At 39.8% G+C, this 243,793-nt stretch overlaps 1 protein-coding gene across 3 annotated transcripts; it reads right to left on the bottom strand.

The window, feature by feature from the left end:
* Positions 1-13,339: 13,339 nt before the first annotated feature.
* Positions 13,340-183,902, bottom strand: LOC149167154 (uncharacterized). Of its 3 annotated transcripts, none has more exons than XM_089432887.1 (5): positions 183,500-183,902; positions 183,141-183,422; positions 109,263-109,699; positions 16,146-16,305; positions 13,340-13,731 (listed from the first exon to the last, which is right to left on the bottom strand). In XM_089432887.1, exons 1-5 carry the CDS (start codon positions 183,794-183,796, stop codon positions 13,609-13,611), a joined length of 1,299 nt encoding a protein of 432 aa, XP_089289013.1. In that variant the 5' UTR covers positions 183,797-183,902; the 3' UTR covers positions 13,340-13,608. The 3 variants fall into 3 exon arrangements, with proteins under 3 accessions (XP_089289013.1, XP_089289015.1, XP_089289016.1); XM_089432889.1 differs by having other exon boundaries at positions 109,275-109,699; XM_089432890.1 differs by having other exon boundaries at positions 109,323-109,699.
* Positions 183,903-243,793: the final 59,891 nt, after the last annotated feature.

Raw genomic sequence — 243,793 nt, 5'->3', positions numbered from 1 at the left:
AAAACAAGAAGGAAATCCAGAGCCCGTCAAGGAAGGTGAAGATAAGAGTGATAACATCAAGGCTAAAGAAGACCTAGAAGATGAAGAGAATGAAAAATATTTTGAAGATCTCCTCACTAAACTTATGGCTACCATGGAAGAGATTAACAATTTGAAAAAGGAAAATGAGGAACTTAAGAAGAAAGTGCAAGTTGGTGACCAGGACAAGACAAGGAAGGAAGTTGACCTTGTCAAGCTTCAAGTACAAGAAAGAGATGAGGAGCTCGCCAAGATTAAGGAAGAATTTCATCAAAACAAGAGAAAGCATCATGAAGAAGTCATATCCATGACAAATCAATTGGATAAGGCAAAGAAACAGGAAGATACCTTTTCAAGCCACCTTGAACAAAGGCACAAGAGTTTGAAGAAACTTGAAGCAGAGATTGGTCAATACAAGGAAGAGGTCTCCTCCCTTAGATCTCAACTAGAAGAAGCAAGGAAACAAGCACAAGGAGCTGAGAAGGTTATGGAAGATTTGACATTCATAGAAGGACAAGTTGATGAAGCAGAAAAGGAGAGAAACACCATGATATGCCAACTAGAAGAAAAGGATGATGACATCACCAAGTTAAAATCAGAAATCACTTCTCTTAAGGCCCAATCGTGTGAAGCAACCAAGATGATGGAAGAAATGAAGAAGCAACTAGTTATGAAAGATGAAGATTGTGAAAAGTTGAAAGGAGAAATTGTCTTTCTTAAAAAGGAAGTTGACTTGTTGAATAAGAACTTGAAAAGTTCTCAAAGCTTAGATGACATCCTAAGTCATCAAAGGTCTCCCCTCGATAAGACAGGTCTTGGCTATGCAGGTGAATCCTCGAGCAAGAATGATGCAAACCCTAATGTTTCAAACAACAAGGATGTGAGGAAGCCTGGAAGAAATTTTGATGCTCCTAGTTCCAGCAAAGGCAAGGAGAAGAGTCAAGACAACTATGGAAGAAACCCTCCTCCAAGAAGACATGCAGATGGTGTCAAGGATGCAAGAAGCAATGGTTACAATCAAAGGATCCCAAGGAAAACAAACTTCAGAAGTACATCATGGAAACCTTCTTCTCCCAGGTACCAAAGTATATTTCTTGGTTATTGCTATTCTTGTACAAACTTTGGGCACATGGCAAAATATTGTAGGGCATATAATGGTCCCCGTCAATCTCCGAGAAGCAATTTTGTAAGAAGTCATGAATTCTTATCAATGAACAACATAGAGTGCTTCAAGTGTCATAACATTGGACATATGGCACATAATTGTAACTTGACTTGGGCACCTACTCAAGATAGAACTATGCTAGAAAAGAAATTTACACAAGTATGGAGAAGGAAGCAAATACAATCCGAAAATCTCTTGAACTCTCTAGCCAACAACACATGTTGTTGACCTGATCTTCGACAATCTAAGTATTTGATGGGGAGACTCTGCCAAAAGGAAGACCATGCATACAGTTAGGGGGAGCTTATGATGATTAAGCATTCTTGCAGAAGCTATCTATGAATGGGCCCTATGAAATCCTTGATGAGCCACATGGACAATCATCCTTTGATAGATCGTCTCTCGAGAGAATTTCTATTGAAGAACATGATCCCTTATTCATCCATGAACTACTATTGAAGATCTCTTCCACTTGATCACTAAACAGGTAATCTTTCATGAGCTAGAGGAGGTCGTGCAGATAGGGGGAGTTGGTTCATCACATGAAGGAATTTAAGCACATCTATCATGGACCACATTGCCAGAAAGAAGAGCACCATGACAGGGGGAGTAACATACCTATGAAGAACTACTATTCGTAAAGAAAAGAAGCAGCTTGACAGGGGGAGTACTTGGGCACCCCGTTTGCCATTGATGTCAAAGGGGGAGAGAATGTTGAAAGGGAAAGAATATTGCCATCAATGACAAAGGGGGAGATTGTTAATCTAGGTTGTCATTGATGTCAATATGGCACTAGCCGAGATGGAAAATATTGTTGAGATGCCTGGTTCCAAATGATGATGTCATAACTCTTGTTTCATAAGAATGTCATCAATTAATATGTCAAGTCACTAATGAAGAAGTCTTAAGAAGTGCCAAGTATTTAGAAGCCCTTGATGACATATGGAGGACTACATTTGATGATGTCATATTCTTGATGAATGACCACAATTGATGATGGCACTTGATGAGGTCTTGATAACATGGTTGGAGATCATTTGATGGTTGGAAGATTATTTTGGAGTTATCCTAATGATGTTGCACTATGACTGCACTAGTATATCCTAACATTGTTCATGCGTCATGCTACATGGATGTTGCACTCCTACATAATGACTTTATGATCCTATGATGACATTGATAACAATGGAGAAGCTAAAGATTGAAGAAGCCACGCTGTCCCAAACATTCCTCATGTTGTCCTAAACATTTTATGCATAAAATTTAAGGACAGTCACAAAGAAAAAATATTTTGGACACCTTGGAGGCATCCTTTGAAAATGGATCCTAGACCATTTTAAAGAGGATTTTTTCCTCTTTCTACCGAGCTTTTATTTGCCCCTAAACTCCCAATAGTTTGTGAGATATTGAATTTTTAAGTTAAGGAAATTATTCCTAACAGTGAGCCGACCTACACTCAGTCATACAAGTTGGCCTCACTTCAAATAGATGTGTCCCTTTAGTTATAAATGAAATCTCTATAAATAGACGTCTAAACACTTCATTTTGATAAGCAATTTAGGCAAGAATTTAGAGATACGAAATACAAGAGAAGACAAAAGGCCGAGGAGAACAAGGAGACTATTGTTTAGGACGAAAAAATGATAATTATGTTTGGGCATAAAATCTTGGTCGAAGCTGTTGTATTTTCTGTGGTCGAAGCTGTCGTAGTTGCCATGGTCAAAACTGTCGTAGTTGTCATGGTCGAAGTTGCCATAGTTGCCGTGGTCGAAGCTGCCGTAGTTGCTGTGGTTGAAGCTGCCGTAGTTGCCGTGGTCGAAGCTAAGTTGCCGTGGTTGAAGTTGTCGTAGTTGCGGTGGTCGACGTTGTCGTATTTGTCGTGGTTGAAGCTGTCGTAGTTGCCGTGGTTGAAGCTGTCATGGTCGAAGTTGTCATGGTCGAAGTGTTGATTTATTGGGATTGGAAAAATAGAGCTTGTTGAAGTCTTCTCTTGAGAACAAAATAGGGCAGAGTTGCAGAACTTTGTGAAGCAACATATTGAAGATTTGTGGAGATCATTGAAGCCATTATGTGGTGACCTTGAAGAAGTTTTGTTTGGGTAACATGAAGAGCAGTGGTGACACCTTCATGTGAAGAACAAGGTTGTCATTGATGATGTGACGTGGAGACTAAGTGAAGGCGTAGCTAAAGATTGATAGGGCTTGTTGAAGAAAACATTGGGAGTCGTGAAGTATAACCAAACATATCTTGACAAAGTGAAGCTATAGGGTTGGAGCCCTTGGGGTTGGTGCCTCAAAATTGACAAGGTTGGTGCCTTGGAAAGTCCAAGTTGGTGCTTGGCAAATATAAGATTGGTGTCCTTGGAGTTGGTGCTCTTAAACTCAAGGTTGGTGCCTTGGATAAGATAGGGTTGGAGCCCTAAAGGATCAGAGTCCTCAAGAAACCAAGTCAGAGCCTGAACCAGATATAGGGTTGGAGCCTTGGAAGTCCAAGTGGATGCTTGGCAAATACAGGTTGGAGCCTGGGAGATTGAAGATCGGTGTCTTCACCTAGGGTTGGAGCCCTACATATATTGTACTTGATTTATTGAAGAAATTAATAAAAGCATTTATTCTTATTGTTCATTTTGTGTTCTAAATATAAGTGATTTAACTGGTAAAAGTAACAATTGAAAAGAAATATTGATTCACCCCCTCTCAGTATTTCCAACAGGAAATTGGCAAAGGCAATGGCTAAGGCATTAAACTACATTTTTGGCACATTTATTTACGAAAATAATGTAAAATAGGAGAAAAGGGAGGTCAAAGGTCAAAGGTTGCATGTGAGGAGGAAAATGAAGGAAAATAATGCAAAATGAAAAAAATAAAGGCCTCATTCATAAAAAGGCTTCTGAGGATTAGTTGGTAACCTTTTTTCAGTTCACTGTTGGAGCTCTCTCTCATTATTCTCTCTCTCATACTCTTGGACACTTAGAGTTTTATTGAAGCACTCTTGGAGGGTGTGGCATACTTGGATTTTTGGAGCAAGAAGGAAAAGGAAGAGGAGGAAAGCACAAGAAGGCATCAGCATCAGCGACTACATCAAATTTGCTTGCAGGTACCGAGTTATATGTATGATTTCTTCACTAGTTTTGGCATGCATGGCATATGCATGTGGTTTCTTGGTTGTGATCTGTCATTGGCATGGAGGATTACCTGGATCGACAATGGATTGCCTAGCCTTGCCATTTCTTGGATAGCCATGGTGATTGTGGGTTTACTTTTATTGCTTGTTTTTTGTTGATTCTCATGTTTCCTTAGCTTGGATTGAGTTACTAGTCTTGGAGCCTTGGTTGGACAAATGCTTTGGAGGCCTGTACCATCTTGGATTGAGTTACTAGTCCTGCAGCCTTGGTTGGACAAACACTTTGGAGCCCTTTGTGGGTTGAGTTACTAGTCTTGGATCCTTGGCTAGACAAACGCTCTGGAGCCCAGTAAAAGTTGTGGGTTGAGTTACTAGTCATGGAGCTTTGGTTGGACAAACGCTCTGGAGCCTTGGAAGGCTTGGATAGATACCTATCTGATGATGGTTTTGTGATGTCCGACTGTGAGGTGGAATCACTGTTTTATGGGTTGAGGTGGATGGCCTCTGGAAGCCCTAGATGAGTTTTGATTGATGTGTTTTATGAGATCTCACATTCATGCTTGGAATATGGCACGAGGTTGAATGGCTGAAGAGAGATTTGGCTCAGCCATTCTATGGTCGGGTGGAACATGGTAGTCCCATCTCCGATTGGTTCATTGCATTCATTAATGAGAAATCCTTTCCCTTGATTTCCATGTGTAAAGGTACTGATCTATTTATGGATTTGATGGTTGTCATGTTTATTGTATTTCTATTCGTATTATGTTGGTTATATGCACATTTTATCACAACAGTTATGTATGGCTTTCAACATGTTTTTACTTGTATGAGAATGGATAATGTGTTTGTGACCTAATAGATGATAATGCAACAAATGTCATGAGGGGACAATGGTTCATAGCGATTCCCGGAAAAATATGAGATCCCTACACTTAACTTTGTTATTTACACCTATAGGTTACATGACGATGATATGTTTAACGAAATGCTTGTCATGGCTAGTAGGCGTCCAGTCATGGTCTTGAATAAGTATTTTCTTTAGTACAGTCATTTCCATGTTACTTTACTGATTTGAAGAGATGGATTAGTTCTGGGTAGTGACCTGAGCTTTGGGCCTGAAAAAGTGGCTCAAATCCTAGAGCCGCTAGCACAACACTGACAATTCTGGTCCACAGTCACTAGCAAGCAGGCCTGTGAGAGCGAATTTAGGTTGTTGGACACTCCCTTGCCCATAGCATGAGAGCGATTATGGCCCAAAAGACCTAAAACAACAGTGAGACCCATGGACGTGTTGTCTGAGTGGCTGACGTGTCTTCTGAGGGTTTTGTTGATGATGTTGGATGTTTGTATGGTGTGTTTCTGTTGGTTCCACTTCCTTAATGTGACTTAGAAGGTCGAATCATATCATAGTGGCCTCTCGTCGCATGTTTACCCCCGCTGGCTAGTTGCTTGGGTAGATGTGGGAGGAGGGTGTTACAATCTTGTGGTTGCTAAAATGGGTTTTCTCATTTGCACTTTTGCTCTCATAGACATCACATATTTTGCATCTTGAGTGCTCTAATTGGAATTTAGGTACTATTGTCATAACATTTGAAAATAAGTGACATAAAGGCATTCATTTGTTTATGCTCTATTGGTAAGCATAGTTCATTGTGGAAAAATTTGCTTACATGATCGATATTGTTTACATTGAGTAAATTAGCAATTGGTCAAGTTATTTCATAAGTATACTAACATATTTCATAAGCTTCAAAGTCATAATTCTACACTTAATAAGCTCACTCACTTGACACACTAATCTCAAAGATCTAATATCTTGTTGAATGGTTAGTATCACAAGGAATTGTTGAATATTGGCATTTATTGTTCTACATTAAGATCTAATTGCTATACATCTAATTGGCATTGAGATAATTACATAATTGTTAATTGTGCTTAAAGAACATCTAAATTTTGAGCAATTTCTTGGCGACGTCCTTTTCATTCTTGTGTCATTAAGAACCTTGGTTAATTGTTCTTGGTAACAACTTGGTAACAAGTGCTCTAATCTATTTTTCTTGCCACCATTGTCCTTATTGTTTCATGATTAATATCTTTTGTGGATGATAACTTTATCTTGGGCATATTGATGATCTATTCTTAAGATCATCTATCTTGATTAATATTTGGGCAATTATATCTTGTTTATCTCTTGTGTCTTGTGGGCACTAGTAAAATTGGCACTTTACTTTGTGTTTAAGATTGTCTCTTAATTCATTGTTAAGTACTCTTTGTCATAAGATAATCATAACTAAGTACTTAAAGTCATAAACAATCTTAACTCAAGATCACTCAAGCATCTTGCATTGCATTCTAGGCCTAGATTTGCATTAATCAACTTACCTCCAAGCCTAAGCTTGGTTGATAGAAAGATAGGGCCACTCTTCATCTTGTAGCTTGAAAAGGATAGACCCTCTCTAGTGGTTAAAATGGTGACCTTGCAGTCGTCAGAGCCACAATCTCTGCAACGTTGAAGCCATCAGGTATGTTAGATTTCAAGAAGAGGTATTGTTAACCAAGCCTTTGTTTGCTTCACCTTGACTTCTCTCTACCACCTACTCTTGAGACTAGCCTCAAAATAGCTAGGGATTAAGACATTTACTTAGGCATCTAATTAAAATAAACCAAGATCTTGTGTTTCACCTAGATTTTAGATCTTGCATTTTATATAGGATAGATAAGCATTCCTTAAGCAGTGGTTGTTCATCCGGTCACCTGGTATTTAATTGATCTAAAGCAAGTGTTGGACTCCATAAGGCACTGGTCTCATAAATAATTCAATCTAATCCTTTAACTTGTTGTAATCAATCAAGTGGCTAGGTCATTCAATCGTGTCTCCTGGACTTGTCGGTTGCCAATAGGTCTTGCATTTCCATCTTCCATAGGGACTACTCCCCTTAGCCTGTTGTTGGGAGACAGTTAGAACAGAGAGGTCAGAGATCAGAGTGACAACCCCCAACTTGAGTCGTCGTCGCATTGTGCATGTACGATCTGAGCGACAACAAGAACCAAAGACATTCTACTCCATTTATGACAAGAAGATGCTCGCCATCATGCATGTTTTGGGGAAGTTCATACAGTATTTGGTAGGTGGCAAATTTGTGGTTAGGATTGACCACAACAATTTGTTATACTTCTTGGAGCAGAAGGACCTAAATGAGAGGCAACAAAAGTAGGTAAGCAAGATATAAGCTTATGATTTCAACATTGAGTATATGAAGGCAAGAAAAACATTCTGGCATATGCCCTTTCCAATAAACAAACATCATGCTCTCTTACAGAGATTTCAGTTAATTGGAAATGACACCTGCTAGTGGAGTATTCCAAGAATAAGTTTGCTTGTGAGTTGATGGATGGTCACATCTAGGACGACAGTTACGGAGTGGTGGATAATGTTATCTTATACGAAGATAGAATATATTTAGTCCCTGAGTCCACTCTCAGAAAGAAGATTATGAGAACGGCTCATGATTCACCATTAGTAGGGAACCCTAAATATTTCAAAATTTACAGGGAAATTAGAGAGAGGTTCTCATGGAAGTGCCTTCTAAACCATTTTATTATGTAGCAGAAAGAAATGATAAATATTAACTTCATGGAAATAGTTATTAGTAAACACAGTTATCTATAACCCTTTTATTTTGTAGCTTTCATCCTTCAAAATACATTCTACACATTAGAGATGAGTTGAAGGTTCTCTCTTAAATACATTTTATATAATGAAACTATGTATGTGAACCCTACATTTAATTTTTATTTTTAGGTTCATCAGTTCCACAACAATCTATATAAAACACTAATTTATTTAGTAATATTGCATCTTGTACTTTGGAGATGTTTCAAAAACAATGGCTTAAAAGGTATGTATGTGTGTCTCAATACATTAGGAAGTTCATTAGACTCATAATTTCGCTGCATCCATGTATTCCAATAAATAACTAGAATAGTAATACAACAATTTAAAAATGAAGCTACCTAGTAAGAAATCAATGAGGAAACAACAATGATAAACAAAGGAGATCCAAATTTTGAAAGCAATGCATATGGCATCTAAGGCATTATATTTGTATTGTTAAAACTTATAGGATTATGGAATGATAAGCAATTGAAAATAAAGCATATGGTCTTTTGTACTACTACAATGTTCCATTGGGGTGGCAAGAGGGGGAGGGATTCTCATTAATCTCGAAGGAATCGTAGAAGATAGCTATGCTTGGGGTCTGGGAAGGAAGAAAAATAATCAAGTTGAGGCTTATGGGTTGTTCCTCGGGCTTTCTCTGGCTCAAAAAACGGGCATCAAGGACATGAAAATTCTAGGTGACTCCATGTTGATAATAAAGCATATGAGATACAACTCATCAGCACAAAACATGATACTAAACCAGATCATAAAGTGATCCCAAGGCACGATCCCTCTCTTTGATCGAGTTACATTTTTCCATATCCTAAGAGGGAACAATAAGGAAGCAGATAGGCAAGCCAATTTGGCCTACCAGATGAATGAGGAAAGTAGTAATGTGAATGGTATAGAGGAAACGATATTCATTCCTTAATCATTGTTATGAATCTCAATATTGTGATCATGGAGTGTACTCCTCGTAGGATCAAGAAATTTGGTAAAAGAGACAATCTGGATTTATTTTGCTTGCATTTTTATCCCCCCTGCTCCCCCCTCATTCCCTTCGCCATTTCGCTCATTCCCTCCCCCCATCCTCCCCCTTACCCTCTCTCCCCTGCTCCTCCCCTTCCTTTTCCTCCATCACCCTTCTCCTCGGCCACTCTGGACAGCACATTGCAACGCTCCCTATCCCTTATCCCCCAGCCCCTGTCCCATCTCCCTTCAATTCTCCGGGCCCATCGTCCCGCCTCGTGGCATCTTTATGTTTGCGATTATGTTGCATCATGGCTGCTTTCATCATGTTTGTCCTACACTTGGATTCGAGAGGTTTCTCAGCATGAGAACACATACATCATGTCCTTGTACCAGTTGCAGCGATTGGCAAAATAGCAAAGGAACCATGCGAAATTTGGGAGGGTGAGGAGCATTTAATCCCTCTGGTCTGGGATGGTCAGTCCGCACGAGGGAAGAAGGCGTGGGACAAGATGATGGACACATCGAAGAGAAGAGAAATTATGGTGGAGCATTGGGATTTCAGCATCACGAGTACCCCTCATCAAATATGCATTAGAGTTCAGACCAGCATCTCCTTTAAATTGAGTAATAGGATGGTCATTTGTTTCAGGATTTGGTTTGTCTCTACTCGAGGGTAAATTGCTAAGGCCCAGCAGCCGTGGCAAGGGATCCTGGGCAGCCAGTGTAGTGTCAATGCCAGAGTTATAGGCACGGTGGAGGTGAATTATACAGAGGGAAGTCGGGGGAAGGTGTTGGGTGTCGGAAAGGGTGGAAACACAGTCGCTAAGCTCGACGGCGACTCGACGTTTTTGTAAGAAGCAAAATTGGAGCATTTTCGGGTCGGGGGTTCGCAACATCTCTGTGGGTAATCGTTCTAGTCGCTCCCCTGCTGTCAAAATGAATGCAGTGAGCAATTCTGAAGAAGAACACTCGATGTTTGGTTCTTGGGGCCGCTGTCGGCCTCAGCTGGGCGAGTTGCTGGGGCATTTGGCGCAAGTGGGTGGCAGGCTTAAGCATGCTTGTGATAGCTGCAAGAAGGAGCATCTGGAAATCAAGGTAGGTCTGCTAATTGTTCAGAGGTGCATCCACCAGCAACAGAAGGAGGCGCTGGAAATGCAGGAGCCGCAGATCGAGAAGAATGAGCGCATTTGTGATATTCCCACTTAGCAATATTGCTAAGGGAAATATCAATCTTGCCCAATTTTGTCTTATTTTGTTCGCACTTAGGAGATGTGGGTTCAGAGCTCCCACATGAATTTTGGGATTAAGTGGGGGCCCCAACATTAGGAAGGAAGGGAAATATTGCGGCTCTAGTGGAGCGTGGGGGCCACCCCATGCAGAATTATGACCCACATGTGGAAGACACTCTCATTGGAGCGAAGTTGGTGGGGAAAGTCGAGCTACACCTACATGGGCATCTTGGAGGCTCTTTGATAAATAGAGCAAGAGACACTCATTTTGGTCATTCATTCATCTATTCAGAAATTGTGTCTTTGACATAGCATGCTTGAGTTGAAGCCAAGTCTGCAGTGTTGTTTAGCACACGAGTGTCTCTGAGTGGAGATCTCAACCCTTGCTTCGATGGACTTCAAGTGCCAGCCCAAGGAGAGAGTCCTACCTATACCAGTTCATACTAGCAGCAGGAAGTGCGAGTTTGTGAAGAGAATTGGCAACAGCAGTACAGGGACTGTGTAGCTCTTGGAAGAGACACGCTTGGAGGTTGTGGAGTGAAGGGAGTTGGGGGTTGAAACTTTAGGTGGAGTCTAGGGAATTGTTGTGGGGGATTTTCTAGCATTTTGGCAGAGAAGCAAACGTGGCATTTGCTTCAAGTTACATCTTTTGCTTGTCGAGGAGGGCCAAGCATCTGGGGATCAATTTTGGAGCGTCAAACTAGGACAAACCCTTTCTGGGTTTTTCTAGGTTTATTGAGGAGAGGCCAAGATTACTTTGGCAGAATTTTTTGGGCAGATTTGAAGGGTCAAACAGGGGCCCCAACTCAGCCAGCAGCTAGAGGAGCTAGGGGAAAATTGGGCCGAATTTCAAGGTCAACATTTGGCCAATTCCTTCATGGGTTTTTGTGGGTTATTGGTGGAGAGCCTAGGGTTAATTTCCCAGAATTTTTTGAGCATCCGAGGAGGCCCTAGCAACAATTATTTGCAGCCAGCAGCATATTTTCTAGGTAGTTTTAGCGCAGAGCCAGGAGAGAGTAGTAGCAAATTAGAGAGGGAATTCTTATTGTTCATTTTGGCTTAGCTAGCTTGCCTTGAGCAAGCCCAGGTGCACTCTTTCCAGTACCATATTGTACCCTCTTATTTATTAATAAAATGGCTCAAATCAACGCAGCTCATGGAGATTTCTGGTTGTTAAATGTGTTGTAAATTTTGTATGTGTTTCTGCTATGTTTGCATTGTTTAACATTGTATATTTCCATTAGGAGTATTACAACATTTGGAAATTGGAGGATGAAGTGGACGCTCTGAGACAACAAATTGAGCACCTGAACCTCAAAATGGTCGAGAACAGCCCAAGCACAGACAGAGAAGCCACTAGAATCGATCTCATTAGCCCAATGCTGATGGAGGAGTAACATGTCCTTTCTGTCTTTTTCATGCATGTTTTTTGATGACAAACTTTACCTGTAAATATTTTTTAAACCAGTACTACATAATGTATAGCCATAGGCTAATAGCAAAGGGAAAATTTTATGGATTTTTGGGAAAGAATACTCTGGGATGGGATGAAAAGCATATAATTTCAGAAGCCCTTAGCAGGCTCTGCACTTTGATGTAAATTTCCCAGTTTTTGGCCGCGTACGGGCGCGGATTAATATATATCTACTACTCTTTCTGGTTATATATATATATATATATATATATATATATATATATATTACAATGTTCCACCAAGTTTCCAAGACATGCAAATGCATGAACAAGCAAAATATGTTTGGGGGACATGTGGAGACACCCCAAAATTTTAGGACACATCACCCAAATTTTAGGATACATCATGGAAAACATCTAGGACCTAGGTATCCAACATTTCTGACATAAGGGACTTTTTTCAACATCCTAAGAAAATAAAAATGTAAATATATGACAAATAACGGCAAGTCACAAACATGAACAATGAAAGCATGAAATAAATATTCACACAGTGAAGGTTTTCTTATCTTTTGTGTGTGTTTTCTTAATTTCACTTTTTCTAAGGTCATTGGGAAAAAATCATTTGATAAGGATGAGGGGGTGCGAGCTAAGGATGGCGCATACCCATGAGTTCCCTTTTCGGAAATGGGGATGAGTAGGAGTCCCCAAAAAAAGGAGAAACGTTCCCCTATATACCTATGCATTACCCCAAAAGAGAGATGAGAGGAAACATTCTTTACTGGGTTTCCTCATCCTAGAAGCATAGGAAGAGTCGAGGATGCACCCTCAACCAAGGGAGAGCACCTCCATGTAACACTGATATTGTGCTCATCTTTGTAAAATTTTGAAGCTTTAAGTTCCACATATTTTAAGTATTTTGTACATTCACTCTTCAACAGCCATGTTGTACAAAATTCAAATAATGAATGATATGATGCCTCCTGAGTCCTGTAACCATGATGTTTATGTTCTATGTCGATGTCTGACTATGCCCACAATGTCTGTTAATGCACGTGTTGGTCGTTTTGCTTTAAACGATATAAGATTTTCCTAAGTATCACTCCATGTTTGTCTCATGCCTCACAACTCTATCTGCTTGCCAGCACGCCTTATCTTTGTGTTGTATGCCTATCGTGCTTTCTGCATCTATCAAATCTTTGAAATTCCATTTAGATTTTTATTAATATTTTATCAAAAATATATCTAATATTAAACATGTGCAGAAAGTGTCTCCAATTCTATAATGTTCACACCTTCAATGGAATGTTTTCAACAATTTCACATTCAGATCTCATAACAATAATAAGTTCCTACCCAACCAATTTTTTGCAAGTCTCTACTTTAAACAAAACCCAACTCCAATGTGCCCTAGAACCAGGATCTTATACCATATAAGCATAAATAATAATATAAAATCACAGAGAATGAAAGAGATAAATTGTGATATTTACCAGCACAAATCCATCTTAGCTCTGTATCTATCATGCACTGAGAGGAATTAAATCCCTTGAAGTGCAAACATTTCCTCAAGATTTTTCAATTTAAAAAAAAAGAGGGTTTTCACCTCAAGGGACTTGATTTCTCTTTGTGCATGATAAATCCAGAGCTAAAGCTAGATTTACACTAGTTCTTTGTATATATGTGTGTGTGTGTGTGTGTGTCAACTCCATGTTGAAGACAAAAGGAATTACACAGCTCTTTCATATTGAGCAGAACTCAGGTATAAGAATCTTTTTATTTTGAATTTCTTTATATATAAAAGTGATATTGAAATATTTTTTTATTACTGTATTCTTTTAAATGCCACATATCAACTCTGGAATATGTAAGGTGACAGTTTCGAAGAATTTCCAAATGCTTGAATTGGAAGATTCCTCTCAAGTGACACCATGCTTATGTTCTCCTCAACAATACAGTATTACTTGTATGGCAGCATCTTCAATGTGAAAAAAAATGGATGATCATGTGCTACTTCTTCAAAATCATCACCTTGGGGATTGTGAGGCTATTATGGATACCATTTCTGCAATTGCCATGCTTGATGTCAAGCCTGGAGATTCAATACCGAGTAAATTAACTAAGCTGGGAATGCCATGTGTCTCCTTACCCTGGAAGTTATCATAAGGACATGCCCACAAACAATATTAATGGACCTCAACACTGTTCAAAATAATGTTAGCTATTGAATAAACGTTTTTCAAAACACTGGCATTCTATTACACATTCCTAAGACCAGAAAATGATCACAAATTTTCAGACAGCTTGCAAGAAATAACTGCATCTATGATCCATGAAACCAATTCCAAACTGTAACCTTCAATCACAAGGAAACTAAATATCGCCTAGCATACACAGAATATGCTGTTAATTTAACATATTGGTATTGTTCCGATTGAGTGAAGACATGACTGCTGGCACCGTGAATTTGATGATCAGGAGAAAAGGGATGATATATCCCTAATCCAGATCAAATAAAAACGTAAGGAATGACAAAGAGAACAATTGATCAAATGAAATAAAGAAATGAGGTAATTGTCTTCATTAGATATGACCTCACAGCCTATTGAGAGTTATGTGACTACAAATGGTTTCCAGTCAAGGATTATATGCCTATAGCAGAATGAGAAAGAAAATTGATACCGAGAAACCGTCTGAAAGGGGAAAAAAGGCTCCTTGAGTCCAGACTGCTAGCGCAAACTTAATTCCAAGGCATCCATGTACTGTTTGCAGCTACCAATCAGATTTGGAATATTGGATAAGACTTTTAGACCAACAATGCTGATTTTCCATTGATTGTAACAAATTATTGATAATTTTCTACTTGATCCCATCTCAATTTAGAGAATGTTTTGGAACAATGTAAGCCATAATTTTTCCAGCTCTTCATGTATTTAGGGCCACCACGGAGTTCGGTTGCAATCAATAACTCTGACAAGCATATATATGTGCATACACATTTAAAAATGATAAGTAATTTGAAAATCAAAGTAGTTTTTGATGGAGCATAAAGAACAGAAAGAAAAATGGTTCCACAGCACATTTGAATAGAATTGTAAGGAGCATTTAGGATCAAGTATAAGACAATTCTCAAGGTTCCCTCTGGGCCTCTACTAGGATGCATGCATGCAGTTGGTGTGAGTCAACTGCACTCTACTAGGATGCATGCATGGCTCTAGGAGTGACTTGGCACTTGCTTGACCTAACTAAGTCACATGCATGCATGAAGGAGTCTATGAGGTTTTCTCCCGAGTTAACTAAATGCATGCATTCTCTTTTCTCCACCACACTTTGGTCCTTTTCCACTTTAATATATTTCCACTTCACTCACCTATCTCTTTAGTTGACTAATGCGCACCTCTACTTACCCATGTGCAAGAGTCTCTCTTACCTTTATACCAACTTCACTCCACCTAACCATCACATCACCCAAAGCACATGGCTTCCTCCCTAATTTTTGACAATTTAACTGAGATTGACTCTTTATTGAGCTCTGTTAATACTTCAAGATACTTCAGCTTGTGTTGACTCAAGTACTCCCTAGTTTAACTAAGAGCACTTGACACTTTACTCTTCTCCAAGAATACAGTATTCACACTCACTTGGACTAGAAGCAGCTCCAATTGGATGGCCAGTTTACTAATCAATGCGCATGGGCTGTTCTTGCATGAGGAGTTCGACCTCTCTCTCCCAATGTGCATAGGATGAAGGAATCATTAAATATGTGTTGGCTATTGGCAGAAAGGGGGATCTTCTTCAGAAGAAGCACATACTTTCTTTCTCTTGGGACTCATTTCTTCTTCTCTCTTCTAGCTTCTTTTTATTGTGCAGGAAAAACATTGTCTGGATTCTGTAACAGTCTTCTTGGCACAACCAACCTCCTGGCTTTTGCAGAATAAGGCTCGATTTGATCTATTCAGTTTCTCTGGGTTTGTCGATATTCTGATGGATTTCTTGTGCAATATTGTAGAAGTTATGAGCCTTTTCTTTGGTTAAAAATCTGCCATTTAAAGCACTTTCTATCTATTTTATTTCTTCATTTAAAAACTAACACTGGAGATAATTCCACCATTTCAAACATAAATTATTTTATAGCTTTTTTGGCCACTAAATTTGCAGCCAAAAAAAACTTTTGTTTTGCAGACTTACAGGAAGAATACTGCATGCAAGACTAGAGACACCCCCTATGGTTGGCAAGGGCCAGCTCAAACAGAGAGGAAAGTTTGTATGTGACACAAAGGGCAAATTTTCATACATGTTGCATTCAGATTTCTTATCCCAGGTCTACCAAGCAATCCACCTTCCGAAGGGGTAAAAATTTGTACTAACAAATCTTTGCACTATCACCCTATGACTAGCCAATAAGTCTTGGATTATTGAGCTGAACAGAACTAGTAAAATATGCCCACTTGACCAAGAGCAAACCACTAAACAATCCATCAAAATTCATTAAAAGAATAATTAAATTCCTTAGCTGCAGATTAGCATAGCTCTACTCATAAGCAAATTGGAATTACAAACAAACCTGTATGACAAAGTCTGCTGCCGGTTGTCCACGTCCACAAAGCTTTGGTCGAATTCCTGAATAACCTGGTGTTAAAGTTCCATCTTCTAAGTTGGGATAATATTTCCTAATTTCAGGATAAAACCTTTCTTCACGTCTCGCATCAACTGTATAGTCAAACCTGCCAAAAAGACAAATTTTGAAACACCTTATTATTCTATAAATTTCATATAGAGGTGTTTGAATATACACAATACTCACTAATACAACCCCCACAAGGATTCCAGAATGTCCTTTGCAACAAAGATTTTCAAAATTAGTCGTAAATCTCTTTAATAGATTGTGGAAGAATTAATGACTAGATATAGCAAAACTATCAGGACGTGTCAATCGCATGGCTGCAATTAACAATGTTGCCAATATTGTTTCAGGAAATATATCAGCAAGGGTCCAGGAAGAAACTTATCGGAAATATTGGGGAAAGTATCAGCAAGAATAAACTTAAACCTGAATAATTCTGAAAATATCAGACAAATCAGCGACCCGAAAATCTCAAGAGAATCAGGGAAAATTCTAAGGGCTAATATTCGCAGGTGGGGTAATTTTCCATGCTTTCTCTGAAAAAAGATTCACCAAATCCTTTTTTTTCCAAAAATGATTGGCCCAAATTTTATAGTATAAAATTATTTTATCTTAAAAATCACCAAAAATGTATAGAGGCTATAAAATCATTACAAATTTGAATATTTTTACAAAAATATCGCTTAACATTTTACATTTTGCATATTAGGGATTAATAAGATTCACCAAGGTTTCTAAACCTCAATATAAATTTTCATTCTTAAAATTTTCCCTAGAGAGAATATGGAAATATTGGGAGAAATCAGAGATATTTGCAACTTTGGCAATTAATTCATGCTAGCAATTATTCAAATGTAGATTCTGTCAGAAAGGTTTGTTGGTTTGCATGCCCGTTACTTACATAGCACCTTGCTGGGAGTTTCCATCTAGTGGAAACAGATACCCTTTTTGAACTGATTATATAAGAAATATGTGTGTGATTCTTCGAAAAGATAGATATAAAAAACTGTGGACAACTCTCTGTCCCAACTGGATTTTTACTGTTTTGGCTCTCTCATGCATGACTCAAATAATGTGTATAAACTTTATTCTCTCTACGTCTTCAGGTTATCTTAAAATTTGGTATCAAAACTAGGTTGAGTGTTTGGTTGATACAAGTTCTCAGCACAAGTTCCAAGAAGGCCAATTTTGAATTTTTCATTGGATTGGTGCAAGAGAGCTTGATCCTTGAGAATAAAGATTGAAAATTTCAATGACCAAAACTTCAACTTATGAGAGTTAAAGATGGTGGATGTGTTGACAGAAAAAGACAACTGGACTATCGTGGGAAGTGTAAAAACTCATGGGATGGCTGATGAAGACTGGAAAAAATTGGACGTCAAGACTAGGGCCTCTATCCAGTTGAGACTTGCTGACTCTATCTGAATGTTTCAGCCTCCAAGACTAAAAAAGATATCTGGGAAAAGCTACAGACTTTGTACAAGACAAAATCACTAATAAATAAGTTATTCTATGGGAGAATCTACATCCTCCAAAGATGGAGACAGTGTAACTGGTCACTTGAATACCTTCAATACGTTGGTGTGCCAGTTGGCAGCAAATAATGATTCGCTGTCAGAAGATCAATGCATCACCTTGTGTAGTTTGTCAGATTCATAGGATAAAATGGTCATCGCAATCAGTGGCAAAGCATGTAATAAACAGGAGATGGAGGAGGTTGTGGGACAAGTGTTGCATGAGGAAACAAGAATGAAAACTTCAGAAGTGTGTTATGAATTGAAGCCTTGACCACCAGAGGTTGTTCAAAGGATCAAAGTAAAAAGACATATAGTAAAATAAATTCTAAATCTGTAACATTAAGAGGAGAGTCTCTCGGAAGAAGAAGAAGAAATGTGCAGTGCTGATCCAAATGGAAAGTGGTATCCACCCATGGTATTGAATGATGTAACTCAAGGAGGCACCGAAAAATACTAAAAATAATGGGCCTCACCTTTCAAAAGGACATTCAGAGTTCCATGATGTATTTCTTTTCTCATTTAATAAAGAGTTGGATTTTCATTGTATTATCTTGTGCTTAGTTTCATGGTAGAATTTATGTTTTCTCTTCTCCTCTCTCGACATTCAATCCTTCTCGATCTCAGCCCCTGAGGTCTGGATCAGTGGTATCAGAGCAAATGTGTGGATAATGAAAAAGGGTGAAATTTAAGTGTTGTTTTGTGAGCGTGAATGATTCTCGTGGCCTTCCATACAAGTTGAATGAAAGAGAGGTCTCCCATTTGGATTTGTCTTCTACTTGGAATGGGAGGGACATTCATCCAATGAATTCGGACACAAAAGTGTGGATTCAAACATTAAGCTCCTCCAAAGCTCCCATCTCAGGTTCCTACAACTACTACACCTACCATTGGCACTAGAACAATGCAAACAGATGCATATGCATATGGTCAAGCAACATCCAATTTTGTTGGAGGAAATAGCGTTGAACATGTTATTCAACAATTTCTTGACATGAGTGGGGGTAGCTGGGATAGACATACAATCGTTAATGCCCTGCATGTTGAATATCTGTATTTTGATATTCCCAAGACAACAGATGAAATTCCTCTTTTAACTCACCCAACACCTTCTATTGGTCAAGTTGCAACCCCTACTTCCAGAGTTCTGCACATTCCACCACGTAAATTTCTTGTTTGTGATCTTGCTTCAAACCCCAATTGACTCATTGCCATGGAGTCGTAACCCGATTTGATACTACTAATCCAAATCTTGGGGGCTAAGATCGAGAAGAGTTGAATGCCGAGAGAGGAGGAGAGAAAACACAAAAATCTACCATGAAACTAAGCACAAGATAATACAATGAAAATCCAACTCTATATTATATGGGAAGAAAAACACATCAGGAACCCTAAATGTCCTTTTGAAAGGTGAAGCCCGTTATTTATAGCATTTTTGGTTCCTCCTTGAGTTGCATCATTCAATACCATGGGTGGATATCACTTTCCATTCGGTTCAAGTGCTAGCTTGTTGGAAATGAGGGTAAAAAGGGTCATGAAGTGTCATTGTAAATCGGAGGGTTCTAATGAGAAGAATTAATCTTTTGCATCAGCATCCAATGGACATGAAAGTGAAGGTGAAATGCACATGACATCTACTTCCATTAACTTTGCATAGAGATTGGCTAATAAATTATGAAAAGTATAATGGAGAAAAAATCATCTTGGGAGATAAAAGGTGCTACCATGTTGTTGGTCGTAGATGTGTCAAATTTTGGTTTAGAGATGGAAGAATCAAGAGGATACCTAATGTGATGCATATCCTAGGTTGGGCTCAAAACCTTCTCTTTGTTAGTAAGATTCTTGACATGGAAGTGATTGTGCATTTCACAATGGATGAGTGTAAAGTCATTCAAGGTGCCTTAGTTTAGGCCATGTTGACCACTTAGTGTCAACTATCCTATAGTAGTACACTTTTTCGCAGAGGGATTCCAACATGTTCGAGCATTCAGATCATCCTGGATTCATCATCATCAGTGATCAGTTTGTCAGAGTTGTAAACCCATTCTGCAAAATGTTAATGTAAATGATGCTAGTAAAACCATGTATGTATGTAACAACCTAGGTAAGCCTATTATCTTGACGACAAATTTCATCCTAGGAGGTTTTTCGTCTCACTGATTCATTTATGTTTCTAAACATGGATGATCGACAAAGTTTTTCTCTCCAACCTCACCCCAAAGCTAGGGTGGAATTTATCATCAAGGTCTTAGGTGAGTCCTAGTGTTTTAGTCAGGTCTTTTGTAAAAGTTATTTGAGAATAATTTAAGCTAATTGGCTAAATTATTTTATTACAAATCACTTGGTCTACTAGAACATATTGAGTCGCAAAATTGGGTAATAAATTGAGGGTCTATAACGAACGGGTATTCCCCCTTTAGGGGTTGAAATGTAATTATTTTATGTAAAAAATATTTTGGTGCATGGTCCCTAATAATTAGATACCATGGCTAAAATATTGGAGGGTGGAAAAGATTATTAATCCCCTCATATGTCAATTAATTAAATTTTTTGACAAAAATAAATTAAAATCCTAAGCCAGAAATTTAATTAATTAAAGTCAAAATTAAAAACTTAGATAGATTAAAGTCTCCAAGTGGAAAAATTCTTGGGTCTTAAAGAAATTAATTTTTTGGACATCCTTCACCAAGTGAATATTGGAAATTTCAAGAAAAATTAGACCCTTGGGCTTTGGTGGTTAAGTCAAAGTCAAATTTTTCAGGAAATTAGTGTAGAACCCTGACTACAAAATTCAATTAGACAGGAATCAAAATTTGTAATTTAAATTTGCAGAAGAATACTTGAAATTAGTTGAAGGTGTTTTAGGCTGTGGTTGTTCCCGTTGTTGTAGTTACCAAACCACCCTTACCTCCCAGCCTATCTGGGGTCTACCTGTACGATCCCCAGATCCAGAAGACAATCTTCTAGCCCCATGCCCAAAATTCCAAGAACAATCAAGCTCAATCTCTGTAATTTTGTTAGAAATCATCATCTCTTCCCAAAATGTCCTCTGCTTTCACAGAATTTTCTCTCTCTAAAAATGAGTTCACCCTTCCTGAAATGCCTTTCCCCCCATCTTATATAGAATCTTGCTCTGCCTCCAAATAGTGACTCCCTGTTCGAGGTTCCTCCAGCCAGGGGATAAGGTGATAAATTTTAGCTGAAGTCTAAGCAGGCATTTGCCACCTGCGTTAACAGTTGACAGCAAATTCCCTTTTAATGTAAAACATTTATACCTTTATTGTATTCGTTGCTTACTTTATGATTCCTTTTGACTTTATATTATGTTCCCTTCTGACTTTATATATATTATGGATTCTTTTAAGTTTGTATAGTTTGTAGATTTTATATTCTCCTTTTAGTTTATATAAAATTTAATATATATATAATTCCTTTATATATTATGTATTGTATTCCCCTTGCTATTTGTATAACATGTATTATATTTAATTTATTTTTGCACCATATATATATATATATATATTCCCTTTTATTTTGTGCAATACATTGTCTTTCCTTTTTATCTTGTATAGTTATATATATTATAATAGTGGTACATACATTAAGTACCTCACTCAATATATTTAATATTTATGTGCGTTAGGTATTCACTTAGAACTTTCAATAATTAATTCGTTTATCTTTTCTTGACAATTTTCATAATAAGTTAATATGTATACTAGCGCAGTGCATGCGATGCATGCATATGTAGCTATCATATGCATGTTTCGTATACATGCTAATATTCCTATGCTGCCTATAATTTGAGATGGCCATTACAATTATCTCAAAATAATTATTTTTGTGCTAATAAAAAACAATTTTTATGAGAAATTTGAAAATTCCTCAAAATAAAAAATTTCGACGGTGGAGATTAAAAGATGATCAAATATCTATCAACAGTCGAGATTATTTTGACAGGGATCATGCCAACTAGCCGTTATTTTCCACTTGGAAGATTTATCTATAAATTAGAAGTCATTTGCTTCTCAAGTTACAAGAAAAATTTGGAAAAAAAGCTCTGAGTCAAGCTTTGCTGTAATATTTTTTTGGAAATAATAAAGAAGACTTTGGGGTTTATTCATGGTGGTGTTCCTCTTCTACTTCTTGTGGTAAATTTTGGATCATGTTCTTAATGCTCTATTGAATAATATTTTATAAGTTATTTTTTCTTTAGCCATTGAGTGGATTAACTATTTGCATAGGTATCTTGCATTAGTTACTAGGTTTAGACAGGCATTATAACTTGATTGATCTAGTAGGTATCTCTAGATCTTGAGGGTTATGGTGTTTATCTAGCCCCTATTGATCTAATAACTTGATCTTAAATGTGTAGAGATTTCAGAGATCCAGATCTTGGGCGTGTGGGGAAGCCTTCGGCTGGACCAGACAAATGCCAAGACAAGAAAGCTTAAGAGCCCACTTTGTTAAATTTCAGGTCTTATTTAATGATTGGTTTTTGCAGAGATCTTGGCCATTGCACACCCATTTCACTCATCTATTTTTATCTATTATGCATTTAACAAATAGATCTACTTATAAGAGCCATAAATCATTGTGAATTTTGTGATATAAAAAAAATTGTAAATAATTTTATTTTCTAACCCTTGTTTGTAGTTGGGCTTTTGGGGTTTTGGGATTTAATTTTAAATTTTGTATATATTGGGGTTTTGGGTATTTTATTTTTTACTTGTGTAGGTGAAGATCTAAGCTTATTCAAGAAAATGTGTTGGGGTTTAAGACAAATCTAGACCCTGGAGGGCAAGATCTAATCTCAAATTTGTTTGCAAGGCTAATAATAAAGGATTATTCAATGAAAATTGATCAAATTGAAGATCTGAAGTTGGAGGAGATTTTCATGAAAGTTTTGTGAAAGTTTTGGGCCTCTAGTCTTAGTCGTGGGTCCATCTACCCTTGTTGTTTGGTTTCAAGGTTCACCGCAACCCTGGTTTGCCACCCTCTGAGTCGCAAACCTATTCAAGACTACTGCACCCTCCACTGCCCTCTTCCCCTCCTCGGCTTGCTCTCCAAGCCTTGTTGTGGGCCTCCTTAAGCCCTTAAGGCCTTTCTCTACCCTCCAACCCTCTACTACCCTTGTTTCTCCAAACTCGCCACTCACCCATTCTCCTCCATTGAATTCCCTTTCCTCCTTATCTCTACCCTTCGCTGCCTCCCATTTTCCTCTATAACCCTTGCGGCAACCCTTCCCCTCTCTCTCCAACCTAATGCAGACCCTAATTTGGGTTGTGTTGCCCTCAAATCTCCCTCCACTCCTCTCAGCCATCACTGTCGTGGCCTCTAAGGCCTTTAGCATCTCAATGCAACTCTTTTTTGCCCATTATCTAAGGCGACAGGCCCCTATTACCCTAGATGGCAGGCCTTAAGGCCTCTCCAGCCCTAGTCGTGGGCCTAATTAGGCATTGTTGCCCTATTTTTCTCACTGTTTGGTAATTGACTTATTTTTGGGCTAAAGACTGTTGAATTTTGCATAAATATTTGGGTGAAAATTGTGTTTACAGGTGGGTCATCTTTGGAAGAATTTCGCTGACAAGTTGCGCAAGTGTCTCCAAGCCTAAAGGGCTCAAGGGTTTGATCTCTGAACCTTAATCATCTCATCTTTCTCACAATGGTTGAATACATACCTAAGTGGCATTAAACACGTTGATAATTTATCTAATACACTAAGGGGTCACTTACACATTTTTGGGCATTATTTGTTTTAATCATAAGTTTTTTATCACTGTCATAAGGATTACAGAGATCTGAAATACATCAGTGGTGCAAGTATATTTTCTCTGTTTTCTCTCTAATCCAAGAAAAAAAGAAGAAGAAAGCAATCTTTTGTTTATAGAATGCCCTCTGAATGAAATGGGCATCTAGGAAAAGGATTCCCCCAAAGAATCATCCAGGGCGCAAGAAGACCATGAGGGTTTTCAAGAGGTATCCTACAAAAAACGGCTAGCAAAACTCCCTCAGACGAATACCCAACCACCATAGTGGCGCTTTCAGGAGAATCAAAATAGGTTTGAGGCTCTGCAGGATGAAGGTGAAAGCTCAAAGGAGGGGGCTATCAACAAGGCAATGTAAATACTAGGGTTTCGGCAAAGAACACCACAAAGACAAAACGGAAAGCTCGAGGTGAACCATCGAATAAGGAGGATAATGAACCATCTAAGGGCCAGACGAATATGGAGATTGATGGATCAAAGGAAGAACTAAGCACAGAGGAATAAGTGTTGAAGAGGCTTTTGAATGAATGGCGGAACTTGGATGAGAGATTCATACCAGAAGATCAGAAGAAGTTGTATCAAGACATATTTCAGCAATATCAAACCAAACTAAGCTAGATCCCCCAAGATCAACCAGATCTGCCTGGTCATCAACCAGGTAATAGCATGGATCAGGGGGGACATGGAAAAGGAGGGAAGATACGAGGCCGCAAGAACTTACAGGAATCAATACAGATGGTTGGAGATCTGTTGGTTAACTCAGGAAGGGTGGTACCACTTTCGGCGGTATTCCATCAAATTAATAAATCTTCTCAATGATTATAATCTCCTGGAATGTAAGAGGCCTCAACAGTCAAGGCAAACAAAGATATTTGAAAGAAAGATTAAAACAAGAACGACTAAGTATTATGATGCTTCAAGAAACCAAAGTTTCTGAGGAAAGATTGAAAGTAATTGTACGAGGTATGAGACCTTTGTATGAGGTGATGGCCCTAGACGCAAAAGGCAGTACGGGTGGGCTAGCCATTCTTTGGAATCCAAACGAGATCCTTTTTGAAAACTGGGTCAGTATGCCTCATATCCTCTTGAGGAGATTCAAACATATCGATACCCAAGATTGGGCCCTATTATCGGCTGTCTACGGCCCTCACATTCTAGGAGAGAAAGTTGCTTTCTTCCAAAACATAGGAAAGCTTAGAAATCTATGCTTGGAAGAGCTTTGGATAATTGGTGGAGATTTTAACCTAATCTCCTCGATTGAGGAGAAAAAGGGGGGATCAAGGGAATGGATCCTGAGATGGAAGCATTTAGAGATCTGATCACAGATTTGAAATTGGTAGACATTCAAACCATTAATCGAATGTACACATGGAATAATCATTGGGGGGGATCTCACCAATTTGCCTCACACCTAGACCAATTTCTGGCATCGGAAAATCTTATAAGCAGGGATATCTTCTTCGAAGCCTCTATTCTTTCGTGCTTAGGATAAGATCATTGTTGATCAGACTAGAAATGGATCTAAAATTGGCCCCCAGAAATAGGCCTTTCAGATTCGAATCCTTCTAGCTCCGAGACCCCTCCTTTCTTAGCAAAATGGAAAGTTGGTGGAAATCTAGCTCAGTGCAAGGTAGGAACTATATGCATACTTTTCAGCTTAAACTAAAAGATATCAAGCTTCAAATCAAACGGTGGAATCAATCGGAGTTTGGCAATATCATGAAGGACAAGCAACATCTCCAAGAACGAATGCAAAATATTCAACAACGAATGATCAACGAAGGTCGTTCAAGGGAATTAGCAGTAGAAGAAGGTAAAATCCTAAACCAGATTGAGGAAAGGAGGAAGAAAGAGGAAATCCTCTGGAAACAAAAGTCAAGGATCCAGTGGCTTAGGGAAGGGGAGAGGAACACCCGCTTCTTTCACAAAGACATGATTCAACACCATCAACATAATCGGATCTTTTCTTTAAAAGATGCATCAAGAAACCATCTTATTCACCATGAAGAGATGGAAAACCTTTTGGTGGATCACTTTCATTCCCTCCTCTCGAACCCAATTCCAAATCGTTCGGAGGCCATTCAAAGAATAACCAGTCATATCTCCCAGTTGGTTAGTAGGGACAGGAACTTGGCCTTGATGTGAGCAATCACTCTAGAGGAAGTAGAGGATGTTGTCAAAGTGATGGCCAAAAATAAAGGGTCGGGTCTAGATGGGTTTACGGCAGAATTCTTTCAGGCAGCCTGGTAATTCAATGGACAAGATATCCTGGATGTGGTGGAGTCACGCAGATACCAAAAGGTACACCCTGCCCTCAACTCTACTTTTATTTCATTAATTCCTAAATATGCCCGCTTTGAGGACCCTCAAGGCTTCATATCTATTGCGCTGTGTAATGTCATTTATAAAATCATCTCCACTATTATGGTCAAAAGACTAAAGTCTCTTTTGCCTTTCCTTATATCCCCTGAGCAAACTAGTTTTGTCCAAGGGCGTCAAATTTTGGATGGAATCATAACAACTCAAGAAGTTGTCCATTCTCTTAAACATATTAAAGCCCTCAAAATGGTGATCAAGCTTGACCTCTCTAAAGCCTATGATTTCCTTAGTTGGCCTTATCTTCTTAATATCCTGAAGGCTTTTGGTTTTGACCCTCGATGGATCAATTGGGTTTCTTTCCTCATCTATTCCCTGATTTCTCGATTTTGATCAATGGCTCCCCCTCTAGAACTTTTAACCCTTCAAGGGGCATTTGACAGGGAGACCCCTTGTCTCCCTTCTCTTTATCCTGGCAGCAGAAGGTTTGGGCTGATATATTAAATCAGTTGTTCAATCGGGCCACATCAAAAGCCTTCGCCTCTGGGGTAATGACCTTCCGATCACCCATCAACAATTTGTGGACAACATTATGTTCTTTTGTCAAGCTTCCATCCGAGAACTCATAAAGATCAAAGGTATTCTCAATGATTTTATGCAAGCCTCAGGAACTATGATCAATAACGATAAATCAAATATTTTCTTCTTTAATACCCATGTCCCTACTCAAACATTCTTGCCCTGCTCCTTGGGACTTGGAATCGACTCTCTGCCCTCCAAATACTTGGGCATTCCTCTGGTGGTTAATTATTTAAGAACTTCTTGCTCGAATGATCTTCTTAAAAAACTCCAACCGAGGCTTCATGGATGGTCCTTTAGGGCTCTCAATTTAGCAGGCAGGGTGGTTCTTCTAAAAGTTGTTCTTCAATCAATTCTGATTTACCATCTTTCGGGTTTGGCTGCTCCCAAATCCTCGTGCTCTGCCATGGTAGATATCTTTAAAAAGTTTTTGTGGAGAAGAGTTCAAGAGGCTAAGAAATGGGCCCTAGTTTCTTGGTCCAATGTCATCAAGCCTAAACTAGTATGAGGTTTGGGTCTTAGGGATCCCTATATCCTCAACCAAGTCATGGGTGCTAAATTATGGTCAAGATGGCTATAGGGGGTTCTGAACTGTGGAAGCTCATATGGAACATAAAATATCGATTGCCAAATTCTCTGGAAGGAAAATTAAGAATCATGGTGTTAAAATTGGCAACTAGGGCCAAACTCCATGTGGGTCTTCTTATTTATGGCAGTTGGTATTTTTCTTGGATTCCTCTCGTCGAGAGGTATAGGATTGATCTAAAGATCATCCAATTCCGACATGTATTCATGGAGATATGAATTTTTTGTGTTATGAGACAATTCGTCAAGGTCGGCCAGCAACCAAATTACCCCACTTGTCCTCAATGTTTTATTATAAATAGAAGAGGTCTTCAAGTCATTCTACACACATCTCATGTGATCTCTCTCCACTTGTTTGGGTTTTGGTCGTAGGAGAGATCTATAGGAGAATACGCTACCCTAGAGAAGATCTAGCCCTAGCCCTAGACGCAGTCGAAGAAGGCTCTACGCAGTTCTAGGAGGAGACACCTCTACGAAGTCAAGGAGGGTTTTACATGCAGTCAAGAGGAGGCTCTTCTAGCAGCAAGGAGAGGGTTTCTATACGCTATCTAGGGGAACTTCATCGCTGTCAAAGGAAGCCCTAGATGCTGTCAAAAAGAAGTCTAAAACACAGTCAATGAAGCATGCCCTAGTCGCAGTCACAAAGGATGTATAGTCGTTGTCTTGGAGGTGCCCTTATGTTCTAAACGCAGGCCTTATTCTGCAGCAACTATAGGCCTAATCAACTGCCCTTATACGTTGTTTAAAGAGGCCCTTATACGCAGTCCCTTGTGCCCTCAACACAGGTCAAGTTCCGCAGCAACAACTGCCCTAATCTGCAGTCAAGAAGACACATACGCAGGTCAGAAAGGCTCCTTATTGCTGTCACAAAAAGGCCTTATACACAGCCCTCCTAACCGCAGTTTCTGAGGCCCTAATCAGAAGGTTGAACCTAGTATTACAATGTGAAGGATCTGTGTTGATTTGTTGTAGGTGACAACGTGTTCAATCAAGGTTGTTTGGGCATGTTAGTATTGTTCTTGAGCTTGACTTGAAGGATAGAAGAAGTCGCTGAAAGCAGGAGCAAGAGACTGTAGCTTAAGGGCTGCTTGAGGCACTAATCAAAGGGACCTAAGTCTTAGCCCACTGCTGGGCTAGGCCGCAGGCCATAGCCAGTCATTGGAAGCATTTAAAGTGTTGTGTTAAGAAGGATAGCAACCCCTCAGGCAGCAGACAGTTGGAGCAAATGTGTGAAGGCAAGCCACAGCCAATAGGTGGACTGTGGGGTTTGTTTAGAGTGTTATAGCACACAACATTTGTGCCTTATCTAGTGACCAGGTTTGCCATGAAATGCATCAGTCCTTGCTGCATACAAAAGGTGCCAGATTAGCAGCGTTGACATGATCAGTGAAGCAGCAAAGGAGGAAGAGTTTTATAGAAGGAAAGCTTCAGTATTCTGGGTAATTGGTTGAGCTATTCTAGACCTATCATCTGTTGCATATCTTTAGTCCTTGGTATCAGATTTGCTATATCAGTGTATCATCTTCATAGTGAAGATCTCTGATGTCTGATCTTCTATTTGGCAAGTCATGTATTGACTTCAAATCATTGTACTCTATCTCTATCTCTTTGTTGAACTATTGAAGACTAAAGAAGATTTGATCAAGGGTTCCCCACATTGGGGTTTGTCCCTGGTGGGTGCCACATCTTGTGTCCTCTTGTCTTGGTTTTTTTTTTTGCGATTTATGTTTATGTTTTATCTGCACTTTACTATCATGCTGATGTGATTGCTAATCTAAATATTGTCATTCGGCTAATATGAAAAATTGAAGTAAATTGCTCTAAGCATAGAACATACCTAAAATTAACATGGTATCAGAGCTAAGGTGAAGACAAAGCCCAAGCAAGAGTGAAAGAGCAATCACCGAAGACAGTTGGAAAGGACAAAAGGCTTAATGGGTTCCTCATCCCACTTCCCAGCTGAATTGAAAGAGCAAGAAGTGCTGGATTACGTGAAGGGTAAAATCCCTGAGCCTCCATCAAATGCACCGGCTGCTCCAAAGATCAAGTACACCAAGGGTGAAGTCGAAGCGAAGAAGATTATCAGAGATTCCATTGACAAGCGTCTAGTGGTCTACCTAAAGGTCACTTCAATGGAAAGTCCAGATCTAAGGGTGGAAGGAAGGGCAGGTGCCTTGCTTGTAATAAATTTGGCCATTATGCGAGGGAGTGTCCAAAGAGAAGGGACACATCACATGATGATGATCATTCCAGGGGCATCTTCAATGATCGAAGGAATGATAGGTACAATGGCAAAGGAAAAAGGAATGCAGGACATCAAGGAAATGGTCGACCCTCCAAGAAAGTAAGGAACTCCAGGTATGAAATCAAATGTTGTTTTTGATAAGCAAAAGGAGTATTATCTTATATCAGCCCTCTCCACTACCTCTCCTCTGGACTCTTTGGGAAATTGGCTTATTGATAGTGGTGCCTCAAGGCACTTCACCGGATACAAGGAAGCGCTCTCTAATATGATAAAGAAGGAGACTATCTTTGGAGATGATGCCACCTATCCTGTAAAGGGTATAGGGAATGTTACTCTTCAATTGAATCAGAGTAACTCGATTCATTTACAAGAAGTTCTTTGTGTACCTGATCTCAAGAAGAACCTAGTGTCCATTTCGACAATGGAAGTCAAAGGTTTCAAGGTGGCATTCATCGATGGAAAGGTACGTGTTTGGAAAAGGAATTTTGAAGATGCTTTTACTCTTGGGTTTTAGGTTGACACTTTGTATCAAATTGGAGGAAGTCTAATGAGGACCATTTCATGTCTTCAATGGCACCGGAGGTCTGCCCATCTTCAATGTAAGGCCCTTCCTGATGTGAGACAGATGATGACAGGGATGCCTGAATTCAAAGAAGAGCATGAAGGTACATGTCTGAGATGTAACGAAAGAAAACTTACAAGGGGACCATTCCCCTCATGTAATAGTAAGACCACAGATCTGGAACAACCCGAGGTGTTTGAGATTCATGATCGGGAATCTCATGTATGCAGGTTAAAGAAAGCTCTCTATGATTTAGAGCAAACACCCTGAGCTTGGTATGAGAGGATTGATAGCTAGCTGATGAAATTGAGATTCACTAGGAGTGAAGTCGATCCAAACCATTGCTTTAAGGTTGTGGATGATAGACCTCTCATACTGGTACGTTATGAGGACGACCTCTTTCTGACAGGTACAGACCCTCTCATTTGCAAAAGTAAGAGGGAGTTGGATTTCTAATTTGGAATGGTGGATTGCAACCCTATGACTACCCCAATGGAGCTTAACTTTAAAAAGTTATGTGGTAGTGTTACCGGACCTGATTTGGGAAATGCCTCTAAGTTTCATCTACTCATAGTAGCATTGATGTTCTTGGTGAACTCCCGTCTGGATATTTGTTTTGCAGTTAGCATGTTGAGCCAACATATGGCTGAGTCTCATCTCTCTCATTGGATTGGTGCCAAGAATCTTCTGAGATATCTTCAGGGCACAATCACTCATGGACTGAGATACATTGCTAGAGCTGTGAGGCTGCATTGTTATTCTCTATGTTGCCAGGAAACGTGGGTTCGGGGACGGGTACGGGTGCGGGGACGGGGACGGGTACGTCATTTTTGGAAATAGGGTGCGTGGGTTCGTCGGGGGTATATTATCATATCTATATATATATATAATATAATATAAATATTATATTTTATAAATTATAATATATATGAATTTGTATATTTTTCAACTTTAAACAAGAAAACTAAAATATTTATAATTTAAACTTTAAATATTGAAACATGCACATCATTGAACATTCAACATTCACAATGAAATTTCAAAATTTCTAGTTAGATATCAAGTGCAAATTGGAGTTTAGATATTAATAAGAATCATGATATATGTCCATCGTCATACTACATTCAAAATTTGTCTTAATGCATCTCCAAACAAGAACTGGGAAATTTTAAAATAGTAAAATAAAAGTATCTAATAGTGAACAATGGCTTCCTTAAGTGATGTCATCAACATCACTCAGATCTTCAGTTAGCATGCTCTCTAGGTAGGGATCACTCTCATCTTGAGGCTCTTGCTCATCCATAGCAATTGGAGGTAGCTCAATAAGGCAATCTAGTTGTATCTCCTCATCCACACACATAGCATCATTTGTGTATTGGTCCCATCTCTTGAAAGGACCCTCGTATCCAGGGTCGTTTCGAGATATGAGACAAAGTGTGCTATGAACGTACACTAAGTTCTCTACCTTCTTTGAGCCCAACATATTTCTCTTTACTAAATGGATAAAGGCATAAGTACTCCAATTCCTCTCACAAGATGAAGAACTAGCTACCTAGAATATTAGGGGAAGCCCATTAAATTAATTAAAAAATAGAATATAAAAACTAAAATGAACCCCAAAGAACCCAAAAGAACCTGATTTTGGGGTTCCAAGTACCCATCATTAGGGTTCTCCGTACCCATCAAGACAAAAGAACCCAATTTTTTTTTAATGAAGAACCCGGTTCTTCATAGAAGAACCTGATTCTTATGGGTTCTTCTCAGAAGTACCCGAACCCGAATCCGGTACTTGGGCACTAGAACTCGGGACGGGTTCGAGAACCCCACCCCGGGTTCGGGAACCCATGCAACATAGGTTATTCTGATGTTGATTGAGCAAGAAGTGTGGAGGATGGCAAGATCACTTCTGGGTGCTAGTTCTCTTTGGCTTCTGCTTCGATATCCTGGATGAGCAGGAAGCAAAAGATGGTTGCTTTGAGCACCGCTAAGGCCGAATACATAGCTGAGAGTATGGCCTCTTGTGAAGCTGTCTGGTTGTGGAAGCTCTTCTGTGAGCTGTTTGGACACGCGCTGGATACCATCATGATCTTCTGTGAGAACCAGAGGGGGATTCGATTGTTAAGGAATCTCGTGTTCTATCATCGCTTTAAGCATATAGACATCACGTACCACTTCATCTGGGATATGGTACAGTGACAAGCAATAGGGCTCCATCCCTTTGGGACTGATGTGTAGGTCACCAATATTTAGATGAAGCCCCTGGGACAGGTAAAATTCTTGACTTTCTGAGAGCGACTAGGAGTCGTGGAGAGACCCTCTCCTGAGGGTCCTGTATGATATATCGAGCTCTAGGAGCTCTGGGGGGCTTGGGGTACTTCTTGGAGCAATGAGCAACCATAGGGTGAGTGGTTCAGCCTTCCCCTAGTGGTCTGCTATGTAGGCAGGATGAGTGGTTCATCCTTCTCCTACTGAGACACAATCATAGGGTGAGTGGTTCAGCCTTCCCTTAGCGATTTGTTGTGTACAGGGTGAGTGGTTCAGCGTTCCCCTGGGGTACCCCATGGCAACATTTAGGCAGGATGAGTGGTTCATCCTTTTCTTGTTGAGACATCCAACCCATGCAGTCTAGGACTCATGGGAAGTACCTCTCATCTAGCCAATGAGCAGGGAAATGAGGATAGGGACCATAGTACTACCGATGGACGCATCGTGTACTACCGTACTCCCTATGCTAGGATGATATTGATCTGGGATCAATTGGAACTGACTTCGGGTCAGTAAGAGTGGTATGATACACTCTCTTTATTTGGAACTGATTTCGGATCAGTAAGAGTGGTATGATACACTCTCTTTATTTGGAACTGATTTCGGATCAATAAGAGTGGTATGATACACTCTCTTTATTTGGAATTGATTTCGGATCAGTAAGAGTGGTATGATACACTCTTTATTTGGAACTGATTTCAGATCAGTAAGAGTGGTATGAGACACTCTCTTTATATGGGACTGACTTCGGGTCAGTAGAGAATGGTATGATACATTCTCGATCACTTCTTCTTCTTCATAGTTCAATAGAGCAGAGCAGTGCAGGGCATTGCGTTGATGGCAGAGATAGTACAGTCTGGCAGATGGATTAGCAGATGGAGTTCTCCCTAGTTGAGAGGGAGTGTTAAAATTGGCAACTAGGGCCAAACTCCATGTGGGTCTTCTTATTTATGGCAGCTGATATTTTTCTTGGATTCCTCTCGTCGAGAGGTGTAGGATTGATCTAAAGATCATCTGATTCCGACATGTATTCATGGAGATATGAATTTATTTGTGTTATGTGACAATTCATCAAGGTCGACCAACAACCAAATTACCCCCACTTGTCCTCAACGTTTTATTATAAATAGAAGAGGTCTTCAAGTCATTTTGACACACATCTCTTGTGATCTCTCTCCACTTGTTTGGCTTTTGGTTGTAGGAGAGATCTATAGGAGAATACGTTGCCCTAGAGAAGATCTAGCCCTAGCCATAGACGCAGTCCTAGGAGGAGACACCTCTAAGCAGTCAAGGAGGGTTTTATATGCAGTCAAGAGGAGGCTCTTCTAGCAGCAAGGAGAGGGTTTCTATACGCTATCTAAGGGAACTTCAACGCTGTCAAAGGAAGCCCTAGATGCTGTCAAAAAGAAGTCTAAAACGCAGTCAATGAAGCATGCCCTAGCCGCAGTCACAAAGGATGTATAGCCGTTGTCTTGGAGGTGCCCTTATGTTCTAAACACGGGCCTTATTCCGCAGCAACTAGAGGCCTAATCAACTGCCCATATATGCAGTCCCTTGTGCCCTCAACGCAGGTCAAGTTCTGCAGCAACAACTGCCCTAATCTGTTGTCAAGAAGACACATATGCAGGTCAGAAAGGCTCCTTATTGCTGTCACAAAAAGGCCTTATACACAACCCTCCTAACCACAGTTTGTGAGGCCCTAATCATAAGGTTGAACCTAGTATTACAACGTGAAGGATCTGTGTTGATTTGCTGTAGATGACAGTGTGTTCAATCAAGGTTGTTTGGGCATGTTAGTATTTTTCTTGAGCTTGACTTCAAGGGCAGAAGAAGCCGCTGAAAGGAGGAGCAAGAGATTGTAGCTTAAGGGTTGATTGAGGCACTAATCAAAGGGACCTAGGTCTCAGCCCACTGCAGGGCTAGGCCACAGGCCATAGACAGCGGTTGGAAGCATTTAAAGTGTTGTGTTAAGAAGGATAGCAACCCCTTAGGCGGCAAACAGTTGGAGCAGATGTGTGAAGGCAAGCCGCAGTCAATAGGTGGACTGTGGGGTTTGTTTAGAGTGTTGTAGCACACAACGTTTGTGCCCTATCTAGTGACCAGGTCTGCCATGAAATGCATCAGTCCTTGTTGCATATGAAAGGTGCCAGATTAGCAGCCTTGACATGATCAGTGAAGCAACAAAGGAGGAAAAGTTTTATAGAAGGAAAGCTTTAGTATTCTGGGTAATTGGTTGAGTTGTTCTAGACCTATCATCTACTACATATCTTCAGTCCTTGGTGTCAGATTTGCTATATCATTGTATCATCTTCATAGTGAAGATCTCTGATGTCTGATCTTCTATTTGGCAAGTCAAGTATTGACTTCAAATCATTGTACTCTATCTCTATCTCTCTGCTGAACTATTGAAGACTAAAGAAGATTTGATCAAGGGTTTCCCCACATTGGGGTTTGTCCCTGGTTGGTACCACATCTTGTGTCCTCTTGTCTTGGCTTGTTTTCTGCGATTTATGTTTATGTTCTTTGTGCACTTACTATCATGCTGATGTGATTGCTAATCTGAATATTGTCAATGGGCTAATATGAAAAATTGAAGTAAATTGCTCTAAGCATAGAACATACCTAAAATTAACACATGGAAACCCCCAAAGGGTCTTCAATATGGAATCTAGCATTGGTTAATAGAGATCTTATTAGAACCCATACCTTCTGGGAAATCCGTGATGGAAAAAGAGCACTTTTTTGGCAAGAATCGTGGCAACAACGAGCTAAGTTATTCACTTGCCTTGTGCAAGACGAGGTGCTATCTTTCTGATCACCTTTTGTACTCTTTCCATTACTCAGTATAATAAAATGGCTTAGCATTTCTCTCTGCATTTCTCGAGTATCTGCTTATATTCCAAGTATACATTATTGTATGTTGCACTACTGTCATTTTTTTTTCTCTTTGAGCTCCCTGGCTACCATACCACTAGTGTGTTTTTCTCCTATACTCTTAGACAAAGTCTGGAAAGGGCCAGGTAGCCTCCAGATCTCGTCCTCTTTTCAGAGGCGACATATCTAGTAAATGCCCTCCCAGTCCATCTTTGGTTGGAGTTTACTTGTGTTTGAGGGATACCCCTGATAAGGGATATTACATACAATGATGGAGAATCTTTCACTGAATTATAAAATCTTGTAAGATCTTGGCAAATCTTTTATTGAATAATAAAACATTGTGAAGTCTTGGCGAATGTTTTGTTAAAGTATGAAACCATATATGATAATAAGAAAACATATTCATTAAACTGTAATATACTAACATACATGTTTGGAAAAAAGAAACATAATTTTCTCTTCCTACAAACAATGTTCCAAGTTTCAGTGGCCGTGTTTGTCAAGGTTCTTACAATACACTCTTTCATATCCTTCTATTAGTTTTGGTAATATTCCACAACAAAGTTCTTGTAGGCGTTGATATTGACCACGAGTTCTGTCAAGGTAGGAGAGATTAATCTTTTCTCTATAACTTTTGTCAAGCTATCACTTTTTTCAAGTTATCAAATTTCTTTCTTATTCCATAGACTCCAACTGCGAGATAAAAAAAACACATCAGGTTTGTTTACCCCAATAAGCCAACAAGTAGCAAGCCCCAACTATATTATATAAGAAAGTATTAGGTATCCCAAAGGCTTGAAGGGGATCTAATTGAAAGAAGTGACCATTGTGAGAAGCCTTCCAATCAATATATGAATATATAAATGTAGATTTATTATTATTTTAATTGGAAATCTTCAAGTAAATAATAAAATTTAATTACATCTCTCCCAATCTAAATTGCTTATTAGCATAATTCACTACCCTCATATGTCTCGCATTTTTAATAGCGTTGTAACATGTAGATTAATTTCCTTTTTGGTGAACACTCTCCACCTTTTAGGAAAATATGGTGCAGTGGCTCCAACCCCTACAGATCATTAGGACAAACTAAGAATAGCAAAGAAGATGAAAGGTTGTACAAACCAGCTTATGTTTCAAACAACTAATCCAACATCAGTACCTAAATTTTTTCATGAAGATATCATATTGAGAATGTTTGAAAAATGGTGGGAAATCTTCTGCGAGGGTGATGTGGAAAGAGTGATAAGGTTTCACTGTTTTGAATTTTTTTTGTTAAATGAGGAAAACCAATATTAATGGAAATATTGGTATTTTTTACAAAATTTTGTGAAGTGACTAAATATAGCTTTAACCATTCAACTTAAGATGTTTTTACAATATAATTTCCTAAGTCTATTTAATATCTTCATTATCATAAAAACCAACCTATATCCATCTTAACTCGACATCTACCACTCTTAGAGGGATGAAATCTATTTATCCCTTTGAGCACTTGGTAGACCCAAAATTAAGATGGATCTAAGATGATAGAATTTCCCCTTTAAATAGTCTATGCTCACATGAATACCATGGTATTACCATGGGTCAATACCATGGATTATCATAAACCTGGAGCTTAAAAATTACTATTAGTAATTTATAAAAATTAATAAAATTAATAATTGATTTTTATTTTATTTTTTATTTTAACTAAGTTAAAATGTTTAACATACATTAAATTACAACATCCATTTTTACTCTTGATCCACCAAGCCCCGAGAGGGATCAAATATTTTTTCACTCTATGCTAGTTTGCATATCACGATATTTGATCCCTCTCGGGGCTTAGTAGATCCAAAGTAAAGATGGATCTATGCTGGTTTAATTCCCCCCTTTAAATAGGCTACATTCCACGTGAATACCATGGGTCAATACCATGTGCCATTTTTATTTTTATTAATACTAATATTAGGGTTAATAATGTTTTTTTGCATGGTATTAATAATAATCTAGCCCATGTTATTTGGCCCATAGTATTTTGCCCATAGGTTTCACCTAAATATAACGCATTTTTTGAGTGTCCTTAAATATAAGGTGATGTATGGAGTAAATATAAAAAAATGTTTTATTTATTTACCATACTTCTCTTTTATTTATATTTTTATTAATTTACCACACCTCTTTTACAAATATGGTATTTGGCCCATAGGATTCACTTAAATAAAACCTCTTTTTTGAGCGTTTATAAATAGAAAGAGGGTTATGGACTAAATATAAAAAGAGGTTTTATTTATTTACCATACCTCTAGTTTATTTATATTTTTATTTATTTACCATACCTTTTGAGTAAGTATAAAAATAGGTTTTATTTATTTCCCATACCTCCACTTTATTTATATTTTTATTTGTTTACACCCTTGCATGTATATAAGGTGACTTATGGAGTAAATATAAAAAATATTTTATTTATTTACCATACCTATCATTTATTTATATTTTTATTAATTTACCATAGCCCTTTTATAAATATGGTATTTGGCCCATAGGATTCACTTAAATAAAACCTATTCTTGAAAATTAGGGCAAATGGAAGGTTGTAACTCCTAATTTCAAGGGCTAAATTTACCTATTTTACCCTCTCCCTTAAAATAAGGTGGACTAACCTCCATACCTAATTTTTTTATAAAATAAATTTGAGGCGATTTGTAAAAATGTACTATGATGCAAAATATTCGCCCACTAAAAATTTAAAACCCCTTAATTTCGCCTAAGGGCGAAAATTCGCCCCTAAAATTTTCTATGCTAATGTTGTTCAAATCACACAGATAATGCCTCCAACTATGTTCTTGCTGGTAAACTATTAGAGGAAAAACACAAAACCATCTTTTGGACCCCATGTGCTGCACATTGCATAGACCTCATGCTTGAGGATATTGGCAAATTAGATTGGGTCAAGAACACTGTAGATCATGCCAAAAGCATAACAAAATGTATCTACAATCATTCATGGATTTTGAGCCTGATGAGGAGACACACAAGGGGCAGAGATATTATTAGGCCTACCATCACTAGATTTGCAACTCATTTTTTGACATTGCAATCTATGCTTTCCCAACATAGAAACTTGCAAAAGATGTTTTCCAGTGATGAATGGAATCAAAGCCAGTGGTCTAACAAACATGATGGCAAAGATTTGAAAAAGAAAGTTAATGAAGAAATATTTTGGAAAAAGGCAACAGAGATTGTGAAGGTTGCTGAGCCATTGGTTAAGGTGTTGCGGTTGGTGGATGGGGAAAGATTGGCTATGGGCTTCATTTACGAGGATATGGATCAAGCAAAGGAGCAAATAAAGACAGCATACAAGGATAGAGTGGCTAAGTATGGGCCCATTTGGGCAATCATTGATGAAAGATGGAACAATCAACTCCATCGCCCTATACATGCAGCTGGGTATTTTTTGAACCCAAGGTATCATTATAAAGCTCTGGAGGCAAGAGCTTTGGGTGGGAAACTATGTTGCACGAAACTTCTAGAAACTCGGCGTTTCGGGCCATACCCGTACCTGAAACTCGACCATCATGTAATCATCTATGAGACTTAATATAGACTTGTTTTTCCTTCTAAATTGTCATCTATGGGTCGTATTCCCTTTTTTCTTGCAAGATAATGTGTTATTCACTTATATATATATATATATATATATGATGTTTCAGCTGAAGTTTCGGCCGATGCTTCCATTTTTGGGAGGTGGCGTTTCTTAACGTTCCTGTTTCGGGAACTCCGAAACGTTTCGGCGTTTCGTGCAACTTAGGTGGGAAGGTTAGAGATGGATTGATTGACTGCATTGATCGCATGATCCCATTGGAGAGTGATTAGCTGGAGATACACCAACAAGTCACTTGTTTCAGCAAAGCCACAGGTACCTTTGGCAAGAACCTAGCAAAGATTGCAAGGGAAGCAGATGAGCCAGGTAAACAAAAATTTCAATTTTCAAATTCTTATTTTGTTAAATTGTTTATAATTTGAAAGTTGACTGTTGGATATAATTTGTTGAGCTAACTCTTTACACTACTATGTTTTTTGCAACACAATGGTGGGAGGCTTTTGGTAGCCATTATCCTCAATTGCAGAAGTTTGCAATTCGTATTTTGAGTCAAACTTGTAGTGCTACTGGGTGTGAGCGCAATTGGTCTGTCTTTGAGAGGATTCACACGAAGAAGAGAAATCGTTTGGATCAAAAAATGTTAAATGATCTAGTCTATGTCCAATACAACCTCCAACTCAAACGCAACCAATTGCTGAATAAAAGATTCAGATCCCATTGTGTTGGAAGAGATTGATCTAACATAAGATTGGGTAGTGGAGAGTCATCTAGCAGAGTTTGATTCTGATGAGGATCTTGATTTGGATTTACAGATGGAGGCGTCACTTGAACAAAATGTTTAGTTGAATGTAGATCCACTTGTACTAGCCTCAGGCTCAGCGCCAACTCCTCCAGTGGCAGGGGCTTCCTCTGCTCAGCCACGCCAGAAGCGCATATCTCGTCTATCTCACTTGCAGCTGCTGCACAAAGTGCTAGTGCTACAATTTCTACAGTTGCAATTGGAGATGATGGTGAGGAGGAGCCATGGGTTTCCTTGTCTGACTCTAATTTAGGGTCTAAGCCAGATGATGTTGGCTCCTCTAGCAGTAGCCAGTAGTACTGGTGACTAGTGATGTTTTACAGTTTACTTTTGTTGTAGAGGCCATTTAGAGCCTCTTTGGTTATGTGTTTTTGTTTTGATCTCTATATCATGTATGTATTGGACAGTGCACTGGGTGCCATTTTGATATAATGGATATATTCATGAGCCTACTTTGATCATATGTTGTCTTCTCTCTATATTCTAAAGCTTTGTGTTTGGAAACATGAATGAAAATCTTTAAAATTATGTTTTTTATAAAAAAATAAATATTTAATGTATTTTTTACAACAACTGAGTCATTGAAATCAAACCGGCCGAGTTGATACCAAGTCGGAGTCGGAGTTGGAGCCGACCCTCGGCCTTTTCTGAACCAGAGTCGGAGTTTTAAAACACTAGCGTGTACTAGGAGGCATCCAAGTAGCTTGGTTAATCCCACTCCGGATCCTGAAAGGGTTCTTAGAGTTCGATTACACAAGCTCTCTTCCCGTACACTTCTTGTTAATCTCGGACAAGAAGCTCTCCGATATCCATTTTCTTTTCCCTGACCCGGCTGAGCAAGACATCATGGACGTGTTCGCCCCTTGTAACTTTGCTAACATTCAAGGTTATCCCCATGATCTCCCAGAGAATGGTATTGATAAGTTGCCCTCTTTCCAAGGCAATAATGCAGTTAGTGTTAATGCTCATCTAAAAGCTTTTGGTTCTTGGTTGGGTAAATATGCTAGAGGTGCTGACTATAATCACGAAGATGTAAAGATGAGCCTCTTTGTTCTTACCTTGGAGGAAGATGCTTTGGATTGGTTTACAAAAAAGCCTAATAATTCGTTCAATTCATTACAAGCGATTATTAATGCCTTTAAAGACAAATATGGAGATAAGAGAGAAGAAAGACATCTGGTTAAAGCTATCAGCGTCATAAAGAAGAAAGAAAATGAAACAGTAGAGGAATTTAATAAGAGGTTTAATGGTATTATTAAGGAATTACCTCAAGATTATAAACCTCCCGACAAATCTCTTTTGGACTTTTATATTGATGCCTTTAATGCTGATACTTCTTATGAATTGAGATGTGCAAGAACTAACGATTATAAGGCTGCCCAAGTTTTAGCTCAGGAAATTGAAAAGGATAAGAGAGCATCTGGGAAGTCTGAAATTCCAGGTTTTGATAGGGGTCCAAGTAAATCAAAAGAATCTAAGGGAAAAGAAATTAAAGAATCTGATGATGACCCTATGCAGAAATTATTGCAGAAACTTGAAAGCATGGAGCTTAATCAAGCAAAGTTAATATCAAACCATGCTAAGGAAATGAGTGCCATGCAGGCTAGGTTGGTCCAAATGGAAAGATCTCAAGCACAGAGTTTCCAACCTAGGAATAATAATAATCGAAATAATAATGCTTGGCAGAAGAAGGGCCCATCTAATGAGCAGAGACTGCCAAATCCACTTGAATCTACCAATCTTGTGGATGAAACTTCGCCTTATTGTAGGGCCTGTGATGCTCTTCATGAAGAAGCTACTTGCCCCACTGTAAAGAGGATCATGGATAGTGGGATGCTTGGGGCAAGTAATCAAATAAATGTTGTTGGCAAGGAGTATCATTTATCTATGGAGGATTGGATGGAAGTTAAGGAAAATAGTCATGATGTCAGGACTCTTACATCCTCCTATAGTATCAATAACTTTAGTCAGGAAAAAGATTTGATGGTTGAACTATTTGGTGAAATCCTTCTCCAGAGCAAGTCTTGGAGATTGCGAAAGATAAAGGGTTAACTTATCAAAGGAATAAGGATCAAAGCAATAATCAGATTACCCCTCGAAGTTCTAACCTTGGTTCAAGCTCTGGATTGAATATTGATTTGGGAGGATGGTTGAATAATGCAAAAATTTGGGTTCCTGTCACCGAGATATTGAAGATTCCCTCCCAAAAGGCTAAGTTATTAAATGCCATTGAAGCTCCTCATGTTAATGTTTCTCAGGAAAAGGCTCCTGAAACTATCTATCAGGATGCCCCCATATATTTGCAAAGTATGGATTCAGATAACAAAGAGCATCAACCATTTTTTATTACTTTGTTGGTTAATGGTTATAGATTATATAACTGCATGTTGGATTTTGGTGCCTCGGCTTGTGTTATGACCAAGAGGGTCATGGAGCAGCTCAATTTGAGAATTTCTAGGCCTTACTACAACATATGTGCCATGGATTCTAAGAAGATTGAAGTTCATGGGTTAATCAAGGATTTACAAGTTCATTTATCAGTTTACCCTGACATAATGATTGTAATGGACATAGTTGTAGTTGATGTACCAGATGCTTGGGGAATGTTATTGTCTAGGAAGTGGGCCTCTGATCTAGGAGGAAGTATTCAAATGAATTGGTCATATGCTATGATTCCTTCTCCTACAGGTTCTGGATTTCTTAGACTTAATAGAGAGCCTGAAAGAAGATTCCATGTTGAAGATCCCAAGAGCCCCCATAATGAGATAATAAAGGAACAACCTAACCTTGGGAATTATGCCATTTTGTCTAACTCCATAGTTCCTTTAGATGTTAAGGTTGATGAAAAGTTGGGTGATTTAAAGGATAAAGTATGGTCTATGAATTTTGATGGTGCATCTTCTAGGCATGGTAAAGGTGTTGGAATAGTGTTAAAGTCTCCCCTTGGTCACATTTTCAAATTTGCCTATAGATTGGAATTTGAAGCAACCAACAATGTTGCCGAGTATGAAGCTTTATTGTTGGGTCTTGAATTGGAAAAGGATTTGAAGATTAAGTTGCTTAGTATCAAGGGAGACTCTGATTTGATTATCATGCAGATTAAGAACAAATTTACATGTAAAAATCAAAGATTAAAAAACTATCGAAATGTTGTATGGGATACTATGGAATATTTTGATGCTCTTGACCTCGAAGCTATCCCAAGAGAAAAGAATAACTTGGCAGATGAACTTGCTGTAGCGGCATCTACCTTGTAGTTGTCTGATGAATTGCTGAAGGATAAGGTTAAAATGGAAATTATTTTTAGACCTTTTGTACCTGATAATATGGAGCATTGGCAGGTCTTCGATGATGAGAAACAGGTGATTCGCTTTCTTAATAATTTGGATGAATTTGAGAATTTTCAGATTAGTTGTAAGGAGGATGGATCTGATAACCATGAAGATATAACAAATCCTACTCCCAGGAACATTGTAGCTTTGGAGCAACATTTTGATCGACATGATGCCACAAAGAAGAAAGATGAGAATAAGATGGATCCAGGGGAGTTCATTGAAGTAAACATTGGTACCTCTAGTGACCCTAAAATTGTGAAAATTGGTAAAGGTACTAGTGATGAAGAGAGAAAAAGGTTGATTGATTTACTTCATGAATATAGGGATGTTTTAGCATTTTCTTATGATGAGTTAAAAGGTTATAGGGAAGATGTCATGGAACACACTATCCCTTTAAAAGATGAAAATGCTAAACCCTTTCGTCAAAAACTTAGGCAGATAAATCCTAAGTTGGCTCCCTTAGTCCAAAAGGAACTTTCAAAGATGCTTGCAGCTGGTATTATTGCTCAAACTAGGCATTCAACATGGTGTTCTAACTTGGTGATTGTTAGAAAAAAGAATGGGACAATCAGACTTTGTGTCGATTTTAGAAACCTTAATCTAGCATGTAAAAAGGATAATTACCCTTTGCCAAACATGGAGACTATGTTGCAAAGAGTAACGGGTTCAGGAATGATGTCATTGCTAGATGGTTTTTCTGGATATAATCAAGTATGGGTTAAGAAAGAAGATCGACACAAAACTACTTTCACCACACCATGGGGTACATTTGAATACATTAGAATGCCTTTTGGATTAACTAACGCTAGAGCTACCTTTCAAAGGGCCATGGACTATGCTTTTAAGGGTTTAATTGGTAAAATCATTGAGATATATCAAGATGATCTTACGATTTTTTCTAAGGATGGTATCAGTCATATAGATCATCTTAGGCAAGTTTTTGACAGATGTAGAGAGTTTGGAATCTCCTTGAATCCTGCTAAATCTGTATTTGGAGTAACTGAAGGGAAGTTGCTTGGTCACATCATCTCCAAAGATGGGATCAAGATAGACCCTGAAAGGGTTGAGGCAATCCAAAATATTCCTCTTCCTCATAATCTCAAATCCCTTCAGTCCTTCCTTGGAAAGACAAACTTTCTTAGGAGATTTATTCCAAATTATGCAGAGATAGCTAAGCCTATTCAAAGTCTTCTGAAGAAAGATGCTAAGTTTTTATGGAAAGAAGATAGTAAAAAGGGTTTTCAGGAAATCAAGGGTGTTATTGCAAAAGCTCCTGTTCTAGCCAACCCTGATTATTCAAGAGATTTCATGGTTTTTTCTTTTGCTTCAGAGGATACAATTGTTGGTGTCTTGTTACAAAAGAATAAGGAAGGTCACGAGCAGCCTATTGCTTTCATGAGTAGAGTGCTTCAAAATTCTGAGTTAAATTATACTACCATGGAAAAGCAAGCATATGCCTTGGTCAAGTCCCTTAAGCATTTTAGGACTTATGTGGGTTATTCCAAAATCATTGTTTTTGTCCCACATTCTGCTATTAAAGATATATTAACTCAGACTGATTGCTTAGGGACTCGTGCTAGGTGGGTTACTAAGATCCAGGAATATGACTTGGAAATTAGACCCACTAAGTTGGTCAAAGGTCATCGAATCGCTGAGATGTTGACTGAGGGTAATGAAAAAGCTCTTGGTTTGATTTGTCTAAATGATTCATCTTCACCTGAGCTGCAAAGATTAGGAGAGCATGATTGGTACAAGGACATCATTTATTATTTGTTAAATCTTACATGTCCTGACCATTTAGTTGCTCATAAAAGAAGGGCTCTTAGATTGAAAGCAACTAAGTATTGCCTCATGAAGGATGACCTCGAATGGAGGAATCCTGAAGGTATAGTACTTAGGTGTGTTGATGAAATTGAGTCTAAGAAGTTAACTGTCATCTTATCTCTGTATTGAAATATTGAATGTATCAGTGAGTAGGCCACTCAGGTTTCTTTTGTGTCTGATGCAAAACAACTGTCACCTTGTCTTTGCATCGATAGATTAGATCTACAAGTTTCTTTACTGGTTGCAGCCGGCCATCACATGGTTGTGTGTATCTGCTGGTGTGGTCAGTATTCTCCATATTCACCTAATTCCCAAACTGTTGAGCATTGGTGGTCTAAAGCCTTGTAGTCTGAGGGTGTTCATGCATGTCTGGAGTGAAAACAGAGTAGAAGTGGTTATCCGGCTTGAACCAAACCATCATCCCTTCCAATAAACTTCCGCAAAAATAGTTTAATTTATATGTTACTAGGCATCTCTGAGCTACAACCTAGGAGAGTTTCCTGGAGAGCTAACATAATTGGCGCTGTTGCCGGGGAGAGGAGATTGAAGCTCAGCTTCCCTGGGAGAATGACACAGATCCAGCTTTGATGATAGACAAAGTCTGGACACATTTTTTGTTGTAATCATCTATCTGGAGACTCTACTGGAGGCCGAACCTCTTGGCGACTCCACATCATAGTTCTGGCTTAGTTTGTGAGGCACACTCGGAGAAATCCTCAGAAATCACCAGCTGACCCAGTACCTGACCTTGAGAAGATTATCAAGGAAAGAAAGACATCACAAAAGGGAGCATCAAGATCAGGTAAACCTAAAAAATCTTATGCATCTCTGCAAGAAAAGCTTGTAACAGAGCACATACATATTGAGAATATAGCCTCTAGTACTAGCAATGAAGAGAAATTCTCAGAGATTCATAAAGCTCCCTATTCTTTAGGTCCTCCTTTAGATTTCAGCACAAAGGAAACCTCCCCTCCAGTCCACCATATTCCTTTAGCCCTGTCAGTCACCCCTCAGCTTTCTATCATTCAGACTGCCAGCATTCTTTCGTCTACCCCAGTCATGGCAGGCCCACAAGCACCCACCAAAATGGAAAGAATCATAGCTGCTAGGTATGGGCCCTTGGTTTTGCCTACTCCTTTGAATGCCATGCCTGTAGGAGAATATCAGAAGTACATGCCTAAGTTCACTGGGACAGAAGGAGTCACAGCAGAAGAACATCTTGAGTCTTTTTATAGCTATGCTGATAATCTAGACATTAGTGAAGATGATGTGTGGATGAGGGTATTTGTCCAAAGCCTAGATGGAGAGGCTAGAAAATGGTTCAGAGAATTAACCCCTAGGTCTATCGCAGACATTGAGACCTTAGATGATGTGTTCCTAAAGCATTGGGGGGATAAGAAAGCTCTGCTCTATTATCATACTGAGTTTGGAAACCTGAAAGGGAGAATGGGGAGTCATTGTCTGATTTCAATAAAAGGTTTAACCACATGTACAGCAAGATACCAGCTGAAGTGAAACCTACCCCCACCTCTATCAAGCTCACTTATGCCAATGCCTTTGATTCTGACTTCTGCCTGCTATTGAGAGAAAGAAGATGTGCTTCTCTCGCTGAGATGTAGGATGCAGCTTTGGAGGTAAAGTCTAACATCATGGCTGCAGAGAAACTCAAGGGATATATTGACCGAAGGAGACAGAGGGGTGAATCTTCTTCATCCTCAGACCCCAAGATAGACAAAATGACCAAGATGATAGTGTCATTGGCCTCAGAAATCTCCAAGTTGAAGGTTGAGCAGCATTCAGGAAAGGAAGGGTTCCTAACGCATTTGCTCCTAGAAATCCAAACCCGTATAGAAGAGCAAATGAACAATTGCAAATCATGCAAAGAGGCAAAGAGGCTAGTGAAGAACAGAAAGTGAAGACTCCTTTCTAGAACGTAGTCATGGAGGAGGAGCAGTTTGATGAAGAGGATGAGATCCACTGCATGGAAGACAAAGGAAGTGCTTCCTTTTTGACATTAGCTGCCTATGAGGAGTCATTACTCAAGGACCAGACTAGCCAGGAGTGGGACAAATAAGTTGTTCTACAAACTGAAGATCAGCAGAGATATAACCTGAGGTCAAGGATGAGTAATGACAAAGAAAGCCTTGTCCACAAGACCACTGTTCTTGCAGAGCAGTACATTAGCAAGCAGAAGCGACCAGCAGTTGATCCCAGCATCCTCAAAGCACCTGCTCAAGAGGTAAAAGGCCATGAAAAGTCCCCTTACCTTTTCAATTTTGAATCAGAAGTCCAAAAGTTGAAAATATTTGTACCTCTGATAGAGCTAGTAAAGAACGAGGCCTTTAAGAAACCCATCCTTGATGCCTTCGAGCTGAAAGCCACACAAGCATCAAATGACTGTGTCAATTTGCAAGATGACAAACCTGCAGTTGTGCTTAGCCCAATGACTGAACCTGCTGATGACAATTCCCCATCCTTCTATGTCTCCTTGACCATTCACGACAAAATCCTTCACAATTGTCTGCTGGACACAGGTGCCAGTCATAATCTAATGCCAAAGGCTGTCATGGATGAGTTAAGCCTTGACATCATTAGACCCTATCATGACTTGTTCTCTTTTGACTCAATAAAGGTGAAATGTTTGGGGCTAATCAAAGATCTAGCCATCACCTTATCCCAACTGCCCATGAAGAGCATGATGGATATTGTGGTAGCAGTTGTCCCCCTCAGGTTTGGCATGCTACTTTCCAGAGGATGGATTAAAAGGTTGGGTGGGACATTGCAAAATGACCTGTCCTATGCCACTATCCCAGTTTTTGGGGGAGAAAGTAGAAGGTTATACAGGGAAGCCCAACTAGCATATGTCATCAGTGATGAAAAGAATCCCACTAATCATCCTATTTATGTTGTGGACACTGATTTTGGAGCATGTATTCTCCAAACTGAATAATCCCAGTTGGCCTCAGTGCAGCTCAAGAAACCAGTATGCGAGGTCACAAAGAAGGAAGGGCCACAGATTTGGGATATGTTCTTTGATGGAGCTTGCTCTAGGGAAACCGCAGGAGCAGGTGTGGTACTGATATCCCCAACACGGGAATGCATACATCTGTCTTTCAAGCTAACTTTTCAGGTCACTAACAATATAGCAGAGTATGAGGCTTTGATATTGGGCTTAAATGCTGCTAAAGAAATGGGAATTAGAGACATAAAGGTGTTTGGAGATGTTGATCTCATCATTCAGCAAGTGAACAAAACATTCCAAGCAAGGCACCCAAGGCTGAAAGCGTACAGAGACGAGGTATGGAGGCTCAAAGATTCTTTCAATAGCTTTTGTATCTCATATATTCCTAGAGTAAAAAATCAGCTTGCCGATTCACTTGCTGTGTCTGCTAGCATGTTCATCCCTCCCATGCCCCCTAAATTGGCTTATGAAGTTCAGGTAAAATATAGACCATCTCTGCCTGATAATGTCAAATACTGGAAAGTTTTTGAAGATGATGATGAAGTCAATAGGTTCCTGCAAGTCATTGATGAATTCTTTGAAATGCAAATTGATCAAGAAAATGAAGCCATAGAAGAATGTCACCAGTCTCAGCTAAGAAACAAAATTGGTCAGGACAGCATTGTGCAATTACCCAGTAACTATATACCTAAAGGGTTGGTGCCTTTAGAGAAGTTGTTTGACCATAATGATGTGCCTTACCAGACTGCCCAAAAAGAAAATGAGTCTGCAGTCCATAGACATAACATAGGGAACCCAGATCATCCAAAGTATATAAATCTGTCCACTCACTTGTCTACTGCCCAAAGTTCTGAATATTGCACCCTAATGAAGCAATTTGCCATGTCTTTGCCTGGGAATACAGTGACCTTAAGACTTATGACAAAAGCATCATTCAGCATAAGATCCCACTAGAGAAAGACACCATTCCTTTCAAACAGAAACTGAGACCCATAAGCCCTCTGCTTCTCCCTTTGATTGAAAAGGAAATTAAGAAATTGTTGGTGGCCAAGATCATAGTTCCCCTGAGGTATTCAAAGTGGGTAGCCAACCTGGTAGTTGTGAGGAAGAAGAGTGGGGAAATCAGGCTGTGTGTTGATTTCAGAAACTTGAACAAATGCTCTAAAAAGGACAACTATCCCCTGCCCAAAATGGAACATTTGCTGCAGAAGGTTTCAGGGGCTAAAGTTATGTCTTTCCTGGATGGATTTTCAGGGTATAATCAAGTGGTTGTACATCCGGAGGACCAAGAAAAGACTGCCTTCACCACTCCTTGGGGCACTTTTATGTACTCCAAGATGCCCTTTGGACTGATGAATGTTGGGGCCACCTTTCAGAGGGCCATGGATATAGCTTTTGTAGGAGAGAAGGACAAGTTTGTCCTTATCTACCTTGATGATATAACAGTTTACTCCAACAGTCATCAAGATCATTTGCAGCATTTGAAGAGAGTGTTTCTGAAGTGCAGAAAGTTTGGGATTTCAGTAAATCCTAAGAAGTCACAGTTTGCTCTAGAAGAAGGCAAGCTCTTAGGACATATCGTTTCTGCTGCAGGTGTTAAGATTGACCCAGAAAGAGTCAAAGCAATACAGACATTGTCTGTTCCAAGGTCAAAGAAGGACATTCAATCCTTTTTGGGTAAGATAAACTTTGTAAGGAGGTTTATTCCAAATTTTGCAGAACTAGTGAAGCATATCACCTCCATGCTGAAGAAGGGATCAAAGATCAAATGGACAGATGCAACAAGAAAATCTTTTGAAGCCATCAAAAGAGCTATTATGGAAGCTCCCACTCTAATCAACCCAGACTATAACAAGGAGTTCCATATCTTCTCTTTTGCTTCCTGTGACACCTTGGCAGCAGTCTTGTTGCAGAAAGATGACGAAGGTACAGAGTACCCAGTGGCCTTTTTCAGTAAAACTTTAAGAGATGCTGAATTAAGATATGACATTATTGAAAAACAGGCTTATGCTCTTATTAAGTCTTTGAAGGCATTCTGAATCTACATTCTGCACTCCAAGGTAATTGCCTATGTACCCTCTACCTCAGTAAAGGATGTCCTAACTTAGCCAGATGTTGATGGAAGAAGGGCTAAATGGATTGCAAAGCTCATTGAGTTCAACATAGAATTGAAGCCCACCAAGCTTGTCAAAGGCCAGGGCCTAGCTAAGCTTATGGCTGAGGAAAATTGCAGTCTGTTGGACATAAATTGCATAGGTGCAAATTCAAAGATTGAACAAGCAGAGGAGGTAACAGAGGAACGAGGGCAGAAGTAGTCTCTAGATGAAAACCTGGCTTCTTGTGAATGGTATTCTAGTGTAGTTCATTTCTTGTTGAAACTAGAGGTTCCCCCAGGCCTCAGCTCAAGTCAAGCCAGGACCATCAAGCTCAGAGCAACCAAGTTTTGTATTAATAAGAACCTGCTTTATTGGAGGGACCCAGTTGGAATCCTCTTAAGATGTCTAGACAAAGAGCAATTTGTGGAATTCATGCACCAGTTTCATTCTAGCATCTGTGGAGGACATCATTATTGGAAAACCACAACCCACAAGATCCTGAGAGCTGGGTATTATTGGCCCACTCTATTCTCTGATGTGTTTTCATTTGTGAAATCTTGTGACAAGTGCCAGAGATTTGCAGGAAGGCAACAGCTGAAATCCTTGCCCCTGAAGCCAATACATACCAGTGGCCCTTTCCAGCAGTGGGGTTTGGATTTCATAGGGGAGATTAATCCACATTCCAATGGCCAGCATAGATGGATTTTAGTAGCCACTGATTATTTTACCAAATGGATTGAAGCCATCCCCACTAAGAAAGCTGATCACCAAGTTGTCATGAAATTCTTGACAGAAAACATTTTTACCAGGTTTGGCTGCCCAAACAAATTGGTTACAGACAATGCAATAGCTTTCAGGGCAAAAGAATTGGTGGACATGTGTGACTCAATGGGCATTAAACTAGTGCATTCCACCTCATATTATCCTCAAGGCAATGGCCTAGCAGAATCATCCAATAAGAGCCTGGTAAGGATAATTAAAAAGCTGCTGGAAGACAACAAGCGGAGCTAGGATTCCAAACTAAAGTTTGCATTATGGGCTGACAGGGTTACCACCAAGAAGTCCACAGGGAATTCTCCATTCAAGTTGGTATATGGCACTGAGGCTGTATTCCCAATCCAATTGACCCTCCCTGTGGCCAAATTCTTGCAAGAAGAGCAGAATGAGGAAAATGACATGGCAAGGAGGATGAGTGACTTGGCTGAAGTTCATCAGATCAGAGATCAATTGATTGAAAGGTCTACAGTACATCAAAGGAAAATCAAGGAAGCTTTTGACAGAAAAGCAAAGATGGACAATTTTCAGGTTGGTGACTGGGTTCTCAAATGGGATGCACTGAAGGAAAAGAAAGGCAATCATGGTAAATTTGATGCTCTATGGACAGGACCTTTTGTCATTTCTCAGGTCCAAGGGAACAATACTTTCATGCTGCAAAGTTTGGAAGGAGAAACAGTTTTTGATGGCCCAGTAAATGGGTGGTTTTTGAAAGTTTATTTTGTTTAAGGCTTTCAGGCCTCCACATTGTAAATATGTTATTTTGAAGTTTTAGTGTAGGCTTAAATAGACTCCATGCCCAATGGAATACTAGGCAATGTTTTTGATCTTGTTTTTATGTAGAAGGCAGTGGTCTATGGTTCTTGAAACCTCACAGGGAGGATTTCATCCCCAGAAGGAGCCAGTGTTAGCCCTGAGGTTCAGTGCTGACTTTTGGAAGGCCAAGGAAGGGCTCGGTCTGCTCTACTACTATCAAAAGGGGCCCCACCTGGGTCATTTTCCCTTTCTCCCCTTACCCCGCTCACTTTCTACCCTTCCCGTTCCTTCATTCACCTTCTAAACCCAAAAAACCCCCTTTTCTGGCCTTAGCCCCAAGCACAAAGCTAAATTACCCATAAAACCTTACCCATGTGCCTTACGCACTCATAACTCATCGCACAACATCTCCGCTGTCGATTTTCTCCCACCGATCCAACGGCCCATATTGCACCCAATAAAGGCAACCTGCCCGATCATCCTCCACCGTCAGATCACCTCTGCCAGATCTAACGCTCCTCGCACATATCGCGAGGACAACTAGCACGGACAATACCCGCGCGATATGGGCGGTTTTTTTCTCTCATCCGCCGCTACGTGTCAGCCGCTGAATGGAATCGCGCGACTTCTGACACTTACCATTTACCGCCCGATGTCCGCGCGATGAAAACCATTACCGCCCAAGCTAAACCACCCCGCCCGTTATCGCCCGCACATCTCCACTGCCTGATAACTGTCCGATCTACCCACTGAAGATCTAATGGCCCGGACACATCCCGCTCCCACCGCGATCGCTAGCCTCTGTAAAACGATCTCCGCCACTCATCTCCCTTGATCCGACGGCCACCATCCACGATCATCCCAGCCGTTCATCTGCCCATGCACTCCATGTCCCACGTCCTGTCTGTTACCCGAAGGAGAAGATGGCCGACTCCGTCAGTCTGGCGACAGTCTGACCATGAAACTGAATTAAATGAAGAGCATGGCCGAAGGACAAAAGGACACAGCACGACTCAGCAACTAAATTAAACAGTCACGGAACTCCACTGCCGTGAATCAATCCAACCACCTAAAGGACAACAAAGTACCAGAACCGATCAGGTTTTCGTAGTGAAGAAACCAACTGCGTTCAAAGACGCTATCAGACAGTTAATGGTAGTTGGTGGTCAATTAAGACCCCTCCATCCCTAAAATGGCTAAGAGCCATTGTAATGAAAAATTATAAATAGCCACCAGAAAGATGTAATCAAGGTTGGCATTTGATGTAAGGTTCAACTTCTGGAGATTGTAGACACTCTGTAACTTGCAGCGTCTCATCTTCATTTTCAGCAATGCAAGCTTCTTTTGTTGTTACATGCTCACTGTCCATTTCTTCTCTGTTCTAAGCTTGTGCCTATGGCACTATATTCATGATTGCTTCCATGTTTAATACTAGATAACTGTCATCTTATCTCTGTATTGAAATATTGAATGTATCAGTGAGTAGGCCACTCAGGTTTCTTCTGTGTCTGATGCAAAACAACTGTCACCTTGTCTTTGCATCGATAGATTAGATCTACAAGTTTCTTTACTGGTTGCAGCCGACCATCACATGGTTGTGTGTATCTGCTGGTGCAGTGAGTATTCTCTATATTCACCTAATTCCCAAACTGTTGAGCATTGGTGGTCTAAATCCTTGTAGTCTGAGGGTGTTTATGCATGTCTGGAGTGAAAACAGAGTAGAAGTGGTTATTCGAGTTGAACCAAACCATCATCCCTTCCAATAAACTTCCGCAAAAATAGTTTAATGTATATGTTACCAGGCATCTCCGAGCTACAACCTAGGAGAGTTTCCTGGAGAGCTAACTCTACTTCTATCTTCTCATCATCTTTCTTCTACCCAAATTCCACACCCTGTGGGGATTGTAATAAGTGATACTAGTAATGATGAGTTTTTCAGTCTATAACAGGCGTAGGATGTTGGGACTCGATTAGCAAACAAGTACACCTTGGAGTGTTTTTTTATCTTGTTAATTATCCCTTCTTTTTCAGAGGCGGATAATTTTCTGGGTTTTTTCACTCATTTTTTACCCCAGAGCCGGGGTGATGGTTTGAAGGTTGAGCCCCTAACACATCTTAGTGTCTAGAGTCGATGTATATTACCATACTAGATCACACAAAAAATTTCATGGAATTTGACTAGGTCTAAGTAGGATTTTTTAATAATTAAAAATTTCCCGCAAAACGAGATTTTTTAATTATTTTCTATGTAATGATGTAAATAAGTGGCCTTAGGAAATGTCTGAGGCGTGTGACTACTCGAAATTCATCCTCAGAGGCCCAGCATTATCCTAGGACCCACTTTGGGGGTCAAAAAATGACTTATAGTCCCTCAAAAGCCGATTTTTCAAATGACAGTAGCAAAAATGAGGAAAAAAATAAAAAAAAAATGAATAATTGGAAAAAATTATAAATTTTTCCAAAGTCAAAATAAGTCAAATTTTGACATGGAAATTATGTGGAGAATCAAGGGTGATGTGGCAAGCATGTGGGACCCACCTCATAAGGTACAACAGGCTCAAGTCAAAAATTCAAGTCAAAGCAAGTCAAAAGGATGGTCAAAGGCATCACGTAAGGTGCATGAAGTGCTACGTATGGCTAATAATTTACATGTGATTTAATTCAAATATAATGGATTTGATTTAAGCCAAAGTCTTATGTTAAAAGTGTGAGTGGGGAGTGGACCCCACCTCACCCTCCTACTCTACGTATGGGCAATTAAAAGAGAAATATGCACATGCCATAAATGTCAAAGGTTTCAAATGCGGCAAGGGAAATCAACGGAGGGAAAACGTCTATGAAAAATTTATGGTACATGTTTCTCCGAAGTATAGTAATTGTACACGGATCAACTCAACGCAGCAGTCAAAAGGGACAGCGTGGCCAAGTAAGACAAGTCTTGTCCCCCACTAATCCGTTGCCAGCCAATCAGAAAGTTAAGTGCCAGTTAAGAGGCTTGAATTGCCTTTGTTACAGCTCGATTCATCAGAGATCTACGCAGATTTGGAGGGTTGAATTAAGTGTGAGATATTTCAGATTTAGTGGAGTATGTCTCCACTTTGGTCTCCATGTTGCTCCACCTAGTAGTAGTCACTTATCACACAGCCTCACACTTGTAATCTGCCAGCTGATAAAGACTCCTACGCAGTCAAGGAACAGTCCACAGATTTCTCACGTTGACACATCAGTTCAGCTCAGATTTGCAAGGGATATGTGTCTTTTTACTCCAGGTTTTTCACACATGACTCACTCCACTTCAAGCTAAAGAATACGCTGCCACTAGAGAAGAATCAGTGTTGATTCTCAAGGAGGAATACATAGGCCAACAAGGCTCTATTGACTGCCAGCTACAGGATTACAAAACAGTCATATCAGCCACTTGTACAAATTCGTTTTTACATTGGGATTGTCATCAAGTTACACTTGTCATTTCATTTTTCATTGGGATTGGCTCCCATAGTTCTATTTAAATGAGCTTTTGGCTCTCATATTGTATCTTTAGAAAGAGTTGTTGGGCTTGCGGAGACTCTGCTGGATTTTGTATTCATCTTTCATATAATAAAAGAGACTTTGGGGTACTATTGTGTTGGTGTTCTCCTTCCATTTCTTGAGGTGATGTTATTTCAATTGTTGTGCTTTACATTCTACATGTATGTTGGATTATGCTAGTTATCATTTTGCTACTTGTTTGGATTAACATATGCAAGCTATCTTGTATGGTTTTTGGGTTAGAGAAATACTCTAGGAAGAAGAGCACTAGAAGATTTTTGGTGAAATCTCTAGCCTTCTCCTCCATTGTATAATCTAATCCCTTTATGATTGCTGACATCTTTTTCCAAGTGTGTAGAGATCTTTAGATTTGGTTGAAGGATTTACTTGGGCGTGGTGTAACTCTCCAATAGACGAAATAACTCCCAAGATCAAGAATAGAAGGACCCAATCGGTTTGCCTCAAGGATCTCATCAAACGATTTTGAAAGAGGGAGTTTCTTTTCCTCTAGCCTACTAAGATCACATAAATTTAAATTAAATATTTTTCTTGATCAATATCTTGTGCTTTCAAGGATTTTATTTGCTACCTAGAGCATGGTTTTAACTAGACAAATATGGAGTTCTACTTGCATGTCTTGATCTAGTTCTTGTACACTAATTGTAGATTATCATTTTGACTCTTTCATGTCATCTTTGTCTTCTTTTCAGGATTATTTTGGCTTTCCATTTGAAAGCATTTCACTTCATTTTAAGCAAATACAATTTCATTACTTAAAGAGCAATACTTTGAAGGCACTGGTTGTTTATGTATTTCAGGCTTATCTTGTGTATTGATGGTTATTGCTCATATCAGTTTTTTGCTTATAAATCTTAAAGAAATAATTTGTTTAACTCTAACAATTCTCCTAGAAACTCACATCTCTTTAACTTAACTTTTCATTAGGGACCACCCCCCTTAGCTAACCTAGGAGATAGCTTAAAAGGAGGGAGAGGGGATTTAGTGTGACAACCCCTTCTCTGAGTTCCTTGCCACCAACCACACCTTGTGGGGTTGAAGGCTTTTCTCACTGACTTGTAGGTAGGTGTAGGCGGCAGGGTCAACAGGTTTTAAAGAAATTAATTTTTGGAGGTCCTCCACCAAGGGAATATTGGAAATTTCAAGAAAAATTGGACCCTTGGGCCTTGGTTGTTAAGTGAAAGTCAAATTTTTTAGGAAATTAGCTCAAAATAATTATTTTTGAACTAATAAAAAATGGTTTTTATGAGAAATTCGAAAATTCCTCAAAAATAAATATTTCCGACGGTGGAGATTAAAAGATGATCAAATATCTATCAACGGTCAAGATTATTTTGACGAGGATCAAGCCAACTAGTTGTTATTTTCCACTTGGAAGATTTATCTATAAATTAGAAGTCATTTGTTTTTCAAGTTACAAGAAAAATTTGGAAAGAAGCTTCAAGTCAAGCTCTGCTATAATATCTTTCTCGAAATAATAAAGAAGACTTTGGGGTTTATTCATAGTGGTGTTCCTCTTCTGCTTCTTGTGGTAAATTTTGGATCATGTTCTTAATGCTCTATTGAATAATATTTTATAAGTTATTTTTTCTTTAGCCATTGAGTGGATTAACTATTTTCATAGGTATCTTGCATTAGTTACTGGGTTTAGACAAGCATTATAACTTGATTGATCTAGCAAGTATCTCTAGATCTTGAGGGGTATGGTGTTTACCTAGCCCCTATTGATCTAATAACTTGATCTTAAGTGTGTAGAGATTTTAGGAATTCAGATCTTGGGAGTGAGGGGAAACTTTTGGTTGGACCAGCCAACTCCCAAGACAAGAAAGCTTAAGAGGCCACTTTGTTAAATTTTAGGCCTTATCTAACGATTGGTTTTTGCAACGATCTTGGCAATTTCACACCCATTTAAAATATTTCACTCATTTATTTTTATCTATTGTGTATTTAACGAATAGATCTGTTTATAAGAGCCATAAATCATTGTGAATATTGTGAAATAATTTTATTTTCTAACCCTTGTTTGTAGTTGGGGTTTTGGGATTTAATTTCAAATTTTGTATATATTGGGATTTTGGGTATTTTATTTTTTACTTGTGCAAGTGAAGATCTAAACCTATTCAAGAAAAATTGTTGGGGTTTGACACAGATCTAGAACCTGGAGGGCAAGATCTAATCTCAAATTTGTTTGCAGGGCTAATAATAAAGGATTATTCAATGAAAATTGATCAAATTGAAGATCTAAATTTGTAGGAAATTTTCATGAAAGTTTTGTGAAATTTTTGGGCCCCTAGCCCTAGCTGTGGGTCCATCTACCCTTGTCGTCTGGTTTCAAGGTTCGTTGCAGCCCTACTTTGCCTCCTTTCTCTGAGTCGTAGACCTATTCAGGGCTACTGCCCCTCCGCTGCCCTATTCCCCTCCTCGGCTTGCTCTCCCCACCTTGTTGTGGGCTTCCTTAAGCCCTTAAGGCTTGGTCGCAAGGCCTTTCTCTGCCCTCCAAGCCTCTGTTGCCCTTATTTCTCCCTGCGGCAGCCCTTAATCCTTCTCCAAACCCTCTACTCACACATTCTCCTCCACCGCAGCCCCTTTCCTCCTTATCTCTGCCCTCCGCTGCCTCCCATTTTCCTCTGTAACCCCTGCGGCAGCCCTTCCCCTCTCTCTCCAGCCTAATGCAGTCCCTAATTTGGGCTGTGTTGCCCTCAGACCTCCCTCCACTCCTCTCGGCCATCACTGCCGTGGCCTCTAAGGCCTTCAGCATCTCAATGCAGCCCTTTTCTGCCCATTATCCAAGGCAGCAGGCCCCTGTTACCCTAGACGGTAGGCCTTAAGGCCTCTCCAGCCCTAGCCGTGGGCCTAATAGGGCATTGATGTCCTCTTTTCCTCACTGTTTGGTAATTGACTGATTTTTGGGCTAAAGATTGTTGAATTTTGCAGAACTATTGGGGTGAAAATTGTGTTTAAAGGTGGGTCATCTTTGGAAGAATTTTGTTGACAAGTTGAGCAAGTGTCTCCAAGCCTAAAAGGCTCAAGGGTTTGATCTATGAACCTTAATCATCTCAATGTTTGCTACAGCTGCATAAGATCTTTCTAACAGTGGTTGAATACATATCTAAGTGGCATTAAACAAGTAGATAATTTATCTAATACACTGAGGGGTCACTTAAACATTTTTTGGCATTATTTGTTTTAATCATAAGTTTTCTTATGACTGTCATAAGCATTACAGAGATGTGAAATACATCAGTGGTGCAAGTATATTTTCTCTATTTCTCTCTAATCCAAGCAAAGACAAAGAAGCAATCTGGAATATTTTGACTATTTAACATAAAAATTGCTCACTGCTGTCTTAAAATTATTTGCTGCTCTTGTGTTACTAAAGCATAAGTAGTTTTCTGCTATCCTAGGTTACTCATTTATGATTTGAATACCTAAGTGGCTTTAAGTGCTCTCATTAATTCATAAGATTGCTAACGGTAGGTAAGGAACATCTTGTTGGGCATCTTATTTACATCATTTGTCTTTAAATATTTTTCGTCATTCTAATTGATACAAGAGCCTTGGTATAATTCTCATTTTGATTTCATTGCTAATACATCTTGTTGAAAGATAACTTTACATTGGCACCTTAAGGGATCTATGAATCTTTTTGTTTAAATTAAATATCTCTTAAGTTGAATGGTCATTGGCATTTTCTTATTTGACTAAAAGGCATTGGTTACATTGTCTAATAAGCTTTGGCTAGGTAAGTGTTACTCTTGGCTTATATCGTTGCTATCTTGAACATCTTGGTAAAAAATTAATCTTATTTGGCATATCTTGTTAATTTGGCACATTCTCTTATGGTTAAGATTGTCTTTTGATATCATCGTCAAGTACTTGTTTCTTTAACTCAAGATTATAATCTAAGTACTTAATCATTAAGAAAATCTTAGCCTAAGACTCACTCTCATCCTTGCATCACATCCTACGTTAATTTGCATTAATAACTTACCTCCAACCATAAGCTTGGTTGATAGACTTCTGGGGCCACCCTTCTCATCTAGCTTGAGGGGCTTACCAACTCTTCGGTGCTTAACACGGTGACCTTGCAGTCGTCAAAGCCACAGTCTCTACAGTGCCGGAGGCACCAGGTGATAGGAGCCTAAAAGAAGGTATCGTTAATCAAGCCCTTGCTTTCTTCTTGTTGGACTTCTTCCCACAACCTACCTTGGAGCCTAGCTTCAAACACAGTTAAGGGAAAGTCAAACTTAGATTAGGCATTTAACTAAAACTAACCGATATCTTTGCATCGTATCTAGAATTCTGGATTTGCATTTCATTTAGGTTAGTGAAGCCTTAAAGTAGCAGTTGTCCATCTGGTACTTGGTCTCAATTTTATAAAACAAGAGTATTCACTCCATAAGGCACTAGCCTCAAATATAAATTCAATCTAATCATTAAAATCTTGCTAAATTTAAACAAGTGCTAGGCCATTCAATTGTGTCTCCCAGACTCGTTGGTTCCCAACTTGTCCTTCATCATCTCATTTCCATAGGGTCTACTGCCCATAACCTGTTGTTGGGAGACAGTGAAAACGGAGAGGTTGGGAATCAGGGTGACAGCCCCCGGCCTAAGTCGTTGTCGCAGTGCATGTACGCGAGAACAGGCCAAATGTACTATCCCTTTTTCCGGACATTGGGAAAGAAGAGTATCTCATTAGCCTGTGTTACAAATTAAAAATTAATTATGGGCTATAGGAAAGTTAATTAATTAAAATTTAAAAGTGACTAAAGAAAAAAGAAATATTACAAGTCACTTTAATAAAAGAAGAAAAAGACCTATGGTATTCGAATGACCCATTGTATTTTTCCATGGTATTCTAATAGTCCATGACTATTGAAGGAGATGAGAGCTCACTCCTTAGGCATGCATTTGGGTATATTGTTTTGTTGTTATCGAGTTGAGATCTTGGAGCTTGTCTAGGTGAAAGCCCACATTATGTAGAGGGTTAGTTTTGGTGGTCAATGTGTTGAAATGTGTAGCTTGGGAGGTACTCCAAGGTACTGGGTTTGTGAGTAGTTGACTCATGAAAATGGAGCTTCATGGGTAATGTACCCAAGCAGTGGGATTTGTACCCAAAGTTGTGTTGGAAAATCAAAGTAGTTGTAGGTCAAGGATGATTTTCCTTAGCTTGATAATTACTTGTGAAGTTTATGTCTTCTTATTAATTATTTAGTTTTTCTTTCATCAAGCAATTACCAAAGTGACAAATACAAGAGACAAAAGACACAAATGTAGGCTCCTCACCAGGGAAAAACCCCACTACTTGGGAAAAACCCAAAAAAATCTCCTCCTTATAGAATTAGATCAAAATGAGACTTTTATGACCCAATGACCAAGTCAACCAACAAGCTAAAGGTCAATACAAGAAGCTTCCTCTTTCTTGCAACAAAGTAATCCTTCTTCAACTGTAATCTTAGGATACTTCTGCAATTCGGACTTACTACAAGACTCCTTCTTATACCTTCATAGTTCTTGTGATTTTACTGAATCTCTCAGACCCCCGTGATCTCTCTACAACCTCTTCGGTAATATCAAACCCTGTAACTCAACAGTTCCTTCGAACCTGTAACTTTTTACTTCACCTTTCGGACCTGCAACCTTGTATTTTTGGACCTGTAGCCTTATTTTAATCTTCGGACCTCTAGCCTTTTTGAAATCTTCGAACCTATAGCCTTCCAGAAATTTTCGGACCTATAGCCTTGACTGCTCCTGTAATCTTCGAACTTGTTGTCTGCTGCAGCTTCTTTTTAGAGATTGATTTCTTCTATGTTTTTTGTTTTTTTTATCCTTCTTGAGTTTGGTCTTAACTGTACTTATATGCTCTGTGGTGTGTATCCAAGATGATCGAATATGCTCCAATATATACTTGTTCCTGTGATTCGAATAGACATGATTATAAGGCCAACATGATAGAGATATGGGCAAACATGATTGTTGGTGTTGAGGCTGACTTGTAGTGCTTATCATGGACTATTTTGTAGTGTTGACTTGTAGCTATAGGTCTTGTTGTCACCTAAATTTTATAGGAAAGATGTGACAACGCTCAGGACGAGGGCCATCACTCTGATCCCCTCCCTCTTTGTTCTAGTTATCTCCCAACACCAGGCTATGGGGGGTAGTCCCTATGAAATGTGAAGATGAAAGACCCATCGACAACCGGCAAGTCCGAGAGAAACAACTGAATGGCCTAGCAACTAGGTTAATTTAGCAAGTTTGGTGATTAGATTAAATTACTTTGAAAGATCAATGTCTTAAATGGAGTCAAAATACATGCTTTACATGAATTATCTACCAAGCCACCGGATAAGCAGTTGCTGATTTTAGGATGCTTCATTATCCTATGTGAAACGCAACACCTAAAACTAAGTGAAATGCAAGATCTTGGTTTATTTTAAATTATATGCCTATCTAAATGAATCATTCCTCAACTATTTTGAAAGCTAGCCTCTAGTGTAGGTTGTGAGAGAGAAACCCAGGGGAAGATAGCAAAGGCTATATTAACGATACCTCACCTAGAGTTCTAATCACCCAATGCCTCTAACGACGTAGAGACTGTGGCTCTGACAACTGCAAGGTCACCGTGTTAACCACAAAAGATGTTGAAGTTTCTACTTTTACTTAGAAACCCTCCATGCACTTTCTCTGATTTATTCCTACCTACTTGTTATTTTCCTTAACAAGTTATTTACAATGTAAATACTAAAAATAAACACTAGTGCATGCTCAACATATTACAGATCAGCGACTAAAAGAAACAGAAACAAACACGCCATATGACACCTGTAGGAATTTACAGGGTAAGTTCCTCAGAAAGAATACCAAGAGGACACCGCTCACAACTAGATCTCAAATCAATACACCAGTATTTTTGACGTGGTTAAAACCCTCAGAGTGCAAGGAGGGAAACAGTCCACGGCCTGTCCCAACGTGGGTACAGACAATTTATTAATCAAAGAATGAAAATTTACATAAGCTTCTCTCATGCACGGATTACCCGAACAATGACCCTCCATGCGCTTTAAATAGAACTCATGGACCAATCGGGTGTCAAGCCACGGATCAAGTGTCGGTAATACCGAGGTGAGAGTGAACCGTCGGATCACTACATATCGTGACCGTCGGATTGTAAGTTACAAAATGTACAACGGTAAAGAAACACACTTTACCTAACTCTAACCTAACTCTATACTAGACCAAGTTGAACTTAACTATATCCTATGTGTCGGAATATCCTAACATCCCCCCTTAAGAACAACTTGGGATAGGATTGAAGGATTTACAAATATGACACAATAGGAGAAGGAAGGAGGCACTAGAGCCTATCCCCCCTTAGTGACAACTTCCTGAACTCCAAGCATATATCGAAGTTTAGTGAACTTCGCCTCTGTGAGAGCCTTTGTGAAGATGTCTGCAACCTGATCATCTGTTGGACAATATTGCACTTCAAGAACATGGTCATGAATGAGCTTTCTGATGAAGTGCATGTGTAGTTCAATGTGTTTGCTGCGCTGATGCTGGACTGGATCTTTGCATAGCTGAATGGCACTTTGATTATCACACCAAAGTGTGGTTGGATGCTGCTGCTCAAAGCCAAACTCTGATAGGATCTGACGAAGCCACAAGGCTTCCTTACTAGCTTCCACGGCACCACGATACTCTGCTTCTGCTGATGAAAGAGAAATGGCAGCCTGTTTCTTACAAGCCCATGTAATAGGTCCTGAACCAAGAGTGAAGACATAACCGGCAGTAGACTTCCGATCATCAAGGTCACCAGCCCAATCAGAATCAGTGAAACCAACTAACAGAGGAGCTGCTTTGGCACTGTAATGAATCCCAAACTGTACTGTACCTCGAACATAACGAAGTATTCTTTTAGCTGCTTTCCAATGACTTTCACGGGGGTTTTGCATAAAACGAGCAACAAGGCCAACAGCAAAGGAAAGATCAGGACGAGTATGGGTTAAATACAAGAGTTTTCCGACAAGTTGACGGTATAAGGTAGCATCAACTTCAGGAGAAGTACAAGAGACTGAAAGTTTGACTCCAGACTGAAAGGGAGAAGTGGCTGGCTTACAGTCTTCCATGTGAAAATGACGAAGAATATCACAAGCATACTTGGACTGGGAAAGGAAAATACCCTCTTGGGATTGCAAGACTTGAAGACCGAGAAAATAGTGTAAGTGTCCTAAGTCTGTCATTTCAAATTTCTTTTTAAGGCTGGACTTCACATGGTTTATAAGGTTGGGATCACTACCAGTAAGAATAAGATCATCAACATAAAGAACAAGGATGATGAGAGAGTTGCCCACTTTCTTGGTGTAGACAGTATTGTCAGAATGACACCTAGAAAAGCCAGATTCTAAAAGAAAGCTATCCATTTTGGCATACCAAGCTCGAGGAGCTTGCTTGAGGCCATAAAGGGATTTCTTAAGTCGACAAACGAGGCTGGAGTCTGTTTGTATGAAGCCAATGGGTTGTTCCATATAGATTTCTTCCTGCAAGTCACCATGCAAGAAGGCAGATTTAACATCCATTTGATGGACTTCCCATTTTAAAGAGGCAGCAAGGGAAAGAACAAGGCGGATAGAGTTCATTTTGGCAACTGGAGAGAAGGTTTCAGTGTAGTCAATGCCTTCAACCTGTGAAAAGCCCTTAGCAACTAGACGAGCTTTATGTTTATCAACTTTCCCATCTGGTCCATACTTGGTTCTGTAAACCCATTTGCATCTAACAAGTTTGCGTCCCTTTGGTAGAGGAACAAGATCCCATGTATCATTTGTCATCAATGAATGATATTCTTCATTCATAGCTGTTTCCCAATGTGGATGGCCTGAAGCTTCTGCAAAAGTGTCAGGATCATGATTTACTGGAGCTTGAGCCAGTAAAGAAGAGGCTCTTTCAAACTGAGAACGTGTACGTCGCTGATCTGTAGGATCACCGGCAAGATCACCTGCTGCATCCCGAGTAGCACGGACCCATCTTGGAAGTTGAGGATCCTGAGAAGGTGGGGAAGGATTATCATCCTCGCTTTCATCATCAGAAGAAGAAATGTTTTCAAAGATAGAAGAGATAGGAAGAGGTGGCACATCCGCCGGACTAGGCTCGCAGGCCGATTTATTTTCATCAAATTTTACATCTCTTCTAATGATAACATTTTTGGACTTAAATGGAATAAGTCTATAGCCTTTTACATCTTCAGAATATCCAACAAAAGTACATTTCTCACTCTTAGGTTCTAAGGCTTTATGCTTTTCATCTGGAATATGGGCCCATGCTTCACTTCCAAACACACGAAAGTGACTTACATCTGGTTTAATGGAACTCCAAGCTTCTTCTGGAGTGATATTCTCTAGAACCTTAGTAGGAGTGCGATTGATTATATAATTTGCACAATTAATTGCTTCGGCCCAAAAACTAAGACTGAGTCCTTTAGATTGCAGCATACAATTAGCCATTTCCTTTAAGGTGCGATTTTTCCTTTCAGCTACACCATTTTGTTGTGGAGTGTATGGAACAGTATGTTGCATTTGAATTCCATTTTCGGTGCAAAAGTTGATGAATGCATTTTTAACATATTCTCCACCATTATCAGTTCTTAGCTTAAGAATTTGATGTCCAGATTGTTTTTCAACGAATGCTTTGAAGGCCAAAAAGGTGGTAAATACTTCGCTCTTGAGTTTTAAGAAGTATACCCAAGTGCGTCTGGAGAAATCATCAATGAAAGTTAAGAAGTACTTGCAGCCAGAGAATGAAGCAACAGGAAGAGGACCACATAAATCACTGTGCACAAGCTGTAAAGGGGCTGAGGCGTGCCAAGAGGCACGTTTGTCAAAACTGTCCCGATGATGTTTTCCGAGTACACATCCGGAACAAACACCATCTTTGCAAGATACCATAGGAAGACCTGTCACCATATTTTCTTTACATAGATGCTGAAGGGAGCGATAGTTTAAGTGACCATACCGCTCATGCCAAAGTTTGCTCACTTCATCATTATGAGCAACAAATACTGAGGGAAGATGGGATGACCCAAAGTTGTGAAACTTATACAACCTTTTGGAATCATCAGCAAGACCAGTAGCTAGAATCTGTTTAGGATCTTTTAGATCCTTGATTACAACATCATGAGGTGAAAATTCAACAATTTTACCTTCACCTGAATGAGTTATCTGATAGACAGATAGAAGGTTGCAGGATAAGTTTGGAACACATAATACATCATTGAACTGACCATTGTCTAGATGAACAGTTCCAGTCCCTACAACATTAAGAGATCTATCATCACCAACATATATATTTTTGGTGTTACAATCATTTAAAGAAGAAAACATGGCTTGGTTTTTGGCCATGTGACAAGAGGCTCCAGAATCAATGAGCCACTCATGAGAATGAGAAGAAGAAGAAGATACATTTAATGCATAACCAGACTGAGATGATTGACGATGACATGCAGAAAATGCCGTTCCGGAAGTTGAAGTTGAAGTAGGCTCCAGATGGATGTTATGTTTCTTCATTGCGGCTTCCAAGGCTTCCATCTTCTTAAAGCATTTAGATTCTAAGTGGCCATCTCGATTACAAAAGTTACAATGTCTGTCAGTCTTCTTCCATTTGTTTTTATTGGTCTTGTCATATTGCTGAAATGATCTTTCATCTTGAGGCTGAGTTGGTTTAGGACCATTCCTTTGAGGATAAGACTTCTTAGGATTCTTTGAATTTGGTTGCTGCTGGGCGGCTAACGCTTTCGAGGAAGAGTTTCCAAGATTAAGAAGACCAAGGTGTAAGAGTTTTTCTTGTTCTCTTATTAAGGAATCACAAAAGGAGTCAAAGGAAGGGGGCTTGTAGTCTTTGCCTTGACAAATGAAAGCTTCCCTGGTAGAATGGAAAGTGGAAACAAATACAGAGTAGGCTGGTCCCAACTTAGTAAGGATGGAATAAATAAGGTTACCATCTTCTTTCTTAACTTTAACACCTTCCAAGAGATATCTAAGGGTCTTGAATTTGGACAAGAAATCTTCAATGCAAGAAAAATTATTAGGATCCAAAGTAAGCAACTCATTCTCAAGTTGATGGGCTCTAATTTCATTTTTAATCCCAAAAACTTTAGCAAGTTTTTCTAATGCTTCATGAGGAGTTTCAATTTCTGCAATGTGGAATCTAAGATCAGGAGAAACAGACATTCCTATCAAACCACGTGCTTGATCTTGTCGATTTTCCCATTTTTCGGCCTTGTCTTCATCTTTGGGTTTCTTCTCTTGGTCTGTGGCTATTCTGAAGAGACCTTTACTTCTAAGTAAATCTCCCATGTAGGCTACCCATTGGAAGTAGTTAGTGCTGTCAAGAATGACTTGGCATGGACTTTCCATTTTTTGAAAAACAACTGAAGCTGAAGATGCTGAAAGTAAGTGGTCCAATGGATAGATCTCGAAAAAATAGGCGGTTTTAAAAAAAACGGCTCTGAAAAAGGCTTCCGGATGAAGAAGTTATGGCTTTTTGAAAAAAAATTGTTGACGTTGCCGGCAAAGTGCGCGAATGTGCGGGAATGAAAAAATCCGCCCCCACAAAATGGAGACTTGAACCCAAGACCTCTACTCTCTTAAAAGGTCTTTGAACCAATTGATCTATACAAAATATTTGAGAGAGAGAGGGGGGGGGGGCCTCGATTTGCGTGCTTGCCTTGGGAAGACTCTTTTTCCCTACAAAACACAAAACACAAAACCCAACACGAATATCCAAAGAAAAACGAACCTTACGGCTCGAAGTTAGCTTTAGCCAAAAAACTAGAAATTTTAAAAAAAAAATCTCAAAGTTAGCTTTTAGCCGAAAAACTAAATATTTTTCTCAATGTTTCTGATTTTCCGAGATCACACTAAGGTGCAGGGAAAAGAGCATACGCATGAGAAAAATCCTTTCTTTCTGTTTCTGATTTGCCCAGATCGCACAGAGTCGCAGGGCAAAGAGCATACGCAGAAATGAAAGGTATAGATCCGGAAAAAAAAAGGCTAAATAAACCGAAACCGAAATAAGCAGAGAGAAAATGACAGTAAACTGCAAAAAAAACACTGTATACCTCCCGATCTGAAAAATGACGCAGCTAGGGCTACCGGAAACCTTTTCGCGTGAAACGAAAGGGGTTCCTCACTGAAACAGATGCTCCGAACGCAACAGAGCAGTCCTCTCGGCCCGAAAGCAGTCAGAAACAGCAGATCTAGGAAACGACAGCCGCATGCAGTTCTACCGGCTTCAGATTTGGATCACCAACGGACGCGGCCCTCAAATAGCTCTGATACCATGTAGGAATTTACAGGGTAAGTTCCTCAGAAAGAATACCAAGAGGACACCGCTCACAACCAGATCTCAAATCAATACACCAGTATTTTTGACGTGGTTAAAACCCTCAGAGTGCAAGGAGGGAAACAGTCCACGGCCTGTCCCAACGTGGGTACAGACAATTTATTAATCAAAGAATGAAAATTTACATAAGCTTCTCTCATGCACGGATTACCCGAACAATGACCCTCCATGCGCTTTAAATAGAACTCATGGACCAATCGGGTGTCAAGCCACGGATCAAGTGTCGGTAATACCGAGGTGAGAGTGAACCGTCGGATCACTACATATCGTGACCGTCGGATTGTAAGTTACAAAATGTACAACGGTAAAGAAACACACTTTACCTAACTCTAACCTAACTCTATACTAGACCAAGTTGAACTTAACTATATCCTATGTGTCGGAATATCCTAACAACACCATTATTTTTGGATTAATGTCCCTGGAAAAACCCAATGTGGGAAAACCAATGCAACTATCTGAGGGTTTCCTTATTAAGCAATATCACAGTACAATCTGGGTGCTGAAACTGGCCTATCCAACAGAGAATTTCCTTGGCAGTAATACCTCTTAGTTTCTGACAAATCTCTTGGCTGAAACCCCAGATAATCCTTCCGGTATCTACTCAACACAAATCTGCCCCAGAAACCCCAGCGTCAGCCTCTCTTTGGACTGCGTCAGCCCCTCTCTGCCTCACGCTAGCTCTGCGTCACCTCGGATGGGTTTGCATCGGCCTTAGGAGGCCCTACATCAGCCCTCTGGCCCTCTGCATCAGCAACGCTGGCCTCTCTGAGGCTCTGCGCAACTCTTGGCTGGCCCTATGTGATCCCTGCCTGGCTCTACGTCACTCTCCTTGGCTACTGCCCTGCTCTCTTGGCACTATCTCTGCCTCTTTGTCTCTCTGTATTCAAATTCCCCTCAACTGCATCTCCCGATCACTAATTCTATCTCTCTTAGCAAACCCCGCTCTAGAGAATAGAATGACCGATCACTCTGGTGTATTCTCCAAGTGACCCTCAAGCCTCCTCTTATACTTTTTCTGTTGACATATCAACGGCCGAGATTAAGTCCCTAATCAACAGCTAAGATTAGATCTGGCTTCATCCATGTCTTTTGGACCATTTTAACACAGATTCATATTAATACACATTAAAAATTTAGTTTCCCTAAGTTTAGACTAAGGGACTCCATTAAAAATATTAATTATTTTAATATATCCTGATCTATTTAGAATCTGCCCAAACCCTTTCTGGGTATTGGAGATCTCATGTGCCCTAGCCTCTCCACCAAATTTCGTGGCTAGAGCACTTCCAATGCTACCCAAAATCAACACTCCCTCTTAGCGAGGACTGTGCTCTAGCAATACTCCTTACTAAGTATTACTCTAATCATCCGGCATCAGTACCTGTGCTGATGCTAGGCCTTCCTGCCCAATATCCTCTGCACTGCTGCATCCTGTACTTCTGCCCATGGTTCTGCCACTACCACTGCTGCATTTGTACGACAACTCCCTTTGCATCCGTGTTGATACTTGTCCTTTCTCCCAGCACTACATCCGCACTGCACCTCCTCTCATCATGTTGCACCAACAAATCGATTAGTTTAGCACGTCTTATCTCGTAAGAGGTATCAACAAAAAATGCTTCAAGAAACTACTCTAGTAAGGATTTGTCAAGAGGCTTATAGTCTTGAGTCATTTCTTTGACAATGCCATTGAACCTTTGATTGAATTCTTCCACTGTTTCATTTTCATTCTTCTTAATCCCTGTTGATAGCTTTGAATAAATATCTTCCTTCTCTCTTGTCCCCATATTTACCTTTAAAAGCATTGACGATAACTTGCAAAGAATCGAAACAGTTATCAGGTTTATCCAAGAACCATTGCAATGCATCATCTTCTAACGAAAGAACAAAGAGCTTCATCTTAACATCCTCATGATTATATGTGGTTGTGTGAGCATGTCTTAGCAGGAAGGATGTGAATTTCTTGAGATGAGCATCAACATTGATTGCATTGTTCCCCTGAAACATAGGAATCTTATCCAAACTAGAATCTGGAAAATCATGAGGATATCCCTGAATATTGGCAAAGTTGCAAGCTCTGTAATTCAAAACCGTTTTTAAAAACCGGTTACCGGTCTAACCGGCCGGTTAGCAAGGCCGTCGGTCTAAACCGGCCAAAAAACCCGGTTGGAAAGGCTATTTCGCCATTTTTTTGCCCTAACCGGTGATTTAGGCACGCCCACCGTAAAGTTAAAAAAGCATATTTTTTACTGTGTTTTAGGGGTTTTGGGGGGAAACTAAGGGTGTTTCATCCCTAATAATGTTGGAAATTAATGGTAATGTTAAATTCTTAAAGTAAAAGTTCCTTTTACTTAAATTTTTAACATTACCATGAAATGACTCAGGATGTTTGAGAGTGGTTTCGACCTCATTGGATTTCATATGGAGAAACTAGAATTTTAGATTTCACTCAAAATTCAGCAGACTTAATGGTTTTCAGGATTTCATGGTTTGGGGGTAAACAATAAATGCAATCGGAGCTCCAAATGATGAGCAAAACTCCTGATCTAGATCCCATTGTGTTGGACGATATTGATCCAACATCAGAATGGGTGGAGGAGACTGAAGAACCTGTGTTTGAGGCTGATTTTGATATCGACATGGCTTTAGCAGGGGATGAAGCAGATTATGTGGTGGCATCAGAACCAGGATCAGTAGCGGCATCAAGGAAAGGCAAAGAACCAATGGAAGGCACTAGTCATGCAGGTCGACAAACTCGTGCTTCCATTAGGTCCACTTCTATTGTCATTGGTGGCATTGATACTGAGGTTGCAGATCAGGCTGAGGCATCCTCAGACTCTGAACCAGATGATGTCTATGTAGCTCCTGATGATGATCCTGTGTCTAGTAGTGGTGATGAACTTGATGATTGATCATGTGTACACCGTAGACTTGTAGTAGGCCAATGGCCTCATAGCTTGCAGCATTGTTTTTGGACTTTATAGGCCATTTAGAGCCTCATTTCTTATGTATTTTGCTATTTTGTCGATGATATGTATTGCACTCGGTGCCATTTTGATATATTCGCCTTTACATGGTATATAAATGAGCAAACTTTGCAGATTTTGTCTCTATTGGCTTGGAATCATGGTTTTACATCTTAAAAATAGTTTTGTTTCATTAAAAATTAATTATTTAATGTATTTTTTTAAAACCGGTTCGTTTAGACCAAACCAGTTCCAGTTAGACCGGTTCTGGTCGGTAAACCGGTTCATTAGGTGGGCCGGTCCGGTCACCGGTTCCGGTTTTAAAAACATTGGTTCTAAGTGACGGGATCAAGGAAAAGCAAGTGGATATCAGGGAGGGCTTCTTGTCTGAGAAAGATTAAATGCTTACTAGAATGTAATTTGTTTAACCGAGCCCTTAGAGCCTTTTCAGGATCGGGAGTGGGGTTAACCAAGCTACCAAGATTTCTTCTAGTATAAGCTCTTGTGAATGGATGAATAAGTGGAGTCGCCACCCAAACAAGAAACTAACCCAAACGTCCAGGTGATAAAGGTGCAGATAGAAATGTGATGGTGAACAAGGTGATGAGAAGATTGGTGAGATGTCGCTAGGACATGTGTCGCTTGACGGGTGAAAAATGAAATGATGAAAAGATCGAGAAAATGTCGAAGAACCGGGAAAAAGAAACCCATCCCCAGTAACGACGCCAAAAAATGTTGTCGCCCAAATAATACAGGGAAGAAACGACAACACTCAGAATGGGGGTTGTCACTCTGATTACCGCCCTCTCCATTCTAGCTATCTCCCAACAACAAGCTATGGGGGGTAGTCCCTATGAAATGTGAAGATGAAAGACCTGTTGGCAACTGACAAGTCCGGGAGACACAACTGAATGGCCTAGCAACTTGGTTAATTTAGCAAGTTTAGTGATTAGATTAGATTACTTTGAAAGACTAGTGCCTTAAATGGAGTCAAAATACTTGCTTTATGTGAATTATCTACCAAGCCACTGGATGAACAGTTGCTACTTTAGGATGCTTCACTATCCTATATGAAATGCAACACCTAAAACTAAGTGAAATGCAAGATCTTGATTTATTTTAAATTATATGCCTATCTAAATGAATCCTTCCTCTCAACTATTTTGAAAGCTAGTCTCTAGTGTAGGTTGTGAGAGAGAAACCCAGGGGAAGATAGCAAAGGCTATATTAATGATACCTCCCTTGGAGTTCTAACCACCCGATGCCTCTAGCGTTGTAGAGACTGTGGCTCTGACGACTGCAAGGTCACCGTGTTAACCACAAAAGAGGGTCTAGGCTTCACAAGTTGAGTGAGAAAGGTGGTCATGGTCATATCTCTCTATCAACCAAGCTTATGCTTGGAGGTAAACTAATTTGTGCAAGGCTAATCCTAGAATGCAAGTGCAAAATATGAGTAATTACTTGAGATGAGATTGTTAAAGGTCTTAAGTACTTAGAGATAAATTACAATGATATAAACAATGTAGTACTTAACAATGCACAATGACAATCTTCACCACAAGATAGTGCTCAATAAAGTTATAAACCAAATAGATGACACCAGAAAATGTTATCAAGATCACAATTGATAATTACTCGTGAAATGAAAATAAATCCAATGCTTCTTTCAACAATGCCAATTAGATGATCTTTAAACACAATTAGCAATTCTTCAGATTACCTTAAGATTACTCTTATCACGATTATGATTACCAATTAAGTGATTTTAAGAGTGACTTGATTTGCAAGATTATAAAATTTAGATGTGAAGCTTACTTGCAATAATTTAGTAAATCCACAAGAAACAATATAATCAATTATCCAATTATCCACCTCTTTAGCAATGTGATAACAATGACAAGTAGAGATACTTCAAAGACCAATGTCACAATAATGATAGCTATCAATGAGAGAAAGAGAACATTAGTCCACAGTATTATTCCTTAGAGCAATAAGCCAATTTTATCAATTCAATTAGCCTTTTAGAGCACTTATGTCAATGAGAATGCAAACAGTGATATGCTTATGCAAGAATGCAATGTATGCAAAAATGCAATGGACACAATGAGATGGCAGCCAAGAAGATAATGAAGACAGCAATAAGAAAAACACCCAACCACACAAGAAAACACTTATTTAAGATGCTCAATATGTTAGGATTGAATGCCTAATGAAATTAGATGACTATCCACTACTTTTTGACACCACTGCTATGTTTATATCAGACCTTAATATGCATCTATCAGACTTCTGATTTTTATGACAGTCCTCCAAAATGATAAGAGATGCCAAGAAGTGCAAGCCCAATGAGTGCAAATGATATGCCAATGAGAAAATATGACTGCAAGCTACTTATTATGCCACTGTTATGTGTTTTTATCACTACTATAGGTTATTTTTTATGGTTGTAGCAAACATATCAGATCTTGAATTTTTTAATGCCTTAAGTGAATGATTAGTGAGATTAGGATTATTTTAGGTGTGTTTAGGCCCTGTTATAGCTCAAACTAGCAGGGGGCCTAAAAGGGACTCCTAAGGGGACAACTGCTAGATCAAGGGCAACAATGGAAACTTAGCCCACTGTCACCTTAGCTAAGACTCCCTACTCTTTATGGACTTTCATCGATGGGAGGAGACCCGGTATATAGAAAGTCACTTGTAAAGGATGGATCAACAAATGGATGTGACGTGACCCCGATGATCCTTTTCCCAGAAGTGGGTAAAGAATGGAGCTTACTTGCTTTTCAAGCAAGGTACAAAGATTTCTAGGATAAGGAGGGGAGGATTTGAGGGTTAGGTTAGAGGAATATGCCTTGTAAAGGAGTTTCCCAATCCTAAAATCCTTATTGAACTTGGCTTCCCGAATGGTTCTTGAAGAATTGACCTTTCAAAGGTGTGGGACCACACGAGACCAAGTGGACCCAGCCTAGGTTAAGGAGAGAGAATCTAGCAACCAATGATGTTCTTAACCCAGACAAGGAAGGGGAAAGGATCAAAGCAAGAATTTCCAATTAAAAGTGTCAAATTGATCCTATGAGGTGCTAGCCTAGGGAATACCAGGGCAAAGTTTGATCTCAGAGCTAGGGCTTGGGTTATCTCACAACTCCATCATCGAAATGGCTTCAAAATTGGAAGAATCCTTGAGGACACACCAACGTAGTAGAGGTTAGGATATCAAACATCTTTAGCTATTTTGTCGGGAAAGTAATGCCCTAGGTGACCCAACTTGGCTAGACCTAGAAGAGAAAGGGAGAGGCGGAAAAAAAATGTTCTTTGAATGATCACCTATTGGGGGGACAATGCCTAATCCCTTGGGGAGAATGGTGTCTAGGAGAACGATGTGAAAGGAACCCATGTTTCAATCAAGGAGGCATTAAGGACCACTTCGCTTGGCCTTTAGGGCAAGAAGAAGAGACCTCAAAGCTTTTATACTTCGCTTTGCAAAAGGAGATGGCTTATCAAGATAAATTCGCCAGTGGAATTATCCCTAGGAGATTTCATTCACATACATGGCCCAAAAATTGAGAGATGATATATAGAAACAATAATTCCACAATTTTGCAGCTATGTAATGTAGCGATTAGCCCTAATATAGTGAAAATCCCATACAATGCATATGACAAAAGTAAAACAATAATAGCATTAAACGTGTGTACTTACATGTAATAGAACATATCCAATCATCAACAATTTGACAATAAAGAAGCTCCAAGCTAAAATACTCCAATCCAAACATCAAAATTCATCCATGCTCCAATTCATCATCCAAGAAAAAGTGTGAAATTCTCTAAAGAAAAGAATGATCCAATCCAAAGTGATGATACAAATGAATTCATGTCTCTCCTAATTATACACTAATTAGGAGTTTGAATTACCTAATTTGAGCCTACATTAGCCCATCAACTAAAATAATGCGCAAATAACTATCTATTGGTGACAAGCCCACCAAACTAGCTCATAAATAAAATAATAAACCTCCCAAGAGGTCGAATAATCAATGATGCATGTCGTGGGGCTCTCTAAGAAGCTTGATGAAGTCCATAAGTGCCAAAATGATGAGTTGGACTTCCAAAAGTAATGGACAAGGGGTTGGCCCCTTGTTCTCCATATAATAAACTTGTGGTGCTCCCAATGGTTGTGAGGGCACACAAGTGACCTTATGGGTCTCCAAATAAGTCGAAGATGCATGTAGACCATCTGTAAGAGCTCAGATGATGGTGTTAGCGACGCCACATCAACATACAAGTCCTGGGTCACCTGCCAAGTTCATGGTACAACTGTGGGGCAGGCTGGGAAAAGGTGAACCAAGTGCATCTTTCTCGTCCAATAGGTGAATCTCGAGCAATCTCCGAACATCTCTCGGGATCCATGGAGTGCTATCTACTGTTGTGGAGGCCCATGGCTCTCAACACACACCCTACATGTGCCAATGTAGCCCTCTAGAGGGTTAGCACCACATATAGGGAGACCAAACCCAAGATGGAGACCACCTGCAATCCTGCATAAGATCTAATGTGTACCCTATCCTTCCAATACAACAAGTCATCGAGGAAATCGAGTAAAAGAGCTTACAAACCATGAACCACAGGTGGGGAATTCATAATGGCCTACCCTTCCATAATGAGCTTTGGCAGGTGCTAATGTCTCCAAGTTCCAAATGGGGTTAACCAAGTATCCCATTAGCTGGTTTATACTTCTAAAGGGGGCAATATGTCCAAGGTACATCCTTTAAAAGGTGGTGGCATGGGATAAAAAGATGGATGGAGTAGGGAATGAAAATGGGCATCCCTGGGCCACATGCTGGGGTACAAGGGTAGCTAGTAAAAGGGAAGCCCATACTTGGGTACATAATGTATAAGAGGGAGCAATCGTGGTACATGAGGTGCTCCGACCTTGATTTTTCCACCCTTCTTTATATGCCTTTTCCTTTTTATGATTTTTCTTTAATTAACTACTTGAGGTTCAAGGGGTAAGAGCATCATGTGTGAGATATAGCAGTGGATACCCCCTTTTTAGGTAGGATGGTTCATTTCCCACCAAGGGTTGGGACAATCATGGGTTCCTATATGATGAAGGAGGCTCATAGAGCTTGTAGGAACCAGGGTGATGGCCATCATGATGGGGTAGAGCTCATGTATTGGCTTTTGGCCACGTGCTAAATGTGTTTGTCCTAACCATCTTTTGCATTTTGTGGTACATTTCTTGTTGAATGTGGCCCATTATGCTTTTACTTTTCTTTTTAGCTGCATCAACCGTCGAGGCATCATTCCAGGCCTGACCCAAGGTGTGGGCATGCGGAAAGGGAGAGCTAGCCCTATGTGGACCCAGCAGAGGAATGTGGACCCAGGTGGCAGAAATGATAAATGGGTTATAATGAGTGGAAAGGAGGCAATATATGTGGATGAGGAAGCGGGACCGCACAACCAAAATCAAGGTTTCCTAAAGCCAAATGGTCAGTAAAAGATATCCCTTGGGACTAGAATCCAAGGTTAATATCCAAAATGTGTCTAAGAGACAAGAGCACCAACCTAGCCCATTCTTTCCGTCGAATCCCCCCATTATTTCAGGCGCAGAAGTGTCCATGATAAGCAAACTACAATACTCAATTACCAAATGACAAAGGCATACCTTTAGCTTCGAGAAGCCCACCTTCAAACATACAATCATGGCAGATGGGTGAGGGCCCACATCATTGACTCAGGTGGCAGAGAAATGGCACAATGAACTAGTTGATGGGTGCAAGGGGTTGTTGGCTGCCAGCTGAGGGCCATCTTGGAGAAAAAAATTGTTAAAATTGGCAACTAGGGCAAAACTTCATGTGGGTCATCTTATTCATGGCTGATAATATTTTTATTAGATTCCTCTCATCGAGAGGTGTAGGATTGATATAAAGATCATCCGATTCCGATAAGTATTCATGGAGCTATGAATTTATTTTGATTATGGAATTATTATCACGCTAACCTACAACTCATGTAGGCTCAGAAGCCCAACAGTGGCATCTATTCAAACACCAACATTGTGTATAAATACAGGACGACTTTTCCTCATTTGGACTCACTCATCTCATCACATCTCTCTCTCTCTCTACTGCATAGAAAAGAGTCTCTTCTCTACTGCGCAGAAAAGGGTCTCTCCCTCACACATGTGAAGTCGGAAGCTGCTGAAACTGAAGTTGCAACTGCAGAAGTAAAAATTGACCTGCGTGAACTAGAAGATCTCCTCATTTGAACTGCACTGTAGGTTTATCTAAACCTCCTGAAAGCCACAACTTTTGGTGGTGGAATCAAGTCAATCCGACGGACGGTTTGCAAGATTTCAACTGCCCTAGTTTGAAGCCGGAAGCTGCTGAAACTGAAGTTGCAACTGCAGAAGTAAAGATTGACCTGTGTGGACTAGAAGATCTCCTCATCTAAACTGTGTTGTAGGTTCATCTGAACCTCCTCCGAAAACCGCAACTTTTGGTGGTGGACTCAAGTCAATCCGACGGATGGTTTGCAAGATATCGACTGCCCTAGTTTGAAGCCAGAAGCTGCTGAAACTGAAGCTGCAACTGCAGAAGTAAAGATTGACCTGCGTGGACTAGAATATCTCCTCATATGAACTGCGTTGTAGGTTCATCTGAACCTCCTCTAGAAGCCGCAACTTTTGGTGGTGGAATCAAGCCGATCCGATGGTCGGTTTGTGAGATATCGTCTGCCCTAGTTTGATGATGAAGCCGCTAATGCTGATGCTGCTAATCTAGGGTTTGCTATTGCTGATATAAATCAGATTTATTGTACTATTTCTCTCTGCTGAATTATTGAAGATAAAAGAAGATTTGATCAAAGGGTTTCCCCACACATTGTGGGGTTTGTCCCTGGCTAGCCGCCACATCTTGTGTCTCTTGTCTTGGCTTGTTTTCTGTTGATCGTTTAATGTTCTATCTGCACTTTACTTTATGTACATGTAATTGCTAATCTGTGCAATATAATAAGAAAAGAAGTAAACTGTTATAAGAATAGAACATACCATAACTTAACATGGTATCAGAGTTGAGGTGAAGACAAAGCCTGAGCGAGAGCAAGAGCAATCATTGAAGAGAAGATTGGCAAGGCTATGGGGTCCTCAACACTCTTTCCTGTCGAAGACAAGCTCCATGAGAAAGTTGACTATCCTGGATGGAAGATGTCTATTGATCTAACCCTAGAATATCAAGGAGTGTTGGACCGTGTAAGAGGCAATATTGTTGAGCCTCCATCAAATGCATCCACTGCTGCCTGGAACAAATGGAAAAATGGAGAAGTCAAAACAAAGAAGATCATCTGGGACTCTATCGACAAGCACTTGGTGGCCTACATCTCTTGACTGGACACCTCCAAGGAAATCTACGATAGACTGGTGAGTTTATTTAAAGTTAATGATGCAAATCAAGTTTTGTTTCTTAGAAATAAGCTGAAGGAAATTCATAAGGGTAAAGATGAGAGTATGCAAGCATACTTCTTAAGAATCACCGAGATCAAGAACGATCTCCTATCTATTGGGGAGACTATTACTGAGAGAGAAATGGCACTCACGACTCTTGGAGGATTACCATCCGAATGGTACATGTTTAGGATTACTCTTCTGAACAATAATGTAATTCCTGGTTTCGAGGAATTAATGGCTAGATGCATTCAAGAGGAAACAAGGGTAGAAGAGCAAGAAATGCCCATGCCTAAAGGTCCTCCTGCTGCCTTTTTTTTCTCATGCTAAGAAAAGAAATAATTCTGGGACTAAATTAAAAGGAAAGGCTGGACCTAAGGGTGGATGTTACATCTGCGATAAAGCAGGTCACTATGCAAGGAAGTGCCCTGATAGAAAGGACTCACACCGGGACGATGATCAAAATCCCTCTGATGGCAATCAAAGGAATGACAAATTCATAGCAAAGGTAAGAGGAGAGTTGGGAATCAAGGAAGAGGACAACCATTCAAGAAGGCTAGAAATTCCAGGATGTATTAAATGCACCTAACCTCAAAAAGAACCTAGTGTCCATCTCGGCGATAGAAGACAAAGGCTACAAGGTAACCTTCAGCGATGGCAAGGTACGTATATGGAAAAATAATGTTAAAGATGCCTTTACTCTTGGGTTTCGTGTTGATTCATTATATCAGGTCAATGGAAGTCCGCTAGGTGTCATGTCTTATGACACATCTCTTCAGTCCAAACTTTGGCATCAGAGGTTTGCCCCCCTTCATTATAAAGCTCTACTCAGTGTAAGACAAATGGTGACAGAGATGCCCGAATTCCGAGTAGAGAAAGAAGGTGTATGTCTAGGATGTGCCGAAGGAAAGCTCAAAAGGGGACCATTCCCCTCAAGCCTAAGCAAGACCTCTGATATATTACAGTTGGTTCACTCAGGCATACCTGAGGTTGGCATTAAGAGGGAGACTACTACACCACATACTCCAGAGTAGAATGGTGTGGCACCGTACGATTATGGAAGCTGTCTCTATGGGTAGATGATGTAAAAATGCCTGATGTGGAAGAACCCATGGATCCTATTTATCCACCTGAGCCTTCCTCTTCTAGGAAGAGGCCTTCATGGCTTAGGGAGATAGTTGATGATGCTAAAGGAGATGTTGCACCCCGAGGAACCTTCTGTAAAAGTAAGAAACCTAATAGGTATCAGGGATACCTGACCATCATGAGCACGATCATACAAAATAAGCCTTCATCATTCTCAGATGCCGTCAAGCATCAAGTATGGAAGGATGTTATGACCAAAGAATATGAGTCTATTATGGAGAATGATGTCTGGGAAGTAGTTCCCAGACCCCAGGACAAGACAGTTGTTACTTCCAAATGGGTTTACAAGATAAAGCATGCAACAGATGGAAGTACAGAAAAGTATAAGGCTCGTTTTGTTGCTCGTGGTTTCTCCCAAAAAGAAGGTATAGACTATGATGAGATATTTGCACCTGTTGCCAGATATACGACCATCCGCTCGATCATAGCCCTTGCCGCTTCACAAGGATGGAACCTACGTCAGATGGATGTCAAGATTGCGTTCTTGCATGGCTCGATCAAAGAAGAGGTCTACGTGGAGCAACCCGAAGGATTTGAGATTTATGATCGAAAATCTCATGTGTGTAGGTTGAAGAAGGCTCTCTATGGGTTGAAGCAAGCACCCCGAGCATGGTATGAGAGGATCGACAGCTACTTGATGAAGCTGGGATTCACTAGGAGTGAAGCCGATCCTAACCTTTACTTTAAGGTTGAAGATGACAAGCCTCTCATACTAGGCGTTGTATGTGTATGACCTCTTTCTAACAGGTGCATACCCTCTCATTTACAAATGTAAAAGGGTGTTGGCTTCTGAATTTGAAATGAAGGCCCTAGAACTGATGCACTATTTCCTAGGACTTGAAGTGTGGCAAAATCCAAGGGAAATTTTCCTATCTCAAGGAAAATATGTGGTGAAGATTCTGTAAAGATTTGGTATGGTGGCCTGCAAGCCTGTGACTATCTCATGGATCTTAACTTTCAGAAGTTATATGGTAGTGATGTCGGACTAGATTTGGGAAATGCCTTTGAGTTTCAAAAACTCATTCACGTTGATGTTCTTGGTGAACCTCCATCCGAACATATGTTTTGCAGTTAGCATTGTGAGCTCATATTTGGTTAAGCCTCACTAGATTGGTGCCAAGAATCTTCTGAGATGTCTTCAGGACACAATCTCTCATGGATTGAGATACACTGCTAGAAATATGAAACTGCATGATTATTCGAATGTTGATTAGGCAGGTAGTGTGCAGGATCACTGGAGCACTTTTTAGTGTTGTTTCTCTTTGGACTCTACTTCGATATAATGAATGAGTAGGAAGCAGAAGTCGGTTGCCATAAGCACCGTCGAGACCGGATACATATCTACGAGTATGATCTCGTATGAAGCTGCTTGGTTGGGGAAGCTCTTCAGTGAGCTGTTTGAACACATACCACTGTGATTCTCTGTAACAACCAGAAGTGGGATTCGATTATTAAGGAATCCCATATTCATCGATTGCTCCAGCAGATAGACATCATCTAGGATATGGTAAGTCGATGAGCAAGGAGGCTCCATCGCATTAAGATGATGTACAGGTCGATACACCTTGTCAAAGCCCCGAGGAAAGATCTAATCTATGATTTTCCCAAATGACTTGGAGTCGTCAAGAAACCCTTGTACAAGGGTCCTGCATGTTGAATACATTGAACTCTGGGAGCTCTGAGGGCTTGAGGTTCTTACTGGAGCAACATACGACCATAGGGTGACTCACCCTCCCTTGGTGGTGCGCACTAGAACAAGATGATTCGCTCTCTTGTGGGACAAGATGATTCGCTCTCTTGTGGGACAAGATGATTTGTTCTCTTGTGGAACAGGATGATTCGCTCTCCTGTGTAGCAGGATGATTAGTTCTCCTGTGAGGCCTGGATTGATGTGTTCTCCATGGCGATTGTAGCAGGATTGATGTGTTCTCCTGTGAGGCCTGGATTGATGTGTTCTCCATGACGATTGTAGCAGGATTTATGTTTTCTCCTGTGAGGCCTGGATTGATGTGTTCTCCATGGCGATTGTAGTAGGATTGATGTGTTCTCCTGTGAGGACGGGATTGATTAAGTTCTCCTGTCAAGGCATCCTACCCATGTAGTCTGGGACTCATGGGAAGTACCTCTCATCTAATCAATGAGCAGGGAAATGAAGTTAGGGACCATAGTAGTACCGATGGACGCATTGCTGTATCTACCGTACTCCCTACGCTAGGATGACCTCCATTGATCTGGGATCAATGAGACTGGTCTGGGACTAGTGGTAGGAGTTGTACCATACTATGACGCTGACTTCAGGTCGGTTGAGACTGGTCTGGGACCAGTGGTACATACTCTAAGACTGACTTCGTGTCAGTGCAATAATGGTCTAAGACCAGTGAGAGTGGTACATACTATGACGCTGACTTTGGGTCGGTTGAGACTGGTCTGCGACCAGTGGTACACTCTCAGAGACTGCGACACTGGTCTGGGACCAATGGTAGGAGTGGTACCTACTATGAAGCTAACTTCGGGTCGGTTGAGACTGGTCTGGGACCAGTGGTACGCACTCTGAGACTGACTTTGAGTTAGTGGAGGATGATACTGGTCTGGGACCAGTGGAGTTGTACTCACTATGACGCTGACTTCGGGTCAGTTGAGACTAGTCTGGGACCAGTGGTACATACTCTGAGACTGACTTTGAGTCAGTATGATACATCCTCGATCATTTCTTCTTCTTCATAATTCGGACAAAAGCAGAGCAGAACAGAACAATGCAAGAGCAGAGCAGAATAGAGCAAAGCAACACAGATCAGTACAGGGCAGATCAAGACAAAGCAGAACAGGCAGAATAGAGCAGAGCAGGACAAGGGTCAGGCTGTACAGGGCAGTGCATTTGATGGATGAATAGTAACGACTGATAGACAGATTGCAGATGAAGTTCTCCCTAGTTGAGAGGGAGTGTTAAAATTGGCAACTAGGGCAAAACTTCATGTGGGTCATCTTATTCATGGCTGATAATACTTTTATTAAATTCCTCTCGTCGAGAGGTGTAGGATTGATATAAATATCATCCGATTCCGATAAGTATTCATGGAGATATGAATTTATTTTGATTATGGAATTATTATCAAGCCGACCTACAACTCATGTAGGCTCAAAAGCCCAACAGTCGCATCTATTCAAACACCAACGTCGTGTATAAATACAAGAGGAATTTTCCTCATTTGGACTCACTCATCTCATCACATCTCTCTCTCTCTATTGTGCAGAAAATAGTCTCTTCTCTACTGCACAAAAAAGGGTCTCTCCCTCACATGTGAAGCCGAAAGCTGCCGAAACTGAAGCTGCAACTGTAGAAGTAAAGATTGACCTACGTGGACTAGAAGATCTCCTCATCTGAACTGTGTTGTAGGTTCATCTGAACCTCCTAAAAGCCGCAACTTTTGGTGGTGGAATCAAGTCAATCCGACGGATGGTTTGCAAGATATCGACTGCCCTAGTTTGAAGCTGGAAGCTGTTGAAACTGAAGCTACAACTGCAGAAGTAAAGATTGACCTATGTGGACTAGAAGATCTCCTCATCTGAATTGTGTTGTAGGTTCATCTGAACCTCCTCTGAAAATGGCAACTTTTGGTGGTGGAATCAAGTCAATCCAACGGACGGTTTGCAAGATATCGACTACCCTAGTTTGAAGCCGGAAGCTGCTGAAACTGAAGCTGCAACTGCAGAAGTAAAGATTGACCTGCGTGGACTAGAATATCTCCTCATATGAACTGCGTTGTAGGTTCATTTGAACCTCCTCTGGAAGCCGCAACTTTTGGTAGTGGAATCAAGCCGATCCGACGGTCAATTTGTGAGATATCATCTGCCCTAGTTTGATGATGAAGCCACTAATGTTGATGCTGCTGATCTAGGGTTTTCCACTGCTGATATAAATCAGATTTATTGTACTATTTCTCTCTACTGAATTATTGAAGATAAAAGAAGATTTGATCAAAGGGTTTCCCCACACATTGTGGGGTTTGTCCCTAGCTAGCCACCACATCTTGTGTCTCGTCTTGACTTGTTTTCTGTCGATCGTTTAATGTTCTATCTGCACTTTACTTTATGTACATGTGATTGCTAATCTGTGGAATATAATAAGAAAAAGAAGTAAACTGTTATAAGCATAGAACATACCATAACTTAACAAAAATTCTCCTACGGATATCACCCACAAAATGGTGGGTAATAGGCCCTAAATACATTGTTGCCATAAAATGCTTCAGAATTCAAGTGAAACAGTGATGAGGCAAAGAGGCTTAGCGGGCAAACCACTAGGCCTAATGGCCTTGTAGATGAGCGAGGATTCTTTCAAGGCACTTGACCACCTGCAACCATCAGGTTAGCTCCAAAATCGTTGCAAAACAAAACGTTAGTGACCACAAACCAATACCAACTCAATCGATGATTGAAGAATGGCTAAAATGAGGGATAAAAGACGGTTAGAGGCCAACGATGAAGGGTTAGAGGCTAGGAACAAGGAACGATGGGGAAGACAAGCCCTATAGGGTTGACGTCTAGGCTAAAAGAGGCCAAATGAGGGCTTAAAAGGCCAATCTAGGCCTGCAACTAACGGATGGAGGCCAAAGGAAGGGGGACGAGAGGGTTAGAGGCCTTCTGGAGGCTACAACAAGGCCAAAAATGGTCTGCAGCTAGGAGAAAAGGCATAAAAAGGCCACTGCAGGGGTAGAAGAAGCCCTATAAGGGTTGTCGAGGGCTGGAGGAAGGCCCAAAAGGGTTGTCATCCAAGAGATAAGCCCTTTTAGGGCTACAACCAAGGGAAATAGGGTTGCAACTAGCTTTAGGGGGGGGAAGGAGGGGCATAGCTAGGCTAGGATAGGTCACGACTAGGCCTTAGAGGCATTAAAAAATTTGGAACCCTACAATCACGCAAAATTTACCATAAAAATGTTGAAATTCACTTCCTTGAGGGTCAGTGTCTTCCCTTCTTGGCTGGACATTTAGCTTGGATGAGGTCTAGAGGGTAGATCTTGCCTTCCTAGGCCTAGATCAACCTCCAAAACCCCAACGATTTGCTTGAGAGGGCTAGACGTCTCACTTGGAAGGGTGAAACCCTTCAAACCCTAGCTCTAGGGCTTGATCCTCCACAAAATAATTCAATTTCCTTTGAGGATCCACCTACAAAAAATGAATGAAAGGATTCCAAAGCCCCAAATATATACAAAAATTTCAAAAAAAAACCCAAAAACTCCAAGTTCTACAAAATAAAACAAGGGTTAGAATAATTTACAAATATTTACAATATTTACAAATTAAAATTATTAGCTCTCATTAGTAAATTAATTCTTTGTAACCCAAGATCAAAATAAAAATTTTGAGAGATTTTTTAAATAAATTGCATGGATGAATAATTTTGAAAGATAGACCAGCCAAAACCCTCCCACAAAATAATTCGTCACAATGAAAGCTTAGAGCCCAAACAAGGTCAGCCATTCCCCAAAATCTGTGAACTTGGAGCCCAAGGGTTAGCATACCTATAAATCTCTATTAAATCTCCAGATAAACTGTTAGATCATATAGTGGATCAGAGCACCTAAGACAGCTCGTACCAATAGAATGTTCTTATCACTGACAAATGAAATAATAGTTAAATAGATATTCAGCACAATATAGGATAAACACATAGTCAGCACATACAACAGATCAACAGATAGAAAAACAGCATGAATTGAAACCCAAAGTCTTTCTATTATGAGAAAAATGTTTTCAGTAGAACAACAGCTCATTACATGCATTACAAAATCACCTCATCCAAAGATGGGAAATAGAAGTTAAATGGTCTCCTTATATAGAGAAAACCCCTCTAAGTGGAACATAATGGCTACTTAGTTTGATCCTCGTCAAAATAATCTCAAATGTAGAAAATAACTTGATCATCTTTTAATCTCCACCATCGAATTTTTTATTTTTTAGGAAAAAATCGATTTTATCTTAAAAACCATTTTTAATTAATCCAAAAATTTATATTTTGGATTAATTTCCTCAAAATTTTGACTTTGACTTAACCACCAAGGTCCAAGGGCTCAAATTTTCTTAAAATATCAATTTTTCCCTTGGCGGAGGACCTCCATAATTTGACTTCTTTTTTACCTATGATTTTTTTTTTTTTTCCACTTTGAGATAAATTAATTTCTCTATAATTATTTTTTGGTTTAGGAATTTTATTTAATCTAGCCAGAAAAATTAATTAATTGACTCTAGGGAGAGGATTAATAATTTTTCCACCCTGAAATATTTTAGCCATGGTTTCTGATTGCAAGAAACCATGCACTAAAATATTTTGTACATCAAAATATTACAATTAATTCAACCCTTAGAAGGGGAAATGCACATTTAGACCTGTTGCACCGATTTTGTCACAAGTCCAAGGAAGCAATTGTGCAAAGTTTTTCAAAATTTAGAATCATCAGCCAGCTACCTGTCATATCATTGTAAACCCAATTTCTGCAAATTGTAATGTAAATGATGCTAGTACGATCGTTTAATTATGTAACAACCTAGGTAAGCCTTTGAATTTGGCGATGAATTTCATCCTAGGAGGTTTTTTAACCTCACCGCATTATGTGTGTTTCTAAACACGGATAATCAATAGAGTTTTTCCTCCAGCTTAAACCCCAAAGCTAGGGTGGAATTCATAGTCAAAGTCTTAGGTGAGTCCTAGTGTTATATCAAGTCTTTGTAAAAGTGGTTTGGGAATAATTTAAGCTATTTGGCTAAATTATTTTATTACAGATCACTTGGTCTACTAGATCATATTGTGTCGTAAAATTGGGTAATTATTTTGAGGGTCTATATGTAAAGAGGTATTCCCCCTTTGAGGGTTGAATTTGTAATTATCTGATGTAAAAAATATTTTAGTGCATGGTCTCTCATACTTAGACACCATGGCTAAAATATTTAAGGGTGGAAAAAATAATTAGTCCCCTCTTGTGTCAATTAATTAATTTTACTGGCAAAAGTAAAATAAAAACCTAAGCCAAAAAATTAATTAATTTAGAGTCAAAAATATTTTTAGAGAAATTAATTTCTCCAAGTGGAAAATGACCAAAAAATTCGTGGGTAAAAAAGAAGTTAATTTTTGGAGGTCCCCTACCAAGGCAAAAATGGATATTTTTAGAAAATTTGGGCCCTTAGACCTTAATGGTTAAGTCAAAGTCAATTTTTTGAGGAAATTAATCCAAAATATTTTTTTTTGATGGATAAAAAATGGTTTTTGAGAGATTCAAAAATTCCTCAAAAATAAATATTTTTGACAATGGAGATTAAAATATCATCAAATTTTTATCAACAGTCGTGATTATTTTGACGAGGATCAAACCAACTAGACGTTATTTTCCACTTGGAGGATTTATCTATAAATAGAAGCCATGTTGCTTCTCAAGTCATGATGATGACTCTGGCTCTAGACTAATGTAAAATTGTAACACTGGAATTGATCCATTGATCTGCAATGAACGTTTGAATATCATAATAAAAGACTTTGGGGTTCAGTTCATGGTGTCTTTGTCTCATTGATCTGTGGTACGTGCTAGCTATGTGTTTTCCTATATTGTGCTAAATTTTATATAAGCTTGTTATTTCATTTGTCGGTGATAAGAACATTCTATTGGTAGATTTTGGGTCTATCTTAGGTGATCTGATTCACCATATGTCTAACAAGTTTGCTTGAAGAAATATATAGAGATTTGTAGGTACACCAACCCTTGGGCTCCAAGTTCACAGACTGTGGGCATGGGCTGACCTTGTTTGGGCTCTAGGAAATTTATATGATTTTCTTACTTCGCTAAAGACTGTGGTTAATACTCTATCTTTCGAAATATATTAAGCCATTTTCATTATTTAAAACAAAAATCTCAATTTTTTTATTTATTTTATAAACCTTGTATTTTTGTAAATTCTGTACATATTTTGTAAAATATGTTTCTAACCCTTGTTTTGCAGCGATTGGGTTTGAGGTTTTATTTTCTAAATTTTGTATAAATTGGGGTTTTGCGAAATTTTATTTTCATTTCTACAAGTGAGCTTCAAAGTTGATCAAGAAAATTTTGTTGGGGTTTGGAACTAGATCTAGGACCTTGAGGTAAGATCCAGTCTCCATTAAATTTGGGTCTATCTTAGGTGATCTGATTCACCATATGTCTGACAAGTTTGCTTGAAAAAATATACAGAGACTTGTAGGTACACCAACCCTTGGACTCCAAGTTCACAGACTATGGGCACGAGCTGACCTTGTTTGGGCTCCGGGAAATTTATATGATTTTCTTACTTCGCTAAAGACTGTGGTTAATACTCTATCTTTCGAAATACATTGAGCCATTGTCATTATTTATAAAAAAAATCTCAATTTTTTTATTTTATAAACCTTGTATTTTTTTAAATTTTGTACATATTTTGTAAAATATTTTTCTAACCCTTGTTTTGCAACAATTGGGTTTGAGGTTTTATTTTCTAAATTTTGTATATATTGGGGTTTTGGGAAATTTTATTTTCATTTGTGCAGGTGAGCTTCAAAGTTGATCAAGAAAATTTTGTTGGGGTTTGGAACTAGATCTAGGCCCTTGAGGGTAAGATCTAGTCTCCATTAAATTTGCAAGGCCAGCATTCAAGATTTTGCAGTGAATTTGGGCGATTTTTGAAGATCTGAAGTGAGATTCATTTTTTTCAAGGGTTTCGAAAAATTTTAGGGCCTTCTAGGTCTAGTGTTACCTCCAAACTCTAGCCACAAGCCTAATTTGGTCTCCTAGGCTTGGTCGTGAGACTTTTAGCCCCAACTGTGAGCATCTTTAGGCCTTTTAGGCCTGGCCACAAGCCTCCAAGGGCCTCGGCCTGCCTTCCTTTCCCTGGTCGTAAGCTTGGGAGTGCTACAGATGGGCAGGATTCTTGAGGAAGTCCACCTCTTGAATCAGTACCTTGCTACGGGAGCCTACAGTATTCAGTAGCATGATCGATCAGTGGCTGTAGATGCAATCAGATGCCAAAGTGATAGTTGCAGAGTCTAATTGCAGTCAGATGTTGGGGAACGCAGTGCAGAGTTGGCAGCAGTGTAGATGGCATAGTGCAGAGTCAGCAGCAGCGCAGATGCCTCAGTGACAATGCAGATACTAGCAGTAGTCAGAGACTTAGGAGACAAATACATCATACTAATCACAGTTGATTCAATATTTAGGATGCTTCTCAGTTGCAATTGTTGCAGTTGCAGTAGCAACGGAAGAAAGGGAGTTGCAATGCAGATGCAGTGTCGGTAGCAGTTCAGCAGAATCGGCAGCAATTCAGCAGAATCATCAGTAGTTCAGCAAAATCAGCAGCAGCATAGATTCAACATATATTAGAGTTGCGTAGTAGTTGGTGAGCAGCAGCAGCCAAACATCAACAGTGTGACAGGAGATGATGCAGAGACAGGGTGTTACTACAGGGGGCAACAACACTAGAACACATTCCTCGCTAGGAGGGAGTGTTATTTTTTGTAGCATCGGATGCGTTCTAACCTTGAAATTTTTTGGAGAGGCTAGAATGCATGAGATATCCCAAACCCAGAAATCATTTCTAGAAATTCCACCTAGAAATGACTTAATTAGATTATTAGTCAGTTTTTAAATATTTCTGAAGTCTAAACTTAGCGGATATTACTAATTAATCAGAATTAATTAAGTTAAGGTATGAATGTTTTAGAAACTCACACAGATCGACTTCAAGTTAATCCTAGCCATCGATTAAGATCTAATCTTGGTCGCTGAAGTCTCAATAGAGGATTATAAGAAGAAGCCGATGGGGCTTGGAGAAATCATTTATGCAGTTCGATTTCATGAGCAGATCGATTTCCTGAGTAGCAGCATTCAGTTGTCGGAGAGAGAGCCAGAGAAATTGAAGTAGTGAGAGGGGCAAGGACAATGAAGTCGAAGGAAGGATTCCATTTCATGTGAGTGCATTTGCAAAGAGACATAGGAGCCACAGTGAGGCTGATGTAGAGCAACACAGTAGCCTCTAGAGGCAATTTCAATTTTGCTGGGGAGAAGCAGAGTTTTAGTGCCAGAAGTTGGGTAGCGGTTCCAGAGGCCAGGAGAGATGCAGTGATTGCGCTAGGGTGATGCAGTGATTGCGCTAGGGTGATGCAGTGATTGCGCAGAGCCAGTCTGGATGGCTCAATTTGAGCTGAGGTTAGAGCCGGATTTGCTTGTGGAGTGAGGATATTCCTCACTAGACTTTTCTTGCCAATTTTTCCTCTGTAGGATTGCCAGTTTCGGCATCCAATTGTACTCAGATTATTTCACTGTTGCATAATAATAAAACCCTCAGTTGTTGCACCGGTTTTCCCGAGTTGGGTTTTTCCGGAGACATTGGTCCAAAATAACTGTGTTATCTTATGTGTGTGCTAGTATTTCTTCCAACGTTTATTTCTTTTGTAGTTTATTTGTGTAGTTTGCAATGTGATTGATTCAGTATTTGTTGTAGCACACAATAAATAAATTGTTAAAAAATAATTTAACAATTAGGAGAATTATTTCCAGTTGCTGCAATAGGAATCAGGTTTCCGATTTCTCACATGACCCTCAACAAGACCACCAACCATAGACATTCAAGATGGCTTCCAAACTAAGATACCGGAAATGTTGCCCCCAAGTCCTAGAAACATGGTCCAGCATTTCGTATACTGAAACACATACGAAATGGTTTAGAAACGACATCAAAATGTTTCTGACACATTTCACTTTTTCGAAAATGGTCAACCCGAGATCGGAAATATTTCAAAGGAGTTTCAAGACAATTGGATCCGTTTTCGGAAAATATGGATACATGTCATGATTTTTGGCAAATGTCAATGTCTCAATATTAGGCTACAATATTAGCCTAAAGGTTTCCGGGTTTCTAATGTGCCAGGAACTTTATTGCAAGAAGATATTCCAGGTTTGTTTATCAAGAGCATGTAAATCCAGTTGATTTCTTTACAGATCTTATATCCATTGATTACAGCTCATCTGAAAGTGAACATTTATCTCGAAAAAGGATTGATGACATGATAGAGGTATTTGCCAACAAGTTTTCAACAATGCCAAATCTAAAGGATGGAAACCTGGCATTTGGAATGGAAACTGATAAGGTATCTATGAAATCAAGAAGGAAAGTTGTTACCTACAAAGTTGGCTGGTGGAAGCAGTTTCGGCTATTATTGAAGTGTGCATGGATGCAGGTTGAATAACTATCTAAGTCTGCATTTTCTAAAATATATTTTCTCATTTTGCATTAGGTTAAATTTCTCAACATTTCTTTACTAGTATCATACTTCACAATACTTAATTGCTTAAATTGTGGCATCTTGATTCTTGGTCATATGATCTTAGGTTGTGAATAAATAAATCCAGCTTACTTCTTTCTGTGAATTTCAGAGCATCTCCTGTTGTAGCTACTGGAATACAGTCCAATTTATAATGCGTAGATGTTGTTCTTTACAATGATTAAATTTACATCATATTCGGTGATACTAAACAATATTTCTATGCAATGACTCCTTTAGTGTCTAGACAGAGATACTGTGCAGCATACTATTTACAAAGTCAAATTCACTATGCTACCTTTGTGTTAGTGTTGTCAAATTCATTAGAAAAATATATAAATAAAGTATGGTGTGACTCTAAAAATAATCTCATATTCCTTTAAACTAAGTGGATATTGACATTTTAATCAAAGGTGCCAACATGAATGTCATAATAATCATTGATGATAATGACAATGCTTATGTTGAATTGATCATGATGATTATGTATTTTTAACTATAGAATCTAGATTCTAAAGACTTAAAGACTAAAAGATGAATGGTAATATGAAATTTTTAGTCATATATCTATATATATATATATATATATATATATATATATATATTGTTTCCTTGTTGTATCATATCTAGATTTTTTGAAAATTTGTCGTATTCGTTTCAAACCTTGTATTCGTATCCGTTTCAGTGCAACTTAGCTTCCAAATATGCAGCTAGGGCTTGAGTTTTCTCCATGGGAATTGCTCCAAACTTGTAGGATCACTATAGGAGACACCAACGCAGTAGCCTATCCAGATGGTTTTGCAAGATCAACCCTCTAATGCAACTCGCAAGCAACCCTAGCTAGCCATCTAGGGTAGGGGCTGAAATTTAGAAAAAGGAGAAAAAGAGAAGGACAAGGAGGGTGACCACCAAATTTTCTTGGACTAGTGCCTTACCCTTGGGCTATGGAGTCTATGTGATTTGAAATTTGGCCAAAGTTGTCCTCAAGGAGGCTAAAAAGTGATGCCCTAGCACCTACCTTTCAACAATTACCCACCCAAGATCTATGGACTTTTATGGAAGAAAATCATATTTCAATCCACTAGGAACATTCATCTACTTGTTATTCAATGAGTAACATGCACAAATTTGCAATCTAACAATTTTTACAATGATATTCAATAATTAGGGCACAAGAAGAACTAGCTAGTTGCAAAATTTCCACACATTAGACATTATTACATGAAAAAATCTTCAACAAAATCACTTACAAGATAACAAGAGATATATCCAATCCAAGATCAAGATAGTGGCTCCAAGAAAGAACAAGACTTCAGCTTCCAAATATATTGAAATGCATCAAAAGAGCTCCAATAGACATCCAAAGAAAAGTGTGAAATTCTCAAGAGAGAGATATCCAAGTGTGATGATGATGATCTCTCTCAATGGGAGAGATCTAAATATATATGATCCTCTATCCTATTCGAATTATCCTAAGATGCACCTATAATTATTTTAATGTGCAAAATAACATATCTTTGGTGACAAGCCCACCAAATAGCTCATAAAGTGAAGAATAAGCCATCCAAAATGAAGCTGAAATGATGAAATAATGGTGTAGGAGGGTCGTTGGAGGGCCTCATTGAGTCCTCAAGGTGCCATAATGAGAGTGAGGGCTCCATAAATGATAGTAAAGGGGGTGGCCCCTTGATCTCTAAGTAAAACATCATGTGGTGCTCCAAATTGGCTCTAGGGCACAAGTAGTGGTCTCATGGGTCTCTTGATGAAAAATAAGCCTATAGACTGCTCCAAATGTGGGCACAAAAGATGGTGATTGCCCTCCCATGTCTCAAGGATGAGACAAACCTCCTTTGGGCCTTGGATCAGTTGCCAAACCCTGTATATACTGTAAAGCCAATCAGGGGCACTGTTGGTCCAAGTGCATCATCTCGCATATAATGTGGGGCAATGAACAAGTTGTTGAAGGTGCTGAGGTTGCCCATGGCATGAGATAATGCTCTGTCACATGATGGAAACCCATGGCTCTCAACGCTTCCCCTACAAGTGTCAATATGATCCTTTGGTGGGATTGGGCCCCAGTTAAGTTGCCCAACCCATGATGAAACCACTTGCCAATCTTGTATAAGATCCAATGTGTCTCCTCACCTTTAGACACAATAATTCATTAGTGAAATTGAGTGAATAAGTTTGTTAATCAAGGGCAGAAATGAGACTTCATAGTGGGTTTCCCTTTTAAATTTGGGGCTTTGAGCATGTAATGGTGTTACCTCCCTAGGTAGAAGTGGTTAATAAACAACCCTATTAGGTGTTCCCAGCCCCTAAAGGGAAGGACATGTCCAAGGTACATCCTTCAAGTGGTAGGTGTCATGTGGATAATGATGAGGTGGATGGGGACATAGGGGTCTCAAGGCCAAATGCCATGGGCTCAAGGGTGGTAATGGTGAGGGATGTCCACATATTTGGGTGTATGAATGTAGGAGGGAGCAATCATGGTACATGAGTTACCCCGACCTTTGTTTTTCCACCCTTCTTCATTTTCCTTTTGCCTTTTATTAATTTTTCTTTTATTTTACTGCTCGGGGCTCCGAGGGATGAGAGCATAATGTGTAAGATATAGCAGTGATTAACCCCTTAAGGTGGGGCAGTTCATCACCCACCAGGGGGTGGGACATGCATGGGTTTCTTAATGATGCATGGGCATTCATAGGGGCCATAGGAACCAGGGTGGTGGCCAAAATGATAAGGGTTGGAGCTCATGTTTGGCTTTTGCCCATGTGCTAAATTTATTGTCTCAGTTATCTTTTGCATTTTGTGGTATTATTTCCTTTTGTAGTGGCCATGATATGCTTTTGTCTCTTTTTTTCCTAGCTGCATCAACCTTCAAGGCATCATCCCAGGCCCAACCCAGACACGTGGACAGGGGGGGAGTGCCAGAGCCTTGTGGACCCAATGTTCATGTGGACCCAGAGAGGGAAGATGATGAAATAGGGCATGTAATGTGCGGAGAGGAGTGAAAAATGTGGAATGGGAAAATAGGACCACGCTACCAAAATCAGGGTTTCCCAAGTAGTGCCCATCCTAAAGCTGTAAGCCAGTAGGGGAGATCCCACGGGACTAGGGTTGAGAATTAGCCCCGCCCCCCCAGTAAAGGTGAGGGAACAAGACTACGGTCGAAGCCCTTCCTTCTTCCAAGTCACCCAATAATCCATACCCAAGTGTGCCCAAGAAAAACAAGCATAAGCACCCGATTACATAATGAAAAACCATACCTTTAGGATTAGATGGCCCACCTTCAAACATATGATCTCAACAAATGGGCGAAGGGACATATGAATGGCTAAAGGAGCTGAGACATCCAGCACAATATCGGTTACACTGTTGGTTGTCAAGGGCTGCTGGCTGCCGGTTGAAGACAAATCTAGGAGAAAATTTCTCCTATGGGGTCACCCATTGGTGGTGGGTAACAAGGCCAACCAATATACAAAATCTTGATATGATAAGGGTAGGAAGATCACAGTCTTCCAGACAAGCAACTACTATTGATACACTTCCAACCAGTAATCTTAGAAACCACATACAATCTCATAGATTACTTCCGTTTGCAAACTGCAAATATTGCATGGAAGCTACAGAAAGGAAATTTGTAGATGGAAAAAGACCAAGGTATGAAGTAGCTGGAACTTATTCCTCTTTAGAAGGTCATAATGGGCAGTACTCATTGTATTGAATGCAAGCAAATGGTTATTCCTATCAAAGATATTAAAATGATCAGTCTCCCTAGGGAAAAGCCTAATCAATAAAGAATCTATTTTGATGAAAGAAAGCTTGGACCTGGAAATTACATTCCCAAATTCAAAAATGGTTCAATAGTCGCAGATTTAGAATTCCTTCATTATAAAAAGCCTTCAGAAGCAGAACTAGTTGAAGAAATCAAGCTTCAAAATTATTCTAATTATTAGTATGTTCGTTTACTTCAAAATTTAGATGACTTAGCTCAAGATGTTTTCAAGACTAAAGAACACATGGCAGAAATACATCCAATAGTTAGTTCTATCCAACAAAGTCACACACAAGTTGTCAAGGAAGTCTATCATCGGATGTGTTCTAAGGAGAAGGATGTGGACCCCATATTATACAAGAAGTTGATGGGCTCTCTTATGTATTCATTAACACCACACGAGATATATCCTTAAAGTAAACTCTCTGAGTTAGTTCATGGTTGAATTCAAGAGGGTGCACTAGACAGTAGCGAAACATGTGTTGCATTATTTGCAAGGTAGAATCGAGTATGGGATCAGATATACTCAAGGTGATGGTATCAGGTTGATGGGCTATACTGATGCAGACTGGGAAAGCAGTACAGTGGACAGAAAGAGCACTTCAGGGTGTTGCTTTAGCATGGGATCGGGAGTTGTCTCTTGGTACAACAGGAAGTAGAAGTTCGTGGCACTAAGTTCTGTGAAAGCAGAGTATATAGCAGCTAGCATGGAAACATGCGAGGCCATTTGGCTTCAGAAGCTGTTAGTATCCTTGTTTGGTCAAAGGGTGGAGACGACAGTGATAAACTGCGACAAGCAAAGTTGCATCAGGCCGTCTAAGGATTTGGTGTTTCAAGGCAAGTCTAAGCATATATACATCAAATATTATTTCATTAAGGATTGTGTACAACACAGGTCGGTTTAGCAACAATATGTGCCTACAGATCAACATGTGGGAGACATCCTAACAAAGGCATTAGGGAAGGCAAGATTCATCTTCTTCAGAGATAAGTTGGGTGTTATATAGAACACCTTCCTTGCTAAGAGCGAGTGTTAGTTTGTGTAGCCCGGATAGGTGTTCTAGTTTCAAGAGGTGTCAATGAGGATAAGAACACAAGGATAAATTATCTTCAAGCCCATTTTATTTTTTAATTTTTTTTTAAGGGAAAATGTCTTAATTAGATTATTAACCAATTTTTAATTATTTCCCTAAGTCTACCTAAGGAAAATAGATTAATTAATCGGTATTAATTGAGACAAGTCGATTTCTCTCTAGTGACTTCTAGAAAAGTGATTTGATGGAGTCAAGATGATCTTAGCCATTGATCGTGATTAGATCTTGGTCGTTGATTGCTCAACAAGACATTATAAGAAGAAGTCAATGGGCATCTTGGAGACACGCAAATTTGATTGAGCAAGGGTGCAGTGATAGTGTGGGACACTAGCAGAGGGTTTTAGCAGTGATTGAGGAGAGATTTGTCGGAGAGATTTCTTCACAATGATTTCTAGTTTCTCAGAGACAAAAAGAGGTCGAATTATTTTGCAGAGGGTCAGTTTTCTCCAGTGGTGTGAATTACTAGGAGGTTGATTTGCCAGGGAGAGGACAAACTTGCCAAAGAGGTCGATTTGTAGGAGGAAAGTCGAGTTTTCCAAAGAAGATCGATTTTCTAGTGGAGGCTGAAATATTTTTCCAAGGGTGCGAGTTGCTAGTGGAGGTTGAGTTTTCTCCAGGCCGCACGTGTGGGCCAAGTTGAAGAAGTACAGGAAGGCCAAATTTCTTCTAGGAAGTCAAATTTACTTCCAAAAGTGAAGAAAAATAATGTTGGTGCTTTGCCAATTTTATGACAAGTCGTTTATGTAATTTTCAATAACAAATTTGTTGAAGAATAGTAAAACCCTCATCTACAGAACTATTTTTCCCCACATTGGGGTTTTTCAAGGGACAATTTATCCAAAAATCTCGGTGTCTATTTTTATGTGTGGTTTTCTCAATTCCTGTGATTTATTAATTGGTGAATATTGCAATAGTGTTTTTATTCAATATTTGCAGTAAATTAAATTGTTCGGACAAATAATTTATAAAAGGATAGGAGAATAATTACCAATTAACTGCAATAGAATTTTCACACACAAGGGACAACAGCATACAACCCAATACCTCTAATAAATGAACATGTCACTGGCAATAATAAACTATTCAACTACTCAACCTTACAAGAATGATAGTATGAGACTTTGATTTTCATGGCCACTCTGTGTTTTACCATCACTGGAACCTACAATAGCTTACCACAACCTCTGATATACCCTTGTAATGTGCCAAGGCTAACACACACTATTACAACCAGTGAAAATTCAAAATTTTCTTTGACAAGTTCTATCAAACATATAGCAGTCAAACATTTCTACAAACACTAGGTGGGCAAGAGATGCATAGCAATGAAATTCAAAGGGACACCACTAATATTTATTGACTAGAACAAAGATAAATCCAGTATGCAACCTTATCAATTGCTAATCCAATTCGGCCCAATAGAGAAATGATCTCGGCCCTGTAAAAAGAGTACAACCTCTAGCAATCTCCAAGAATGATAATATTCGACCCTTGGAAGAATAGTCACTTCAGCAATTTGGTCCTCGAGAATAATTTTCACCTCGTAGTGAATGATAGATCTCTTGTGCAAAACTTGGCTCTTGGCCCTCAATCCTTAGAAAACTGTGAGCAATTGTATATTGATTTGTGCCTTTGGTTACCAATTAATTCAACCTTTCTCTAGATTCTAGAGTAGCTCAACCCTTGAAACAATACAATGGAAGTCTGAGGGCACTTTGTAACTCACCTTTCATCCTGGTGGAGATCAGATTACTCCTCTCTGAAATCAGACTCAACTTGGCAAAGGAAATGACTCGGCCACTTCAGCAAATCAATCAAACACTCCATAATTTCGACGTCCAATAATTACCAGAATTTGGCCTATCAAATGATGATTGATCAAGTGAGGAACTCGGTCTCCTAGTGAAGAAGTTTCGGCCTCCACTACAATCAACTTGGTCTCGATAATCTGGCCTTTGAGAAGAATATACTCGGCCTCCTGATGAATCTTGGTTTCCTCAATAACAAACTCGGCCTTCAACCTTCAAATAATATACTCAACCCTCAAGGAAAAGGAATTTGGTCTCCATAAGAAGAAGAATCTGGCCTTCTTGAATACGTTGATCTAACCTCCAACAATGGATGAATTTTGATCACCAGTAGTAAAGAATTTGGCCTCCTTAAAGTTTAAAACTCAGCCTCTCTAAATAGGATGAACTCAACCCTCCTAATGTATTCGGCCACCCTCCAGCAATTTACCTCAATCTCCTAGTAGAACTATTCGGCCTTCTTGTGAAAGTATGAATTTGGCTATAGAGAATTCAACCTTCAATAATTATAAATTCATCCCCCATATCAAAGATAATGAACTCATCAAATTGCCCTCCCAAGAAATACAAATTGACCTCCAAAGAAGGTTCTCGGCCTCTCCAAATTTAGAACAAATATTCATCTTCCAAATAAATAGTGCACTCGATTACCCGCCATTTTGTGGGTAATATACCTAAGAGAAAAGTTTCTCCAAGATGGTCCTCAATCGGCAGCTAGCAACCCCTTTCAACCACCAACTAGCTCGTTGTGCCATTACTCCACCACTTGAGCCAACCATGTGGTCCCTCATCCATCTGTCATGATCGTTTGTTTGAAGGTGGGCCTCCCAAACCTAAAGGCATGCCTTGTCATTTGGTAATTGAGTATTGTGGTTTGCTTATCATGGACACTTTTGGGCATGGATTAATGGGGGGATTCAGTGGAAAGACTGTGCTAGCCTGCTAGGTCTGTGCTCATGTCCCCTAGACCTCTTTTGGATGTTACCCTTGGATCATAGTCCCGTGGGATCTCCTTTACTTACCATTGGGTTTTAGGGTGGTACTACATGGAAAACCTAGATTTTGGTTGCGTGGTCCTGCTTCCCCATCCACATATATCACTCACCTTCCATTCATTATAACCCCATCCATCATCTTTCCCACCTGGGTCCACATTTCTCCATGTTAAAATTTCTAAGTCTAACACGTTAGAAATTCTCCCTGCATTATCTAGTTTATTTCACCTACTTGTTTATTACTCAACAAGTTATTTAACCATATAAATACTGAAAATAAACACAAATGCAATCTCAACTCATATACAAATCATCAACTGAAATAGTAGACAAACACACAAGGGACACCGTTATTTTTGGACAATCATCCCTAGAAAAACCCAACTTGGTAAAACCGGTGCAGCAGTTCTGAGGGTTTTATTATTAAGCAGCTTTCTTGAGTACAACTAGGGTGCCAAACTGGCTCACCAAATAGAGATATCTATTTCGCAGTAATACCTCTCTTCGAAAGCAAATATTCAGCAAGTCTGCTCCACGAAAAGCCTTGCAACGCTTCTCTAAGACTCTGCGTCAACTCTCCTGGCCCCTGCGTAGCTCTGGACCCCCGTGCATCAGCTCCCTGCTGCTCTGCGTTGGTTCTCTAGCCTTCTGCATCACCCACGCAGGCCCTGCTAGCCTCTGCGCAATCTCTCTAGCCCTCTGCGTGGCTCATGCTGGCTCTACATAGCCTCCTCAATCACTGCACTGTACCTCCGACACTATCTCTGCCTCTCTGTTATGCACTCACTGCCCCTCGCTGCAACTCAAATCACTTGTTCGATTTCTCTCAGCAAACCCCGCTCCAGAAAATCGAATAGACTGATCAATCTTGGTGTATCTCCAACTGACCCTCAAGCCTCCTCTTATACTTTTCCTGTTGAGTCTTCAACGGCTGAAATTAAATCTCTAATCAACAAATAAGATTAGATTTGGCTTGATCCATGTCATTTAGAACCTTCTCACCCAGTTTTATATTAATACCCATTAATATTTTAATTTTCTTAAGTTTAGCCTTAGGAACTCCATTAAAAATATTAATTATTTTAATATCTCTCTAACCGAGTGGAATTTCCCCAAACATTTCTGGGTTTTGAAGATCTCATGTGCTTTAGCCCCTCCACCAATTTTCATGGCTAAAGCACATCCGATGCTACCACAAATCGACACTCCCTCTTAGCGAGGAATGTGCTCTAGTAATGTTCCACCACTAAACATCACATTGATCCTCCAGCAGCAATACCTGTGCTGATGCTTGGCCTACTGCCCAACATCCACTGCACTGCTGCCTGTAGTGCTGCCCATGGCTCTGCCACTGCCACTGCTACATCTGTACTGCAGCTCCCTCTGCATCTGTGTTGTTGTTGGTCCTTCCTCCCAACACTGCATCTGCACTGCAACTCTCTCTCAACATGCTGCATCGTGCTGCCCATAGCACTACCACTGCCACTGTTGCACTACAACTCAGTTACCGAGAAGTAAGTAACTGATCTACCCAAGTACTGACATCCTTGTCAACCTAGAAGCCTCCTGATGCTGAAGCTACCTTTGTTGTTATCTGGTGCTTTCTCTGCTGCCTCTGCGCTGCTGCAAACACCTTTGTGCCTCTCGCACCACTGCAACCTCCTCTGTGCCTTTCTGCACTGCTGCAACCACCTCTGTGCTTCTCGCATTGCTGCAACCTCCACTGCGTTGCTACAAACCTATGCACTCTAGCACTGCCTTGTCACTCCATCGCATCTTACTTCTATCGACATCTATCATCCTGCTACCGTCATTCGGGGCTCCCGTCGCCGGATATGATCCAAGAGTTTGGGTACCTCAAGGATCTAGCCCCTCATCTTCTGTAGTCCCCCTGACTACAGCTCGATGTCTCCCCACCTCTTCCCTAGAGGTGCATAAGAATTCATGGCACAGTGGTCATCAGTCTCGACTTCTTTCTGCGCCTTAGCCGGAGCTATCTTAGAGTGAGAAGCCTCTCCCTTATTCTTCTTCCCGGGACACTGGGTTGCATAATGACCTAGCTCCCCACAATGGAAGCACTTTACCTTGGAGATGTCTTTCTTCTTCCTCTTCCCTTGTTGTCCTGCAGATGCCAGAGCCGCATCCTCCTCCTCTTTCTTGATTCATCCTCCTTTACTGCTACCTCCCGCCTTGGTCAATCGTTTGATCTCTTCTTGGCGAAGGGTTGCCCACATCTCTTCGCATCCTGGAAGATCAACTCTGCCCAAAATGCTTTGGACAAATGTCTCATAATCCTTGGAGATTGCATTCAGGGCGGTCCTCACCATGAACTCCTGATCCGGTGTGGCCCCTATGGAAGTAAGTTGGTCCTGAATCTCTTGCAACCTGCTGAGGTATAGATCTATCTTCTCCCCCTTCTGCATCTAATACGTCCACAGTTGATTCTCCAACAACATCTTCCTCTGCACAGAAGTGCCCTGATACAATGTCGTCAAGGTATCCCACATCTCCTTTGTCGTGTTCTTCTCGGCAATATGCGGTATCACATGATCCTTGACCCCATCAAGGATTATGCATTTTGCCTTCACCATTGCATCCTCATATCTTTCATTATCAGTTGGGTCGACTAGGATAGCCATGGTTCTCAAGGCGAAGCCCCTGATGCGATGTCTATCTAGAACCATTGTTTTAAGATCCAGCCGGCTCGGAACCGACTCGGCCGAGTTGGTCCGAGCCAGAAAAAAAATTTCAACCCGGCAGAAAATTCGGTTCGGTCGGCCGAGTTATGACTGACCCGGCCGAGTCATAGCATGACTCGGCCGAGTCAGTCATAACTCGGCCGACTCGGCCGGATCCGTAACTACTCGGCCGGGTAGCTGACAGTGGCCAGTGAACCATAAAAACACGCCTTTTTTTATTTTTTTTTTAATTTTTCTAAGTGTGGGGGACTCCAAAGGGGTTTATGAATTAGTTTGCTGGTCTTTGGGGTCCATTCCCCTCTCCCAAACCCTAGTATTTGATCATATTGCCCTACTAAGGCTATGCTATTCATGGTAATGTTAAATTCTTAAAGTAAAAGTGACATTCTCCTTAATCTTCATTTTCATCCTTTTACTTAAATTTTTAACATTACCATGAAATGACTCAGGATGTTTGAGAGTGGTTCCAGCCTCATTGGATTTCATATGGAGAAAGTAGAATTTTAGATTTCATTCAAAATCCAGCAGACTTATCGGTTTTTCAGGATTTCAGGATTGGGGGATTGCAATGTTTCCATTGAATTTTGTCATGTATTAGGGTATGGAACTCGTATTTAATCAAGAGCACCAATCCCTCTATGTACCTTGATGTTAGTGACATTGGTTGTCGAACTCCTCCGGGATTCGCTCCCAAACCGGGAGCTTCCGAAAATGTCGCTCTCGCTCCTGTTTTCACTTCTGCTCTCCGCTTTTCGCTCCCGCTCCCAAGTAACACTGAGCCAAATGATGTTGGCAACTCTAGCAATAGCCAGTAGTACTAGTCACAAACTTTTGTTGTAAAGGCCATTTCTAGCCTCCTTGGTTATGTGTTTTTGTTTTGATCTCTATATCATCATCGTGTATGTATTGGACAGTGCACTGGGTGCCATTTTAATATAATGGATATATTCATGAGCCTACTTTGATCATATGTTGTCTTCTATTTATATTCTAATGTTGTGTGTTGGGAAACATGAATGAAAATCTTTAAAATTATGTGTTTTTATAAAAAATAAATATTTAATGTATTTTTTACAACGACCGAGTCATTGAAATCGAGCCGGCCGAGTCGATACCGAGTCGGAGTTGGAGTCGGAGTCGACCCTCAGCCTAGTTGGAGTCCGAGTCGGAGTTTTAAAACATTGTCTAGAATAGACAGGCTCCTGGCCTTCGAGATGACAAAGTTGGAGGCCCCGTCCAACCTATCCTGATCCCTCAGTCCGTTCATTGCCATCTCTACTCTTCTACTGGACTCCCTCTGAATCTCGACTACCCTCCTGGAAGTGCTCTCCTAGACTCCCTCTCAGTCTCAATTTCCCTGCTCGAAATCTTCCCACCAACTTCGATCCAATCCTCTTTGCAACTGCAACTCGAATCTGGATTTCTTGGCTAGAAATCCCTCAAGGCAGTGACTCCCTCTACCTTGGTTCTGTCCCATTAGGTACTGTTCTACTTCGACCTCAATAGCACCCCACCAGTTTCCCAATCCACAATCTGCCCACAGCTCCCTAGGCCCCAACTGCTGAAGAAATTGAGCCTCTTAGCTCTGCGTAATCCCGGCAAGACTGAATCGCTCTTCAGGCCAACTGCGTCAAGCCTACCTGACTGAGTAGGATGATGCGGCTCTTCGTGAGCCTCTTCTGCCTCTGCGCTAGCCCCCTCTCTAGCTCGAAATGATGACGCAGGCCCTCTGCATCACTCCTTCTCTGCTACCTTCTGCTTAGGAACAGTTCTGTCTCTCGGGACAGTTGTTTCTGCTGCAAATTTTCTGATTTCTGTTGGTGCCTTCAGTTCTCCTGTGATCTGCAATGCTCTGATAGCATGTTGAAATTTCTAAGTCTAACACGTTAGAAATTCTTCCTGCATTATCTGGTTTATTTCACCTACTTGTTTATTACTCAACAAGTTATTTAACCATATAAATACTAAAAATAAACACAAATGCAGTCTCAACTCATATACAGATCATCAACTGGAATAGTAGACAAACAAACAAGGGACACCGTTAGTTTTGAACAATCGTCCCCAAAAAAACCCAACTTGGGAAAACCGGTGCAACAATTCTGAGGGTTTTATTATTAACCAACTTTCTTGAGTACAAAGAGGGTGCCAAACTGACTCACCCAACAGAGATATCTATCTAGGAGTAATACCTCTCTTCGAAAGCAGATATTCAGCAAGTCTGTTCCACGAAAAACCTTCCTACGCTTCTCTGAGGCTCTGCGTCAGCCCTCCTGGCCTTTAAGTAGCTCTGGAACCCCCTATGTCAGCCCTCTGCTACTCTACGCTGGCTCTCTAGCCTTCCGCGTCACCCACGCAGGCCCTACTAGCCTCTGCGCAGTCTCTCTAGCCCTCTACGTGGCTCCTGCTGGCTCTGCATAGCCTCCTCAATCACTGCATTGGCCCTCCGGCACTATCTCTGCCTCTTTGCTATGCACTCACTGCCCCTCGCTGCAACTCAGATCACTTGTTCGATTTCTCTCAGCAAACCCCACTCCAGAAAATCGAACTGACTGATCAATCTTGGTGTATCTCCAACTGACCCTCAAGCCTCCTCTTATACTTTTCCTGTTGAGTCTTCAATGGCCGAGATTAAATCTCTAATCAACGGCTAAGATTAGATTTGGCTTGATCCATGTCATTTAGAACCTTCTCACCCAGTTTTATATTAATACCCATTAATATTTTAATTTTCCTAAGTTTAGACTTAGGAACTCCATTAAAAATATTAATTATTTTAATATCTCTCTAACTGGGTAGAATTTCCCCAAACCATTTCTAGGTCTTGGAGATCTCATGTGCTTTAACCTCTCCACCAATTTTCATGGCTAGAGCACATCCGATGCTACCACAAATCAACACTCCACTGGGCCCACATAGGGTTAGCCTCCCCTTCGCTTTGCCCACACCTTGGGTTGGACTTGGAACGATGCCCCGGAAATTGATGCAACTGAAAAGAAAAGTAAAAGCATAATTGGCCACACTCAACAAGAAAATGTACCACAAGATGCAAAAGATGGTCGGGACAAAAATATTTAGCACGTGGGCAAAAGCCAATGCATGAGCTCTACCCCATACCCATGGCCATCACCCCGGTTCCATAGGGCCCTAGATGAGCATCCTTATCATTTAGAAACCCATGATTGTCCCAACCCCTGGTGGGCAATGAACCGCCCTACCTTAAAGGGGGTTATCCACTGCTATACTTTACACATCATGCTCTTATCCTTTGAGCCCCAAGCAGTTAATCAAAGAAAAATCATAAAAGGAAAAAGATATATAAAGAAGGGTGGAAAAATCAAGGTCGGGGCACTTCATGCACCATAATTTCTCCCGCCTATACATTACATACCCAAGTGTGGGCTTCGTTGTTCTAGCTACCTTTGTACCCCGACATGTGGCCTAGGATTTCCCCTTTCATTCCCTACTCCATTCATCTCTTTATCACATGCCACCATCCTTTGAAGGATGTACCTTGGACATACTATCCCCTTTAAAGGTAGAAACCACCTAATAGGGTACTTGGTTAATCCCATTTGGAGCTTGGAGACATTAGCACATGCCAACACCCACTATGGAAGGGCGTGCCATTATGAAGTGCTGACATGTTGTCCATGGTTTGTAAGCTCTTTAACTTGATTTCCTTAAATGACTTGTGGTACTAGAAGGCTAGGGGACGCATTGGATCTTATGCAGGATTGCTGATGGTCTCCATTTTGGGTTTGGTCTCCCTATACGAGGTCCTAACCATCCAGAAGGCTACACAGGCACATGTAGGGTGTGTGTAAAGAGCCATGGGCTTCCACAACAGCATACAGCACTCCATAGATCCCCAGAGATATTCAAAGATTGCTCGAGATTCACCTACTGGACGAGGAAGATACACCTGGTTCACCATGCCCAGCCGACCCCACAGTTGTACCATACACTTGGCAAATGACCCAGGACTTGTACACTGATGTGGCATCACCTACACCATCATCTGAGCCCTTATGGATGGTCTACAGGCATATTCGATTTACTTGGAGATCCATGAGGCTACTTGTGTGCCCTCACACCCATTGGGAGCACCACAAGTTTATTATTTGGAGAACAAGGGGCCAACCCCTTGTCCACTACTTTTGGGAGTCCTATTCATCATTATGGCACTTATGGACTTCATCGGGCTTCTTAGAAGGCCCAACGACATGTATTATTGATCATTCAACCTCTTAAAAGGCTTATTCTTTTGTTTATGAGCTAGTTTGGTGGGCTTGTCACCAAAAGTTAGTTTTTTTCACATTATTTTATTTTAGGGGCTAATGTAGGCCTAATTAGCTAAATCGAACTCATTAGAGGTGTATAAATAGAAGTGATGAGGATTCATTTTAGCATCATCACTTGGATTGGACTTGTATCTCTCTTGAGAATTTCGCTATCCTTCTTGGAGGACGAATTTTGGAGCATGGAATGAATTTTAATGTTTGGATTATTTTCCCTTTTCTTGGAGCTTCTTGATTGGCAAATTCTTGATGGTTGGATATACTCCTAATACATGTAAGCACAATTTAATGCTATTTTCTTTTATATTCTTGTCAAATGCATTGTTGCTGGGTTTCCCTATACTAGGGCTAATTTACTGCATCCATTGATGCGAAGTTGTGGAAATTCAGTTTCCAGATAGTGATGCTTCATGTGTGGGCCATGTATTATGAATGAATGTTCCTAGAGATGCTTCTTCATTGAAATTCATCTTGATAAGCCATTAATCTTGCAAAACGAAGTACACAGTTCTTGAAGTTGCTTTTGTTGTTGCCCTAATCTTATGGGAAGTTGTCTTTAAGGCCTCCTTGACATAGAAAATTCAATGTCCATAGTCATAATTACTCTTGACTCCAAATCTCCCCAAAGGATTAGACATTGGTCCACCATAAGGTGATCACCTTAAACCTATTTTCCTTCTCCCCTCTCCTCTTCTCTAGGTCTAGTCCTCCAGGTCACTTAGGGCATCAATTATCTCACAATCTAGCCATCCAAATACTTCAATTTTTGGCCCACAACTTCGCTAGTGTGTCCTCAAGAAGCCTCCAAATTTCATGAGATTATGACAGTGGAATCTTCAGATATTGCAAGCCCTAGCTCGAAGACCAATTCTTGCCCTTGGTTTCCCATAGGCTAGAAACCTCACTAGGATCCTTGCATTGCCTTTCATTGAAAATTCATTCCTTGATCCCTTTCCCCTCCTTAATTAGGTCAAGCATATCATTGGTTGCTAAATCCTATCCCCTTGACCTAACCTCGGGTCCACTTGGTCCCATGCACTATCAAGGTTAATTCTTCAAAAGATCACCTAGAACCCAAGTTTCCACAAGTATTCTAGGGCTTAGGGATCTCCTTTATAAGAGACATACTCAAAACCTCACCCTTGAAATTCTCCCCAAGCCCTTCCTTGACAGCCTTCCATCTTGTCTTCCAAGACAAGAAAGCCACATATTTGAGCCTCTTTTGTGAATAGGCTTCCAGGATCACCCCTCGCCCTATCATCACCCCTCGCCCTATCATTGGTCCATCCATTTCGTGATCCTTATCATAACAGGTCTCCTCCCATCGATGAAAGTCTGTAAAGAGTAGGGAGCCTTAGCCGAGGTGACAGTGGGCTATCGCTCCATTGTTGCCCTTGGCCTAGTAGTAGCCCTTCAAGGATCCCCTTCTAGGACCCCTGCTAGTTTGAGTGGTAACACACTCGACTTTCAAGGGTTCTGATCTGGCAATCAAATTCAGCCTTTATAGAAGCACTGACTCAGCCCTCAAGGGATATAAATTCGACCCCAATGAGAATGTTGGAAGAGACAAGCAATTTTTGGCCTCCAAGAAGTATTTGACTCTCAGCTACACTGGATGAATTCAATCTGATTATAGCTCCAGCAGCAATGGATCAACTCATCCAATAGGAGAAAAATGCACTGGAACTTCAGCAGCTTGCCCTTTTTGCTTAATGACCCAGCCAGCTTGAATATATAATGTTGCTTCAACAAGAGCTCGGTTTTTGCACAGGAACTTGGCCTCAATGATCCACAAATATTAAAAGATTTTGTTTATCTTTCGTCAAACACTAAATACAACACAAGACAAATGCAGCAAATCTCAGCTTGATTATATTAATTTAAATTTTGATATTACATGCCAATACAAACAGATAGAAAATGGCTGAGATGATGGCCACCCAATAGCTCCGGAAATACAACTCACGGCCTCCCAAATAGAAACTTGGCCTGCCAAAGGAATTGCAATTTCGGTCCTAAAGAAATAATAACTCGATCTCTCAAAGAAATAACTCAGTCTTCAAGATAATTACAGCAAATAATTGCGGCAATAATATGGCCTCAACAGCTACAATCGTCTTCAACAAATATAACCCACGAACTTGGTTGAAAATTGATCTTCAGGAAAACGACAAAACTTGGCATCACTATGACTTAGACCCACAGCTGGCCAAAATCATGCTCTTATACCACTGTGATATCCCATTTGGATATTTTCATTAAATTATCTGGAAATTTTTCTTCTGAAAATTATGTCGTACATTTTATCGAAAATATCATGAAAATTCATCAATTTTACACTAGAGAAATTGCCAGCAATTAACATATAAAACCCAAAAATAAGTGTTGCTATGACAGTAATTTTAATAAATACTGTTATTATACATAGAACAGGGAACATATGCAATAAGTCAGCTTTATTATATTAATTTAACTAGAGGATGATTACAAAACAATACAAAATATTTGGAAATAGTTGAGATGATGATGGCCTCAAACAACTACTACAAACTGGTTCTGGCCTCCCAAAATATCTGCTGCAACATTGGATCTAACCTCCCAAACTGAAACTGGAACTGATATGCGCACCTGTGAACTTTAAATGAATTCATCAAGGGATGAGATGGGTTTCCATCCAATCTCACCAAAATACCCAAGTGTTTTTGTCCTGGGGTTTTTGAAGCTGAGAACCAAGTTCTCCAAACCTCACTAACAGAAAATTCAACCAATCCAAGATGTCACAAATGATTTGCCTTCCCTCCTTTTAAAAACCTGATGGATTGCTCTCCAACCTTCTAGAAGCACTTTATTTTATTATTTTATTCCCTTCTAGAGGCCTATCCCTTTTATTTTATTAAAGTGACTCTCTTTCAATTTATTTTAAGTCAATTTTCTCCTTTTAGCCTTTTCTCCAATTAAGCACCATTTCCCTCTTATTTTAATATAGTGACTAATTAAAGTTTCTTTTAATCCAGGAAAATGGTAAATTCACTTCTACGATTTCTCAGGTTACTAAAAGTCACTTTTCACCATCCCATCCTGTAGCTCTCTTCATTTTGATTCCAATGAGCTATTACACTAAGGTGTTTCTCCAAATAATCCCCTCCAAACAACACCTTTAGCGTTTTTAATTAAATTATGCTAATAATAACCCCGTTTTACAGGACTCGTCAGAATGCAATGGAACCAAGAACGAACTATGCGAAACAGGCCCTGACGATGAAATACAACAAGCAAACTCCATCGGACCCCATAAAACTCCTCCAAAACCCTCAGGCCCTCCGATGTCATAATCTCACTCCTGTGACCTGGTTGTCACCAACCCTAAAAGTCCATCCTGATCGCATCATAAGGGAAACTGAAAATGGGGACATTACAATCTTGAAGAAACCCTCAACCAAGAAGAGACACAAACTGTTACTCAACATTATTCTAAAAAATCACAAGACATACACCAAAACGAGGCAAGAGGTGAATGACATGAAAGCATCCCGATCCAAACTACTACATAAATAATTAATATTATGGAGAAGAATGAATTTTAGAATTTATAAGCATTGCAAACCAATGTGCATGCCAAGAAAATCGAAAGAAAGAAGGGCAGTCCAAATCAGAATGCAAGACCCAATTTGATAGCAACATGTAAACATGAGGGTTCAAGTCCACAGTAAGGAGTAAAGGAAGAAGACAAGAGGAATAGAACCAAAAATAATCCATTTGGAAAAAACCATGGAAAAGGCATAGTATCAACTGAACAAAGGAATGTTCTTGACAACCATAGAAAAAGATTGAGAGAATTCATAGGCATAATCTTGACAGTATGAAGAGAATACAGGAAATATTAAAAGTTAAGAGTGTAGCATCATGAAAAAATAGGAATCATTGAAGGCAAGAAAATTGAGGATCCAACACAGATAAAATACAGAGAGATGAGACAAATGGGACAAATTTTACAAAATTTAAAAGTAATTTAAAAATATGGTTTCCATGACAGAGAAGTGGCAATTTTCAAGCTACAGATTTATAAAAAGACTAAATACATACTGAACAAACAATCACAAGGGTAATGAAACACCTGATCTTGGTGATAATAACTACTCAGTAAATTATTTGACTACGAAAGAAGCATCATGACTAATTCAGTTGTAGAATGCAAAAATAATGGAAGCCTATTAAATTGCATCCAAAATGTAATGATGCTATAATGAAAGGAACTGACAAGGCAATGACGGATTTGCACTTCTAGAAAATTGTAATCCTTAACAAAAACAGGGGAGAGAGTCATTGTAGACTTCAGCTTTCAAACAGTAAATTTTAAGCCACCTATTTGAGGATCCCACCCCATTATTTGAATATAAGACTGCCAAGGAAAGGACACGAAATTAAAAGGGCAACTCAAGTGAGAGTCTGTGGATGTTCAAAATCACATCATTTCACTACTAACAATACACTAATTACTGTATGGGCTTTGGTGAGTTTGAAGACTGTCAGCCCCAAGGAATCTGTAGGCTCTAAAAGATGAATGAATTGACAAGTTTCATGGTTTTACTTCAGTTCTTTTACACATGTTCCAGGTTCAGATGTTTGAGAGAAGGTTCAACACTCTTTTGTGCTGTTGCCTGTTTTGACTAAACACAATCTTAAGCAAAGCAATGGCAAAGTTTGTAATAAAATATATAATGATCATACATGTTCAAAAACCTTGTTCTGTCGTCAATATCATCAAGCCATTCAACATCTGGTCCAAACCTTAGTTGGCCACCCATATCCAATGTCACATGTACTCCTATCCCACCATCCTCTGGAACTGGATAGATCAAATGGTGGAAAGGAGCCTTGCCGGTTTCAGAAAGAGTAAAATAACAGCCACGAGCATAATAAGCATTAGGAATAGCTTCAGAAGGAAAACCATCGAATCTTCTAACAAGAGATGGCGCACTCAACCCAGCAGAATTTATTACAATGTTGGAATCCAATATTATCTGTGGTGGGATATTAGGATTGTCGACAAATGTATGCATATCCTTTGTTTCACAAATATGAAGACGAATGCCACCTTCATTGATCTGGCCTCCAATAACTGAAGTGTTAAAAGCAAAAGTTGTGTTATGCTCTTCAGCTTCTACCTGTATCAGAGTTTAGTAGCTATTAGAGACATACAAAATATATTAATCTTCATAAATCATGTCCACAGACAAACAAAGAATCTCTATGGGATTAGGACTTATATTATGTGAGATATAGCAAGGAACTAAATAATGCATCCATCCAAATGCAAAAACTGAATAAAGAAACCCCTGTAAATATTCAGTGTTAGACCAAAAAACTTATTCTAGAGGAGCATTATAAAAAATTCATATTAATTCTGGTTAATTTACTACAGGATCTTCAATAAACAAGAATACAAAAAAATTGATTTTGTAAACACACACAAAAGTAATAAAAGCATAAATTATGCCACATTTACTACATAATCTTCTAGAAAATGAAAAAAAATCTTAACACCGCAAAAAATAATCATAGCTAGCTGGATTATACATAATTCATATTTTAGAGATTAACAAATCAGCAATGTTCCACCAAGACTCCGGGATGGGGGATGTGGGTGCGGGGAGATGCATAGGGGGGAGATGTGGGAGTACCCTCAAATTTCAGGGAAATTTATGGGGGATGGATGTCGGGTATAATATATATATATAAATTCAAATTCCTATTCAATAATGAAAGCATAAATATATTGATCCATATATAATTGAAATAAAGAATGAAATACACTGATCCATATTCATCGTTCATATTGGTACATACATTGTTCATACTGGTACATATATCATTCATACTTATCATTCATCCATACACCACGAGATTCAAATAATGAAATACATTGATTCATATGCATCATTCAACATTCTAGAATTGTTAAATTTAGGTATGTTCTATGCTAAGAGCAATTTACTTCAATTTTTCATATTAGCCCAATGTCAATATCCAGATTAGCAATCACATCAGCATTATAGTGAAGTGCAGATAGAACATAAACATAAACAGTAGAAGACAAGCCAAGACAAGAGGACACAAGATGTGGCACCAGCCAGGGAATCAAATCTTCTTTAGTCTTCAATAGTTCAGCAAAGAGATAGAGATAGAGTACAATGAATTAAAGTCAATACTGACTTGCCAAGTAGGAGATCTAACATCAAAGATCTTCACCACAAAGACAATACAATGAAGTTGCAAATCTCATACCAAGGACTGCAGTTCTGAACTCAGGTGAGGGCATACTTATCAGTCCTCATTCTTCAAGTTCTCCAAGACGATTACACCACCATGCTGCTCCTTGCTAGCTGACTAATCCTCAACGCAATACTACTAACCCTTGACAATGGCTCTATCCATCTCTTATTACAGCAGCATCATACAGCCCTCCAACAGTCATCAAAATAGCCTTTGATCTCAGCAGTATTCTCACAAAACAGCTCCTAGATTATGCTGATGATCTGGGCATATATAAGCCCTCAAACACCCATACGAAATACTTGACTGTGGTGTTATGGCCTGCGGCCTAACACACAGTTTTCCTGTAGCTTCCAGGCAGCATAAACATTATTCTTTGTTACCCCAACAGATCTGTTCCACTGCTCCTTTAACTCGGCCTTCTTACAAGAAGAAACCAGCCTCACACAGTCACAAAAGGGATGCCCAAACAGTCCCTTAATCCGTGCCTCTTTCACGCTGTTAGCAGGATTCCTTTATGCTGCGGCTAGGGCTCTTTTCTTGCTGCAGCTAGGGCCTCCTTAGACCTGCGGCTAGGGCTTCTTGACTGTGGATTTAGACCTCTTAGAACAGCAGATTAAGGCTCCTCTTGACAGCGAGTTGGAACACCAAATTGGAGCCTCCTTTGACTGCGAATAGCAACCTCTCTTTGACTACGGCTTGCTGCGGATAGGAACCTATTTGTCAGGGCTCCTCTTTACCAACGAAATAGGGCCTCCTTATTACTACGTATAGGGCTTCTAAAGCACCTTCATTGTTAAAATTTCTAAGTATTACCGGTTAGAAATTTTATTTGTATTCTCCGGTTTATTTCGCCTACTTGTTTAATTACTAACAAGTTATTTACTCATATAAACACTGAAATAAACACAACTCAACCATCTACAAATCAACAGCTGAAAGAAATAGACAAACACACAAGTGACACCGTTGTTTTTGGATTATCGTCCCCGGAAAAACCCAACTTGGGAAAACTGGTGCAGCAATTTTGAGGGTTATATTATTACGCAGTCTTTCTGAGTAAAACTAGGTGCCAAACTGGCTCACCCGACAGAGAAAATAATCCGGCAGTAATACCTCTCTATTCATAAGCAGATATTCGAAAAGTCTACCCCATGAAACCCTCTCTAGCACAATCTGAAGCTCAGCGTCAGCCCTCCTGCCCTCTACATCAGCCCTCTGAGGCACTGCACAGCCTCTATGGCTCTGTGTCACTCTTGCAGCCTCTGTGTGGATGACGCAAGCCCTTCTGGCCTCTGCGTAGTCTCTTCTGCCTTTGTGTGGCTCCCTCTGGCTCAGCGTCTGCCTCTGCGTTGTGCTGATTTGGGGTAGCATCGGATGTGCTCTAGTCTCGAAAATTGGTGGAGAGGCTAAGGCACATGAGATCTCCAATACCCAGAAATGGTTTGGGCAGGTTCTAAACAGTTTGAGAGATATTAAAATAATTAATATTTTTAATGGAGTCCCTAAGTCTAAACTTAGGGAAAATAAAATATTAATGTGAATTAATATAAAACTGTGTTAGAAGGGTCCAAAAGTAATGGATCAAGCCAGATCTAATCTTAGCCTTTGCTTAGGGACATAATCTCGACCGTTGAATTGTCAACGAGAAAAGTATAAGAGGAGGCTTGAGGGTCACTTGGAAAACACACCAAGTTAATCAAGATTTCGATTTCTGGGCCAGGGTTTGCTGAGGAAGTCGAAAGAGTGATCAGAGATTGCAGCTGAGGGGAAGTGAATATAGAAGCAGAGAGGCAGAGATAGTACCAAGAGGATCCGCGCAGAAGCCAGGAGAGAGGAATGCAGAGCCAGCCAGAGGTTCATGCAAAGCCAGCGATGGCTCATGCAGAGGCAACCAAGAGTAGCACAGTGCCTCATAGAGCTAGTGTGGGTGACGCAGAGGCTCTAAGGGCTGACGCAGGGAAAGCCAGGGTGACGTTGGGCAGACGTTGGGCCAGAAAGGGCTGACACAGTCCCTAGACGCTGACGTTGGGGTTTTCGTGGGGCAGATTGGACCTGGGCGCTGTCGGAGTGTTTATTTGGGGTTTTAGCTGGAATATCTACTTCCGAGTAGAGAGGTACTACTGTCGAGATTATTCTATGTTGGTTGAGCCGGTTTTGGCACCTAGATTATATTCAAAAACTGCATAATAATAAAACCCTCAGATAACTGCAACGGTTTTCCCGCATTAGGTTTTTCCGAGGACATTGGTCCAAAAACAACGATGTCACTTGTGTGCTTTTTTTTGTTTCCTTTAGTTGATGATCTGTAATGTGTTGAGCATGTACTTGTATTTATTTTCAGTATTTACATGGTAAATAACTTGTTAATTAATCAGAACAAGTAGGCAGAAATAAATCAGAAAAGTACATGAAGGGTTTCTAACAGTTAGGCTTAAAAATTCCAACATGGTATCAGAGCGTGGTTGCAGATCACAGGAGAACTGAGGACATCAGCTGAGCAGAGCAACAGCAGCAGAAAACAGTTGTCCCGAGTGACAGAAGTTGTTCCTAGCAGAGAAGCAGCAAGGGGTGACGCAGTGCCTACATCATCAAGGTTGAGCCGGGAAGATGATCAGCGCAGTGGCAGAGGGGAGCAGACTCGACCTATGCAATGCCCAGTCATCTTTCTCGGTCAAGAAAGATTGATGCCCGTGGCCAGGAGGTGCGGATTTTGCTGGTGTCGAGATTACGCAGAGCCTAGAGCGGAAGTGGGGAGACATCGAGTTGTAGTCAGACGAAGTACAAGCGATGAGGGGCATGATCCTTGAGGTACCCAACCTCTCAAATTATACCTGGCTACGGGAGCCCCGAAGAGGAGTAGCAGTACTGGCGTATGTCGGTAGATACGGATGTGGATGGAGCGATAGAGGGAGCTACAGTGCAGGAGTCCCAGGACAGCGTGAGGCAGCAATGCGAGATGCACAGAGTTGATCAAGTAGCGCAGAGGTCAGAGAGGGAGCACTTGTCAGTGACAGAGGGAACTTTAGCATTGGGAGTGTTTCTAGCCTAACGGAGATGTTAGAGTTGGAAGATCAATTACTCACTTCTCGATAACTGAGTTTCAGTGCAGCAGTTAGCAGTGGCAGTGCTATGGGCAGCACGATGCAGCATGATGAGAGGGGTTGCAGTGCAGATGTAGCAGGGGCAGTGGCAGTGGCAGGGCCATGGACAGCAGCGCGGATACAGAGGGAGCTAACATACAGATGCAACAGTCGCAGTGGCAGGGCCATGGGTAGCAGATGATGCAGCAGTGCAAAGGATGTTGTGCAGTAGGCCTAGCATCAACACAGGGACCAATGCCGATTGATCAGGATAATGCTCAGTTAGGAGTATTACTAGAGCACAGTCCTTCCTCAGAGGGAGTGTTGATTTGGGGTAGCATCGAATGTGCTCTAGCCTCGAAAATTGGTGGAGAGGCTAAGGCACATGAGATCTCCAATACACAAAAATGGTTTGGGCAGATTCTAAACAGTTTGAGAGATATTAAAATAATTAATATTTTTAATGGAGTCCCTAAGTCTAAACTTAGGGAAAATAAAATATTAATGTGAATTAATATAAAATTGTGTTAGAAGGGTCCAAAAGTAATGGATCAAGCCAGATCTAATCTTAGCCTTTGCTTAGGGACTTAATCTTGACCGTTGAATTGTCAACGAGAAAAGTATAAGAGGAGGCTTGAAGGTCACTTGGAGAACACAACAAGTTGATCAAGATTTCGATTTTCTGGGCCAAGTTTTGTTGATGAAGTCGAAAGAGTGATCAAAGATTGCAGCTGAGGGGCAGTGAATACAGAATCAAAGAGGCAAAGATAGTACCAGGAGGATCAGTGCAGAAGCCGGGAGAGAGGGATGCAGAGCCAACTAGAGGTTCACAACTTCACACAGAGCTATCCAGGGCTCACGCAGAGGCAGCCAGGAGCTACGCAGTGCCTCAGAGAGCCAGCGTGGGTGACGCAGAGGCTCTAAGGGCTAACGCAGGGCCTCCAAAGGCTGACGCAGGGCAAGCCAAGGTGACGTTGGGCTAACACTGGGCCAAAAAGGGCTGACGCAGTCCCTAGAGGCTGACGATGGGGTTTTCGTGGGGCAGATTGGAGCTAGGAGTTGTCAGAGTGTTTATCTGGGGTTTCAGCCGGAATATCTGCTTCCAAGTAGAGAGGTACTACTGCCGAAATTATTCTCTGTTGGGTGAGCTGATTTTGGCACCTAGATTGTATTCAGAAACTGCATAATAATAAAACCCTTAGATAGTTGCACGGTTTTCCCGCATTGGGTTTTTCCAGGGACACTAGTCCAAAAACAACGGTGTCACTTGTGTGCTTGTTTTTTGTTTCCTTCAGTTGACGATCTGTAATGTGTTGAGCATGTACTTGTATTTATTTTCAGTATTTACATGGTAAATAACTTGTTAATTAATCAAAACAAGCAAGCAGAACTAAATCAAAAAAGTACATGAAGGGTTTCTAACAATTAGACTTAGAAATTCCAACACACTAGACTTCCGACACTATCTCTGCCTCATACTCACTGCCCCTCGCTGCAAACTGATCACTGATTCAATTTCTCTTAGCAAACCCCGCTCTAGAAAATCGAATGATAGATCACTCTGGTGTATTCTTGAACTGACCCTCAAGCCTCCCCTTATGCTTTTCCTGTTGGTCCTTCAAAGGCCAAGATTACATCTCTAATCAACGGCTAAGATTAGATTTGGCTTGGTCCATGTCATTTAGAACCTTCTAACCCAATTTTATATTAATACCCATTCATATTTTATTTTTCCTAAGTTTAGACTTAGGAACTCCATTAAAAATATTAATTATTTTAATATCTCCTTAACCAGGTAGAATCTGCCCAGACTATTTTTGGGTCTTGGAGATCTCATGTGCTTTAGCCCCTCCACCAATTTTCATGGCAAGAGCACATTCGATGCTACCCCAAATCAACACTCCCTCTTAGCAAGGACTGTGTTCTATTAATACTCCACACTGAGCATCACCCTGATTATACGACACCGTACCTATTCTGATGCTAGGCCTCCCCGCCTAACATTCTTTGCATTGCTGCATCCTGTACTGTTGCCCATGGCTCCGCCACTACTACTGTTGCATCCGTACGGCAGCTCCCTCTGCATCCGTGTTGTTGCTGGTCCTTTCTCCCAACACTGCATTTGCACTGCAACCTCGTCTCATCATGTTGCATCCTGTTACTGCTTACTACTACTGCACTGCAACTCAGTTACTGAGAAGTAAGCAACTGATCCACCCAACTACTAACATCCCTGTCAGGCTAGAAACACTCCCAATGTTGAAGCTCTCTCTGCTACTATACTGTGCTCCCTCTACTGCATCTGCAATGCTGTAACAACTCCTTGCCTCTCGCACCGCTGCAAACCTCTCTGTGCCATCCTGCACTGTTGCAACCTCCTTTGTGTCTCTCGCACTGCTGCAAGCCTCTATGCACTGCCAGGGACTTATGCACTTCTAGCACTCTCTGCTGCTTCATCCACATCTGCTTCTATCGACATCCGCCATCCTGCTACTCTCACTTCGGGGCTCCCGTAGCTAGGTATAATACAAGAGTTTGAATACCTCAAGGATGCTGCCGCTCATCATCTGTAGTCTTCCTAACTACAGCTTTATGTCTCCCCACCTCTTCTCTAGAGGTACATGAGCACTCATGGCACAATCGCCAATGGTCATCCTCCTCTATCTCCTTTTTTGCCTTCGCTGGCGCTGCCTTGGATTCAGACGCCTCTCCCTTATTCTTCTTCCTCGGACACTGGTTCGCATAATGTCCCAGTTCCCGACAATTGAAGCACTTAACCTTGGAGAGGTCATTTTTCTTCCTCTTCTCCTGCTTCCCCGTAGATGTCAGAGCTGCATCCTCTTCCTCTTCCTTCTTGACCCAGACTCCTTTGCTTCTACTTCTCGTCTTAGTCAGCCGTCTGATCTCTTCTTGGCGAAGAGCTGCCCACAATTCTTGCCAATCTGGAAGATTCGCTTTGCCCAGAATGCTCTGGACGAATGTCTCCCACTCCTCGAAGACTACATTTAGGGCGGTCCTCACCATCAACCCCTGATCCAGCGTGGCCCCTATGGAAGTCAGTTGGTCCTGGATCTCCTTCAACCTGCCGAGAAAGTGATCTATCTGCTCCCCCTTCTACATCTTGTATGACCACAGTTAATTCTCTAGTGATATCTTCCTCTGCACGGAAGTGTGCTGATACAATGTCTTCAAGGTGTCCCACATTTCCTTTGCCGTCTCCTTCTTGGCAATATGCTGGACCATATGATCCTTGACCCCATCAAGGATTATGCATTTCACCTTGGCCATTGCTTCCTCATACTTTTCATTGTCAGCTGGGTCAACTGGGATAGCCATGGTTCTCAAGGCAAAGGCCTTGATGCGATGTCTATCTAGCATGGACAGGGTCCTAGCCTTCTAGACGACAAAGTTGGACGCCCCATCCAGGCTGTCCTAATCCCTCAGTCCATGCATGGCCATCTCTCTGCTCTTCCTTTTGACTCCTCTGAGTCTCTGCTTCCCTCCTGGAAGTTCTCTCTTCGACTCCCTCTAAGTCATTGCTTCCCTCCTGGAAGTTCTTTGCTAGACTCCCTCTGAGTCTCGATTTCCCTCCTGGAAACCCACCTGCCAACCGTCGAGTCGCACCTCTCCAATCTCCTATGCACTTGCAATACTGATCTGGATGGCTAGAAATCCGCCTAGGTAGCGACTCCCTCTACCTTAGTTTTGCCCCGTTAGGTACTATTCTGTCTTGGCAGCAACAACACCCCACCAGCTTCACTCCTCGCAATCTACCCACAGCTTCCTATGCCCCAGCAACTGAAGGACTAAGCCTCTAGGCTCTGCGCAATCCCGACACTGGCTGAATTTCTCCACTAGCCAACTGCGTCAACCCTCCTGGTCTCTGCGTGGCTCTTCGTGAGCCTCTTCTACCCTCCTCAGCCTCTGCATTGGCCTCTCTCTGGCTCGAACTGATGACGCAATCCCTCTGCGTCAACCCTTCTCTGCTGCTTTCTACTAGGAACAACTTTTGTCACTCAGGATAGTTGTTTCTGCTGCAAATGCTCTGATTCAGCTGGTGCCTTCAGCTCTCCTGTGATCTGCAATGCTCTGATACCATGTTGAAATTTCTAAGTATTACCCGTTAGAAATTTTATCTGTATTCTCTGGTTTATTTCGCCTACTTGTTTAATTACTAACAAGTTATTTACTCATATAAACATTGAAATAAACACAATACAGTCTCAACCATCTACAGATCAACAACTGAAATAAATAGACAAACACACAAGTGACACCGTTATTTTTGGACAGTGGTCCCCGGAAAAACCCAACTTGGGAAAACCAATGCAGCAATTCTGAGGGTTATATTATTATGCAGTCTTTTTGAGTACAACTAGGTGCCAAACTGGCTCACCCGACAGAGAAAATAATCCGGCAGTAATACCTCTATTCGGAAGCAACTATTCGGAAAGTCTGCCCCACGAAACCCTCTCCAGCACAATCTGAGGCTCAGCGTCAGCCCTCCTGGCCTCTACGTCAGCCCTCTGAGGCACTGCGCAGTCTTCATGGCTTCTGTGTCACTCCTGCAGCCTCTGCGTGGATGACGCAAGCCCTTCTGGCCTCTGCACAATCTCTTCTGCCTCTGCGTGGCTCCCTCTGGCTCAGCGTCTGCCTCTTTGCCTCTGCGCTAAACTTCCAGCACTATCTCTGCCTCGTACTCACTGCCCCTTGTTGCAAACTGATCACAGATTCGATTTCTCTTAGCAAACCCCGCTCTAGAAAATCGAATGATTGATCACTCTGTTGTATTCTCCAACTGACCCTCGAGCCTCCTCTTACACTTTTCCTGTTCTTCTTTCAAAGGCCAAAATTACATCTCTAATCAACATCTAAGAGTAGATTTGGCTTGATCCATGTCATTTAGAACCTTCTAACCCAGTTTTATATTAATACCCATTAATATTTTATTTTTCTTAAGTTTAGACTTATGAACTCCATTAAAAATATTAATTATTTTAATATCTCCTTAACTGGATAGAATCTGCCCAAACAATTTCTGGGTCTTGGAGATCTCTTGTGCTTTAGCCCTTCCACCAATTTTCATGGCTAGAGCACATCTAATGCTACCCCAAATCAACATTCACAACTATGGCTAAGACTTCTTTTAGACCTGCGGCTAGAGCATCTTTGGACTACAGCTAGGGCTTCTCCTTCAGCTGCATAATAGACCTCCTTTACTGCGGCTATGTCTCCTTCCTTTAGGACTACGTATGGGAGCCTTCTCTTTGACAACATCTAGGGCTTCATTTTAGATCTGTGGCTAGGGTTAGATCTCCTCTAGGACAGCGTATAGGGCTTCTCCTTTAGACCTCTCCTTCCACCAAAACCCAAACGAGTGGAGAGTGAGATCACAAGAGATGAGTGTGTGTCAAAATGACTTGAAGACCTCTTCTATTTATAATGCAACGTTGAGGATAAGTTGGGGTAATTTGGTTGTTGGCCGACCTTGACAAATTGTCAAATAACATAAATAAATTCATATCTCCATGAATACATGTCGAAATTGGATGATCTTTAGATCAATCCTACACCTCTCAAAGAGAGGAATCCAAGAAAAATATCAGTTGCCATAAATAAGATGACCCACATGGAGTTTAGCCCTAGTTGCCAATTTTAACACTTCCTCTCAACTAGGGAGAACTCCATCTGCTAATCCATCTGCCAGTCTGTAGTATCTCTACCATCAATGTAGTACCCTGCACTGCTCTGCTCTGCTCTGCTGAACTATGAAGAAGAATAAGTGATCGAGAATGTATCATACCATTCTCTACTGACCCGAACTCAGTCCCAAATAGAGAGTGTCTCATACCACTCTTACTGATCCAAAATCAATTCCAAATAAAGAGAGTGTCTCATACCACTCTTACTGATCTGAAATCAGTTCCAAATAAAGAGAGTGTCTCATACCACTCTTACTGACCCAAAGTCAGTTCCAATTGATCCTAGATCAATATCATCCTAGCATAGGGAGTACGATAGTACACGATGCGTCCATCGGTAGTACTATGGTCCCTATCCTCATTTCCCTGCTCATTGGCCAAATGAGAGGTACTTCCCATGAGTCCCAGACTGCATGGGTAGGATGTCTCAGCAAGAGAAGGATGAACCACTCATCTTGTCTATATGTTGCCATGGGGTACCCCAGGGGAACGTTGAACCACTCACCCTGTACACAACAAATCACTAGGGGAAGGCTGAACCACTCACCCTATGATTGTGTCTCGCAGGAGAAGGATGAACCACTCATCCTGCCTACATAGCAAACCACTAGGGGAAGGTTGAACCACTCACCCTATGGTTGCTCATCACTCCAAGAAGTACCCCAAGCCCCCCAGAGCTCCCAAAGCTCAATATCCATATCATACAAGACCCTCAGGAGAGGGTCTCTCCATGACTCCTAGTCGTTCTCGGAAAGTCAAGAATTTGACCTTTCCCAGGGGCTTCGTCAGAATATCAGCGACCTGCACATCACTCCCAATGTGATGGAGCCTTATTGCTCCTCGTACCATATCCCGGATAAAGTGGTACCTGATGTCTATGTGCTAGGAGCGATCATGAAATACGAGATTCTCTGATAATCGGATCCCACTCTAGTTGTCACAAAGGATCACGGTGGTATCCAGCACGTGTCCAAACAACTCACTAAAGAGCTTCCCCAACCAAACAGCTTCACACGAGACCATACTCGCAGCTATGTATCCAGCCTCAAAGGTGCTCAAAGCAACCGACTTCTTCTTCCTGCTCATCGAGGATATCGAGATTCAAAACAGAACCCAAAGAGAACCAGCACTCATAAGTGCTTTTGCGATCCACCATACTGCCTGCCCAATCAGTATCAGAATAACCAAGCAGCCTCATAGCTTTGGCAGTGTATCTCAGTCTATGAGAGATTGTGCCCCGAAGATATCTCAGAAGATTCTTGGCACCAATCCAATGTGAGTGATGAGGCTCAGCCATATGTTGGCTCAACATGCTAACTGCAAAACATATATCCGGATGGGAGTTCACCAAGAACATCAATGCTACTATGAGTTGACGAAACTCAGAGGCATTTCCCAATTCAGGTCCGGCAACACTACCGCATAACTTCTTAAAGTTAAGCTCCATCGAGGTAGTCACAGGCTTGCAGTCCACCATTCCAAATTCGAAATCCAACTCCCTCTTACGTTTGTAAATGAGAGGGTCTGCACCTGTCAGAAAGAGGTCGTCCACATAAAGTACTAGTATGAGAGGTCTATCATCCACAACCTTAAAGCAATGGTTTGGATCGGCTTCACTCCTAGTGAATCTCAGCTTCATCAGATAGCTATCAATCCTCTCATACCAAGCCCGGGGTGCTTGCTTTAAATCATAGAGAGCTTTCTTCAACCTGCATACATGAGATTCCTGATCATGAATCTCAAACCCCTCAGGTTGTTCCACATCTGTGATCTTGCTATTACTTGTAAGTTTTCCCTCGGTACATCTCGGACATGTACCTTCATGCTCTTCAGGCATCCCTGTTGACCATCTGTCTCACATCGGGTAGGGCCTTACAATGAAGATAGGCAAACCTTCGGCGCCATTGAAGTGATGTGTCACATGACATGGTGCCCAATGGACTTCCTGCAACTTGATACAAAGTGCCAACCCTGAACCCAAGAGTAAAAGTATCTTTAAAATTCCTTTTCCAAACACGTACCTTTTCATCGATGAATGCCACCTTGTAACCTTTGTCTTCCATTACCGAAATGGACACCAAGTTCTTCTTGAGATCAGGCACATAAAGAACTTGTAAATGAATCGAGTTACCATGATCCAATTGAAAAGTAACATTCCCTATACCCTTTACGGGATAGGTGGCATCGTCTCCAATAGTAATCTTCAAGTTTGTTTCCTTCTCTATCAGATTAGAGAGTGCTTCCTTATATCTGGTGAAGTGCCTTGAAGCACCACTATCAATAAGCCAATTTCCCAAGGTGTCCAGAGGAAAGGTAGTGGAGAGTGTCAAAATAAGATAATACTCCTTTTGCTTGTCAGAAACAACATTTGATTCTTCATACCTAGAGTTCCTTACTTTCTTGGAGGGTCGACCATTTCCTGGATATCCTGCATTTCTTTTTCCTTTGCCATTGTACCTGTCATTCCTTCGATCATTGTTGTTGAAGTTACCCCTGGAATGATTGTGATCATCATCATGTGATGTGTCCCTTCTATTTGGACACTCCCTCGCATAATGGCCAAACTTATTGCAAGCAAAGCATCTGCCCTTCCTTCCACCCTTAGATCCGAGCTTTCCATTGAAGTGACCTTTAGACCCTGCATTGTTTCTCCTTTTGGCATGAGCAGAGAAAGCAGTGGGGTTGCCTCTATTAGAAGGCATTTCTTGCTCCACCATCCTGGTTTCTTCTTGAATGCATCTCGACATCAGTTCTTCAAACCCTGGAATTCGATCATTATTGAGAATAGTGGTTCTAAATATATACCACTCGGGTGGGAGGCCTCCAAGGGTAGTGATAATAAGTTCCCTGTCAGATATGATTTCTCCAATCGATAGAATATCATTCTTGATCTCAGTGATCCTTAAGAATGAATATCCTCGTCTTTGCCCTTCTTAATATCCTTCAGCTTATTTTTGAGAAATAAAATTTGATTTGCATCACTAACCTTGAACATGCTTACCAATCTGTCGTAGATCTCCTTGGAGGTGTTTAGATCGGAGATGTAAGCCACCAGATGCTTGTCAATGGAATCTCTGATAATCTTCTTCGCTTTGACTTCCCCCTTGGTGTACTTGTACCTTGTAGTAGCTGGTGCATTTGATGAAGGCTCGGGGATTTTACCCTTCACATAATCCAACACTTCGTGTTCTTTCAATGTCAGATCAAGAAACATCTTCCATCCATGATAGTCAAACTTTTCACGAAGCTTGTCTTCACCCGGGAAGTGGGATGAGGAACCCATTGAGCCTTTTGTCCTTTCCAACTGCCTTCGGTGATTTCTCTTTCACTCTTGCTTGGGCTTTGTCTTTGCCTCAACTCTAATACCATGTTAAATTTAGGTATGTTCTATGCTAAGAGCAATTTACTTCAATTTTTCATATTAGCCCAATGTCAATATTCAGATTAACAATCACATCAGCATGATAGTAAAGTGCAGATAGAACATAAACATAAACAGTAGAAGACAAGCCAAGACAAGAGGACACAAGATGTGGCATCAGCCAAGGACAAAACCCAATGTGGGGAAACCCTTGATCAAATCTTCTTTAGTCTTCAATAGTTCAGCAGAGAGATAGAGATAGAGTACAATGAATTAAAGTCAATATTGACTTGCCAAATAGGAGATCTAACATCAAAGATCTTCACCATAAAGATGATACAATGAAGTTGCAAATCTGATACCAAGGACTGCAGTTCTGAACTCAGGTGAGGGCATACTTATCAGTCCTCATTCTTCAACTGGTTCTCCAAGGTGATTACACCACCATGTTGCTCCTTGCTAGCTGACTAATCCTCAACGCAATACTACTAACCCTTGACAATGGCTTTGTCCATCTCTTATTACAGTAGCATCATACAACCCTCCAACAGTCATTAAAATAGCCTTTGATCTCAGCAGTATTATCTCACAAAACAGCTCCTAGATTATGCTGATGATCTGGGCATATATAAGCCCTCAAACACCCATACGAAATACTTGACTGTGGTGTTATGGCCTGCGGCCTAACACACAGTTTTCCTGTAGCTTCCAGGTAGCATAAACATTATTCTTTGTTACCCCAACAGATCTGTTCCACTGCTCCTTTAACTCAGCCTTCTTACAAGAAGAAACCAGCCTCACACAGTCACAAAAGGGATGCCCAAATAGTCCCTTAATCCGTGCCTCTTTCACGTTGTTAGCAGGGTTCCTTTATGTTGCGGCTAGGGCTCTTTTCTTGCTGCAGCTAGGGCCTCCTTAGACCTGCGGCTAGGGCTTCTTGACTACGGATTTAGACCTCTTAGAACAGCGGATTAAGGCTCCTCTTGACAACGAGTTGGAACACCGAATTGGAGCCTCCTTTGACTGTGAATAGCAGCCTCTCTTTGACTGTGAATAGCAGCCTCTCTTTGACTGCGGCTTGCTGCGGATAGGAGCCTATTTGAACAGTGGATCAGGGCTCCTCTTTACCAGCGAAATAGGGCCTCCTTATTACTGCGTATAGGGCTTCTAAAGCACCTTCACAACTGCGGCTAAGACTTCTTTTAGACCTGCGGCTAGAGCACCTTTGGACTGCAGCTAGGGCTTCTCCTTCAGTTGTGTAATAGACCTCCTTTACTGCGGCTATGTCTCCTTCCTTTAGGACTGCGTATGGGAGCCTTCTCTTTGATACCATCAAGGGCTTCCTTTTAGATCTGCGGTTAGGGTTAAATCTCCTCTAGGACAGCGTATAGGGCTTCTCCTTTAGACCTCTCCTTCCACCAAAACCAAAACGAGTGGAGAGTGAGATCACAAGAGATGAGTGTGTGTCAAAATGACTTGAAGACCTCTTCTATTTATAATGCAACATTGAGGATAAGATGGGGTGATTTGGTTGTTGGCCGACCATGACAAATTGTCAAATAACATAAATAAATTCATATCTCCATGAATACATGTCGGAATCGGATGGTCTTTAGATCAATCCTACACCTCTCGAAGAGAGGAATCCATGAAAATTATCAGATGCCATAAAAAAGATGACCCACATGGAGTTTGGCCCTAGTTTCCAATTTTAACAAGAATCTACATTGATTTAAAAATTAAATTTATCATTCATCATTCTAGAATGTAAATTGATTTAAAATTTAAATTCATCATTCATCACTCTAGAATCTAATTAGTACAAAGCAAAATAGACTACAGTAGATACCAATGTTATCAGAATTGAATCAGTGATCGAACAAGAAAACCCTCTGAACCAAGAACCAGTCGGAACAATATCAGAATCAGTAAAAATACCGGACCAAAAAACTTGTGGACCAAATACACCTAAAATATTCAAATTTTAAAGAAAAACATATATATTCATGTGCATCGATATGAACCCAAAACATTTATACACAAATAAGCAAAAGTTCTCATTTATATAGCATGTAAGAGCTCTGTTTTAAAAAACGGCCGAGTCGACTCCGACTCGACCGAGTCAATCCGAGTCATATGCCAACCGGGTCGGCCGAGTCGACTCCGACTCGGCCGAGTCAATCCGAGCCATATGCCAACCGGGTTGAAACGGCCATTGAACCGGACCGATGGTTACGAGTCGGCCGAGTTGGCTAACGACTCGGCCAGCTCGGTAAGAACAGCGAGTCAACTCATTTCAGCGACGTTTTTTTTTTAAATTTGATTTTTGGGGACCCCAAAGCCCACTGTAATCTGCCTTTGGGTTCTTTGGGGTCCATTCCCCTCTCCTAAACCCTATAAAACCCACCCAACCCCTCTCATTTCCTCACAACCATCTCATTGCATTTGAGTGAGAATTTGAATGAGAGTTTGTGAGGAGTTGTGGAGTTTGTTTTTGGAGCAGTAGTGAGGAGTCTTGGGCAAGCATTGTAGCAGGAGTGAGGACCTTCTTGGGCAGCCATTGGAGCAGCATTGAGGAGTTGGTTTGTTGGAGCAACTTTGAGGAGCCAATTTGTGCCTAGAGGTATTTTTTTCACTTGTAAAAATATGTTTTTGCTTATTTATTTTTTTGTGCAAATATGGAAATTGAAAAGAGTGTTTTTTGTGAAAGAAATGAACATTAAAGCAATGCTATTTTTTTTGTTTTCATTTTCAGATTTTTTCCTTTGATTTCCAAGTGAAAAAATGGCACCTAGAGTGAAAGATGTTGTTTGGGCATATGTTGAAATGGTTGATAGTCAAATGCATTGCAAATTTTGCCATAGAAAAATTAAGGAAGGTCCTGGGGGCATTAATAGGCTGAAACAACACTTGGCAGGGATTAGAGGCCAAATTACTCCATGTGAATCACCAGAAATTGGGGGGATTAGGAAGGATTTGTTAGCCAACTCTGAGAAGTTTAAAGAAGAAAAGGTTAGGCAAAAAGAATTAGAGGCTGAAATTGGGAGGAAGGGGAGTATACAACAAATGATGGCTAGCAACCCCCATTTTGATTTTGAGAGTTCTTCTTTTCTTCCTTGTACTGATGCATCCAGCCCCTTCTGATATGTTCCTCCCTCTTTGGAGTCTATTCAAGAAAAGAGCAAGGATAAGATGAAAAATAAGGGTGATATGAATATCAAAAGTTAGTTCACTGTCACACCCTCCTCTCCATTAGATGCACATGGTCCTCAAGCTAGTAGAACTTTGCAACCCACTTTAGATGACCATTAGAATAAAGAATTGAGGGAGACTGCTTGTGATTACATATGTAGATGGTGGTATGATGCTGATATCCCCTTCAATGCTTCTCATTCACCATATTATGAGCCTATGTTTGATGCCATACATGCTGCTAGAAAAGGCTTCAAAGACCCTACTATGCATGAGATAAGGGGGTATCGTTTGCAGAAACAAATTGCCTCCATTAATGAGTATTTGAAAGATTTAAAGGACTCATGGGCAAGAACAGGATGTACCATCATGTCAAATGGGTGGAGAGATCAAAGGAACCGTACCATCATAAACTTTCTTATCTTCTACCCACAGGGAACCATGTTTCTAAAATCAGTTGATGCATCTGATAGGGTGAAAGATGGACAATTGTTGTTTCAGCTATTGGATGAGGTTGTTGAGGAGGTGGGGGTGGCTAATGTTGTTCAAGTCATCACAGATAATGCCTCTAACTATGTTCTTGCTGGTAAATTGTTAGAGGAAAAACACAAAACCATATTTTGGACCCATGTGTTGCACATTGCATAGACCTCATGTTTGAGGATATTCGCAAATTAGATTAGATCAAAAACATTGTAGATCATGCCAAAAGCATAACAAAATTTATCTACAATCATTCATGGATTTTGAGCCTTATGAGGAGACACACAGGGGGCAGGGATATTATTAGACTTGCCATCACTAGATTTGCTACTCATTTTTTGACATTGCAATCTATGCTTTCACAACATAGAAACTTGCAAAAGATATTTTCTAGTGATGAATGGAATCAAAGCCAATGGTCTCACAAACAGGATGGCAAAGAATTGAAAAATGAAGTTAATGAAGAAATATTTTGGAGAAAGGCAACAGAGATTGTGAAGGTTTATGAGCCATTGGTTAAGGTGTTGCGATTGGTGGATGGGGAAAGATTGGCTATGGGCTTCATTTATAAGGCCATGAATCAAACAAAGGAGCAAATAAAGAGAGCATACAAGGATAAAGTGGCTAAGTATGGGCCTATTGACCATTGGAGTGGCACCTAATGATTACATGAAGACTCCATGCCCAAGGATGACCCAGAGGACACTTGTACCATCAGATATCGTCAGTCAACAGAGTTTTTTAACTCTACTTCTATCTTCTCATCATCTTTCTTGTATTCATATTCCACGCTCTACGGGGAATTGTAATAAGTGATACTAGTAATGATAGGTTTTGAGTCTGTAACAGGCCTAGGATGTTGGGACTCGATCGGCAAAAGAATACACCTTGAAGTGTTTTTTTGTCTAGTTAATTATCCCTTCTTTTTTAGAGGCGGATAATTTTCTAGGTTTTTTTCACTCACGTTTTACCCCAAAGTCGGGCTGACGGTTTGAAGGTTGAGCCCCTGACACATCTTAGTGTCTAGATTTGATGTATATTACCATACTAGATCACACAAAAAATTTCGTGGAATTTGGTTAGGTTTAGGTAGTCATTTTTTAATTTTCTAGATTTCCCGCAGGTCAAAAATTGCAAATAAAATTGTATTAAATTGTAATAAGTGTAGTCTAGAGAAGTTGTATGGGGTATGAGTAATCAAAACTACACTTCTCACCCTCAACTTTCTACTATAACACACTTTGAGGGGTTAATAATGTGTTTTGAACCCTCAAAACCCACTTTTCCTAAGTTTAGTGGGAAATCTGGCAATTAATTAAGCCAAAAATTAAATAAATGGAGAAAAATAAATATCCACACATACTAAATGTTGTGGAAATGAGGTGGAAAATTATGGGGAAGTTAAAGTGAAGTCCCAAGGTGATGTGGACTCCTAAAATCAAGGAAAGGACATGTGCTCAAATAAAATCGAATTTCTGGGATTAAATGAAAAAGTTACTTGGAAATTCGAATTTGTGAATGTATGCACATTTGCGAGGATTTGGGAGAATATTTGGTGGAGATTTTTGTGGGAAATTGTCCCCACATGGGTTACCACCCATATACACTTGTCATTCCACCATAAAATTTGAATTTGGCACATAAAAGGAGAAGAAAATGATGTCCACTTGCCATAATTCGATTTTTACACTTGGAATTGGAGCTCCATTCAACAAATTCGAATTTCTCTTTGGGATTGTGTTAATTTTAGGTATGTTCCATGCTAGAGCAATTAATTTAAATTTTCACAGTTAGCAATCACATCAGCATTAAGATAAACTGCAGATAGAACATAAATATAAATCGCAGAAGACAAGCCATGACAAGAGGACACAAGATGTGGCGCTAGCCAGTGACAAACCCCACAATGTGTGGGGAAACCCTTTGATCAATTCTTCTTTTATGTTCTTCAAAGTTCAGCAGAGAAAGTGAGAAAGAGTACATTTACAATAGAAGTCAATACTTTGACTTATGATATCTACAGAGATCAGTTGAAGACATATTGCTTCAACTGATTCTCTAAGGTGACTTCTTCACCTATCATAGTGTTGCACCTTGTTCATTTGCTACACCTCACCGTGTATCACCATCATGCTGCATCATACAATGCTGCCCATACATCATGCTGTCCATGCATCATGTTGTCCATGATCTCATACATCATGTTGTCCATTCATCATGTAGCTCCTGGCTAATGTGCATCATCATCATTATGCTGCCCCTGCTAGTATGAATCATCGTTATCATGCTGCCTGTGCATCATCGTCATCATGTTGCCCTGTGCATCATCATGCTGCAACACTATAACACTGTCATCAGCCTTAGCTGCTTGCTATGGCTTGCAGCCTAGCAAAGTAGCTAGGCTATAGTTCCGAAATCTTACACAATCATGTTGTCATCTACAGTGGTCCGTTTTCTTTTCTGACCTCTTTATAAGAGATTTATATCAAGGTAACATGCCTGTGGTTTTGGTTCCCTGCTACCCACGAATATCTGCGTATATATTGACTACATGTAAATATATTGACTGTGTGTATATATATATATTGCCTGAGTGTGAATGTTGTGCGTGTAAATATATTGACTGCGTGATTCTTGTGTATCCATGTATATATATTCCTGCGTATATGATCCATAATGCCCAGCATCTATGATGTGTGTAAATATATTGACTGTGTGATATATATTGACTGTGTATATATATATTTCTGTGTATATGATCTATAATGCCCAGCGTGTATGCATTGCCATAGCTGTTATATCATTTCCTGCATATCCATAATGAACAGCGTGTATTCTATATAGCCAACGTAATGCTATGCGTATGGCCAGCGTTGATGTGTTACACGTTTCTTCTTCAACCACGCTGCCAGATCTAGGGTATGACAGCGTTTCATATGACTGCATTCTTCAACCACGCTGCCAGATCTAGGGTATGACAGCGTTTCATATGACTGCATTCTTCAACCACGCTGCCTTGACTTCCAAGTGCGTTTCCCATCCACGTAGTGTTGCTGCGTATATTGTTGGGGCTGTCCACGTAGGTTTTCTTTGCTGCGTATCACTGTCTTCATATTACCAGCGTATATATTTCCATTGCCGTGAACAGATCTCCATGCTAGGACTGCGTTTAGATGTATTAACCAGCGTATATCCTCATTGCTTACCAGCGTGTAAATGTCTTCCTTGATCTGTGGCTAAGTGTCTCCATTTCCAGCGTGTAAATTAGGGCATCATCTTAGGGCATCCTTCATTAGTGTCTCTCCTTCTCCAAAAACCCAAGACGTGGAGAGGAGAACACATGAAGAATGTGTATGCCGAAATGTCCTCAATTCCTCTTCAATTTATACTAAAACTTAGGTGATGAATAGGCATGTCTTTGGGCTTCAAGTTGTTGGTCGGTTAGATGATAAATCCATAATAAAAATAAATTCATATCTCCATAAATACTTATCAGAATCGGATAATCTTTAGATCAATCCTACACCTCTCGACAAGAGGGATCCAATAAAAATATCCGCTATCATAAATAAGCTGAACCACATGGAAATTGGCCCTAGTTGCCAATTTAAACTCCCTCTCAACTAGGGAGAACTCCATTCGTTGATCCATAAGTCTGACTATACTATCTCTGCCATCAGTGCCCTGCACTGCTCTGCCCAGCTCTGCTTGCTCTACTCTGCTCAGCTCTGCTGGGTCTGCTCTACTCTGCTCAGCTCTGTTGTCTCTGCTTTGCTCTGCTCAGCTCTGCTGGCTTTGCTCTGCTCTACTCAGCTCTACTGGCTCAGCTCTGTTGTCTCAGCTAGCTCTGCTTAGCTTAGCTCAGCTCTGCTAGCTCTGCTATGCTCTGCTCAGCTCTATTGTCTTAGTTGGCTCAGCTCAGCTCTGTTGGATCTGCTCTGCTCTGCTGAACTGTGAAGAAGAAGAATTGATCGAGAATGTCTCATACCATTCTCCATTAACCCGAAGTCAGTCTCAGAGTGTGTACCACTAGTCCCAGACCAATCTCAACCGACCCAAAGTCAGTGTCATAGTGGGTACCACTCCTACCACTGGTCCCAGACCAGTATCGCAGTCTCAGAGAGTGTACCACTGGTCCCAGACCAATCCCAGTCGACCCGAAGTCAACGTCATAGTATGTACCACTCTCACTAGTCCCAGACCAATACTGCGCTGACAGAAGTCAGTCTCAGAGTATGTACCACTGGTCCCAGACCAGTCTCAACCGACCCAAAGTCAGCGTCATAGTAGGTACCACTCCTACCACTAGTCCCAAACCAGTATCGTAGTCTCAGAGAGTGTACCATTGGTCCCAGACCAGTCTCAGCCGACCCGAAGTCAGCGTCATAGTATGTACCACTCTCACTGGTCCCAGACCAGTACTGCACTGACACGAAGTCAGTCACAGAGTATGTACCACTGGTCCCAAACTAGTCTCAACCGACCCGAAGTCAGCGTCATAGTAGGTACAGCTCCTACCACTGGTCCCAGACCAATGGAGGTCATCCTAGCGTAGGGAGTACGGTAGATATAGCGATGCGTCCATCGGTACTACTATGGTCCCTAACTTCATTTCCCTGCTCATTGATCAGATGAGAGGTACTTCCCATGAGTCCCAGACTGAATGGTTGGGATGCCTCGACAGGAGAACTTAATCAATCCCATCCTCACAAGAGAACACATCAATCCTGCTACAATCGCCATGGAGAACACATCAATCCAGGCCTCACAGGAGAACTAATCATCCTGCTACACAAGAGAGCGAATCATCCTGTTCCACAAGAGAGCGAATCATCTTGTCTCACAAGAGAGCGAATCATCTTGTCCCAGTGCGCACCACCAGGGGAGGGTGAGTCACCCTGTGGTCGTACGTTGCTCCAGTAAGAACTGCAAGCCCCCAGAGCTCCCAGAGCTCAATGTATGCAATATGCAGGACCCTTGTACAAGGGTCTCTTGATGACTCCAAGTCGTTCGGGAAAATCATAGATTTGATCTTTCCCCCGGGGCTTTAGCGACCTATACATCATCTCAGTGCGATGGAGCCTCCTTGCTCATCGACTTACCATATACTAGATAAGGTAGTATCTGATGTCTATCTACTGGAGCAATCGTCGAATACGGGATTCCTCAATAATCGAATCCCACCTCTGGTTGTTACAGAGAATCTCAGTGGTATTCATCATGTGTACAAACAGCTCACTGAAGAGCTTCCCCAACCAAGCAGCTTCATACGAGATCATACTCGTAGATATGTATCCGATCTCGGCGGTGCTTATAACAGCCAACTTCTGCTTCCTACTTAGAAGCAGAATCCAAAGAGGAACAGCACTAAGAAGTGCTACAGTGATCCTCCACATTGCCTGCCCAATCAGCATTCGAGTAATCATGCAGTTTCATATTTTCGGCAGTGTATCTCAATTGTGCCCTTAAGACATCTCAGAAGATTCTTGGCACCAATCCAGTGAGGCTCAACCAAATATGAGCTCCCTGTGCTAACTGCAAAACATATGTCTGGAATCCAACTCCCTCTTACTTCTGCAAATGAGAGGGTCTGCAACTGTCAAAAATAGTTCGTCCGCATAAGGTGTCGGTATGAGAGGTCTATCATCCACAACCTTCGGATAATGGTTTGGATCAGTTTCACTCCTTAGTGAATCTCAGCTTCATCAAATAGCTATCGGTCCTCTCATACTACACCCGGGGTGTTTTGCTTCAAGCCATAGAGGGCTTTCTTCCACCTGTATACATGAGATTCCCATTTATGAATCTCAAGCTCCACAGGTTGTTTCAAACCTGTGGACTAACTACATGAGGGGAATGGTCCCCTTTTAAGATTTTTCTTTTGGTACATCTCAGACATGTACTTTCATGCTCCTTTTGAATTTAGGCTTCCCTGTCACCATTTGACTCAGACCTCCGGTGCTATGTGTCAATGGACATGGTCCCCAGTGGACTGCCAGCAATTTGATACAACCCTGAACTCAAAAGCATCTTTGAAAATTCGATTTCAAACACGTACCTTTCCATCAACGAGTGCCACCCTGAAACCTTTGACTTCCATTTTCGAGATGGACACCAGGTTCTTTTTGTGATCAGGTACATAAAAATTATTCGGGGTTTCCTTGCTTTCTTGAAGAGATGGCCGTGTCCTAGATGACCTGCTTTTCTGCCATTCGAACACTCCTTCACATAAGGGCCGAACGTATTGTAACCAAGACATCTGCCTTTCCTTCCATCCTCAGATCCGAAACTTCCCAATGAAGTGATCTTTAAGTAGGCCAACAGAAGTTCCGCTGCATCATTCTGATAACATTTTCTGCTTCGTCTTCACCCTAGGTGAATTATGAGGAACCCATTAATCCTTTTGTCTTGTCCCAACAGTGTTCAGTGATTGCTCTTTCACTCTTGCTTAGGCATTGTCTTTGCCTCAGCTCTAATACCATGTTAATTTTAGGTATGTTCTATGCTAGAAAAATTTATTTAAATTTTCACAGTTAGCAATCACATCAGCTTTGAGATAAACTGCAGATCGAACATAAATATAAATCGCAGAAGACAAGCCAAGACAAGAGGACACAAGATGTGGCGCTAGCCAGGGACAAACCCCACAATGTGTGGGGAAACCCTTGATCATTCTTCTTTTATGTTCTTCAAAGTTCAGCGGAGAATGTGAGAAAGAGTACATTTACAATAGAAGTCAATACTTTGACTTATGATATCTACAAAGATCAGTTGAAGACATATTGCTTCAACTAATTCTCTAATGTGACTTCTTCACCTATCATAGTGTTGCACCTTGTTCATTTGTTGCACCTTACCGTGTATCACCATCATGCTGCATCATACAATGCTGCCCATACATCATGTTTTCCATGATCTCATACATCATGTTGTCCATTCATCATGTAGCTCCTGGCTAATGTCCATCATCATCATTATGCTGCCCCTGCTAGTATGAATCATCATGATCATACTGCCTGTGCATCATCATCATCATGCTGCCCTATGCATCATCATGCTGCAACACTATAACACTGTCATTAGCCTTAGCTGCTTGCTATGGCTTGCAGCCTAGCAAAGCAGCTAGGCTATAGTTCCGAAATCTCACACAATCATGTTGTCATCTACAATGGTCCATTTTCTTTTCTGACCTCTTTATAAGAGATTTATATCAAGGTAACATGCCTGTGGTTCTGGTTCCCTACAGCCCACGAATATCTGCGTATATATTTACTACATGTAAATATATTGACTGTGTGTATATATATTGCCTGAGTGTGAACGTTGTGCGTGTAAATATATTGACTGCGTGATTCCTGCATATCAATGTATATATATTCCTGCGTATATGATCCATAATGCCTAGCATGTATGATGCGTGTAAATATATTGACTGTGTGATATATATTGACTGCGTATATATATATTCCTGCGTATATGATCTATAATGCCCAGCGTGTATGCATTGCCATAGCTATTATATCATTTCTTACATATCCATAATGAACAGCATGTATAAAACCTTGACTTCCCAGCGTGTATTCTATATAGCCAGCGTAATGCTATGCGTATGGCCAGCGTTGATGTGTTACACGTTTCTTCTTCAACCACGCTGCCAGATCTAGGGTATGACAGCATTCCATATGACTGCGTTCTTCAACTACACTGCCTTGACTTCCAAGTGCGTTTCCCATCCACGTAGTGTTGCTGCGTATATTGGTGGCGTTGTCCACGTAGGTTTTCTTTGTTGCGTATCACTGTCTTCATATTACCAGCTTATATATTTCCATTGCCGTGAACAGATCTCCATGCTAGGACTGCGTTTAGATGTATTACCAACATATATCCTCATTGCTTACCAGCGTGTAAATGTCTTCCTTGATCTGTGGCTGAGTGTCTTCATTTCCAGCGTGTAAATTAGGGCATCATCTTAAGGCATCCTTCATTAGTGTCTCTCCTTCTCCAAAAACCCAAGACATGGAGAGGAAAACACATGAAAAATGTGTATGCCCAAATGTCCTCAAGTCCTCTTCAATTTATACTAAAACGTAGGTGATGAATAGGCATGTCTTTGGGCTTCAAGTTGCTGGTCGGCTAGATGATAAATCCATAATCAAAATAAATTCATATCTCCATAAATACTTATCGGAATCGGATAATCTTTAGATCAATCCTACACCTCTCGACGAGAGGGATCCAATAAAAATATCAGCTGCCATAAATAAGTTGATCCACATGGATTTTGGCCCTAGTTGCCAATTTAACAGATTGTCACCTCATGCCACTTGTTTAATCACTTCTACATTGGGATTGGCTCCAATACCATTTGTCATTGTCATTCTTCATTGGGATTTGCTCCCAACTCTCTACATAATAAAGCCATGGGCTCTCACATTATATAATATTGTTACTAGCTATTGTGCTTGCGGAAGCGCTGCTGCCTTGTACACTTTCAAAAATATCAATAAAGACTTTGGGGTTTCATTTATTAGGTGTTCCTCCTTTTCAAGTGTGGTGAATTGTTGAGCATTGGTATAATTCCTTTTACTCATGCTTTGATCTAATTTGTTTCCATATGCTCTTGTAGATTTGTTAATGTAGAGCTATCTTGCATTGACATCTGATTTAGAAGTATGCTCTAGGTATAGAATGCTCTAGTTGGTTTTAAATAAATCTCTAGAGTTTCTTATCATTGTTTATTGCTAAATCTATATGGAACTAACTATTGATTGAAGTTTTGTAGAAGGAACATCTTGTTGGGATTACAGAATCAAGCGTGAGGGGAAGTCTTTGGAGAGACCAACCCACTCTTGATACACTCTTAAATTGTTATTTGAACCTTCATAGTCTTATCTTACAAAGTGGTTTTGCAAGGATTTCAGTACATAGCTTGTACACATGCCGAGAACTTCTAAATTTAAATCTCTTTTAAAAAACATTGTACTTTATTTCTTTCATTTGCTATCTAAGAGCTTGAAAATGGCTAAGCAAAGATGAGAGTTTATTCTCACTCTTTAGCTTAGCGTTTTGTAAATTATAATTGTACATATACATTTTATCTTGCTGATTTTTCCATTAATACTTAACTTATTTTGCAGCCATTGTTTGGATTGTTTGCTAACTCTTGTGTGGCAGAGTTTGAAGAGCAACTTCCCGCAACATCTAACAAGTGTTTGCAGGACCTTTGGCAAGTGTTGGGGGTTCGATTTCCAAGGATGTAGTGAGCCCTTTTGAAGCCTATTTTGGCCAACTCGGGTTCACTAGAGGGCTGCCCATTTTCCTCTTTAAGCTATGGGCATTTGGAGGAAACTCACACCTTGTTTCCCTTGCATAATTTTTGTAAGATCTTGTCACTACTTTCTCAATAAATGAGGTCTAGTGTCCAAGTTTAAAGCAATTATTGTGAGGACACTCCTTGAAGTATAGTTGAGAACTTTGAAGGGCCCTCTTCTTATTGTAATATTGATAAAAGATCTAACTTGTTTGTGGGAGCTTGGGATTTCTCGAATGGTATCCTATCTCCCCATTTAGAGGGAGGCTTCTATTGGGTGGATTGACATTTGCATGGTTTAAACTTTCATACTTCATTCACTTGCATACTTTAATTGGGAATTAACACAACTTCACTATCACATTTCATTAAGTTAAAGTTTGTTACAATTTCATTTGAGCTTTGCATTTTCTTTCTCATTGTTGCTTGGAGCTACAAGCTTACACTTTACTTTGGGAAATTTATCATTTACATGCAAGCATTTTATATTCTTAACAAACTTTGATTCGTTTCCATTTACCTTGGTAAATTGTTTCATGAGCACTTGAAAACATGCTTCAATTTTTTGTTACATTGTTATCTTGAATATTGGAGCAATTTATTGTCATTGTCTATTTGAAACAAATTTTACTTTCAAGCAAATTACTTGTATCATTTTAATTCACACATGCAACGCTTGTAAGCTAATTTTATTCCTCCAATTGAAGTTATAATTGCAACTTATGTTGAACACTCTTTCATTTTCAAGCATTGCAAATCAATCTCTTTGAAGCTTTTGCATGTATCATTATTTTAATTTGGGGAATTAACATAATTTGCATTTCATCTAAGCATTTTAGTGTAAGAAGGCCCCAAGCCTCATTAAAATTTTACCTCCAACATAAGTTGGTTGAGGTAGACATCTTAGGGATCCTCTACTCCTCTATTGACTCCTCACTGTGAGATCCATATCATTGGGCGAGGGTGAAGTCTGAGGATTGAAGAGTTAAATTGTAATCTTGTTGTATAACTAATTAATAAAATTAACCAAAAGCACTTTCCATTACATTTACTTGTCTCTTGATGGTTTGAGTTTTCATACGCAAAGTCTATTCCAAAAGCAAGTATTCTAATCATTTCAAACAAGTGTTTTCTTTTCATGTTTCAAGTCTAATTGCATATTGATGTCTTGGTTTGGCACTTCCTTTCTTTTACATTTCCAAGTTAATTACTAATTTTTGGGTTTTGGCAAGATATGTTTCACATGTTTCAATTTATAAAGTTGATCATCTCAAAAGCATTTTGTATCTTACATATCTTGTGCTAACAATTCTTATTTACATTTCAGAGTTACTTTGTTTTCTCTTTTGAGAGCATTGCATTTTAATTTGAGCAAATATATATTTAAATTGTTGAGCAAATTCCTTATAAGGAACTGGTTTTATGTTTTTTTAATCATATTAATGATTTCCATTGTTATTTCAAGTTGGTCACTTCATATTTGCTCATAAATCCTTAAAAGTAATCCATTTTCACTATAACACTCTCCTAGAAACTCACATCTTTTAACTTAACTTTTCATTAGGGACCACTCCCCTTAGCTAACCTAGGAGATAGCTCAAACAGAAAGAGTCGGGATTAGTGTGACAGCTCCTTCACTGACTTGTAGGTAGGTGTAAGTGACAAGGTCAACAGGGCCCATTTGGGCAATCAATGATGAAAGATGGAACAATCAACTCCATCGCCCTATACATGCAGCTGGGTATTTTTTGAACCCACAGTATCATTATAAAGCTCTTGCGGCAGGAGCTTTGAGGGGGGAGGTTAGAGATGGATTGATTGATTGCATTAATCGCATGATCCCATTGGAGTGTGATCAGCGAGAGATACACCGACAGGTCACAACCTTCAGCATAGCCACAGGTACCTTTAGGAAGAACCTAGCAAAGATTGCAAGGGAAGCAGATGAGCCAGGAAAACAAAAATTTCAATTTTCAAATTCTTAATACATATTTTGTTAAATCATTTATAATTTGAAAGTTGGATATAATTTGTAATTTTGTTGAGCTAACTCATTACATTCCTATGTTTTTTGCAGCACAATGGTGGGAGGCTTTTGATAGCCACTGTCCTCAATTGCAGAAGTTTGCAATTTGTATTTTGAGTCAAACTTGCAATGCTACTGGGTGTGAGCGCAATTGGTCTGTCTTTGAGAGGATTCACACGAAGAAGAGAAACCATTTGGATCAAAAACGGTTAAATGATCTAGTCTATGTCCAATACAACCTTTGACTCAGACGCAACCAATTGCTAAACAAAAGACCCGATTCAAATCCCATTGTGTTGGAAGACATTGATCCAACAACAGATTGGGTAGTGGAGAGTCATCCAGCAGAGTTTGATTCTGATGAGGATCTTGGTTTGGATTTACAGGTGGAGGCATCACTCGAACATAATGTTCAGTTGAATGCAAATCCACTTGTACTAGCCTCAGAGCCAGCCCCAAGTCCTCTAGTTGTAGGCGCTTCCTCTGCTCAGACACAACAGAAGCGCATATCTCGTCTATCTCAGCTTGCAGCTGCTGCACAGCCTACTAGTGCTACCACTTCTACAGTGGCAGTTGGAGATGATGATGGGCAGGAGCCATGGGCTTCCCTATCTAACTCTGATCCAAAGGTTGAACCAGATGATGTTGGCTCCTCTAGCAGTAGCCAGTAGTACTGGTCACAGTTTACTTTTGTTGTAGAGCCATTTCTAGCCTCCTTGGTTATGTGTTTCTGTTTTGATCTCTATATCATCATCATGTATGTATTGGACAGCGCACTGGGTGCCATTTTAATATAATGGATGTATTCATGAGCCTACTTTGATCATATGTTGTCTTCTATCTATATTCTAACGCTGTGTGTTTGGAAACATGAATGAAAATCTTTAAAATTATGTTTTTTTATAAAAATAAATAAATATTTAATGTATTTTTTACAACGACCGAGTCACTGAAATCGAGTCAGTCGAGTCGACACCAAGTCGGAGTCGACCCTCAACCGAGTCATTGAAATCGAGTCGGCCAAGTCGACACCAAGTCGGAGTCGGAGTCGGAGTCGACCCTCGACCGAGTCGGAGTCGGAGTTTTAAAACATTGGTTTGTATTATTACGCGGATTTATGAATATAACTAGGGTGCCAGAAATGGTTCACCCTTCAGAGAATATCCTCGGCAATAGTACCTCTCTCTAGAAACAGATCTTCCGGCAAATCAGCAACCGGATGATCAACCCCACAGTGACTCTGATTGTTCCTTGTTCCTTGTGCTAGACAGCGAAAACTGCTCCAAGCACTCCTCTAGAACTGTGTCACCCTCTCTGCAACTGCGTCACCCTCTCCAGGTTGATCTGCTCTCAGTCTTCCCCATAGAACCTCCTCTGCACAGCCTATTCAGCCCAGTGTCAGCCTCTACAGCTTCTACGTCCTCTGCGCTGGCCTCCTTAGCCTTTGCGTCAACCCTCTAGGCTTTATGCTACCTCTTCCAACAGTTTGTTGCCTCTCTGATATGTATTCTTCAGCCTTGGATCGAAATCCCTTGCTAAACTGCCCCTCACTACAACTGATCTCTAACTCGATTTCCTCAGCAAACCTAGCCCTAGAAAATCGAATTCATGATCTCTCTTCGTGTATCTCCAACTGACCCTCAAACCCCCTCTTATATTTTTCCTGTTGACGATTCAACGGCCGAGATTAAGTCCCTAATCAACGGTTAAGATTAGATCTTGCTTGATCCTCGTTATTTAGAACTTTCTCACCCATATTATATTGATACACATTAATATTTTTATTTTCCTAAGTTTAGACATAGAAACTCATTATTAATTATTTTAATATCTCTTCATCCGGGTGGAATTTCTCCATACGATTTCTGGGTCTTGGAGATATCATGTGCCTTAGCCTCTCCACCAATTTTCAAGGCTAAAGCACATCCGATGCTACCCAAAAATCAACACCAATGCCACTAACATCAAGGTACATAGAGGGGTTGGTGCTCTTGATTAAATAATAGTTCCGTACTTTCGTACATGACAAAATCCAAAGGAAACATCGCAATCCTCTCGATCCTGAAAACCTATTTAGTTTGCTGAATTTTGAGTGAAATTTAAAATTCTACTTTCTCCATATGAAATCCAAGGAGGTTGGAGCCACTCTCAAACATCCTAAGTCATTTCATGGTAATGTTAAAAATTTAAGTAAAAAGATGAAAATGATAGATAAAGGAGAATGTCACTTTTAAGAATTTAACATTACCGTGAATCGCATAGCAATAATAGGGTCATAGGCTTGAATATTATGCTTCCACACACAAAAGTTCTTGAAACCCAAAAATGGTGCTTTTGGTCATCCCCCCTGTTGAGAAATCAATAGGCTTGTAGATTAGAGCTGATTTCTCTTACTTGATAATTGTTAATTTGTTGGCTTCTTTATTAAGTTTGTATGTTCTTCTTCTTTCATCAAGAAATTACCAAAAATACAAAAACATGAAGATCACAAGAGACAAGAACACAAAGATATAGGCTCCAAGCCAGGGCAAAACCCCACAAAGGAGAAAACCCAAGAAAATCCTCTTCTTATAGAATTAGATCAAAGTGAGATATCCAAGACCCAAGACAAGGACAAAGACTGCCACACAGACCTAGTCAGCCCTCCTTCAAAGCTTCTCCACCAAGTTAAGGTCATCAAAATCAACTTTGGTCAAACATCTAAAATCTAGTCATCTCTTGAAATTTCGTTAACTTTTTTGGTCCCTGAAATCTCGACACCTGAAATTCTGGGCCTGCAATGCCTCGGAAAAATTTGCAAAATTAGTGCAGAAAACTCTCCATCTTCTCTCTCCTTTGACTTTGTTGGTTTTTCCTTCTTTTCTTGGCACAAAGATTGATGTACATGATGAATGAATTAATTGTCTCCAAAGTGGTCGAGTTGCCCTCTATATATACACATCCAGGAGGTCGAATAAGAGGCTCTTGGAGCCCAGGCTAACTTGTTCCTGTTACCACTCAAACCACCAGGGGACCTAAAGGGGTTCCTAAGATGGCAACTGCTAGGTTAAGGGCAACGACGAAGGCTTAGCTCACTGTCACCAGAGCTAAGTCTCCCTGCTCTTTGAGGACTTTCACCGATGGGAGGAACCCGGTAGTGTAGGGATTCACTTGTAAAGTATATGTCAATGGATAGGTGAGAAGTGACCCTGAAAACCCTTTCCCAAGGATGGAGTGAAGAATGGAGCTTGCTTGCTCTTTAAGCAAGGGACTTGGTCCACTAGGGGTAAGGGGTGAGGATTGGAGGGTTGAGGGAGAAAGGAGAGGCTTATGAACAAGTTTCTTAATCCCTATAATCCTTGAGAAACTTGGATTCCCAAATGGTCCTTGACAAAGTCTTTGTTGAAAAGTGGGACAACACGGGGCCAAGTGGACCCAGCCCAAGTTCAGGGATGGAATGTAGCAAACGATGATGTTCCTATCCTGGACAAGGTGAGGGGAAAGGACCAAATAAGAATACTTTCTTCAAAAGGTTGAATTGATCTTATTGAGGTCTAGCCTTGGGGATGCCTAAGCACAATTCGATCCTAGATCTAGGGCTTGCGATTCGCGAAAATTCCACTGTTAGAATTGCCTCAAATTTGGAAGACAGAGAGGGGAGCCACCAGCGCAATAGCCTCTAGGAAATCAAAATTTTTCCTTGGGTCAATTCTCCGGAAATTGATGCCCTAGGTGACCTAATAGTGCTAGAGTTGGGGAAAAAGGGGAAAATGGTCAAAAGAGGGTTGAAATGATCACCCTTTTTGAGGGATCAGTGCCTAGTTCACTTGGGGATATGGAGTCAAGGATAATGATGAGTAAGGACTTGGTTTCTTGATCAAGGAGGCCCAGAAAGTCAACTTCATCCAATGTTGAGAGAAAAAAAAGAAATATGACCTTCAAGCATTTATACTTCAAAGCAAATGATGCAAACTTCTCGAGATAAATAAATCTCTAGGACACTTCATTCTTATAACGTTGGCCCATACATTAAATTAGCTAAAACATGCTCAATTCCACATTTCGATAATGCAGCAACTAGCCCTAATTTTAGCAGTATGTAGCAACAAGAATAATAACATCAAAATTTACTTACAACGTTATAGAGTATATCCAACCAGCATTTCGTTTGCTCAATAAAGCTCCAAGACAAGAGAAATAGCCCAGATCCATTCATCAAAATTCATCCATCTCCAAAAATATACACCAAGGAAAAGATGTGAAAATTCTCTATGATTAGAGAGATCCCAAGTCAAGTGATGATACAAATGAATGTATCTAACATCAATATATAGCCTCCTAAGGAGTTCGAATTAGCCTATGGGTCCCTAATGATAAAATAATGTGCAAATAATAACCCCTAATGGTGACAAGCCCACCATACCAGCTCATAATGTAAAAACAAGCCTCACAAGGGGCCAAATAATTATGTATGCATGTCGTAGGGCCCTCTAAAGGCCCAAAAACATCTTGAAGTGCCATATTGAGGAATAAATTCCTTAGAATATGATGGACAAGGGGTTGGCCCCTTGTTCTCCAAGTAGTAGACCTGTGGTGCTCTCGTGGCTCTAAGGGCACATCAATGACCCCATGTGTTTCCATATGAATCAGAGATGTTTGTAGATCCTCTGCAATGGTCCAGGTGGTGGAATGAACGCTGCCATGACATCGTACAAGTGCTGGGACACCTCCCAATAGTGTGGGGCTCCTGTGGGGGCCAGCTGGGAATAGTGTACCAATCACGTCACCATCGTCCCAAAAGTGGATCCCTAGTAGTCTCTAAACATCCATGAAGATCTGTGGAGTGTTGTCTGTTGTTGTGGAGGCCCATGGCTCTCTATGCACACCCTACATGTGCCAATGTGGACCTCTGGGGTCAAGATCCTATATAGGGAAGCCAAACCCAAATGGAAACCACCTGTAATCCTACATAAGTTCCAATGTGTCCCCTAGGCTTCCATACAATAAGTCATTAGAATAATCAGGTAAAGGAGCTTACAAACCATGGATAACAAAGTGGGAATTTCATAATGGCATGTCCTTCTATAGTGGGCTTTAGCATGTTCTAGTGTCTCCAAACGGGGTTAGCCAAGTACCTTATTAGGTGGTTTCAGCCCTTAGAGGGGATAGTATGTCCAAGGTACACCCTGTTAATGGGGGTGGCAAGAGACAAATAGGTGAGATGAAATAAGGAATGAGAGGGGCAGCCTTAGGCCACATAATGGGGCATAGGGGTAGCTAGATAAGGCGAAGCCCACACCTAGGAATATAATGTATAGGAGGGAATAGTCGTGGTCCATGAGGTGCCCCGGTCTTGATTTTTCCACCCTTCTTTATATGCCTTTTGCTTTTTATGAATTTTCTTTAATTAACTGTTCGGGGCTCAAAGGACAAGAGCATGATGTGTGTAATATGTTGAAGTTTCTAAGTTTACTTAGTTAGAAACCCTCCATGCACTTTATCCGATTTATTCCTACCTACTTGTTATTTTACTTAACAAGTTATTTACAATGTAAATACTGAAAATAAACACTAGTGCATGCTCAACATATTATAGATCAACAACTAAAGGAAACAGAAACAATCACACCATATGACACCATTATTTTTTGACCAATGTCCCCGAAAAAACCCAATGTGGGAAAACTGATGCAGCTATCTGAGGGTTTTCTTATTAAGCAATATCAGAGTACAATCTGGGTGCCGAAACTGGTCTACCCAATAGAGAATTTCCTTGGTAGTAATACCTCTCAGTTTCTGACAAATCTCCTGGCTAAAACCCCAGCTAATCCTTTCGACAGCTCCTCAACACCAATCTACCCCAAAAACCCCAGCGTCAACCTCTCTCTGGACTGCGTCAGCCCCTCTTTGCCCTACATCACCCCAGATGGATCTGTGTCAACCTTAGGAGGCCCTACATCATCCCTCTGGCCCTCTGCATTAGCAACACTAGCCTCTCTGAGGCTCTGCGCAGCTCCCGGCTGCCTCTGCGTGGCCCTCCGTGAGCCCTAACTGGCTCTGTGACACTCTCCCTAGCTACTACGCAGCCCTTTCGACACTATCTCTGCCTCTCTGTCTCTCTATACTCAATGCCCCTCAGCTGCAACTCCCGATCACTAATTCTATCTCTCTTAGCAAACCCCACTCTAGAGAATAGAATGACTGATCACTCTGGTGTATTCTCCAAGTGACCCTCAAGCCTCCTTTTATACTTTTCCTGTTGACATATCAATAGTTGACATTAAATCCCTAATCAACGGCTAAGATTAGATCTGGCTTGATCCATGTCTTTTGGACCATTCTAACGCAGTTTCATACTAATACACATTAATATTTTATTTTCCCTAAGTTTAGACTTAGGGACTCCATTAAAAATATTAATTATTTTAATATCTCCTGCATTGTTTAGAATCTGCCCAAACCCTTTCTGGTTATTGAAGATCTCATGTGCCCCAACCTCTCCACCAAATTTGTGGCTAGAGCACATCCGATGCTACCCCAAATCAACACTCCCTCTTAGCGAGGAATTTGCTCTAGCAATACTCCTCACTGAGTATTACTCTGATAATCCGACATCGGTACCTGTGTTGATGCTAGGCCTTCCTGCCCAACATCCTCTGCACTGCTGCATCATGTACTGTTGCCTATGGTTCTGTCACTGCCATTGTTGCATCTGTATGGCAGCTCCCTCTGCATCCGTGCTGTCGCTGGTCCTTTCTCCCAGCACTGCGTCCGCACTGCACCTCCTCTCATCATGTTGCATCGCGTTGCCTACTGCTACAATGCAACTCAGTTATTGAGAAGTAAGTCACTGATCTCCCAAATAACCTCTTTAATGGGCTAGAGAAACCCACTGATGCTAAAGCTCCCTCTGCAGCTGACAAGTGCTCCCTCTCTGACCTCTACGCTACTGCAACAACTCCCTGCATCTCGCACCGTTGCACACCTCTCTGTGCCATCCTGCACTGGTGCAACACTCATGTGCCTCTCGCACTGCTGCAGCCTGCTAGCCTCGCGTTGTCTTAGGACTCTTGCACTATAACTCTCTCTACTGCTCCATCCGCATTCTTCTCTACCCGACTCAGCCAGTCCTACTACTCCTCTTCGAGGCTCCCATAGCAAGGTCTAATCCAAGAAGCTGAGTACCTCGAGGATCCTACCCCTCATCACCTGTAGTCCGCTTGACTACAGCTCGATGTCTCCCCACTTCTTCTCAAGTGATGCGTGTGCACTCATGGCACAGTCATCATCTGTCAAAACTTCCTTCTCTGCCCGTGTTGGCACTGCCTTAGTCTCAGAAGACTCTCCCTTACTCTTCTTCCTTGAACACTGGGTCGCATAATGACCCAGCTCCCCACAGTGGAAGCACTTGATCTTGGAGAGATCCTTCTTCTTCCGCTTCTCCTGCTTTCCCTCAGATGCTAGGGCAACATCTTCCTCCTCCTGCTTGACTTTGATCCCCTTGTTGCTGCTACCCGTCTTCGACTGTTGTCTAATCTCTTCCTGGCGAAGAGTTGCCCACATCTCATCCCAAGGTGGGAGAGTCCCTCTGCCCAGTATACTCTGGACAAATACCTCCCAGTCTTCTGAGACAGCATTCAGGGCTGTCCTCACCATCAACTCCTGATCTGGCGTGGCTTCTATAGCAGTCAACTGATCTCGGATCTCGTTCAATCCTCCACGGAAGGTGTCGATCAGTTCTCCCTTCTTCATCTAATACGACCTCAACTGATTCTCAAGTAGCGTTCTTCTCTGCATAGAAGTACGCTGGTACAATATCTTGAGGGCCTCCCACATCTCATATGTCGTTTCCTTCTCAGCAATGTGTGGAACTGCATGGTCCTTGACCCCATCAAGGATTATGCTCTTGGCCCTCGCCATTGCCTCCTCGTACTTGTCGTTATCATTAGGGTCGATTGGGATAGCTATAACCTTCAAGGCGAAATTCTTGACACGATTCCTGTCAAGTACGGATAAGATTCTGGCCTTCCAAACTGCGAAGTTTGACGCTCCTTCCAACCTATCTTGGTCTCTTACTCCGCGTAGTGCCATGATGCTCTTCTACTTCCCTCCTGGAAGTTCTCTGTTTGACTCCTCTGAGTCTCTACTTCCCTCCTGGAAGTTCTCTGTTTGACTCCTCTAAGTCTCTACTTCCCATCTGGAAGTTCTCTTCTAGACTGCCTTTGAGTCCCGATTTCCCTCCTAGAAATCCTTCTGCCGCTATCGAGATGCCCCCTACTCTAATCGTCTTGTAAAACGGCACCACTGATCCAGGTTCCTCGGCTAGAAACCCTCGGTAGCAATTCCTCTTGGCCTTGCTCTATCAGGTACTGTTTTGACTACAGTACCTCACCAGCTCCACTCTGCAATATTCCCAGATCCTTCTAAACCCCAGCAACCTGAAGGTGAGAGCTCCTAAGCTCTGCGAAATCTCGGCACCAGCAACCCGGTCTCCTCAGCCAACTGCGTCAGCCCTCCTAGCTACTGTGTGTCTCTGCATGAGGCTCCCTTTGCCTTCCTTAGCTTCTGCGCTGCCTCTTCCTGGCTCACCCTTGACAATGCAGACACTGCGTCACCCTTCCCTTGTTGCTACTCTGCTAGAAACAGTGTCTGTCGCCTCGAGACAGTTGTTTTCTGTTGCTATTGCTCGCTCAGTTGATGTCCTTAGTCCTCCTGTGATCTGCAATCACGCTCTGATACCATGTTGAAGTTTCTAAGTTTACTTAGTTAGAAACCCTCCATGCACTTTATTTGATTTATTCCTACCTACTTGTTATTTTACTTAACAAGTTATTTACAATGTAAATATGTAATATTCCTAATTAACCATGGCTAATTAGAATATTCGATTTTGCTCAATTTTGCCTTCTATAGTTATTTGTAAATAAAAAGGTAAGGAAAAGGGGACATAACTCCCTTTTAGAATAAAAAGTCACTTCCTACTAGCACAACATTGTGAGTTAAAGGGGAGCCAAGGGGGCCAAAGGACCGCGCAGAGATAGGGCCCACGCAGACACTTGGAGGGACTGCGCAGATGGAAAGGGAACACGTGGCAAGAGGGGATTACGTTGGAGAAGGTGAGCCTTGGGATTGGGAGAGGCCAATGCTATAAAGGAGAGATGAGCCCCCTCATTTTGTCATTCGATTATGAGCATTTGAGCTAGTCACTTCGACTTGGAGCACGTTGGTTGTTTAGCCTGTTTGCAGCACTATTTAGTGCACTGAGTGTCTCCGTTCGGAGATCTCACCCTTAGCCCTAGGGGACTTCGAGTGCCTACTTGGGCAAGGTATTTTCAGCAGTCTTTTTGCAGTAGTTTTGATCTTTGGCATTGAGGTGGAGCTGAGCAATGGAAGACTACGCAGTCTTGAGAGAGAGGGACATAGTTCTTCTGGGAGCAGTTCCAGATTGAGGATTTGTGGAGGAGTTGAGCTGGGATATTGAGCAAGGGATCAGCTCTTGCATATTGGAGTGGTTTGGCAGAGTTTCAGGCAGTATTTTGGAGGATTCTACTTAGTGGCAACGCAAGGCCTTGAGGGATTGCGTGATTCCCCAAGGGGGCAATTTTCAGGGGTCGACCATTTCAGAAAAGCTTTCTGTGTTTTTATGTGTTTTCTGAGTAGGGGCGGATTCCAGAGTTTTAGCGTTTTCTGAGGGGAACAGCCCCAAATCCTCATTTGATTTCCAGCAGTAGCAGCAGCACGGCAGTTTTCCAGCAGCATCCACGCAAAGGCCATTCCTTTGTTATTCTGAGTGTATTTCTTCACTTGCCTAGTGCAAGTCGAGGTGCCATCCTTCTGATCACCTCGTGTACTCATTCCATTACTCAGTATAATAAAATGGCTTCGCATTTCTCTCTGCATTTCTAGAGTATCTGCCTATATTTCTTGCTTATATAATTATATGTTACACCACTGTTACTTTTATCATTTTGAGTTTCCCAGTTATTATATTAGTTGTGCGTATTTGGTTGGAGTTTACTGGGGTTTTGGGGAAAATCTCTGAAACGGGATATTACAGTGGTATCGGAGCATAGATCTGGGTCAGCCTGTGGAGCTAGCAATCTATGACACCGGGGGAAAAGCACTACATCTGTTACAAAGGTAGGAGATACAGAGACGCTGGGCATAGGTTGGAGAACACCTACGGAGAGGGACACTGTGTTCCGGTGGTGGACGCAGAACAGGAGGAGCCTGTGATGGATGCAAGACAGAAGGAGCCTGTGGTGGACGCAGAGCAGGAGAATCCGATGGCAGATGATGATGGGAAGAAATTTGCGGACATGCTCCTCAAATCAGTGCAGGATTTGTCGAGGCAGATCGAGGTGATGGGGCAGAGATTCACGGTAGTGGAGGCTAGACAGCGTGAGAACCCACGAGTTTTCCAGGTTGGAGAGGGATCGGGTGCATCTCACCATTTGCCAGAGCAGGGTGCCACTCAGCGTGATACTACTCAGCAAGTGGCCTCACATGCCCCTATACACTCTACCATGCCCACTTTCCTAGGAGTAGATACAGGGGCCGGAGCACAGCAGGAGGCAGAGCCCAGTCATATGGGCGATTATTTTGCCGAGTACCAGGCCTATGGGCAAGAGTTTAGGAATGCTCTCTCATTCAGAGACTTTGTTCAGCTCCAGCGGGATAGTAGACCCCGCGACCATCATAAAGGATACCGGCATTATCATGATGGAGACACCCACCGCACTGCTAGTAGATTTCACTTGCCTACGTTTGATGGCTCATCAAACAGTCCGGCAAGGTCTTGGGTGGAGAAGTTGGACATCTATTTCCAGTTTAACCAGATGTCAGAGACAGAGGCCATCAAGGTGGCGACATTACATTTGGATGGTGAGGCCCAGGATTGGTGGTTCCATGGGATATTTACACTTGGGCATTCCACAGTGACGACGTATGCCGAGTTCACCAGGAGATTGATGGAGAGGTTTGACCAGAGGGATCCAGAACAACACTTTGTTGAGATGACGAGGCTCAAAAAGACAGGGAGCCCAAAGACCTACATTGTGAACTTTTTGAGGGTTTCAGTGATGGTGCTAGATCTATCCACGGCACGGAGGATCTACATGTATGTTGAGGGGTTAGCAGAGCCACTTCGAGGTCTAGTCAAATCCGCTAGACCAACCACCCTTCAAGATGCTATTAGCAGGACCCGAGACTTACAGGATGTCTTACCCAGGACCCGGACACCTTACCCCCAGCGACAGGCTTTTCAGCCTAAGGGGAAGGATGTGAGGATTCCGCCTCCGAAGGGGAATCCAGGATGAGTACAGATTGATGATGATGCGAAGAGGGAGTTGAAGAAGAAGCGATTGTGCTTCACCTGTCAGGAGCCGTGGGCACCAGGACATAGATGTGCTGCTAGCAAAGCACATTTTATTGAGGTCTTCTCCGAGAGCAACGAGGAAGAAGATGAGGAGGATGATGTGGAGGCAAGAGATAGTCATGCCATGCAGGGTCCCTTGCAATGTTGCACGAAGCGGGAGCGAAGCGGAAGCGCGGAAGCGGAAGCGGGAGCGCGGAAGCGTCATTTTCCAAAAATCTAGGAAGCGAAGCGTCCGCGGAAGCGTCTGCTATATATATATATTTTTTTATATTTTTTTGCATTTATACTCAAGAGTCAAAACAAACATCCCAAATACCAAATTAATTGTAGAAGACATGAAAACATGCATATTTTTGCATAAATCAAGATAGATATGGCATCCATGATTCCATTGTAGTTACTAGTATGTACAACAATCATCTATATTCTAGCTATTACAAACATACATCAAATTTTTAAGCATATTATAAAACATAAAACATTTAAGCATATTATAAAACATAAAACATAGAGCATATTATGATTTATCTAGCAAGTGAGCAACTGTCAACATTTGTCATGTCCAAAATTCAAATAATAATGTTTACAAAATATGTCACTTGGTCACCGCCAAGCCAAAAAGGTTCAAAATTCAAATTCACAAGTCTACAAGTCTAATGAGTAATCTATGACAAAAAGTAGTAGATTGTGAATATATCTACTAATCTCTCCTCCTTCCACCACGAATAGAACGTGATGGCGGGCCTCCACGTGGTGGCAATGAAGAAGATGGTCCCTGTGTAAGTCGTGGCACTGAAACTGATGAAGAAGAACCCCCTGCTGTTGGTGTTGAACCATGGAACCTAGGAACCAAGGGACCAGATGGGGGTGGGGGTGGTGGCATATCAACACGGTCATCATCATCCTAGAATCGCTCAAAAAATTCATGCAAAAAAAAAAAACACTAGTTAACAAAAAAATTAAAAACATGAATTAGAGAAATGCTTTATAAGGGAAAATTGGAAAATTCATACCACAATGGACATACCTGGATAAGAGCATCCTCTAATTGCTCTAGTCGCAACACTCCATCCTCCAAATTGGGCTCCTCTGGATTCTTGTCCCAAATCAACAAGTCTTTATTAGACTTTGCATCTTCACAGTAATGGGACAACAATCGCAAGTTGTAATGAACATAAACCAAGCTCTCTGCCCGGTCTAAATTCAACCTGTTCCTTTTAACACTGTGGATGAAAGAATAAGAGCTCCAACACCTCTCTGCAGAAGAAGTGTTTACCACCTGTGATAGCACCCGCAATGCCAAACTCTGTAGAAGTGGAGTACCCCCTCCATGCATGTTCCACCACTCAAGAGCAGAAAAAGTCTCTCGATCTTGAATTGCATGCATGCTCCCAAATGGACCAGTGTTGAGCGTATAGTTGCTCACCTGTCTCCGTACCAATGCAGCCTCCTCCTCATCAGGGATTAATTTGCTCAATGCAGCCATATATTTTTCGTGAACCTCTCTATCTTGGTGTGGTTTTTTCCTACTTCCCCCCCCAGGTGTTGGTGTTGAAAGCCATGATGGATGATAGTATTTAGGTGTCAAAACATATGCTAATGCATGCAATGGAATATTTAGCATTTCCCATCGGTTTTGCACCTCTACACGAATATAATTGTACAAGGTGGTATCTCTAGGCTCAACAATGTCTTTAATCTGCCCCAACATGCTATCCATTTGCTCATACACCTCCCCAATTACTGGTCGATCTGAATCTGCAAACTTGATCATGTAATAAATTGGTTTGGTGAATTGCAAAACATATTTAACCTGTGACCAAAAGTAACTGTCAAGAACAGTGTCCTTGACTGCATTAGCACCATCTGAGTCAGTGTTAATTTCATCCCATGTTTCAGCACACACCAGATTAGTTAAAGCTTGTCTCACCCTCACTAGCCGCCTAAAGGTGAGGTAATAACTAGCAAATCTTGTCTTTGCAATTTTAAGCAATTGCAACTTGGAGTAAGTGCCATAGAAGTAGTTTACCCTTGTATGCCCTGTGATGAATTTAATGAGCTGCTTCCCTTTCCTGTAAACCTCAGCAATCCACCCACAATCTTTGTGTTTCACAATATCATGCATCAAAAGGTTCAATGTGTGAACCAGGCACCCAGACCAAAAGATGTGTGGATGAGTACGCTCAATAATTTTTCCTGCTGCCTTACAATTTGCTGCATTATCTGTGATCACTTGAACCACATTATTCGGACCAACATCTTTGATTGATTTCAATAGGAGATCTGCAATGTTTTGTGCAGTTGCACTGATGGAGGAGGAGTCATGACATGCAATAAATACTGCACCACTAGAAGAAACACCAAGAACATTTATCAAATGTTGGTTTCTAATATTTGTCCACCCATCTGATACAATGGATACCCCAGAATCCACCCACTCATGTGTAAAACGTGTCAAAGCTCTTTGAACCTTAGCTTTTTCTCTTTCTAATAACACTGTTCTAGCTTTCTCATAGTTGGGGGCCTTGTATCCTTTTGGGGCTTCATTGATGGCCTTTACCATGTCATGCCAATAGGGAGAGCGAAGCACATTGAATGGTACACCGCAAGCACAAAGAAAACGGACTATCTTTCCATCCACATCATCCCTCCCAGCAACATTAAGGAAATCCCCTATTGTTCTTCTACCTCCAGAGGTTGCAGAAGTACCATGAGGAGATGGGCAACTACCAAATTTAGAGGTTACACTTGATTCAGAATGAGTTTTTTGTTTCTTGTTTTTTCGTTGTGCAGCCATCTCTATTTGGATGTATTTTCTTCTTTCTTCAGTTGAAATGTTTGGGCAAATTTGTACCCCCACAGAACCCTTTTTTTCATCACTGTCCAGCACCCCACAAAGATGCCTCCTCAGACGGGTATATGAACCCATATATGGTTTTCCTCCATGACAACCATGAGGGCACACAAATTTGTAAGATCCACCACCCTTTCCCCCATCAAGTTTGGTCACATAGTTCCACAAGGGTGTTGATGTACCTTTCCCATCTTGTGCTTCAGTGTCCCCTTCAAGTTCATCCCCTTCCTCTTCAAACCCTTCCTCCTCATCATACATTGGGTCACTACTATTAGGACCAAGTTCATCCCCTTCCTCTTCCCCTCTATTCGTCACCCTTGCCATCATTAAAACCAAGAGTGGAATGATACATAGAAGCCAAAAGAACACCATCTTGGAATATGGATATAGGTGGTGGACAACCTGTAAATAAAGGAGCAAGTAGAAACAATGGGAAAAAGTAGGAGAGGGAGGAGAAAAATACAATTTTTTTTCAAAAAAACAAGGGAGTTTGGGGTTTGAACTTACCTCTTTAGCTCTTGTAGATGAAGTCCTCCAAGCTCTTGCTCCAAGCTCCTCCTCCTTCTCCTAGCTCCTCCTTCTTCACTCCTCCAAGCTCTCCTCTCTTCTCCTCTCCTTTCCTCTCTTCTCTTCTCCTCTCCTCTCTTCTCTTCTCCAACTCTCATAAACTCAAAGTGAGAAAATGAGGAATGAATGGGAGTTTTATGCTTTTCATTCCTCACCTAAACTCACCCTAAACTCACCCTAACCCACCCCCTCATTGCAAGTTAAGTTAACTTTTAAAAAAAATTAAAAAAAATTTAAGTTTAAAACCGAGCCTGCGCGGAAATTTCCGGAAGCGCTCGTGAAGCGTGCGCTTCCAGGCCCGAAGCGTGGCGCTTCCGGAGGCCCGAAGCGCCCTCCGAAGCGTGGCGCTTCCGGAGGCCCGAAGCGCCCTCCGAAGCGCGGATCGGGGGCAACGCAACCCAAAAACCAGGAATCGTTTTAAAAATTCGGAATCGCGCTTCGGCTGGAGGTTCCGGAACGCTTCCGTACGGGACGCGATTTCGGCCTAGGATCCGGGGGGGGGGGGCGCTTCCTGCAACTATGGTCCCTTGCCGCCTCCACCACCAGCAGCAAGTGGTGTAGCTTTTGCACCTACCAGAGGAGCCCTTGCAGCATTGCGAGGAGTTCCCAAGTATTTAACGTTGCGTGTACGAGGGACAGTACGTGGCCAGCGAGTATCAGTTTTGGTTGACAGTGGGGCCACCCACAACTTCATCAATGCACAGATGGTTGAGCGAAGAGGTATACCGACAAAGAGCTTCGATGGGTTTTCAATTTTGGTCCCAGGAGATCAGACCATGGTGTGTGCTCGTTATGTTCCAGAGTTATCAGTGACGATGGGCACCTACACACTGACTGATCACTTCTTCGTGGTCAATATTTCGGACACAAACATAGTACTGGGTGTTTAGTGGCTCATCACTCTAGGGAAGGTCACTACAGATTGGAAGGCCCTAGAGATGGAGTGGGATGATGAGAAGACAGGGAGGCATGAGAAGATACGGGGACAGCACACATACCCACCTCAGACTGTTTTAGCTCATCAGATGGAGGCAGTCTTCCGGAAGGGAGACATAGAGTGGGTAGTGGAGTTGCGTGCATCAGAGGCAGGGACTACAGGGCAGACGGTGCACCAAGAGATACAGGCCATCCTTGACCAATATGCCACAGTGTTTGGGGAGATTCCACCGGGACAGCTACCGGACCGGGGGTTTGAGCACACCACTGAGCTTGAGCAGGGCATACAGGCAGTGATTACTACCCCCCTATAGGCATCCCAAGGCCTACCGGGATGAAATTGAGCGGGCCATTTAGGAGTTGCTAGCTCTTGGGCACATTCGGCCGAGCACGAGTCTTTTTGCTTCTTCCGTGGTGTTGGTGAAGAAGAAGGACAACACATTGAGGATGTGCATTGACTACAGGGCCCTGAACAAGAAGACCCTGAAGAACAGATACCCCATACCCAGGATCGATGAGTTGATGGATGAGTTGAGAGGAGCACGGTTCTTCTCAAAGATTGATTTGAGATCTGGGTACCATCAGATTCGCGTGAGGGAACATGACATTCCCAAGACCGCCTTCAGGTGTCACTATGGGCACTTTGAGTTTTTGGTGATGCCCTTCGGGCTAACCAACGCCCCAGCTACATTTCAGTCTTGCATGAATCACATCTTCCGCAGTCACTTAAGGAAGTTTGTGTTGGTATTCTTTGATGATATCCTCATTTACAGCAGGACTTGGGAGGAGCATCTCCAGCACATTGAGACAGTATTGCGCATCTTGGAGGAGCAACAGTTCTATGCCAAGCTCTCCAAATGTGAGTTCGGGTTGACGGAGATGTTATACTTGGGACACATCATAGGAGTGGACGAAGTGAGGGTCCACGAGGAGAAGATTAGGGCCATCAGAGATTGGCCGGAGCCGAGAAACGTGACGAAACTTCGAGGATTCATTGGCATTTGTACTTACTACCAGAAGTTCGTCAAGGGTCTCTCATAGCTTGTTGCACCCCTGACAGATTTGACGAGGAAGGGAGCATTCAGTTGGTCGAATACAGCGCAGCGAGCCTTTGACAGGCTCAAGGAGGTTATGAGCAGCTGCCCAGTGCTTGCGTTGCCAGATTTTACGCAGCCATTTGTTTTGGAGTGTGATGCGTCAGGAGAGGGGATCGGCGCAGTGTTGATGCAGGGAGGTCACCCTATAGCCTTTGAGAGCCAGAAGCTCCTTCCGCACGAGAGGTTGTATTCTATATACGACAAGGAGATGCTAGCCATCATGCATGCACTGGCTAAGTACCGGCAGTATTTGGTGGGTAACAAGTTCAGGGTGAGGACTAATCAAAACAGCCTCAAGTTCTTTTTGGAGCAGAAGCAGCTACAGGAGAGGCAGCAGAAGTGGATCAGCAAGATCCAAGCATATGACTTTGACATTGAGTATGTCAAGGGTAAGAACAACGTGGTAGCAGATGCCCTTTCACATAGGCCAGCTATGTTGTCTCTTATGAGCTTGGTCGCAGACTGGAGGGCTCAACTCTTAGTAGAGTACTCCAAGGACAGATTTGCATGTGAGGTTCTGGATGGGCAGGTGGCGGATGACAGGTACAGGGTGGTCGATGAGATCATCTACTACAGGGACCGGATCTTCTTGACTGAGGGGTCTTAGCTCAAGAAGAAGATACTTCAGGCATCACATGATTCACCATTGGCAGGTCATCAGGGGTTTACCAAAACCTATAGGGCCATTAGAGAGAGGTTCTCATGGAAGGGCCTCAAGGAGGACGTACTCCAGCATGTCCGGGAGTGCGATGTTTGCTAGAGGAACAAGGGGGAGATGAACCATCCAGCAGGACTATTGCAGCCTCTTCCCATTCCGGAGGGGAAATGGGAGTGTATTTCAATGGACTTCATCACAGGGTTGCCCATGGTACAGGGCAAGGATTGCATCTTTGTCATCGTTGATCGGCTAACAAAGTACTCACACTTTTTTGCCATATCCGCACACTACACAGCAGCGCAAGTGGCCGAGTTGTTCTTCAGAGAGATTTTCAGGTTACATGGTCTTCCCAAGACCATCACCAGTGACAGGGACAGCCGTTTCATGGGCGGATTTTGGCAGGAACTTTTCCGGTTGGTGGGGACGAAGTTGACACCGAGTACCAGTTATCACCCACAGACGGACGGGCAGACAGAGATAGTTAACAAGTGGCTGGAGGGATACTTGCATAACTATGTCAGTGGGCAGCAGCGAGCATGGCTGAAATGGTTGCATCTAGGGAAGTACTGCAACAACACTACACATCACATGTCCATCGGTATGTCACCATTCTATGCTTTGTATGGATATCATCCTTTATCTTTTGCTGACGTGATGTTTAGTGCTAGCAAGGCTCCGAGAGCCAAGATTTGGATCCAAGAGAGTCAGGATATTCTCCGAGCTTTCAAGGATAACATGGCTACAGCGCAGAACCAGCAAAAGTCGTATGCTAACAGGGGTCGAGTGGAGAGACAGTTTGAGGTAGGAGACTTGGTCTACCTACGATTACAGCCATACCGATAGTCGTCACTGAAGCAGAAGGGGGCTGAAAAGCTCAAGCCCCGCTTTTATGGGCCATACAGGGTGATACGCAGGATTGGACAAGTAGCATATGAGTTGGAGCTGCCCCAAGGCAGCAAGATTCATAACGTTTTCCACGTATCATGCCTAAAGAAGGCGTTGGGACAGCATGTGACAGTGACAAATGAGCTACCAACCACGGATGATGAGGTGCATTTGGTGTTGCAACCAGAGGCTATTATTGATACCAAGGAGAGGTAGCTATGGAGCAGGACGGTCCGAGAATTCTTGGTGAGGTGGAAGAATTTACCGGATGAGGATGCCACTTGGGAGAGTGAGAAAATTTTGCAGCAACCGTCACTTCAATTGCTTGAGGACAAGCAACATTTTGTCGGGGGAGACTTTAATATTCCTAATTAGCCATGGCTAATTAGAATATTCAATTTTGCTCAATTTTGCCTTCTATAGTTATTTGTAAATAAAAAGGTGAGGAAAAGGGGACATAACTCACTTTTAGAATAAAAAGTCACTTCCTAGTAGCACAACGTTGTGACTTAAAGGGGAGCCAAGGGGGCCAAAGGACCACACAGAGATGGGGCCCACGCAGACACTTGGAGGGACTGTGCAGATGGAAAGGGAACACGTGGCAAGAGGGGATTACGTTGGAGGAGGTGAGCCTTGGGATTGGGAGAGGCCAATGCTATAAAGGAGAGAGGAGCCCCCTCATTTTGTCATTCGATTATGAGCATTTGAGCTAGTCACTTCGACTTGGAGCACGCTGGCTGTTTAGCCTGTCTGCAGCACTGTTTAGTGCACTGAGTGTCTCCGTTCGGAGATCTCACCCTTAGCCCCGGGGGACTTCGAGTGCCTACTCGGGCAAGGTATTTTCAGCAGTCTTTTTGCAGTAGTTTTGATCTTTGGCATTGAGGTGGAGCTGAGCATTGGAAGACTGCGCAGTCTTGAGAGAGAGGGACGCAGTTCTTCTGGGAGCAGTTCCGGATTGAGGATTTGTGGAGGAGTTGAGCTGGGATATTGAGCAAGGGATTAGCTCTTGCATATTGGAGTGGTTTGGCAGAGTTTCAGGCAGTATTTTGGAGGATTCTACTCAGTGGCAGCGCAGGGCCTTGAGGGATTGCGTGATTCCCCAAGGGGCGATTTTCGGAGGTCGGCCATTTCAGAAAAGCTTTCTGGGTTTTTCTGGGTTTTCTGAGTAGGGGCGAATTCCAGAGTTTTAGCGTTTTGTAAGGAGGGGAACAACCCCAAATCCTCATTTGATTTCCAACGGTAGTAGTAGCGCGGCAGTTTTCCAGCAGCATCCACGCAGAGGCCATTCCTTTGTTATTCTAAGTGTATTTCTTCACTTGCCTGGTGCAAGTCGAGGTGCCATCCTTCTGATCACCTCCTGTACTCATTCCATTACTCAGTATAATAAAATGGCTTAGCATTTCTCTCTGCATTTCTCGAGTATCTGCCTATATTTCTTGCTTATATAATTATATGTTACACCATTGTTATTTTTATCATTTTGAGTTTCCCGGTTATTATATTATTTGTGCATATTTGGTTGGAGTTTACTGGGGTTTTGGGGAAAATCTGTGAAACGGGATATTACAAAATACTGAAAATAAACACTAGTGCGTGCTCAACATATTATAGATCAACAACTAAAGGAAATAGAAACAGTCACACCATATGACACCATTATTTTTGGACCAATGTCCCCGGAAAAACCCAATGTGGGAAAACTGGTGTAGCTATCTGAGGGTTTTCTTATTAAGAAATATCAGAGTACAATCTAGGTGCCGACACTGGCCTACCCAATAGAGAATTTCCTTGGCAATAATACCTCTCAGTTTCTGACAAATCTCCTAGCTGAAACCCCGGATAATCCTTCCGGCAGCTCCTTAGCACCAATCTGCCCCAGAAACCCCAGCGTCAGCCTCTCTCTCGACTGCGTCAGCCCCTCTCTGCCCAACTCCACTCTGCAATATTCCCACAGCCTTCTAAACCCCAGCAACCTGAAGGTGAGAGCTCCTAGGCTCTGCGCAATCCCAGCAGCAACAACCCGGCTTCCGCAGCCAACTGTGTCAGCGGTCCTAGCTTTTGTGTGGCTCTGCGTGAGGCTCCCTTTGCCTTCCTTAGCCTTTGCGCTACCTCTTCCTGGCTCACCTTGATGACGCAGGCACTGCGTCACCCTTCCCTTGTCGCTGCTATGCTAGAAACAACTTTTGTCACCTCGGGACAACTATTTTCTGCTTCTATTGCTCCGCTCGGCTGATGTCCTCAGTCCTCCTGTGATCTGCAATCATGCTCTGATACCATGTTGAAGTTTCTAAGTCTACCAGTTAGAAACCCTCCATGCACTTTATCTGATTTATTCCTACCTACTTGTTCTGTTACTTAACAAGTTATTTACAATGTAAATACTGAAAATAAACACTAGTGCATGTTCAACATATTATAGATCAACAACTGAAGGAAACAGAAACAATCACACCAAATGACGCTGTTATTTTGGACCAATGTACTCGAAAAAACCCAATGTGGGAAAACTGGTGCAACTATCTGAGGGTTTTCTTATTAAGCAATATCAGAGTACAATCTGGGTGCCAAATCCGGCCTACCCAACAGAGAATTTCCTTGGCAGTAATACCTCTCAGTTTGAGACAAATTTCCCGGCTGAAACCTCAGATAATCCTTCCGGCAGCTCCTTAGCTCCAATCTGCCCCAGAAACCCTAGCGTCTGCCTTTCTGGACTGCGTCAGCCCCTCTCTGCCCAGCACTGGCCCTGCGTCACCCTGAATGGGTCTGCGTCAGCCTTAGGAGGCCCTGCGTTAGCCTTCTAACCCTTTGCGTCAGCAACGCTGACCTCTCTGAAGCTTTCCGCAACTCCCGGCTGCCTCTACGTGGTCCTGCGTGAGCTTTGGCTGCTACTGCGTCACTCTCCCGGCTACTGAGCTGCTCTCTTGGCACTATCTCTGCCTCTCTGTCTCTCTATACTCAATGCCCCTCAGTTGCAACTCCGATCACTGATTCTATCTCTCTTAGCAAACCCCGCTCTAAAGAATAGAATGACTGATCACTCTGGTGTGTTCTCCAAGTGACCCTCAAGCCCCCTCTTATACTTTTCTCGTTGACATATCAACGGTCGAGATTAAGTCGCTAATCGACAGCTAAAATTAGATCTGGCTTGATCCATGTCTTTTGGACCATTCTAACACAGTTTCATATTAATCCACATTAATATTTAATTTCCCTAAGTTTAGACTTAGGGACTCCATTAAAAATATTAATTATTTTAATATCTCCTGAACTGTTTAGAATCTGCCCAAACCATTTCTGGGTATTGGACATCTCATGTGCCCCAACCTCTCCATCAAATTTCGTGGCTAAAGCACACACGATGCTACCCCAAATCAACAGCGATGTGACAGACCACATGATCCTTCACTCTGTCGAGGATCGTTCTTTTCGCCTTCATCATCTTAGCTCGGTACTTCTTCAGCGGATCTGGATTTGCTGGTTAAGCCACCACGCTGTCGACATATGTCTTGAGGGTATGCTCATCTAGAAGGAATGACATTCTAGCCTTCCAGATGACATAGTTGGATGCTCTGTCCAATCTATCTTGATCCCTCAATCCACTAGTTGCCATCTCTGCCACAAAAAAAAAAGTCGAAAATCTCCTCTCTGGTTCTTACTGATGTTGCTCAACCAATAACAAAATGGACTTCTTGGTGAGAAGTCTTACTGAGGAAAAATTCCCTCACTATGCTTCTCTTCTCTCTTCTGACGTCTTTTCAGCCCAGCAAAATGGCCTACAGAAAAGACTGCGTCCCACTAGCTTCTCCTTGTGCTGAGGCTTCAACGTTGCTCCCTCTACCTCGGCAAACTTTCGAACTGGGAGTCCTTCCTCTCTGTAGACTCACTCAGAGAGAGACTACCTCGAAAATCAGCCCTCCAGCTAGGACTGCGCAAACCCTCTAGGGTTTCAAACTGCTGCCCCCTGCAGCTTTTGCGATCTCCCTCTTCTGCTCAGCGCTAGGTTCTCTGGCCTTGCTCTTCTTGTTCCACCTGCAACTCTGATACCATGTGAAAATTCTTAAACCGGAATCCCTACTGCAGCAATTGATGATATTTCTCCTACATGTTTGATTTACATGAACAAGTTATTTGCAATTTCCTACGGCAAATATTGAAATACATACACTGCAGCCTTCACTTAATTAATTTATATGCGAAAACAAGAGACTAAGCAAGAAAGAAAATACAACACAATAACACTATTATTTTTGGACAAATGTCCCTGGAAAAAACCAATGCGGGAAAACAGGTGTAGCAAATCTAAGGGTTTTATTATTATGCAGTAGTAAATCTGAGTACAATTCTTGGATGCTCAACTAGCAATCTGATACAGAGAGAAACTGGACAAAACGAATGGTGAAGTGCTCTCACCCTGTCACTGGGAGAATTTGAGTATGATCACGCTGAACTGGAGCCTCTGCGTACCCTCTGCACAGAACTGCGTAAGCCTCATGCAGTCCATGCGTCACCCCTGCTGGGTATCACGCTTTTCCTTCTCCGAACCCTTTGCTAGCTAGAAAATTCGAATCTCTGCCTCCTGGTCTCATGCCCCAACTCCCGGCTTCTGAAACTCAATTTCCTCAGCAGGCATTTGATCTCCCCCTAAGGCCTGCACTACCACTGCATCAGCTCTACCTCTCTCTGGACATTGTTTTTCCCTCTCTGCCTCGTACTCTCCAACCTAAGAAAACTTCCTTCTTCTGGATACCCTCTGCCCCTCACTACAAGAGATCTCTTCTATCACTCCTCTAGCAACTGTTGCGCTGCCCTCTCTGAGAAATTCGATCTTCTTAATCTCTCTCGGTGTGTTCTCCAAATGACCCTCAAACGTCCTCAAATAATCTTCTCGTTGACATTCAACGACACAAATTAGAAGCTAATCAATGGATAAGATCATTTCTGCTTGATCATCATCTTCTTCTAGAAGTTACACCCACAGTTAGATTAATACCCATTAATTATTTTAATTTCCTAAGTTTAGATTTAGGGTCTCATTAAAAATAATTAATTATTTTAATAAAACTGTCTTCGGGTGAGATTTCCCAAAACACTTTCTAGGTTCTTTGGAATACATGTGCCCAAGCCTCCCTACAAAATTTGACACTTATAGCACATCCAATGCTACTAGAAATCAACACAGTGCAGTTGGCACAAAGCAAAGTCAGCAGCAGCACAGACACTTCAATGACAGCGCAAAGTCTAGCAGCAGTCAGGAATCGGGTGACGGATGCACCATATTGATCACAGTTGATTTAGTGTTTTGGATGCTTTTCAATTGCAGTTGCAGCAACAGTAGATGGAGAGCGAGTTGCAGTGTTGGCAGCAATTCAGTAGGGCCAGCAGCAGCACGGATGCAGCATCTATCAAAGTTGCACAGTAGTTGGTGGGCAGCAGCAGCCAAACATCAGCGGCGTAACAGGAGGTGGTGCAGAGACAGGGTGTTGCTTCAGTGGGTTGCAGCGCTAGAACACATTCCTCGCTAAGAGGGAGTGTTGATTTTTGTAGCATCGAATGTGTTCTAGCCACGAAACTTTGTGGAGAGGCTAGAATACATGTATTCTCCAAAACCCAGAAATCATTTCTGGAAATTCCACCTAGAGATGACTTAATTAAAATAATTAATCTTTTTTTAATGGGACCTAAGTCCAAACTTAGGAAAATTGATTAATTAAAGGGTATTAATTAAGTCATGGTGAGAATCTTCTAGAAGAAGACATGGATCGAGTTCTAGTTAATCTTAGCCATCGATTATGTTTTAATCTTGGTCGTTGATGTCTCAACGAGAGATTATAAGAAATTCAATGGGGGTTGGAGAACACACTTGGAGCCACTAGAAATTCAATTTTGTTGGAAAATCGATTTCCAGAATAGCAGCTGTGAGTTGTCGGAGGTGATTCAGTAAAGTTGAAGCAGTGAGAGAGGGGCAAGGATAGTAAGACCGGAAGGAAGTTTCTCCAGTCCAGTGAGTGCATAGCAGAGAGGCAGTGAGTGCCACAGAGAGGCAACGCAGAGCTTCAGAGGGAGATCCGTATTTTGCTGAGGAGAAGTCGAAATTCAGTACCAGATATCGAAGTGGGATCTTGGAGCCCAGGAGGATCGATTTTCCAGATAGCAGTTGATCAATTAGCAAGAGAGACGCTGGTCCGAGTTGTGGGACGTAGATTTGCGTAGGCTGACACAAAGGCAACAAGGGGCAACGCATCTTGAGCCAAGGTCAATGTCGGATCACCGGTGGGAGTGAGAGTTTTCTCACTAGATCGATTGTTAGTTATTTCTCTGTATGGAAAGCTAGATTTGAGCTTCCATAGATTTGTACTCAGATTTACTACTGCATAATAATAAAACCCTTAGTTGTTGCACCGGTTTTCCCAATTGGGTTTTTCCAGGGACATTGGTCCAAAAATAACAGTGTTATTTATGTGTGTGATTCTATTCTTCCCGTATTATTTTTCTTTTGCAGTATTGTATTTGTGAAGGCTACAGTGTATTAGTTTCGATATTTACCGTAGAATGCAATAAATAATTTGTTCAATTTATTTAACAAATAGAAGAAACTTAATCAGTTGCTGCAGTAGGATTTGGGGTTTCCGAATTTTCACATCATAAGCATAGGTGCATATCAAAAAAGTGCATGAGTAAGACACAAGCACGACCTAAAGTAAGGTACATTTTGTTGAATTTTTGTAGCTATGGTTCATAATTGATATTTTAGCCCTCCAAAAATATGTAAGAGTTGTTCTTCATGTCAGCGTTAAAATGAGGGAATTTTGAATATTTACATATTGAATTTTTGCCTTCAAAATGTAATCCTGGCCCCAATCTGCTCATGTCAACTCAGCCCAAGTCGCACTGTTTGGGGCACTTTTGTTCACTATAAATAGACCATTCGTCCTCTCCATTTGGGCAGATTTTCAGATCACAAAAAGCATCTTCTGAGACAAAATTTCGGGCTAATAAAGAATGAATTTGAGGCCAATGAAAGACAACTTTTTGTGGCATAAAAGGACGGATTTTTGAGGCATAGAAGGACGAATTTTTGAGGCAGAGCAGACCGAAATTTCTGTTGAAGAATGTAACTAGTGTCGATCTTCATAAGTGTATTTGTCAAAAGAAAGAAAAAGGAATTTTATTGTAAAAGGAATTGACTTATTAAAGCATGGGTTTCATGCTTGTGTCAATGGTCAATGGGTTAAAAGCACCCATTGATAATGGTTGAGTCAAGGTCATAGTCATGATATATTAGACCCTTCTTGAAATTATTTTATGTTTCTAATCCCTCCTCCACCAAGTCGGCTTCCTCACACTTCAAGTCGGCCTTCAACCCTTATCAAGTCGGCCTCGTGATGAAGATTCAACCACTATATATAAAGAAGCATTTTGACTCAGTTTGACAAGAATCTATGGAAGAATTCAATCTATTGTTAAGGGAATCAAGAATAAAGTGTGAGGGCCTATATAAGAGAAGCAAGTCGAGTAAAGAAGAAAGAGATTCTTATCAAAAAAGGGAACCGAAATTTCTGCTTTTCTTATCACACATACAAAGGAATTTAAAGATAATTGCAGGGACTGAAGATGCTAGCCAAATTGCTAAAGTAGCAGAGAAAAAGCACCAGAAATCTAGATGACTTCATTGATGTATGTTGAGGGCTGACTTGGTGGATGAAGGAAGTCTATCTTCTTGGTCTTAGGTCCTAGTTATCTCAATCTGATTTGAATCTACTAGTGGAAGAGTTTGACTTGGTTTTCCCCTTCATAGGGGTTTTGCCCTAGCTTGGCGCCTATCTCGAGTGTCCTATTTGATCTTCTTGTTTGGCATTTGTCTTGATGATAAACAGATACACGATAATAATAATGAAGAATTAATATAATGCTCACAAGAACTTGTCAAAAGAAAGAGAAATCATTTTAAGAAACCTAATCTATATGTTGCCCTAGATTTCTCAACATGGTATTAGAGCTAAGGGCATTTGCATGAGGGCACTAAGAAGATATCAAGGGCTTCAAGACTAGACAGAAAAGAGAGTTTTCTACGACCGAGTTCCTAGAAGGAAATAGAACAAATTTTGGGCTCATTCATAAGCCCTAATCACAGTGACAAGGCCGCAGACTTGACCTAAAAAGTTAAGGAGTTTAGAAGAATTTAAAAGCTTTGTTCTCTAAGACCAAGAGACTAATTTTATAGCCTATAGCGGACCAAGCTCCTTAGGAGAGCAAGTGCAATTCTAGGCATAAAGAATAAGATCTGAAATCACCATTGAAGGATCTAAATCCAGTGTAACTGAATTTCTTCTCATAAGCTTATTGTGAAGCCTTGACAAGGATCACTTGTTGATAAATAAGATTGATACGTTATAGGCCAATTAGGTAGGCCTATCCTGGAGCTATATTCACCTAGAAGGAGGAGCCGAGATCCCATAAAGATCCGGGCCTAAATTGAAGCTATCATCACCTTCATAAAGGAGCCGAAGTCATATGCACATCAAATATTTAAGGCCGAGTTGTTTTGTTTGTTTTATTACCCAGTCAAAGATCATCATACTTGAGGAGAAAAATCACAGACTGGGATACCTGAAACAAAAGTCACAATCATGTGGTAGTCATATACATGTGATCCGAGTTTGAACAGTGAACAATGAAGCCGAATTTAAAGGAAGTCTAGTCCTGTACATTGGTGTAGAGGACGAAAAAGTTGTGTGTATATCAATGTCTTGAGAAAAAGCCCTAACCAGAGGGATAGTATCTCAAAATAAGTTTTGCAATCTATCTTATAAAGCCAATTTATCATCTTTAAAGAAGAATATACAAGCATAAAATTGTGATCTTATAACAGTAAGGCATCAAGTCTTTAACACTTAGAAGGAAAAGTCTCCTCGAAATCCTCTATACAGTGGTAGGAAGTTTCAAGACCTATCTTGAAGGCATGTAGCAGAAGAGGAGTAGCATATTGTATTTTGTTCCTGAAGCAGTATCATTAGAAGAAGCAGCTTGAAGGAAGCATCTCTCAAGTAATAATATTATTCTTTATCTAACAATATGTTTTTCAGGTTGCAAGCTCAATGAAACAACATAGTAGACAAAGGTATGTAATAGCACGTTCATTTATATAGAAATGTTGCTTATATGGATTTACATAACATGATGCGGTCTCCTTTTCTTACATGTCTAAGGTTTGTAAAGTATATAGCAATCATTTTCTTACATGTCTAAGACCCAAACTAGTTACATTTTCCAACATAATTCACAATTGCAATCTTCACAATAAAAACATTGCGGAATATAAAAATTGGAACTGAGAAAATATGCATCCACACACAAAAATATGACACCATCATTTTTGGACAAATGTCCCTGGAAAAACCCCGAAGGGAAAACCAGTGCAGTAGATGAGGGTTTTATTATTATATTCAACAAATCAGAGAATTACAACTACTTGCCCTTCTAACAAAGCTTTGGCAATTTCATCTCACTGGAAAATAATCTAGGAAATTACTTTTCCCCTAGCAAATCGATTTGACCTCCTCTAGGCTACTCGCATTCCTTCCTGACACTTGCACACCCGCCCAGAAATGCGCATCGCAGCCACTGGATACTTCACACAGCCCTGGGAACCCTTCCTGGCAAGTCAATCTGCCTCCTAGAGCTATTCGCTCTTCCTTCTAGCACCTCTTTCAGCAATTGGAAACGAATTGTTGCTCTTGCAACTCGCACTGGGGAAATTGGCTACTCACACTAGCTAAATCGGCCTTCCTATGTTGGTAAACTCGACCTCCTGTCCTCACTTTGGATCACTAGAAAACCTCCTGAGAATTTCTCTGAAATTCTCACTACTAACTCTTCCCTTGACCCTAGCTTCAATTGCGCCGTTGTTGAACACCTGCAACTAGGTAGTCGAACTGCTCAAATCACAAATGTTGTCTTCTCCAAACCCTTCGACTTGCTCTTATAATCTCTTGTTGGAGTCTCGACTCTCAACAATCACAATCACATCTCAACCAATGGCTAAGATCAACATGACTTTGTCAATTAACTTTTCTTGAAGTCTCGCGGGAAAAATCAACCTCCCTCAATTAATCTGATTTAATTAAATATTTCCTAAGTTAGACTTAATAAATATTTAATTATTGGCTAATTAATCTAACTGAGGTAGTTTTAAGGCTTTTACGACGAAATCTTTTCTTGGTTTTAGAGATCGCATGTTCCTTAGCCTCTTAGACACCATAGACACTAGAACACTTATCTAATGCTACCCCAAAAACTAACAGATCTCTTACAGAGGAGCCTTTGACCACTTGGGATCAACGAGGAGCATCGCTAAATCACAGAATCACATGATCGCAATTTTGTATAGTATCAGGGTCGAGCCCAATTATTGGTCAAGGCCGCATTAGCTTGAAAATAGCAAAAGTGGGGTCAGTGTATTAAATTTTTTGGAAAAGCCAAAGGCCAAATAAGAACAGGCAATGGGTTGATCCACGTAAAATGTAATATCCCTAAGGGAAAATTAATATTAAATAATCAAAGCAAAATAGACAACACATCACAAAAATCGAAATAGACAATCAGACCACAAAAATGCTTCCACAACAACGTTGTCTACTCATTTTATTAAATGGGAAAGGTGTACAATCAAGGTGCTGGAATGTGTGCACCTAGGCTTGCTTTTAGCAAGCTAGCAAAGCCCTCAATGATCCCTGAATCACCCTCCTTCAAGCCCTGTCAATTCAGCCCAACTGCTGCGCTGTAAAACCTAGAAAATGGTGTTGCTGCCTGAAATGAAGAGCTGCTAGAGCCCTCTCTACTGCTCAGAAAATTCTGGGAATTTAATCCTGGCCTCTACTCAAGAAACCCAGAATAACCCACGAAGGGTTTGGCCAAAGCTTGACCCCGGAATTTCGACCCCCTTGAGCTTGACTAGCTCTCTAGCTGGGAAATTCGGCCTCCTGAATGATTTGCTGCTGAAATGCCTCCAAAATACCTACAAACCCTGTTAGAAGGCTTCCCAAGCCTTCCCACCAATTCTCCACCTCAAATTCCCTTATCTCCCCACACTCCCGAAATGCCTCTATCAATGACTGTGCAGTCCCTGCACTGTTGTGGCTCTCTCTGCTGCTGCAAATCGACCTCCTGTTGCTGGTGTGGATTATGCTGAAGAAGAACTCCCTCCTTGGGCTAGCACTCGAAGTCCACCAAAGCAAGGGTTGGGATTTCCGCTCGGAAACACCCAGTGTGTTGAACAGCACATGCAGACTTGGCCCACTGCTCAAGTGTGCTCTTGTCAAAGACAAATTCGAAAATGATGAATGATAACCAAAAACAAGAGCTCCTCCCTCTTTTATCGAATTGCCTCCAAGGCTGCCCATGTGAGCCCACATCGATTTCCACCCACCTTCTTCGAACCAATGAAAGTGTATTCTCCTTATGGGTCGAAAATGCCTTCGTGGTGGCCCCCACATTCCACCAAAGCCGCAATTTTTCGCTGAGCCGCAATTTTTCGCTGAGCCTATCTCTTAGGCCAAAAATCACATATGGATCCCCTAGACCCCCTTTTTCCTAAGTGAGATAATGTGAGTGCCAAAATTGATCAAAATTTCGATATTCCCTTAGTGAAACACTAAGCAGGAATATCACAGTCCTCCTCGCCAAAACATTGCTTGTCCTCAAGCAACTGCAAAGAAGGATGTTGTAGTATTTGTTCCCCCTCCCAGGTGACATCCTCATTCGGTAGATTCCTCCATCGAATCAGAAATTCCCTAATGACCCTGTTACGCAGGTGCCTCTCTCTGGAATCCAAAATGGCCTCTAGTTCCAGCACCAAATGGCCTTCATCATCCATAGGGGGTAACTTTGTAGTAGCGGTGACCTGCTACCCTAGTGCCTTCTTGAGGCAAGACACATGAAAAACATTGTGCACCCAGCTCCCCGGTGGTAGCTCCAACTCATATGCTACCTCCCCCACCTTCCGAGCAACACGATAGGGCCCATAGAAGCGGGGTTTGAGTTTTTCAGCCCCCTTCTGCTTGAGCGTAGACTGTCGGTATGGTTGGAGCCTCAAAAAGACCAAGTCCCCAACTTTGAACTGCCTCTCAACTCTGCCCCTGTCTGCATAAAGCTTTTGTTGATTCTGGGCCATTTGCAAATTGTCTTTTAGAGCCCTCAAGATGTCTTGGCTCTCCTGTATCCAGTCCTTGGCCCTTGGGGCCCTGCTGTCTCCAAACATAACGTCAGCAAAAGATAATGCATCATAACCATATAGGGCTCGAAATGGTGACATACCTATAGACATGTGATGCGTAGTGTTGTAGCAGTATTCCCCCAAATGCAGCCATCGTATCCATGCCTTCTGCTGCCCTATCACATAGTTACACAAGTAGCCCTCCAACCACTTGTTAACTATCTCCGTTTGGCCATCCGTCTGTGGGTGGTAACTGGTACTCGAGGTGAGTTTCGTACCCACCAATCTAAATAACTCCTGCCAAAACCCACCCATGAACCTATTGTCCCAGTCATTGACAATGGTCTTGGGGAGACCATGTAGCCGAAATACCTCCTTGAAAAACAATTTGGCCACCTGTGAGGCTGAGTACCGAGCTGGAATGGCAAAGAAATGAGTGTACTTCGTCAAGCAATCCACCACCACATATATGCAGTCCTTGCCCTGTATTGTGGGCAGCCCGGTGATGAAATCCATCGATATGCTTTCCCATTTTCCCTCCGGAATGGGAAGCGGTTGTAGTAGACCAGCAGGGTGTGTCTGCTCTCCCTTGTTCCGCTGGCATGTGTCACACTCTCGTATATGCCTCAGAACGTCCTCCTTGAGGCCCTTCCATGCAAAGCGCTCCCTAATGGTTCGGTATGTCTTCGTAAACCCCTGGTGCCCTGCTAGTGGTGAATCATGGGTAGCCTGCAGAATCTTCTCCCTTAGTGGGGAGTTGGGTACCAAGTAAATCCGGTCTCGATAGTAGATCACCTCATTCATCACCCGATACCGGTCATCCATCACCAACCCATCAAGGATCTCGCATGCAAACTTGTCCTTGGAGTACTCAACGAGTAACTGCGCCCTCCAGTCTGGGGCAATGTTCATCAAGGACAAGGTGGTTGGTCTCCTGGACAATGCATTAGAAACTATGTTGTGCTTCCCCTTGACATATTCGATGTCAAAGTCATATGCATGTAGTTTGCTCACCCACTTTTGCTGCCTCTCTTATAGTTGTTTCTGCTCCAAAAAGAACCTGAGGTTGTTGTGGTCGGTCTTGACCTTGAACCTGTTCCCCACCAAATACTGCCTGAACTTGGCCAACGCATGCATGATGGCCAGCATCTCCTTGTCATAGATGGAGTAGAGAAGCTCATGGGGCAGTAGCTTCCTGCTCTCAAATGCTATGGGGTGCCCCCTTGCATCAATACAGCCCCCACGCCCACTCCTGATGCATCACACTCCAACACGAAAGGTTGAGTGAAATCAGGGAGTGCCAACACTGGACAGCTACTCATGACCTCCTTGAGGCGATCAAATGCCTCCTGCGTTGTAGTGGTCCACTCGAAAGCCCCCTTCTTCGTCAAATCTGTGAGGGGTGCAGCCAGCTGTGAGAAACCCTTCACAAATTTCTTGTAATAGGTGCAAATGCCCACAAACCCCCTCAACTCGATCACATTTTGGGGCTCTGGCCAATCCCGGATAGCTCTGATCTTCTCCTCATGCACTCTGACACCATCCTCCCCAATGATATGCCCAAGGTAGAGCATCTCAGTCAGCCCAAACTCGCACTTGGACAGTTTGGCATAGAATTGTTGCTCCTCCAGGATGCGCAGTACTGTCTCAAGGTGTTGTAAATGCTCCTCCCACGTCCGACTGTAGATCAATATGTCATCAAAGAACACCAGCACGAACTTCCTCAACTGCCCACGAAACATGTGGTTCATGCATGACTGGAATGTGGCAGGTGCGTTGGTCAGCCCAAAGGGCATAACCAAGAACTCAAAGTGCCCATAGTGGCACCAAAATGTTGTCTTTGGGACATCTTGGTCCCTCACCTGGATCTGATGGTACCCCGACCTCAGATCAATCTTCGAGAAGAACTTTGCTCCCCTCAACTCGTCCATCAGCTCATCTATACGGGGAATAGGGTAGCAGTTCTTCAACGTTTTCTTGTTGAGAGCCCTGTAATCAATGCACATCTGTAAGGACCCGTCCTTCTTTTTCACCAACACAACTAATGAAGCAAAAGGGCTAGAGTTGGGTCTAATGTGTCCTAATAGCTCATGGATGGCCCTCTCAATCTCATCCCGATAAGCCTTGGGATGTCAATAAGGGGTGGTGATGACGACCTGCACCCCTGGCTCCAACTCGATGGTGTGCTCAAACCCCCTATCAGGAGGTTGTCCCAGTGGTATGTCCCCAAACACCACTAGATACCTGTCAAGAATAACCTATATCTCTGGATGTGGTGGCTTGGGCTTTCCCCCAGCCTCTGAGATCCTCAACTCCACAGCCCACTCGATGTCTCCATGTCTCAAGTCAGCCTCCATCTTGTGGGCCGAGACAATCTGTGGGGGGTATGAGTGCATCCCCCGAAGCAACATGGTCTTGCCATCTGGCCCTATGAACTCCATCTCCAGCTTCTGCCAATCTGTCGTGACTCTGCCCAGTGTATAGAGCCACTGGACTCCCAACACAACGTTGGTGTCCGATACATCCACCACAAAGAAATGATCTGTCATGGAGTAATTCCCCATGGTCACTGTCAAAGCTGGCACATAGCGGGTGCACTGCATGGTCCTGTCCCTAGGCACAAGAACTGAGAATCCCTCGAACTCCTCAGTTGTGATGCCCCTCCTCTGAACCAGCTGCGCATCAATGAAGTTGTGGGTAGCCCCACTGTCCACCAGTACTGAGACACAGTACCCCTTAATAGTGCCTCGAATCCTCATAGTCCAAAATTTGGGTACCCCTCTAGTAGGTGCGAAAGAAACTCCCCCTACTAGTGGTGGTGGTGGTGGTGGTCCTCCTCCTCCTCCTGGTGGTGTTGCGTTGTCCTCTCCCGACATCTCAAAATAAGTCTCCTCTGCATCACTGTCAAAGAAGACCTCTATATAGTGAGCCTTGCCCATTGCACACCTGTGGCCTGGTGCCCATGGCTCCTGACAAGTGAAGCACAGCTTCCTTCACTTTAGGTCTCTTTTGGTCTCATCATCCAGTTGTGCACGCCCCTGATTTGCGGTCGGTGGTGGAGCGTTGTTGTCCTTCCCCTTCTGCTGGAAGCCGTGTCTAAGGGGAAATGGCGCCCTTGTCCTGGGTAGGGCATCCTGTAGGTCTCGGGCTCTCCCTACGGCATCCTGCAATGTAGTGGGCCTGTTGGACCTCACCAACCCACGTAATGGCTCTGCTAGCCCATCGATAAACATGAAAATCCTCCTAGACTCTGACAAGTCTGGGACCATCACCAACAAACACAGAAACTCTGAGATGTAGGTTTCTGCACTCCTGGTCTGCCTGAGCTTAGTCAGCTCCCCAAAATACTCCTATGAATCCTTTCTCTCAAACTACTCGAACACCCTCCTAGTGAACTCATCATAGGCAATCACCCTAGCATGCCCCAACATGGTCAAAACGTGGAACCACCAGTCGTGGGCTTCCCCTTCCAAGTGCAATGTGGCAATCTTGATTGCCTCACCTTCTGTCATTTGGTTCAGCTGGAAATAGACATCCAGCGTCTCAACCCAGGCCTTGGCCGAGCTCTTGGAGGACCCATCGAAAGTTGGGAGAAATAGCCTCCCCACCGTGTGTTGCAAGTTTGTCCCCTGCACATAACTCCCTCCATTTTGTCCCTTGGACTTGTTGTCAGTTGGCAAAAATCTTTGAAAGTAATGGCCCTCCCAAATTCAGGCCCATAAGACTGATACTCCAGGAAGTAGTCTCCATAAGGTGCTTCCTCCTGCTCTGGTTGCCCTCCTGCTCCAGATTGTAGGAACGTGGGAATGGTGGATCTAGGGGTTGTGTTTTGGACCAATGGCATGTTGGCATGGAGAGATGCATGGTCTTATGATGTTTCGAACCCTTCTCCATAGTGGAAATCTCCTTGGACTCCGTTCCCTTGTTGCCATTGCTATTTCGCTGCCCCATCTCTTCAATGTTCCGAGACAAATCCTACACTGCCTTCAGTAGGAGTTGGGCAAACTCCTTCTCCTCATCCCTTTTGTCTCCCTCGTTATCCCCCATGTTGGGTTCCTCTACCTTTGGTTCTGTCGCCACGGGATCAGGGGTGATCTCTAGCTATCATTCTTTGCTCTTGTACCTCTATCTATAGTATGTCACGTTATGCCTATCCTCCAATGTCATAGAATGCATTGCTCCCACACGCTGTTCCAAGTCTATAGCTCTGATACCACTGTAATATCCCAAAGTGAAAATTAACAATAAATAATCAAAGCAAAATAGACAACACATCACAAAAATCGAAACAGACAACCAGAGCACAAAAATGCTTCCACAATAGCGTTGTCTACTCATCTTATTAAATGGGAAAGGTGTACAATAAAGGTGTTGGAATGTGTGCACCTGGGCTTGCTTTTAGCAAGCTAGCAAAGCCCTCAATGATCCTTGAATCACCCTCCTTCAAGCCCTGTCAATTTGGCCCAACTATTGCGCTGTAAAACCTAGAAAATGGTGTTGCTTCCTGAAATGAAGAGTTGCTAGAGCCCTCTCTACTGCTCAAAAAATTCCGGGAATTTAATCCTGACCTCTTTTCAAGAAACCCAGAATAACCCACGAATGGTTTTGCCAAAGCTTGACCCCGGAATTTCGACCCCCTTGAGCTTGACTAGCTCTCCAGCTGGGAAATTCGGCCTCCTAAATGATCTGCTGCTGAAATGCCTCCAAAATACCTGCAAACCCTGTTAGAAGGCTTCCCAAGCCTTCCCACCAATTCTCCACCTCAAATTCCCTTATCTCCCCACACTCCCGAAATGCCTCTATCAATGACTGCGCAGTCCCTGTGCTGCTGTGGCTCTCTTTGCTGCTGCAAATCGACCTCCTGTTGCTGGTGTGGATTATGCTGAAGAAGAACTCCCTCCTTGGGCTGGCACTCGAAGTCCACCGAAGCAAGGGTTGGGATTTCTGCTCGGAAACACCTAGTGCGCTGAACAGCGCATGCACACATAGCTCACTGCTCAAGCGTGCCGTTGTCAAAGACAAATTCGAAAATGATGAATGATAACCAAAAATGAGAGCTCCTCCCTCTTTTATCGAATTGCCTCGAAGGCTGCCCATGTGGGCCCACATCGACTTCCACCCACCTTTGAGCCAATGAAAGCATATTCTCCTTGTGGGCCGAAAATGCCTTCGTGGTAGCCCCCACATTCCACCAAAGCTGCAATTTTTCGCTGAGCCTATAGCTGGAGTGCCTCTTAGGACAAAAGTCACATATAGGTCCCCTAGGCCACCTTTTTACTAAGTGAGATAATGTGAGTGCCAAAATTGATCAAAATTTCGATATTCCCTTAGTGAAACACTAAGCAGAAATATCACATAAAACCAAGTGACACCATGTGTTTGATGCTTGTCCTGCGTTTGTGGGTATCTCCTATAACTGAATGACCTGTGTGTAATCACATTGTGAAATTGAGTAAAGACAGAGTGGGATCACGAATTCCCTCAAGTTAATTCCTCAAACTAGTGAGCCGAATTTGCAGCAGAGGCAAAAACGATGAAGTGCCAGGATTGAAGACACCTGAGTATCCCCTGTAAATAGTGCGCATTACTGGTACGTAAGATTGATGGTTGTCCATGTACAAGAGTGTTGTAGCAGTTGGTAGACCAGCGTTGGATCAGAGATTTCATTGAGTCGTTGTGTGCACCAGTTTGGCATAGTGCATTTTTGTCACTGTTGTGTGCATTTGAAGTGAAGCCAAGTGACTAGAAATAGAGTGATGAATGTGCAGTTGTAGTTGCCAAGCATGAAGGGCCGAGAAATTTGCTCATTGTGATTTTTGGAGAAAGACACAGCTGTGTATATTACTCTGCACACCATTGGCCACCTACGAAGCTGTCAACACCTACGAAGTGCATGCATTGGCCACCTACGAAGCTGTGAACACAGAATATTACATTCCATTAACCAGTGAAGAAACCCTACAGCTAATTTGGGTCTGGAATCAGTTAGGCATTCTCTCAGGTTTCGAGTTTCTAACCACCATCCAGCTTTGAAGAATTTTTGGGACACTTGCAATGCCTTGTAGTTTGTAGGCTCTGAACAGAAAGGGCATAGTTTTCTTAATATGTGTTGCTGATCTTCTCCACGGAGCAACAAAGGATAGAGTTTATGATAGAATTACCTAAATTTTATTAAAGGTTTTATTATTTGCAGTTAGTAAATCCCAGTGACACATGTATTAACATTGCCCTGTAACTTCTCATGCTATGTAATGTTGTATGTGTCCAAGTGACCAGAAATAGAGTGATGAATGTGCACTTGTTAAAAATGTTATTAAGAAAAAGCATTTGTTCATGGCTATTGCATTGTTATTCTCTTTGTATATATAATTTTATTCTTTTTTATATAAAAAAATTAAGTTGTTTTTGAATGTGCACTTGTAGTAGCCAAGCATGAAGGGCCGAGAAATTTTCTCATTGTGTTCTCTAGAGGAAGACACAACTGTGTATATTACTCTGCACACCATTGGCCACCTACGAAGCTGTGAACACCTACGAAGTGCATGCATTGGCCACCTATGAAGCTATGAACACAGAATATTACATTCCATTAACCAGTGAAGAAACCCTACAGCTAATTTGGGCCTGGAATCAGTTAGGCATTCTCTCAGGTTTTCAGTTTCTAAACGCCATCCAGTTTTGAAGAATTTTTGGAACACTTGTATGCCTTGTGGTTTGTAGGCTCTGAACAGAAAGGGCATAATTTTCTCAATGTGTGTTGTTGATCTGCTCCACAGAGCTACAAAGGATAGAGTCTATGATTGAATTTCCTAAATTTTCTCAAAGGTTTTGTTATTTGCAGTTAGTATATTCCAGTGACACATGTATTAACATTGCCCTGTAACTTCTTATGCTATGTAGTGGTGTATGTGTTAGAATAATGTTGAAAAGATGGCTACTAGGGTGTTTGAATTTAAGTGTGGTTTAGGTCTATTATCATGAGTATGTTGCCAATAGACTTTCTTGAGAGTATGTATTGAGTGGTTTGACGAGCAGAGTCTGACTGTGTGAGCAGACATCTTGATATTGCAAAAGAGAGAGTTTGATGCTGCTAGTGCTTGTGGCAGACTTGTATTGCAGAATGCCTTGTCATGCTAATGATGAGAGTGTATTGTTGATGTTTGTATTAGTGCTAGGGTTTGGAGTACAGAGAGAGGTCTATTTTGCAGAGAAGGCTTGTATCTTGTTGTAGCCTTTTGAATTGTTGTCTTATGTTAACATTGCCCTGTAACTTCTCATGCTATGTAATGTTGTATGTGTTAGAGTAATGTTGAAGAGATGGCTGCTAGAGTGTTTAAATCTGAGTGTGGTTCAAGTTTATTATCATGAGTATGTTGTTGGTAGACTTTCTTGAGAGTATGTATTGAATGGTTTGACGAGTAGAGTCTGTCTGTGTGAGCAGATTGCTTGATATTGCAGAAAGAGAGAGTTTGATGCTGCTAGTGCTTCTGGTAGACTTGTATTGCAGAACGACTTGTCATGCTAATGATAAGAGTTATTGTTGATGTTTGTATTAGTGCTAGGGTTTGGAGTGCAGAGAGAGGTTTATTTTGCAAAGAAGGCTTGTATCCTGTTGTAGCCTTTTGAATTGCTGTCTTATGTTAAAATTTCCCTATAACTTGTCATGCTATGTAATGTTGTATGTGTTAGAGTAATGTTGAAGAAATGGCTGCTAGGGTGTTTGAATCTCAGTGTGGTTCAGGTGTATTATCATGAGAATGTTGTTGGTAGACTCTGTTGAGGACAGGGTTGCAGGGGAGCCGCTTCCCCCCTTCGAATTGCTCCTGGAGCGTGCTCTGAGCGGGAGCGAATCGGAAGTGATCCGGGAGTGTGTTCACAAAATTCGCTCCCGCTCCTGAAATTTGCTCCCATCACTCTCCTGCAAAACAAAAAAAACGCTCCCTGGTTTTTTTCACAAAATTGTTGTCACAAAGATGTTCCAAACACATTTTTTTTTCAAAGAAACAAGATTTTTTGAGTAGGGCAGTCTAATCTTCAAGCTTACGGCCCTAGTATTGATATGATATTCATGGTAATGTTAAACTCTTAAAGTAAAAGTGACATTCTCCCTTAAATGAAAGATAAAGGAGAATGTTACTTTTACTTAAATTTTTAATATTACCATGAAATGACTCTGGATGTTTGAGAGTGGTTCCAACCTCATTGAATTTCATATGGAGAAAGTAGAATTTTAGATCTCACTCAAAATCCAGCAGACTTAAAAGTTTTTCAGGATTTTAGGATTGGGGGGATTGCAATGTTTCCATTGAATTTTGTCATGTACTAGGGTATGGGACTCGTATTTAATCAAGAGCACCAAGCCCTCTATGTACCTTCATGTTAGTGACATTGGTTGTTGAACTCCTCTATCATGACCCTACTTAAAAATGTACCCATCACTCAAACAAAATCTTGACTTAACATGCTACATTTTTTCTATCTAATGTTAATTGGTTAGAGGGTGATATTAATGACAAAGATCCCAAGATAGGCAATGATTTCAATGATATGTAGTTATTTGTTGTAGCATGATTTTTTTGGATGCTAGAGGCCATCTAGAGCTTATTTGTTGATGTATTTTCAGTTCATCGATGGATTACACTCGATGTTATTTCGGTTATGTGCACCAATGTTGCATTAATCGTTATCGGGATAATATTGGCGCGAGGAAAAAATGGGAAAAAATCGGAATTATCGGGAAATTATCGGGAAATAATCGTTTGGTACAAAAAAAATCATTTTTTTCATTTTTTTTCAATTTTTTAATATCTAAACCATCTACAACATAAAATAAATACATTGACACATAAATATGATAAAAGAACTAATATATAAGATGTTTAATATCATTTCTAGTGCTAAAATCACGCATAACATTGAAACATGTCCTGAATAGTAAGTCCTGACTCCTGAGTCCCAACTCAGCCTCAAAATATCAACAAAAAATATGATAATGTATCTCATCATGTCATAATGTCATATACAATAAAATGAAGAAAATAACTAAAGTCTAATCCTATTGATTTCCTCTGTCCCTCTTGCGAGAAAATGCCACAGCTTTCCCTTTCCCTCTAGATGTAGATGCTGGTGCTGGTGGAGTTGGCAGTGGAGTCTGCTATGCTCTAGAAGCTGAAGAACTAGAAGTAGGAGCTATAGGAGGTAGACCACGTCCTCTACTGGTGGCAGGGGTAGCCCGGGTAGGTGGTGTCACCTGGAAACATTACAATCTCCCAATCCTGAAATCCTGAAAAACTGATAAGCTTGCTGAATTTTGAATGAAATCTAAAATTCTACTTTCTCCATATGAAATCCAATGAAGTCGGAACCACTCTCAAACATCCTGAGTCATTTCATGGTAATGTTAAAAATTTAAGCAAAAGGATGAAAATGAAGATTAAGGAGAATGTCACTTTTACTTTAAGAATTTAACATTACCATGAATAACATATCAATACTAGGGCCTAAACTTGATCATTAAGCTGCCCCACTCAAAAATTATTTGTTTCTTTCAAAAAAAATTGCATTTCAAACATTTAGCATCCCTTAAAAAACAAAAAAACAAATTATAAAACCTCGCTGTTGGAGACCCCCACAATAATTTCGATTGTTATCGCGATAAATTCGAATTTATCGCGATATTTTCATAAAAATCAGCTAAAAAAAATTTCCGGCGATTATTTCATTTTATTGCGATATTATCACGATTTTCACAACAATGATGTGCACCCTTAAATGCTACATAAATGAGAACTTGTAACTTGTCAACGTGGTTGATGAAGATTATAACTTCTAGATGATTGATGTTATATGGTGTAATCCATGTTTTTATGTTTTTTATATCTAATTCATCATTCTGCATGCTTTTGTTGACATATATGCATCAAAATATATAAAAATATATATTATATAAAAATTTGCTCTCGATTCGCTCCCAAACCGGGAGCTTTTGAAAATGTCGCCCCCCACTCCCGCTCCCAAGTAAGCTTGGTTGAGAGTATGTGTTGAGTGGTTTGACGAGTAGAGTCTGATTGTGTGAGCAGATTGCTTGATATTGCAGAAAGAGAGAGTTTGATGTTGCTTGTGCTTGTGGAAGACTTGTATTGCAGAACGCCTTGTCATGCTAATGATGAGAGTGTATTGTTGATGTTTGTATTAGTGCTAGGGTTTGGAGTATAGAGAGAGGTCTATTTTGTAGAGAAGGCTTGTATCTTATTGTAGCCTTTTGAATTGTTATCTTATGTTACGCATTGCGGGGCATGTATTTGTCATAGTATTGTCATTAGTCTTAGTTGTGTGGGCCGAGGTGTTGCAGAAAATCATTGCCAGAATAATAGAGGAATTTGCAGGTTGCAAATTTATTAGCCCATGGATGAGTCATTGAGGCAGTTCGTAGCCCATTGTGTTGAACCTCTCGTCAGAAGAAATTTGATGAGGAGAATTTTTGAAGGGCTCAAATCAAGAAAGGATGAGGAGCCAAAGTGAAAGCAGTCTCCAAAACTCCCAAGGAAGAGCAAAAATCAAATGAGAAGAGAGCAGATCTATTTCACATGTCAAGAAGCATGGACACCAGATCACAGATGTAAAGTTAAAGGGGACAGAGAAGCAAATGAGACTGCAAAAATTGAAGCAGAGCAAGAAATGGCAAGGAACTCAAGTCAATTGATTGTGGAAAGGGTTGAAGGGTCCATGGTTGGACAAGAGTCACATGCAAAGTAATTTAACTTGCATGAGCACAAGGAGAGGCATGAATCAAAAATGCCTGAATTGCATTACGAGGATCATGAGACTACTCTTTTGAAGAGCCCATTGAAGGCTCATGTGATAGTGATGAAGGAGATGGGTTCTTCTACTGCTTTCCAGGAAGACACCCTTGAAGGACATGAACAACCATGTGAAGATGTTGACAACAATTCACCTATGCATCTATGTTTGATGGCTGAAAATGGACAGCATAAGGAAGAGGAGATAAATGAAACTCCTAGTGACTGGGAGGTTATTCCCATATGTGAAGAAAGCACTCAGGATTTGAAGGATGAACCTCTAATGATGATCAAGCATGGAGAGCACTTAGAGGCGCAAGGGCATGAGGAGGATGATATGTGCAGTGGGCATGCTGAGCCACCTTTGGAGAGCCAATTGAAGGCTCAAGTGGGAGACATGGTGGAGGTGGTTGAGCATCCATCTTTGAGTCCACCCATTGATGAGGTGCAAATAGATGCAGAGGCAGCCAACAAGGTTGTGGTACTTCAAACAATAGCTGCCAGGAGAAGATTGAGCATTTAAGGATTGATCTTGTGGCAATGAAGCAAAAGATCTAGACAATACCAGGCACCATCTTGCAGGTAGAGGAGCTTAGAGTGGTGTGTGCAGAGTCAGTGGCCAAGTTGTCTAGCATTGAGGAACGGTTAAAGTTCCTAGCAAGGCAGCAAGAGGAGTACATTTGGGAGTTTTAGAGTAGCCCTCTCCTGGAGTACATAGATAGGGTTTGCAGTATTATTAGCCCACCTCTATACATTGGAGAGAGAGAAGATTGAAATCTTCTAGATGGGTTTTGTTGGAGCATTATGATTTGAGCATGGAGTAGCATTGGCATGGTAGGCTTGTTCAATGTGCAAGAGTTCATGCATTCGATCATTCCCATGGGATGGATTGGAAGGAGATTATGAGTTGGTATCCTATTGATGGGATGATGCTAGGGAGGATATTCTTAGCGAGGGGCATAGCACAGCATTAGCCCTTAGGCATGGATAGTGATGGAGTACCAAGGTGGTATCATAACCCACAGGTCCCAGGGCCTAGGTGGCATTGGGATCCAAGTGGATCTATTGATGGCAGATTGAGTTAGAGATGGGTTTGGATAGAATGGAGGCACGATGTGACCCAATGGTTCATATGGGATCCCGGTATCAGTATACAGATACCTCTACAGTGGACAGATGTGGATTGCTTGAGGGAAAGAAAAATTGGGCAGGAGGACTTGTAATGTCCCCATTTTCAGTTTCCTTTACAGCACAACCCAGATAAATTTCCAAGGTACGTGATGGTCAAGTCACAGGAGCAAGATTACGTCATCAAATATCCCGAAGGGGTTTTGAGGAGTTTTATGGGGTCTAACGGCGTTCGCTTGGTATAATCCATCATCAAGAAAAATTTTGCACAATTTGCTTTTGGTTTTGTTGCATTCTGATAAATCCCATAAAACGAGGTTATTATTGAACCTAACTTAATTAATTATGCTTAAGGTGGCATTCTGGAGGAATATTTGATGGAACACCTTAGTGTAATAGCTCGTTGGAACCGAAACAAGAAGATCTACAAGATGGGATGACAAAAAGTGACTTCCAGCAACCAAAGAAAGTATGGTGGGCAATTTACCATTTTTTCAAATTAAAAGTGACTTTAATTAGTCACTTAATTAAATAAAAGAAGGGGAAAATGATTAATTGAAGGAAAAAGGCCAAAAGTGACTTAAGTAAAATTAAATTAAATTGAAAAGTCACTTAGATGAAGTCAAGGGGGAGCTTCTAGAATAATACTAAAATAATCAAAATAAAATACTTCTAGAAGATTGGAGATCTATCTATCGAGCCTTTAAAAGGAGGAGGATGAGATCATTTGGGACATCTTGGATTTGTGTATTTGTCTTTGGTGAGGTTTGGAGACCTAGTTCTCGGCTTCAATAGCCTCGGAACGGAAAACCTTGGGTGATTTGGTGAGAGTGGACGAAAACCCATCTCATCCCTTAGTGAATTCATTCAGAATTCACAGGTGTGTTTATTGATTCCAATTCTATTTTGGAGGCCTGATCCAGCATTGTAGCGGATCTCCTTGAGGTCGTTATCTCAACCATTTCCAAATATCTGTATTAGCATGCATTATCTGATTTTATAATAATATAATAAGGCTGAGAATTACTACATGTTTCTCTTGTCTATTTTGAATTGCAGTTTATATTTCTTAGTTTGCCATTAAATTTATGGCATAATTTGTGTAGTTTGGTTCATGAATTTGCGGCAAAAAATTCCTTAAGCAAAGAATTCCCGAGAAAATTATCAAAATTAATAAGCGGGATATTACATTATTGCTCATCAGGGTTGGGACATGCAAGGGTTCCTTTTGATGAGATGGAGCATCAAGTGCTCAGGAACTAGGTGATGGCTAATGAGGAGGGTAGAGCTCATGCTAGGCTTTTGCCCATGCACTAACTTATATCCCGACCATCTTTTGCATTTTAACTCTTTTTTTCTTTATTTGTGGCCATCTTATGCTTTTCCATTCTTTTAGCTACATCAACCTCCAGGGAAATGTTTTTTAGCCCTACTCAAGGATGTGGATAAGAGAGTGCCAAATCCCAATGAACCAATGACAGTTAACCCGAAGAATGGAGATGGTATCATGGGGCAATAATGTGATATGGAAAATGTTAAGTATGGTAAGGGATAATGAACATGCTATTTCAATCCAAGTCTTTCAAGTAGTGCCCCTCCTATAACCTTGAGGCCTTAGGGGAAGTCTCACTAGACTAGGGCTAAAGATTAACCCTGGTCGTGACGTGAGAGAACAAATTCACAGTCAAAATCATTCAAACATCCAGATCACCCCTTTATCCTTACTAAATGCCCAAAACATTAAGTAAAATCACTCGATTGCAAAATGATCAAAGTGCTTGTTGAATGGTAGCCGGGAGCCCACCTTCATCCAAGAGGAATGCCATGGTGAGAGGTGTATGATGGGTGCAAATGGTGGAGGAATTGGCATATCATCATCAATAAGAAAACGTGTAGGGTTGTTGGCTGGCTATTCAAAATAGGAGAGAAAAAATTCTCCTATGTAGTTACCCATTTTGGTGGGTAACAAGGCCAATTGGCAGAGCTTATCCTAGAAAAATAATTGGCCAATTGGCAGATCTTATGCTAGGAAAAATATATATTGCTAAGTACTTAGATTTAGGAAGCCATATTGTAGATGTCTATATAAACAAGAAACTCATTCATAACACCTCGATAGACCTGGGGGTAGCCATCAATGTTATGACAAACGACACTATGCACACATATCTTTATGTTGAGTTCACTCCAGACTCTTGCTAAATTGCAAGCCTATTATTGACTGTCCAGCCACACCAAGTCCAGTGCCAAATTGAGCATGGTAGCTTGGCTCTAAACACTGTGGTTATTGGTGGATGCACCTTTATAGCATACCCCTGCCTGCCTTGAGAGAAGAAAGACCTTACTTGTACAGGGGTTAGACAATCTACATCACTCCTCTAATGTGCATACTTCCTTAGACAACACTACATAAACCTAGACCTCAATTCCCAGGGGACCTCTCGTCCATATTATTCCCTTTTCATAATGTGATTGAATTATTGTAATGTCAATATAGAAATGGACGCACAGAACCATCCAGAGTCCTGGCAGCACACAATGTAGCTCAAGACCTTATATTTTTCCAAATATTAGGAATTGATAAGCATTGCGTGGATTTTAAGAACAACTGGACATTAGAATATTAGCTTCTATTTTACAAAAAAAAAATGAACAACAAAGACCAATTCTCAGCGGTATAATTACCTGCAAAGCGAGCATGAGGGCGTGGCTATCAATAATTCCAGTAGAAGGAGACCACAGAGCCTTGACACAGCGCAACTCGGGCTCCATTTCCATGGCCTCCTCTGCTTCAATTATGCGCAGATCCGTGATCCCATTTCCGATACCCAAAATCCGTAGATTCTCTAACACAGGGTTCTGCAATGGGTTTGTAGCTACTATGAGCTTACCCATCTGCCTATGTGGTACGCCATGAAGACTACAGTATCCATACAGTAGATTCCGCCCTTTTACACATAGACGAGCCTGCCCAACCATTGTTCGAGGAAATCAAAATGCGTAAACACTGGTTACTGGAAACTGGCAAATGCACTGAAACTTACCTTGAGCGAATGAGGAGGATAATAGATTCCTGCGTGGATGACTTCGCTGTTTCGAGAACTGGTAACGGTGCCGATGGTGGAAGCTGCCTCCAACACTAGCACTTCTCTACCTGATAACGCCATTTGTCTTGCCACTGCAATCCCCACAACCCCGGCCCCGATAACAACACAATCAGCTTTTTCAACTGGGACAGAGCCATCCCCATGGCTGCTGAATTGACGTCCCGTAACATGACTGGTAACTGTAGAGCGTGATACTCTGCGTTTGATGCTTTTGACTATGGCAGCTCGCAGCATGTCTCGGGCACCTATCGAGCTATTGATTTCTCTGGTTTTATTCCTGCACCTATCGAGCTGTTGATTTCTCTGGTTTTATTCCTTGGTTCCCGGAATAATGACTTTCTTTATTTATTTTAAAGCTATTTGATTTCTGGTTCTAATTAGTTGATTTTTTTATTGTATTTTATTGATTTCTGGTTTATTTATTTTAAAGCTATTTGATTTCTGGTTCTAATTAGTTGATTTTTTTATTGTATTTTATTGATTTCTGGTTCTAATTAGTTGACTTTCTTTATTGTATTTTAAAATTTAAAATGTTGTATGGCAGTTTTTTTAAAGCTATTGATTTCTGGTTTTAATTAGTTGACTTTCTTTATTGTATTTTAAAATGTCTTTAAAGCTATGGCATTTGATTTCTGGTTTTAATTAGTTGACTTTCTTTATTGTATTTTAAAATGTCTTTAAAGCTATGGCATTTTAAAATGTTCTATGGCAGTTTTTTTTATGTATATTAAAGCTATGGCAGTTTCTTTCTGTTTTTCATTTTCCTTGGTTCCAGGAATAATGACTTTCTTTGTGTATTTTAAAGCTATTGATTTTTGGTTTTAATTTGTTGACTTTCTTTATTGTATTTTAAAATGTTTTATTGCAATTTCTTTATGTATTTTAAAGCTATGGCAGTTTTTTATGTATTTTATTGTATTTTAAAATATTTTAAGGCAATTTCTTTATATATTTTAAAGCTATTGATTTTTTGTTCTAATTGGTTGACTTTCTTTATTGTGTTGGCATAGAGAGAGTGTTTTGTTTAATTCAAATAAATTGTGCCAAGATGCTTTAGACGAGAGTGAAAGAAAGAGAGTTTTATATAATTTAAATAAATTGTGCTGAAAGGTGCTTTAATTATAACAAGAGTGAAATTGTTAGAATTTTTTTATCGAGTTATATGGTCAAAATGTTTTTTTATAACAAGAGTGAAGTTGTTAAAAAAAATTATCAAGTTATATATGGTCTCGTTATGTATTTCAAAGCTATTGATTTCTGGTTTTAATTAGTTGACTTTCTTTATTATATTTTAAAATGTTCTATGACAGTTTCTTTATGTATTTTAAAGCTATGGCAGTTTTTTATGTATTTTATTTATGTATTGTAAAGCTATTGATTTCTGGTTTTAATTGGTTGACTTTCTTTATTGTATTAGCAGAGAGAGAGCGTTTTGTTTAATTCAAATAAATTGTGCCAAAGATGCTTTAATTATGACGACAGTGAAAGAGAGAGACTTTTGTTTAATTTAAATAAATTGTGCTGAAAAGTACTTTAATTATAACTAGAGTGAAATTGTTAGAATTTTATGGTCAAAATGTTTTTATAACCAGAGTGAAATTGTTAAGAAAAATATCAAGTTATATATGGTCAAAATGTTTTGACTTTTATAAAAAAAAATAGAAATAATTATATTAAAATTAATTTTATAAAAATTAAAATTGTTTTTAAATTTTTTTTAAATTATAAAGGTTTTAAGAAATTATTATATTAAAATTAATTTCATAAAATTTAAAATTGTTTTTAAAATTTTTAAATTGAGAAATTTTATTTTTAATTAGTTGAAATTATTGATTAGACTATTTTTATGTGATTTAATTAATTATCAAATATAAAAATGAAATTTAAAATATAAATTTAAAAATATATATATAATTGACATGTGTGCATTATTTTAATATATAGTACTTGTTTTTAAATGGAGAATGCAAAGAAAATATTTATAAAATTTTGATTTATATAATGTAGTGTATATGGTCGAAATTTGGTTTAATTGGTAGTGTATTGTCTGTTAGTTGTGAGGTACTATCAATTTGATTTATTGATGCACATAATCCATGTGTGCATCATTTTAATATATAGTACTTGTTTTTAAATGGAGAATTCAAAGAAAAACTTTATAAAATTTTGATTTATATAATGCAGTGTATATGGTCAAATTTTGGTTTAACTAGTAGTGTATTGTCTGTCAGTTGTGAGGTATCATCAATCTGATTTATTAATGCACATAATCCATTAGTCATTCACTTGATCAATTCTCTACTTCTGAAAGCAATGGCAGAAAACCCAATGATCCATGTAACATTTTTGCAGTACCTCACGCTTCTTCCCATTTTCAAAGATCGTCATTGTTTACTTGTGTAGAAATTCCTTGTAGATTCAAATTGTTAATTGTAATATGCTAAAACAATAGACTTGAATCTACTCTACTCATGAGCGGAAACAATTAAAAGATCCTGAAATCACGAAGCATACAAGAGAAAGAATTCAATCAACACATTGCACAATGATTTCCTGGGGAAAGTCACAGCTATTAATATGTGTTATTTGTATATTGCATTAGTCAGAAAATATGAAAAGATTACAATGCTTTTCTCAAGCCCGAGTAACCTCTGCACTATCTCTATCTGTCTCACTGCTTCCTATACAAGCCCATGCCAATACTTAACCAATTTTCTGCTTGCCCAAGTCCCTATTTCCTTGCGTTGTTTCCTTGGGAATTAACTCCCTATTAATTAGGGAAATTCCTCAATTTGAATTGTGCAATCCTCATAAGTCTTCCTCTGACTCCATGCACCACTTATACAATTTGGATGATTATACAAGTGATAGTACATTGTTCCTGGATTTCAATCTCAACTAGGTAAATCTTAGATCTGACATGCATGAGTTATTTATGAGTGAATCGTCAATTTACTGGTTGATCACTGCATGAAACACCACACTACTAGACCTCCCACTAGTTCCTCCAACAGTTGGAACTAGTGTAACTTACTTTAACTTAGTTAAACTGAATTAATTAATTACAACTCAAAATAAACTCAACCAGGGCTCCTATAATGTAGAAGACACTCTACATGACTCAAGTTACACCCTCAACTCGAATTAATTGAGCCAACTAAATCAAATTAACTTAGTTAACTAATACAAGTTGTCATGAGATGTGGAATTACAATTTTATTTCTAATCTAATTCAATGACAAAATTAAATTAGGATTTTCTTGTTGCATTTTCAACACTCCCTCTCAATAAGAAATGGATTATCTGCTACCTCGATCCTGCCTCTATGAAACTCGAATTTGCATCTTGACAATGCCTTTTGTCAAAATATTTGCATCATGTTCTTCTATAGGAATGAACTCCAACAACATGATTCTCCTTTGCACATAATCTCATAGATGGTGATACCAAATGTCGATACACTTGGACCGATCATGAAAAACTGGATTTTCAAAGAGTTTGATACACCTCTGATTGTCACAGCAAATGACTGTAGGATCCATCTGCTGACCAAATATCCCAACAAGGATCTTCCTCATCCATATAGCCTCACAAGTTTCTTGACTAGCACCCATGTACATGCTTTTGCCGAACTGAGTGCAACTGATCTGTGCTTCTTGTTGTACCGAGAAACTACTATTAACCCAATACCGAAGATTCCCCCTTATGTGCTCTTCTTGTCGGATGGACTCTCTGTCCAATCTGCATTTGTGAAGCCTTGAAGCTTCACTCCCTTTGTTTGTTTGTACCAAAGACCAAACTACCTTCCAATAGAGTTTGGTTGGCTTAACCATTGCTTGACTATGTTGGTTAACTGCAAAACATATGTTCAGTCGTATGTTCACCAAATACATAAGTGAACCCACAAGTTTCTTGTAAATAGTAGCCTCCACTACTTCACCTGAAGTAGCATCTTCCTTCCTCCAATTCCCTGCTAGAGGAGTCTCCATGGGTTTGTTGCTCTCCATGTGGAACTTCTTTAGTATCTCATTGGCATACTTGCCCTGAGAGACAAACAATTCCTCATCTCCTTGCCATACTTCCATACCAAGGAAATAATGCATGAACCCTAGGTCCTTCATCTCGAATTCTCTTGCAAGATCCTCTTTGCAATATTTTACCAACTTCTCATCACCTATTAGAATTAAATCATCGACATATAATACTATAATAAATAATTTACCTTCAACCACAGTATGGTAAATAGTTGTCAATCCTGGTGTACCAAGCACGAGGTGCTTGTTTCAATCCATACAGCGCTCGCTTGAGTCTGCACACATGTGACTCTTTGTTGAAGGTCTCAAATCCTTCTGATTGCTCAATGTACACCTCTTCCTCAATCACACCGTTGAGGAATGATGTCTTCACATCCATCTAATGTATCTTCCATCCCATCTGCGTTGAAAGTTCTAGAATATATCTGATTGAAGAGTACATTGCTACTGGAGCAAAGGTCTCCACATAATCAAATCCCTCCACTTGAGAGAACCCTTTGGCCACAAATCTGGCCTTTTGTTTCTCCACCCTCCCATCTATTGTTTGTTTTACCTTGTAAAGCCATTTGGAACTCACCATTGACTTGTCTGTTGTTCTTGGCACCACTTCCTAAACACTATTTCTGATAACAGAGTCATACTCCCTTTTATGGCATCAACCCATACTGGTTTTTGCACTGCTTCCTCGAATGAGGATGGCTCATGAGATGTGGAATTACAATTTTATTCCTAATTTAATTCAAGGACAAAATTAAATTAGGATTTTCTTGTTGCATTTTCAACAACTTGGTACAAAAATAATCAACAGTGAGATACCTTATTTTTAAATATCGTCGTTGTTTATTTAGTGTGGTGCCAAAGAAGTGAGATACATCCATGTCAAAGTAGTAGCATTTATTATTGTCAAGTGAGGAGTAACTCTAAATGAATTGTTGTTTTTGCATTAAGATAGAATATGACTATATACAAGGAGAAGGAGACTATTGGGTTTCATCTCCTAATGTCTCTTCGTCTTTCAGCTTCTTTTATTTTGTTATTTATAATATTTACATAAGATTCTTAATAGCAAAGATTAGGTGTCAACATTCCCCCCTCCTTAATCTGAAGGGATGGTGAGTCCAAACATCATTCTGAATATTCAACTTTTCATTTCCAACTGCTTTGGTGAAGATGTTTGCAATCTACTTATTTGTGGAACAATTTCGTAGGTGGATTGTTTTAGCCTCAACATGGTGTCGAATCAGATGGTCTTTTGTATTGATATGTTTCATTCGATCATGGAACTTTGGGTTCTTGACCAACTTTATTGCAGAGGTGTTGTCAATCAAAATAGGAGTTGAATGTACTTGTTTTTCTTGCAAATCCTTCAGAATTTTCCTAAACCACACAAATTCTATAATACCCCTAATAATAATAAAAATACCCCTTAATAATAATAAAAATAAAAATAATATAATATAACATAATATTAAAATATAAGTAAATAAATAATAAACAATAAAGAGAAAAATAATAGTAAATAATAATAAATAATAATAATAATAATGAAGAGAATATAATAATAATAAATAAAACAATAAACTAGAGTTCTAAATGAATATATATAAAAGTAAACTATAAAAATAGTAAGAATAAGTAAAGTAAAAATAAGAGTTTAATTAAGTAAAACTTAAAATAAATAAAGAAAAATTGGCATGTTGACACCTAGAATGTATGCATGTGGTTCCCTTTCCATTTTTTGGTCTATTTAATGGACGATGATGATGATGAGATTCACCCATTCCTTCATCCATTCTCTTAAGAGAAAGGTGTTATGAGACAAAGGATTCTCTAGCAATAGTATGTTGATTGAGGGCTCAAGGGTGGCCAACAATAGAAAGACTATGTGCAACTGAGCCTACGGTTGGGTGGATATCCGCCCCCAAAATTTTTGTTGTGGTTAGCGGATTTCAAGGAGCATTCAACTCCAAAAATACAAGTAAAGAATATCGTCGATACTGGTAAGTCATTTCTACTCGTGTTTTTCGAAAATTCTATGTTAAATAGTTGAATAGTTGGGTGTTGATTATTAATCATATAAATTGATATAATTATTTATATATTTTAAATCAAGGTTGTTACATATGGTATCAGAGCACGTTCGACTCTATGTGACCTCTAGGTAAAAGTTTAAGAAAAATACTTAATTAAATTCATCAAAACATATTTAATGAAAACATATTTGAGAAATAAATACAATTCTTATCCTTTTTCTACAATAATTATTATATAAATTAGTAAATAAATATCATTATTTTTACAATAATTATTATGAAAATTATTAAATAAATATCATTGCTTTTATGAAAATAGATAAAAAAAAAAAATTAAATAGCCTTTAGAAGTATATACATACTCTACAATATAGTAACATGGATACTCTAAATACATTATTATAATTATTTTTATTTTTTTTTAAATAAAGAAGCACAATTAATAATATATATGCATATGTTATTAATCTCAAATTATAATTTTTGCATATTAAATATAAAAGTGAATTACTTGTCTTTTGAACTAAATTTTTATTTATTTAAATTAAAAATTATTTTAAGTTAATTGTTTATATAATTGTTATTATAAACTTTGTGATTTACTTGTGAAGTAAAAAGTTATTTTAAAAATAATTAAAAATAGTTATATTTCAAATTGAAAACTAGTTATTGATAACTAAAAGTATTTCAAACTGAAAACTAGTTATTGATAACTAAAAGTTATATTTGAAACCAAAATATTTCAAAAAATAAACAAATAACTAGAGCTAACCATCAACTAGGACCTTCAACTTGGAAAGATTCCACTCATAAGCTCTTGTTTAGACTTTTCTTGCTTTAGAAAAATAATATGTATTAATTAAAGGTTTCATTGAAGAAGTTGCAGATGCAAAAGCCGTTGAAAGCTCTTCATATTTTTTTCGTCTTCTATTAGTATTGTTTTCCTCGAAGCCACAGTTCCCTTGCTTGCTTAGCATGCCTAGTTTAGCCTAGATTTGAATAGTTTGCATAGCCTGTACAACTTGCCTAGTTAGCCATAAACCAATTGGCAGTTTTCAGATGTTTTGGAACTTTAAAACATGAATATTGACACTATACGTAGGATAAGTAGAGACAACCTTAAGGTAAAAAAAACAAAAACAAAAACAGCTAAGCTGCAGATTTTGTTTTTGCAATTTTTATTGTAATTTTCTATTGTATCTCATAGATCCTACTGGGCATTTGAAGGTCGTACATATAAAAATATTATGTTATGTTCTCTTCTATTGGATTTAAGATGTGAGCATTCTCAGTTGTCTATGGGTCTCAGAACTTATAGAGAGGGTCTCTCTCAGTTACCAATACAAGTTGGTTCAAGATATGCCTTTTCCATCACTATGCAAAATAAAGAGAAAGCATGAGATGGAATATAAATTTAATTCAAGATATGCATTTTCCATCACTATGTAAAATAAAGAGAAAGCATGCTATGGAATATAAATTTGAAATAAGAGAGAATTTACATGGTAAGAATAACTTAATGAATTGAGAGTAATACAAAACAGACCCAAAATCAATTATCATAGCCATGTGTCACATGCTTCTTGGAAAGATCTTTTGTTGATCATTTCAAATATTTTGATGTGAACCTATATGTTTGAGAATCATAGGCATTTTTTCTATTTATGATCAATTGTTGGGCCTAATTCAACGACTCGAACAAGTCCTTGCGTTGAACACCCTTGTCGCATCATTTTGTTAAGCAACAAAGTTTTATATGTTCAGTAATATTCTCTTTGTTGATTTTTATGTTTCTCAGTTTGTAATATAGTAAATCGTTTACAAAATCATTTAAACGCTTGAGATGTGATTATAAGATACTTTCCATAAACTTTTGTAATAGCACTTTAGTATTACAAATATTAAAAGACAAGTTTCACATATTTTGGAATTGTTTTATTATACAAGGATATAAATGTTTGTGAGATATACTGAAGTTCCACATGCTATATTTGGAAAGTGTTAATATATATGCATGCCACCAACATATATGATATTTAGACATTAGCTAGATACTTTGTGGCTTTTGAGAATCTCATGCAAATTTAGTGATAAAATATTAAAAGTGAGATACCAGTGAATTATTATATATATATATATTTATTTTTAATATTTTCTTTATTATCAATTTGGAATAATTAACCAATGTTAAATTCTAACTTGGATTTTAGTTTATAAGTTTAAATTATTATTTTATTTATTAAAATAAGAGATTTTAAGAAGGGAAAGAATATAGCATACAATATAGTTTTAAATAAAGTGTATTTTAGAAAAAAAATATTTTAAATTTAGAGTTAGTTGTTTTATTTGATGTTATTAGAGGTAATTGATATCAATCAAGTTAATATTTTGTGATTCAAATTAATCTTGACATTGTCTAATAAAATATTTTCAATTGATTATGACTTGAAATGGTTAACAAATTATTATTATTATTTATGATGATGCATTTTAAGAAGTGAAAAAAGGGATAAATTAGTATCAATCCTGATTTTGTGCTACAAATTCAACAAATTATATAAGATGAGAACAATAGGATTTGGATGAGAATAGGTATATTAAAAACACTATCTAGTTGAACTTGTTTCAATGATGTATCCTCTTTAGAGGGGAAGGAAGTGTAGTAATACAATAACTCAAAACCAACAATGTCATTTTTCTTTCATCTGTACATATGGTATTTTTATTGTAACTAGTGTAAGTAATATGCCCTAATGTTATGTCAAATGGAGTGTGAATAAGTTGTGTTTTTAAAGATAATTAGTCTAATTGAAGTGGTGGCATCCTTTGATATGCTTTTCATAGCATGTTAGTGATCATAATCAAGTAAGAAGACAATGTGTTATGTTATACTACTAAGGTGTGAGAAGAACTAAGGGGAAATAGGGTTGTAAATTATTGCAATAACTTAGGAAATACTAATATTTAGAATTGGAATAGTAATTGACAACTATTATCAACATACCTAATTAAGGGTTCAAGGATAATCATAAATGTGATTGTATTTTATTATAAAGGAGAGTGGATTGAAAATCTTGGAAGAACAACATAACCAAGTTGATGGCAGTGATAATTGGATAAAGTCGTCTGGGGAGGAAGGGAAAAGAAGGAATTTACAAACTTCTAATGAAGATAACAAAAGTTTCCCTCAAAATTGTGACCAATGTAGAATGAGGAGATGAATAGAAATGAGTAATGGATAAACACTTAAAAATGAGTGGGTGAAGTTTCACAATTGAGTGTAAATAATCAACAAGAGGCACTAGCCTATCCTAGAGAAGAATGGAAGGGAATAATCATGAGGTGTCACCTGGTGGAAAATGGTCATGGAGTTACATAAGTATTTCATATAAGAGCATGATAAGGATCACTATGAAGTCTAAATGAGAATGATGCCTACTAAGAAGAAAATATTGCCAATCAATGGTTGAAGTTAATTGATCATGATATTGATAAAATTCATTTCAAGGAACTGTGACAAAGTATGGTGATGTTGGATTAAGAGGTAATTAACCCATGAGTTCCTATAGGATGGGGATGAACAAAAACAACATTCTTAGCTGGAAAGTAGTAACAACATTCCCAATTTTCAACAACTTTGTGCAAATAAGAGAGAAGAGCAAGAAACCACATTCACTAGGGGTAAGAATTCAAAGCTAATATGATAATAAGTACACTAAAATAAAAAGGTGAGGAAGTTCAAACTATGAAGTTAGTAGATATGGAATTTTAAGAAGTTGAAACTACTATAGAAAGAAATTTTTATTCTCTAGTATGAGGAAGCGAAGGGGTGACAAGCTTCTTTAGTGATATTGATGAATGGATTAGATAGCATGAATGATGACTAAGAATGAATAGTGAAGTTCATATGAATGTTCCCTTTAATTTTAAGGTTCAAGATAAGGAATGGTGAACTAAAAACACTCACAACTAGCTAAGGAAAGACAAGGGAAATTGTTTACAAGTTATGTTATCAAGATAACAATGAAGAAATAAACCATGTGAAGTAATGAGATTAAGTGGTATTGAGATGGGAATTGGATGAGATAAGGAAATCTTTTGAGGATGAACAAGGATAGTTACCCAATGATGGATAAATCACTAAGGATTGATCGACCATTTGTGCAAGAGAATTAAGCATGATAGAAAATTAAACCATGATGACATAGTGTTTATATGTGATTGCATACAACATACATGGAATGAGTAATCCAAGGGTGTAAATTAATGTTAAACCAGAGGATATTAAATTTGATATTAACAATTTAAGGAATGATTGTACGACCAGTAATACCTTAATGGTGAAATTCACTAAATTTCCTTGGGGAAGGAAGAATACATGACTATAGACTAAGGCTCAAGATGATGAGGACCATTTTAATTTTAATGATGTGCTTAAATAAGTATATCTTGTGTAAATAGTCAACTTCCTAGTTGAAGGAATATTGGATGATTATTGAAAAATAATTGGTATCTTGATGAAAACATGACATAATGGTAAATATGAAGATTAGTATTTTCTAAGACTCAAATCAAGCTCAAAACCTTAGATCTGGCAACTACCCATTTTGCAAGAGATATGGTATAACAATGAATGATTATATACCCAATATAATGACTACTAATAGTATTCATGAGATAACCGAGATCCTAGATGGATGTTGAATAATCTTACTTTATAGTTGGTATTCATTTTTTATACAAGCAAATGAAATTGATTTTTTCTAATGAATCATGATAAGGATGCTTATAGTGTATTATTGTTTTGTATCTGATAAGTATTGAGATGATTCTCATATTAATGATGTTTCATGATATGATGGTATGAGGATAATGATGCACATGTGGTTCTTATTTATTTAGTTGTTACGATAACGATGTTGGATGCTCATGATGAATATGATATGCATAGGGATTATGATGTTATGATATGTGGTATATTGACATGTGGTTCATTATGTGATGATATGTCTTTGATGTTGATATGTTGATGTTATAAATAACTAAATAAAATAAAATGTTAAATGATTCAACTTAACTTTGGGACGAAGTTCCTTAAAAAGAGGAAGTATGTAATACCCCCTAATAATAATAAAAACAATATAATATAATATTAAAATATAAGTAAATAAATAATAAAGAGAAGATAATAATAGTAAATAGTAAATAATAAATAAAATAATAAACTAGAGTTCTAAATAAATATATATAAAAGTAAACTATAAAAATAGTAAGAATAAGTAAAGTAACAAAAAGTAAAAAGAAATAAAATAAGAAAGAGTTAAATTAAAAGAAATATTAAATTAAGTAAAACTTAAAATAAAGAAATAAAAGTTGGCATGTTGACACATGGAATGTGTGCATGCGGATCCCTTTCCATTTTTTGGTCTATTTAATGGACGATGAGGAGGATGAGATTCATCCATTCTCTTGGGAGAAAAGTGTTGTGAGACAAATGATTCCATGGCAATAGTACGTTGATTGATGGCTCATGGTGGCTAGCAATACAAAGATTATGTGCAGTTGAGCCTACAGTTGGGTGGAGAGTCATCCCCAAAATCTTTGTTGCAATTAGAAGAATTCAAGAAGCATTCAACTCCAAAAACACAAGGAAGGAACATTGTCAATACAGGTAAGTCGTCTCTACTCACGTTTTTCGAAAATTCTATATTAAATAGTAGAATAGTTGGGTGTTGATTATTAATCATATAAATTGATGTAATTATTTGTATATTTTAAATCGAGGTTGTTACAATTTCCTTCGTTGCTTCAACTGCTGCCACATATTTTTCCTCAGTTGTGGAATCTATTGGAATTCACTGTTTGTGTGACCTCCAGGAGACAACTCCTGATCCAAGACTCATAACATAACCTGAAGTAGATACCATAGTTTCTTTATCTCCATTAAAATCCGAATCAAAGTATCCAATCAAGCTGAAGTCATCCACCTGTGTGTATTTGAGTCCAAAGTCTTGAGTTCCCTTCAAATACTTTAGAACTCTTTTTGTAGCAGACCAATAACTCTCACAAGGCTTTTGCTTAAACCTAGAGAGGATTCCAACAACAAATGAAATGTTTGGTCTGGTAGTAGTCAGGTAGTTAATACTTCCTACGAGTTGTTTGTACTTTGTTGCATCGTCGAGTTCTTTTCCTTCATTGGATGTGAGTTTTAAATTCTGTTCCATTGGAGTAGTCAAAGGATTACACTCAACCATGTCAAACCTATTCAATAGATCTCCAATGTATTTCTTCTGAGAGAGGAATATAAAATTTGGATGTTGGGTTACTTTAATACCAAGATAGTAGTGAACATAGCCCAAATCTGTCATTTCAAAACCTTTCCTCAGTTCCTTCTTTACGAATGCAATGTAGTTCACATTGTTCCATGTCATCAAAATATCATCTACATACGCCACAATATATACAACTTCTTTTCCAAATTTCTTGACAAACAAAGTTGCATCATCAAGATAATAATGTTCGAAATTTAGTTTCAGAAGACGCTCACTTAATTTCTCGTAGCGGGCTCGCGATGCATGCTTGGGGCCATACAAGGATTTGACAAGCTTGTATACTTTTTTTTTCTAACCCTTCACAAGAAATCCTTTTGGTTGGGACATAAAAACACTCTTTCATATCTCCATTCAATAAAACAATTTTTACATCCATTTGATGGACTTTCCAACCATTATGAGCTGCTAGGGAAAGGAGTATCTAAGTGTTAGCCCATTTTTTTATCCAGGTGGATGTTGGTGGCCACCTACCTATTCCACCTAGACCTCTAGTTAGTTTCATCAGTTTCCTTGATTATAGCAGCATTTACTATTTTTAGCAGTTTTTCAGGCCTTGAACTTCTAGAGTTGTTTTGATCCCCTAGACGACATTTTTTGAGGTCTGTAGCAGGCCTGTAGCCTTAGGTAGGGGCCTACCACAAATCCTGTAGTACTCAGAGAGATATTTCCAATGGGGTATCGTATGCGCCAAACGAAGATCATATGACCAAGTTACAACCCCGGGAAGTTGGCTGCTTAACTAACCCCAACGGGGCCCGCGAACTCTTGGTGTTCCATCTCATGGGGTTATGGTTTTGATTGTTTAGGGTTTCCCTTTGATGTTAAATAATAAAAAGGCCCTTCAGCCTCATTGTAACACAGTTCAGAGGCATGTATCCGCCACATCTCTTCTTAGAGATAAGATACCATCGTTCGAGCTAGTTTATTTCTATAACACCCCCTCCTCCCAGGTTCACCCAAGCAGTCAACCAGCTAGGCAAACATGTGATGAGAGAGGTTACTATAAGGGGTTCAATCTCCTTGGTGACCTTAAGGAAATGGAATCAACGAAAGTCGTCAAACAAACCCATCCACATTAGCAATTATACCCTCAGGAGACATGTCAGCCACTCAAACATCCTATCCCTGGGTCCCACTGATGTTTTAAGCCTCTTCACCCAAATTCACTCTCATGCTATAGGCAAGACAGTGACCAACAACTAAAATTTGCTCTCATATGCCTCTATACCAGCGACTGTGGACTTTTCTCAGCATACCTGTGCCATCGACCCCAAGATTTAAGCCACTTTTTTAGCCCAGAATCCTGGCCTTTGCCTAGAACTTGCTACAATCTTCAGAATCCATGAAAGACATGATAACAATGTTGATAAATAAAAAATCAACCTCGGGACTAGGCCTAAGCATCCCCAACCGGGACTAACATTCTGTCAAACACTTGGCATCATGCAACCAACAGGTCTAGGATACAAGATAGAGCATAAATCATTGAAAGAACTTATGAAACATAACCAGAAAGATCACCTCCTTCTCCATTGAACTATTATATCCTCAATTAGGTCTTGCATCCATCCATTTAACAATTACAAGTAAATACATGAAATAACCATGACATGAACCAGTCACATAACCATGCTTATAACCAACATTAAACCATATAAATATCAAAGATATGACAACCATTAAATCCACATATAAACAAGTACAAAAGTAAGATAATTTAGCTTTTATTAATCATAGGCAAATCTGATTAGGTTTGGGACTTCCACGTACCACCCAACCATAAACATGGATGAACCAAATCTCTCTTTCAGCCAGTCACCCTCGTGCCATATTCCAAGCATGAATATGGGATCTAATAGAACAACCAAGGGACTCCAGAGGTTAAACCACCTACACCCTCACCAAACCATGATCACACCAAAATCGGTGCTCCAATCACAACCGAACCGAGCTTGGAATGTCATCCGGAATCCATCACTATCCTCGAGGAATTTTTTGTCTCCTTGTCTCTCAGGCTTTACCACAATCCAATCCCAGATCACTAGGCCCTAAATCGAGACTAGTCTCTCAGGCTTTACCGAAATCCAAACCCAGATCACTAGGCCCTAAACTAAGACTTCTCCCTCAGGCTTTACCGTGTATCCTGCCAAAACCAGTCAAGAGATTCCTAGGCCTTTGGGAATGAAACTTGAGACCACCTCCGCCCCAGATTCCGAAATTCATCCAACAAACCAAAGCTCAAAACTGAGATAAACATCCCAACATACCATGGCATCCAGAAAAAGGAAAGGCTAGGCTGAAAACCACTGTCATAACCTGAAAAAACCATGCCACTGACAGCAAGAGAACCATACACCAACATGCAAATCCATGCATGTCCAAACCAACTAGGAAATCACACATGCAAAAGGTTACCTGCAAGTATTCATGCTGAAGTTGTTTGATCCTGCTCTTCTTCCTTAATCCTTGCTTTCCTTCCTTTCCCTTTGCTTGCTTTTCCTTCCTTGATCCAAAGCTAGAGTGCTCCAAGAAAACTCTAAGTGACCAAAAGTGAGAGAGAAAGAGAGAATAATGAGAGAGCTCCAAACTTGAACTGACAAAAGGTTAGCGAAAGCTTGCCCACTGATCCATAAGCCTTTTTATGAATAAGGCCTCTATTTTCTTCATTTACCATCATTTCCCTTCAATTTCCTCCTCACATGCAAGCTGTGATCTTTTACCTTCCTTTTCTCCTATTTTCCTTTATTTTCATAAATAAATGTGCCAAAAATGTCTTTTTTCCTTTTAATGCCTTTGCCAATTTCCTTAGCCATAAACACATCCAGTGATGCCCACTATGATATCTTACCCAATATTCATCTTGGAATAAGTGTCCCTTAACTATGGTCTTTTTTGCCTTTATTAACTTTTATTACATGAAGTTTTCACTATGGTTGTTACAATTTCTATTCTGTATGTAAACATATTTCAATTCTTGATGTTAATGAAATGAAGTTTTTTTTCTGTTTCATCTTCGTGTTTATGTTTATATTTTTGTTTTGTTGTGTTCTTGCACAAGTTTGGATCAATGGTATCAAAACAGTCTTTTCTTTCTCTATTTTTCTTTGCATGTCCCCAACGAGGTCAAGGTATAAGGAGTTAGGGCTCGAACTAGTTGAACCTTTGCAAGACCAACCTTACAAACCTTGACGACCTCCCATGGTGGAAGAAAAGAAAGATGAGGGAACAAGAGATCCTTTAAAAATATTGCTTAAAAAATCCCTTGAGCGATAAAGGAATGCGATGATGGACAACTTTGCCCAGATCCTTCGGCGGCTACCCATAGGCGATGCATCTTCATCTAGCAGCCACTCTAGAGGTGCCACTCCCTTTAAGGTACAAGTCAACTTTGACATCCCCATATTTGAAGACCAGATAGATGAAAATGCCATATATAGAGGGTTAAATCTGTTGGAAAGATATTTTTCAATTCATGAATTTTCCAATAAGGAAAAGATTACTTTTGCGCTCCTCAAAGTTGCCCCCCATGTCAATGACTCATGGGAAATCTATTTTGAATAGAAGGACGAGAGGGAACCATGATTGTTTTCAGTTGCACCCACTTGGAATTCTTTCCGAGACGCCATCAAGGATCAATATTACCCTGTTAGAAGCTATGAAGATGAATACTTAAAGTGGACCACACTGCGGCAGGGAAGGGACCAAGACATACCAGTGTTCAGAAATATTTTTCATACCCTTTGAACGAAGTTGGGTATCAAGGATTCTGAGCGGCATTTTGTACTCAAGTACCACGACTATCTACACAAGTACATCCATGATGAGATGGAGTTCCTGGACATCTCCTCTCTTGGTGCTTCCTATCGAAACATTGTTAAGATCGAGTAGAAATTTAAACAGAAGAAGTGAGACTTTGGATCTGTGAATCCTAAGCAAGGGAAAGGCACCCCCAAATTGCAGAACAAAGGACAAAGTCAAGGTGAGGTGACCCAGGACAACCCATCGAAGACACAAGCAAAGAACAACACCATAAAGACAAAGAAGGACACAAGAAAATGGTGTGAGTTCCATAAGAGCTCCACTCACAACACAAGTGAGTGTCAAGCCAAGCAGTCACTTGTGGCCAAGCTAAAGTCTTCCAAATCATATGCATGTTCCGACTCTGAGTCAGAACCTGACAAGGGGAATAACAAAGGGAAGTAGACTATTAATGCATAGCCTAGTGCCATTGTTTCCACCACCAAGATCAAGAAGATTGAGCCCAAAGATCTAGAGGAGTGGGAACAACTCTTCCACTCAAAGATGTGGGTGAAGGGTTCTCCGTTGTAGTTCATTGTTGACAACAAAAGCCAAAATAACCTCATTTCAGCAGAGGTCGTGAAGTGATTGGGCCTACCTACCATATCACACCCGTAGTCGTACACCATCGGGTGGCTTCACTAATGATGAGATCTTCGTGTTAGCCAACAATGCCACTTTCCCTACAGCATCAAGCCCTTCATAGATGAGGTACTATGTGATGTTTCTCCCCTTGAAGTTTGTGATGTATTATTAGGCCAACCATACTTTTGGAAGCATCATGTTGTGTATGAGTCTAGGTTTACTTTGGGTAATAAGTTATAAAAGATACTGGAGGTAGCACGACTTACCACCATCTCTTTGATCTCTATGAAGCAATGTAGTAAGATCATTTCCCAAACTAAGAAATTTGTCTTCCTTATGATTCACCCTTGGGGCAAGAAGAATATTATGGCCACATCCATGGCCTCCAAACATGGCTCCTCCACATGGAAGCAATAGATGGAAAAGGTTGTGGAGGAGTACAGGGATATCTTCACCTCACCCACATGGGCACCCCTACACTATCAAGTCAAACACTCCATCAATCTGACCCCTAGCGTGTTGCTACCCAACGAACCGATCTATTGACGCTCTATTATGGAGAATGATGAAATCAAGAGGTACATTCAGGAGTTGTCTCAAAAGGGAACATCAGGCCAAGTTCATTAACCTGTGGGAGTCCGATCATGTTGGTATAGAAGAAGGACAGGACCTGGAGACTCTGTATTGACTATCGCGACTGAATAAGATCACTGTCCGGAATAGGTATCCAATCCCATGGGTTGATGACCTTCTGGACTAGCTCAAGGGGGCCAAATATTTTAGCAAGATTGACTTGAAGTCCAGTTATCACCAAGTACCAATCGAACCCTCCAATTTATGGAAGGTTTCATTCAAATCCAAGGAGGGCCTTTTCGAATTGTTGGTCATGCCTTTCAGGTTGACGAATACCTCCACAACTTCATGCAGTTGATGGATGACATCTTGCGACCCTTCACCAACTCGTTCATGGTAGTGTACCTAGACAACATCCTAATCTTCATCTGGAGTTGGGAAGAGCACATACACCATATTTGATAGGTCCTCCAAACCCTGCAACAACACAAATTGTGTACCAATTTGGAGAAATTCACTTTTGATATGACCTGGGTTCAATATTTGGGGTACACCATTGATGAGCGGGGTGTGTATGTGGACCCAACCAAGATACAAATTATTCGGGATTGGCCAGCCCCAACCACTCTAACTGAGCTCTGTAGCTTTCTGGATATTGCCAATTTCTATCGCAGGTTCGTGTTGGGATTCCTTTGAATCAAGTTACCAAGGGCGAAGCAAAAGCAACATTTTTTTGGTCTGAATCTCAATAGAAGGCATTTGTCGAGTTAAAGAAATGCTTCTGCTCTTCACCAGTGCTCACATTACCAGACCTTTAACAACCATTTGAAATTGAGATAGACTCCTTCAACTATGCTATTGGTGTAGTTCTTACCCAGCAGGGGCATCCAATGGCATATCACAGTGAGACACTTTCAGTTACAGTCTGAAAGTATTCCACTTATGAAAAAGAGATGTGTTGCATTGTGCAAGAATGTTAATAATGGAAGCATTACATTACGGGGAAGCAAATGGTCATCCACATAGGCCACCAACTCTTGCAGTTCATATAGACACAAGGAAAGTTGCAAAATGATCACCATAAAAAATGGTGCACATATCTGCAACAGTTCCATTTGAACATCAAGTACAAGAAGGGCAACACCAATAATGTTGCAAACTGTCTCAACTGACCACCGGTTATGGCGCTGACCACTGTGCTCGACTCTTGTGGACACGAGACTTCAAGGTGGCCACATCTTTATAAGAGCAATCTAGAATTCAACAACAAATACCAAATGCTCCTGGAAGGCAAGTAAGTTCCATATTTTCACCTCTAGGGTGCATTGTTATGCCACATGGGACACCTATGTGTTCCTTCAAGAGAACATGCCAAGATGATTTGGGAGGCGCACTACAGTCGGGTTACTAGACATTTCAGAATAGAGAAAATAGTGGTAGTGCTACAAAAGTATTTTTATTGGCTGAACCTTCGATAAGATGTTGGGAAGTATATCAGATCTTGCACTACCTATGCTATTGTCAAATTGATAATCAAGAAGCAATGCCTATATACTCCTCTGACTACTCCTAGTCGGCCTTGGGAATCCAACTCCATGGATTACATGTTAGGCCTTCCTTCTACTAAGCATGGAAATGACTGCGTTTTCGTGGTCCTCGAAAAATTCTCTAAGATGGCCATTATGGTGGCTTATAAAAAGAGTATCCCAACAGAAGCCACTACTAAGCTCTTCTTTGAATGAGTGTAGGTACACTTTGGGATCCCACAGTCCATTATCTCAGATCGGGTCAACAGGTTCTTGAGTACATTTTGATCAATCCTATGGTCGATGATGAATACCAATCTCACTAAGTCCACGGCCTTCCACCCCCAAATTGATGGCCAAATAGAGGTCGTCAACAGGATGACTGTGCACATTCTTCGCATGTACAACTCGAAGCATCCACACACATGGGATTAAAGCCTCTATAGTATACCTAGGGGGGATATTATGGGGTATAGACAGAGGTACCCAAGGGAATAATGTAATAATGTGATGGGTCATAGTTAATAAATAAAGTGGTTAACTCGCATCATGTAAGGGACCACAAGTAGTTAGTAATAATGTGATAAGTCCATTGTATTAGAAGTATGGTATTGAGAGACCCATGGTAATGACCCATAGTATTGTCTCTAGCCTCTTTATATAGGCTTAATACATACAATACTATGGGTCATTACCATGGGTCTCTCAATACCATACTTCTAATACAATGGGCTTATCACATTATTGCTAACTACTTGTGGTCCCTTACATGATGCGGGTTAATCACTTTATTTATTAACTATGACCCATCACATTATTACATTATTCCCTTGGGTACCTCCCTTTGTACCCTATAATATCCCCCCTAGGTATATGTTATAGACATATTTGGGCACTGCAACCCCAAACTCATATGTCCATAAACTAAGGGCTCTTTAGTCCCTAAAAGTGTTGTTTCATACCCTAAAGGATCATGGTCAACTGATTACATCATTTCCCAGAAGTTCCACCTGAAAAACTACTCAGAACTGGCCAAAACTGGACCATACTGACTGCTCCATGGTCAAGGTGCAATGCATACTGGCTGCCACACTAGCCAGGTGCGATGCATACTGAAATGGCCTTCTGTGGGGTGTGATGAGTGAGAATAGACAAATGGCAGAGACAGTTTGCTAAGTGGATGATCATGGAATCTTCCAGAAACTTCTCCTGTGACACTTGCCTCTCTGAATTTGCCTAGGGATGAGTAAGAGATCAATGAAATCTCCAAGTGGAACCAAGAACTATCAGTGGAATGACACTAATCAAAAACCCAGAGCTGACTCACACCCTTGCAAGACATCTATAAATGGATCCCTCATCTGAGAGATCTAGAGGCTGGAATTTTGTATTTTGTAAGGAAGTGCTGTTGGTTTATCTGTGAGAAGAGACATTGCATTGTTGGGTGATTTTCTTATTCATGAGGTGAAGAGGGCTTCTACACTGGGAGGATGATGCTGGATCAGATAGCTGGGTTGTAATCCTCTCTTTCACTATTAATAAAGTTCTTTGAGTTTTCCTCCATATAATCGTGTGTTTATGAATCTTATTGTTTATGAATGCAATTGTATGGTCAATGTGTTTCTGATTCCGCATTGTTTATGATGTTTTAGATGGAGATGCTTTGATGGTTTTCTGTTACTTTGACTCTACAGGTACTCTTTAAAGCGGGACAAGTAGGAGAGGAGTGGCAAATTCTATCAAGGGAAGGAGAAATCAAGCTAGGATCAAAGCGGAAGATCCAGGTTGGTCCTCTTTTCTTCTCTCTTACCTATTACACTTAAAGGAACTCTCGAAAGGCTTTCATTGTTTGTTTCTAAGATAGCTACCAATCTTAGTGGGACTAGCAGTTCGAATCGACACTAGTTTTCCCTGAAACAAAATGGCGACTCCGCTAGGGAATGAATAGTTTGTTTTTTTTGTTTATTGTTTGCTTTATAAACTACAGACAGAGCCTGAAGTTAGCCAGCTAGCCTTTGAAACACCTTTGCTATGCAATTGCAAAGTAGATGAACGCTGCTTCATTCAATCTCCGAGTTGGTTTATGAACTGAACATTTGACTTAAAAGCATTCTAAGTGCCCTTGTGGTAGCTTAGAACCTCATAAGATCTTACCACTATACTTTGTTTTTACTGTCCATCATTACTCAGCCTAAATCACTGAACTTAGCTACAAATTTTGAGCAAAAACCAAGCTCAGTTTTGCTCCTTGGTCCATCGCACTGTATGTAACTAGGCAACCTGTATGCATCACACCTCCCGTGTATTGCAGGTGAGACGCATCCCTTTTTCCCTGTGTTGCAGGTGCGATGATTGAGTGATACTGTTTCTCTCATTGAAATTTGGTTTTTTCTTCTTGTTTTCAGCTCTATTCAGTAGTTTTGTTGTTCATGATCAGTATCTTCTTGCCGAAACCTTCTTCCTTCACATATTTCAGCCTCCATCAGTTAGGAATTGTAAATGTTTTTGTGTATTTGTGAATCATTTACAGTCTTCCTTTGTCGAAAGTAGCTCAATCGAACTGTCGTTTGTTGATGCACGTGTCATAATTGTCATTTTGAATCAAAAGAAGAGTGCCATAAAGTCTTCCTCTTCTAGATAGTTGATTGTACTTTTGTCATTGTACTTGATTTGAATATTAGTATTTGAAGTGTCAAAAACAGTCTTCAATTCAAAATCGAAAAGTGTTGTCTTAGTCTTCCTTTCGTTTTGAAAAGAAATTGTTGGAAATGTCGCTTTAAAAGAAAATAGTTCAGATCTGTACTTAGCTTTCCTTTTTGGAATTCACACATTAAGGAAGCAGAAAAAAAATACATGCATGTGCATTTGCATTTTGACTGCATGCGAAATTTGATTTAGGAAAGTGCATTTAGTGTGTGCTCTATGCTCTCTGCTGAAAGAAAAATCATAATCTTCTTTCCTTTGTAGCTAGGATTTTCATTGCTAAAAGAAAATAAACGACTGTTTATCATTTTAGATTGCATATTTAGGAATTTTACATCTACATCACGTGGTGAACCTTGAAAGACAAAATTCTAAGCAAGATCAACTCTAAAATAAATCTCAATGAACATAAAAATGCTTTGGAACCTAACGCAACACATCTAGAAGTCTAGGCTAGAGACGTGTTCCGGCGTCGTAAAACCTGGTAACTATCGTTTTCATCAAAGGTTGGGTGATTCCTCCTCTTTGATACGACAAGTGCAAGTACGGACTTGTGCTCCCTATACTGTTGAGTATATATTGGGAGACCACAATAGGCTGATATCCTTTATCCTTAGGAAGCCGTGTCTGCCACCCTATCGATCGCAATGCAGTGAACACAACATTCGGGAAGATTGACTACCGTACATAAGTCCTTGGTAATTTCTCTATCATCTATCACCAAGGTGTATTTTGCAGTTTTGCGATCGGTTTGGTAATCCCTCTGTCTAGGTTTCCAGAGTAGTCACTTTCGTTCCTTTTCGACTCCTTAAAAGAAAAGGTCCATCTAAGCACTTGTCACTTCAGGCTCATTAAAAATTGAAGGCGAATAGAGTCACCTTTAGCTTTTTCTCGACTCTTAAAAATTGAAAAATAAATTTGTGTCAAAGTGTCTTAAAATTTATTTAAATCGGAATAACATCCCTGTTCCTTCATTGATCTGAGGTTGAGATAATGGAGTCCACCAATCAAGGAATCCCTCTTGGAGGGAATCCTAGTCCTTTCTCCTGTTGGGGAGGTATTGGTTCTCCATATATGGATACATTGTCCCTTCTAGGAATCATAATTGGCCTGCCGATATGGCTTTTCTCGACCTCTGTCATTCAAAACATCGTAATTCCTCAACAATCTAGTCAGCAACCAGATGATACTGAAGTTACCCCGTCACCTTCTACTTCATTTGTTTCTCCTTCCCCTTCTTCCTCTTCTCTTGGTGAAACTAGTGACACTAAAAGCCAAGTAGCTGAGAAGAAAAAGAAAGGGAAGGAGAAGAAGAAGAAGCCAGCTAAACAAGGCGGCAACCTTGCATCATCTGGCAAAAATCCACACACTAAACTTGCCAAACCAAAAACTCCATGCGCAATTTGCAAGGGAGACCACTACCATTGAGATTGCCCTTGCATTCCATGGATCTTGAGAGAATGGTCTCCCCGTTTGCACCATTCGATGTCATCAACCTCTAGCAGTCAGGTTGACAACACACCATCAACTAGTGAAAATGAAGTCAATAGACAGAAAGGAAAAGTCAGATTTCCATGTAGGTTATGTGAAGGTAATCATACTCTTCACTGTTGTCCTTTTCTGGATGAAGCCAAAAGCATTTTGGATAACCGTCCTGCTTCACCGCAGCAACTTCCACCTGGATATAGGAAACTCTTGCCAAGTCCTTCGCTAGTTGAAAACCCGATTGACATAACTCAATTATCGATCGAATCGCCTATCATTGAAAGTGAACCTTCTGAGTCCATACTGGACCAAATTCAGCTAGTCGAGATGGCAGTCGACCCAGTCTTACCTTCAGAAGGACCACCTTCGGATGATACTATCACCAAAGAGAATGAGAACGACACCGTTCAAATTCTTTTTGTTGAAACAGAGTCTAATGAACTTGGGGGCAATCCACCCATTCCTTTACAACAAGAAGAGACCCCCCCAGTTCATGAGATTTATCCGACCATTTATCTGATACCTCCTCCGAGCAGTCTAGTCGTTTTCTTTGATTGGAATCAACTAGCAAAACCCTGCCTTCCATCTAATGTACCATTCCGAATCATAGTACAAGTTTACAAAATGATCGCGTCTGGCACTATCATAGATGAAGGGGCTTCAATGAGCATCCTTTCCTCAACTGCTTGTAAAGCACTTGGTTCACCATCACTTTTGCTTGAAAAACAAAATTTGTCAGGCTTCAACAAAGGAACCAGTCAACCGTTATCCTTCCAAAGTTACCGATAACTTTGAGAAAGAAAACCATTCATTTGAACGTGATGGTAGTCCAAGGGCCACTAGATTACAATCTACTCCTTGGACGTGATTATATATATAGCATGGAAGCTATTGTTTCCACATTCTTTCAAGTGATGTGTTTTCCACATGAAGGCAGACTGGTATAGCTCGTCGACCAGCTTTCATTTCCTAGTTCAAACACAGCTATGAATCAACCATCATCCCTAAATGGTCTCTTCGCGTCAACAATGTCTCTTCAACCTTCATTCCATCCACCTAATTACCGCGGGTAGTTCGGTGAGTGTGATGAAGTTTAGGGGGCATGCACCCTAGTCTGCTTCGGCAGGCGAACCCAGAGGAAAAGAGAGATTTTCTTGAAAGGTCATAATGATTGGACTGAAGAAACATTCCCGTATAGGTTATGTGATCAGTTTGAAACACTTATTTCCTTGTACGATTGTGATTGGAAGCTCACACCATTCACCTTCATACGTTATGTGATTGGAAGCTCACACCAGTCACCTTTGTCTATTTCGATGGACAAAGCAAAGGAAGAGTTTTTGTCTGCCGACAGAAACAATCCTACCTAACCGCAGGGACTTCCATTTGGTAACCTGGAAACTCTCCTTTTACTAAAACACCTGGGGGCATGCAAACCTTTGTATGCAAGTGAAAAATGACCTTTTATTTTCTTTATTTTGTAGGTTCTCAACCCTTTAACCTCGTAGCTCGGTCATTTCTAGCCTGCATAGAAAGGAAATGAGCACATGTTATAGTAGTGTTCAAGCTCATTAAAAAATAAATCTACCAAGAGACATTTTCAAACGACTGGTAAGAGCAATGTTCCCATAAGGTTCAAGCTCGTTAAAAAATAAACCTACTACTGAGCATAGTTTTCTCCTGGTTCAAGCTCATTAAAAAATGAAACCACCTTTGGTAAATAACCTTTGTGATCGCTTTGCTATCAGCCTTTTTGAACCTTGGTTGTGTTCCTACCATCACCTCCATTCATTTGGCCGACCATACGCTTCCACTTGATTGTTTACCCTTTTGAGGAACAGCTGCGACGAGTGATTCTAATTGCCACCCTCTTCACACTGCCATGTTTTGAGAAGTTCCAAACTTACCTAGAACCAGTTGCTACCCGAAAATACCACTCGTTCCTAAAAAACGAGTCCCTTTTAAACTCTTTTTAGACTTGTTAAATATAAAAAGATTGTCGATCCATTGGCCTTTCTAGCTCGTTAAAGTAAAGGGAATGCCATCCCTCTCATATATTTTAATATTTTTTGACCTAAGGGATTATTAAACAAAAAGATTGAGCGCTTGTCTTTGTCGGCTCATTAAAGCGATCGAAAAGTCATCCATTTCATATTATTTTATACTTTTTCGGACTTAAGGGATTATGCCATGAAAAATGACTATTGGAGTTTCCTTTTCGTCCCTTTTCAAACTCTCTAAACATGAAAAGGACCAAGTTATCTTTGTCGTTAAACTCGTTAAAACAATAGCGACAAACTTGTCCACCCAGACAAGAACAAGTCTCACTAACGCTAGGCTCGCTAAAAACAGAGCGATAGGTTTGCCCGAAGGGAAAATTATAGACCAAGCATATGTTATCCTCCTCAAGCTTGACAAAAATAAAGAGGTACTGGTCAACAATGACTGGGGAAAAAGGGAAGAAAACTTGAAGAACTTTATTGGTAGCAGGTCGCTCTTGAACATGACACTTTCACTCCATCACCATGATTGAGTTGGGTTGGGTTTTTCCGTTCACCATCACCATTGGTCCTTCATACCATCCATGGGGTTAACACTACCAGTCCATATCAGTGTCGCTAATATGTTCAAGAGAAGTCATTCAGAGAATTCACCATCCAGCAAACGCCTCATCCACTGCAATACCTCCACCCTTCATTTTTCATGACCGCCATTCTTGAACCTTATATCATCAGATCGTTTTCACCTCTAGAAAAAATCATTTGCTCCGTTTCGCGTCATAGATGTGGGATACATCAAGGCCCTCCTACGACAGGTCACTTCTTGTCGACATCAGCTCATTATCCAAGAAGTTGACTTAGAAACAACCCTTTCAGTACTTTGAAGCTTGCATGCCTCAATGGCAAGTTTCTCACTTCCAGCGACAAGTTTACATCAATGACCTTCGATCGAAAGATTTTGCATGGTGTTCGACATCGGCTCATATATTCACACCACATGAATTGTACTGCAGTACCTTGAGGGTCATCATCATTATCGGTGACTCCTCTCGCGTCTGTTAATGGCTTACATTATTGGCTGGTAATCAGGTGATGTCTTTCCATGTTCGACTTCAGAACATCTTTTCACGTGGATCAACTTGTACATCGGGTGAAGATTGAACGAGTTTTGAAGACCCTGGATCTAGTTTTATCCATCCGAGCTGCGATATATTCAGGAAAATAAAGACATCGATTGTACACAAAAGTTGCACAGATAGTCATCTAAGCCAGGGAAGATGACTCTTCATGCGAAGAATCACTAGTCTGCAACAGCAGACGATTGTCTATTCTATGTACATGAAAATGAATTTATAAAGCTCAGCAAGGGAATGCCCGCCTCAGCTAGATCATGAAAATAATATGATGATGATGTATTGTATTGTATCTTATACAGGGCACCTTCCAGTTTGAATACCTCGGATCCTCATGATAAAGCATTTCACCCGACATCAGAAGATTTACGACCTCATGCTTTAGGCGGTAGCTGTTATAGACATATTTGGGCACTGCAACCCCAAACTCATTTGTCCATAAACTAAGGGCTCTTTATTCCCTAAAAGTGTTGATTCATACCCTAAAGGATCATGGTCAACTAATTACATCATTTCCCATAAGTTCTACCTGAAAAACTACTCAGAACTGGCCAAAACTGGACTATACTGACTGCTCCATGGTCAAGTGCGATGCATACTGGCTGCCACACTGGACAGGTGAGATGCATACTAAAATGGCCTTCTGTGGGGTGCGATGAGCGAGAATGGACAAATGGCAGAGACAATTTGCTAAGTGGATGATCATGGAATCTTCCAGAAACTTCTCCTGTGACACTTGCCTCTCTGAATTCGCCTAGGGATGAGTAAGAGATCAATGAAATCTCCAAGTGGAACCAAGAACTTTCAGTGGAATGACACTAATAAAAAATCCAGAGCTGACTCACACCCTTGCAAGATATCTATAAATGGATCCCTCATCTGAGAGATCTAGAGGCTGGAATTTTGTATTTTGTAAGGAAGTGCTGTTGGTTTATCTGTGAGAAAAGACATTGCTTTGTTGGGTGATTTGCTTATTCATAAGGTGAAGAGGGCTTCTACACTGGGAGGATGATGTTGGATCAGACAGCTGGGTTGTAATCCTCTCTTTCACTATTAATAAATCTCTTTGAGTATTCCTCCATATAATCGTGTGTTTACGAATCTTATTGTTTATGAATGCAATTGTATGGTCAATGTGTTTCTGATTCTGCATTGTTTATGATGTTTTAGATGGAGATGCTTTGATGGTTTTCTGTTACTTTGACTCTACAGGTACTCTTTGAAGCGAGACAAGTAGGAGAGGAGTGGCAAATTCTATCAAGGGAAGGAGAAATCAAGCTAGGATCAAAGCGGAAGATCCAGGTTGGTCCTCTTTTCTTCTCTCTTACCTATTACACTTAAAGGAACTCTTGAAAGGCTTTCATTGTTTGTTTCTAAGATAGCTACCCATCTTAGTGGGACTAGCAGTTCGAATCGACACTAGTTTTCCCTGAAATAGTATACTACATTCCTCCCCCCTTAAACATGTTTCGTCCCCGAAACATAAGAAGAACACAAATAATAAGATCTACTCAAAAGAGTAGTCCACTAGTACCATGCATCTGCACATTAATATTGATAGTATCAATAGATTCCATCCAATGGTATCCTAAAACAACATCGACATTATCCATATCTGAAGAATAAAAATCAGAATGCAATACATACTTATCAATATACATTTTCAAATCTTTATAAACTTGCACTTGCTCATTATTAACATGTGTGTGCTCCATTTGTTTGGTTGGTACTTGTAATCTTTTTGCAAATTAACATTTATAAAATTTTGCTTGCAACTAGGATTTATAAACACAATGATCTTCTCCTTCTAAATACATCCATGAACCTGTAATAAGGAGATACCTGTAGAAAATAACCCCTTACATGTCTCATTCCCCTGTTTTCTAGCATGAGACCATTTTTCCAAAAGGAGTTTTTCAAATTCTTCATCCAAAAGTTTGGACAACTTCTTGCTGTCAAGTGAGCGCCACCATATGGCAGCCTCATCTTTCAGCCCAAGGCATAATAAACCTCTCCAATGTTTCGGAATGGTTCTCTTCAAATCTTTTAGGAATTCTTCAATAGTCGGACCATTATCTTTTCCTCTAAAAAAATCATTTTCTAAAAGCCATGAAGAGGGTTTTGAAAAAAAAAAATCACTTACTTCGCGAAAATTTAAAATGGCCATAGTTCGGTCAATATTCCTCAGAATCCTTTTTATGACCTGTTTTTAGAAATGGAACAGTCATTTTGTGTCCACCCATGCAATAGAAATCCTGATCTAGGCACTTTGGAATTTCCGATTTGCATTGCAGCTGTCCCGCTGTCACAAAAAATTCTGAAAAAATAGTTGATTTTAAATCAGCGATATCTCCCTCATCTGGACTCTGATTCGACCGTTTTTCTTTTTCTTTTCAATTTGGGCAATTTTTCAAGAGGATCACAGATCTACAATTAGTTTTCTCAAAATTATCCACGAAAACTAAAAAAATTGACTGAGAATCCGCCGTCCACGAGTTGTCGTCAGAAATATTTTTGCAACACAACTGATTTTTAAATCAGCGATATCTCCCTCATCTGGACTCCGATTCGGCCGATTTTTTTTTTGAATTTGGGTATTTTTTTGCAAAGAATCTAGATCTGCAATTTGTTTCTAAAAATTTTGCACCAAAAGTTTCAGATATGATCCGCAAGCTCGTCGCCCAAAAAATTTATGCAAAAATAAAAATAAAATCTTACCGCTTTGCCCAAGAAAGTGCTCTGATACCACTTGTAATATATCTAACCTGCAAATACATGAAAATAGAAAATAGAAATAGATAAACTTTTCTTTATTAATATCAAAACCCTTAAGGTAGGGTAACACCATACAACTACTCCTTAAGGAAGGAGAACACTCCACAAGCCATATGTTTGTCAATACAATAATCCTTGACATCTCAATGGGGAGTCTCTAGCCTCTTTATATAGGCTTAATACATACAATATTATGGATCATTACCATGGGTATCTCAATGCCATACTTCTAATACAATGAGCTTATCACATTATTGCTAACTACTTGTGGTCCCTTACATGATGCGGGTTAACCACTTTATTTATTAACTATGGCCTATCACATTATTACCTTGGGTACCTCCCTCTGTATCCCATAATATCCCCCTAGGTATATTACAACCTCCCCCATGTCCAACATAGCTACAATAGATCTCTCCATATATTAACTGGCCATAGTCACTTTTAGGTGGGGTTGGGATTCCAACCACTATGTCCCATCATTGATGTGGCCATACCATTTGCAGCTACTTAGGAAGATTCATCTCATGTCTAGTTTGAAGCTGACAAGGCTAACAACTTCATTGATCACATTCAAAACATCCGCCAACAAGTCCATGACATATTGGACAAAGCTAATGCTAAGTACAAGCAACATCATGATCAACATCGGGTGCCACACAAGTTCCAGGTGGGCAAAAAATTTTGGTTACATATGTAGAAGGAGCACCTCACTATGCCCCATTGCAAGCTTCACCCGCTCTGGTATGGGTCGTACACCATCACCAAGGCTATAGGGGATGATTCCTTCAAGCTCAACATTCTACTGTTCCTTAGCTTGCACCCAATATTCAATGTGGACAAGTTGCGACCATACTTTCCCCCATTGTTGGACACATCCGAAGTTGCGGAGAAGCTAACACCAACAAAGCTCAACCCAAGTTGCATCGAACATGCCACCACTGACATGATCATGGACACACATATCAAGAACACCTGCCAGTAGAGGATCCAACTATACCAAGTTTTCAAAGTAGGCCAAATCTTTCATGAGGGCAAGTGGTTCACCAGGGACAAGGTTCAACACTAATTTCCTCACCTCATGGAGGCTCTGCACACAATGGGGACCATTACTTCCTAAGGGGGGAGGACTGATCCAAGTGGATATTGGTGGCCACCCACCTATTCCACGTAGACCTCTAGTTGGTTTCATCAATTTCCTTAATTATAGCAACATTTACTATTTTTAGTAGTTTTTCGAGTCCTGAACTTCCAGAGTTGTTTAGACCCCCTAAATGGTGTCTTTTTGAGGTCCACAGTAGGCCCATGGCTATAGGCAAGGGACTGCCACAGATCCTGTAGTACTCATAGATATCTTTCCAACGAGGTATCGTACACACTAAACAAAGATCATATGACCAAGTTACGACCCTGGGAAGTTGATTGTTGGGCCCACAAACTCGTGGTGTTCCATCTCCCGGGGTTAGGGTTTTGGTTGTTTAGGGTTTTCTTTTGTCGTTCAATAATAAAAAGGCCCTTGAGCCTCATTGTAACATAGTTCAAAGGTATGTAGCCGCCACATATCTTCTCAGAGATAAGCTACCGTCACCCAAGCTAGTTTATTTCCATTTTGTATGTAAGCATATTTTAGTTCTTTGATGTTATTGAAATGAAGTTTTATTTCTGCTGCATCTCTGTGTTTATGTTTATATTTATGTTGTGTTCCTGCCTAAGTCTGGATCAATTTTGTTGTGGGGGAAAATGTCTCCTTATAGTCGACCCCTTCCTTCTGTGCAAAACCTTTTGCCACAAAGTTGATTTTGTGCTTGTCAAGTGAGCCATCTACTTTGCACTTTTTTTTGAAGACCCACTTACAGCTTGTTAGTTTGGTTCCCAATGGAGGATCAACGAGCTTCCAGGTTTCATTCTTTATCAAAGCATCATATTCTTTCTCAGTCACTTCTTTCCATTAATCATGAGAAGTGACTTCTCTGAAGGAAGTTAGTTTGAAATTGGTAGAAAAATTCAGTTCACAATCATAAGAAACATCCATATCAACAGGTGAATCAGGATCCTCCATTATGTCTGGTTGAGATTCTTTTTCCTGTCTTTCCATCCTCATCAGGATGAACACATTCAAGTGTATTTGCCAGCCATTTTGGAGGACCTTTCTGAGATGGCCCTGGCTGCTCATTTGACTGAGATGGGGTTGAATCAAGATTTAGCCTTCTAATTTTGTAAATCGCATCACTCAAAGAGTCAACATGATCAGTGGCTGGAGCTTCATGCAGGGGAGAGAGTGATCAAGAAGAAGATTCCATAGATTGATCCAATATAGGGATTCCCCCTTCAGGTTGTGGAATCTCATTATCAAAATCTTGAAAATACTTTGCATGGGCGAATCTATCCAAGAAATCAAGCTTCCGCTCAACAATATTATCATTCTTGGAAGATTCAAGAAAGATCACATCTCTAGATATTATAAACTTCTTATTCACTTCATCATAGAGATGATATGCTTTGGAGGTATTTGAATACCCCAAGAAGATACATTTGTGACTCCTTGCACTGAGTTTGTTTCTTTGTTCCTTAGGTATCAAGGCATAGCAGGTGGAACCAAAAACCTTGAGATGCCTCACCGAAGGAATGTGACCATACCACATTTCATAGGGAGTCTTATTTTTTATAGCATTATAAGGACACCTATTCTTTATATACACAACACAGAGAACTGCATCAACACAAAACATCAACTTAACATTCTTGTAAAACATCATTGAACATACCATATTTAAGATTGCCTTGTTCATTCTTTCAACTACTCCATTATCCTGGGGATTATAAGGCATGGTTGTTTGATGTCTGATCCCATGTTGGCGAAGATAGTTTTCAGATTCATTTGATGTATATTATTTTCCATTATCAATACGAATAGATCCAATATGAGATTGTCCATCATTTTCAATCCATGCAAGAAAGTTCTTAAATGTTTCAAAAGCTTCGGAATTGTTCTTCAATAAATAAACCCAACACATTTTGGTGTAGTCATCAATAAATGCCATCATATATTTATTACCATTTGCATAAGGAAGATGCATTGGGCCACATAAACCAGAATGAATGAGTTCAAATTTTTTATGTGCTTTGGAATGAGAGTCATGAAAAAATTGTTTGCTATACTTGCCTAATATACAAGCATCACATTACTTAAGTTTCCTAGTAATAGTTTTCAAACTAGTAACACCATTTTATTTCAACAAACGAAGGTTATCATAGTTCAGATGTCCAAATCTAGCATGCCATAAAAGACTTGATGGAAGCGTACCTTCAGCATAGTGAGAACTATATGAAAAGTTTTTTGCACGAGCAAAGGTTCCATGTAGCTTCAGAAGTCTTTTTTTTTATCCCAGTCATGACAAGTGAGTGATCCGATGCTTTTTTGACCTCAACCTTGCCATCAAATATGTGAATGTAGTGTCCTTGCTAGCAGATGTGGACTTAAGAAAACAAGTTTCTCCTCAACTCCGAGAGGTATAGAACAGGTTTGATGAAGTTTAACACACAGTCCTTTAGCAATAGCTCGTTCTTCAACAAAGGAATACGACCCCTTATTCAATAGAGATTTTTCTCTTGATCTAAGCTGACACACAATCACTTCAATGTTTTATTTTACAAGCCAATCTCCCATACACTTTCACAAAAAAAAAAAAAAAAAAACTAGCACTCAAAGTGGATGTTCAAAGCAACTCCAAGGGATTTTAATGCACAAAATCTTGCAGAGAATAGAGGGACAAAATATGGTAGAATGCTGACAAGAGTTACAACACAAAAGCTAATTTTTGGAGTTGGCTCTGATACCATGTCAGGCCAGGAGTAACTCCAAATGAATTGTCATTTTTGCATTAAGATAGAATATGACTATATACAAGGAGAGAGAGACTATTGGGTTTCATCTCCCCATGTCTCTTTGTCTTCCAACTTCTTTTATTTTGCTATTTACAATATTTACAAAGGATTCCTAATCCCAAATATTTTTTTTTCTCTGTAAAAGCTATCTAAGTAATATATTATATGTACAAAAAGATTACAAGCATCATGTCATTCCTTCCAAAGCCAAAAGAATAGCCCTGGGCCTGCAGACTATAAACCTTATAGCTCCCTCGCAGGGGCAGCTTCTTCCAAAACCAAACTGAGATGTCCAAGAAAACAAAAAACCCACACAGGGGCGACAAAGAGCTAAACTTTCATGACAGTGAACTAGACATATGAATGCCCACGTAGGGGCTATCAGCAGAAATATTTTGACTTGTATAACTGACAGGTGTCAACGTGACTGAGTTACAGATGTCAGCTATGCAATTCAAATTGCCAGTGATGAGGCAAAGCCAAAGACATGACCACAAACTCAGAGTTAAGCAGGACCAAGAGACAGGAGGCGAATGCCAAAAGACCGAAACAGAGGAAGCATTAACCAGAGGATCAAAAGACAAAATCCAGACGTTACCCGCCATGGCTTCAACGAGCTGAAGATTGCTGGATGGAGGCGAAGTGTGCATCTGCCGCTTCAGCCAGGTTCGGATCCTCCACGACATAAGCCCACCCGTCGCCTTCCTCGCGCCCTTCCCACATTTTCCGCCAAGTGTCTTCGTCAACATCTGGAGGAGGTGGCCCCACCGGAGGGAAGCGGTCTTTCCGACTCGTCTCCTCCAAGCTTCCAACAACAGACGTTGGTTGCGCTTCAGCAGCATTCTTTTCCACGGACGATTGTTCCTTTCCAAGACTGATCTCCCTGCCCATGTCTTCCAGTAGTTTTTCCTGCGGGTTCTGGAGATGCTCCTCATCTGGAAGTTTTGTGAACATGATGGAGATATGGGCGTTAACGCCTTCATAATCCTCTGTTCTCGGCAAGGTGAAAACCACAGAACCAAAAGCTGGGAGCTTCGTCTTCCCTTCACAAGATCCCCCAACCTCCACATATTGTCGAATGGGAAGCGGGGTTGCTCTAGCTCTCCGGTGGCAGTAGCAGCAGCAACAATGATGGTGCTCATTTGCTGCAGGTGGTCTTGAGGATGATCCTCTGGATGGACCTCGTCTACATGGCTGCCATTCGCGAAGTTTTGCCATTGTAAGTCTAAAGCTGCCTCTGTGTCTTCGATGTTGAATCTGGAATTGGTAGCCGCAACAGTTTCCTCCCAATTCACTCTCAAATGCCCGGCTTTCCCCTTGTCTTCCTTCGCTCGTTGGCCAACAATTCCGCTGCCAGACTCGATGCTGCAAGGCACCAAATTGCTCTCTCTTCCCCACCCAGCAACCAGAATGGCCGCAAGGACAATTCTCCAGGCTGCAGGGGAATGAACCCGAACTTGGCCGGAGCTTGCTATGCTTCCACGACCGCCAACTTTCCTCAGGCCAGAATGCCTTGATCGAGCCATGAAACTTGTAATATTCTCCCCTAAATTCTCGTTGCAGGTGCACAATAAATCTGCCCTGCTCCTCCATCTACCCCGTCTCTTCTGCATTGAATGCCTTCTCCACTTGGGGTGGCTTAATGGCCATATGACGGCCTTCATTGGGGAGCTTATGGGTTTACACGGGGCAGCCCATGCACTGCATGTGGCATGCCTGTACGTCTGGCTTCGACACCCGCATCCGGGGCCTAATCCCAAATATTAGGTGTTAAACAATTATGATTTAATATGATGCTTTCTAGAAAATTGAAATTTTGCATGATGATTATTTTAATAGCTAATAAAAACAAATTAAAATTAAAATATATGTATGGTTGATTGGCTCATAATGTTTCTCATTGTTGATAGAAAGTATTTCAAAGCGTTGACATCAACTTTTAATAATTTTGATGATTTAAAATTTATTAAATATTTTGTAACTAGGTGTTAAGGTTTATAGTTAAATGTTTGGTTAAAAATATTTTTTTAATCATAACTGAAATTGCTCTTAATACCATAATTAAAATGACTTTATTCTTAATGTCATAAAAAATGGTTTTACTATAGTAATTTTAGTATGATTTGAATGTTAATTATATAGAGGTTATTATAATTATTATAAGTAAAATTTATTTTATATAAATGTTTATTTTATTTTAATTTTTAAATTAATTGGGTTAATATAGATATATATATATATATATATATATTAAAATTTAGGATTAGCCTTTCTCACACCAATTTGTAATATTTATGGTTTTTTTATTTTTTATATCTCTTTCTAATTATGAGAAATTTTGAATCTTGATAGTCTTAAAAAAAACAAAACCCTCAAAATCTAATTATTCTAACAAAATTTGAATATATATATAATCAAATATAAAAGAAAATTAGATGAAATAATTATTATGCGTGCATTAGTCTACCATTAGGGAAACCAAACGAGTAATACAACATAATGATATTAGCCCATTGAAATAGTCAACACCTATGATAAAAAATGTAAAGACACTAAGTCATTAGCCTATTGTAGGTTAGATTTTCTACTGTAGTCCTCCTCATAGTCCCAAAAATAAACAAAACATAGCAATAGAAATTAACGACATAACTACTTATCTATAGGGGTAGCCATTGATGCAACCAAGTTTTCATATCATTTTCCCTTTTTATTGTGTTTTTACTTAAACTTATACTACTAATTACTTTTTGCATAAGAGGAAAGTACCAAGCAACAATGTTGCATATTACACTTGTTTTAAACACTTGTGAGTTAATGAATTTGCTCTTATGTTAACAATTAAATATATGAAGCTATTTGTAACTCAAAGTTTCAAATATTTATCTCAATTATTACAAGTTTTTTTTTTCCAAATTGGTATAGTTTTATAACAATTACAAATATATGAAGTTATTTGTCTTTCAAAGTTTCAAATATTTATTTAACTTATTACAATTTTTTATTGTATTTTTTATTTTCCCTTTGAATTGGTCCAGTTTCATAAGTTAGTTGCACAACCTTGTTTTCTAATCTTTCCACCTTGCCTTCCAACTCTTGATTTAAATCAAGTGGACACTCATAACATTGTTGGACGTCTTTTTGAAAATTTTGCACCTTGTTCAACATATAGCTTGACAAGGGCATGAACATTTCATATTGAGAAAGGTGTTATTCTCTAATAACAATTCGGTATGGCACCGCCCTCAGTCCATGGTAGAGAACTTCCCAAAATTGCTCTTTTTAGCAAGACCGAGGAGGATAGTAGATGGTGAGGGGCTCCAATATGAGGATTATTTTCTTTAAGTTATAACGTTCTTTATGGAAGATCTTTGGTTGACCTATCAGATAAGTTCCCATGACCTAAAAAGGGACCTTGGAGAGTAAATTCTACTTTGTCATCCATTCCTCATGCCATATCACTTGTCAATGTAAATTTTCAAGCCTAAGTGACTCTTGTCCTAATGTTATCTTATTAAATAACTAAAAAACAAAATTTACTTAATGGCAAAACCTTAATTTTTTTTAACATTACATCAATCGCATACTAGCTAAAAATTGAATAGTGGGACAAATAAAACACGTACATAGTGATTTTTCCTTCCAACCAAAGGTTACAATGTGACCTCTACAACCTACTTTGAAACAATTATTCTATGGTTAATAAAAACACCTCAAACAAGTTCTTTGGCCAAATCTAAGCGTGTATAGCTTGTGCGTGAAGAAATGACTATTATAGTAATAGTACAACCTATATGGCCTACTATACTTGTTGGTCACTTAAGCAATCTACTCCTCCTCTTCTCCTTGAACATACTTTGCTTTCCTTCAAATCTCTTGTTGTCTCCTCACGTGTGTGATTAGCCTCTCATGTCTAGTCATATTTATGCTTTAAGAGAAGATAATTAATCTCCTCAAGCTTAGTTGGTGCCTATCTTAATATTGAGTTGTGCAACTAAGATTAAATCCTGATCTAAGTCATTAATGTTTTAGAACATCTAGAAAGTTTCATTTAAATTCCTAAGGCTAGTTGATTTCAAAATATTGGACTTTCAATTTTCTTTAATTTATAAAGTGAAATTACAAGATAAAATTATTTCCCACTTTTTCTAAGCAGTCACTACAAAAATATCATGAACAATTTCTTGCACGTTCACATTAAACTTTTGCAAGAAGTCTAAGGTCAAGCTACATTTCTCAACACTCCCTCTTAAGAAGGAAGGAATTCTACATCAATCCAAGTCTATCATTGATTATTCAAACTTACCTTTTACTAAGAGCTTGGTTAGAATGTCAACTACTTATTGATTTGTGTCATTGCTTTGTTCTAAATCATGTCTCATATTAAGTGATGTCATGTCTCTATGTGTTTGGACCCATCATGAAACATTGGATTCTCGAAGAGTTTGATACAATTCTAATTATCATAATAAATATTTGTGGGGTCCAACTCCTTATAAAATAATCCTACAACTAACTTCTTGTTGTTGCCCCAACAACCCCCTTTTATTTTGAGAAAAATAAAGGGTCCCTCAAATTTTATTTTGGAAATATCTCGTTGTTTTGCATTTGAGTTCCTATTTTTAGAGGTTTTTAGTTTTCTTATTTTTCATTTCCGAGATTTCCATCACCTTTGCCTCATCGAGACGTTTCCAACGATATAAAATTTGTTGAATTCTTACTCACGGATCAAAAAAATACAACCATTGAAAATTTTGTATTTTTTAACTATTTTTTATTGATTTTTAATTATTTTATTTTATCTTTTATTTTATTAAACGGGGAGGGGAATGTAATATTCAATTCAAATAACATTGATCCTTTAAACAATACAAACACCAAGAAGTCGATTGTAAACACCAGAAAGTCGATTTCTCCCATGCATGTGGGATTTTTCTTAACCATTCAACAATTTGCACTAATAATTCTACAAATTTTCCCACACACTGCTATAGGACTTCAACTTCTGGAGCGAATATCTCAAGCTAGAGGGCACTAAATCAGGCTCAAAATAGCTCATTGGAAAGAGGAAATCGAGGACAATAATATGGAATCATTTATTCCAAAAAATATTCAATCTAAACTACCCAAAAAATTAATAGAAAAAATGTTACATTTTTTATTATTAAAATTGATTTTTCTGGGTTATTTTTTTAGAATAGAATTGGATGATGAAACTTTTTGTTGCTCTAATATCATTGATTTGTTATCTATCTATCATAATTTCAACAACACAAAATGATTTGGCTTAGATTTGGGGATTGACATTTTTTCTTTAAGTTTTAATATATTTTTAATAATAAATTTTGTAAATATGTTATGCAAAATTTATAGAAGATTGTTATCATTTGGAGCTCATGATTTATGGATTGAAATTGCAGATAGGAAATAAATACTTATTCAAAATCTTAAGAAATTATATTTTCTTGAAGCTCTGTAGAAACAAACTTTTATTTTATTTTATTTTGTTTTTAAATTGAACTCTTTGATCATATAAAAAGGGGTTGTGGAAGAGATTGGGGAGGTTGAACCAAAGCAGAAAGAACTAATATTATTGTGGGATCTTTCTTCTCAAATCACAGTCCCAAGAGAGTTGGAAATTGTTGCACTTTGAGACTTTGGTTTAATTATCAATATTTTACAGTCAATTTTTGAAGACCAATCAAGTATTAATATTTTGTTGATGATATGATCTGAGTATTGTATGATCGTTTAATTATTTAAAAGACATTGATGATATTTTACTCTATCATTTTTTTTTATATTGATACTTGCTGAATGTTGGAATGTGCTTCTGTCCTTTCTTTTGAAATGGTCAAGTATATGCAATGTTGAGTTATTTTATTAACACAAATTTGTTATTTGTTTAATATGAGTGAATTGACATTCATTTCTGATATTCAAAGAGATAGTTTATTAATCTTTCTCTTGTTATCAAGATAGATTTATTTTTTGTCATTTAGATTAATTTCATTATATGCAAATAAACATTAAAAAAACACAAAAAATATAATCATTTTTCATAAGCTCTTTAAAGCAGAGCCCAAAATTCTATTTAAGTGGCTGACTGGACCCATATTCCAGTCAGGGTTTTCACTAATTGAAACATCTATAGTATTTTCTCTAAATGTTACATTTGGGTGATTTCCCCATCCCCTACTGTTAAGATTATTCAAGCAAATCCATTCATACACAATAGATTGTATAGTTGTTTATATTTACTTGTAAGTATCTAAAATTATTAGATTATATTAGTTTTCTTTTAATTAGTTTTTATGTATATATTTTTGAAGTTAGATTAATATAGGCAACCAGGCCTTTGTTCCAGAGAGTATATAGCCACACCAAACGAGAAGGGGTTTAATTGGGACCTTGATCAGGCCAATACTCACTTGTTGCAAGAGGAATTTTTCCGCCTGTCAACAATTTGGTGCTAGAAGGAGGGCATAATGACAAGCTGACCTGTGGAGATTTGCACATTAAGTTATTTAATTTTAATGGCTCTTTCCCAAACCCCTATTTGGAGTTGCATCTTTGGACGAGTATCTTGCAACACTCCATTAAACATAGTTAATATTTTGTCGAAAATAAATTTGATGGTGAGGGTAAAATTACTGCATATGAACATGTTCATCAATTTATTCAAAATTGTGTTTCTCATAACATGCTTCATCGAAGTGTCGTGTGCAAGATTTTCACCCTTACTTTCAAAGGTTGCGTGAAGTTTTGGTGTGAAACATTTCTGAACGCATCTATTGATTCTTTGAATCAGTTCATAGATGAGTTTTTTATTTTTATAATTATGATAGATTATGTGAAGAAATTAATAATATTAGGATAAAGCCTTATGAATCTTTAGAAGTTTTTTCCAAGAGATTAATTCATCTTTGTTATGGATTTCCTTATGACGACATGCCTTCTATTAGTAAATGTTTTGAACATCTTATTTCTCTTCCTGATAATCATGAGCAAATAATTTATAATAAATTTAAATCATATATTGATTCTCATTCATATAATGGTTTAGATTCTAAAAATCTAGAAATTATAAATGAACAACATTGTATAGACAACGAGGTTTCAAGTAATCAAAAAGTTTTGAATAGTAATGAAGAAAGTTGTCTAATTCCATAAATTAATACGTTTTGCTCAGTCATGGAAGAATTTGATTCAGAAATTCATGTTCATAACATACAACAACCTCTCTTAGTTTAATTGATCACATTCAAGATCAATTTCCACAAAATTCTATCATCAATTATATATTGCTAGAAAAATATTTTGAACCTTCTCATTTTGACATATCTAATGATATGCTCTTCCCTTCATTTTTTTTATGATGGACATGATACTATTTTAAATAATGTTTCTTGTTCAGATTTATTAGAAGAACATATAATGGATGTTGATAAGCTATTTGTTAGAGGAAAAATTTAAATCAGATTTGAAGGTTAATGACTCACGAGAGGTATTTCATTTTATTTCATCTTGCACCCATTATTCATTATATCCTAATTTATTTAATGATTATAATTCTCAGGAAAAGTTTTAAATCCTGCAGATTTGTATTCTGGTGAATCATAATTTAATCAAGAGCAAAATGACATTAATGGAATATTTTCTTCTTCTCAAATTAAAATTTCTCAATCTTCTAGATGGGAGGAGGAAATTTTTGTAACAAATACATTTTCCAAAGAATTTTCTGATGATTCATTTTCTTTTCCAATTAGTGAAGATTCTTGTGATTTAAATAATCAATTTGGTGAAATAGAAATTTGTAACCAATCAAATAATGTTAATGGTTATCATTCTACTGATAACGATTTATATGATATATTGAAGGATGACATTCCATATACAATATTTGATTCTACTAATCCATCACTAGATGATTGTTTAACATTTCAATTTTTAGAGATTTGTCAAGAAGATGAGACACGTCAGTCACAACCTATCGTTGTGACAGATTTTGATGATTTTGCTAAGATCTCTGATGTTAATCACAACAAGACTTTTCCACTAAGTTTAAATCAAGATAATTTTGCACATAATCTAGACTCATCTGTAAAAAAAATTCCCTTTTTTTCACACCAGCCATTGTACATATTAAGAAAGAATAGAATATTATTTAGAAGAATATTTCCACAAAAAATTCACTTTAAATAGTCAAATTCTCTCCATGCACATGTTTGATTCAATTTTACATTTATTGTTGTTTCAATTTCTATTTTTAGTTTTTAATATATATTTGATTGTATTATTTCATTTTCCCAACAAACTTTGTTGTTATGTCAACACTGACATTTTAGTGGGAAGGAATGCATTTTTTTATTCAACCAATTTCCTTCAAAATGATGAAACAACACTACAATTTCTAATCATGGCCATGCTTCATCATCTCGCTATTTCTTTCATAATCCATTCCACACATACCTCAATATTTGAAAATAGTCATAGTTATTCCTACCAGCCAAATTCTTCATTCATAAGTTTTTCCCAGTCTCTAATATTTCTTCAACATACTTTTTGCAATTCAACTAAATTTTGGGTGAAAGAAATATTGATGAAGGAATGTTTATTACATAACGATTTTCATGATAGAATTGAATTGTGGTTGGAGGAATCTTTTCAAGCAAAGTTTTATGTAAATAACAATACAATTTTATGTACATAATGCGTGAAATTGTAAATAGCTCAATTCTTTATTTTCCTATTATTATTTTAGTTTTTCCTCTAATACTAATTTCTGATGTACATATGTTTGCAGGCTCAAAGCTACTTGAATGGCTACATTGGCATTACGATTTCACCTAATTCATTTTCAGCTAGTGTAGAATAGGTTTAGGAATAAATTAGTTTCTCTTGTTTTTTTAAATAAGTTTCTTCATGCTTATGTCAATATGCAGGTTTGAATTATCTTGTTAAATCTTCATAATACATTCATTATTTTTGAAAATGAGAAGATGAATTGATTAAGAATTTCTATATAGATTTTCTTTAATTAATAAGCATTTTTGTTATTCAACTTGATGGAACATTTTTACATTTGAATTCTCTTTCTTTTGAACAAGATTGATTAGAAATTTCTGAGTTAATATCATATTCATATGTGATTCACAAGAAAACTCCTATCTTAATTCTCCATTTACATTTCCCTTTGATAAACAAGAGACATCTTACACATAAATTTTGATCTACTTGATTGTTTAAGTGCCTCTTGCAGAATTAGTTCTGGAAATTAATCCATGCTAATGATGGGACATTTCATTTCCAAGCAATCATTATGTCAAGTTCTCATCATTCATCTATAAACCAGAGAGAAAAATAGGAGGAGAAATCTTATCTTAAAGAACCAAGAATAGACTACAAAATCTATAAAATTTTGGGAAAGGTCAGAGGTCAGATTCTCTCATTTTGATTAAACCTTGTTATCACCTCTCGACTCTATAGTGGGCCTGACTTTACGAAGTCGAAGGCCAGGACTCACAAAACCACAACTTCATTTCTTGGTCCGACTTCCCGTTAGTCCGACTTCAAATTTTCCTGAATCATTTGTAGGTCGGGGTCGGGTCCAATATAAGCAAGTTATCTCTATTAAGTTTCCTGATCCCCGACTATCTGACTAAAGATAATCATATCAAATATTCTTATGAGGAGATAAATGTCAGTGATTTACATGTTACGAACAAGAAAGATGAAGTGGTGATTTTGGAATCTTTTCAAATCTGGATCATTTGCAATAATAATTGCAAGATTGTAAGGAGCATTGGTATTGCGCCAATTCCTTATTTTCTTATTTTAGAAACAAAAGACATTCTTGAGAAATATGTATCAAAATAAAGATGAAACATCATCACGATGTGTTCAGGGAAGTTTACTTTACCTTCTCATCTCTCTTTGTTTTAGATATATTGTTATCTTGTTTAGAAGAAAGTAGAATTTATTTCGGTAGGATTGATGATGTCCATACATTTCCTTGATATTTCTTCTAAAGAGGTATTTGATAAATAAAAAATCATCTTACCTTGATTTCCAATAACCATTAATATTTATATCCTGATATATTTATGCTTCTCATGCACAGATAATTGTACTGAATATTCTAATGAGGAGTTAAATATTAGTGATTTACAAATGGGAAAGATGAAGTGAAACAAATGACATTCTTGAGAAATACATATCAAGCTGAAGATGAAACATCATCAAGATTCTTTCAAGGAAGTTTACTTTAGCTTTTCATCTCCCTTAGATTTTTACCATCTTGCTCATGATTACATTCGTCAAATATTTCTATTTAGGTCCTTATCCATTAAGGAATATAAGGACTTAGTTATGAAATGTTTAGTTAGATCATTTTTTATGATTATGAAGCAAGAGTCATTTTAAGAGAATATTGATTGAACTAGATTGATGAAGATTTTAACATTGATATCATAACTCTGCATTTAGTTTCAAATTTATTTTTAGGATAGATTTAATTTTTATTTTAGATGCATTTGTCTTTTTCTATTTTAATAAAAGCCATGAATATCTCGACATCCAATCTATTAGTGAATGAACTTTTATCTATCTCAATCTTAATTTAAAGGAGACAAAGTAATTGAAGGATTTAATAGGGAAAAGAGTCCAAACTTTCAATTCAATTTATCCCTTATAATCCAATTTCCTCTTTCTATTTTGAATTGTGATAGGTTGCGATATTTGTCTTCACATTTTCTTTATTGGGATTTTTTATTTTTTTTTATTTTTATTTTTATTTATTTATTTTTTATTTTTATTTTTTAATTTTTTTTAATTTTTTTTTTTGCGGATTAAATTTAGAATGCTTTTCATTAAATAAATTTTGTAGTTTTGTTTTCTTTTCACTTCCAAGTTTTCTTTTTGGTTTACTTAGTCATTTAGATTAATAAATTTTTTATACATTTTTTTGATTAGATTATTGATTGGATTAAGTTTCTTAATTCTCATTTGTAAATATTTTACACTTCCTTCTCATTTGTTTTGTATTTTGCTTTGGTTTTGGTGTGTGTTCCTCTTCATTTGGTTAACATACTAGAAAGCGTGTCTTGCATTTAAAAAGGGGGATTCTTGTTTAATTTACCACAAAAATAAGTAGCTTTTAGTTATGGAGTAAATTCTTTCTTATCTAATATTAATATAGTGTTCATTCAAAAAGAAAATGTTTATCTAACATCGTTATAAAGAGCACCATCCATTTCATAATATTAAAACTGACATAAGTAATAATCAGAAATGGGAAAGAACAATAAGCTTGGTTTTTATTCACCAACTGTTTTTACCAATCAAAGCAATTCTCTACATACCCCGTTTCTCTCAATTGGCTATGTATGATAAATTTCAACATTAATCATAAGCTATAAAGTGAAAACATGAAGTTTTAAATTAAAAGAAAGACAAATAAACCTGTCGGGGCTATGAACGTTCTCTGGCAACGGGTCGATGTTTGTAATTCAATTAAAGGGGATATTTGCGCTCACAAAAGCGAAGAAATGAATTTTTTAGAAGAGAGATGAGGAACAAATGTGCAATGATTTGGTTTGAATAGAGACTAACGCCATTGTTTGATTTCATAGCTTATTAGAAACTTTGTGTTAGTATAACTAATGAACTCCATCTTTATGCTCTTTTGACTTGTTATGATAAGTAAAGAGTATAATTGAATGAATAACTAATAATTTTTAGATATTAAGAATTATACTCTGAAAACTGATAAGTAAAAACGTTGAATCAAGATTAAAAAGTTAAATGAGAAAATCTCAATATTTTTTATTAGATATAACAGTTTCATTTCAGCGTGTCGCCATTTGTTGTTGCTCCAAGAACCCCCCTAACGGTCCCTCAAATTTTATTTTGGAAATATCTCCTTGCTTTGCATTTGGATTCTTATTTTTAGAGATTTTTGGTTTTCTTATTTTTTCATTTCCGATATTTTCAACACCTTCATCTCATAGAGACATTTCCAACGATGTAATGTAAGTTAATTAACTTGATTTTTTAATTTTATTTTATTAAATTCATTTTAATTAGATTGGCATGACACTAGCATTCAATTTTTTTTTTAATCACCATGACTTCCCTACCATACATGCCTCACACATGCCATACACCCATGCCACATTCCATATGAACTATTCAATTCAAATAAAATAAAATTAATTAAACAATATACACACCGATAAGTCGATTTCTCCCATGCATGTGGGATTTTTCTTAACCATTCAACAATTTGCACTAACAATTATACAAATTTGCATGCACACTGCTACAGGACTCCAACTTCTGGAGCGAATATCTCAAGCTATAGGGCAGGAAATCAGGCCCAAGATAGCTCGTTGGAAAGAGGAAATCAAGGAAAATAATATGGAATCAGTTATTTTTGCTTTAAGTTTTGGGGATTGATATTTTTGCTTTAAGTTTCAATATATTTTTAATAATAGATTTTGTAAATATTTTATGTAGAATTTGTAGAAGATTGTTACCACTTGTAGCTCATGATTTATGGATTGGAATTGCAGATGGGAAAGAAAGACTTATTCAAAATCCCAAGAAATCAGAAATCAAATTTTCTTGAAGCTCTCAAGAAACAAATTTTTATTTATTTTATTTTGTATTTAAATTGAACTCTTTGATTATAAATAGAGGGGTTGTGGAAGAGAATGGGTAGGTTGAACCAAAGAAGAAAGAACTGATATTATTGTGGGATCTTTCTTCTCAAATCATAGTCCCAAGAGAGTTGGAAATTGTTGCACTTTGAGACTCTGGTTTTATAATCAATATTTTACAGCCATTTTTTGAATACCAATCAAGTATTGATATTTGTTGATGATGTGATCTGAGTACTGTTTGATCTTTTAATTATTTAAATGACATTGATAATATTTGCAGTGTTGAGTTATTTTATTAACACAAATTTGTTATTTGTTTAATATGAGTGAATCAACATTCATTTATGATATTCAAAGAGACAGTTTATTAATATTTCTTCCATTATTGATATAGATTTATTCTGTCATTTAGATTAAATTCATTATATGCAAATAAACATTAAAAAGCACAAAAATATAATCAGATTTTCATAAGTTCTTTAAAGCAAAGCCTAAAAATCTATTTGTGGCTGATTGTACCCATATTCCAGTCAGGGTTTTCACTAATTGAAACATCTGTGGTGTTTTCTCTAAATGCTACATTTGGGCGATTTTCCCATCCCCTGCTGTTAAGATTATTCAAGCAAATTCATTCATACACAACAAATTGTATAGTTGTTTATATTTACTTGTAAGTATCTAAGATTATTAGATTAGATTAGTTTTCTTTTAAATGGTTTTTTATGTATATATTTTTGAAGTTAGATTAATATAGGCAACCAGGCCTTTGTTCCTAAGAGTATATAGCCACACCAAACGAGAAGGGTTCTAATTGGGACCTCGATTAGGCCAATACTCACTTGTTGCAGGAGGAATTTCTTTGTCTGTCAAAACTTCCAAAGACAATTAGGCTCATAACTAGTAGCATTGGATACCAAATATTCTACTTCTATTGAGCTAAGATCCATGAAAGCCTATTTCCTCCTAAACCATGACATCATCACTGATCTTAAGCTAAAGAAAATCCCTAAACTAATTTTCATGTCTGTTGCACTACTATCCCAATCTATGTCTAAATACCCATGCAACTTCACTTCACCATCTCCAATATATCTCTGAACATACCCCATTGTGCCCCTCAAATATCTAAGCACATGTTTTGTTGCTACTCAATGCTCCTACCTCAGCTCTACCATGAATGGACTCGGGGTGTTCACTACAACACATATATGATATAGTTTTGACCAAGTATATCAACAAACCTATCATTTACCTATACAACATGGAGTCCATCAACTCTAAATTTGAAGTTGTTTCCCTTTTTATATTAGTGATCGTAGTTATGGACATATGTTTGCAGTCCTCCATCGAAAACCTTTTTAGGTTCTCAACTACATATTTACTGTTCCAAAGGAAAATCTCCCTTGATATCTTTCAAACCTCCAAACCCAAGAAGTAAATTGTCATGTCAATGTCTTTCATCTCAAATTTAACTGACATATCTACTTTGCATCCTATAGTTAATTTGTTTCCACCTATGAGAAATAATACATCTACATATAACATCAAAATGAACAAATTAGTCCCTACAAATATATAATATAAGTTTGGATTTACTTTTCTTTTGGTGAAGCTCATACTTTGTAGATATCCAACTATCCTAGAATACCATGCTCTTAGTGTTTGTTTCAATCTATATTAGGCTTTCTTAAGCTTGCAAACATGGGGCACCTTTCCACTTACCTCAAATCCCTAAGGTTGATTTATGTACACTTCTTCCTCATGGATAACATTAAGGAAAGTTGTGTTCACATCCATCTAATGTATCCTCCATCCCATAAATGAAATTAAGGACATACTTTCTCTAATGGAAGTGTACTTGGAAACTAGAGAAAATTTCTCCTCGTGGTCCACTTCCTCTTTCAGGGAGAACACTTTCACCATGAACCTCACTTTAAATTTGTCAATGTTGATGTGTATTGCATGCTTGATATTGTAGAGCCACTTAGAACTCACAACTATCTTCTCCTCTAGTCTTGGCATTATGTCTCAAACAATATTATTCATGATGGAGGTGTACTCCTTCAACATGACTTCCCACCATACCCACTAGCTTGTTGCCTCCTAAAAGCTAGCAAGTTAATGCCATGTCGTTTGGAAAATTATTCAAATGTCTACTCCCTTTGAATGTGCTATGAGGACCATCTACATACCCTTTAGCATCCTTTAATGCCTAAGTGAACCATCAAGGTCTCCTAATAAAAATGGAAGAGGTTAATGCCTTCTCATCTTCACCCTCCTCCTACTCTTCATCCTCTATCACTAGAATAGTCTTGTGGGACTTCGTAGTTGCAAATTATTCCTCAAAATTTACATACTTTCTCATTATTGTCTTCCTATACACTTGAATATAAACCCTGTAAGCCTTCAAAGTCTAATTACAACCTACAAATAAAATCTTCCTATTGGTGGGTCCCTACTTTTTTCTCTTTTCTATCTATACATGGATATAAATTGGAAAGTGAAATATGCATAAATAACCACCTCTGGCTTTACAATAGTGAATTATCCTATTGTGTCTTGTCCTCCAAGATTCTATGAGAACACCTATTTTAGACGTATATTACTGTGTTGCATGCCTCTACCCAATGAAACATTAACGAGTCCCGATCATGAATCATGACCTTAGCGACCCCTATGATGGATTGATTATTTCACTTTGTAACCCCATTCTATTGTTGGTTGCACATAATAGTTAGTTCTCTATTTATTTCTACCTCCTTACAAAAACCATTGAACTCCTTAGAGGTATACTCACCCCCATTGTCTAATCACAAGGCTTTGATCTTCTTCCATGTCTAGTTTTTAACTAGAGCTTTGAAATGTTAAGACACATACAATACCTCATCCTTAGTCTTTAGAAACTGGATCCAAGTTTTGCAATAGAGGTCATCAATGAAGGAATCATAGTAAATGCTTTCAAAAATTGATGCCTTTGACATTAGTCCACAACATCTAATTACACTAGGCTTAGAGTCTCATTCGACATATGTTTGATGCTTGGGAAATTAGCCTTGGCAGACTTGTCATTTGTGCATCCTCTACGCACTCTATGCTACATGATACTAAACTATGGAAGACACATGACTATCTCCCTTAGACTAGGAAATACTCTATGATGCAGGTGTCCCATTATCTTGAGCCACAACTCACACAATTTGTAATTGTTACGAACTAAGGCTTAAAGAGTTTTACCCTGCAACTAATAAAAATTACCTTCTATAAACCATATTACTTGTGTTTTATTTGGGTTAGATTCCTCTAGCAGGATGAGGATTTTTTGGTTCTTGAAATCAACAACATAACCCTTATCCTCTATAACTAAAACTAAAATTAAGTTATTTCTAAGACCTAGAACAAACAAAAGAATACATGTGTTGCAAGACTCTGCTGCTAGTTATACAAAATTAATGATAAGAGAAGTAATCATTTCTTTAAAGTAATTCTTTTTTCCTAAATATCTTGAAAGGCCTCGAGTAATAAGAGACTTCATGTTAATACCCAAAGATCAATTAGATAAAGAGATGATCATATTTAGAGCTTCACGGGCTAGTAAATTTCATAATATCATTGATTTTCTGGAAGAATAAAATAAACTATGCTTGGTTACGTTTGAAACATGAAGACCACCTAGTGACAACTAAACAATTATGCTTGGAGTTTAAAGAAATAGAGGAGGGAATATTTCCACCCATAGTAGAACAAGATATTACAATTCCACCCATGAAAGTATATATTCAAGATTTGCTTAAAATATCTTTAACAAAAATTGTAAATCCATAATAACCATCTTTGGTGGTTACCTCAAGAAAATTCAAATCCAAGATATATGCTCAGGGACTTGGAGGTGAAGGGAGAGAAATAATTCCATCCACCATTCCTTAACAAATTTTGTGAGTGTGTTTTTATTTTTGAAGCAATTTCTCTTCTTTCATCCTAGTCTTTGATCATCTAGCTATATAAGGTGTATTTTTCATTTGTAAAGTAAATCCCTAACTACATTTCTCCTTTTCTTCTAGGTTAACTATTTTTTTTAGTTGGTCCATCAGAGCCCCATCCTAGTCCATTTGGGTGAATGCATTTCTTTTATCATTTAAGTATTAAGAAGACTGTGTTGTGCAATAGGCACACACTTTATTCAACTTAAACTTCAATTAGTAATATTTTTTTGTCTCACAAAAAGATATTATAGGAGTTCATAAGGTTTCAAGATTTTCTACAAGCATGAGATCTCATGTACGTTTCTCTTATGCAACTAATGATTTTAAATGAATGAAATCATTTAAAGCTTTTTGAAAATTTTGGGTCATTAGTCTTGTTTTATGTCTATAAATATTGCTTCAAACTTGTTTTCCTCATCATGTGAATGGATGGATATGAGAGAATGAGTTTAGTTATTTCATTCTTTGTTATGTTATAATTTTCAACTATAATTTATTTTTTTATCTATTCTTTTCAACACCTAATCCACTCATAGGTGTTCACTATTCAATGCTAGATTTATTTATGTGAACACATTAAGAATATGAGTGTGAAATAGTAGTACCAGCTCTATAAAAATGAAGAGGGAATATGAATATTTCCCTGGGAGGTTGACTCTTGTCCTTGATAGTAAAAGAGTCAACAATGCCATAATCATTTGAATGGGAAAAATGATGATGGTAATTATTTATCCATGTGAGGAGCACTAAATGGGGATATATATTCTTTCAAATCAAGATAAGATCCAAATAAGTTGAAGCACGAGAAACCTAATTACCCTCACATGATTTTCCAAGGGAGTGCTCATATCTAGGTAAACAACTTGACATAAGTCATCTTCAAAAGAACCCAACCTTGGCTGAATAAGTTTTTCCTAAGCTCTCATAATTACTCATGTTAGTAGTGCATGATAAACAAAGAATAGACATACCATTACGAAGAAGAAGTAGAGTCACTCCAAAAAAGTAGCATCAACTCGGAAGTGCACATGGAACAAACCCAAAAGTAAGCAAAAGTGGCGGTGATGATGTTTCGGGAAAACAATGAAATGAAAGAGTAAGCAAAGAGCCAATTGTGCTCTTAGTTTTGGAAATGGAGAAAAGGAGTTTTACATTGGCATACATTAAAAAAAAAATCCCACTAAAACCACAAGGGTGGGGTATGAGGAATTCCATGTCACTGCATTGAAGCCAAAAACCCTACTTTGAGGAGAGATTTACTAGCTTTTGGCTTAGCACATCTTTTTTGGGACAAAAAAATTCACCAAAATATACAATAGAATAGTCATGCCTGAGATATCCACTTAGTGAGACTATAGATGGAGGGAAGACTAATGTCGACATCCTCATTGCCCATGGAAGAACAATTCTTAGAGCAATGACATGTTTGTGGTGTGTTTGGAGCAACGTGCAATATCTTGCTTTAAAAATTCCCTCTCTGTAATGTACCTAAGAAGGATAATATGGGATACCTAGTGAGGCAACCAAGGGAATAATGAATATAATGTGGTCATGGAAATGGAATATAATCACTCTGTAGTTAAAAGGACATAGTATAATAATAAAGGGTATTTTTCATAATAAGAATACTCATAAGAAAGTATAAATATATGAGTATCATTGTATTGGAAGTGTGTTGAGTTATGGTGTCTTGTATCAAGTATGGTTTGTGAAGTGATTCCTTCCATAAGGGATTTTATAGTGTTACCCTACCTTAAGGATTCTTCTCTCTATATTCTTGGTATATTTTATGGTGAATATCTTTGATATTTTCGTGTTTTCGACTTATGTTGGAAATTTTCATGATGCATTATCTCTCAGGTATTTGAAGTTTTAATACATGTGGTATCATAGCTCTTTCTTCGGATGGAGAGAGAAATTTGGGGCACAAATTTGGAGATTTTTTTTTTCTTTTTGTTGATATTTGACAAGAAAAAGAGGACAGTGGAATTCGAGTAAATTTATGAAAAATTTTGAGCCAAATTTGAAGAATCTGATTCATTGTATGAATTCCTTTTAAGAAAAAATCATCCAAAAGGGAGTTTGGGAAGTGAAGTTATTAACAATTGAAAATTGATAATCTCTTAGGGATTTTGCAGGTGTGACTTTTGCTATTTGAATTGAAGTCAATTTTTGAAACTCTTTTTGTGTAATTTGGATAATCTAATCCAAGGAATGAATTCCTCTAAACAAAATATCCATATATATATATATCTATATATATATATATCTATATATATATATATATATATATATATATATATATATATATATATATATATATATATATATCCAAAAAAAAATCCTAAAAGTGAAGTTATTAACAATTGAAAATAGGCATTTTTTTTAGGGTTTTTGTAGATGTGAATTTTGTTGTCAAAATTTAGATGAATTTTTGAAAATTTTGTGTAGAATTTGAAGAATGCAATTGAAGGGATGAATTCCTAAAAAAAATCCAATTTCAAAAAAAAAAAAAAAAACCCATATTCTAAGCAAAGTTTGGGAAGTGAAGTTGTCAACAATTTAAGATCATGATTTTTTAGGGTTCTTCCAACGAAGGCCACTTGTTTTGCGGATTGAATATCTTTTGATGAAGAGCATATACTATCTTTTGTTAGAGAAAATGTTTTTTCGTCAACAGAGTTCCAAATGATCCAAATAAGTGGAGATATTCCATAGTTGAGGTCATAATAACAAATGCAAGGTGTACAACATAAGATATGGTAATTTTACATCTTCGACCTCAAACCCTAACTACATAAGGAAGCTTCATTGAAAGTAAATGATTCTCTTTGAAGCCTTAGTTTTGGGTTTTCAAGTAAGACGTATTTTACAAGAAAAGATGATTGTCCTAGTAATAAACAATACATAAATAGAATGAAGTCTAAAGGGGAGAAAGGAATGGAAATTGTGGGTATGTATGTATTTAAAAGATGATGCATTCATACGGTGAAACTAAATTATGTATGACAATGTATGGGAAATTCCAGATGAAAATTTTGGAAAAACATTTCTAGATAAGTGATCTTATGTTGTGAAAAAGGATAAGAAGAGCATTACAAATTTATTTTCACATGACAACTTCATATTGTTGGCTCATGGATGTACTCAACAAAAGAGTGTCATTGTTTTTATTAACCCTAGTTGGAAGCACAATTTCATCAATGTTAACTTGGTTAAAAAATTGCAAGTTTCCACAAAAATATTTAAAGCACACAAGTTGAGGGTTCAAATGTTCAAATTTTTAAAGATTTGAAGGTTTCCATGGATAAATATGTGTTCAAATTCTTATGTTATAGATATGGATAATGTGGATACTATTTTAGGATATCCTTGTGTTACACTAAAATTTGTCACCATGACTATTTGCAGTCAGTATGGCTCTATCAACTGTCATACTATCCTCCTTGGCAAGTCTCATACCTCTGCTCCTCATGTCAAACTCCAAGAAAGAGAGAAAGTCCTTAAAAAGTCAAATAACTCTGGTTACGCAGTTTCTCTTAGCCTTACCTGCGTGTACGCACCCCAAGTTCACAATACCTGCGTACTTGTACGCTCTGTCTGTAAAGGGGTGGGTGCGTACTCCTGTAAAGGTCAAAAGGCGCAAGTTTCACTTCAAAAAAGTTACTTGTGGTCGATTCTAGAGCATTCTAGAAGTTTGTTTGACGTGTATTGAGCGCCTCCAGATGGTTCATGTATCCCTATGAAAGAGGAACTTATCCCATCAAGAGGGTAGCTATCCCATTCAAAGAGGGGCTTATCCCATTGATGGTGGACCTGATTAACTTCCTCTAAAGCACTATAAATACAGGCATTGGGCCAGAGGGAGGGGAGGTTGAAAGCTGAACATTCCTAAGGGTAGATGCTGCTGGAATTAGGACTCCCTTATAGAGCTTGAGAGGAGAGATTCCCATCCTTTCTTAGCTTCATTTGGAAGTGGGTGAGCTGATCAAAGTAAAGGAGAACTCTTGTTGGACCCTGGGAGGGACCTGCACAACACCAAGGCTCAGGTTGTAATGGTTTCTTTTGTTTCCACTTAATACAATTAAGCTCATTTTTCTCAACAGGTTGTTATACATGATTTGTTTCATATACTCCTTGGTCTGTATGATGAATATGTTTTATTTTATGAGTTATTCAGGTGCTATGTAATCTTTTGCTTGTTAGTGAATGCAGGTTTTGAAGAGAAGGAGGAGCTCATCCGGATCGGCGAGGTTGGACTACTACAAAGCGTTGGACTAAAGGTATGTTATAAACACCTGATTACTTGTATTCTAAATGCATATTTAGAGAAAGGTAGTGTTTAATTGTCTTGTTTGTCACTAGAAAGCCTTAGCTTCTAGGGAGGTCGGTTTTGTCTGCAAAATTGACTCTTTCCGCATGACAAAATGGCGACTCCACTGGGGAATCCATGGATTTGATTGATTTCTCTTTTAATTGATACTTTGATTTGAGAAAAGTCGTTTTCTTTCTGGTTTTTGATTGATTGACTGTGAATTTGGGTGGAATAGCTTAGGGTTAAGTTAGATTTTACTTTTCTTGGTTTTGCTAGAAGTACGCAGCCTCTGAGTTAAGCACAGTGCGTACTTGTACGCACTGCAGCTTTGTACACAGAGCGTACACGCACCTGTGCAAACAGGCTGCCTGCGTACCCTGTCAAAAGTTGAGAAAATTTCAATTTTTCCTTTTTTGCCTCTTAGATTTTGTTTTTAATTTGTTTTTGCTACCCAGATCCACTGGTTACCTGTCAGAAGTCTTCACCTAAGCTTGTTTCATTAGTGTCAAGGGTTTTAGTGAAATTCATAGAAGTTCTAGCCTTAGGGTTTGATTTTTGCATTGGTCCTGTAGTGACTTTGGCTTTAGAAGTTGTAAAACCTTGGATCTCCCTGGTTTTTTCAGTCTTCTTAGGAGTCGGACCTTTCATAAAATCCACCTGTGTGAGAAACCTACCTTTTTGTTGTCTCTTTGCGGAATTTCGAGAAAGCTTGTTGGTTAAAGTTGTGAATTTCATTCTTAAGAAAAAGAACAAAAGATTTTGATTTTTGTTTTTGACTGGTTTATGATTCTGCATGAACGAGTCCTTGGTTGAATTATAACTGAGTAAAACATCCTGGAATTATACTTGGTAGGCTTTTGCCTCATTAGATTTACTTTTAGGCGAATTTCTCTTAGATTTGCTTTTGGGTGAAATTGAGTTGATTTGATTGTCATAGATTTTTAAACTTGATTTTTGTTAAAGTAGTTTTACATGCTTTGTTAATATAGGGAAAAATACAAAAAATCTCTTTTGAAGAAAAGTTTGTTTTAGTGGCATTTGAAGTCTTTGAAAAGAAAAAGGAATTTTCGTGAAATAATTAGTGGTCATGTGTTGTATGCTTTGGGAAAGATAAAGAGTTTGTTTCTTTGATTTTCATTGCTAAGAAAGTTGTCTTTATATCAATTTTGCATTCTCCAACTCTCTTAGCTAGGGAATTCATTGAAAAAAGAAAAATAGTATAAATCATCCTAGGTGCATCTTTTTAGTGGATTTGAGTCGAGTCTACACACCAACAGTTTCATCTCCACTACCTTTTGTCCTAAAGAAAAGCCATAAAAATTAACGCTTAAAGTAAAATTTACTTAGTAACTTTTTATTTACTAGGGCTCTGAAACACCAATATAGATCAGGCTAGTGTCTTGGAGTAGGAGAGTAATTAACTCTCCAAGACAGCAAAACCAAACAAGTAGCTCATCTTGTGTTAGGATAAATCCAGCTGTTACATTTATGCTCTGGGAAAGCTCCTCTTAAAGGAGAAGCACGAGACCGTGTCCGAACCAGTGAGGGGATCAATCCTCCTTCATTGGGAAAGACGCCAGATACGCACGTACTACAAACGGTAAACCTCAGATTATTGTCGAGGAGCCTGGGGTCACTTGTCGGTAAACCTTGGATTATTGTCAAGGAGCCGGCAAGGGGATTGAGCTTGTTACTCTACCCTTGCGTGCTATCGGGTCATAGATTGTTCCCCCAGGTGTATTTGTTGCTGTTGGTGACCTTAGTGACCATTATCTTTAGGGTTCTACCCAAGGTGACGGTGGAGGGAAGATCCCACTGTACCTGGAGCAGACGTCGGCTAGACTCACTTGGATTTTCCGGGGGGTTCACTTCACTCGAGACGGTTAAAGTGGAGGAACTTGTGCCAGTCTATTCATTAAGCAGGTTGCCGGGGTAACTGTTCCACCCGCCACTTCTGTACTGAATTCGACGATGTTGGGCTTCATCACCAACTAGTGTTTTCGGTCCAGAAGACTACTGTTTGTGTATGGTTTGACGCCCTAGATTCTTTAGGCGTGTGATTCGAATTTGTTTGGTTCTTTAGAGACTTTAGGCGGTTTGATTTGAGATTTTACTTTGTTTGCGTGTGCAGTAGTTAAAAGTTTTTAACTGTGGCTGAATTACCGAGACAGTCCCGTAGACTTCGGGGCCAGTCACCTGAGATTGTAACCGTGGCCGATTTGTTGAGGAAGTCCCGTAGACTTCGGGGCCAACCTCCTGAAGACGTCCCGGGTCATTACGAAGGTTTGAAAGTCCTTGTAACTCCTAGAGGCAGTAAAGTAGGTTCACCTGAAGAAGGAGAGTCGTCATTGGTAGTCCATCTAGATTACCAAGGTCTAGAAACAGGTTATAATCCCGAAGCTAGTGCAGTTTCCGAGCTTGCTGGTAGTTTTTCATCTACTAGTGATATAGGCGAAGAACCTGAAATCTCTGAACCTGTTACTCCAACTTCTAGTGCTCCTGATTCATCTAGGGTAGAAAGAGTCATCACCGAAAATCTTCCTTCTGGTTTGATAGCTATTGAAGAACTTGCTCCAGAAGAAGAAATAGGCGTCCCTATCCCTGAAGATCAACTTACTATTGATCTAAGGGAGCGTGAATCCATTTTTTACAGTCCTCCTAGAAGTACTACTTGGTATCTTTCGTTAACTAATTATTTGGACAACTCAGGGTCAAGTTTTTCTCCACCTCGTACTCCTTATCCACCTGGAGGTATTTATACTCCTGTAAATATGTCTGGTCAGTAGTCTATGTTTACTCAATCTCCTGAATCTTTCTTGTACGACGGTCCTTTTGTTCCCTTTGGGTATCAGTCACTTTCTGGTACTTTTGCGGGAGCATCTCCTCAACCCATTGAACATGGGTTATTAACTGGAAACAATGGTAATAAACCGTTGGGTGTAGGGGACATTTACATGATGTCAGGTTCAATTCCCGGTTCTCAACCTCAAGGTGGCTAGTTACCCCCTGGGGGGCAGCCTCAATTAACGCCTGGGGGGCAACCTCAAGGTACAAAAATTGCGTCTGGGGGGCAACCTCAAGGACAGTATGTACCCATAGTGCAATACATTCCTCAAGGTCAACCCCAGCCTCAATATGTACCCCAAGGTCAACCTCAGTATCAATTTATACCTCAAGGTCAACCCCAGTATCAGTACTTACCTCAAGGGTATCTACCCCAAGGTCAGTACTCGAGTCAAGGTTATCAAACACCCCAAGGTCAATCTTATGTTCAAAGTACGGGAAATGTACCTTTCAATTATCAATCCTACCCTCAATCTGGTTATGGATCTCAATATCCTCAACCTGTCATGGGTCAATACCCCGGAATGAACATAGTGTGGGATCCATCGCAAGTTTAACAGGTATTGCAGCCAAGTGTACAGTTGTCATCTCAAGCTGGACAACCCTTAGTTTCTGGTTCACCCCAGCAACCAGTCCAGTCCAATGTTCAAACTTCTGTACCTTCGGTAGTTTCTCAGTCTGGGCCTATCGCCCCTAGTACTCCATCTCAAACGACTGCTGCAACTACCGCAACATCTGTTCAGTCTACCACACTTACTTCTGGAGTATCGACAGCTTCGGTTTCTACTGTCTCTGCAACTACTCCTCAGACATCTTTACCGTTGTCTGGATCCACGATTCAAACTACGGTTCAGATGCCTGTAGGACAACCTGGTTTAAGTACGGTTGTCACTAGTCAACCACAATTCACTTATCAACCGTACCAGGGACAGTACCAATACGGGCCTGCTATCTAGCAACCAGTTTACCAGTATCAACCGTATCCTGGGTACACTTATCAACAACCTCAGCAACCCCAGTACGGTCCGGTTAATCCTGGTTTTCCGGGAGGATACAATATCCTGAACGCGATTCCTATTCCAAGTTATCTTGGATATCCTCCTCCTGGGACTGGTCTTGTGACCCAGAGCTTTAGGGATCCTAATTGGCAATTACCGTTTATCGCAACTTTGGATTTACCAGACTTGTCGCGCCTAATGAACGATCCAATAAATTATCTTCCGTTTTGGCCGCCAATGCCAAATAAGTTGCCCAGTGACATACCCAAGTTCGAAGGTAAGTCTGGAGAGGACCCGTCGAATCATGTGATGACTTACCACCTCTGGTGTGCCTCTAATTCCATCTCGGATGATTCGATCCGCTTACGTCTTTTCCAGCGTACTCTCATTGGTCTCGCGGCCAAGTGGTACATTGAGTTACCACGGGCCTCTTTTTATAATTTTAGCCAGTTAGCTACCTTGTTCTTAACTCATTTTCAGTTGCCGGTCAGATATGATAATGGCACGGAGTTACTAACTTCATTAAAACAATCGACGTCCACTTATATTTCTGATCATATTCACGAATGGAGACGTCGAAGGCGATTAGTGAAAGTTTTTATCCCGGACCAAATCTTAGTTGAATGGTTTGTTAAATCATTGTTACCGAAGATTACTGAAGATGTAGCTAAGGCCGGAGTAGTTATTGAGGAGCAAGTGATTGCTCAAGCGCAGTACCTTGACTTAGTTTACACTCAGTCAGGTACGTTACACGAAAAGATCCCAGATCTTCCTAAGTCGAATCAAATTGCTGCTGCTCCTTTGGGGTCTCATGCCGCTGATGGCATGATTGGTACGGTAAATACTAAAAGCAAGAAGAAATCCTCAAAGAATTCTTCTCCTATTATAACCTTACCAGACTCCCCGACAGGAGAATCTTCTGCTGAATTTTCCGCTGATATTCACGCTGTCGAGTCATCTACGGCTAAATCAAAATCCGGTGGGAAAAAGAAAGGTAAGAAGAAGAATAAAGCAGACAAGGCTCCAAAGGAGAAAACTGAAAAGTCAGAAACCAATGACGAAAAGCGCAAACCTCAATATCCTTGTCTTATTTGTGAAGAGGATCATTTTACAAGAGATTGCCCTCATCGGGCCGAGGTTGTGAGAATCGTCAAAGGTTCCCCAACTCCTGCTGTTTTGAAGGATCCATTTCCAAAGCAGGAGAGTAAGATGATAGGTTCTTCCTCGAGTTCCAGTGAAGAACCCATATTAATGATGTCTCATGTAAGGATTGCGACTCGATCGCAAGATTATGGTAGTAAAAGTCCTATTGATGGCAAAGAAGCAGAATCTTCTCATTCTAATCCATCAACCTCAGCTTCCGGTTCCGATCCACTACAGATCGAGAAGCCTAACCCGGACTTAGTAATCAAACCGCCCACCAAGGGTGTACTTTGAAGGTCTGCTTTCAATCCACATGCGAGAGCGGCCCAGAATTACAACATTGTTGAGGATTTAGCTATTTCACCCTCAGCAATGTCGGCTTTGGAAGTGCTGCAATCATGCCCAGCACAACGCAAATTACTTTTGTCGGCTATAGGAGCTGTTGATGTTCAGGACCCGAACCTAATAATCTTTGATCTAGAAAATAGTACACCGCGTTTACCTCATCAAATGGCTTTCCAGATTCCAGTGATAGTAAAAAACAGGCCTATTCATCGGACTGTAATTGATGAGGGAGCTTCCACGTGTATTATGTCGATACAGTGCTGGAGATCGCTTGGTTCTCCTTCACTAAATCAATCCCCGACCATTATTAAGGCCTTTGATGGCCGTGGGTTCCATCCGTTTGGCATTCTACAGGATTTGCCTATAGGGGTTGAAGGAAAAACCGTTAGTCTAGATGTGGAGGTGGTTGATGCCCCTCTAGACTACAACCTTCTTTTGGGTCGAAGTTGGTCTTACGCTATGACTGCGGTCGTTTCGTCGGTCTTCAGAGTAATAAAGTTTCCACATAATGGCAAGATCGTAACCATAGACCAGCTGGCTTACTTTTCATCCGACCCAGCCTCTTCAGAGAGTATCCAGCATGTCGGTAAAACGACTATCCCTTATAAGGATGTTGGAGTAGGATTAGTTAAAGATGCCGGTTTACTGGGAACTTTTCCTTTTCCTCCAATCAACGCCGTATCTTCATTTGCATCTATTCATATGATTACTTCAGACACCATTTTTTATGACGATCCCTGGATCGTTCCTTCTGAATCTGAGATAGACTCATTTGGTGATGCTATGCCTTTGAGTCCATATGAAATTGCCTATGAAGCCGTGCAGTCTTTTACCGACCTGAGTTCAACCAAAATCGACCAAATGAATGTGGTCCGTGAGGAATCACTTTTCACGTCAACCTCAGAGTTAATAGCGTTTCCCGAAGTTGTGTCATCTGACGAACAACTTTGCGAAGTCCTGTGCGTAGACGATTTACCATGGGAAGATCTCGATCATAGATCTTCGTTTTTACCTGAGGATGATCGTTTTGAAAACGATTTCTCATCAATCTTTACAGCTGAATATGTCAAATAAGCTCAGAG

The sequence above is a fragment of the Pinus tabuliformis genome, chromosome 5_1 (genome assembly GCF_031772625.1).
Source record: "Pinus tabuliformis cultivar Carrire ecotype Pingquan chromosome 5_1, CPIR1, whole genome shotgun sequence".
NCBI classification, from domain to species: Eukaryota; Viridiplantae; Streptophyta; class Pinopsida; order Pinales; family Pinaceae; genus Pinus; species Pinus tabuliformis.
Note: the sequence above shows the minus strand (reverse complement) of the source record. Positions and strands in the feature narration are given on the sequence as shown.

Coding starts and splice junctions, on each gene's coding strand:
- LOC149167154 (XM_089432887.1), bottom strand. CDS start 183,796: ATGCTGCGAGCTGCCATAGTCAAAAGCATCAAACGCAGAGTATCACGC. Junction 16,306..109,262: donor AGAACAAGGTTTTTGAACAT/GTATGATCATTA, acceptor TCTTTTTGGCAG/GTTTGACTATACAGTTGATG. Junction 13,732..16,145: donor CAGCAGACTTTGTCATACAG/GTTTGTTTGTAA, acceptor GATAACTTCCAG/GGTAAGGAGACACATGGCAT.